This window comes from Mixophyes fleayi, chromosome 1 (assembly GCF_038048845.1).
Source record: "Mixophyes fleayi isolate aMixFle1 chromosome 1, aMixFle1.hap1, whole genome shotgun sequence".
Taxonomy (NCBI): domain Eukaryota; kingdom Metazoa; phylum Chordata; class Amphibia; order Anura; family Limnodynastidae; genus Mixophyes; species Mixophyes fleayi.
In genome coordinates this window covers 121306623-121594980 of record NC_134402.1, presented here as the reverse complement: position 1 = coordinate 121594980, position 288358 = coordinate 121306623, and the positions used below count along the sequence as shown (strand labels likewise).

Here is a 288358-nt window from a genome sequence, read left to right as displayed (position 1 = left end):
GCAGTCTCGAGGAAACACAGGAGAGCTGAGAAGAGACTGCAGTGCACAGGGGCAGCGGATAGGAATCAGCTAACTTGTCACGATGATGAACACAGGCGAGTTGTAGGCTGGAGGCTGTAGTGCACGGAAGCAGCGGATAGACATCAGCTAACAGTCACGATGATGAACACAGGCGAGTTGTAGGCTGGAGGCTGTAGTGCACGGAAGCAGCGGATAGTAATCAGCTCACGGACTTGATGAGGAACAGGTGAGTGGATGTAAAGTAACGGTTGGAGTGCACAGAGGCAGCGGGTAGGAACCAGCAAACAGTCACAGTGAAATATAATAGCGTGATGTGGATTAGAGGACTGTAGTGCACGGAGGCAGCGGATAGGAATCAGCAAACAGTCACAATGATAAGTAATAGCGTTGAAGTGGTTTGGAAGACTGTAGTGCACGGAGGCAGCGGATAGGAATCAGCTAACAGTCACGATGATACAGATGATGGTAGAAGTGGTATGGAAACCATAGAGGTAGAAGTGGTTTGGAAACCACAGGAATCAGCAGCGCTGAAAACACGAGGAATACAGGAACACCTTCAGAGACTCATAGGAAATGAGACTCCAAGATCAGGCAACGTGGTGTTGACCACAGGTGCTTAATATAGGGAGTGTTGCCTGATCTGCCAATTGAGTTAAAGGGACATAAACTGAAGTATAGGAAAGGGCTGCGCATGCGCAGACCCTCAGGATGGAGGACGGCCACGGTTCCTAAATGTCCGGGAAGAGGCACTCACGGTCCGGTGAGTGACACTTAGTATACTGTAGAACTTTCCCACTTTAAAACCCCCCTTTTTTCCACAGCTATCATCCTCTCCAAAATCCAGAATCCCCACCTTGCCCCATCTGATTAGCACCACCTTTCCCATTATTTTAATCCCCAAATTTGCCTGTCAAGGGTCCCTAGTATCCTTGTCCCGGTTAACAGTCATACATCGTAGCTCACTCACCTTTCACACACACACATATCCCTCACGACCCCCCCCCTTCTTTTTTATTACCCAAAACCTGCCCCCATTGTCTTTTCTACCCACAACCATGCCCCGACCTAAAAGGACCAGGTCTACCCTCGCAAAACACTCACAGCTGATCCCCCCGCCATTCGGCTGCACTCCCTTGGCACTGGAGGGCGCCAAGCCATCCGGGGCCTCCAGCCGGAGAGCGGCCGCATCCACCACCGGAATGGCGGCCGTGTCTTTTGATGGAGCGCTTGGATGTGCATCCCGCCGCAGTCGGGGATCACGTGATCTGGGCGCAGGGACGCTGGATGCAGCGCCTGCACCCGGACAGACGCAGAGAGCCCATGCTCCGGAGCGGGCAGCCAGGCCGCCCCACTCAGTGGCAGTCCTTACAGGGAGAGTCAACAGGTCTGTGCGGGATAGGGGATCTCTTTCCCCGCCCCCCCGCGCAAGCGACTCTTGCTGTTAGGCGGAATGACAGGGATGGACAAGTCGGCACACAAGCTAATATGGGCGGTAGCAGTGGACAGGGCGACAGGTATGCCCTTCCATCCACAAGACAGGGGATTAGGCCCTGTAATTTACAATGTAATTCCTCCATCTCTGGTCCCCGCCATGTTACAGACAGATTGGGGTGCAGCCAGGGATAGGTTCAGCACAAGAGAGGCTCAGGCACATCAGTCTGGACCGCCGCTTACTGACTGCAGCGGGGCTTCCTCATCCACCCGCCTTTTTGAACCCAGGGGCCTCGCTAGGTGGGCAGAGGGGCACGTTCAATTGCTAGAGTTTAGGGGCAACCCTCCATAGTCAACGTCCCTTATGCTGTTTTCAATTGAAGAAGCCTATGAGGCCCCTGCTCCGAGGGACACAGTGGCATCCAGCGCACCTAGGGTAGCCACATCAGCATCAGGAAATAACTTCGCTGGCAGCCAGCCCCTAGGGGCAAATGTCGTTCCAGCCCTCCCCCTGTCAACCACATCTCCGTGCAAAGACAAAGGAGATCTATGGCCTTTTCCCCCCGCGGCATTAAGGCAAGCGGGTGGGTCCTCCAACGCTAGTTGGTCCCTACCCTACCCCTCACCAGTATCTCCCATCCCTGCCATCATCAATAATATCTGGACAGCTCCGTACCCATCACCCTCGGGGCATTATGCCCAGTACTATCCTCGCCCGTCATTTTCCCCTTAGGGTTTCTACACCATCCCGGATGCACAGGGCCAGAATCCGCAACCATAGGCTACACAGCCACCCCCTCCCGGGTTTTTGCAGTTTATGGTTTCACCTAATCAACCAACCCATTCCGCACCTAGAGAAACTACAGCACTCACTACGGATAATAACAATAACTCTCATCCAGTTGTACAGGAGTAGCTTCAGGCCAAGGAGACATAGGCTCTCGTTCCGGAGTAATTGCAGACGGCAACTCAAGGTCAACCCGGCATTTCTCACCCTTCAACTGCTGAGGAAGTTCCGCTTGCGGAGACGGGCACTACAACTGATACCGCTGGTGAGAATGAGAACATGGCAGCTTACACTCATAGCCCACCCATGTCTACAACTAGCGATGACTCCTCATCATACCACACGCATTTCAAAGGGGGCAACTATAGCAAAGGGGTTCCAGGCCAGCAAGCAGTTAAACCACAAAAGGTGCCCTTATGGTTAGTTGTGAAAACACAGCGTTGTTAGCAGGGATTCGTCCCAGGATTAGGGATAAAATTAAGAAGGGTTTCTCTGTTGACTTATTCGAGCTAACAAATTCAGCGCAAAAGGATCTAGCAGCAGCGGGGGTGAAGGGAGGCATGGGTACGGACGCGTATAAATCTTTCCCAAATTGGCTGAGCGGTTATTGCGCATTCGCAGCATGCTATTTAGAGACTAGGCCATTGGCTTACGTGGAGGTGTGCAAATACTTGCATCTCATAATTTTTGTATACGAGCGGCCAGGAACATGGCGGGCGTACGACGAGCAATTCCGGGAAAAAGTCAGTGGGTGGTCACTTAATGGATGAAACTTAATTGAGCAAATATGCATCCTGAACAAGGGGGGCAAGCCACTCTGTTTTTGTCAGCGGGGAGACGTAGCGCTCCCAAATTATATAAGAACAGGTGCTTTGCATTCAATAATGCGGCTTGCGGGAGAGGCGAAGCTTGTAGATAAAGGCACACCTGTTCTTACTGTCGTGGCAACCACCCCGCCGAGAATTGGACAAAAAATAGTAAAGGAGCCGGCTGAGGTCGCGGGAATACAGGAGGTGACATGTAAAGCCCACTCCCCTATAAACCTCCAAGTTCTTAGCACGTGGCTTCGTCTTTACCCTAAAACTGAGGAGGCTTCGTTTCTGTTACATGGCTTCAGAGACGGTTTCAAACTGCCCATTAAGGGTAAGATATCCACCAGTTTAGTTAATAACCTGAAATCATCTCTCCTCTACAAACATATTTTAGCTGACAAAGTCCGTCAGGAGGTTAGCCTAGGGCACATGCTAGGCCCTTTCACTGACCCTCCCATAGCTGGCCTTATTATTTTTATTATTATTATTTCCCTTGTTGGAATAGTGTCAAAGAAAAGCGTCGGGAAGTTTAGGCTAATTTAACATCTATCCCACCCCCCAGGTAGCTCCGCAAACGATGCCATTGATCCATCTATTAGCACGGTAACATATCAATCTTTTGACAAAGCACTGTGACTCATCAGAGGTCTAGGGCTAGGCGCATTAATGGCCAAATTAGATATTGAATCCGCTTTTTAGATTGCTCCCGCTTCATCCGTCATCTTTTAAATACATGGGCTTCCGCATGCCAGATGGGTTCTACATAGATAGGTGCCTTCCCATGGGTTGTTCGGTCTTGTGTGCATTCTTTGAGGCATTTAGCTCCTTCCTGCATTGATGCATACAAGCAGGAACGGGCAACCTTGGGGTAGCACACTGCCTAGATGACTTTCTTATATTAGGTCCCCCTTCTTCTTCCATCTACGCTGACACCCTTTTCGCTTCCAAAGCTCTTTTTCGCATGATGGGGGTTCCAGTGGCCCACGAAAAGACAGAAGGGCTTGTTACCACACTATCATTTCTCGAAATTGAGATTGACACTGTTCAAGGTTGCTGTATGCATCCGTTAGATAAAATTAAGAAGCTAGACACCCTAATCTTAGAGGTACTTTCATCACCCTCCCCCACCCTTCGACGAATCCAATCCCTTTTAGGCTCCCTGAACTTCTCATGCAGGGTAATACCCATGGGCAGAATTTTTGTAGAAAACTGGAACTAGCAACGGCCGGGTACACCCACATCCACGCTCGGATTCGTTTAGGGGAAGAGATTGTGGCAGATTTAAGAATGTGGCTGCGGTTAATAGCTAATTTCAATGGCTCCAGAAGCAAGAGGCACCCACGGAGCAAATATGTGCAATAGCCTTGGATTTACACACGGACGCATCCAGGGCTATAGGTTTTTAGTGCCTTTTTTCAGGGGGAATGGTGCGTTGCCCCTTGGCCCCTCCTATAAAAGCTTAATGCGCAACCTATTAGCTCTAGAACTATTCCCCATCATGGTAGCTGTTGTACTTTGGGCCCCCGCCTCCACGGCCGGAACGTGGTTTTTGGTGCGATAATCTTGGCGTGGTACAGACAATCAATCGCCAGAGTGCCTCATCCCGACCAGCAGTGAACTTTCTTAGGGTGCTGGTTCTTCATTGCCTGGATGACGACATAACATTTTGAGGCCGCCACGTTCCCGGAGTGGACAATAAAATAGCTGATGCCCTCACGAGGTAAATGGCGGATCTTTAGAGCACTCGCCCGCCATGCACAGCGAGTAGGTATAACCTGTCCTAATTATGTTTGGCAGATGGTAGATCCGGCATAAGGACCCTCGCAGTGATATCCTTGGCCCCATCTACCAAGAAAACATAGCTTTCGGCGTGGAATCGTTGGGTATGTTTCCAAGCGACGGGCCATCCAGCTCCTTCCAATTTAGCAGACGCTATGTTAAAATTCATGTGGGATCGATATAGAGAGGGCACATCTAAAGCGTCGATGGTTTCTACTTTAGCAGGAATCTCCTTTATGGCCAAATTGCAAGGTGTCCCCGACCCCACAAAGGTTTTCCTCATAAGTAAAGCGTTAAAAGGGTGGGCGAAACTACATCCAGTTTTAGCAGATAGTCGTAGATCAATTCTTGGCCCCTTGTTAGTACGATTGGCGGGGGCTTTGTCTGTGATTGCGAACGACACTTATGAGGATTTACTGTTTAGCGCAGCATTTTCCATGGCATATCACGGGGCCTTCAGGGTTAGTGAGCTAGTGGTGCATTCCAACAGACACCTAGGCTCAGCTTTGCTATCAAGCAGGTTATGTGTTTACCCACTACCATTCAATGTAAGATATCAAGTTCCAAGACAGATCAAATGGGAAGAGGTCAGTGGGTAATTTTATCGGCCCAACAGGACACGAGTATTTGCCCAGTCACTCTCTGTCTTAGATTTGCCCATTCCCGCCCCCAAAACCCTGTATGGTTAGTGCATAATGATGGTTCTCCACTCACCAAGTTTCAGTTTAACGCCCTTTGTAGAGAGGTTTAGTTAATTAAGGTTTAAACCCTGCGGATTATGGAACATATTCATTTAGGATAGGGGCAGCTACTGCTGCTGCTATGGGTGGTGCTACAACCCCCGAAATTCAGTCGCTAGGACGGTGGAATCAGACTCTTACAAGAAATATATAAGGCCAGATAATTAATATCCTTCTTCCGTTTGTCTCCTCTATTGCGGCGACCCAAGGCTCCTCCGCCTGCCGTTTTTAACGGAGGCACGAAGGGCTTTTCTCCCATTTTTCTCCTTGGACCAAGGCCTGCTTAGGGGCCCTGAGGTTTTATGGGTTTTCACCTTCGTTTGGGTCAAAGCTCTTTCTATTTTACTTTCTGCTTTTGCTTACTATTTGTTACAAATGTTCTATTTTGGTTAGTAAACCAGTTATATTTGATGTGTTTTTGTCCTAGGCATGTCCTCTAAACGGATTTGAATTTGGGTAATGGGCACTCCTATGTGTTTTGGGTGGCCAAGCACTCTATGGCCTCCAACAGGTCATTTGTTAATACCCCCATAGACATCAGATGAATTGGTAAGAGGGGGATGAAATAGCAGGCACTTATACCATCATTAGGCCAGGAGATTGCTAGGCATGGTATACCTGACATCTTAGTCATCCATTTGGGGTGCAACGATTTGGGTTTGTGCACATCTTTGGCCTTCATTATCCAAATAAGGGAAAGTTTGGACGAAATCACCACGCGATGGCATGGAATTCATATATGTTGGTCAGACATAATACCGCGTCCATGCTGGAGGTCTGATACCCCCTCTTTAGTCATGGCCCACATTGTCAGGAAATGTAACAAAGGCATCGGACGAATTTTAAGGGTTTTAGGGGGATCTGTTATAGAACATCCTTTGCTTTCTTCTAAGGCAGCCCACCTTTTCAGAGTAGAAGGGGTTCACCTGTCAAACGATGGGGTTTGGATATTCCTGGATCAGATATTCTGGAACCTTAGGTCGGATGTTAGGAAGCTTGGTGGCGAGCCGTGAACCCCTATGGCTCACAGCATGTTTATTTGGTAGGAGAGCAGCTCAGCCAGCAACCAGAGAGCATATGGTACTTGTTACCTGTTTATTAAGCCATACTCCTTTCGAAGTCACCAGACTCTTGGACCTCTGCGAGGAGGATCTATTGGCCTGCTCAGCGGTCGCAGGCCATCGTTGAGTCATTAAAGCTAGTAGACCCCCTAGTACATCCTAGCACCGGCCAATAGATAAGGTATAACCTGGTTTGGTGATTAGGCGTGTAACCTTTTTCCACCTTTATTGGTTTTGCTAGTGTGGCTGACTGCCCTGCTCTCGCCGCCACCTTCAGTTTTTCGTATTTAGTCCTTCTTCAATAAACTCCTCTTTTTTCTAACCTTAATCAGTTGTCGTGTGGTTATTGGTTTATTATTATGGTTTAAGTTAAGTGTGTAAAGGGGTGGTTGTAGGAACTTCAGCTATATGCATTTTAAGAGAATGGCCTCAAAAGAGATGACATACAGGTACACATTTTTTTTAAGGAAAATCACAATCAAAGCAGGTAATAATATTAATAAATATAAAACTTCTACACATGTAGATGTGAATTAGGTATAAAACAAAATGAGTCAATTTAAGAATCCTCTTACTAAGATTGAAATAATGAATCACTAATGAAAATAAAAATGTCCCCTTTACTAAAACGTGAGGTTAGCCTGATAAAAACTGACATTGCACTTTATTGCAGACTTACCACTCTCCATTTCCAAACTCAAGCTCTCACCTCAGGTCTCTATCATGCAGTTGGATCTCAGGATTACACCTAGACACCCGCCATGATGCATTGGGATGGGTGTAATTAACAGTCGTACTACTTAATTATTGTTTAAAAATAAAAAAGATTCCTATTAAAATTTTAAGGCATAACTATGCAAAGAGGAGTATGACATTATAGTTGTAATTCATGGTACATTGGATTATAATGTTCAAACCCAGCTTCACAATGAGAATATATATTTGAAGGTAGAAAAAAAATGCAAAAAGCACACTTGGCCCCACAAATAGTGCAAGTCCTGCCTCGGGCCCTGCAGACAAGGGGACCTGAGGCAGGAGTACTGTAAAAGAAAAAAAAAACAACATTATCATTTGCGGTCACCTGACCGTTCAGGTCAGGTGGCGATCCAGCTCCCTCACTGGTCCCCTCTTCCGTGCTGCATGTCAGCCATGGGAGACCCAGGTCTCTCAAGGCTGCTAGTGCTTGGGAAAGACTTGCCTTTAAAAGCTGTGTGCAGATAATGAGAAAAATACCTTTATATACAAGAGGATGATTCAGATGACCAGTGACAGATAAGCCATACTTGTATTTTATGCTGGTACACGGAATACGAATAAGTGTTTCACAAACACGGTTCCTTGTGTGAAATATTCCACTGGTGTGGTGTTCTATAATAAGGTGGCCAGTAGACCTTATTTTTGGTCTGTTGATATATTCCTATACATCACTGGGTGAACAAGTGAGTCTAACAAAAATATTACACTATTACTGGTTTCCATTGCTTTTCATTTATGTGGTGAGATCCAGAGATACTGCTTTGGCCGGAGGCCCAAAATGTTGTTAAAATGGCCCTGGACTGACTTTATTAAGGGGTGGGGTCACCTTTAAAGGTCATAGCAATACAGCGGCTTCTGCTCCTAGCAGGTTTCTATTAAACTATAGTCAGTATCTAATGTGTTTTTTTGCCAATACAAATGTGATTCAGGTCTCAATAATTAATTGAAAAATATTTTTTTCCCAGGCAATGGCCTGGAATACAGTAAGAAATTCTCAGATGTCAGTATTGTAGTATATAGACTGTTCTCTCTGCTCTGAGTGGTTGAATAGTAGAAATTTTAATGAATAAGGTGAGTTTTTATTTTGACATCTTTTTTTATCTCATATTCCAGTGAAAATATGCTAATAATGTGCTAATAATATGTATGCCAGCGATAATGCCCAACAAATCAAATTTATCAGTAATGCCAGCAAGAGGTTATATACCATTCATTATACACCACAAGATCTAAAATACCAGCAGTGATGCCCACCAACATGTGCCCTATGATAATACTCTAACATCTAGTATGCCAGTGATAATGTCCAGCAAGCTCTTACTATGTCAGTGATAACAGTCATTAATCTGTTCATCAGTAGCAGTAATGCTTATAAAATACTCATAACTAGTAATGTCCAGTACGATGCCCACTAGTAGCAGTAATATCCAGTAATATGCTCAATAATAGTACATTGCAGTAATTTACCTATCAGTAGCAGAAATGTTTACTAAAATGCCCATGAATAGTGCTGATCTCTGTATGATGCTCATTAGAAGCAGTCCTGCCCAGTCAGGGCAATGACTAGTAATGCTCAGTAAGAGGTCCAATAGTTGTAATGTTCAGAAAAATTGTCCAATGATGGTAATGCCCAGTGGGATGACATTAGTAGTAATATCCAATAAAATGCACTGTGGTAATAATATCCAGCATGATGTCCATAAGTAGTAATATCAGGTTAAATGTTGTAGGTGCTCAGAAGTACTAATGCTGGAATTCACTTTGGCAGGTTGGACAAGGGAGTAGATAAAGTAAATATTTTTATTTTTTTAAATACTAATCAAATTAAATGCAAAAAAATATGCATACAACTCCAAACCATCCATCAGTTCCCTAGGCCGACTCTTTAATAAATATTTCAGATGTTAAGATCACTGATATAACAATTCCAGAAATCCACAGCAGTAGCTTATATCTTCAGCTACTGGAGTCTGTTCATGTCTTCCATGAACTGGGTAAAAAAAACTTCTGTGAGTAAACAAATTCAAAACCAGCCAAAATCTTCCCAAAAAGACATAGAATGTGAAAAAAAAAAAGACAACTTGATTTCAGACCATTTCATCCAGCAACTGTCCAGAACATCTTTCCAAGCATGGCTGAAAAACACAAAAGGGTCTATTGACTAAGCTATGATGAACCAAACATCTGAATAAAGATTTGCTTTTCACTGCAGGCTGTAAAAACAAAAGCAATCTTGAGAAAGTGTTAGCTTATCTTTTTAAGCTTTGTTCTTCATTGCCAGCCTTAGAAAACAAAAGACATCTACAGAAAGCGTTAGCTTACATTTTTAAGTCTCTCTTTGTCCAGCACAAGATCCCATCACAAAGTGCAATGAGCGACCATAGCCGTATATGCACAGTAGGCACTGGCGTCAGATCCTCCATTTTCCGGCAGCGTTAGGCTGCCAGTGGAGCAGGTTTTAGGTAGTTTAGATGGGAGGAGCCTTGGAATGGTAAATTCAAGCAGCAGGACATTATTGCACTGCTGCGATACAAAATGAATCTAGGTGCTGCCCACTGCCCGTCAATATTAAATAGACCCCCAAAGCTCCAAACATTCACGGCTTTTCTAAATCATCTATTACTCGGGAACTGGAGGTTTCTATACCAATTCCTCCAGAGAAGAAGGAGAAAAGAGAGAATTCTTGAAAAGAAAGCACTGAAGAAGAAAGAAACCTCTAAATATCCCAGCCAGAGAGGCGGGCCTGATCAACCAATAGGCTAATCAGGCTGCAGCCTGGGGTGCTGGGACCTGGGGGGCGCAGCAAAGGCAGCAATTAGGAATTTTTTTACAATGTTTTATTTATTTATTTTTGTTGATCCTGTGCCCCCGAAGCCACCCCTCCCCCCTTCTCCAGACTGCAGATCCCTTCCCCTCCCTCCTTCCCCTTTCCTCCCCTCTGCTTCTCCCCCCACCTCACTGACTGTCGGGAGTGATGTCATCATCATTTCCTGACAGTGCAAGTGAGGACTGAAGCTGCGATGACAGGAACTAACTGTCCAGGTAAGTAATGATTTATGTGGATAATGGGGTTAGATCAGCACTCCCTATACACGATGTTGATGTAGCAGCCACTAGGGATGGGGAAATGGGGACAGGATGGGGGGCTGGTGGGCAGGGATGAAATAGCTGGTAAAGGGTAGCTCAACCCTGTTAAACAATACCAATTGAAATCCCTGGGCGCTTGTGAGAAGGTGGGCTAATAGAACAAAACATGGGTAATAAACATTTATTAAATACACATAAAGATATTGAGTTGCAACTCAGGTAGAAATACAGTGAAAAATGTAGCAATGACATCAATACAAATCACAATGAAATTACCATAACAGTCAGTGCAAATAACATATATGGTGTGATGTCCACATTTGCAAAATCCTGTGGAACGGAAAACCACAATGTTAATGCTTGTATGGTATGCGCTTGCGACTGTAATACCGCCGCTCGTAGCGGTGGTTGAATGTGCTTGTTCTCAGCAGTAACTGCAGAGAGCTGCACAGCTGAGTGGTTGTGTGGCTTCAAACCAACGCGTTTCACCTTGGGGCTTCCTCAGGGATCCCTAACTTCCCTGAACTTATGGAAGTTACATTTGGACATTGTTTGTGACTAATACAAGATATTGTTTTGGACTTTAATTCAGTGTTTTTGGACTATAATATAGAGTTGTTGTTCCAACGGTCAGCTCATTTGGCTACCAGCTGTTTTACAACCATCATATATGTATTTGGTCCATTATTGGCCCTCTATAGTTGTTACCTATGGTTGATACCTACAAGGGGCTTACGGTGATATACCACTTAAAAGTTACTGTTATTTATGTGGTTATGTACAGCATTGTATGAATATATTATCAATGATTTATTAAATTGTTTTACAAAAGGTACATTGTCTATGCGCCTAGGGACCAACTACTATTATCAATACTGTGTACAAGGGTTGAGCTACCCTTTATCCTTTCCCTCCCCCATCCCTTTTTCCCCTCTGGTCCCCGTGTGGCTGCAGTATACACAGATCCTATATAAAGGGAGCGCTGAATCAACATCTTTTCTAGAAACAATGGACAAGATAGATAGGAGCAGTGATTAGAAGCACAGAGAGAAGTGGTTAGAAGCAGTGAGAAAGAGACATGTAATTAGAAGTGGTAGTGAAAATTAGAGATGAGCGTCTTCGGATTCTGAGAAATCTGACAGATCTGAGATTTGGGGTTCTGAGTGAAACCGAGTCATGACTCTGTTTTGCGCACCAATTTCGGATCTCAAAATGAGGCAAAACATAATTTCTGGGAAAATATTGATGCAAAACTCGCAAGACTTTTGGATCAATATCTTCTATATATAGGCCTCCCTCATTTTCTCATGTGCCATTTAAGAACAGGCGGCATGAAGGACAATAGGGTGCAGGGTGAAAGGAGGACAGAGAAAACAATAGAATAGTTGTGATTGTTGTAATACAGTTCTGTAGAGATCAGTCAGCTAGAACAGTGTGATGATCAATTGGTTTTAATTTCAATCTTTCAGAGAGTTTAGACGGAGTAATGGCTACTGGTTGCAATTAATGTGTAAGGTATATAATAGTGCTAGTATATAGACTGAGGTAGATATTATTCTGAACTAAGTAGTATATATAGTGGAGAAAAATAGAGTGCTTTTGCTGTTAGATTATTAGCAGCAGAATACAAAAAACAAAAAAATTACTTCTTATAAAATTATACGTTTTTCGAGTGAAAGTAATCTTGTGTGGGGCAGTGATATCTGAATACATTTTGCAAAAATGTGGGTGTTTGCGTGTGAGTGTCAATGCAGCTGTACATCCCAAGAAATGGCAATATATTTTACTCTTCCTTTTTTTTCAATACTTATCAATTTTTAAAGTGTCATTCAGTGACATCTATATTAAAAAAAGGGTGTTTGCATGTGAGGTTTTTTTCTAGGCATTTTCATCATTCAGCGACTGCATGTAGAACGTTGCAGCGGCTGCAAAAAAAAGTCACCTTCCATGTCACCAACTGAAGCAAGCCCATTAGATAAATTAAACAACAACAAAAATTAAATGTAAGGAGCAAGAGATAATAATGTTGAAATGCTACGCACACAATAAATTTGCAACAGCATGTATCATGGAGAGTGAAGAGGCAGTAACAATCAGATGTCATTAGATGGACCAAGGCATCGGTAGTTATTTAGACAAGTAGAAACTAATTATACACAGCTACGTAATTTGCTGTCACTATATAAATAAATGATTATCATAGACAAAGCTGGCCTGTACTTATACCAAAACCTCAAACAGTAGTACTACCCACTTCTCAATGGGCAGATTATTTATCTTTAGCCAACAGCAGAGCTACGAGTGAGGCAGGTCTGTGCCATAATGCTGCCCTTGTGAATCATATATATGCAGTGTATATATACATCCAGTTACTATGTCCAGTTTGAAATTGAAATGTCAGTCTTGATTTATGCTTTTGGCTAAGCTCAAGAGTAGTATCTGACCTAGTACGGTTGGTTCAGGACATCCTGCATTCTGATTGGACAGGTCCCCTTGGTCTGATGCAGGAAGGCTGGTGGAGTTTGGAGCCCAAGCTGCCTATGCCTCAGGGGGACAGGGCCGTAGGTTACCTAAAAATGCAGTGGTGGTGGGACTGGAACCCTCACCTGGCACAATCCTGGTGTAAAGGGGACTGCCCGAGGCTTGCAGTGATGGTGGTCCCCAAGACCCATGTATGTAACTATGGAATGTATATAAATAATTATATGTTCTATTAGTGAAGTGAAAGAAATATGTAAAACAAATAGGCCAATAGTTGCCCTCCCTAAATAGTAAAATAGGAGCAAAAACAACTCCAAATTACATTATTTATACTATTTTTCACAATTTTTAATTAAATCCAGATCCAAAACCAAAAATCATGATTTTAAATTGCCAAACATTTTGTAAACTAGGTGATATGAACTAAAATACTGTACATAATCTCATGTAACATTTATAGATCCAAAAGTCCCTCTAAGAGAAGGATGCATTCCTAGATTATAAATAAATTCATGCAGGTATGTTTCTTTTTGCAGTAAATGGACTTCTCCAGAGCTTTATTTCCAAAATACCTATTATCACTACCTTAGAGGTCAGCCATTTCATTTTATCCATTGTTTTATTCTAAGTCTGCCCATTCCCCAAACAATAGCAATGGGCCAGGCCGGTCCGTCCCTTATTCAATGCTTTGACCTCTATAGGCTGAGATGTCCACTGCTATCTGTTGCCTTAGAGAGGCAGCAATTTACACAGTGATGTGGTGGCCAGGATCAATATAAAATGGTTTCTGACTTCGAAACAAGTCCATTAGGCTATCATTAGCAGTGAGGGTTCATCACTGCTGTGTGGTTACTGTAATTAATTTACTTAATTAGTATAAGTCTAATAAGGGATTTAAAAATTATGATTCTCAATTACAGTTTAAAACAATTCTGAAACAAGATTTAGATGTTAAAAGTATTTTCGATCTGATTTTTTTCAAAGAGGGACTATTTGGTGATTGTTACCATGACTGTGAATAGCCAGAATCACCTTTAGTCAGTGGGCTCTTCCGCAAACACAAATGCTAAGGTTAGACTGTGACACAAACTAGCAGAATGTTCTCTTTTTCTTCTTTTCAAACCTTGCTCAAATAGATGCTTTACTAAAAATATGCAGCATAATGGAATGAATATCTTCAACTCATCAACTTAAATAAATATTAAATTAAATAATATAAACAATCTATCATTAAAACTGTTGATGTAAAATTGTATGTTTTTTTAACTTGGACAAACCATTCTTTAAGAAAAATCATAAACATAAATAAAAGGGGCTTGTTTTTCTTACATGTACTAATGAATATGGACAGCAAAATAATAATTTCATGGGGCTCTCAGCCCCAAAATATTTTTTAAAAGCAGGGTGTGGTCTACATTTATATATTCATAGAAAACAGAAGGGTGAGCACAAAACAGTGTAATATTATTAGATACTAGAAAATGTTTTTAACCTCTAGTGTAAGTACATTTATTGGGATGTACCAGGCTTCTCTGATTAGAGGTATAGATCTACGTTTTGGATAAAGTATTCAGTGAAATACCATACATAAAACCTACAGGAATTGGGAGACCATTATACGTTAGTATAAAAGCGCACATTTTAATAGCTGTTTCTTTTATCCTGGCTGTGGAAACAATATGACAGTTCACACATTTGATAATAAATACAAATATGCAGTAACAAAGGACATAGTAACATCCTTTTACACAACAGTTATACAAAAATAAATACAAAATAAATCATGCTGACACATTAGGTATTTTCACTTTAAAATCATTTCTGATAGGCCCATGATGGTGATGACATCACCAGTGTCCACAGTAACCATAGAGACGGCAGTAAATAAACAGCTACAGATTTGTTTATGTTTGATTTGACCTAATGGCAGTTGATGGTCAGGTCAGAGGACATCTCATCTGAGAGAGACTAGAGAGATATTACCCATTGCTACCTTACCATATTACCTTACATCAGTATAATGGCAGGTAAGATTTCTTGTCATCTAATGCATAATAACTCATGACAGTGTAATATTAATTATGTCAAGCTAAAACCAAATGCAATACATAAACATAACTTATGATGGTAAGTGACAACCAAGTATTCAGATTTGTTTATTATTATCTAAGCTACCTCCAATGGGACATATTGAATTCTTGAAATGTATCAATGGGAATTAAATATTTTTGAGCAATCTAATATTGTGACGTTAGTCAATATATAAAATATACTATATTATTTTGTCAGTCTTGTATGTCAAATTCATTGATGAGTTTAAGGCTGTAACACAACATCACCAGTTTTCTTTTTAACTATGAGATGTTTATCCATTAAACTGTGAAATAAATAAACAAAGTGAGATATGTTTACTTAAATGATAATTTCATCTAAAACTAAGGGGGGTATTCAATTGTTGCCGTTAACGCTCTCAAACGAGCGCTCTAAAAATATAAGCGTTAATACGGTAATTACTCGCTAAATTTCATCTCGCAGCTCCCTGAGCTGCGACATGAAATTCAGCGAGTAAACTACCATATTAACGGTATTTACGCGCATATTACAGTATAAACTGTAATATTTTTCGAGCGCTCCTTTTTTTTGTTTTAGCGCGTTAAAAGCAACAATTGAATACCCCCCTAAAAGTCATTTAAATTCGTTGATGAGTTTTAGGCTGTAAAATCACCAGTTTTCTTTTTAACTATGAGATGTTTATCCATTAAACTGTGAAATAAATAAAGTGAGATATGTTTACTTAAATGATAATTTCATCTAAAACTAAAAGTCATTTCTGGATGGATTTCAAAAAGATAGGGAAAAATGAAAGCTATATTTACTTTTAGACTGGCTTTACCCCCATCAGGCAGGTCCCCGAATGCACCAAGGGTTCCTCTCAGCAATCCTACTAAGGCAGTCCTGTTTCATACAGTCTGAGCATGGGTCATGGCCCCTCATGTATGACAACACTGCTGCGTGTTTCTGTCAGGTCATCACTAGTAAGAGAGACGATCACAATCTAGGCAGATACAAATATTAATAAGTATTACAACTTCTACATGTAAATGGGCATTAGGTATAAAAGAAAATGAGCCACTATAAGTATACTGTTACTAAGCTGTGATATAATGGATCGCTAAGGAAACGTAAATGTCCCCCTCACTGAAAAAGTGAGGTTAGTCTGATAAAAACCGACATTGCACTTTATTGCAGAGTCTTTCCACTCTTCATTTTCAAACTCAAGCTCTAAACTCAGGTCACCATCGTGCAGAGAGAAGTCAGGATTACACCTAGACACCCGCCATGATGCATTAGGATGGGGGTAATCAACTTACTTGTTTCAGTGTAAAAAACAATTACTCCTCTTAAAATATTAAGGCATAATTCTATCCAATGTGGATTATAACATTATACTGGTAATTCATTGTCCATTGACTTATAACATTATATAATTGCAAGTAAAAAAACAAATAAGCAGGACACACTTGGCCCAACAAACTGTGCAATACTATGATCCCTTTTAAGCAGATACCTTTACCCCCCAAATTTAGCTTTGCACAAAACAGTTTTGTCAACTTCCAACATTATTTATCTTTTAATTTCCAACACTCATGCTAATATTATTAAAAATGTTGGACCATTTAAAATGGGCCTCAATTGTGACTAATAAGCATTCAAAGTTCAGTGTAGTAGTAGTCTTATGTAACATACACTGCGTGCAATGTAATGATATGTATGGGATATAACCAGAAAAAGTGTTTGAAAAGAAAACGAATTCCTGAAACAGCAGTTATAGAAAGACACTGATGACTATATAGGGACTGAGCCATTAAAAAACGTATCTGTTTTTGTGAGTATCGTACGCAATTCCTTTCTGCACATGCCCAGAACAAGGACACTCGGCCATCGATGAAAGCAAGTCCGCTGCGTATGACAACGCAAATAACTGTTACAACGGCCTATGATTTCGGGGAGTGAACAGGGCGGGAAAGGGGCGTGTGCCCATACTCGATGCACAATGTGGGCGTGCCAAACTGAAGTGAATGCAGCCACGTTAAAATGAAGCTCTGTGTTTGGAAAAGTTTCTTGTTTTTCTGCCGTATCTCTTGCACCAGCTAAGGGTCTAGTCTCAGTCATGGGTCAGTATTGTATGCATGCTATAACATGTGTCTGCAATCAGGAGCAACTGTAACAATGTATTTTATGTACAGTAGACATTAAGGACAGCCTAATAAATGTTTTTCAATGGAAAAAAAATATATAATTTTTTTTATACAGTTTCCATTTCTAATCATAAATGACTATATTATTGACAGGTAACATTAATTGTTTATTATTTTCTCTGTGCGTTCTTTTGAGATTTCATATTCCACATACGTATTGTACACATCCTGCAGTGTCTGGTCTTGTAGAGCAGAGTGAACCTACACCCATTGTCAACACCACACGTATCTTGAGATCTGCTCCTTGCTGACTCCGGGAGTACGCAGAGACGATTTACGTGCCGTTGAGAACAACAGCACGATGCGCTCAGTATCCGTCCCTTAATGACTCTAAGGCCAATAGTCTTAAATATAAACTATCCCCTAAGCAGAACACTTACCTGACTCATCTCCGGCACAGAGCTCTGCACTATTCTGTGGGTCTGCATCTATTCTGTCACAGCTGACATACTTTTTTCTACAGGGCCATGGTCTCCATTAACATTTTTAGCAACACACCGGCTTCTGCCCCTAGCAATAAATGCGCTACAAGTTTCTATAGCACCGTAGGGGTATAAGTGTTAGTGTGATCCTTTAGTGGAGTAAAGTGACTCCAAGCCTGATGCAGTGTGAGACCAGCTTTAGTAAACTAACACCAACCCCACCAGACCATGTATAACTAATGTGTAATCAATCAAAGCCTTTATATTTAATCTTTATCAGATTCCTAATGAATCTGGGGTAAAGCTCTTCATTCGCTCTTCATCAGACATGATTCAACTGGTACATTGGGGGGAAAAAAACTAAACATTTTTTCTTATATTTGTTTTTGGGTCTCACATTGTCTAGAGAAATTAATTAAGAAAGAAAACTACCCACAGGGGATGGGCTGGAATACAATAAGACATTTTTAGGTTGAAATATCTTAGTATATAGACTGTTCTCTGTACTTTGAGAGGTTGAAAAATATAAAGATTCAGCTAGTAGTGGAAAAATCATTGTTTTGATCCCTCACAATATTTTGGACTTATTGAAGCTCTCAGATACATGAGAAGTGTTGGGAAACATCATTACATTTTTTCCACCACAAACTGTTGTGGGAAATTATGACCAATCATATCTCAAAGGAGATTCTATTTTTACAGATATGATGACTTTCTATCTTGTAATCTTAAACAGACAACACCAAAATCCCCTAACCCCCATCCAGCTTTCTGCTGGAAAAGTGTGGAAAATTTCACCCCTTCTTTGCTGATTTTTCGGTCCATTTTCACCTTGATGTATACCCTGTGGGATTGAAAAGGATTTTAAGGGAATATTATTGTTAAGAACAGTCCAAGTATTGAAAATTGCATTCATGAAACAGCATTTATAATAATAAACACCATTTTATGTATTATAATATTATATTATTAAATTATTATTTTCTTTGCAGACTCTTTAAGGAATACTTCAGATAATAATGCCACTGACATAACAGCTCCAAAAAGCCAGATCAGCAGGTTACGCCTTCAGCTACAGGAATCGGTTAATTACTTCCATGAACTGGGTAAAAGAACAAGTAATCAAATCCAAAGCCACACTAAATCTTATCAAAACAACATGGAATATAGCAAAAAAATAGTTAACAAAACTTCAGATCCCATCCTCCAGCAGAAGCCTACTCGTAATATGCAGGTGTCCAGAAAATTTTTCCAAGCAGGGCTGAAAAACACCAAAGCTCCTAACATCCACGGAATGCCAAAATCATCTATTTTTCGGGAACCGGAGGTTTCTATACCAATTCCTCCAGAGAAGAGAAAGGAAAGAGAGGCCTTGAAAAGGAAAGCTCAGAAGGAGCGAGAAGAGGCCGCTAAATACCCCAGGAAGAGAGGGCCACAAATCCTAAGTCAGAGGATTAAGGATCAACAAATTGCACTTCACTATGGATATTTATTTTGTTAATTTATCTCTTTGAGTATCTGGGTGGACAATTTATCCAATGACTAGTCCTTGCCTTAAATCAGTATGCCCCATTACTTTATTTCTGGTAGATAAACTTCTTTTTATGCAAATTAATATTTTCCAATTGACATAAATTGTTCTGTTTCTGGATAATTTGCTGGAGCTGTGCCTGAACCTGCACAGATTCACAATCAATAGCCAGCAGTGAGTCAATCGCAGCAAGCCATGTCAATGAGCCTCACCTCCAGAACTGGTCTGGGTAGACCATTGCAGGATCAGCAAGAAGAAGGAGAAAGGCATCCAAGAGTGAGGAGGAAGAAGAAGAAGGATCCTCTTCAACCAGAAGGAGGAGTCTTCTGCAGACTGAACTAACACAACTAACATCATCTTCCTTTTGGCTGAGTCCAAAGATCACTTAAAGGCTCATTCGTATTGCATTCGTCTAAACTTCTTATGTAGTGCCCTGTCACACAGGAACCCATCCAGGCCATCATCTTTCTAGCCTAGAGCAGGTACCCAGGGGGTTTCTTCCTCATCAGCTGCCGGAACCTCCCAATCATTGAGCACCTCTGCTGTTGCTCTTGACTCCTCTTCAGAGGCTGGCAACATCCACCACTCATCAGCTGCACTCTCCAGAGTACCTTTTTCTCTCTCAGATAATTCTTCAGCAGTTACCTCCTCCGGTGTATCTTTTCTGTCTATCTTCTTAGGCACCACCGGGTTGGCATCTTTACATGTCCACACATACAGTGAGTCACAGTGGCAGGTTTTCACAGGTCTACCTACTTCTTCAGAGACCACATCATCCTCAGACTTCGACGAATTGTCAACTGTATCCGACATCTTCCATCCCCATATCTCTGCTTCCTGCACATGCAGGTATCCTTGCCGAATATCTTGTTCAGATGGGACGATCACCCATGATCCAGTCCAGCAGGCTCTGTCAATCATTCTCTCCATATTCCAGGGCATCGGGAAACCACACTTCTAAGACTCCTTTCACCTTTAGACCGTCGTGTGTGAAGTGTCCTGGCAGCTGACACTTCCAACAAAACACTTGTTTCAGCTCCCACTGCTCGGCACATCTGTCCTCCTTCTCCTTTTCTTGCCACTGTAATGTTCTCTGCAGGCATGTGTACACCTCCTTCATCGTTATCACTAGGTTGGGTCCCTTGTACTTCAAGATGATCCCCAGGTTGATGAATGTGACTCTACCGACTATGCTAAATGTAAAAGGTCCTGGAAGACAACAGGCAAAGGTCTTACCTATTCACCATGCAGACACTGACGAATCCAGAGAAGCGCTTCACGTGGGGGTTTATCAATTATCCTTGCAGTCTTGTCCAATTGTCCTTGTAGGGATTCCTCACTGTCTTACCATATCCAGGTCCACCTTGTGCTCAATTAACTTCTCTATTGGCCTAGAGACCGAAAATGTGCCAACTGGCCTTGTGTCCAACAGTGCTGTTAGTGGGCAAAGTAAACACTATGTAAACCATACTTAACTGCTCCATGCAGGAACTGGATCTTCTCCCCACTGCTTCCACTTCTTCCAGCTGTCGGCACTTCTACTCATGTTCAATACTTTACTTGATTGAAGAGGCTCTGTCCTCTTCTGTGTGCCCCAGACTCTTCCGCTTTTTTGAAGAGGGTCCTTCTTCATTTTTGGCATTTTTCTGCTTCTTCTTTTGTCAGAAAATTCAAATGGCCAACTGTGAAACTCAATTGACTGGCAGTCCTGGCCATTGATTGGCTAACAGTGAATCTGTTCAAATTCTCTGTCACTAAAGTAAGAAGTTCAGAGAGTCCAGACTTACTTGTGCTGGATTGGTCATTTGGTAACTAGAATGCACTTTTTTCTTCGACTGCTGGTTGGCTCTAATGCTGTCCTCTTGGGCACAGCTTCAGGGTAACACTTGGGACAATCTTCTACATTTCTTTCTTCTTTTTTATGTTTTGGTCTTCACAATTAACTTCTTCTTTTCGATGGCAGAGTCCAATGTTTGATTACTGGCACGTCAGTACTGCATCTGCTGCAAGCTAATAGATTGTGCACTCTTATACAGGATCCAATAGAGATGGTCAGCTTTCTCACCAACAGCAGTTACCAAGGGGTTTCCTACACAGCTGCTGGAGCCTCCCAATCAATTGTCACCTCTGCTGTGGCTCTTGGCTCCTATACAGAGGTGACATCCACCACTTACCAGCTGCAATATCCATAGTACCTTCTTCTCTCTCAGGTACCTCATCTCCAGAATTCTCCTCTATGGTACCTAATGCGTCCATCCATCCATCCATCCAGCATATCCCAGAGGAGAGTATTCACAGGTCTACCCTCCTCCTTAGGGACCACCTTCTCCACGGACATAGACAAGACATCTGCTGTATCCAACATCTTCATCCCCCACTCTGCTTTCCTTCCCGGGAATCTTGTCCAGATAGGTTAATTACCTGTGATCCACTGTCCAGCAACCTCTGCATAGCATTTCCTCCAACATCCAGAGCAGTGGGAGAGCACTCTTCAAGGACGTCCTCCATCGGACAGTTGCATGTAAGTGTGCTAGCTGAACACTTCTAACACTGCACTTCTTCTTGCTTCTGTTGTCGGGTACTTATATATTTTTACTCTTTCCCTTGCTGCTGCAATATTCTGTGGAGACATGTGTTCATTTCCAACTGTGCCTGTCATTTAAGAACAAGAGAAATCTCTCAGCTGCACGCAATTAAAATGATTAGTTTGGGTTTCTGCAGCTTTCCCTCATGGAGTTAACTTTACTGAAAGTGTTGCAGCCAATAGTAGCACAGGGGAGGGGCCACTTCCCTGCTATAGCTCCTAACACTAGGAGTGGCTTTTGTGTTCCAATCGTGCTGCTGACGAGAGGATTTGCATCCAAATGAAGGCTTAGTATACTGTAGAACTTTCACACTTTAAAACCCCCCTTTTTTCCACAGCTATCATCCTCTCCAAAATCTAGAATCCCCACCTTGCCCCATCTGATTAGCACCACCTTTCCCGTTATTTCAATCCCCAAATTTGCCTGTCAAGGGTCCCTAGTATCCTTGTCCCAGTTAACAGTCATACATCGTAGCTCACTCACCTTTCACACACACACATATCCCTCACGACCCCCCCCTTTCTTTTTTATTACCCAAAACCTGCCCCCATTGTCTTTTCTACCCACAACCATGCCCTGACCTAAAAGGACCAGGTCTATCCCCGCAAAACACTCACAGCTGATCCCCCCGCCATTCAGCTGCACTCCCTTGGCACTGGAGGGCGCCAAGCCATCCGGGGCCTCCAGCCGGAGAGCGGCCGCATCCACCACCGGAATGGCGGCCGTCTCTTTTGATGGAGCGCTTGGATGCGCATCCCGCCGCAGTCGGGGATCACGTGACCTGGGCGCAGGGACGCTGGATGCAGCGCCTGCACCCGGACAGACGCAGAGAGCCCATGCTCCGGAGCGGGCAGCCAGGCCGCCCCACTCAGTGGCAGTCCTTACAGGGAGAGTGAACAGGTCTGTGCGGGATAGGGGATCTCTTTCCCCGCCCCCCCGCGCAAGCGAATCTTGCTGTTAGGCGGAATGACAGGGATGGGCAAGTCGGCACACAAGCTAATATGGGGGGTAGCAGTGGACAGGGCGACAGGTATGCCCTTCCATCCGCAAGACAGGGGATTAGGCCCTGTAATTTACAATGTAATTCCTCCATCTCTGGTCCCCGCCATGTTACAGACAGATTGGGGTGCAGCCAGGGATAGGTTCAGCACAAGAGAGGCTCAGGCACATCAGTCTGGACCGCCGCTTACTGACTGCAGCGGGGCTTCCTCATCCACCCGCCTTTTTGAACCCAGGGGTCTCGCTAGGTGGGCAGAGGGGCACATTCAATTGCTAGAGTTTAGGGGCAACCCTCCATAGTCAACGTCCCCTATGCTGTTTTCAATTGAAGAAGCCTATGAGGCCCCTGCTCCGAGGGACACAGTGGCATCCAGCGCACCTAGGGTAGCCACATCAGCATCAGGAAATAACTTCGCTGGCAGCCAGCCTCTAGGGGCAAATGTCGTTCCAGCCCTCCCCCTGTCAACCACATCTCCGTGCAAAGACCAAGGAGATCTATGGCCTTTTCCCCCCGCGGCATTAAGGCAAGCGGGTGGGTCCTCCAACGCTAGTTGGTCCCTACCCTACCCCTCACCAGTATCTCCCATCCCTGCCATCATCAATAATATCTGGACAGCTCCGTACCCATCACCCTCGGGGCATTATGCCCAGTACTATCCTCGCCCGTCATTTTCCCCTCAGGGTTTCTACACCATCCCGGATGCACAGGGCCAGAATGCGCAACCATGGGCTACACAGCCACCCCCTCCCGGGTTTTTGCAGTTTATGGTTTCACCTAATCAACCAACCCATTCCGCACCTAGAGAAACTACAGCACTCACTACGGATAATAACAATAACTCTCATCCAGTTGTACAGAAGTAGCTTCAGGCCAAGGAGACATAGGCTCTCGTTCCGGAGTAATTGTAGATGGCAACGCAAGGTCAACCCGGCATTTCTCACCCTTCAACTGCTGAGGAAGTTCCGCTTGCGGAGACGGGGACTACAACTGATACCACCCGTGAGAATGAGAACATGGCAGCTTACACTCATAGCCCACCCATGTCTACAACTAGCGATGACTCCTCATCATACCACACACATTTCAAAGGGGGCAACTATAGCAAAGGCGTTCCAGGTCAGCAAGCAGTTAAACCACAAAAGGTGCCCTTATGGTTAGTTGTGAAAACACAGCGTTGTTAGCAGGGATTCGTCCCAGGATTAGGGATAAAATTAAGAAGGGTTTCTCTGTTGACTTATTCGAGCTAACAAATTCAGTGCAAAAGGATCTAGCAGCAGTGGGGGTGAAGGGAGGCATGGATACGGACGCGTATAAATCTTTCCCAAATTGGCTAAGCGGTTATTGCGCATTCGCAGCATGTTATTTAGAGACTAGGCCATCGGCTTACGTGGAGGTGTGCAAATACTTGCATCTCATAATTTTTGTATACGAGCGGCCAGGAACATGGCGGGCTTACGACGAGCAATTCCGGGAAAAAGTCAGTGGGTGGTCACTTAATGGATGAAACTTAATTGAGCAAATATGCATCCTGAACAAGGGGGGCAAGCCACTCTGTTTCTGTCAGGGGGGAGACGTAGCGCTCCCCAATTATATAAGAACAGGTGCTTTGCATTCAATAATGCGGCTTGCTGGAGAGGCGAAGCTTGTAGATAAAGGCACACCTGTTCTTACTGTCGTGGCAACCACCCCGCCGAGAATTGGACAAAAAATAGTAAAGGAGCCGGCTGAGGTCGCGGGAATACAGGAGGTGACATGTAAAGCCCACTCCCCTATAAACCTCCAAGTTCTTAGCACGTGGCTTCGTCTTTACCCTAAAACTGAGGAGGCTTCGTTTCTGTTACATGGCTTCAGAGACGGTTTCAAACTGCCCATTAAGGGTAAGATATTCACCAGTTTAGTTAATAACCTGAAATCATCTCTCCTCTATAAACATATTTTAGCTGACAAAGTCCGTCAGGAGGTTAGCCTGGGGCGCATGCTAGGCCCTTTCACTGACCCTCCCATAGCTGGCCTTATTATTTTTATTATTATTATTTCCCTTGTTGGAATAGTGTCAAAGAAAAGCGCCGGGAAGTTTAGGCTAATTCAACATCTATCCCACCCCCCAGGTAGCTCCGCAAACAATGCCATTGATCCATCTATTAGCACGGTAACATATCAATCTTTTGACGAAGCACTGTGACTCATCAGAGGTCTAGGGCTAGGCACATTAATGGCCAAATTAGATATTGAATCCGCTTTTTAGATTGCTCCCGCTTCATCCGTCATCTTTTAAATACATGAGCTTCCGCATGCCAGATGGGTTCTACATAGATAGGTGCCTTCCCATGGGTTGTTCGGTCTCGTGTGCCTTCTTTGAGGCATTTAGCTCCTTCCTGCATTGATGCATACAAGCAGGAACGGGCAACCTTGGGATAGAACACTGCCCAGATGACTTTCTTATATTAGGTCACCCTTCTTCTTCCATCTACGCTGACACCCTTTTCGCTTCCAAAGCTCTTTTTCGCATGATGGGGGTTCCAGTGGCCCACGAAAAGACAGAAGGGCTTGTTACCACACTATCATTTCTCGAAATTGAGATTGACACTGTTCAAGGTTGCTGTATGCATCCGTTAGATAAAATTAAGAAGCTAGACACCCTAATCTTAGAGGTACTTTCATCACCCTCCCCCACCCTTCGACGAATCCAATCCCTTTTAGGCTCCCTGAACTTCTCATGCAGGGTAATACCCATGGGCAGAATTTTTTGTAGAAAACTGGAACTAGCAACGGCCGGGTACACCCACTTCCACGCTCGGATTCGTTTAGGGGAAGAGATTGTGGCAGATTTAAGAATGTGGCTGCGGTTAATAGCTAATTTCAATGGCTCCAGAATCTGACCCATGGAGCAAATATGTGCAATAGCCTTGGATTTACACACGGACGCATCCAGGGCTATAGGTTTTTAGTGCCTTTTTTCAGGGGGAATGGTGCGTTGCCCCTTGGCCCCTCCTATAAAAGCAAAATAGCTTAATGCGCAACCTATTAGCTCTAGAACTATTCCCCATCATGGTAGCTTTTGTACTTTGGGCCCCCGCCTCCACGGCCAGAACGTGGATTTTGGTGCGATAATCTTAGCGTGGTACAGACAATCAATCGCCAGAGTGCCTCATCCCGACCAGCAGTGAACTTTCTTAGGGTGCTGGTTCTTCGTTGCCTGGATGACGACATAACATTTTGAGGCCGCCACGTTCCCGGAGTGGACAATAAAATAGCTGATGCCCTCACGAGGTAAATGGCGGATCTTTAGAGCCCTCGCCCGCCATGCGCAGCGAGTAGGTATAACCTGTCCTAATTATGTTTAGCAGATGGTAGATCCAGCATAAGGACCCTCGCAGTGATATCCTTGGCCCCATCTACTAAGAAAACATAGCTTTCGGCGTGGAATCGTTGGGTATGTTTCCAAGCGACGGGCCATCCAGCTCCTTCCAATTTAGCAGACGCTATGTTCAAATTCATGTGGGATCGATATAGAGAGGACACATCTAAAGCGTCGACAGTTTCTACTTTAGCAGGAATCTCCTTCATGGCCAAATTGCAAGGTGTCCCCGACCCCACAAAGGTTTTCCTCATAAGTAAAGCGTTAAAAGGGTGGGCGAAACTACATCCAGTTTTAGCAGATAGTCGTAGATAAATTCTTGGCCCCTTGTTAGTACGATTGGTGGGGGCTTTGTCTGTGATTGTGAACGACACTTATGAGGAGTTACTGTTTAGCGCAGCATTTTCCATGGCATATTACGGGGCCTTCAGGGTTAGTGAGCTAGTGGTGCATTCCAACAGACACCTAGGCTCAGCTTTGCTATCAAGCAGGTTATGTGTTTACCCACTACCATTCAATGTAAGATATCAAGTTCCAAGACAGATCAAATGGGAAGAGGTCAGTGGGTAATTTTATCAGCCCAACAGGACACGAGTATTTGCCCAGTCACTCTCTGTATTAGATTTGCCCATTCCCGCCCCCAAAACCCTGTATGGTTAGTGCATAATGATAGAGAGGTTTAGTTAATTTAGGTTTAAACCCTGCGGATTATGAAACATATTCATTTAGGATAGGGGCAGCTACTGCTGCTGCTATGGGTGGTGCTACAACCCCCGAAATTCAGTCGCTAGGACGGTGGAATCAGACTCTTACAAGAAATATATAAGGCCAGATAATTAATATCCTTCTTCCGTTTGTCTCCTCTATTGCTGCGACCCAAGGCTCCTCCGCCTGCCGTTTTTAACGGAGGCACGAAGGGCTTTTCTCCCATTTTTCTCCTTGGACCAAGGCCTGTTTATGGGCCCTGAGGTTTTATGGGTTTTCACCTTCGTTTGGGTCAAAGCTCTTTCTATTTTACTTTCTGCTTTTGCTTACTACTTGTTACAAATGTTCTATTTTGGTTAGTAAACCAGTTATATTTGATGTGTTTTTGTCCTAGGCATGTCCTCTAAACGGATTTGAATTTGGGTAATAGGAACTCCTATGTGTTTTGGGTGGCCAAGCACTCTATGGCCTCCAACAGGTCATTTGTTAATACCCCCATAGACATCAGATGAATTGGTAAGAGGGGGGTGAAATGGCAGGCACTTATACCATCATTAGGCCAGGAGATTGCTAGGCATGGTATACCTGACATCTTAGTCATCCATTTGGGGTGCAACGATTTGGGTTTGTGCACATCTTTGGCCTTCATTATCCAAATAAGGGAAAGTTTGGAAGAAATCACCACGCGATGGCATGGAATTCATATATGTTGGTCAGACATAATACCGCGTCCGTGCTGGTGGTCTGATACCCCCTCTTTAGTCATGGCCCACATTGTCAGGAAATGTAACAAAGGCATCGGACGAATTTTAAGGGTTTTAGGGGGATCTGTTATAGAACATCCTTTGCTTTCTTCTAAGGCAGCCCACCTTTTCAGAGTAGAAGGGGTTCACCTGTCAAACGATGGGGTTTGGATATTCCTGGATCAGATATTCTGGAACCTTAGGTCGGATGTTAGGAAGCTTGGTGGCAGGCCGTGAACCCCTATGGTTCGCAGCATGTTTATTTGGTAGGAGAGCAGCTCAGCCAGCAACCAGAGAGCATATGGTGCTTGTTACCTGTTTATTCAGCCATACTCCTTTCCAAGTCACCAGACTCTTGGACCTCTGCGAGGAGGATCTATTGGCCTGCTGAGCGGGCACAGGCCATCGTCGAGTCATGAAAACTAGTAGACCCCCTAGTACATCTTAGCACCGGCCAATAGATAAGGTATAACCTGGTTTGGTGATTAGGCGTGTAACCTTTTTCCACCTTTATTGGTTTTGCTAGTGTGGCTGACTGCCCTGCTCTCGCCGCCACCTTCAGTTTTTCGTATTTAGTCCTTCTTCAATAAACTCCTCTTTTTTCTAACCTTAATCAGTTGTCGTGTGGTTATTGGTTTATTATTATGGTATAAGCTAAGTGTGTAAAGGGGTGGTTGTAGGAACTTCAGCTATATGCATTTTAAGAGAATGGCCTCAAAAGAGATGACATACAGGTACACATTTTTTTTAAGGAAAAGCACAATCAAAGCAGGTAATAATATTAATAAATATAAAACTTCTACACATGTAGATGTGAATTAGGTATAAAACAAAATGAGTCAATTTAAGAATCCTCTTAGTTAGATTGAAATAATCAATCACCAATGAAAATAAAAATGTCCCCTTTACTAAAACGTGAGGTTAGCCTGATAAAAACTGACATTGCACTTTATTGCAGACTTAACACTCTCCATTTCCAAACTCAAGCTCTCACCTCAGGTCTCTATCGTGCAGTTGGATCTCAGGATTACACCTAGACAACCGCCATGATGCATTGGAATGGGTGTAATTAACAGTCATACTACTTAATTATTGTTTAAAAATAAAAAAGATTCCTATTAAAATTTTAAGGCATAACTATGCAAAGAGGAGTATGACATTATAGTTGTAATTTATGGTAAATTGGATTATAATGTTCAAACCCAGCTTCACAATGAGAATATATATTTGAAGGTAGAAAAAAAATGCAAAAAGCACACTTGGCCCCACAAATAGTGCAAGTCCTGCCTCGGCCCCAGCAGATAAGGGGACCTGAGGCACGACTCCTTTAAAAGAAAAAAAAACACCTTATCATTTGCGGTCACCTGACCGTTCAGGTCAGGTGGCGATCCTCACTGGTCCCCTCTTCCGTGCTGCATGTCAGCCATGGGAGACCCAGGTCTCTCATGGCTGCTAGTGCTTGGGAAAGACTTGCCTTTAAAAGCTGTGTGCAGATAATGGGGAAAATACCTTTATATACAAGAGGATGATTCAGATGACCAGTGACAGATAAGCCATACTTGTATTTTATTCTGATAAGCGGAATACAAATAAGTGTTTCACAAACACGGTTCCTTGTGTGAAATATTCCACTTGTGTGGTGTTCTATAATAAGGTGGCCAGTAGACCTTATTTTTGGTCTGTTTATATATACCTATACATCACTGGGTGTACAAGTGAGTCTAACAAAAATATTACACTATTACTGGTTTCCATTGCTTTTCATTTATGTGGTGAGATCCAGAGATGCATTCTGAGAACCAGATGGACTGACAACATGTTATGAGAGCTGACAAGCTTCTATCTGGTGCGCATACCACTGCTCTAAGATATATTTCTGCATCTTTACAATACTACACCATGAGGCGCCTTGCTTTCTTATTTTTGTATAGAGATATATATATATATATATATATATATACAAGTTAACCCGTGCATGATACTCATGCATTTTAGTCAAATCAAGCTACTTAAGGTGTTAAAAAGGTTCTTGTCATACATTTGGGCCTAGCCCAGGCCTCCTCAGGGGAAGAGCGTTACTTCCCGACGCAAGCGCCCTTTTTTAACGTGGTGTTGTCCACATGTCACCACCTCATCATTTTTCTCCATCACCTCATCCTTCATCTTTATCGCCACATCTATCCAGATGTCTATCCAGACACAGGGATCTCTCTCAGCTTTCCTGAGTATCACACTCCTCTCGCTCTGTCACCCCCGGCAACCACCAACCACTCCCCACTGTCACCCCCGGCAACCACCAACCACTCCCAACTGTCACTCCCGGCATCCACCAACCACTCCCAACTGTCACCCCCGGCAACCACCAACCACTCCCAACTGTCACCCCCGGCAACCACCAACCACTCCCAACTGTCACTTCTCCTTCAAGAAATATACATATATTTTTTTAATATCTTTATAAACACTTTTAACAATTAACAAATTAAATTAACAAATTAAAAACATCTTAGTATACCAAATTTCAGCCCTATCTGAGTTTTTTTGTTCCACACACACTAAGAATTTAGTAGGTCAGTGTATAACTCCGCCCAGCAGGTGGCGCTGCAGCTTGGTTTTTGGTCTTTTTTCACACACACACAGACTAAAACACGCCACTAGGCTTTTATATTTTATATATATATATATATATATATATATATATATATATATATATATATATATGTATATATATATGTATGTATATATATATTTATATATGGGCCCCGGTGCACTGCTTTGCCCGGAGGCCCAAAATGTTGTTAAAATGTCCCTGGACTGACTTTTTTAAGGGGTGGGGTCACCTTTAAAGGTCATAGCAATACAGCGGCTTCTGCCCCTAGCAATGGATGTACTGCAGGTTTCTATAGAACTATAGTCAGTATCTAATGTGTTTTTTTGCCAATACAAATGTGATTCAGGTCTCAATAATTAATTGAAAAATAAATTTCTTCCCAGGCAATGGCCTGGAATACAGTAAAAAATTCTCAGATTTCAGTATCATAGTATATAGACTGTTCTCTGCACTCTGAGTGGTTGAAAAGTATCAATTTTAATGAATCATACATAGCTCAATAGGATATTCTACTTTTCCAGATACGGTGGGTTTTTATTTTGAAATCTTTTTTTTATCCTATATGCCAGTGAAAATATGCTAATAATGTGCTAATAATATGTATGCCAGCGATAATGCCCAACAAATCAAATATGCCAGTAATGTCAGCAAGAGGTTATATACCATTCATTATACACCACAAGATCTGAAATGCCATCAGTGATGCCCAGCAACATGTGCCCTATGATAGTACTCTAACATCTTGTATGCCAGTGATAATGTCCAGCAAGCTCTTACTATATCAGTGATAACACCCATTAATGTGTCCATCAGTAGCAGTAATGCTTATAAAATGCCCATTAGTAGTAATGTCCAGTACGATGCTCACTAGTAGCAGTAATATCCAGTGAGATGCCCAATAATAATACATTGCAGTAATATATCTATCAGTAGCAGTAATATCCAGTGAGATGCCCAATAATAATAAATTGCAGTAATATACCTATCAGTAGCAGAAATGTTTACTAAAATGCCCATGAATAGTGCTGATCTCTGTATGATGCTCATTAGAAGCAGTCCTGCCCAGTCAGGGCAATGACTAGTAATGCTCAGTAAGATGTCCAATAGTTGTAATGTTCAGAAAAATTGTCCAGTGATGGTAATGCCCAGTGGGATGACATTAGTAGTAATATCCAATAAAATGCATTGTGGTAATAATGTCCAGCATGATGTCCATAAGTAGTAATATCAAGTTAAATGTTGTAGGTGCTCAGAAGTGATCCAAACCAGTACTAATGCTGGAATTCACTTTGGCAGGTGGGACGAGGGAGTAGATAAAGTAAATAATTTTCTTTTTTTTAAAAAACTAATCAAATTAAATGCAAAAAAATATGCATACAACTCATACACCCATCAGTTCCCTAGGCCCCAATGTAACACTGTGGAAAATGTCACTCCTCCTTTGCTGATCATTTGGTCTAATTTAATTTTGATGTATACTCTGGGATTCAGAAATATTTCAAGGGAATACTACTATTAAATACAGTTCAAGTATTGCTAAACAATAATAAACACAATATTATGTATTATAAAATTATACTATTAAGTTACTATTTTTCTTTGCAGACTCTTTAATGAATATTTCAGATGTTAAGATCACTGATATAACAATTACAAAAATCCACAGCAGTAACTTATGTCTTCAGCTACTGGAGTGTGTTCATGTCTTCCATGTACTGGGTAAAAAAAACTTCTGTGAGTAAACAAATTCAAAACCAGCCAAAATCTTCCCAAAAAGACATAGAATGGGAAAAAAAAGACAACTTGATATCAGACCATTTCATCCAGCAACTGTCCAGAACATCTTTCCAAGCATGGCTGAAAAACACAAAAGGGTCTATTGACTAAGCTATGATGAACCAAACATCTGAATAAAGATTTGCTTTTCACTGCAGGCTGTAAAAACAAAAGCAATCTTGAGAAAGTGTTAGCTTATCTTTTTAAGCTTTGTTCTTCATTGCCAGCCTTAGAAAACAAAAGACATCTTCAGATAGCGTTAGCTTACATTTTTAAGTCTCTCTTTGTCGAGCACAAGATCCCATCACAATGTGCAATGCGCGACCTTAGCCGTGCATGCACAGTAGGCACTGGCGTCAGATCCTCCATTCGCCGGCAGCGTTGGGCTGCCAGTGGAGCAGGTTTTAGGTAGTTTAGATGGGGGGAGCCTTGGAATGGAAAATTCAAGCAGCAGGACATTTTTGCACCGCTGCGATACAAAATGAATCTAGGTGGTGCCCACTGCCCGTCAATGTTAAATAGACCCCCAAACTTCCAAACATTCACGGCTTTTCTAAATCATCTATTACTCGGGAACTGGAGGTTTCTATACCAATTCCTCCAGAGAAGAAGGAGAAAAGAGAGAATTCTTGAAAAGAAAGCACTGAAGAAGAAAGAAACCTCTAAATATCCCAGCCAGAGAGGCGGGGCCTGATCAACCAATAGGCTAATCAGGCTGCAGCCTGGGGCGCTGGAACCTGGGGGGACGCAGCAAAGGCAGCAATTAGGATTTTTTTTACAATGTTTTATTTATTTATTTTTGTTGATCCTGTGCGCCCGAAGCCACCCCTCCCCCCTCATCCAGACTGCAGATCCCTCCCCCTCCCTCCTTCTCCTCTCCTCCCCTCTGCTCCTCCCCCCACCTCACTGACTGTCGGTAGTGATGTCATCAGGGGCGGATTGGGAACTTAAAGTGGCCCTGGAAAAAATTATTGAAGTTGCCTTATGTGGGCGGGACCAAAATAACTGTAGGTGGGGCCAACACAAAAGTAGGCGGGATTTAGAACTACTGGAATCTGTTTGTAGTAACATTTAGGAAAACCTAGATGTGACGACTTTACACACAGTGGTCATTTCTAAAGAAATGCAGGGCAAATACTGCCAATCCGGTGTCATAAAATTACATGAATCCTTTTACATTATCTGCGACTGGTTTATGCCTCTGTGCTCCAACTTATTTAGTTGCCTACTAATACGTACTTCCAAAATTCCCTTCATAGAAACATACCTGACTTTGTTTAATAAGTTTGACTATTATGAAAGATGTTGGCACAATCGTATTAGATCAGTCTGCCAGAGCAGCATATGAGCACCTCACGCACTGTTGTTTCCCTGACATCATGAGATGCAAATTAAATCTCTCTCTATATATAATATATAAATATGTGTACCATGTGTTTCAAAAATGCATTAATAATAAGCCTTCTAATAAATGGCTGTCTAGGTGCGATCATCACAAAGGTGAAACAACATCTGCAAGAAAACACTTCATTTGCAACAAATGTGAATGAGCCCTAAATGTGCCCAGTGATTGGGGGTGGTTTGAATTAACAGGGTAGGGAGGGTTGACAGACAATGGCATAAGTAAAGGGGAAAGCTATTACAAGTGTTTGCTGGTGATATACAAAGTGCAAAGGAGGCATGATTAATTATATTGTCAGTGCAATGGGGGCTGGCCATATTGTCAACAAAGTGATCTGAGAATGGGACCAGTGCAAGGTAGAAGGAGGCAATGGAATCAATGCAAGAACCACTAAAGTATCATCAGAGCTGGAATAAGGCTTCGGGGAGGCCAGGTCACTTAAGGCAGGGGGGTTATTGTTTTAGATACATTTTAGACAAATACACTGGCAAAACTGTGTGCACTACTGTTAGGTGCATGCATCTCTGCCTTCACGAGCAGTACAGTGTGAAGCAGGACATACCTCCCAACTGTCCTTGCTGTCTGACCAAATCCTGAATAAGCGAGACAGTCACCCAAATTCGGGACTGCCCCATCAGATTCAGGACAGTTGGCAGTCTGTCCTGCTCTCTCCTACCTGTTCTTGTCACTTACACGACCTGTGGCTGCTGCATTCTTTAGCTCAGTTGCTGCTTGTCTGGATACTGGAATGCTGGAGGCCCTATTTGGAAAAAATAATGGGTACATGAAAATTAGAAAATGCCAACCAGCCCCAGCATTAAATCAATAGCATTCACAGTAAATAATTAGGCCTCCCTCTAGCCCAAACATTAAAATAATAGTACTCACATTTGATAAATAGATCTATTTCCATCCAACCAGCCCTGACAATAAATTAATAGTATACACAATTAATAAGTAGACCTACTTCCCTCCAATCAACTCCAGCAAAACATTAATAGCATTTACAATTAATATTACCATTTCCCACAACCATTCCGAGCATTAAATAATTCATATTCACATTTAGTAAATAACTCCTACCCAAACTCAGTCCCACATTGAATTAATAGCCCCATATCACATCAACTTTAAAGGTCCCGCCACCTTAATTTAATAGTTCCCACTATTTAATGAAATAGCCCACAAATAAATTAAATTGCCCCACTATCACCCCACAAATAAAATAGCACACATTAAATAATTAGCCCCCACCTAAATGCCACCATTAAATTAATAGCCTACCTTCCACCGATGTGCTATTAAGACAGCCCTCCTCCCTTCCCTCATATCACACATTATAGCAACATAACCCCCTTTCCTTCACAAATTATAGTAGCCCTTCCCTGTCCTTCACACTCCCTATTGTTTAGTATAGGCAGCCCTCCCTTAGTATAGTATAGGCAGCCCTCCCCTTAGTATAGGATAGGCAGCCCCCCCCATTAGTATAGGATAGGCAGCCCCCCTTAGTATAGTATAGGCAGCCCCCCATTAGTATAGTACAGGCACCCCCCCTTAGTATAGTACAGGCAGCCCCCCCTTAGTATATATAGCATAGGCAGCCCACCTTAGTATAGTATAGGCAGCCCCCCATTAGTATAATATAGGTAGCCCTACTCACTTACCTTCAGTTACTCAAGCCAGTGACTTTTCTCACATCAGGCAGACAGGAAGTGAAGTTAGACTTCCTGTCTGCCGAACAGCAGCCTGGGAGCCCATACAGCAGCAGGCAGCCTAGCAATTGGCTGCCTGCTGCTGCCCACTGAACACCAATGGTTATTGCTTCCCTGCACCAGCCCACGACCCGCGGTCTAGCATGATAAGCCCCCACCCCCCGCGGCCGAGCGCGACATCTCATGGGTGCCCTTTCCCCCGCTTGGCAAAAAATTATTATTATTTTTTTTTTTTTAAACAATGGCACAAAGTGAGGTGGCCTCCGGGCGGCCTCGTTAGGCCATCGGCCTTCCGGTAAACTTCCCGGTAAGGTCTATGGCCAATCCGCCCCTGGATGTCATCATCAAGTCCTTACAGTGCAAGTGAGGACTGAAGCTGCGATGAGAGGAACTAACTGTCCAGGTAAGTAATGATTTATGTTTATGTAGGAGGGTGTGTGTGTGTGTAATGGGGAGTGTGTAATGGGGAGAAGTGTGTGATGAAAGGGGGACAGTGAGTGATGAAAGGGGGACAGTGAGTGCTGTAGGGGCACAGTGTGTGATTAAAGTGGAACAGTGAGTGCTGTAGGAGGACAGTGAGTGCTGTAGGAGGACAGTGAGTGCTAGCGTGGGTTGAATATGTTTCATTAAATTATATTTGAATTCCAGGTCTCGTTTTGAAATCAAGGCTTGGAATAGAACCAATGCGGAAGTACCGTGATGTCTGTGAATGATTATGATAAATAAGGATGTTACTAGTGCATGTATAGTAAAGCCTTGAGAAAGACCTATTATATAGGGGTTGAAACACGTCGGAAGGTGTGAGTGATAGAAGGTGATTACCATGGTCTCGGGCACAAGGCATAACCTGTGCAGGAGGAGGTCGGCGTGGATTTGCATGTTACACGCTGTTTTCTATAGGGGACAACGGTAGGTGGCCTTGCCACTCCTATATATGCTGTTATTTTAATTTTGTTTTATGATTTTAGCTGTTTCTATACATTTTATAATAAAGGATAAAGTACTATGTTTTTCCATTCCCTCCCCTTTTTCCACGTATTAGTGCTTTTTTTGAAAGAGAAAAGGTGCCGGAACTCATCACGTAGTCAATCACTGTACACACACCTACACACGTCAGTTGTGTAACGAAACATAACGGTCACCGCCCTCAGTAAGCTCTCAGCATGCGACCCCACGACCAATCACAAGCTGAGAAGCGCCACAAGCCAAGCAGTGCCATCACAACCAGCGCGGAACGAAGTACGCATGCATTGGACTCGACACACAAGCAGCCCGCATTAACTGTTTTAATGATTTTGCCGCTGACCTGCTACGCTCGACAGGGCGATTTAAGTCCACGTGGACCAAACATCAAATGTTCAAAAGTTACTTTTAAAACTTGGGAAAGCCATTGAAAAAAGGTGGCGGAACTCAGTTCTGTGAGTTCTATGACAAAAAAAAGCACTGGGAATATATATGGAGTATTTCAACATGCTGATATTATTGAGGAGAGAAGCTTAAGGAATTTAGTGTGGATTTCAATATTGGAACAGCTTGGATGTCTATTTCATTTGCATTTGTGTAAGTGCATTTTCAAAAGGGCCTTTGAATCAAAGGTGAAAGATCTTCTTTTTTATTTTTATTTGTACTTCTGAGTCCCTTTATATTGTACTTTGTGGCATTCAGTGTCTTGGTGACTTGGATATTCTACACACTTTTGGTTTCTATATGGTGAAAGGATTTTTGACACAAGGTGAATATACATGTATTTGGATATACTGCACCATCATTATTTCCTTTATATTTGAGGATATTCACCCATGTCTTAATACCATTCAAGCTATCATCTAGCAACGTCAAGCATACCAGTTAACTATTTTGAAGATTTTAAGGAGTGTCATCTGTGGGACAATAATATGTATAGAGTGTCTTAATGTTGTGAACAATCATGATAGACATATCTTGAAGACATTCTACTATTGGTATAATCTCTCTGTGCAAGAGATCAGCGCCATGTTACCATATCTTTTTTATGTATTGTAAGTGGTGTAGCATGGTGCATTATTCTGCTGAAAGAGGTCTCTGTCACCGGAGAATACTGTTGCTATTAAGTGATGTACTTGGTCTGCAACAATGTTTAGGTAGCTGGTATGTTTCAAAGTAACATCCGCATGAATGGCAGGACCGAAGGTTTCCCAGCAGAACATTTCCCAGAGCATCATACCCCTCCACCGGCTTGCCTTCTTCCCATAGTGCCACCTATTCTCAGGTAAACGATGCATACGCGCCCGACTGGTCCCATGATGTAAAAGAAAATATGATTCACTTGACCAGGCCACCATTTTCTATTGCTCCATGGCACTCACATGCCCATTGTAGGCACTTTTGTCGGTGTACATGGGTCAGCATGGGCATTCTGACTGGTCTGTGGCTATGCAGCCCCATACGCAGCAAGCTACGAAGCACTGTGTGTTCTGACACCCTTCTATCATAGCCAGCATTAACTTTTTCAGCAATTTGTGCTACAGTAGCTCTTCTGTGGGATTGGTCCAGACAGGCTAGCCTTCATTCCCACACGCATCAATGAGCCTTGGGCACCCATGACCCTGTTGCCTGTTCACCAATTGTCCTTCCTCGGACCAATTTTGGTAGGTACTAGCCACTGTATACTGGGAACACCTCTCAAGACCTGCCATTTTGGAGATGCTTTGACCCAGTCATCTAACCAACATTTGTCCCTTGTCAGTCGCTCAGATCCTTCCACTTGCCCATTTTTTCCTGCTTCTAACACATCAACTTATAGAACTGGCTGTTCGCTTGCTGCCTAATATATCCCACCCCTTGACAGGTGCCATTGTAACGAGATAATGAATGTTATTTCCTTCACTTGTCAGTGGTTTAATGTTGTGGCTGATTGGTGTCTATCTATACACACATACACACAATTACCATCAGGTGGAGCTTGGGAGGGCCACAATTCTTAAGTCAGAGGATAAGTGATCAAGAGATTACCTGTTATTATGGATATTTATTTGATTAATGTATTATTTAATACATATTCTCATATTTTATTAGTCATTTTTATTTTCATTTTTATTTTGTTTTCAGAAATAATGATACAAGCAGTAACAGACACGGGTTATGTGCACGAAGGTGACGTTTAAGCACAGTTTAAGCAGCATAGCCATTATATCAAGAACAATGAGTTTGCAATGGGTACCTGAGTGTATGAAAGGTTTGCAAAAAATGCCTGTGTGAAGTAAAGGTGAGAAGTAAAGGTTAATAATAAAGGAGAGAGGTAGTGGAGGAAAAGGTATACTATAAAATGATTACAGCGCTGCAACTGGTCAAAATTTAATCATGCCAATCACGATTCTGAAAATGTGTTTTAGATAAAGTTCATTTATATATAGACAGTATCACATCTAAATAGATGAAAGAGTATCTTAAAAATAAACATATAACACATAAAAAATGATGAATGTGAGCTCAAGATGATTAAAAAACACAAACACAAGTGTAAGTTGTGAAAACAACGCTGTTCCAATAACTTTGAAAAATGATAAAACTCAAGAATTCATTTGGTTTTATTATCTCCAAAATCACTAATGAGAGTTCAACTTAGAATATGACATGTAGAGACTCAGAGAAAGTAGTGGTGTGCTGATGTAAATAGATAAAATAAAGTCTTTCAATATTATCCATAGGTGCAACTTTTGTGATGAGTGATCCAAAGTACTTAAATAGGATATAATAATCCAGTTCCAATCAGATATTGTACATTAATGAAGAACTTGAATTACCTGACATGCAGTTAATCCATCCGGCCGCTTGCTGCAACAAGTTATAGATACTGTTCCAATCGGCAAACGAGATGTTTTGTTTCCTTCAAATATGTGCACAATACAAAGGATATTTGGCCCACTTCACCCAATTGATCTCTGTAATTCCGTAATTAGAACTCCTTGCACGCTTTCTGCAAAGTGATTTTTTTTAAGGGTCCCGGTCAGTCATTAAAATGAATAAAAATAAAATTAACTTCCAATTTAGTGGAACAGCATGTGATCTTTAAACTGACGCATTTCATTACCTACACAGTAATCTCTTCAGAGGAAAAATACAGCAACAGTGTAAAGTCCAGCTCACAATGAAAAGATGAAAAGGAAAAATACAGCAACACTGTGTAAAGTCACCTCACAATGAAAAAGTGAAGGAAAAGGAAAGGAAGGCAAATCCCCAAGAACCTGGCAAGTCCGGGGAGGAGAGACGCAAAAATAGGAAGGACCATCAAATTTGGACAGATAGATATTGATTTGCACATGTGATAACTACCAATCAAGGTCTGAAAATTCACTGGTAGAGAGGTTTTGGTGGGTTCAGGTATTTTAGTGATACCATAAGTTCCAGATCTGGGTCAATTTGTGGGTTTTATTGTTCAGAGAAGCAGATGTTTTCATCACATTGAGGATCCTGGTGGCCAGTTTATCTGATGACTTGTCCCTGTCCTCAGTCAGTAGGACCCATTACTTTATTTTTTGTAGATAAACTTATTTTTATGCCAAATAATACTTTTCAGATTTTTTTCATTATACATAGAAATAATATAATACAGGATAACATATTACACTGCATGTTCTTTACATATGATTTCTCTTTTGCTGGGACTTCTGATTACATTGCAGCCAGTAGGACGATGAATTCCTTAAAGATGGCAACAGGAGTTTAATGAGCACCAGACACATGTTGTTAGAAGGAAATTACATATTTAGAAGGCTATATAGGGCGTCGTAAATAGCCAACAGTTTGCTGGTTCAAGGTGCTCAGGTTTGGCATATTGTGGATTGCAGTGATTGATTGTTAAGTGCGGTTAGGGAGGACTCAATGATAAACTTCATAACCAATAACATAATTATCGATAGACACTGGGATTAGACAGTAAATATAAAGTAATAACCTTCAAGGTAGTATTTTTTTAAATACTAATTGCTCCACATCCTACATCAGAAATCCAAGTTAGTTGGAGAACTGGGACAATTTCTCAGTTATAGTCTCTACAGTAAGACAAGATACACCTCAATGGAGGTTTTAAATTAGGACATAGGAGCAGTGCAGATAGAAACAATGGACAAGATAGATAGGAGCAGTGATTAGAAGCACAGAGAGAAGTGGTTAGAAGCAGTGAGAAAGAGACATGTAATTAGAAGTGGCAGTGAAAATTAGAGATGAGCGTCTTCGGATTCTGAGAAATCTGACAGACTCTGTTTTGTGCGCCAATTTGTGATCTCAAAATGAGGCAAAACGTAATTTCTGGGAAAATATTGATGCAAAACTCGCAAGACTTTTGGATCAATATCTTCTATATATAGCTCTCCCTCATTTTCTCATGTGCCATTTAAGAACAGGCGGCATGAAGGACAATAGGGTGCAGGGTGAAAGAGGGACAGAGAAAACAATAGAATAGTTGTGATTGTTGTAATACAGTTCTGTAGAGATCAGTCAGCTAGATCAGTGTGGTGATCAATTTTTTTTTAATTTCAATCTTTCAGAGAGTTTAGATGGAGTAATGGCTACTGGTTGCAATTAATGCGTACAGTATATAATTGTGCTAGTATATAAACTGAGGTAGATATTATTCTGAAATAAGTAGTATATTTAGTGGAGACAAAGAGATTGCTTTTGCTGTAAGAATATTAGCAGCAGAATACAAAAAACAAATAGATTTATTTCTTATAAAATGATACGTTTTTCGAGTGAAAGTAATCTTGTGTGGGGCAGTGATATCTGAATACATTTTGTAAAAATGTGGGTGTTTGCGTGTGAGTATCAATGCAGCTGTACATCCCAAGAAATGGCAATATATTCTAATCTTTTTTTTTTCAATACTTGTTAATTTTTAAAGTGTCATTCAGTGACATCTATATTAAAAAAGGGTGTTTGCATGTGAGGTTTTTTTCTAGGCATTTTCATCATTCAGCGACTGCATGTAGAACGTTGCAGCGGCTGCAAAAAAAAGTCATCTTCCATGTCACCAACTGAAGCAAGCCCATTAGATAAATTAAACAACAACAAAAATTTAATGTAAGGTGCAAGAGATAGGAATGTTGAAATGCTACGCACACAATAAATTTGCAACAGCATGTATCATGGAGAGTGACGAGGCAGTAACAATCAGATGTCATTAGATGGACCAAGGCATCAGTAGTTATTTAGACAATTAGAAACCAATTGTAAAGAGCTACATAATTTGCTGTCACTATATAAATAAATGATGATTGTTATGTGCGTATTGTCGCTAACCAATAACGATTGTCGAACCTCGATTTGTGTTTCCAACGCATAAAGATTTATTCGCAAATAGTAGAATAATATGTTCAAGCGAAGTGATAATAAATACAGCCGTTACTTATCGCAGGCGCTCTGGATCCAGTGTGCAGTCATTCAATCCTGATGTCTGGGGACAAGATGTCTGAACACTAGATGTGAAGCTGCTGCTTATATACACACAGAAATACAGTAATACAATGAAGATGGTATAGCTTGCATCTATTGGTCCAGGTCTCAGGAAGGTCCAAGGGGTTGTCAATCATTGGCTAGTTCATCCTAAGGAATCCAAAGGAGGGGGTCACCTCTCCACGGGGTATGCTCGGCTCTTCCCGCCAAGATTCCTTAGTCTTAAGTAGTTCATAATTCCCTATCATTCATAACTTGTGTATGCACTCTGCGATTCCTTCGCAGAGTGAACCAAACAGTAGGAAATGTAAAGAGGTTTATTATGATACCACTCATGATATGATTCCTTCAACCTGTTCCGTATATTTCACTAATATGCATGCAACTTCAATATAATGTTAGGAACCCCTCCAGCCGGCACGACACAACCCGGAGTCTACTCTGCCAATCAGGTGTTCACTGGAGCCCCTGATGGTGGGGACAGACTGGGCTGCAGACTGACAGAGGGTCGTGAAGTGCGTACGGGCTGGGGAGAACCCAGGTAAGCGGAGTGGATTCCAAGCAAAGGTCAAGGGCAGGCAGCAGATAGCAGATCCGATAAACAAGCCGGGGTCAGGGGTCACGAGCAGACAGGATGGTCGGTATACAAGCCAGAGGTCAGGGTCACGAGAAACACAGGCAGGGTCCAAATCCAGGCAAGGGTTCATACACGGGTAGTCAATAGAATTTCCAAGACACAGGAACAAGGCACAGAGCAGGTCAGCAGACTGGAACAGAAGCTATAACCGGCAGTGAGGCTGCAGACCTCACTGCCTTAAGTACATGGTTAGACCAATCAGAGCCTAGCTCTGTAACCACACACAGGTCCCTGTAATTAATTAAATCAGCACCTAAAGAGCCTCCAGGCTATTACATAACCTTGCGCATGCGCCCGGCTGTCCCCTGTTGCCGGGACGCAGCGCTATACTGTGAGGCGTCCGGCCGTTGTCTTGACAACGGTCGGCGTTGTAAGGGAAGTGACGTCACGGTCGTCATGGTGACGGCCGGGACGCTGGGGCAGACAGGAAGTGAGCCGCGGCGGCTGTGAGTACCGCCGTGGCTCGTGACATATAACACATAAATACTATTATATTTCGACATAACTGACTATATGTTGCAACTACCATTAATGTGTACTATTTTACAAGTATGCGTGTTTGTGCGAATGTATGGTAAAAGACCAAATACTGTTGCTGCCACGTTGTCACTCACCGGACCGTGAGTGCCTCTTCCCGGACATTTAGGAACCGTGGTCGTCCACCATCCTGAGGGTCTGCGCATGCGCAGCCCTTTTCTATACTTCAGTGTATACCCCTTTAACTCAATTGGCAGATCAGGCAACCTCCCTATATTAAGCACCTGTGGTCAACACCACGTTGCCTGATCTTGGAGTCTCATTCCTCATGAGTCTCTGAAGGTGTTCCTGTATTCCTCGTGTATTCAGCGCTGCTGATTCCTGTGGTTTCCAAGCCACTTCTATTCCTGTGGTTCCCATACCACTTCTACCATCAACTGTATCATCAGGACTGTTTGCTGATTCCTATCCGCTGCCTCCGTGCACTACAGTCTTCTATACCACTTCTACCATCAACTGTATCATCAGGACTGTTTGCTGATTCCTATCCGCTGCCTCCGTGCACTACAGTCTTCTATACCACTTCTACTACTGTGGTTCCCATACCACTTCTACCATCAACTGTATCATCATGACTGTTGCTGATTCCTATCCGCTGCCTCCGTGCACTACAGTCTTCTAAACCACTTCAACGTTATTTTATATCAATGTGACTGTTTGCTCATTGCTATCCGCTGCCTCCGTGCACTCCAGCTTTTACTTCACTCACCTGCTTCTCATCAAGTCTGTTTGCTGATTTCTATCCGCTGCCTCCGTGCACTACAGTCTCCTGCTGGCAACTCGCCTGTGTTCATCATCGTGACTGCCAGCTGACTACTATCCGCTGCCTCCGTGCACTACAGTCTCCTGCTTGCAACTCGCCTGTGTTCAACATCGTGACTGCCAGCTGATTACTATCCGCTGCCTCCGTGCACTACAGTCTCATCTCATCTTTGCTGTGACTTCCTCGAGACTGCCGCTTTCATTACCATCTGCTACACTTCGTGATCTACAGCTCCTGCCCTGCGCTGCACTCCTGTTTCCCATCGCTGTTGGTTCCTGTGGTTGCTACTGGTTACCTCCGTGTGCCGCTGAGTCCTGCCGCTGTGGTCAGCGCTATCGTCCATCTCCTGCTGATCCACTCTCCACGCCTTCACGTGTTCCACTGGTCTCTACCCTCCTGTCAGCATTGGATTTGTATCTCATCTACTACCCTCTGCTGGATCATCTCCATTCTCCTGGGTCCCCTATGAGTCCAGTCCCACGTGTTGCTGACTCCTGTGGATTCGTGTCCCTGTCGGTCTACTCACCTGTGCGCTGCACCTGCTAGACCGCTGCCTCACCTATCCAGGGACTTCCTATCCAGTCGGTCTCCAGCCGCTCAGGTACCGCTGCAATCCCATCTGACTGCTACTGCTGAACCACGGTATGCATACTTCTCATTGACTGTGCTGTGTATTGCATATCTTGCTGGACTGTGTTTGGTTCTCTCTGGAGTCTGCTATCCGCTGAGTCTATTGCCATCATTGACTGTGTTATCATTGTGCTGGACTACTTCAAGAGACTTTCTAGATTGCAGACCTGCTCAGTCATTTATATCCATATATATATCTATATTGTGCATATTACTGTGGATCGTGTATAAGGTGCCTGTGTATATCCTGTGTTGCAGTCTTCCCCTGTGCACCTCCTCACATATATATTCAGTGGTACAACTTGCTGATGTCAGACCACTGATCCCAGTTTCCGGTATCACCTGTTCCATCATCCTCTCACATAGCAGTGGTACAACTTGCTACCGCAGACCACTGACTACCTGGATACCTCCACTTGGATTCCATTCCTTCACTCAGACAGCGGTGCAACTTGCTACCCGCAGACCGCTGACTCTCATCACCTCCTTGTTTCTGTTGGACATTCCTCCTCACTATAGCAGTGGTACAACTTGCTATCGCAGACCACTGACTACCTTCACGTGTCCTTGTCCATACAGTTCCTTGTGTATTATTACCTCATTATTACCAGTGTTGCTAGTCATAGACTTTCCTGAGCATCTCATCGGCCATCATTTCATGTTCCGTGATCACCCAGCTACCAGAGTACTCTATTACCATCTACATTGCTCTGGTAAGCCTACCATCTGGTGATCCCTGGGTAAAGACTCCTAGTGCCCGTGACAGTAAGATCAGGCCATGACAGACCCAGATGCGGAACCTACCGCCAAAGAGATGCTGCAACATCTGGTTAGCCGTGTGGAACAACAGGATGCCCGCCAACAGCTGTTACTTCAGTGTTATCAGTCATTAACCTCCCAAGGAACATCTGGACAGACTGTGACAGCTACTACTGAAGCTCCTGTGCTTTCCTCCGTTTCCCCATTGCCATCCCAGGTGTCTACAGCTTCCACGCTTCACCTGCCTACTCCGTCAAAGTACGATGGAGACCCCAAAACTTGTAGGGGTTTCCTTAACCAATGTTCAGTCCATTTTGAGCTCCAACCTCAAAATTTTTCTACCCATCGTTCCAGAGTGGCCTATCTTATCTCTTTGTTTTCAGGACAAGCCCTGGCTTGGGCCTCCCCTCTGTGGGAGAGGAACGATCCAATATTACAAGATAGTGCCAAATTCATTTCTACATTTCGAAGTGTGTTTGATGAACCAGGTCGTGTGACCTCCGCTGCTTCCAGCATCCTCCGTCTGCGACAAGGATCTCATACTGTAGGCCAGTACGTCATTCAATTTAGGATCTTAGCCTCTGAACTTCAGTGGAACACTGAAGCCCTAGTTGCCGCCTTCTGGCAGGGGCTTTCCGATAAAATTAAAGATGCACTGACTACTCAAGAGCTTCCTTCGTCACTTGAGGATTTGATCTCTCTATGCCATCGTGTTGATATGAGATTTCGTGAAAGAGAGGCTGAGAGAACGACTTCTGCTAAAGCACCTCTTCGCTCTAACCCTCAATTTCGTCCAGTGTCACCTGCTGTGATTCCCATGGAGATAGGACGTTCCAAGTTATCTTCTGAGGAGAGGAAACGAAGAGTCAAGAATAGACTCTGTATCTATTGTGCTGATTCCACTCATGTCCTCAGCTCCTGCCCTAAGAGATCGGGAAATGCCAGGCCCTAACTAGTTCTGGAGAGGTGAAGTTAGGGTCCCTGGAGTCCTCTCCATCGTCTATGAAATCTAAAGTCTGCGCTTTTGATGTGACTATTTCCTTTGCTACCAAAACCTTTGAGTCACAGGCATTGATTGATTCCGGAGCAGCAGGAAATTTTATTTCCAAATCGTTAGTAAATCAATGGTCTCTACCAGTGATTACCTTAAAAACTCCCATTACTGTGACGGCTATCGATGGATCACGTCTCATCAACGGTCTCATCACCCAGAGTACGTCTCCAGTAACCCTTCAGATTGGTGCTCTGCATCATGAAGAGATATCGTTTTTAATTCTTCCTGTGACGACAAGTCCGATTGTCCTAGGCCTTCCATGGCTTCAGTGTCACTCTCCCCAGATTGACTGGCGCACCCCTCAAGTCACGTCTTGGGGGTCTGAATGTCACCATCATTGCCTTTCCCAAGTCATTCCTCTCAAGGTACAGCAAGCTTCCATCTCAGCTATTTCACCGGGACTCCCTCCTCAATATGCTTCATTTACCGATGTTTTTGATAAAGCTCAGTCTGAACGTCTTCCTCCTCATCGTTCTTGGGATTGTCCGATTGATCTTCTTCCTGGCAAGACTCCTCCCAGGGGCCGGGTCTATCCACTCTCGTTACCTGAAACTCAAGCTACATCTGAATATATACGGGAGAACCTCCAGCGTGGGTTCATTCGACCTTCCACCTCGCCCGCTGGAGCTGGGTTCTTCTTTGTCAAAAAGAAGGATGGATCATTACGCCCTTGTATAGATTTTCGTGGACTCAATGCCATTACTATCAAGAATCGGTATCCCATTCCGTTGATCACTGAGCTATTTGACCGCATCAAGGGAGCCCGTATTTTTACTAAGTTGGATCTTCGTGGTGCCTACAATTTAATCAGAATCCGTTCCGGTGACGAATGGAAGACAGCGTTTAACACCAGAGACGGGCATTACGAATATCTGGTAATGCCTTTCGGGCTATGTAATGCCCCCGCTGTTTTTCAGGGCTTCATCAATGAGATTTTTCGGGACTTATTATATGTATGTGTCGTCGTCTACCTGGACGACATATTGATTTTTTCACAGGACCTGCCTTCTCACCACCAACATGTGGCAGAAGTCCTCTCCAGGCTACGGAAAAATTCATTGTTCTGTAAATTAGAAAAATGTTCATTCGAATTACCCCAGATTCCATTCTTGGGGTATATTGTTTCCGGAGTTGGTCTGAAGATGGATCCTGACAAAGTAAATGCTGTACTACATTGGCCCCAGCCAACTACTCTTCGTGCGATCCAGCGTTTTTTAGGTTTTGCCAATTACTATAGACGCTTCATTCAAGACTTTTCTTCCATTGCATCTCCTATTGTGGCCCTGACTCGAAAAGGGGCTAATCCTAAGCAATGGTCAACTGAGGCTATTCAAGCCTTTCAAACATTAAAAGAGTCCTTTTCTTCGGCTCCAATCCTTCGTCAGCCTGATGTGACACTCCCCTTCTTCCTAGAAGTAGATGCCTCTAATGTGGGCTTAGGAGCTATTCTCTCCCAACGCTCGGAACAGCAAAAATTCCACCCTTGTGCCTTCTATTCTCGGGGTCTCCTACCCGCAGAGAAGAATTATACCATCGGAGACAAGGAATTACTGGCTATCAAAGCCGCATTAGAGGAATGGAGATACTTGTTGGAGGGAGCTCGCCATCCGGTGACGATCTTCACGGATCATAAGAACTTGTCATATCTCCAGTCTGCCCAATGCTTGAACCCTCGTCAAGCAAGATGGTCTCTTTTCTTTTCCCGTTTTGAATTAATAATTACCTTCAAACCAGCTGCCAAGAACAAAAAAGCTGATGCCTTATCTAGAGCCTTTGTTACGTCCTCTGATATAGAAGAGGTTTCCAACCATACCATTCTTGACCCCAAATGTATCTCACTGGCTGCTTCATCCACCAAAACGCTACCATTTGGGAAGACCCTCGTGCCTCCTACTCTAAGGAGGAAAATCCTTTCGTGGTTCCATGCCTCTCGTTTTTCTGGACACGCCGGTGAACACAAGACTTTTGAGATCCTCTCTCGAAGTTACTGGTGGCCTTCAATGAGGAGAGACGTCAAAGAGTTCATTGCTTCCTGTGAATTATGTTCGCAATTCAAATCCTCCCGCAGAACCCCAGCAGGGTTGCTGCGACCACTACCCATTCCGTCCAAACCATGGACCCATATTAGTATGGATTTCGTTACTGACTTACCACCTAGTAAGAACCATAACACTATTTGGGTGGTAGTGGACAGATTTTCGAAGATGGCTCATTTCATCCCTCTGTCTGGTTTGCCTTCCTCGTCTATCCTGGCTGAACATTTCATTAAAGAGATCTTCCGTATCCATGGATGTCCATCTGAGATTGTGTCTGATAGAGGAGTACAATTCGTGTCCAGATTCTGGCGAGCCCTTTGTAAAACCTTGGGCATACGATTAGCACTCTCATCTTCTTACCATCCGCAATCCAATGGACAAACCGAACGTGTCAATCAAGATCTTGAGACTTTTATAAGGATATTTTCATCAGCCAATCAAGACAACTGGGTAGAGTTACTCCCTTGGGCTGAGTTCGCCCATAACAACATGTACCATGAGTCATCATCCAAAACTCCATTTTTTGTGGTCTACGGTCACCATCCGTCTTTTCCGGAATTTCCTGCCCTCCCGCCCACCCAAGTTCCTGCGGTGGAAACTGTTTGTCAGACCTTTAAAAATATCTGGTCTCAGGTCAGAACCTGTTTAAAGAAGACATCTGTCAAATATAAATCTTTCGCTGATAAGAAGAGGCGGGCTATTCCACCACTAAAAATTGGAGATCGTGTCTGGTTATCCACAAAAAATATTCGTTTGAAGGTTCCATCCATGAAATTCGCCCCTCGTTTTATTGGTCCATATAGGATCATTCAAGTTATCAATCCAGTATGTGTGAAACTCCTTCTTCCTAAGAGTCTTCGGATTTCTAATGCCTTCCATGTATCTTTGCTCAAACCTCTTATTATCAACCGTTTTTCAACTCCTCCCTCAGCTCCGCAGCCAGTTCAAGTTCATCAGGAGGAGGATTTTGAGATTACCGAGGTACTAGATGCAAAAATTTCGCGAGGAGTCCTCCACTTCCTCGTTCATTGGAAGGGCTTTGGTCCTGAGGAGCGCTCTTGGATCAAAGCTGAAGATCTTAATGCTCCTGCCCTTTTGAAGAAGTTTTACTCCAAAAATCCGGACAAGCCCGGTTCCAGGCGTTCTGTGCCCACCTTTAAAAGGGGGGGTACTGTCACTCACCGGACCGTGAGTGCCTCTTCCCGGACATTTAGGAACCGTGGTCGTCCACCATCCTGAGGGTCTGCGCATGCGCAGCCCTTTTCTATACTTCAGTGTATACCCCTTTAACTCAATTGGCAGATCAGGCAACCTCCCTATATTAAGCACCTGTGGTCAACACCACGTTGCCTGATCTTGGAGTCTCATTCCTCATGAGTCTCTGAAGGTGTTCCTGTATTCCTCGTGTATTCAGCGCTGCTGATTCCTGTGGTTTCCAAGCCACTTCTATTCCTGTGGTTCCCATACCACTTCTACCATCAACTGTATCATCAGGACTGTTTGCTGATTCCTATCCGCTGCCTCCGTGCACTACAGTCTTCTATACCACTTCTACCATCAACTGTATCATCAGGACTGTTTGCTGATTCCTATCCGCTGCCTCCGTGCACTACAGTCTTCTATACCACTTCTACTACTGTGGTTCCCATACCACTTCTACCATCAACTGTATCATCATGACTGTTGCTGATTCCTATCCGCTGCCTCCGTGCACTACAGTCTTCTAAACCACTTCAACGTTATTTTATATCAATGTGACTGTTTGCTCATTGCTATCCGCTGCCTCCGTGCACTCCAGCTTTTACTTCACTCACCTGCTTCTCATCAAGTCTGTTTGCTGATTTCTATCCGCTGCCTCCGTGCACTACAGTCTCCTGCTGGCAACTCGCCTGTGTTCATCATCGTGACTGCCAGCTGACTACTATCCGCTGCCTCCGTGCACTACAGTCTCCTGCTTGCAACTCGCCTGTGTTCAACATCGTGACTGCCAGCTGATTACTATCCGCTGCCTCCGTGCACTACAGTCTCATCTCATCTTTGCTGTGACTTCCTCGAGACTGCCGCTTTCATTACCATCTGCTACACTTCGTGATCTACAGCTCCTGCCCTGCGCTGCACTCCTGTTTCCCATCGCTGTTGGTTCCTGTGGTTGCTACTGGTTACCTCCGTGTGCCGCTGAGTCCTGCCGCTGTGGTCAGCGCTATCGTCCATCTCCTGCTGATCCACTCTCCACGCCTTCACGTGTTCCACTGGTCTCTACCCTCCTGTCAGCATTGGATTTGTATCTCATCTACTACCCTCTGCTGGATCATCTCCATTCTCCTGGGTCCCCTATGAGTCCAGTCCCACGTGTTGCTGACTCCTGTGGATTCGTGTCCCTGTCGGTCTACTCACCTGTGCGCTGCACCTGCTAGACCGCTGCCTCACCTATCCAGGGACTTCCTATCCAGTCGGTCTCCAGCCGCTCAGGTACCGCTGCAATCCCATCTGACTGCTACTGCTGAACCACGGTATGCATACTTCTCATTGACTGTGCTGTGTATTGCATATCTTGCTGGACTGTGTTTGGTTCTCTCTGGAGTCTGCTATCCGCTGAGTCTATTGCCATCATTGACTGTGTTATCATTGTGCTGGACTACTTCAAGAGACTTTCTAGATTGCAGACCTGCTCAGTCATTTATATCCATATATATATCTATATTGTGCATATTACTGTGGATCGTGTATAAGGTGCCTGTGTATATCCTGTGTTGCAGTCTTCCCCTGTGCACCTCCTCACATATATATTCAGTGGTACAACTTGCTGATGTCAGACCACTGATCCCAGTTTCCGGTATCACCTGTTCCATCATCCTCTCACATAGCAGTGGTACAACTTGCTACCGCAGACCACTGACTACCTGGATACCTCCACTTGGATTCCATTCCTTCACTCAGACAGCGGTGCAACCTGCTACCCGCAGACCGCTGACTCTCATCACCTCCTTGTTTCTGTTGGACATTCCTCCTCACTATAGCAGTGGTACAACTTGCTATCGCAGACCACTGACTACCTTCACGTGTCCTTGTCCATACAGTTCCTTGTGTATTATTACCTCATTATTACCAGTGTTGCTAGTCATAGACTTTCCTGAGCATCTCATCGGCCATCATTTCATGTTCCGTGATCACCCAGCTACCAGAGTACTCTATTACCATCTACATTGCTCTGGTAAGCCTACCATCTGGTGATCCCTGGGTAAAGACTCCTAGTGCCCGTGACACACGTGTAGTAGCTGCGTACGCCCTTTCACGCCGTAGCGTGCCCTTGTACATTGTAGCGTACCGTATGCATCTTTTTCAGACAAAGACAACCAAGTTTGCTCGACTTTAATTGAAATGACTTTATCCAATTTGCTGACTTCGACAGCTCCACCCTTTGATAGTGTCACAAACTATCACCCAATCACCGTTTCAAGTTTAGGATTATACAATACTTCTTCACAGACCATGACCTCGGTATCTGGTACCACCCTTTCAGTCTCTTTCTCAGTGTTACTCCTATGAGACCTTTTTCCACACTTCAACACAGTAGGAACACATTTGACAACTAAACCAATTGCTAAGATGATACCCAGTATAAGGAGAAGGAGCTTACCTACACTAGCAACCATTTCCTGTACCCACTTCCCCAGACCAGAGAACCATTTCACAGGGTTCAACCACGAGAACCAACCCGCCACCTTTTCCCCGACCTCATATAACGAAGAATTATGGCTCTTTCGAAATTCCCATTTCAGCTGCAAAATTTCATCCATCTTCCGGTCTATAACCTCTTTAGGGTCATCCGTATTATTAGTGATGTACCTGCAACATTTGACACCGAACTGGGTGGCCAGTGTCACACAGTACCCACCAGTAATAGAGGTGAGATAATTTAGTACCAGTCTATGTTGCACCAACTCCTTCTTGTACGCTTGTAGCTCCCTTCCAGTATACCTGAAAGTGTCATCATACATCTCGGTGATATTATCTATTAATTTAGCTAGGTCTTGGATATATTTAAAGTTTAATGTTCCCCGAGTGGTCCTGGTGAGATCTAGAGCAACCATAACTTGAAAACCAGCAGTTTCACTAATCAATTTTGTAGCTATGGGTTCCTCACCAGGAATCATATTTCTCTTGCCACGGTGTTCATACTGTGTGTGTATGTATGGTGGTGATGTAATCTTGTGAATACCAACCATTTCTTCATGAGTAATAGTCATGATTTCAGGAACCAGTTTAGCTAAGAAACACAAGCCCTTGGAACTCGGAGTCACCCAGGAATAAGCTTTCCTTCCACAAACAAAATACACATCATCCGGGAGAACATAAGGAACAGTATGCCCATTAATTATATCACACAGAGTTTTGATAAAACTACCCATGCCTAGTGTCTCCATTTGCTCTAGACACGTGTCGGCATTAATGACATTTTTACATTTATCTGTAGAGACTTTTCCAATGGATACCTTCTTATGTTTGGTTATACGCCCTAATTTGTGACTTCCATCAACATTCCTGCCTATTAGTGACCTTGTGAGTCTCCCTCTAAAATGAGTGTGGCGGGCCATTGTCTGATCTGATGGGTCAGCTTCCCAATTCTCCAGGCGCTTTGCATGAGATATGTTTAGGCACAGCAAAGATCTGCCTATGGAGTATTGTCGAAGCGTCAGACTAGGGGACCTAGTGTTATTGTACCTCCCGTCTATGGGCCTCCCACCCCTCAATTCGAGTACTTCGGATATGTTTAGAGGGAATGGCACTAGTCCTATATTATGCTGCCCTTGCGGCACGTGAGAGCACACCCAACACTCAGTTTGGTTTAGCACCTTACCCACCAGGGAGTGATAATCCTCTAAAGGATGTCCGCCTATATTCAGAGTACTGGGGGACTGGCATCGTTGGATGCATCTCTCTTCAACTAGGGAGTCGCAGAACTTGCAGATACAATACTCATCAGACAATAGCCCCTCACACTGCCTCCGAGTTCCTGAGCTAGCAGACCTTTTCATAACCCCAGGACCAAGCTTGCTAATGGGCTGCTCTGAGTATCCTAATAACTTTTCCTCTGCCTCCATCTCATCCGTATCACTACCAGAACTTTCCTCCGTCCTCCATCCTCCTTCACAAAAATAGAATGTCCTAGAAAGAGTAAAAACAAGGAAAATCCTGGAACAAAAGAAAAACAAAAACCGCCACTCCATCGCTGGAAAGATAGTTCTGGGGCAACGTCTCTGGTTCAGGTGTCTCGACTGCAGGCTTTAGGTCTCCCGGAACAGACTCACAAGTGACAGATCTATGTCGTCGGTCTTAGTTTTATCTTGCACTTTCTCCGGATTATGGACTCTCCTGCAGTGGGTGGAATGGACCCAAGTGTCTCTCTCTGCAACCTTCAGTGATGTAGTACTGGTCAGCAGCACTTGGTACGGGCCTTCCCAACGGTCTGTTAAACAACCTGAACGTAAGAAATTGCGGATCATAACATAGTCTCCAGGTTCAACATCATGACAGTTCGTTTCTGGCATACTAGGTGACAGCATTTTTAGTTTTTGTTGTTGTTGCTTTAGCTGTCTACTCATTCTTATAAGATATTGTACAGTCACTTCATTATTACACTTCAAGTCGTCTTGTGGACTCACGATCAAATGAGGCTGTCGTCCGAACAGTATCTCAAAGGGGGACAGATTAAGAGGAGGTCTAGGAGTGGTCCGAATGCTATGGAGGACCAATGGCAAAGCCTCAGGCCATGCCAACCCAGTTTCAGCCATTACCTTACCAAGCTTGTTCTTTATAGTACCATTTACTCTCTCCACCTTACCACTGGCCTGTGGTCGGTAAGGGGTGTGAAGTCTGCTACTGATTCCCATGAGTTTACACATATTTTGGAAGATATCACCAGTAAAGTGGGTACCCCTATCACTTTCAATGATTCTAGGGATACCGAACCTACATACAAAGTCTTGTACAATTTTCTTTGCAGTGAACACAGCAGTATTAGTGATTGCCGGATATGCTTCTACCCAACCGGAAAAAACATCAATACACACTAACACATACTTTAGATTCCTGCACGCTGGTAATTGGATATAGTCAATTTGTATTACCTGAAAAGGTCCGTCTGTAGGAGGGATGTGGGATGGCTCAGTTGGAATAGTTTTCCCAACATTTTTCCTCAAACAAGTAAGACATGACATTGCTTTCTTACCAGCCTGAGAGGAAAATCTAGGAGCACACCAGTATGCTCTCACCAGTTTGCACATACCTTCTTTACCCAGGTGAGTCAGACCGTGTGCTGCTTCAGCCAGGCTTGGATAGTACGTTCGGGGAGCTACAGGCTTACCTTGTCCATCCCTCCAGAGTCCTGAGGACTCTTGACCTCATCCCTTCGCCTTCCAGACCGCCTTTTCCTGCAGGGAACACAAATCTTGCATTTCAATTAATTTCTGCATGTCTAATGTCTGAAAAACCATCATAGTCTCGGTCGATACAGTCATAGGTTGCCCTGCTGCCCATTTAGCAGCTTCGTCTGCCCTGTTGTTGCCCAATGACACTGGGTCTTCTTCAAAGGTATGGGCTTTGCACTTTATGACGGTTACCGTTCTGGGTAACTGTATCGCTGTCAGAAGTCCTTTTATGTGTTGTGAGTGTGCCACTGGCGTATCTGCTGCTGTCGTAAAGTTTCTAAGACGCCAAAGGGCCCCAAAATCGTGCACTACCCCGAAGGCGTACCTAGAGTCAGTATATATATTGGCTGATTTACCCTCTGCCAATTCACACGCTCTCCTTAGTGCTACTAGTTCCGCAGCCTGGGCTGAGTGAGGTGGACCAAGGGGTTCAGCTTCTACCACATCCTGATTGTCTACAACAGCGTAACCAGTACATAGCTCTCCCGTCTCTGTCTGTTTATGACAACTTCCGTCTGTATAAAACGTATAAATCTACATTTTCTAAGGGGGTGTCAGGTATGTCGGGCCTTGCAGTAAAGGTCTGATTCAGGTATTCCATACAGTCATGCGTGTCAGTATTCTTGCCTAACTCATAATCAACCAGGGTCTCCTCACCTCCCACCCTTTGTGTCTCTAGAGACACATACGGAAGGTATGTAGCTGGATTTAAGGTGCTACATCGTTTGATGGTGATGTTTGAGGGTGCCATCAGGGCTAGTTCCCACTTTGTGAATCTAGCTGAAGAAACATGTCTGGTTTGGGCTGAATTTAACAGAGCTGATAAAGCATGGGGTGTATAGATAGTTGAATTATGTCCTAATACTACGTCCTCGCTCTTACATACCAGAAGAGCCGTTGCTGCTACACTTCTGAGACATGTTGGGAGTGATCTTGCCACATTGTCTAAATGTGCACTGTAGTATGCTACCGGTCTGCTAGCGTCACCATGTTTCTGTGCGAGGACACCTGCTGCACAACCATCAGCTTCTGTACAAAATAACTCAAAAGGCTTTTCATAATCAGGTATTCCCAATGCAGGTGCTCTAGTCAGACTATCTTTAACATTAAAGAACGCTTGCTCTGACTCTTCTGTGTGTACAACACGTTCTGGTTTTGAGGAAGAGACTAGCTCCTGCAATGGTAATGCCAGAATAGAAAAACCTGGAATCCAGGATCTACAGTATCCACACATCCCCAAGAAAGTACGAATCTGCTTCTGGCTCTGCGGCAGAGTCATGTGTTGTATGGCCTTAATCCTGTCGGTTGTCAGGTGTCTTAGCCCCTTAGTGAGGCAGTGTCCTAAGTATTTGACCTTAGTCTGACATGGCTGTAATTTATCCTTTGCCACCTTGTGCCCTGTTTGTGAAAGATGAAGCAACAACAATTTAGTATCATGTAAACATGACATAAAAGAATGAGAGCACAGCAACAAATCGTCCACATATTGAATTAGAACAGACCCATTGTGGGGTTGAAAGGATTGCAAACAGTCATGTAAGGCTTGGGAGAAAATACTGGGACTGTCAATGAACCCTGGGGTAGTCTGGTCCATGTGTATTGCACTCCCCTGTAGGAGAATGCAAAAAGGTATTGGCAGTCAGGGTGAAGAGGGACTGAGAAGAAAGCAGAACATAGATCAATGACAGTAAAATGACTGGCAGACGGTGGAATCTGCATGAGGATGACAGCTGGATTCGGCACTACGGGGAATTGGCTCTCAACAACTTTATTAATTCCCCTTAAGTCCTGGACTAATCTATAGCCCCTCCCCCCACTCTTCTTCACAGGGAAAATAGGACTATTTGCTGTACTGGCTGTACGAATTAAAATCCCTTGTTGTAACAGCCTCTCAATAACAGGATATACCCCTAGTTCCACCTCAGGTTTTAATGGATACTGTGGGATTTTTGGAGCTATCCTACCACTTTTTAGATTGACCATGACAGGGGCTACGTTTGCCATCAGTCCAGTGTCCTGTCCATCTCTGGTCCATAGTGAACCTGGTATTTCCAGCAACATCCCCTTTACTTGAGATGGACTGTGTTCTATAACAGTAGAGTGTAACATTAACCTTTGAGGGGTGTCCAATATATCCTGTACCTCATGTGCGACCTTCTCCGGTATATCTAAGAACACACCATCAGAAGTACAGTATATGACACATCCCATTTTACATAACAAGTCTCTTCCTAGCAAGTTAGTAGGGGCCGCCGCAGCCAAGAGAAACGAATGCTTGGTGTGCAGGGGCCCGATAGTAACCTCAGCCGGTTTAGTTAGTGGATAATGCAACACTTTTCCCGTTACCCCCATAGCTGGAATGGTTTTACTGGTCACCTGTAGATTGAAAGGAGAGGTTATCAAAGATCGGGCCGCCCCTGTATCTACAAGAAAGGTTTGTTTCCTACCAGCTATGTCAACTATCATTGTTGGTTCTTCTCTCTGACTCTCAGTTAACCTCACTGGCTGTAGATTACAGGTATGACCTGACCCCTAGTGCTGACTGTCATTTTCCCGCGCAGCATTTGCGGCTATAATATGCGCGGGTAGCTGTGTGTTCTCTTGCCTATGTGTGTTTCTCCGTGGAGGATACCTATATGATTCCCCCCTTGATGTTTCTTTCCTTGCTTCTGGTCAGAATCTACTTATGTGTCCCTCTTTCTGACAGCGAAAACATAACATTACCTATTTACTTGAGTTGTATGTTTGTGGTTGTGTGTGTATTCCTTCCAAAGCCTGAATACTCACCGTCATCAACCTATCACCTTTCTCTTCTTTCTTTCTAAAGATATTTTTGTCATGTTCCACAGCAGACTCCCTAAGAGAGTCTACTGTGATACCTCTCCAATTAGGTAATGAGGTTTGTACTCTGGTTTTTAAATTTTCCCTAAGACCATCCATTAACACTCCTACAGCTACTTCCCTGTGATGTGAATCCTCTCTTATGTTAGTTACTCCGGTAAAGTGTGTCATTGATGCTAGTGCCCTAGAAAAATAGTCTGCTGCTGTTTCACTATCCTTTTGCTTAATGGTGAAAATCTTACTCCAATTTACCACTACTGGAAAATAGATGGCTAAGTGTTTGACAATTTGTTCTATATTTTTTTGGTTAATCTCATCAGTCAAGGTGTCATCTTCCTCCAACAAACAATCTTCAACACTACACGCCAACCCTTATTGGTTGGTTCGTGGGCATTTCCTAAGTCTTTAACCAATTTCTGACATTTAGTCAACTCCTTTCTAGGATCTGGGAATTCAGTCATAATGGAACGTAATTCTGATCTAGTCCAGGGACAATGCATTGTAACATCTCTTAAAGGAACTACACCATCCTTATCCGGTTTCCCATTGGGAACTGATATTGTGCGGACTGGGTACGCACTCACTGGTTCACTGTCTTCAGGGGACACTATAGGATTTGCTGTTTCAAGATTTAGAATGCTTTCACTCATAGTGATCACGCTACTCTCACCTATCTCAGCCATTTTCTCATACTTACGCTGAGCCTCTAGTACACTAACAGCATGGGCAATGGCCGAAATCACAGTGGGTTCATATTCATCTTCTGATACACTTGTTTTAAACTGGCTTAAAACAGGATACAACTTAGCAATTTTTCTTTTTTCAGTTTTAGTAACGGCTGTACTTACCCCTCCCACCACATAAGGTGGTGGGGGCGCGCTTGCGCTGAGTTCGCCACGCTTCTCAACGGCTAATTCCGCCTTGTGCGCGCTTTTCGCCATGCCTACATCCGCTGTGCATTCGCTGCTCTGCCACGTGTTACCTTCCATTTGCCACAATTTTAAACAATCATTATGTCTATTTCTCACTTTTGTTGATTTAATCAACCACACTTTATCTTTTACATTATTTAGTACCTCTGAATAAAAACTTCCTATTGTTGGGAAAGGCCTATCACAATCTTTGGTCATCTTGACCCACGTGTCGCAATACGCAGTTGCGTATGCACCATATTTCTTAAACATAAGGTACCTAGCTGACCCCAGCGGTCCTTCCTTAAGCAGCACAACATCAACCATCTCTAGCGTTTGCTTCGCACCCATTGTGAAAACAACCTATTTCTCAACGCTATGCAAAAAGACTTTTTACCCGTTCTCCTTTCAAACAGAACTTACTAGAGATTTTTTTTATCCGTGGACGGTTTCACAGGCTACGCCCACACACCTCCTAACACAGAAATATCACTATGGACAACAGAAATATCAACTCCTCGATATCCTGGCTCTCCACAAAATCTGTTGAGTATTACTGAACTGGTAGTACCGGAGTTTTTATACCCGTTTGTACCAGAGTAATTCCTCCAGCCGTTCAACCCAAGTCACAAGCACGGTTGCACAATAAACCATGCGGTCCGATCGCACCGCTTAGCAATACTAACTATCGCTAAACTTTGCGATTACTCTTGGGGAGAAAGTTTCCAAAAGCTTTTTAACTGTTCTCTTTTCAAACAGGGCTTTTGCTGCCAGTATACCTGCCTTGTATACTACCTCGGTTGCAAGCCCGCCTCGTCAAACGGCAACCGATATCCCTGTCTTTTTGACAGTAAATCAGCTTTCACTTCAAAATCATACAATCACCAAACACATACACCTTAGTTTTCTGCGCAGAAAATCAACAATGTTCCCAACAATAGTAATAATGCTTCAGAGACTTTCACAAGTGATTTATACAATGCATGTATAACTATCAAATCGATTGTTTTAACCACGTGGCAAATCTACCGGAAGTTCGCGTACGCACAGCAGGAAATACACATACGCTAAGCAATGCAATACAGTTAAAACGCACAATGACAGTAAAAAGAAACAGTTTTCTCTTTTGTCCCTAGGTTCTAGTTAGCGTGCCCTAGACAATGTAAAACGGACATTCGGTTTCACAACACAGAGTAAAATTCAGGTTTTGAACATATTGCGTTCTTACCCGTATATGACGCGTCTCCACCCTTTGTTGCGGAACCGAAATCCGTTGGTCTTGCGTATCATCGGCAACGAAACCTCCAAAGCTCACGAGCCCCCAAATTGTTATGTGCGTATTGTCGCTAACCAATAACGATTGTCGAACCTCGATTTGTGTTTCCAACGCACAAAGATTTATTCGCAAATAGTAGAATAATATGTTCAAGCGAAGTGATAATAAATACAGCCGTTACTTATCGCAGGCGCTCTGGATCCAGTGTGTAGTCATTCAATCCTGAAGTCTGGGGACAAGATGTCTGAACACTAGATGTGAAGCTGCTGCTTATATACACACAGAAATACAGTAATACAATGAAGATGGTATAGCTTGCATCTTTTGGTCCAGGTCTCAGGAAGGTCCAAGGGGTTGTCAATCATTGGCTAGTTCATCCTAAGGAATCCAAAGGAGGGGGTCACCTCTCCAGGGGGTATGCTTGGCTCTTCCCGCCGAGGATTCCTTAGTCTTAAGTAGTTCATAATTCCCTATCATTCATAACTTGTGTATGCACTCTGCGATACCTTCGCAGAGTGAACCAAACAGTAGGAAATGTAAAGAGGTTTATTATGATACCACTCATGATATGATTCCTTCAACCTGTTCCGTATATTTCACTAATATGCATGTAACTTTAATATAACACATAAATACTACTATATTTCGACATAACTGACTATGTGTTGCAACTACCATTAATGTGTACTATTTTACAAGTATGCGTGTTTGTGCGAATGTATGGTAAAAGACCAAATACTGTTGCTGCCACGTGTAGTAGCTGCGTACGCCCTTTCACGCCGTAGCGTGCCCTTGTACGTCGTAGCGTACCGTACGCATCTTTTTCAGACAAAGACAACCAAGTTTGCTCGACTTTAATTGAAATGACTTTATCCAATTTGCTGACTTCGACATGATCATAGACAAAGCTGGCCTGTACTTATAACAAAAACTCAAACACTAGTACTATGTACTTCTCAATGGGCAGGTTATTTATCGTTAGCCAAGAGCAGAGCTACGAGTGAGGCAGGTCTGTGCCATAATGCTGCCCTTGTGAATCATATATATGCAGTGTATATATACATCCAGTTACCATGTCCAGTTTGAAATTTAAATGTCAATCTTGATTTATCATTTTGGCTAAGTTTAAGAATAGTATCTGACCTAGTACGGTTGGTTCAGGACATCCTGCATCCTGATTGGGCAGGTCCCCTTGGTCTGATGCAGGAAGGCTGGTGGAGTTTGGAGCCCAAGCTGCCTATGTCTCAGGGGGACAGGGCCGTAGGTTACCTGAAAATGCAGTGGTGGTGGGACTGGAACCCTCACCTTGCACAATCCTGGTGTAAAGGGGAATGCCCTAGGCCTGCAGTGATGGTGGTCTCAAGACCTATGTATGTAATTATGGAATGTATATAAATAATATTTATATGTTCTATTAGTGAAGTGAAAGAAATATGTAAAACAAACAGTTCAGATAGGCCAATAGTTGCCCTCCCTAAATAGTAAAATATGAGCATATGATGATCATGATGATGATGAACTCCAAATTACATTATTTAACTATTTTTCACAATTTTTATTTAAATCCAGATCCAAAACCAAAAATCATAATTTTAAATTGCCAAACATTTTGTAAACTAGGTGATATGAACTAAAATACAGTACATAATCTCACATAACATTTATGGATCCAAAAGCCCCTCTAAGAGAAGGATGTATTCCTAAATTATAAATAAATTCATGCAGGTATGTTTCTTTTTGCAAGAAATGGACTTCTCCAGAGCTTTGTTTCCAAAATACCTATTATCACTACCTTAGAGGTCAGCCATTTCATTTTATCCATTGTTTTATTCTAAGTCTGCCCATTCCCCAAACAATAGCAATGGGCCAGGCCGGTCCGTCCCTTATTCAATGCTTTGACCTCTATAGGCTGAGATGTCCGTTGCTATCTGTTGCCTTAGAGAGGCAGCAATTTACACAGTGATGTGGTGGCCAGGATCAATATAAAATGGTTTCTAACTTCGAAACTAGTCCATTAGGCTATCATTAGCAGTGAGGGTTCATCACTGCTGTGTGGTTACTCTAATTAATTTACTTAATTAGTATTAATCTAATAAGGGATTTAAAAATTATGATTCTCAATTACAGTTTAAAACAATTCTGAAATAAGATTAAGATGTTAAAAGTATTTTAGATCTGATTTTTGGCAAAGAGGGACTATTTGAAGATTGTTACCATGACTGTGAATAGCCAGAGTCACCTTTAGTCGGTGGGCTCTTCCGCAAACACAAATGCTAAGGTTAGACTGTGACACAAACTAGCAGAATGTTTTCTTTTTCTTCTTTTCAAACTTTGCTTAAAAAGATACTTTACTAAAAATGTGCAGCATAATGGAATGAATATCTTCAACTCATCAACTTAAATAAATATTAAATTAAATAATATAAACAATCTATCATTAAAATTGTTGATGTAAAATTGTATGTTTTTTAACTTGGACAAACCATTCTTTAAGAAAAATCATAAACATAAAAAAAAGGGGCCTGTTTTTCCTACATGTACTAATGAATATGGACAGCAAAATAATAATTTCATGGGGTTCTCAGCCTTAAAATATTTTTTAAAACCTATATTTTTTAAGAGCTACATTTATATATACATAGAAAACAGAAGGATGAGCACAAAACAGTGTAATATTATTAGATACTAGAAAATGTTCTTAACCTCCAGTGTGAGTACATTTATTGGGATGTACCAGGCTTCTCTGATTAGAGGTATAGATCTACGTTTTGGATAAAGTATTCAGTGAAATACCATACATAAAACCTACAGGAATTGGGAGACCATTATACGTTAGTATAAAAGCGCACATTTTAATAGCTGTTTCTTTTATCCTGGCTGTGGAAACTATATGACAGTTCACACATATGATAATAAATACAAATATGCAGTAACAAAGGATATATTAACAGCCATTTACACAACAGTTATACAAAAATAAATACAAAATAAATCATGCTGACACATTAGGTATTTTCACTTTAAAATCATTTCTGATAGGCCCATGATGGTGATGACATCACCAGTGTCCACTGTAACCATGGAGACGGCAGTAAATAAACAGCTACAGATTTGTTTATGTTTGATTTGACCTAATGGCAGTTGATGGTCAGGTCAGAGGACATCTCATCTGAGAGAGACTAGAGAGATATTACCCATTGCTACCTTACCATATTACCTTACATCAGTATCATGGCAGGTAAGATTTCTTGTCATCTAATGCATAATAACTCATGACAGTGTAATATTAATTATGTCAAGACAAAACCAAATGCAATACATAAAGATAACTTATGATGGTAAGTGACAACCAAGTATTCAGATTTGTTTATTATCTAATCTACTTCCAAAATTTTCATTGGACATATTGAATTAAATATTTTTGAGCAATCTAATATTGTGACGTTAGTCAATATATAAAATATACCATATTATTTTGTCAGTCTTGTATGTCAAGTTCATTGATGAGTTTTAGGCTGTAACACAACATCACCAGTTTTCTTTTTAACTATGAGATGTTTATCCATTAAACTGTGACATAAACAAACCCAGTGAGATATTTTTCCTAAATGATAATTTCATCTAAAACTAAAAGTCATTTATGGAAGGATTTCAAAAAGATAGGGAAATATGAAAGCTATATTTACTTTTAGACTGGCTTTATCCCCATCAGGCAGGTCGCCCGAATGCACCAAAGTTTCCTCTCTGCAATCCTACTAAGTCAGTCCTGTTTCATACAGTCTGAGCATGTGTCATGGCCCCTCATGTATGACAACACTGCTGCGTGTTTCTGTCAGGCCATCACTAGTAAGAGAGACGATCACAATCTAGGCAGATACAAATATTAATAAATATTACAACTTCTACATGTAAATGGGCATTAGGTATAAAAGAAAATGAGCCACTATAAGTATACTGTTATTAAGCTGTGATATAATGGATCGCTAAGGAAACGTAAATGTCCCCCTCATTGAAAAAGTGAGGTTAGTCTGATAAAAACCGACATTGCACTTTATTGCAGAGTCTTTCCACTCTCCATTTTCAAACTCAAGCTCTAAACTCAGGTCACCATCGTGCAGAGGGAAGTCAGGATTACACCTAGACACCCGCCATGATGCATTAGGATGGGGGTAATCAACATACTTGTTTAAGTGTAAAAAACAATTACTCCTCTTAAAATATTAAGGCATAATTCTATCCAATGTGGATTATAACACTATACTGGTAATTCATTGTCCATTAACTTATAACATTATATAATTGCAAGTAAAAAAACAAATAAGCAGGACACACTTGGCCCAACAAACTGTGCAATACTATGATCCCTTTTAAGCAGATACCTTTACCCCCCAAATTTAGCTTTGCACAAAACAGTTTTGTCAACTTCCAACATTATTTATCTTTTAATTTCCAACACTCATGCTAATATTATTAAAAATGTTGGACCATTTAAAATGGGCCTCAATTGTGACTAATAAGCATTCAAAGTTCAGTGTAGTAGTAGTCTTATATAACATACACTGCGTGCAATGTAATGATATGTATGGGATATAACCAGAAAAAGTGTTTGAAAAGAAAACGAATTCCTGAAACAGCAGTTATAGAAAGACACTGATGACTATATAGGGACTGAGCCATTAAAAAAACGTATCTGTTTTTTGTGAGTATCGTACGCAATTCCTTTCTGCACATGCCCAGAAAAAGGACACTCGGCCGTCGATGAAAGCAAGTCCGCTGCGTATGACAACGCAAATAACTGTTACAATGGCCTATGATTTCGGGGAGTGAACAGGGCGGGGAAGGGGCGTGTGCCCATACTCGATGCACTATGTGGGCGTGTCAAACTGAAGTAAATGCAGCCACGTTAACATGAAGCTCTGTGTTTGTAAAAGTTTCTTGTTTTTCGGCTGTATCTCTTGCACCAGCTAAGGGTCTAGTCTAAGTCATGGGTAAGTATTGTATGCATGCTATAACATGTGTCTGCAATCAGGAGCAACTGTAACAATGTATTTTATGTACAGCAGACATTAAGGACAGCCTAATAAATGTTTTTCAATGGAAAAAAAATATATAATTTTTTTTTTATACAGTTTCCATTTCTAATCATAAATGACTATATTATTGACAGGTAACATTAATTGTTTTTTATTTTCTCTGTGCGTTCTTCTGAGATTTCATATTCCACATACGTATTGTACACATCCTGCAGTGTCTGGTCTTGTAGAGCAGAGTGAACCTACACCCATTGTCAACACCACACGTATCTTGAGATCTGCTCCTTGCTGACTCCGGGAGTACGCAGAGCCGACTTACGTGCCGTTGAGGACAACAGCACGATGCGCTCAGTATGCCTCCATTAATGACTCAGGCCAATAGTCTTAAATATAAACTATCCCCTAAGCAGAACACTTACCTGACTCATTTCTGGCACAGAGCTCTGCACTTTTCTGTGGGTCTGCATCTATTCTGTCACAGCTGACATACTTTTTTTTACAGGGCCATGGTCTCCATTAACATTCTTAGCAACACACTGGCTTCTGCCCCTAGCAATAGATTGAAATATCTTAGTATATTGACTGTTCTCTGTACTTGGAGTGGTTGAAAAATATAAAGATTCCGATAGTAGTGGAAAAACATTGTTTTGATCCCTCACAATATTGTTGACTTATTGAAGCTCTCAGATACATGAGAAGTGTTGGGAAACATCATTACATTTTGTATATGACAAACTGTTGTGGAAAATTATGACCAATCATATCTCAAAGGAGATTCTATTTTTACAGATATGATGACTTTCTATCTTGTAATTCTTTTTATCTTATATGCCAATAAAACTGTCCCAATGATTATTGTCAGCAATAATGCTCAGCAAAATAAAATATACTAGTAATAATGTCTGCAAGATCTTATATATCATTTGTTATACACCACAAGATATCTAAAATGCCAGTAGTGATGCCCAGCAACATGTAATATGCCCAATAGTATTGCTCTAAGATTTTGTATGCCAGTGATAATGCCCAGCAAGCTCTGAATATGTCAGTGATAACCCCCATTAATATCTCCATCAGTAGCAGTAATTCCTATAAAATGCCCATTAGTAGTATTGTCTAGTACAATGTTCACAATATCCAGTGAGATGCCCAATAATCGTACATTCCAGTAATATATCTATTACTAGCAGTAATGCCTATTAAAATGCTCATGAATAGTGGTGTTCCCCAGTATAATGCTCATTAGAAGCTGTTCTGTCCAGTAAAGGCAATTACTAGCATTGCTCAGTAAGATGGCCAATAGTTGTAATGCCATGAAAAATTGCCCAGTGGTGGTAATTCCCAGTGAGATGGCCATTAATAGTAATGTCTAATAAAATGCCCTTTGGTAATGATGTGCAGCAAGATGTCCATAAGCAGTAATATCAAGATAAATACCATAGAACATCAGTAGTTATCCAAACCAGTACTGATGCTGGAATTCACTGCGGCATGTGGGACCAGGGAGTAGAAAAATAAACTTTTGTTTAAAAAGAAGTAAATAAATAAAAGAAAACAATTAAACAGACAACACCAAAATCCCCTAACCCCCATCAGTTCCCTGCTTTCTGCTGTAAAAGTGTGAAAAATTCCACCCCTTCTTTGCTGATTAATCGGTCCACTTTCATCTTGATGTATACCCTATGGGATTGAAAAGGCTTTTAAGGGAATATTATTGTTAAGAACAGTCCAAGTATTGAAAATTGTATTACAATATTATATTATTAAATTATTATTTTCTTTGCAGACTCTTTAAGGAATACTTCAGATGATAATGCCACTGACATAACAGCTCCAAAAAGCCAGATCAGCAGGTTACGCCTTCAGCTACAGGAATCGGTTAATTACATCCATGAACTGGGTACAAGAACAAGTAATCAAATCCAAAGCCAGACTAAATCTTCTCAAAACAACATGGAATATAGCAAAAAAATAGCCAACTTAACTTCAGATCCCATCCTACAGCAGAAGCCTACTCCCAATATGCAGGTGTCCATAAAATTTTTCCAAGCAGGGCTGAAAAACACCAAAGCTCCTAACATCCACGGGATTTCAAAATCATCTATTTTTCCAGAACTGGAGGTTTCTATAAAGATTCCTCCAGAGAAGAGAAAGGAACGAGAGGCCTTGAAAAGGAAAGCTCAGAAGGAGCGAGAAGAGGCCGCTAAATATCCCAGGAAGAGAGGGCCACAAATTCTAAATCAGAGGATTAAGGATCAACAAAGTGCCCTTCACTATGGTTATTTATTTTGTTAATTTATCTCTTTGAGCATCTGGGTGGACAGTTTATCTGATGACTTGTCCTTGCCTTCAATCAGTATGCCCCATTACTTTATTTTTGGTATATAGACTTCTTTTTATGCAAATTAATATTTTTCCAATTTACATAAATTGTTCTGTTTATGCATAATTTGCAGGAGTTGTGCCTGAACCTGTACATATTCACAATCAATAGCCAGCTAATAGCGGCTCGTTGACGGCAATTTGAATTTGATGCAGCAGTGAGTCAATCGCAGCAAACCATGTCAATGAGCCTCACCTCCAGAACTGGTCTGGGTAGACCATTACAGGATCAGCAAGAAAAAGGAGAAAGGCGTCCAAGAGTGAGGAGGAAGAAGAAGAAGGATCCTCTTAAATCAGATGCAGTAGTCTGCTTCAGACTGAACTAACACAAATAACATTATCTTCCTGATGGCTGAGTCTAAGGATCACTTACAGGCTCATTCGTACTACATCCGCCAAAACTTCTTATGTAGTACCCTGTCGCACAGGAGCCCATCCAGGCCGTCATCTTCTAGCCCAGAGCAGGTACCCAGGGGGTTTCTTCCTCATCAGCTGCCGGAACCTCCCAATCAATCCTCTGCTGTGGCTCTTGACTCCTCTTCAGAGGCTGGCAACATCCACCACTCATCAGCTACACTCTCCAGAGTACCTTTTTCTCTCTCAGATAATTCTTTAGCAGCTACCTCCTCCGGTGTATCTATTCAATCCATCTTCTCAGGCACCACCTGGCTGGCATCTTTACATGTCCACAAATACAGTGTGTCACAGTGGAAGGTTTTTATAGGTCTACCTACTTCTTCAGGGACCACCTCATTCTCGGACTTTGACCAATTGTCAACTGTGTCCGACATCTTCCATCCCCATGTCTCTGCTTCCTGCACATGCAGGTATCCTTACCGAATATCTTGTCCAGATAGGACGATCACCTATGATCCAGTCCAGTAGGCTCTGTCAATCATTCTCTCCATATTCCAGGGCATTGGGAGACCACTCTTCTAAGACTCCTTTTACCTACAGACCGTTGTGTGTGAAGTGTCCTGGCAGCTGACACTTTCAACAACACACTTGTTTCAGCTCCCGCTGCCAAGCACATCTGTCCTCCTTCTCCTTTTCTTGCCACTGTAATGTTCTCTGCAGGCATGTGTACACCTCCTCCATTGTTATCACTAGGATGGATCCCTTGTACTCCGAGATGATCCCCAGGTTGATGAATGTGACTCTGCCGACAATGCTAAATGTAAAAGGCCCTGGAAGACAACAGGCAAAGGTCTTATCTATTCACCATGCAGCCACTGAGGAATCCAGAGAAATGCTTCACGTGGGGGTTTATCAATTATTCTTGCAGTCTTGTACAATTGTCCTTGTAGGGATTCCTCACTGTCTTACCATATCCGGGTCCACATAGTGCTCAATTAACTTCTCTATTGGCCTAGAGACCGAAAATGTGCCAACTGGCCTTGTGTCCTACAGTTCTATTAGTGGGCAAAGTAAACAGTATGTAAACCATACTTAACTGCTCCATGCAGGAACCGAATCTTCTCCCACCGCTTCCACTTCTTCCAGCTGTCGGCAACTCTTCTCATGTTCGATACTTTTCTTGATTGAAGATTCTCTGTCCTATTCAGTGTGCGCCGGAGTCTTTCGCTTTGAAGAGGATCCTTCTTAATTTTTGGCATTTTTCTGCTTCTTCTTGTGTCAGGAAATTCAGATGAGCAAGGGAGATCCTCAATTGACTGACAGTCCTGGCCATTGATTGGCTAAAAGTGAATCTGTTCAAATTCTCTGTCACCAAAGTGAGAAGTTCAGAGAGTCCAGACTTGTGCTGGATTGGTCATTTGGTAACTAGAATCCACTTTTTTTCTTCGAATGCTGGTTGGCTCTAATGCTGTCCTTGGGCACAGCTTCAGGGTCACACTGGGGACACTCTTCCACATTTCTTTCTTCTTTTTTTCTGTTTTGGCCCTCACAAATAACTTCTTGTTTTCAATGTTTGATTACCGGCACATCAGTACTGCGTCTGCCACAGTCTATTAGATAGTGTTCTCTTATAAAGGATCCAATTGAGGTGGTCATCTTCTCACCAACATCAGTGACCAAGGGGTCTCCTACACAGCTGCTGGAGCCTCCCAATCTATTGGCACCTCTGCTGTGGCTCTTGGCTCCTATACAGAGGGTGGTGACATCCACCACTCACCAGCTGCAATATCCATAGTACTTTCTTCTCTCTCCTCATCTCCAGAATTCTCCTCCATGATACCTAATGCGTCCGTCCATCCATCCATCCAACATATCCCAGCGGAGAGTCTTCACAGGTCTACCCTCTTCATTAGGGACCACCTTCTCCACAGACAAAGACAAGACATCCGCTGTATTCAACATCTTCATCCTTTACTCTGCCTTCCTTCCCTGGAATCTTGTCCAGATAGGTTAATTACCTGTGATCCACTGTCCAGCAAACTCTGAAAAGCATTTCCTCCAAAATCCAGAGCAGTGGGAAAGCACTCTTCAAGGAGGTCTTCCATCGGACAGTTGCATGAAAGTGTGCTAGCTGAAAACTTCTAACACCGCACTTCTTCTGGCTTCTGTTGTCGGGCATGTATATATTTTTTCTCCTTTCCTCGGGTACGTATGTATTTTTTCACGTTGCCTTGCTGCTGTAAAATTCTCTGGAGACATGTGTTCACCTCCTTCATCGCTTTCATCGCTCCTTCATCGCTGTCGACTATGCAACATGAAACCTGGAACACAAGTCTAATCTGATCACAATGCATCCACTTGGGAATCTACAACAGGGCTCCACATGTGGAGGTATGAATTCTTCTTGAAGTCTTGTACCAATTGTAAGGATTCCTCACTGTCTCGCTGTACTCGGGTTCGCCTTGTGTCTAACTAACTGCTTTATGGAAAATGTGCTCAAAGACCTTGTTTACGAAAGCAATGTCAGTTGACAAAGTAAAAAGTTTGTAAACCATACTCACCTGTTCTGCGCAGGAACAGGATCTTCTCCGCACTACTTCCAGACCTTCCAGCCGGTGACACCTCTTCAGCTGTTGGGCACTTCACTTGACTGACAGTTTCTGGAGGCGTGGGAATAAACAGAATGGTGCTCAAGCATGAAGAAGGACCCTTTTCAATCAAGAGGAGGAGTTTGAGCCAGAATGAAGGGGACAGAGCCTCTTTAATCAACTGAAGCGCTACATCGGCTGCAGTTGCTGGAGCTGCCGCTAAGAGTATTCAACCTTTGGGGACATGGAAATCTGATGCATATAAACGGTATGTTCACCCTTCTCTGCTGTTCTGATTTCATGTTCTTCTGCTTTTCTCGTTTTTCTCTTTCTGGCTTCTGGTGACACAGGACTTCAGTCGCTTGTTGCATTTAGATTCAGGGTGCGAAGGGATTTTACCTAATTTTCCTTAAAAATGGGAGCCTGATTGGCTAATGGCTCCTGAGGTTTTTATGGTTTTTACCTTCATCTGTGTTTCCTGTTACTCTCTCTCGTTTTTTTTTCTCTCTCTTGTTTTTTTCTTTCTCTCTCTCTCTCTCTCTCTCTCTCGTTTCTCTCTCGCTTTTCTCTCTTGCTGATTTTCAGCTCTCCTGTTTTTTATGCCCTCTTGCTCTCATCTCTGGCCGCTTGGGTGGATTGTTCACATTTGTGTTCCATGTCCCTACTTGCTGTTGATTTTACCAACTGCTCTAATTATCGGGTTGTGACGTTTCGATCAGGTGATCGGAGTCAATGGAAATATGGTTAATTGGCCATTCTCTTGTACATTGGGCTGCTTTTCATCATTTGGCGGAGGACACTTCTTCCTTTCCTGGGCTGGTGGTGGCTGTCTGGATGGGGTAGAAGAGTCTGCTTTGGTCTGGATTTCAGGCTCTCTTTCACAAGAAAGTGGCTAGAAAGAGGTGTCCCTCATTGTGTTGTCATTCATTTATGAGGTAATGATTTTGGTTAAGGCACTTCGATTGATTTTGAGAATTAAAGCGGATCTGGCAGTTTGGTATCCAGGTGGCCTCATATTGTTATATGCTGGACTTGTATTATTCCTCAACGTGTTTGTCCAAATTTTTATGCTGGTAGAATGGTGGAAAACATGCAAAGAATGGTAAATTCAGTTGTTTTCTGTTTGTGCAGTCTTTCAGTGGTATATAGATTGAGATTTCCACATCTTTTTAGGCCTGATGATGAGGTGGGTCTAGGCATTTTTATTGAGCACGTTTATAGGAGTTTGAGGAGGTTTTGTTAGATCAGTATGGTGACAGGCCTTGGTCCCTTACGACACCTTGTGTGGCGGGAAAGCATTAGCAGCCAGAGGCCAATCCCTGTAGTTATGTTATTTAGCTGAAGAGTCTACATCCCTTCGAAGTGTCAGGCTGTGGTTTAAGTTACAGGCACCCTCGGGAGCGGGTTTGTTTGTTGCTTTCTGTCAGCTCAGAAGTCCTCTAAGGCTTAGGGTTTATGGATACCCAGTTGTTGTTCGGGTGCGCCCTTGGGAGGAAAATGTACCTCATTTTGTTTATATCAAAACAGTAAGTGACACTAATTGTGATATGATAGGAATTGGTTCTAACCTGCTTATGCTTTCTCCTCCACCATATGTTTTCTTATGGTAATAAACTTGACCTCTAATTTGTAAAACTCTGGTGTCTGTGTCCTTTATTTAATTATTAGGTTGTAGTTATTGTTTTCGGGAGTCATTTCAAGTTTGAACATCAACTGTTAACCATGTTATAGTACGTGCAATAGCTATGCATATATTTCTCATTAACCATTACAACACTCCCATTTCCAACTGTGCCAGTCATTTAATGAGTATTGCCTCAAAAGAGAAGACATACAGGTACACATTTTTTTAAGGAAAAGCACAATCAAAGCAGGTAAAAATATTTATAAATATAAAACTTCTACACATGTAGATGTGAATTAGGTATAAAACAAAATCAGTCAATTTAAGAATCCTCTTACTATTCTGTGGTATAATGGATCGCTAATGAAAATAAAAATGTCCCCTTTACTAAAAAGTGAGGTTAGCCTGATAAAAACTGACATTGCACTTTATTGCAGACTTACCACTCTCCATTTCCAAACTCAAGCTCTCAACTCAGGTCCCTATCGTGCAGTGGGATCCCAGGATTACACCTAGACACCCGCTATGATGCATTGGGATGGGTGTAATCAATAGTCGTACTGCTTCATTTCTGTGTAAAAATAAAAAAGATTCCTATTGAAAGGCAGGATAGGGGAGGTAAGTGGCATGTATGTCGAGTATAGTAAATGCATGTTCATACAAATGCAGCTGATGCAGACCAGCAGGATAGGCATATACCCCTAAGAGCTATGTCTTTTGCCGGTGCTAGAAGGCAGGTGCAAATAAATGCTAATGATGATGGTGATGTTCGCCGGCATTAGCTAACCACTTCTGATTAGCTGATTGGGAATTCACCTATTGTGCATATATTATAGGACTTTGTTTGGGAATTTTAAGAATATTTTATTACTGCTTTCATTCGTTCACAAGCAAGAATATTATACCTGCTATACTATATCAAACCTAATAGCAAATGTGTTTTTCGCTATCAAAATGAATGTTAAAATATACTTTTCTTGTGCTTATGACCTTGCTGTATGCATATTTGGGTGTATACAGTGCTCAAAGTGGACATTTAGAAGAGATGATATAGAAAATGTAAGTGAATGGAATTTGATATCGTTATAATGAAGGTGGTAGGAGATAGGGCATACCATTGTATGCCAGCGTACTTCCACCACTGGATGTACACCCATGGTATGTGTGTCTGACATAAACATGGTGCATATGCAGAGCTGGACGTATGTTGTGATAAGTGTGATTAAGCATAAAGACTGAACTGAACTCATAGTCTTTCCTCCCCCTCACACCTCGCCCCCTTCTGACCTCTCCATCACTGTCGACAACACCTCTATCTCCCCTGTCCCCCAACTTCACTGCCTCGGTGTCATCCTTGACTCCTCTCTCTCCTTTGGCCCCACATTCTCTCTCTCGCTAAATCCTGCCGCTTCCAGCTGCGTAACATCGCTCGCATCCGGCCCTTCCTCTCCCAAGATGCCACCAAATGTCTTATTCACTCTCTGATCATCTCCCGCTTGGACTACTGTAGCCTCCTGCTCACTGGCCTCCCCCAATCTCATCTTGCTCCCCTTCGATCTGTTCTTAACGCAGCCGCTAGGCTCATCTTCCTCTCTCGCCGCTCCTCGTCTGTCTCGCCCCTCTACCAATCCCTTCACTGGCTCCCCTTCCCCTACAGAATCCTCTTCAAGCTCCTCACTCTTACTTACAAGGCCCTCGCCAACTCCACTGCACCCTACATCTCCTCCCTCCTCTCTATTCATGCTCCATCCCGCCATCTCCGTTCTACCAATGACCATCGCCTCTCTTCTCCCCTGATCACCTCCTCCCATGCGCGTATCCAAGACTTCGCTCCCAAATCAACATCAGGCCCTTTGTTTCCAAATCAAAGTGTGAGGCATCATTTTGTGGGGGTAAAACGGGTAAACACTTAGCACAACAGGACCTCAATTCCATTTGCTGTTATCCATTGAAGTAAAGCAAAATCTAAAAAATTGAATAATGAGTTAACAGAGTCATAGAGAAGCCCCATTATTTTATAGTGCAGCAGGTACTATGTAATAAGTAAATAAAAAGTAAGCATATAACATGGTTATCTTTTAAAGGATAACTCCAACCAAAAAGTGAAATGTAGGTGAGATCAATAAAGTAACATTTTACTTGCCTGCCATACCCTGTTGTTCCTATCTGGCAGATGTCAATAGTCCAACAAGAGATCCTCTCAACTACTTGGGGTGGGACTTTTTCAAATTGCTGCAGCATTATCAGGGTTCTTGGCACTGTAGCAGCTGTTTAAGAAACAGAGAGAATCTCCAGTTCTGGCAAATACAGGTGTTTTGCGGGATCCACTGGTTTGGATGATCACGCTTAGAGGTGCTTCTAAACAAAAGAGGCCTCAAAAATGTTTACGGTACAATCTTCGGTAGACTCCATTTTGAAATATGCACCTCACGTTTATTCCAATAGTAATAATTCCCTGGGCGCTTATGGGATAAAAGATGGCTAACCGCATAAAGCATGAGTAGTGAACATTTATTCAAAGATTTGTAAAAATTGAGTTGCAACTCAAATAACAGTTCAACAATATAAGCGTGGCTCACAAAGCATACAGATAATAAACAGAACACCAACTGGTATGTTGTACAAAGATTCTTGTAAATATCAGAATTGCTCAGATATTAATGTCCACGATTGTAGAATCCTGTGAGAAATAGCTCCCACATTGCCAATACTTTTATGGCTAAACAATGTCAGTCCAAATAAAATGCACGTTTATTGTTCACAGCTTTCGTTCAAAGTTTGTGGATCACGTCCACCTTTTGCATTTAAGGCTTACCATTCGCTTTTGTGGTTCTGGTTTACCATTCGTGTTAAAATTTGTGTTTTCAATTTTTTTCAAACACTGTCGAAGTAACATTTTAAATTAATAAAAAATTATCTTAATTTTTTTTTTTAAATCAAACTGCAAACACCTTTTCCCTATGAAATTTGCTGTTCAAGAATGACCAATCATGTGAGGATCGCAATAAAAGTAAAGAAAATTTTAACCAGTGTTAACAGCTCACCTTTGTATGAAACGCCTCAAATACGTTCAATTAGGCCTCAATATAGTTTAACCAGCTCGAACATGTATTATTAATATTCATTTATTTATATGGCAGCCTCAAAGTATAACAATTAGGTAATAGTATATATGTTTATTTACAAAAGTGGAATTATTTATAGCAGCTTAACAGTATAGCTTGTATGTTTAAATATAATATAGTGACATTTCGCAGAAAGACATAGCTCCCTGTTGGATATGTTATTTAGAAGGAAATTCACAATCAAAATATATTCTCTCATGCTACATCAACTTAAGAGACTTTAATAATAGTCTGTCTATACATTCCATGTTGTATCTGGCAGTTCTAGAACCTCTAGCAGATAAATCTTTTTAGCAGAAAGCTCAGGTCAGCTAAAAAAGACAATGAATGAATGCACGAGCTGGGGAACTATGTTGGTGGCCACTGAAATTGTAGCATCAGGCAAAGGAAATTCTGAATAGTTCAGGATTATTTCAAATCCCTCCATACCTTTCTCTTTTTAATAGAAGTTACATATTAAAAGAGTGCAATTTGATCTGATGCAACCTTGTATTCATTTTATAGTCAAATAGAATAAACACAGCTTCTGACGTTTGGTTTATACTGAAAGATATGCAGTGATATTCCTACTAGAAAAATATATCAAACCAATTTTTTTTTCCTTAGTTTGTAGGCTGGCCAGATGCGAGATGCATTGGGTACCAGATTTGGCTTTGGATCTGACCAAATGTTGGTCTACACATCAGTCCAATTGTTAGAACCCTAAATTTAAGCTGTTTAGCAACCTATCACTGGGCATGATTTATTAAGGAAAGTAAAGCAAAGAAATGAGTAACTTTGAACCTTGACAAAACCATGTTGCAATGCAAGGGGTGCAAATGAGTTTATTATTTTGCACATAAGGAAAATACTGGCTGTTTTTTCATGCAGGATGCAAATACTTCATAGCTTTATTTTCACACTGACAGTAAAAGTTGATCTAGGACAGGCCTTACCCCAATTATAAATCTGTCCTCACATTTTAAATTTACCTCCCGCTCCAATATAACATGGTTTTGCCAAGGTTCAGAGTTACTCTTTTTTTTTGCTTTACTTCCCCTAATGAGTCAGGCCCACTGATACCATGTACAAAATTAATATCACCTAATTTTTTATTTTTTTTGTGCAAATTCCAATGCATGGAGTTTTAGCAGAAAACAATTTAGCATCCATATTGGACATTAAATATACAAATATGCTACTATTTTTTGCGTTCATAGTAATAATATGCCCATAAGTGTCCCTGAACCGTCGAAAATACAAACTCTATTATAAAAAGCATATATTTTCCATGTGACCGGGTCGCACTGTGGCAAGGTGTCTGACAGTACTGGGATCATGAGTGTGATTCTGACCAGGGTTCTATCTGTGTGGAATTTATATGATTTTACTGTGTTTCTGTGGGTTTCCTCCCACAATTCAAAAACGTTTTGATCATTAATAAAACTGGGATAGGGAGATCTGTCTTCATATTATAGAAAACATGTACAAAAATTCACAATGGAAATATTAAATGTTCCAGCAAAAAAAAATATTTTATATGAAATTGCAAAATATGCGTTAAATTATTATTTTGTCATCAAAATTTTCACAAATATTATATAATTTAGCAATATATCAACTTCTGCTCATTTAAATAAAATTAAAAAATAAATAAAATGAAATGCCATTATGTTGTAACAGTGCTAAATAAAGCTGACATGTAGGGGTCATGTTGGCATAATTTAAACTTACAATGTAAGTGTAAATGATGTCCCATTCTTTACTTTGCATTCCGAGACAAACATATCATAAAATATGTGTGACTTGGAAAAGTACGCAATATGCACACAGTCATTGCAAGTGGAGATCAGGGATAAGCAGCTGCAACAGATATGCCTCATAGAGGGGTATGTGTGGCTATTTGCCCCTCAGCATAGTGAGTACGGCGTGTTTACATACCCTTACTGTACTACCCACTACCTCCCCCTTCTTCTTCTCAAGGGAGAGATACAAACTGAGCCATAGGTCTTTCTACTGCATATGCACATTGTAAAAAGTACTTTTTCCACTAGGGATCATCCGTATGTCTGACTATTAATGGTCCCCAATGTGTTGAATAGGTTCCCAATGTGTTGAATATTACTGTTTATAAAATTTACATTATTAAAAATAATATTTCACTGTATGGATGAAAACCCAACTTTCTCACAAAACACCAGTACCTATACAAGAAACAGCACAAAATTATAGGTGAATACCTTACAAAAACAGGATCTATCAAATTCAAAAGAACTGATTCTTCTTAACCACCAACAGATATGAGAGAAGAATGGCAGCAACCTTGTAGAGTCATATATATTTAGTTATGCTCTCACTTTGGCCTATTATGTATAGGAAGACTTGACAATGTTTGTTTCTTACGCCATATATAACCTTAGCTGGTGTGGGCCTTATTCCTTATTTATTAGAGCATAAAACTGTGAAAAAGCTGTAATTGAAAACACAAAGAGAGTAATTTAATAAGGCGTAGACTTGCAAAAGTGCACAATACAGTGCAATTAAAAGCCTAAAATGTAGAAATGTGACAGATCATTGTTGATGTCCTCTTACTGTCGTGACCTGTTTATTATATTAAATGAGGCCACAACAAGCAGTATTTTACAAGAAAAAAGTGAAAAGAAGTAATTAATTACAAGAGAGATAATACTCAGGACTTTGAAGTGATGCTTTTACTATTGCTAGCATACAGTCTTATGATGGTCCAAACTTCTGCCAATATTTAAGCAAAGTGACAACTCTTACCTTCAAAAACAGTAATAACAGTGTGCATTTGAAAGAAAATTAAGAAACTGCCTGTCTGCATGTTTTCGCAGTCTGTAAATGCCGATTAAACGGGTCCTCGCTCTAAAAATGTTTTAATTTGTATCATCTTGGTGGAATTTATTTCAATACAAGTTAAAAACATACTTTGCAATGTATTTTTTTGGATAACTATGCAGTAGCACCTGCATAATAACCCAAAAAAATCAGCCCACCTGCCTGATTTCTAGCATTGTGATTGCTGGAGTAGTAATCTGATGAACTGTGAACAAATGCTGGGATATTCAGCATAGCCATCCAAGCTTCTCTTCCTATGACAGGTTAACAGTAGCAGAAGATAGTTGAAAATCTGCTGAAGAGCAGCACAGAAAAGATAAGTTAATATACATATTTTGTTTGAAATGCCTTCATGGCAGGGCACTGTATATATACAGTGTGTAAGAGAGGGTCTTATTTCTTAGTTCCATTTAGTCTTATGTTTCAATGACTTTCATTGGATTCTATTATGTGCTTTGCTAGATTGTGCCCCAGCATTTAAACATTTAAGCTGCCACTGAAAACTCAAATGTTCAGAGAAGCTTAAATTGACTCCTCCGTTTACCATCCTCCTCACATATTCCCTTCACCTTAGATAATAACTGCTTGCCCACACCTTGGATTTCATTTGTTCCTTTTTCTCAATTAATGTTGTAAGGTCTAATTAGCATTGTTAAAAAAAAGGTTAATACAATTTAAAAACACCAGACTTTTATAAATATTAATAGTTTTACCTTTTAGCTATACACTTCACATATTTATGAATGCATTTTGACTGTTTTCATTAAGCTAATAGATAATATCCCAGCAAATTTAAATATATCATTTACAAGGCTCAATAAGGAAATATGCTTAATTGTTTATAGTTTACCAATTAGCTTTTGTACTAAATTTTAGCACTGCCAAAAAATTATTATTGCTCAAGAAGAACTTAAAGTGTTTCCAAACAACTATATATCTGCAATACCGATAAGTATTATCACCTTATTGTATCAGACACTGATACTAAGAAAGACCATCTCTTCCTCCTCTCTTCTCATCTGGTTGTGAGGACTAACTTATAAATTAAACATGTCCCCAGGAGCGGCCCTTGGATACCATTTGTAACCTTACATCTATCTTAATTAAAATGTCATCTCACATACATATATATGTAGAATGGACTAGACATTTGTGAGCGCTTATAGTGTACATCAAATGAGAAATGTCTGGTTACTATGGAAAGCATTGCTATAGCTAGTGGTGAATAAGAGAGGGAGTGCAGTATTAACATATATATATACTTTTTCTTTCTTCTATTTTAATAGCTGTCCAACCATTTTCTCTGCGGTCGATACCAAAACAAGTCTGGCACATATTTCATATGGAAGATATTTCTTTTAAAAGTCAAGATGAAAGCTACTAATTTAAAATCACCTGGATTTACTGAATTGAATTTGCTTACTTGCGCTCTTCAAATCTGACCTGATGTGACAGCTGACAATGCTGTCTATCCTATATTCTGCTACAGTAACAAAACAATGTAATAATAAGCTGACTTATCTTAAATTACTGCAAGATTCATGAAAGCTGGACATGTGCCTTGTGTTACATAATATGCCTTTTTACATACTTTACTGATAATCAACTGTTAGAAAAAAATTCTAATACGTAGATTTTTGTGTAAGTACTATAAAGACGGGTTTACATAATTAGGACACAATTAAATCTGGATGCATCCACAGATAAACCTAGTAAGACTCCAATATATCTCTTGCGGGTGTAGGAGGTCTGATGCAACAATGCCCAATGATGATGATGATGACTATCAGCAGTACTATCTAGCTGCTTCTGATTAACCTCTCCAGCTGATAATACTTATATCATTAGCATTGCGGCTATGTTATATAAAGTCACTGCCATCTATTTGCATTACTTAATGACATTTCCATCTGAACTACTGCAGGAAAGAAGATTTGAATTTGATTTTTAAAGGAGAGGAGTAAACAACAGGGGCCTGATTCATTAAGGAACTTAAGCAAAAAATGTCTTACTTAAGTCTCCTGGACAAAACCATGTTAAAATGCAAATTAGTTTTCTATTTTACACATAAGTTAAATACTGTTTGTCATTCAATCTTTAGTTTGCCCAGTTCCGCTTGTCCACATATCTGTGCTTAAGCATACAGTAAATAGAATTGCATTTCGTAGCCCAATAATTACATTTTTACGAACCTTCTGGTAGAGGTGAGGAATAGCTTTTCTAGTAAAATGGTGTTGTGATGGAATTTGGTAAGGAGGACATAAGACCTCAAGTTACTTTCTAAAACCAGCTGCATTAATAGTGGATATTGGACGCAGATCTAATGCTAGCATAGTCATCATGGCGTCTGTGATCCGCTTTGCTACTGGGTGACAGCTTTCATACTTCCTTCCTCTTGCAAAGGATTGTTTAACAGTCAATTGTTGTAAACAACCTGTAGTCTTCTTGTTGATCTGCTTCTGGGATGAAGTTTCACCCCCAGCAGCAGCAGCAGCAGTGGGACTAATGCTCAAGAATTCTTCTGAGGAATCAAGGATAGTAGAGGAGTCATCTAGCCCTACCAACTTGTATGCAGGACTATCTCTGATCGCTGCTAAGGATATTGATGAGGATGGTGTTGTGGGTGTAGATTGCAAGTGTCGGGATCTAGCTGAGAGACGGGACCTAGCTGATGCTGGACTGCTTGTTGTTGTTTTTTTATCAAAAATAATTCCACACATAAGAGGTGGATTTTTGGTCTTATGTCCAGGCATGACAATGGCCTTCTTATCACGTGCAAGAACTGCTTCCACTGGTGCAGGATTTACAGAAACAACATCATCCTCATTAACATCCTCATTAGTGCCCTCGTCATCTACACAAATATCCCCCTCATCCTGTTGCAATTCCAAAGTGGCATCTTCAATTTGTGTATCACTGGCTATACTTGGGCTGTTCATGCACACATCTACAGAAATGCAGAAAGGGGCCTTTTTTTATGGTACACTATCAGAATGGTCAGGCTTACACATAGCACTCGTAGATAAACTTTCCTCAGGGATTTGTGTCATTTTTGAATCTGAACATACATTTTTCTCTAATGCCTTACTGTTTACTTCCAGCTCGGATTTTACACGTATAAGTATTTGGACACCACTTTTGTAGTCAGAATGACAAGGTCTTGCTTGGTCATGACTGACCTAACAAGAAGATGCCTCAGTGACTGTTGCATAACTAGCACTCATAGAGAAAGGCCTCATTCTTTCCTTGCCACTGCGTGTGTGGAATGGCATGTTGGCAATTTTATTTTTTTCTGCAGATAACTTTGCCTGTATTACAGCTCTTTTTTTCTTGACCAAGGTAAAATGTGTTTTATACATTTTTGTTTTTCTGACTTAAAAACACTATGTACTTTAACATAGTGTTATCACTCACTGGGCTCTCTGTCAGAGTAACTAGATAGCTAGATAGATAGTTAGGGATAGGTAGGTAGTTAGGTAAGTTAGATAGCCACTGGGCGTTTAGATAGGTAGTTAGTTTAGTTCTTAGATAGATTAGTTTAAGTAGATCCGATAGACAGATAGATTAGATAGGTATTAGATAGGGTCAGTTAGGTCTGTTCTCTGTCAGAATCTGCCCTCAATTCATGCTGTCATTTCTATATTATTCCTGTTGTTTCCTGCCGGCTTAGTGTATTCCCATTTACCAGACCGTTTCCGTTCCTGACTACTCTTCATTGGATTTCCCTGTGTACCGACTCGGCTCTGCTTTGACTCTTCTCCTGTGTTGATATCCCGTGTACCAGACCTGATTTTGTTCCTGACGATTCTACTATTTTCTCACCAGTTCCAGTCATTAGTCTCCTGGACCCCGGTAAAGTCGTGCTCCCAGGCATGGCTCCGGTGTGATATGCAGCTCCTCTGCTCTTCCTACCTTATATGGAGACGCAGCCCCTGCAGCATCTCTGCACTCAGATTTCAACAATCTTCCTTTGGCTCCGGACTCTACCTTGCCACAGGTACTATTGACTGTTTACATATATCACCGGGAGCCTATAATTGTAGTTACCCCTGGCAACCACCTAAGAACTTTCATCCCTAAATCTCCGGACTCTCAACCGGTACTGTGGGTTGCAGTAACCCCTGGCAACTGCCTAAGAACTGTTTCTCTCAAATCTCCGGACTCTCACCGGTACTGTGGGTTGTAGTTACCCCTGGCAACTGCCTAAGAACTATTACCCATAAATATCCGGACTCTCACCGGTACTGTGGGTGGCAGTTACCCCTGGCAACTACCTAAGAACTGTTATCCCTAAATCTCTGGACTCTCACCGGTACTGTGGGTTGTAGCTACCCTTTGCTACTGCCTTCGTTCAGTTTCATCATCCTTACCTATCAATTCAAGTTCCGTTCCTTTCCGGACAAGCACTAGTACAGAAGTCACTGTGTATCAGGGGACTTCTCTATCAACTGTTCCTTATTTATTCCAGTGGTCACAAGTGATATATCAGTCTTGACAGCATCCACTGAGTGTCTCACCGGACTCCCTCCTGCTCTTGCTACTCTACGGCCTCGATAACTCTATGCCTGGGTTCTCCCCAGCCAGTGCACATCTCACGACCCTCTGTTTGTCTGCAGCCAAGTCTATCCCCACCACTAGGGGCAACAGTTAACACCAGACATTCGGAGCAGACTCCGGGTTTGGCTGTACTGGCTGGAGGGGTTCCTAACACATAGGCTTTAGCAGATGACGTAGAGGGATTATTGTCATCATGACTGGTGCCAGCAGCTGCTTGGTGCTCTGGTCTTCTGTGTACTGCTGTGAATCCATTTTGATAACACAGTAAAATGTGACTGCAGATTTAGAAGACCAAGACTGCCAGCCCTATTGTTTCTATTTCAGCAATGACAATTAGCAATGGAGCAATGGAGCTCTCCTGTCTGCGTGTTAGTTATATAGCACAGTACAATTTGACTGCAGATTTAGACCAAGACTGCCAGCGCTATTATTTGTATTTCAGTAATGGCAATTAGCAATTGAGCAATGGATCTCTCCTGAATGTCACTGGAGACTTTGAAGAACACTGCTACCCCTTCTATTTCTTTTCTACCTATGACGCTGCCCAACTGCACTAGAGACTGCCAAGAACCGTGCTACTCCTTCTGTGTCCCTCTATGAAATGGCGCTGGATCGCCGTGGAGGGCGGTACTTATAGAATCCAAAACTCGCGAGATCCGACAACATAACAATTTTTCCTTTTCAATTCTGAGGGTGTGTGAAAATACCGAGCCGGCTCAGCTCGTTAGTCGGATCTGCTAAGTTCGGGTGTGTTCGGATCTCGGGGAACCAAGCCTGAGCATCTCTACTTGTTATGACTGCTATACATCTGGCACAACTATTATTGTTTTTAAGGCTGGTAGCATTTTGAGATGCATTTGACTCAATATTTGCACTTAATTATAGGACCTTTTTGCATGCTTCTATTCTTATGCATATTCAAATGTTGTAGCCAATCACAACTTCACTCAGTATCTTAGAGCACACAGAACGGGCTTCCATGATTTGCATTCATCATAGTGACTGTAATAAGCCATCATCAGTAAGGGAGGCCACAGCCCTGATAATGTTCCTGTGACAAAATGCATCTTTTGGCTTCTTATTCTTGTTTGGGGCTCATGTTTGTTTGCAGAGCAGCATGGCATTAATTGGTTGGATACACTTGGCCCAAAATGCCTGTAATTCCATTTGAAAAAGACCTTTCAGATAAGCCCACATATTTTTTTCCAAACAATGCAGCACTTGAATTATATTTTGTGTTCACATTTACACTACACTATGAGCGCCCTCCCATTCTGTTTTTGTACATTCTGTACATACAAATGTGTCCAAATCTAAATCAGCACCTATATAATATCTAAATGTTAGGTTTGGATTAGAAACAATTTTCATTTAATAATGTCCTTAATATAACTGTGCAGTTTACATATTTTACTGTGATCAGTTCACTCCACATCTCCTACTTGCTGGTTATATGAATTTAATCATATAGAACATGTTACATATTGTCCATATATAATTCCTTTGAGGTACCTTTATGCTTATAGGGGAGATGATGGGTTTAGGAAATTATGTGAAGCAGAAAACTGATGGATCTTTAGATTACAAACAATCATTCCAGACGGACTAAATGAGCCTTTGGATTTTTATGAGAATTGAAGTGCTAATGAAATCATAATTAGATTTGATCCAGTCCATTACCGTAAGCTATTACTTTTGTAATTAGTCATTATTAGTGGTTGTTTTAGTTTTTTCAGTGTTATATGCTGATTAACATTTTTTTTTTTATTTATTACTATTCAAATGCATTATTACCATTAACATTGCTGTGGTTGTTTGAGAAGCTATTGTCTCTGGATCCATACTATCTACTCATAGTTTAATGCTGTAGAGATTGTATTTTTAATTTGGGTTTTACTCTTACACTTATATCTATTTTAATTTTATTTATAATTTTTTATTAATTTATGAATATTCATTTATGTCTCTATTTACTTTAAATGTTTGTTTATTGATGTGGTATAAGAGATTTGTTATAGTGTAGATTATGTGCCTCCATGGTGATACTAGATAATTACACAACTGTCCCCTCACTATGTGTATTGTGGCACAATACAATTGCATAACTGCTGCTAATGCAATACATGGCTGCCACATATATATGTGGCTTGGATTCAGAACATACATAGCTGCTGCTAATGCCATATAATAACGTAGCTGCCACTTATATATGTGGCTAGGATTAATAACATACATAGCTGCTCCTAATGCCTTACAATTACATGGCTGCGCTTATATATGTGGCTAGAGTTCATAACATTGATACTGTACTTTCTTTATATATGTTCTTTTCTCTTCTCATTTTATATTGGTTATTACCAGAGTGATGTTTTTATTATTTTTAGTACTTTTTTTTGGCTTGTATGCTTTTTATTTCATATCAGCTGTTCCTTGGCAATTGAGGTTGATTGACAAGAGCTGGATGGATTTGCTCTATATAATGGAGGTCATAAGAGAGTGAACTTTATTCTATCTTTGATAAAGTCTGGGTTCAACAGACGAAACATGTCAGTTATTCTACACGGGGATCACTGTTTCAGTTATCAGATATTGGACTCATTTTATATTTACACTGGTACCAGTTTTTTTCCCTCCAGGATTAATGTGCCCTAAATGATCTAATTGGGACTTACTATAAATGCTGAAGTCAATCTCTAATAAATATATTTTTTTTAAAACAAAAGGTTGTGGCCTCTACTCCAAACATAGTCTAAGCTCCAGCACTCATAGCTTGGACAGGTTGTCATAATTGTTGGAGTACAAAGAGCATGGAGACCCCTGTAAACAGCATAACCTGCACTATGCTATAACATGCTGAGTTGGATACAAAATGAGAAGGAAACCCGCAGAAGGTTCGTAAAAACTTAATTATTAGGCTACAAAATGCCACCCTATCCACTGTACAATTACCGACAGATAGGTGGACAAGCGGAACTGGACAAACTAAAGATTATATGACTGTGACAGCCCACTGGGTTGATGATTCGCCTTCACCAGCAGGAACAGCAGCATCATGTACCCAAGTACGTCACATTTGTCAGAGGCAGGCTACTCTGTGTATCACCGGCTTCACTACGAGGCATACAGCTGACAATCTGTTACAAAAACTAAGGGATGTCATTGCAACATGGCTTATCCTGCTTGGACTCTACTCAGGATATGTCATTTCTGATAATGCCACCAATATTGTGAGAGCATTACAGCGGGGTGAATTCCATCACATTCCCTGTCATGATGATGATAATGACTGGTGTCTCTCCCACATCATGGTACGCGTAAAGCATATCACACTCTCTAATCATTCCGGCGCATTTAACAATCATGCTATGCTGAGTTGCACATATATTAAGATACATGCGCCTCAAAATAAACACATAATTACATATTTTCTTTGCAAGCTTTTTACGTCTGTATTTTGGAGGCTAATATAATCAATTCACCATCAGGCCCTGAGACTTAACAGTTAACTACACTTAAGAGTTAATAGTAACAAAGTGGCACTAACACGTGACATAAACATGTTATACAACATGTGCTACATATCTCACATTTACAACTAAGCTATTTCAGAAGAGATATATGTTATTTTCAATCTAGACAGCACTCATATGCAAATAACACAATTTAGAAGATCCAACATTACAGCAGTGAATTGCAATTGATATAATAAAAAATAAAAGTATAATGTAATTAATCAATTATGTGGCATACTAAACACTGCTATGTACACAGTGTATAAGAACACTCCTTATCACATACTATAAAGACTGTCATTTTTAATAAAAGGGTCCACTCCCTCACTTTTTAAGCAAAATCTCTGAAAATATTTTAATATCAAAGTAAAAATGCAAAGGCTTCAAAGGTTCATGTGGAACAAAATGGTTTACAAAACAATTTGTAACTTCAAAGGGCTCGTTTTGGTAGAATGTTCTGCTGTGCCACCCTCCTAAGTTCAAGGCAGCATGTTCACTGTGGATTCTGCACATCTGGCACGTATTGCAATCTTTGGGAACTCAAGCATTCTATAGCATCTATTCTAAGGCTGGTACTGAACCTCTTTTGAACACTCCCCCACTGCATTCTTCAAAGCCAGTCTCTGTTCACAGGCCTGGCATCAAGCACTCTTTTTCTAATGTGTCCGTGACATTTAAATCCAACTGTTCATATAAAGCATTTGTTTTGTATATTTCTTGGGTATTTGATTTCCTGATGAATATAATCTTGTTTAAAACCAGATGGACAGCTGGAGATGCTAATTTTATGAAGTCAATGCAATGACTAAAATTACAAAATACAATTTTCTTAAAATGTGGATGTATTTTATCTATCAATCTATCTATCTACCTATATATCGTTATACTAGAATGATAGAGATATGTAAGTTGGAATATGATTTACTTTCTTAATACAGACAAAACAGAATGCTACACATTATATTATGACAGTAACCATATACAAGAGTGAAAGTCTAAAAAGAGAGTAGGTTGGAACTAAAAGGAACTTGAAAATTATACTTTATCAAGTAAACCCACATGGTTAAAACCATAGGTGTGCACAGCACTTTTCATTAGAGAAATCTAGACAGGGCAAATCAGCACCGTAGGGTGCCGACGGTGTGTTGTGTTTAGCACATTAAGGGTGTGGAATATATTGGACATTGTCAAAATATTCTCAATAATCCTCAAATCAGCACAGGTCTGCACAGGTCTTACCTCACTGTTTTTTGGGTTCAAAGGACTGCTAATAATCATGCTGCTACCGCATCTGCAATTGTGGGTTTGAAAAATTGAAGATGTTGCCTATAGCAACCAGATTCTAGTTATCATTTATTTAGTACATTCTACAAAATGACAGCTAGAATCTGATTGGTTGCTATAGGCAACATCTCCACTTTTTAAATCCCGCAGTTTAGTAAATATAGCCGTTAGTGCCTTGGAAGCTTCCAATTGCTTCTTATAAAGATATCCTTTGCTCTTGCTCAGAGCTATGCAGTCTAACTAAGATACAGTAAAGTGTTAATTAATGTAAGATTAACTTACCTGTTGTTGACCAGATAGGATGGCTCCTGGTCATTGATAGACAGGAGCCCATGTAGCACAGTGATGACACGCGCTTCCAGTCTATCAGCCTCTTTCTCTTCGTTATTCAGAGTCTGCTTATATTTCCTAGAGGCCATCTTGTTTCTCTCACAATTCTTACCACTTCTTTTGCAAACCACACTGGCTTGCTTTTCTTTGTGCTTTTCTTAACCCTTTTGACACAAAGGTCTGCTGCTTTTAGTATTGCACTTTATAATATTCCCCACCTCTCTTGTACTCCTTTCAAGTTCTCCCACTCTGCCAAAGAGTCACTTACACATTTTTCCATCTCTACAAAGTCAGCCTTCCTAAATTTAACACCTTTGTTTTTGTGTGGTATGAGTCAGTCTCTGTCTTTATACTAAACCATACTGCTTGATGGTCACTGAATCCTAGGTTTTCACCCACATTTACTTTGGATATTCTGTCACCATTTGTAAGTATTAAGTCTAATATTATATTTTTGCGAGTGGGCGCAGCCACAAAATGCTTTAGGGATGCTCCCTGCAGGGAGATCAGAATGTCCCTACTTTTAGTGGAACTTGCAAAAGACCCCTCCCAGTTCGCATCAGGTAGATTAGAGTCTCCCATGACTATTACCTCTCCTTTTAATGCCATTTTAGTGATGTCCTCCAATAGGTTTCTGTCTACTTCCTCTTCCTGATCTGGTGATATATAGATCACCTCAGTACGAAAAATAGCCTTGTCCCCTGTTTCTAAGGTCACCGAAAGGGCCTTAGTTTTTTCTTCAATACTTTGTATTAAAGTAGTATTTATGCTTATTTTCACATACATCGCTAACCCTCCTCCGTTTCTTCCCACTATGTCCTTCCTAAATAAAGTATATACTGGTATAACTGTCCCAGTCATGATTTTTCATTGCTATTAAGCCTATCATCAAGCTGCTTATACACCAGTCATCATCATCATCATCATCATCCTCATCTTGAGGATAATAATCTGTGTTTTTTATCTTAATGTAAGAAAAATAAAGGAGGGGGGACAAAAGAGCATGAGGTCCCCCTGGAAAAAAATGATACCAGTACTAGGCTATGACAGTCTAGGTAAGGAACACTATAACAGGGAAATCTGTAGCGTGGGGTCCACTTGCCTGTAACCACCTTACCCAAAACAATGCAGCCCCCACCCTAGTAGAAAATAGCCCTATGCTGAAGCACTAGGACTCTTCCTACACCGCTGGTGCTGTGGGTGTGGGGTAAAATAATAGAGAAATGTTCTATTTTACTGGTGAACTACAGGACCCAGCATGTACTGTCATACTTAAAGCTTTTGGGTACACTGGCTCTTGTAGAATTACCCATGTCAGCCTGAGCATGCTGGCACTTGTAGAACTAGCACCAGCATGCCATGGCTTCTATTATTAGTTAGAGCATGGTAAATCCACTCTGTATTGGTTAGTAATGATGAGAACCCAGACTTAATGTTGGCTGTTAGATAGCAGACTAAAAACTGCCAACAGGTGTGTTCTCCCTACTTGAGGATTCTGTTCCACACAGACTTGGCTCTCGTTCCTGGGGAAAGCAGATGTTGTTAGCCTGCAAGATTCTTCGGATACTTGTGGGTTAACGTTGCACTATGAACCATACTTGGTCCTCATCTGTTTGGGAGGCACTTAGCTATTTTGCTGGAATGTATGTTTTTATATGAATAAAGTTTCTATCTTCTAGCAGGTTAAAAAAAAAATATTTGTAGAAATGTAACATTAAAGTCTATAGGAGTATTACACACCTGTGTAAAGTGTCAATGACAAGAGGGCGGAGCAAGGCATTGTCAAATAAATAAACATGTAACATGACTAAAAGAGTCTACTTAATCAGGGAACTTTTCCCACAACCCACCTCCCCCCCCCCCAAAAAAAAATCACCACAGGCTCTGCCTAGCTCTCTGTGTGGTGAGTCCAGGAATGATTATTAATAATTCTTCCCTCCCTGACAGGCCCTGTAATTTACAGGAACAGTACAATAGTAGTCAATTCCGGTTTTGATGGGAGATATTTAATTTCACAAACATATTGGAACCCAACAATTAGCTTGGATCCCCAAATCAGGAATTGCTGACAATATGGAATGACAATGTCAATTCCCTTAGGAGCCAGGCATAGAGCAGGGTGTGAATGTGGACACTGGAGACTGTCTCATATGCCACACCTAGGATTCTCCTCATGTGGAAGTCAACAAAACACCTATAGTCATCCTAAACAAAACCCTCCCTAATCAATGCTAATTATTCATTTAACCCCTTAGAACTTGCCAGCTGTCTTTCTATTCATGGTTAATAGATGCATTTGTCCTCAGTCTTCATCAGATGTAATCCAATCATTATTGATTAAAGTCCTTCATCCTCTCTAAATCCAAAGCAATTTAAATTAATAAAAAAAAAAAAGCCCAGAGAGATTTTTAGTTTCCTATATTTTTTTCTATCTGGAGTGCTGGAACAGTGCAAACTTGAAAGTTTCTCAAGCAGAGTCTACTTAATAGACTGTCATCTGAGCTTTTAGCTCTGTGCTCTAATTGGCTTCAATCGATAAGAGAACAGAGGGCAAAACATTTTTTTTTTACTCCACTATATAATTGATTTAATATTTCTACTAATCACATTATTATGTATATAAGAGACTATCTGCTGAGAGGACTGTGAGAGAGTGTATGATAGTGCTGAAGGCCCAATAAGTTAAAAGAACAGAAGGCAGAACGTATGAAAACGTGTGGCCGACAAGAAGGAAAAATGCAAAGTAGAAATGATACTGTTTGGATCTGTGCCCTGTATGCAGATCCCTATGATGAGAGAGAGAAAAACAAACCCTTCCACTATAGTTACCTCTACGGAATAGTATGCACCATCCACACTAATTACAGCAGGCGCATTAGACCTATCAACAGTCTATTAGACTAATTCATGCACAACTAAAGATATTAATCAATAAGGTGTAGTGTAATACTCTAATTATAACACCCAATCAGGTGCACAAGAACCAAAGCCACAAGGAAAGGCAATTTAAAAACAATGAGCACAACACAAAGCAATTAACTGAGACAAGGCAAAGTAAATCAAAGGTACAGTGCAATACACAGAACAGACAATAGAGGGAAACCAAGAGTCTACTTTTAATAGGGTCTGATTGCAAGGAACCCTGGGGTGAAAAGCTACTGGGTGTCATGAGGAAAATGGCAGGAAAGATTTGGGTGGGAAAAGTGGGCTAATTGCACCACCGACCTAGAGTTTCCAGGCTTATATCAACAGGCCTACAGACTGACAGAGAAATGGGGTGGATGGCCCTGGTACCTGAAGAGACGGCAACTGATGGTCACGGGCCTGATGCCCAACTTGATTTGGATGGTGTCACAGGTCTAGTAACACAACAAAGGCAATCTTTGTCATTGCCGCAGGACTTACCTCTACGGGGCTAGCAATGTTCTCCTCGATCAACAATTTTCAATGCTAGAGCATTCTGCCTTTAGACAGCGAGAAGGACATGAATTTTCATGTAATTTCTTCATAAAAGTGACAAACACAAACAGATCGGCTTAGGGTCTGGCACCTTTGATTAAGGTAATATCAGTTTTACACGGGTGCCCTTTAGACATGGTTTAGTTGCCAACTCTTGGGACATCATTATTTACTATACTAAAAATATGCTTCAGATCTCCAACAATTTTCATTGGTTTAGTTCTCTTTAGCGAAAAAAGCTATCATGCTTGTTCTGTTTTCTCCACACCTGTCTCTAATAAAAGCACACCCTGCACATGCTGTCTAATAAAGCATCTATTAAAGGTAAACTAAATCTGGTTATTACGATTAATTTATCTTACATACAGCAGGTCCTTAGGCTGGCTACCTCTAATTTAAAACATAAAAGGGAGGATTCCTTTTCATACGTGCACAGCAAAGGCAAGGGTCTTTCTGACTCATATTACCATTACACAGGGATGTGACTGTGAGAGAAGTCAGCAATCCCCAGTTCTCTAGCCCAGACACTGATTATTTATGTTCAGTGTTAAATAATATTGATCTTTCATACTATTAAGTTGAAAAAAATGAAAATGCACAGTTAAAGAAAAGTCTCTCCAAAGCTAAAAACAAAAACAACAAAAGAAAAGAAAATGAGCTGGTAAGGTTTTGCATAATCTGTAAATGTTTTTTTATATCCAATTGTTTTGATACATATGTACACATAATTTACACATATATATATATATATATATATATATATATATATAATTATTTTTTTATGTTTTGCATCAAGAATGTTTTTCTTGTGGGTCCAATATTTAAATCTGTAACCTAGCAGCACAGCATATTGGCTGGGGAAACTAAATCTCACCTAAATACTGATGTATTTTATAGTATATTTTTTATCGACCTCTCTCACATGCACAAAATGTTAGTTTGTTTAAGTACAGACAGTAGAGATTTTCAGCGGCATATTCAATTAGGCGCAGGCATAGCGGTGACGTGCAGAGTGCGTATTACAGGGGGTAATACGGTACCACAATAACACAGAGTTTCCTTCACAACCCTATGGGGTGCAAAGGAAAATCAGCCTTATTGCAGTACCACGGATTACCTTCGCAGGCCATCCCGGCGCTTAGCCGCGATGCCCGCACCTAATTGAATATACCCCTCAGAGTGTTATTGGTGGATATTTCCTGTAATATGATTAGTGTATTTACACCACTTTTTTTGTGCTCATTGGCACTTGGGAGAGTTTCTCCTATTTACACTTGCCACTGTATCTGCCAAGCAAACTCTTCATGCGAATTTCTTGATGAAAAATATTAGTTGGGAGTACGGCTTTAGCACAAATTGTGAAAGTCTTCTGTCTTCTCTGCATGGAGGTGATCTGCTCATTCTTTGTAGTAGGCAAAGTTGAGTTGTATAGATTTTATTTACTGTCATTTACATTCCCTGGCTCGTTTTTCTAAATACAAATAAGGTTATTTACAAAAATGCTAATTTGTCAGCTTGCAGGGCAAATAAAGTTCCCTGGCACCATGTTCCTATTTTTGTGTGGATGTACCTATTTATACAGGATGCCCAAAGATATGATTGTCATTTAGGTGTCTACATTGTGATTAACATAATATACTTTACATGAGATACCTATTACATTTTTAGTTCACTTTATACAGGAAAACATATTTTTATTGCATTTTGACCAATGTAATAAAAGCAATAAACTGTTCTTACGCATGTTATAAGGAGGGACTCAGTGTCCTCTCACTCTCATATAAATATAAGATATAAATAAGTCTGTAACAAGCAGTATTTTATGCCAAACAAATTATGCTTGAAATTAATAAAGAGGTTGATCAGAAAGTGGTAGTGTAAGGACATTTTTATTCTTCCCACCATATACATTTTCATCTAGACCCACAATCCAGAAAAAAGTAGGGAATATGTGCTTTTCCAATGGCAGTGCAAAAGCTGTAATGTGTATGTAGAGCCAAATAGTCAGGCAAAAATGAGGCCCATATTGTGCTTATTTTTAAGAATATTAGATATCATGTGGAATCATGCTTTGAAGCTATCGACCATGCTAAAGCTGGTTTAAAGGCTTTTTAATATTCAAGTAGGTATTGAGTTTTACCTACTAATCTACATATTGCGTCTCTGTGAAATATTGTGGATCAGAGACGTTCTCCTGACACACATATGCCTTTTGGCCACTATAAGTGCATCTGGTTATGATTTTACTACTCAATCTTCTCTAATACCAGAAATGTTCCAAAGTAAGAAGTCTCCCAGAGGACCTTTTGACAAATGGTCGGAAGAGAACATGTAAAGAATGTTATACTTCTCACTCATTAAAGTCACCCGTTACATAATGTCACTCTATACATCATCTCCTGGAAGTAGTCTAAAATGACAAGACAAGGAATTCTCAGCCCTTCTCCATATTTCTTCCAATGTAATGTAATTATATTTCTAAATCCATCAAGAAATTGATTACAAATATACAATAATGTTGTAATCCCTATCTCCACAATTAATAATAAGATGTTTTGTACTGTTATTAATGTTTGTGTGGCTTTTATGATATTAAAACACCATCTACTTATCTGCTTCTCCAGTGTCTAGGGGGTTTGCTTATGTCTAGAGACCTGCAATACTATTTTCACAAAGTAAAAACTAACAATAGTATTGGCTGCTTGACACGTTCAATGGCAAAGAGTAGAGAAGACAGAGGGACATGTCCAGACTATCTGGTCACCTTAATTTGATACATGTTATCAGAATTTTCCAGCTCACAAGCGTATAGGTTAGAAACAACTTGCTTATTTTTCTACCAAAAGATAGTAGAAATGTTAATAACAATTGTTTGCATATTTGTTATTAACAAAGGGATATTAATTTAAATTCAATAGAGGTCATTTACAAAAGCATAAAATGGCAGAATAGCAGTATAAAACCCTTTCTGGAGGTTACATGATTTGCTGAAGTGCCCCCAGATTTCTCTCAATGTGCAGAGATTTAAAAAGCAAGATAAGAACACTTGCAGAGAAGCAGACATTTGCACCAGCTGATTGGAGGAGTTGGGCTGAGTGATGACGTTCCTTCCAAAGTACAGAGTAAATGCATCAAATTGCTTAGTGTTGTAAAGCAGTGCACGCAGGCTGTGGAATAAGCATGGTGAAATTAGATTAATGGATAGAGACACATCCTCAGGGGCATTTCTGGTAGTGCAGATTGGGGCACTGTCATTTACACTTTGCAGCTCTGAGCTTGAGGAGAATGGGACTCATCCTAAACAAAAGTGCATCTGTAATAAAGACAATCACTATTTACCCTACATGATTATTTTAAGAAAGAAGAACAATATTTTAAGAAAAGATGTAAAAATTTAAATTAATGAGTAGGATGGTCATATAGTAACAGTAGTTGGACTTAATTAAATTAAGATCAGCTAGTTGATCAGGCCTGATGTCTTAAATACATCTGATATGTATGCCTTCCCTATATTGTACCATAAATCCTTGCACTCTTTAGTGATCGTTAGTCAATGGATTACTATATACACAGATGGGGATGGGAATCAAATGTATAATTTTTTCCCTTATTTTCAAAGGCTTCTTCTTAAATTGCTGACCATAATGATGATGATGATGATAAAATTGCTGACCCAGTATTTAAATACACTTATGCTAGAACACAGGGCTCCTGCAATGCTCTTCTCTTCTATAACCTCTCATCTCATCAATGCCGCAAAGACTTGTCCTAGTCTGTATCTATTTTTTGGACCTACCTATCTCACTCCAAAATATTGTCTCCCAATTGTTGCATTCTTCCAGCATTATCCTTATGCTTACCTAATGTTTATGGTGGCCTATCCGTTAGTAATTCTCAAGCATACCTCTAGTTTTATATACCACAGATCGGAAGAAGTTTTCCCACCTCACATGTTTTGTCTAACTTTTTTACCTTTATATAGGATTGTTATTCTCTCATATGTAGTAGTATTGATTCACAGCCTATCAAACAATATTGACAGGTTTATTTGATACAAAATTATATAGCTTAGTTTAGTTCTTGAATTGTACAAAGTGATAAAATATTCTGTAAAACAAACATATACCTGGGTCTTTAAGCCATATTTTTTAAAAAAATGTATTTATGCATTTAAGAAGGAAGAGCAACATTTACAACAGGGTAAAATAACATGAATAAAATACAGCAGTAGAAACAACTCATAAGACATAGCGGGTGAATAAGGCACTTATCAGTATGAAGTGTCTGATAATTTTATGAGGAACAGGGAGACTTAGGAAGAAGGCCACTATTAAATGTAACTAGCTGCCATTGCAGTGTTACCAATAAATAGGATAGGGATCTGATGCATCACTAGGCGATAGTAAGGTGGACATACTTCATATTAAATACAACCCATTTTTATATGGTAATCAATTTCTTCCATTGAGAAATAGAGGTAGACTCATCCTTCCTAAGAGTATGCACATAAAATAATTACTCTTTAAAAAATAGATGCTGAGGGTAAGTCCATTGCTCTGCATCAAATATACTAAAAAAAAAACCGGGACTTAAATGATATCTGTAGAATAGGCCGTATGTTTACTATTACCAAATATTTACAAATATATGACATGACTATAACAAGTATCTAAAATCTGCCTGGAGGCATCTGTGGCAAGTGGAGGTCGTGGAGTCCTGGGTCCTGAGCAACCTGGTAGGTGTCAAATAGACCTGATGGATAATGAATAACTGAATGAGCTTATTGTTGGTAGCCGGGAACAGAAGTAAGGAGGACTTCAGGACCTAAGATCTAAAGAAGTAATATATCATGTCCAGGTTTGTCTGACAGTTCAAACCTGTTTCACTTGACAAGCTTGTCTAACTAGTAATAGAGTATGTGACTATGAAGTTCAAAGATGGAACCTTCTATCCCTTGTCTTTGTAGTGTAATGATAAATAATAATAATAGCAATAATAATAATGGTCAATGTCTAGACTAGACTGTGGGGTATGGTATTCAGTACACATTGAAATAGCAAAAAGATGGCTGGCTTAAACATTAACTCCTTTAGGCCTGGATTTTGCCCTATGTACAGCGCTGCTGATGTTGTGGCGTAAAACACGGGGAGGTCACAAGATTACAGCAATATTGAAGAAGTTGTCAAGCAGGGTCTTGAAGCAGAGAGTGATGTTTATTTCACTCAAGTGTCCTGACAACGACAGTTCCACTGATTAAAGGTATCAGTGGTCAGGTCAGATGGAACATCAGAATGATACATTTTAGTGAACAAGTGCTCTCTTTTTATACAGTTTTAGACACAGCCCCACAGGCTATTCTTAGAATGAGGATGCAATTTGTTTATCCAAACAAGGATTTACATGCAATTCAAAGCTGACAATATTTACACTTATCTGTAATATCCTAAAACCTTGCTGTGATTTCCTGCATCTTATTTTGGACACAGTGGACATCTGACAGCAAGTCTAATTATCCCTTCCTTTCCCTTAAGGGTTATTGGACACTCACATCAAAATGTCTAATTAACATGAGATTATCATGGGTGCTTTCTTCCAACAGTTGCAGAATACAAATTTCCACCAAAGAAATGAATTCCCCAAGAACAGTTGCAAACCCCAAACAAGGCATTTCCTTACTACAAGATGTACAAAAGACTTTCTAACTAAAGGCTTATTGTATCAGATATATATATATATATATATATATATATATATATATATATATATGTTTGTGCAGATAACAGATACCACATAAAAGGGGGCGCGTAACCCTATTCAGTATACAGTCACTAGGCGGGATAATTAACTAACTATCTTCGGATGCCACAAACGAGGACATGGTTTTACTATAGCAATTTTCCTCTAGTGTCTGGTGTTTCTCACCAGAGTTAACCATGTGACTGATGAATCAATCATGTGATTGAAGCAATGCGCGCGTCATAGACGCTACTGCGCATGTCCAAGATGGCGCTGGCATCATTTAAAAAGCGCTGGAGATTCTTGCTTCTTTATTATACTATTTTTTCCTCCTGATGAAGTCTGAACATCTAACCAGACGAAACGCGTTGAGGAGTGTCTAAGGACCTTTCCATCATCTGTTTGGATATCGTGGTACTAGTGTGGTGGGAGCGCTGCAGAGATTTATATATGAGCTGATTGACATCTATGCATACATCTCTGATTACATCCCAGATGAGTACCTAAAGATACCAATATATGTGTGTTACCTTGTGTTTTTATGTAAGTGTGATACTTACTATTTTATTAGTAAAATCTGAGTTTTTACAATATTACACTATATGAGTTTTTTTATATTGCTCCTATGATGCTGAAGTTACAGTCCTAACAGAATTGTACACTTGGATGAGTGACGTTACTGGTAACAGCTGCTCAGATTTGGAGTTTTCCATTGAACTGATCCATACATCTTCTGGTTCTAGTATCTGGTACGCAGTTTTATGTTTATTGGTGATTACATTGGTGGCATTGAACACAGTGTGCTGTCACTTTTGTATATATCTATTCACCCTTTTGGTTTCATTAGCCCTACCGGAGAGAAGTTATTATCCTTGAGTACACATCTGACTCCTCCACTTTACTCTCTCTTATTACATTAATATATTGTGGTAATACACCATGTGGCGCCGTGTTTCCTTTATTCCTTTTTATATATATATATATATATATATATATATATATATCAGAAATAATGCATTTCCTCTAGCAAGCTTAAAACAGATAAAAAATGAATTTCTTAAAAATAAGTGCTTTTGCAATTATATAAATAAGCGCCCTGTGCTATTTCCTTTAAATACATTTATACCATAGATTACTTATAAGAGATCCAGGCACAGTGCATATGCCTTTAAATACATGCATTGTGCCATTTATACATTCCTCATACATATTTAGTAATCCGATATTCAGACTAAATCTGTGTGATTGATGAATATATATAAAAGAACTCCTAAGGCTAGATTTACTAAGCTGCGGGTTTGAAAAAGTGGGGATGTTGCCTATAGCAACCAATCAGATTCTAGCTGTCATTTTGTAGAAGGTACTAAATAAATGAAAGCTAGAATCTGATTGGTTGCTATAGGCAACATCCCCACTTTTTCAAACCCGCAGTTTAGTAAATCTAGCCCCTAGTATGTTGACAAGGATTTTGCTCAAGTTTTACAGTCCTAATTGAGTAAGGAAAGTTGATGAAGATGACTGTTGCATCTAGTGTGCGGACGCATTTTTACACTGTATAATCCGCTGCACGTTTCAGCTGACCATTTAACATTTACATTTGGGCAGAATTGTGTTATAATTTAAGGCCTAAAATGAGCAACTTAACCAATGAAAATATCAATACGAGTTATTAGCTCACTAACCAGGAAATATTAGGGTCCAGTTTAAAAGTGGTTTTAGACATGGGGAGTAGGAACCTAATGTAGGCAGAGAAGAAAGAAAAAGGGGTAGAGGTAAAAATGTCAGATAGGTTAGTGCCATATATATGCCATATTGGATGATATGGGGGATGTGAGTTCAGGAGTAGCATTGTGGCAGTAGGATGCTTCAACTAGTAACCAGAGGAATGACTGCTTCATTAAAGGGCAGAGAAAGAGTGTGGTGAAGGCCAGATAAGTGCTGGTGGTAGGGCTTTCAATTATTAGGTGGACCGATAGTGTATTCTGTCACCAGGACCATTAATGGGCAACAGTTTGCAGCCTTCAGGGGTTGAGGGGAGTGTTGGTCCCAGTATATTGTAGATATAAATGTTCAGAGAACTATGCTTTAAAGACAACCAAGGAAGTATTTTCTAAAATACTCTATGTGATTTGTGCTACACCTGAAAGACAGTAGATGCTTAGGAACATAAGTAAATGGCTGAGAGTTGGTGTAGAAAGGTGAATTTGGGATTGTGGGGTAATGGATTAAAGTCTCTCTCAGTTACAGGGTCTAAAATAAGCATGGGCCACACTTCTATGGGGTGGTATAAAGTGGTGTTACTAGTGACTGTGGGGATGTCGATAGAAGCCGTTTGCAATACAGTATAGACAAGGAACTGGAATTAGTCAAGGGAAATGGGGTAGAGTTTAAAAGAGGCTAAAGAAAGTGTGAAATTAAACATTCCAGTAAAAATAGCAAAAGTACTTGGCTAAAATAATCTATTATTTAAGAACGGTAAAGTTTAATCAGCAAAAGTCACAATTTGGATACATTTTGAATATAATATGCTGTATAGTTTTGTGCACTTCAAAATCAAGAGTAATGTGCATTATCAGATGCATTATAAAAACAGTCACTACATTACATCTCAGTATAGTGAGTACTGCCAGTGAACCAAATACTATTCCCAAGTAATAAACACCCCCCCCTCATAATATCCTACCTACTATAAAAAAAGTTATAACAAATGGTTTGGAATCTTAAACTTAACTAATTAACTATTTTAACTCTGGCTTTATCTGTCTGGAGGCCAAATACACCTAAGTTAAAAAAAATAAAAATAATAATGGTGCAGCTCTGTATAAAGCAGAATAAAAGCATTGCGCTGGAGACTGTGGATTTTTCCCTCAGTCAGTACAAGTGCAATTCAAGATGATTGTAGAAGAGACTCAGATCAAAGCGAGTTAGGTGTTGTGAGGTCTCACTTCTTGGGGGTGAGTGAGCTTGCACCTGAAGTCGCTTTAAGCAAACTCTCAGCACACTCTTGGGGAGTTCTACCACTCTTTTTAAAATTGTCAGACTTCTACTGCCAAAGGTCTGCCCATGTCTGCCATAAGGGACGTACACCTGTCATCCTATGTAAGTGGACTGACTTCATCCTCTATGGTCTACTCACTCCCTGGCCAATATCTTGCTGCAGCAGTCTGATGTCCAGCTTGACCACTTCTATTTTGCTGGCTAAATGACCTGACAAGATGGGTCAGTTAGATACTTGGAGTTGGATTGTTGGATTACTGCAGGGGTGCCAAAGCTGATTGATGTAACCTGTAACCTCTGTAATAGCATGAGTTGATGAGGTGGTGATGTTATTTTATGGAGGCCAACATGTATTTTTTCTGGCAATATTTCACTATATCATTTTTGGTCAGAGAGGCTTTGGAAGGGTTTCTCAGCATTGACAAGAGGTATAAAAGGTTAGGTTGTTGTCCCAAGCAGGAGGAGACCCTATGAATATAATTACAGGTATGGAGTGTAGACAGCTTACATTCATGGTTAGGTAAACCACTGTCATTCTATATTTTTTAAAGTGCCTGAAGGAAAATATTTTTAGCCAGTGTTCAGTTAATAAATTGTCCAGAAGGCATTTGCATAGGCACCCTACGGCAATGGTGGCCTCAGCTAAGGTTTTATTAGCAGTCATACCCATATTTTAATACATTTTGCAGCTAATATAGTCTCCTATTTAATTAGTAGTCATATTTATGTTCTAAGACGTTTTACACAAAAGAGTAACACTTTCATAATGTGTAGTTTTCTATTAGAAACAACATGCTTAATATATTTGCATACCTACAGGTGTCCTATAGCACTTATTTTATCATTTTAAACACTTAAATGGTACAATTAAATGTTTTCAATCAGTAGCCACTGCATATACAAATATTCAGTAATGAGTGTGTTTAAGGATCCCATATGTGGCAACAGAATATTTTCACCATATGTTTTGGGTCTCATAGTTGTCCTGCTGTAAGAGCATGACTCACACTTAGAAATACATGTTTTCCCAATGTGTCACTGTTAATTCTCCATTAAGTGTATTAAACGTGCAACTTATTGGAACTAATTTAACAGAATGCCAAAACTAGCTAAGTATGTTATTAATTATACATTATTATTTCAAACCATACAAAAATGAATAAAAATGTATAATAATGCATAAGACAAAAACAACCAATTAAACACAAACTATTAGTTACATTTTTATTTTGCCTATGTTCAACTTTATGTGATGCAACTTCATGATGCAATTATATATTTTCCAACAGGTTTTATATCAGCATCATGGAAAGAAATTGTGAGTGTTTTACAAGGAACTAAGCTCCTATTTGACAAGACACTTTCCTCACTGAAAGCAATAATTCTTATGTAGTATGTTAAGTCCTCCGCAGGTGGAAATAGTGTGCTTGTGTGCAAATGTTTTCACTTAACAATATGTAAATCTTTAAACCCCAATGGTGAACTGACTTTGACATGTTTTAATACCCATGTATATTTCCGCCTTGGAATTCTGTGTTATGTAAATTAAACCAATATGTATAGCATCAATATTTTACATAATTTATGGTTAACATATTTTTACTTTTAATCAGTGGTCGCAGTGGAAATTTGGAAGTGGCGGTATGAAAAATGTATTGGGAATGTAAGTGTATGGAATATGATAGCTTTAGAATGAAGGCAGTAAGAGAAGTGGTGGTATGGCGTACCACTGTTTACACCCCCACTTCCAACACTGGTTTTAATGCAAAATGTAGAAATAGTATGATTATATCATGTGCTTTGACACATTACAGATTTAAAAGTGGTTAATTGGACATGGGCAGGAGAGTTCTAAGCACCATTTAGTATATGGATGGAGCCCTGAAGCTCTAGTGATCCCGGTCTATACTTCCTATTTTGTATCCATATCAGAAAATGGAGCTCTATTGTGTTCTTCCACTTATCTGACTGTGTTCAGGTACTCTGGTCTGGTTGCAAATATATGATACTGGATAATGTTACTGGATGTTGCAACACTGATATGTAGTGATTTGCTAAGTCTAATGAGTAGCAAAAAAATCTGAAATCACAAAGGCCTTTTAGCCACTTGTGTTAACTTTTATACATTTTTATAGCATGTTCAACGCTAGTACAATGCATGTTAATGGTATTGACAGTAACATCCATTTCTTCTAATGTCACCCACTCATGTGTTTACTAGGGTTTTTCCAACTACATCTTACTCTATCCATTTGCATTGACCATTGGTAAACACTTTATGGACAGCTACAGTGACCTTCCATGATCTTAACATGCTAGTTAAAATGTTATATACAACCAGGGCCATCTTAACAACACTATAGGCCCCCGGGCAAAGCAGTGCACCGGGGCCCATATATATATATATATATATATATATATATATATATATATATATATATTTTTTTTTTTTTTACATGTGCTCACTCAGCGTCCCTTCAGCTAGAGAATCAATCCCCCTTAACTTACCTTTCAATCTCCCTGTTCTCCAAGTTGGATCCTCTTCTCTTCTTCGTTGCTGTTCTGCGCTCCTCTGTGCTGCGCTTCTCCGTGCTGTGCTCGCAATGAATGTCCGGTGTGATGACGTCATCGCGCCCGACATTCACTGCGAGTGCAGTATGAAAGAGGGGACCAGCGAGGGAGCCGGATCGCCACCTGAACGGTCAGGTGACCGCAAAAGGTATTTTTTTTTAATATATTTTTTTTTTTATATATTTTTTTTTTTTACAGGAGTCCTGCCTCTGGCCCCCTTGCCCGCTGGGCCCTCGGGCACCTGCCCATTGTGCCCAGTTGGAAAGACGGCCCTGTATACAACTGCATGTGAAACACATTTGAAAGCAATTTTAACTTGCATTTTTACTAGTGTTCTAAAATACAAATGCAATGCAATTTGGTGTCTGGTCTTAAAGTAGAAAAATCTTTGAAAAAGGTTGACGAAATGCGTCAGTGGTTGTAACTCCGAAAGGGACTTTTATTCTTGCAGAAACCAAGTGGAACAGGAGGAATTCCAAGAAATAAAAAATATCCTTACCTATCGACAGAGGATGCAGCAGAGTGATGTCACTGCACCACTGCACAATGATGTCACTGAGGGGACAGAGCTACACCTCTGCACAACAGAAAAAAATCTGAAGAACAGGGGATGATGGAAGGCCACATAGTTTGAAAGTTACTCTTTGGTAATTATTATGATCACCATTCAGTACATCTACACTACAGAAATCATTAAGAAGCCCCAAGGATATGAAAGGATCGCCCCATTTCTGGCTTCAATAAACTCATGATGGTGTCTCATGAAAAAAAACAGGGCATAAGGAGATAATTTTCCCTATGATTCTCAACCGATGCCAAAAGGAAATCCTGCACTTTTGGAGTGCCCTCTGCATAAATTGCTGCACCTTAAGCCACATTTCTGGAGGTAGATTCTCCTCCTCAGGGTGTAGATACTATTAGTGTGGTGAGATATTATACTTGTCAGAGGTGCAGCTCTGGGCTTAGTGTGTGTACTTGGCACAAATGTTCAGTTGAGGCTGTTAAAATGTTGAAATACTTACATCTATAAAAATAATAAGCCATCCTTTATACCTAATTCATGTTAACATGTTTAAAATTCAACATTTTCTATTATTCAGGGAGTTGTAATCCAAAAATCAAGCACATTTAATGATTTAATGTCATACAAATCCTAAAATGATTTATTGTGTTTAAACCATAAATCAGATTGAAGAAAATAGGGACTATCAAAACACCTTTCTTGTTTCACAGGATATTATAAGTTAAACCAGTTTTGACAATTTAACACATGGTATTCTGTAGTGCACTGCCATTGGCATATGACCTAGCTTTTCGCTACTTCTAATTGAGCTCATATTAGTTAATTGCTAACTCATGATTATGACTGAGACATTTATGATGAAGCCGATAGATGTAATATGTGTGCAGACACTTGCAACCCATCATCAGTACTGATGCAGTAGAGTATATTGTGGTACAGAAGACAGATTAACACAGCCTTCATTAAAATGCATTACAAAGTTTAGGTTCTCAAGGGGCAATTATGATTTTCACAAACTTAAAAATACAATATGAAGCTAATTGCTTAGTCACCAAATTGTTTGCCAAATTGCAAAAGCCTGGTCAATTAAGGACTGAACTGGACTGGACTGAAAGATCACAATGGAAAGTTAACAACACACATTAGTTCATCTTCTGGATCGACCAGTAACTTCAGACAAGTAACGATGGGGGTCATAGTTTTTCAGTTTATAATCAAAACATAATTTTAGTTTCTTATAATGTTTGCTTGGGGATTACATATTGTGGCCTCCACATTTGGTAGAATATAACCAAATTAGCAGAACCTACATATGTTCTTTTCTGTTCTTACATTTACCATAGCACAGATAATGTAATTATATACCATGTCTAAGAACACTATTCATTAATACAATTTTAGGCAGCCAACTGTCCAGTCAACCAGTCGATCACATTGTGATGGGCTTAACATTTCATAAAGCTTTTAATAAAATTAACTTAAAATCTTCAGTATCTGCAAAAGGGGTGTTTGTTGGCCAAAAATCTCTGTATAAGCAGTTTTCAGATTTACTTTTGATTTTTTTGGCACTTATTTAACAAAATATTATCATTGGCCATTCTTTTAATGTTCTAAATTAAATAATTGCACAACTTCCTTCTTGCAGATCAAAGACATGATTGTGTAACTACTATATTTTATATGGTGATTTATCTTGCAGCCTATCATTTAAGTTGCCATCAATGTACTCATTTGCACTATATTAGAACAATCTGTTTGAACAACAACAAAGATAGCGGTTATATTGTGGTGAGTTCTGAAAAGACTATTTTCCTGTAACTATCTCATAGTATGTTAAAACTGTACAGAGATCGAATGCAGAACAATTTGAATTGTAAAAAGTGTACTAGTTGTTTTCAAATCTGTTTGCATAGATGTAGGCCATTTTGACCAGCATATGATATAACTTTATTAGTGAATTTCTGGGTGTTTCAACCACATGCTAGCTACACATATGCCGGTCCTGTCACTCAGTGCTGAGCAATATAATCTATTTTTCGTTACACACTTGTGACATTCAACAGATGACTGCACAAACAGGATCATATTTTGGTCACTTTCAGTCATCTTTTCGTGAATACCTGCTATTTAGGGTGCACACATAGCAATATTGGGCTGAAATGAATGTTTATATTTTACAAAGGTTCTTAGTCTTTATAGTTTCAAACTGATAAATGGTGATCATGTGATAACTTGTTTAAACAAAGTAAATAAGTGTATATATATATATATATATATATATATATATATATATATATATATATATATATATATATATATGTGTGTATATATATACAGATATGTATGTATAGATATATGTGTGTGTGCAGAAAATTACACCTCTCATTTGCAATTATATGTCCGTCAGAGTGTATTCATGTGCTGATTTTTAAGGTCAAGCCTACAAATCTGTGTCAAGGGTGAGAAACCAAATGACTTGTTCATTCTTTTGCGATATTAGGATACTGTAAGGACTCATTAACATCTTATGATATTGATAATAAATGACAACATACTTTAATGTCATTGGAACCACATAGGTTAAAATCATAGGGTCACATTTAGCATTTCCTGTTTCATGTTATTATTTCTTAAATATATGTTGCACACATGAACACTTGCTGTAATACACATACTAAAAAGATGCTAATAAGACAAACACACTAATGTCTCTATCGCATTTAGAAACTGAAAACCGGTTGTTGGTGATAACAATTGTCAGGGAAAGGCTAGATCTGGGAATATTGCCAGAAATATAACTATTTTTAGAAGAGACGTATAATTTGCATTTTGTGGATGCAATCCAGATAGACCACTAAATATTTTAGTAAACAGATAATTGATACATCTCCATATGGAAGGGTTCCAACTAAGAGGGCATTTGTACATTCTAATTACACACATTTTAAAATAGTATTATTGTATTAGTGACCTCAGTCATCTAGTAACGATTTAAAGCAATACATTATCCTACAGTCAGTTGCCAGGGCTAGTGAAACAAATACATATTGACAATAAAAGGACCAAAAAAAAGACATTTTGAGATCTGTTTTGTTCTGGATGAGTAGAACTGTTGTGTATTACAAACTCATAATTTATCATCAATATTCTATCACATCATACTTCAAAGGTTCACCCAGGGGATCTCATTGTGTTGTGTGTGGAAATGGGTCAGTGCTTAAAAGTTCAGCCAAAAACTGAGGTCTAACTTTTGGCTTCATCTGTTTTATCATGACTGGAGTTTTAAATGAACCCAAGACATTTCTCCATGCCATAAATATCCAACAGATATAAAATAAAAATAAAAAAACAGACTTTGCAGGTTTTTGAAGATAGTCCTGCAATCTGCCTTCCACAGATTATTTGTATGGCAGACATTAGCACTCTTGCAACATTCAGCACATTGCTATCCAGATTAATATTGAAAACATATTTAATGAAACGCTGAAAGGATTAGAGCATCCTGAAAAAGGGAAAGTCTGACTAATGTTGCAGCTGTGTAGCGTTTCAAAGAATGTGCAATATTGCCAGAATGTATTAACTAGTCAATTATTTGAAAATAAACACTATACACTACATACACATCAAATCCAAGTGGTTTATAGTTTGCTACAAATACACCTAACTGTAACTATGTTATTTAGAGCAACATTGTTTTGTACAACATTCAAGAATTCTGTTTCTGTAGCATTAGAGTCAATAAGTTAGCTGGGTTATATATGAAATAATCTAACCCCCGTTATAATTTATAAAGACATACTAAGTCATCAAAAACTCTTTGGCCATAAAGTGTATCATCCTGCAGTCTAAGCTCTTTTTTTATAGGGAGCACCTAAGGTGAGCTGTTATATACTCATAAAGAAGGCAATATGGTTTTACCAAGAATTTATAGGTACGCCTTAATGAGAGTTTCAAAATATCATAGCTATTTACAGTGATTTTAATTGATGACATCGCTGCTTACCGTTTATACCAATATTATTTACAGAAATATGTTATATCATTATAAACACTAACAACATAAATTGCTTGTCATTTATTAAAATGGGCCCACATGGTCATGGCAACCCATCAGATTTTGGCTGTCATTTTTCTAGAAGACTTTAGAGAGTAAAAACAAACATCTGTGTTTTTTTGGGGTAACAGCGCCCTCTTATGCAGCAGTTATTAAATGTGTATTTAAGTAATTACTCCCACAATGAAATTAATTTATTTTATTATGTCTCAAATTATAATAATAAGGCTTCACATAAATTAAAAAAAAACATTAATTCCATGGAGCATATTACTCTCTTGCTCTTTCCGATAAGTGTCACTTCAGGGCATGGATGATGACATCACAAAACCCAAAATTGTTACATGTTAAGGGTTTTTGCATAAATTCCTACCTTAAGAATAGTGTGCCAGATTATGGGAGCACTTTCCTAAATTCCACAACCTTTAACGTTGTGTGGTTATTACACATAATTTATGTAAATTTCCACTGTTAATAGACTGTATTTTGGATAGGTTAAAATACTGCACACATTAGCTTGATCGCATTTCTAATTAGAATATAAGAAGACAATTGGTTTCTCTCCCTCCCTACATTATCAGCATATAATAGCCAGCAACTTATCTTTGCAAAAAGTTAAACTAGTCAACAATGTGTAATTGTATTTAAGGTACAACTCTTTGGGACTCATTTCATTGGCTGCCTGCACCTTTTTAGTACAGGCTGCTGTGATCCATATGAAAGCATTTGTTTTTGCTACTGCTGTGGGGCAAATTATTTCATTTGGTGCCAGTCCTGGTCTTTGCCTGACTCCGTTGCTATTATGGGTTGCCACCTATCTTGACCTTTGCCTGACCAGTCTTTGGAATGCCACTTCTCCTGACATTTTGTCTGAATATTGACCTTTTCTGGTTTGACCTCAGCTAGATCTCTGCTTAGGCACTCGTCCTCATTCCAGCTTGTGTGTGTACCTGCACTTTCTTGTATTTTGCCTCTCCACGTTTTAATTAGTGTCTCCAATATTTTCCTGTGCCAGCACTTTTCTCTAAATAAGCCTGAGTACTGATGGGCACATTTAGCTCTAAGAAAAAGGGATCTGATAGAGGTGAAGATCATGACTAGCTGGTTCTAGATGCATAGTCTAGGAACTTGGTGTCTGACGTTACACATATGAACTATTGTAGTTCTATTGTTACTACTGCAGGAAATGCAAATTGTCCACATTTGTCTTCAATTATGTGAACACGTTTACTCAAATATATTTTAAGTTTACAAATAAGTACAACAGAGTTTAATGCCAATCCAGAAAACTAAGTATTGGAGGGTCAATGGATCTCATTAGCTTTAATTTACAGTGTGACAGGATTGACCATCTATGCCACCCTGTCTGTTGCTGCTGGGAACTGGCTGGGCTTACTCTGCCACTGTTCCCATTCTTTATCCCAAATGTGCCCTCTAACGCAGTAGGAGAGGGTTACGCTGCTGCCACCACTGGACTCCTTACCGGCATCCAGTTCCGGGTTTCTTCTGGGTAACTGTCGCTGCTAGTGTACCCCCTTGCACTTGGGCTGGTAACCCTGACCTCTTCCTATAGATCAGGATTGCTGTGGATGGATCCCCCTGGTCTATCAAACTGGCCAGAGCTGCTGGGTAGCGGGCAGAGTGTTGGTACTGGAAAGCTGGGTCCAGACCTCAGAACAGCTGGAAACAGATTAGATTTGGGTTAAAACTGTAGCTCACAGGAATTTACAGCAGGGAAGAAGTTGTCAAAGCAGGATCTTGAAGCAAGTGATGTCTATCCGCTCAAGTGTACTGATAAGGACAGTTCACACTGGTTAAAGCTATCAGCTATTACTATTTCTAGCAAGTGTACACCCTTGAGGGGTTAAGAAAAATTCTCCTATCACGTGGTGCTTACGTATTTTCATCAGTGCACGGGCATTAAAAGGGTTGTATTTATTTACCATTGTACTGGATCAACAGGCTGCACTATGTTTGTATTTTATATTCTCTTTCATATACATCTATGAGATGGAAGTGGATCGAATACATCAAAGAAAATAACAAATATAAGATTTGGAATCCAGGACTTTCTATTGATTTTATTGACTATACTCCTTATTCTGCCTTTAACAAACTATATAAAAGGCTGTAAGTGTATTAACCAATAAGGCCATTTTCCCTTATATATTTGTTGCTATATAAGTGATTAGAAGTACCAGTAGGAGATCGTGTACTATAGGGTGAAAGGCTGCATTTGGATCCATTGCGCAAGAAAACCCTATATATTTTGTGAAGCTATCAGTGATCAGAGAGTCAGATGGAACAATAATGACACATTTCAGTACAAACCAGTGCTGTTTTATACAGTTTTGGCCCCCTGAACTCTTTGCTGGCCCCAAGAAGCCTTAGCTAATTTTAGTATTAGGATGCAATATGCATCCCCAAACATGGATTTAAATGCAATTTATACTTAACAAAATTTACACTTATCTGTGATATTTTAAATCACTTGCTATTTACAATGTTCAGACAGGTTGTAACACTCTGGACAAAAGGCCACACAGTTACACCAGTAACGACCTCCTGTGGAGCATTAAGACTAAAAATGACATGTTGGTTACATGAATAGACTTAATTAGTCTTAATGAAGACTTCATCTTGAAGCTACACAACAAACTTTCTCAACAAATGCTTATTACATTAGTAATATACCTCAGAAATGCATTTCCTATACAAAGTGCCACACAATACAACAAAACCAGTACATCTGCAATTATATAAATAAGCGCCCTGCACTATTTCCTTTCATTTAATTTATACAATAAGTTATTTATAAGTGATCCAGCCACATACAATACCACCTTTTATGTAGAATAAAGGGAAATGTAAGTGTTAATTGTAAAAACATAGGGGGTCATTTAGGGGCAGATTCAATTAATAAAAAAATCTGCGTGAGACACTTCGCTTTTTTTTCTTCACTTTTTTTTACAGAAGTAATGCTGATTTTTGCTTGCACCTCATAGAGGTACGAGCAAAAATCTGAGTTACTTTCTTAGGAACATCACGGATAATTGAATCTGCCCTTTACAGTTGAACATAAGGGCTGCTCGAACCTCCTTGTGAGACAAATAGACCACGTACACTAGAGGCACGTTCATGTAATTTAAATCTATTTAGAGATCAAGAGAGCTGCAGATAAATGTCTGTGAAGCAAATTTTGTGCTGATGATGATAATTATTATCAACATGGACCTTGTTGTGTGTACAGAAATGAGCATGTAGAAAAGAAGTGTGGAGGACTTACCTGGCCGGGGCCGTCGTCATCCCTCGGGCGGCGGTTCCCTCCGTTCAGCCGGGACGGTGAGCCAATCAGGGCTCACCTCCCGGCCATTTCAAAAAGAAAAATGGCGACGGACCAATCCGGGCCCGCCATGTCATCACGTGGCGTCGCGTCGACGCTACGTGATGACGTTAGCGCGGCGCCGACTATTTAAGTCAGCGCGCGCGCCGCCATGGGCAGTTCGTCGGCGGAGAGATCCAGAAGAGGACGTGTCGCGGAGAGCTGCGGGATCAAGACTAGAAGAGAAGCCAGCGGAGACCAGCAGCGGCGGCAGAGAGCCCTTGTTAGGGCTAAGAGCGCCTCTGCTGCCTGAAGACCGGCGGGATCAAGAACAGAAGCCGGCGGCAGAGCAGAGAAGCAGCGGCAGGCGGGGAAGGAGTCCAGGAGAAGCTCCCCGAAGACAGCCCCAGGTAAGGCCTTGCCAGGCAACTCCTCTCCCGGGCCCACGCCCGCAGTACACGGAATAAAGTCGGGCACTAGGCCCGTGGGCACAGTCGGGCACAAGGCCCGTGGCACACTAAAGTAGGGGCACAAGGCCCAGGGACCTGGGCACTAGGCCCCAACGAGTTAGTGGGCCAGTAGGCCATATACATATGATAAAGGGGACAAGCCCCTGTTAGTTAGTGAGGGGGACTCTGAGCCCCAGGTATACAAGGGCACAAGGCCCTTAGGTAGTTAGTGGCCTAGAGGCCATAGGAAGGCCAGAGGGCCTGGTTAGAGGCTGGTAGCCTGTAGGCTATTAAGGGCACAAGGCCCTCAGTTAGTTAGGGAGGCCACAGGCCTCAGGCAGGGGCTAGGACCCCCTAGGTAGTAGGGCATAAGGCCCTAGTGAGTGGGCTCAGAGCCCTGAGGTAGAGAGGGGGCTGAGGCCCAGGAAACAGAGCAGAAGGCTCTGTGTGTAGCTGGGCAGAGACCCATGGTGTGTAGGGCATAAGGCCCTGGTGGTGCGTGGTAGAGGCGTGAGAGCCTTGTGAGTGTAGGCGCGGTCCTGTGTGAGGTGAGCACACGTGGTTAGGAGGTACAGTCGAGCGTAGGCTCCTGTGGTGCTGTAGCAACCTGCTGGTTGGCTAATAGCGGTGTGTTCGGGTAAGTAGCGGGCAAAGTACTGTATACTGTATTTATTCTGTCTGTGTGGCGAGTGTAGTTTACATTACAGTATTTTGGTGTGCTATATAACTGTGTCCAGGGGCAAGACGTCAGGCCCCCATTAAAGGTAGGCTCTTGTTCCTGTGGTTTTCCTGTGCTAACCCGTGCTGTGGGGACAAGTGTAGTTACCAGCATACACATAGTCAGGGGAGAACACACGTAGTTTTCCTGTCCCTTAGGTCCCCGGGGTCACACTGGTACCCAGAGGGGGGTGGCTGAGTGAGTTGGTGGCAGAGCAGCACACCTTGAGGCAGTTCCAGGGGCGGCCGTGGTTCTGATCAAGGGTCCTCAAGGCCGGTTCCGTGCAGGTGGACCTGTGGTTCCGGACGTAGGGACACGTGTGAGATACCCGAGTACAGGCAGTCGGGCGGTTCAGTACGATCGGCTGTTCCGTGCGGCAGTCGGCCCGCGGGTTAGTGTGCTGTTCTACTGAGCCTCAGCCGGGCTTAAAGAACCCGTACTTAGGGCCTGTGTGTGACTCCATAGCAAGAAGGCAGCTTCTTGGTACGACCTGGGTGAGGGGGTTAGGAACCGCCCTCCGGTTTAGGCTGTGAACACCGGCTGGTGTTCCCCGTAGCGTGTAAGTGAGCAGTTCCGTTAGTGCACCACACCTAGTTAGTCATAGTGTTTGACTTAGTTGCGTTGCCGACCATTAGAACGTTGTTAGGGTCGGGTCGCCGTTGTAGTCAGTCCAGTTTTGTGGGTGCCATCTTAGTCTCACGGAGAGCGTAGAGGGAGGCTGTGTGTTCTTGTCATCCGCAGGAGTCGGGAGGGTGCAGGAGAACCGGATCGGAAGTGGGAGTGTCCCGGTGAGTATCACGCTCGATTCCCCCTTTCGGTTAGGCCCTCACCGGCAGGTGTGTGAGGTACTTGAGGCGGGATTAGTCCTCGGATTAGTCTTGGCCTTCAGTGCCTGTAGTCCCCCGCGTCTTGGCAAGAACAAAGTGAGGAGGCGGCAAGGAGCTTGGACTGACCGTGTCCTTGTTCTTTGCCGTAGTCTCGGACAGCCCTTACTTGGTAGACTCGGTTTAACTGTGTTTTTCCCTCTTAGGTGTTACTTGCGGGCGTCCGGAGAAAACCCAATTCGGGACCGAGGTGGGATCCAGTCATCCACGCGGATCGTGGTAAATTCGGAGGTATTAGGAGTTAGTCGCCCTGTGAGGCACATCTCCGATAGGGACCTTACATTTTGGCGTAGTCGGCAGGATCCGCGTTCGTGATGACGGATTCACGACCAACCGCGCCTCCCCCCGAGCGCAACCTGCCTAATGTGATGGCTGTGGGTGCCGCGTTGTCCCACCTGCCGAAGTTCGATGGAAAGAATCTTGCTTTCGCCGACTGGCAGGAACGGCTGCATGGCACTGCCCGGTTGTATCATATCACCGGTGCCATGAAGGTGGAGCTGGCTCTGAACGCCCTGGAAGGGGATGCCAGGAAGACGGTTCTTCTTCGACCCAAACCAGATAGGGACACCTTGGACGCCATCTTCAAAATCTTGGGAGGATTGTACGGTGACACCTCCTCTGCGGCAGTTCTGAGGAAGAGGTTCTTCGGGCGTGTGCAGAGAGAGGACGAGAGTCTGACCCAGTTTGGCAACGCTCTCCTAGAATTGGCGGGAGAACTTTGGAAGAGAAACCCACGGGGGTCGGCCGCCATGGGAGACTCGGATGTGCTACTGCGAGACCAATTTGCCCTGGGGCTCTGGAACGTGCCACTCCGGCACATTCTACTGGACAAGGTGCGGGACCAACCTCACCTGGCGTTCCAGGAAATACAAGCGGAGGCTGTGTCCCGGGACAGAGATGATCACTACGGGCCTTATGCGGTAGCGCCCCAGCAGGTCCTGCTCACCAGTAGCCCGTCCGAGGCAGAGGCCCACCCGTTGGAGAGTTGTGTGAAAGATCTAAAGGAAGCTCTCTTAGCCATGAAGGAAGAAGTCGCCCAATTGCGGCAGGAAGTCCGTCGGCCGAGGGATCGCCGAAGTGAAGGGGGACCTATAGAGGAACGGCGAAGCGCCCCCAGGTCCCAGCAGGGCCCAAGACCGGGCGTTCGCTGCTGGAGATGCCAACGCGTGGGACATTATGCCCGTTACTGTCCCGAACCTCCAAACCAGGCACCGTTAAACTAGAGTCCCTCGCGGTGAAGGGGCCACCCGCGGGGGAGATGGGGGCAAACCCCAACTTCACCAACTCTGCTGATTTGGTGGGGGAGTGCCCTACCGTAGTAGCCACGTTAGGGGGTAAACCACAACAGTGCCTGCTGGACACGGGGTCTCAGGTGACCACTATGTCGGAGCGGTGTTTCCTGGAAAACTACGCTCACCTGCAGAAGAGCCGGGCCCAAACGTGGATTAAGCTGACCGCCGCCAACAATTTGCCCATCCCTGTCGTGGGAGTAGTCTGGTTGGAAATTGAAGTATGCGGACAGACCTTGGGAAAGAAGGGCATTCTGGTGGTTGGTGGAAAAGAGCTTCGTCATGGCCCGGTGATCCTGGGGATGAACGCCCTACAGAATTTGGATCAGGCCTTATTCCACGCCAAAGGGGCTCGATACTGGAGAGAGTTGGACGTACCCCGGCCCGTGCAGCAGGTTTTCCAGAGGATGGTACGACGGTGTGATGAAGAACCGACTGAGTCGGGACTGGAGCTCCTTGGCTACCTACGGACCAACTATCGACAGACGGTCGAAGTACCCCCTGGTCAGGAGGTGCTGCAATATATGGAGGTGAGGACAAACCGGAGATTAGAGGGAAGAGTGGTGTTGGTGGAACCGGTCAGTCCGGAACGAACGGCGGAAGGACCTCTTGTTGCCCGTGCGTTGGCCAGGGTACATCGAGGAAGGGTACCCGTGTGGTTATGTAATGTGCAGGACCATACTCAGACGATGGGGCCTGGTACGACTGTCGCTCGAGTTATCGCCGTAGAAGCAGAACAGATTGGAGATGACCGGCAGATACTTCTCAAACCCGCGTCAGGACAACAAGGGGGCTTGGCGGTCCAGGTGGAGGGTGACGATAGCCTGTCCCGCGAATGGAACGGTAACACCATTTTGGAACAAATGGATGTTTCCTTGGAAGGGATCGAGCCTCGAGATGTTACTCGTTTACAGCAGATATTGTGGGCCAGACAGAAAGTGTTCTCCCGAAGTGAAGAGGATTTTGGGTACACGGAGGAACTGGAACATAATATCCGTACTGGAGACAGTCTGCCCATTAGGGAGAGATATCGGCCAATCCCGCCCAAGTTGTACCAAGAGGTCAAGCTGATGATTAGGCAGATGTTGGATAGCCACGTGATTACCGAAAGTAAGAGCCCGTGGGCAGCTCCTATCGTCTTAGTACGGAAGAAAGATGGCGCTATCAGGTTCTGTGTGGACTATCGGCGGTTGAATAGTTGTACTGTCCGCGACGCGTATCCATTGCCCAGGATTGAGGAATCGCTAGCTGCGCTAGGGAAGGCGAGATATTTCTCCACTCTGGATCTTGCCAGCGGATACTGGCAAGTACCAGAGGCGGCAGAGGACCGGCAGAAGACGGCCTTCATCACACCAATGGGTCTGTTTGAGTTCTGTAGGATGCCTTTTGGGCTCACTAATGCTCCCGCCACCTTCCAACGGTTAATGGAGAGATGTCTGGGAAACCTGAACTTCGACGCTCTTCTGATCTATTTGGATGATATCATCATCTTCGCTCCCACGGTCAAGGAACATCTGGATCGACTCGACGTCGTCCTACAGCGCTTGGAGAAGTTCGGCCTGAAGTTGAAGCCGCGAAAGTGTCATCTTCTGAAATCTCGGTTGGAATACCTGGGACATATTGTGTCCCGGGATGGGGTGAGCCCCACTCCGGATAAGGTTTCTGCGGTGTTGGACTGGAAGATCCCTCGAACGGTGACGGAACTGAGAGCATTTCTGGGGTTAGTGGGCTACTATCGGAGATTCATCAAAGACTTCGCGAAGGTGGCTGGCCCGCTAAACGAATTATTGAGGGGCGTTGCCACTACGGCTAAGAATCAAGCCATAGCCTGGGGAGACGCTCAGGAAAAGGCGTTCACGACGCTCAAAGAAGACCTGACGACGGCTCCGGTGTTGGCGTACGCTGACTTCGAAAAGCCCTTCGTTCTGTATACTGATGGAAGTCTCAAGGGCCTGGGGGCCGTGCTAGCACAAGTCCAAGATGGCAAAGAACGGGTCATTGCCTACGGAAGCCGGAGCCTGCGGGATTCAGAAAGAAACCCCGATAATTACAGTTCCTTTAAGCTGGAGTTGCTAGCAGTGGTTTGGGCAGTAACCGAAAAGTTCACGGAATACTTGACCGGCGCTGAGTTCGACATAGTGACCGATCACAATCCCTTGGCCTACTTGGGCACGGCCAAGTTAGGGGCGCTGGAACAGCGCTGGATGGCTCGGTTGGCCAAGTTCGGATATAAGATCCGGTATCGACCCGGAAAGGCTAATGGAAATGCGGATGCGTTGTCCCGTTATCCCCTGCAAGGGCCGGAGGGGCCTAGTGATGACGACAGAGAAGGGGAGGAGATTCCGGATCTGACCCAGTTGACATCTCCTGTTTGTGCTCTGAGTGTGCCCAAGACGACCGTAGATTGGGCCGAACGGCAGGCTCAGGATGCTCCATTGCGGTGTGTCCGCCGATGGAAGCAACAGGGACATTGGCCCTCTAGTGAAGAACGGCGTCGACTGTCCATAGCCGGACGACGGCTATTGCACAGATGGGATCAACTGGCAGTGAGGGAAGGGGTGCTAGTTCGCCGAGCCTACCTGGAGCAAGAGCTCCGTCCTGTATGGCAGGTGGTGGTGCCTGAGTCCATGGCGCGGGACTTGGTACTGGAAGCCCATGAAAAAGGCGCTCATCTCGGGGCGGCCAAGACCCATCAATGGCTACGCAGGCAGTACTGCGTACCTGGCGCCAAGGCGTTGGCGGAAGAGGTCTGCCGAGCCTGTCCACGATGTGGGGTAAGTAAGGCTGGGGAGCAGCATGCGCCCGTGCAAACCATCCAGACGGGGCGACCCTTGGAGCTGCTTATGATTGATTACGTCCTGGTTGGGGAGTCAAGTAGTGGTCATAGCTACGCGTTGGTCATGACCGACCACTTTACAAAGTTCACCGTCGTTGTGCCCACACGAAATCAGACGGCGGAAGCAGCTACGCGCGCCATTGTGGAGCACTTCATTCGGAGATATGGGTGCCCGGAGCGGATTCACTCGGATCAGGGAGCCTGTTTTCAGGGACGCCTCATGGAGGGTCTGTGTGACACTTATGGGGTACAGAAGTCCCGGACCACTCCTTATCACCCTCAAGGTAATGGCGCCTGTGAAAGGTTCAATCGGACCTTGCTGCAAATGCTCAGGGCTCTGGAGGCTGGGCAAAAGAACCGCTGGCCGGAGTTCGTGCAGGACTTGGTGTGGGTATACAATAACCGGGTACATAGTACCACCGGTTATACCCCATACTTCCTTTTGTTTGGGCGGCCTGGAAGGGAGTGGCGTGATTTGGAGTTGTCCGTCCCCGAAGAAGCGGACAGATGGACTCCCAGCGGCTGGGTGACCGAGCAGAAGAGGAAGCTGAAGATTGCCGGGGACGTGGTTAGGGGGCAGCTACGGTCCAAAGTCCATCACGGGCCAACCAACAGCACGGCTTCCCCCTTCGTAGTGGGTCAGCGGGTACTGGTAAGAGTTAAGAGGTTGGGAAATAAACTCAGCGATCGGTGGGAAGTGTTGCCACATGTAGTGCAACGGCGCATGGCTCCTGACCTTCCTTTGTATGAGGTGGTTCCTGCTGAAGGGACTGGAAGACCGCGGGTGCTACATCGGAATATGTTACGTCCCAGTGGTTTTCTGGATTTGCCTTCCGACGTCCAGGAGAGAAATGAGCCAGATCCTATACCCGCCCCGACGGGGGTGGATTGGTGGGCACCAATGACCGCCGACGACGTTGTTACTCCGGATGCTACTCCAGTGGACCTGGACCTTCCGACACCGCCGCTTCAACCTAGAAGATCGCAGCGACCGAACTTGGGCCAGCCTGGAGGACGTTATACTGACCCGGATTTCGTGTGGACCAGGGTTTTGTCGGCAGGGACTGCCGACATTAAAAACGGGGGAAATGTGGAGGACTTACCTGGCCGGGGCCGTCGTCATCCCTCGGGCGGCGGTTCCCTCCGTTCAGCCGGGACGGTGAGCCAATCAGGGCTCACCTCCCGGCCATTTCAAAAAGAAAAATGGCGACGGACCAATCCGGGCCCGCCATGTCATCACGTGGCGTCGCGTCGACGCTACGCGATGACGTTAGCGCGGCGCCGACTATTTAAGTCAGTGCGCGCGCCGCCATGGGCAGTTCGTCGGCGGAGAGATCCAGAAGAGGACGTGTCGCGGAGAGCTGCGGGATCAAGACTAGAAGAGAAGCCAGCGGAGACCAGCAGCGGCGGCAGAGAGCCCTTGTTAGGGCTAAGAGCGCCTCTGCTGCCTGAAGACCGGCGGGATCAAGAACAGAAGCCGGCGGCAGAGCAGAGAAGCAGCGGCAGGCGGGGAAGGAGTCCAGGAGAAGCTCCCCGAAGACAGCCCCAGGTAAGGCCTTGCCAGGCAACTCCTCTCCCGGGCCCACGCCCGCAGTACACGGAATAAAGTCGGGCACTAGGCCCGTGGGCACAGTCGGGCACAAGGCCCGTGGCACACTAAAGTAGGGGCACAAGGCCCAGGGACCTGGGCACTAGGCCCCAACGAGTTAGTGGGCCAGTAGGCCATATACATATGATAAAGGGGACAAGCCCCTGTTAGTTAGTGAGGGGGACTCTGAGCCCCAGGTATACAAGGGCACAAGGCCCTTAGGTAGTTAGTGGCCTAGAGGCCATAGGAAGGCCAGAGGGCCTGGTTAGAGGCTGGTAGCCTGTAGGCTATTAAGGGCACAAGGCCCTCAGTTAGTTAGGGAGGCCACAGGCCTCAGGCAGGGGCTAGGACCCCCTAGGTAGTAGGGCATAAGGCCCTAGTGAGTGGGCTCAGAGCCCTGAGGTACAGAGGGGGCTGAGGCCCAGGAAACAGAGCAGAAGGCTCTGTGTGTAGCTGGGCAGAGACCCATGGTGTGTAGGGCATAAGGCCCTGGTGGTGTGTGGTAGAGGCGTGAGAGCCTTGTGAGTGTAGGCGCGGTCCTGTGTGAGGTGAGCACACGTGGTTAGGAGGTACAGTCGAGCGTAGGCTCCTGTGGTGCTGTAGCAACCTGCTGGTTGGCTAATAGCGGTGTGTTCGGGTAAGTAGCGGGCAAAGTACTGTATACTGTATTTATTCTGTCTGTGTGGCGAGTGTAGTTTACATTACAGTATTTTGGTGTGCTATATAACTGTGTCCAGGGGCAAGACGTCAGGCCCCCATTAAAGGTAGGCTCTTGTTCCTGTGGTTTTCCTGTGCTAACCCGTGCTGTGGGGACAAGTGTAGTTACCAGCATACACATAGTCAGGGGAGAACACACGTAGTTTTCCTGTCCCTTAGGTCCCCGGGGTCACACTGGTACCCAGAGGGGGGTGGCTGAGTGAGTTGGTGGCAGTGCAGCACACCTTGAGGCAGTTCCAGGGGCGGCCGTGGTTCTGATCAAGGGTCCTCAAGGCCGGTTCCGTGCAGGTGGACCTGTGGTTCCGGACGTAGGGACACGTGTGAGATACCCGAGTACAGGCAGTCGGGCGGTTCAGTTCGATCGGCTGTTCCGTGCGGCAGTCGGCCCGCGGGTTAGTGTGCTGTTCTACTGAACCTCAGCCGGGCTTAAAGAACCCGTACTTAGGGCCTGTGTGTGACTCCATAGCAAGAAGGCAGCTTCTTGGTACGACCTGGGTGAGGGGGTTAGGAACCGCCCTCCGGTTTAGGCTGTGAACACCGGCTGGTGTTCCCCGTAGCGTGTAAGTGAGCAGTTCCGTTAGTGCACCACACCTAGTTAGTCATAGTGTTTGACTTAGTTGCGTTGCCGACCATTAGAACGTTGTTAGGGTCGGGTCGCCGTTGTAGTCAGTCCAGTTTTGTGGGTGCCATCTTAGTCTCACGGAGAGCGTAGAGGGAGGCTGTGTGTTCTTGTCATCCGCAGGAGTCGGGAGGGTGCAGGAGAACCGGATCGGAAGTGGGAGTGTCCCGGTGAGTATCACGCTCGATTCCCCCTTTCGGTTAGGCCCTCACCGGCAGGTGTGTGAGGTACTTGAGGCGGGATTAGTCCTCGGATTAGTCTTGGCCTTCAGTGCCTGTAGTCCCCCGCGTCTTGGCAAGAACAAAGTGAGGAGGCGGCAAGGAGCTTGGACTGACCGTGTCCTTGTTCTTTGCCGTAGTCTCGGACAGCCCTTACTTGGTAGACTCGGTTTAACTGTGTTTTTCCCTCTTAGGTGTTACTTGCGGGCGTCCGGAGAAAACCCAATTCGGGACCGAGGTGGGATCCAGTCATCCACGCGGATCGTGGTAAATTCGGAGGTATTAGGAGTTAGTCGCCCTGTGAGGCACATCTCCGATAGGGACCTTACAGAAGGTCAAGAAATTGTCTTAGTAAGTCAGACTGAATACTGTAGCTAAGCAAGAACATTATCAAGGCTACAAATCTCTACTGACCTTGATGTTGATGTTTCCACTGTATGTCATGTTATCAGAAAGTTTAAGGCCTATTGCACTGTAGCCACCTTCTCTGGAAAGAGAAAACTTGCGTGAAGATTGTAGAGCAGGATTGTTCGATTGCTGAAGAAAGCAGCTTGATCAAGTGCTAAAAAGATTTAAACTGACCTTCAGACACAAAGAACATCAGTTTCAGCTTGCATCATCTATTGCAACACAATGAGAGGGGATTAAAAGGCAGGAAGCCCAGGAAGGCCCCATTGCTGAGAGAGAGAGGGAGAGAGAGAGACATAAAAAGCCTGATTGTAGTATACCAAAACACACCGGAACAAGCCAAATTTCTTCTGGGAGAATTTACAGATGAAACCAAATTAGAGCTTTTTTGGTAAAGCACCTAAATCCTATGTTTACAGAAAGCAAAATGAAAGGAACCTCCTTGCAGTCAAGCATGGAGGAGGTTCAGTGATGTTTTGGGGTTGCTGTGCTGCATTTGGCACTGGGTGTCTTAAATGTGTGCATGGATCAGTAAATCTGGAGACATATAGTGTGTGGCCACAAGCAGTCTGTTAGGGGATACGATTCCCCCATTTGCCCCCTATAAATCGCCCACTGCTTCCAGAAGGACACTGCTTTCTGAAGGACCCCAAACACACTTTAAAAGTAGCCAGGAATGGTTCAAGATGCGGACTGTTCTGAAGTGGACAGCACTTCGAGATCTAAATCCCATAGAACACATATTATTATATGGGATTTATATATCTGAAAACAACAGTTTGGAGAAGGCACTTATCAAATCTGGGAGAACTGGAGCATTCTGCACAAGAAGAGTGGACCAAACTGTCAATAGAGAGGTGCAGGAAGCTCATCCCTGGCTATATGAAGCAATTGATTATAGTTATTTTAACCAAAGGCTGTGCTACCAATATTGAGTCAGGGTGTCAATAATTTTGTCAGTTCCATTTATTTTCATTTTCTGTTTTTTTTACACAGTATTAAATTCAGAATAAAAAACAAATCTTCTAGAAATGAACAGAGAAAAAATTGTGAACATCAAATACTGTTAAGTTCAACCTATGTTTGGAGGAAATTGTCAGTTATTTGAAAAAAGGGCATCAATATTTTTTGACCATGACTGTATATATATATATTTTAAAAGTGGCAACACACTCCACAGCACTGTATAACAAAAGAAATACAACAAATACAGAAAGGGTTTATGAGTTTCAAAATCTTCTCCAGCTAGTGAATTTCAAGGTGCATGCCTACTTCATAGCCTTTGGAAATACCCCCATAAACTAAGAATGATTGAAACAGTAAAAATGTCACATCAAACTCCAACCTGTGCAGGCCCAAACAAAGTATTCAGTTACAGATATGGATGTACATGATTTTCCTTCAATCAAAAGTGTTTTTAAAAAGTTTGGACATTTAGCCAGTGGAAGGTAATTAGTTTAAGCTCGGACATTATATCAGAAAAAATCACATAATATATACAGATCACAGCCATACATTCACTCTGATCATTCTCGTGCTTTCCTACATAGAGTAGACTGTCTAATTAAAGTGTTGTAAAAACAAGTGAACAAATAGGTGTAAATTAGGAAAGCCACATGCTAGCCAGAGAACCGTAAAGATGAATTCAAAAGATAAAGGCACATATGCATGCATATATGAAATATTAACTTCAAAGAACATGCCTTCGTATTTCCTATTTTGGGAAATCAGTGTGCCACTCTGTTTTTTGGGGCAAAAACCACACAAGAGTTGTAGAACTGTTCAGGAATACCACAGCAGTGAATAATATTTGATATTGTAATTCCATTATATTTGGTATGTAAATGTGTTGGGGGTTATAACTGGTTTATTTGAGGGGGAGATATGTCACTGGGATATGTCCAAGAAAGGTTATGGAAGGTCAAACTATGACACCCAGGGGACATTTCCTCCCCACATTAGCAAATATACTGAATATCCTCCCAGTGAAACCTGCTTAAATACTCTGTGTGTGAGTGGGCAGATTGTGAGCTCTTGAGACTCACTCTAATTGAAGGACTGTCCATATAATTCTGCCTTGTCCGAGGCATACAGACAATGATACGTAAGTTTTATTCTGTGTAATTTTATCCTATTTGTTTTTACAACTGTATTGCATTTATTTATTAAATGTAATTTATTATATGTTCTTTTTTATTATATCCAGATGCCCTGTTCCTTTGTATATTAAATCTAAAATGTAATATGTTTTGTCCTGATAATCCATTAGCCTTTTATGAAAAATATTGCTTGACCATGTTAACCCTTTGAATCCAGGTGTGTGAATTGTTAATCCATTTGGCTAACAAAACTAGTGTGTGCCAGCATGTACATTTAACATATTAACACAGATTTAATGTGTTAACCCTTTGATTGATGTTGTGAGCATTGTTAACCTGTGTGTTACAAGGAACATAGTGTATCCCAGTGTATGACAGTATATTGGGGTCCTGTTGTCCTTATTCAGTAAATGGTGGCAGATCATAGATGTATATGGGCTTGAGGGACTGTTTGGGGGCGATTCAGCAAATCAATAACCTGTGTGATAGGTAAATGAAAGATTGAGTGCTGTAATCATGTGTAAACCCATACAGAAAATAACCCAAATCAGGAATGCTGGGAGCCGTTCCTGATACAATCTATTAACAGTTTAGATTCATCTTCTTTATTCATTGAAAATCTAAAAATGTCCACCTAAAATGCTGTTATTATGATTGGCTTAATTACATGTGTCACTTTTGTGTGTTCTTAAATGTCAAGTGGGCACATAAGTATAATTATGTTATCCTTAGTATATTATAATGCAGTAATTGTTTTGAAGTATTGGCAGTTTTGCAAGAGAGAATCTACACAGATAAATCCCATGTTAATTAGTCTATGTCTTAAGAAGCATCTTTATTATCACATTCCTAAGTTGGGGGGTGCTGTGAGTGAACCAACAGAGAGAGGAAAGGGAAGAGGTAGTTAAGTAAGAATAAAAGAGACTTTGTTTTTTATTAAATAGACTCTTATGCAGGATGAGGTCTGTCTTATTCCTGGTGGTAGGTAGGCGCAAGTTTGGCTGTAAGTGTGTTCTGAACCCTGTTTTGGATTTACTCGCTTTATGAACCTGCCCATAGAGGGATGATATCGGCCCTTGAGTTTCATGGGTAGTGAAGTGAAGAGCATGGCCCAGCGTATCCTCACTCACACTACTTCAAACCAAGGACGACTGATAAAGTGGAGTGGAGACCTCCTACAGGTAATAAATAAAATATGGTGACTGAGTACATTATTAAATACTGAAGAAGCAGATAAAGAATAATAATTACTATATGAAAATCATGCATTTGTATCAGTCTCATTGTTCTTCTTTTCTAATTTATTTCTACACCACTTCCGTATGCCTTATCTGAGCCCTCTATGGTCAGCATGATGGAAGACTTACCCCAAACCAAAGTTAATTCTATGGCTTCATCTGCCATATATTGGGGCTCTGGTTTATTATGTAAAATACTTTAATTCTGTTAAATTCTTCAAGAAGAGCTTCCAGAAGTTGGTTTCCAGAGCTAATACATTACCTGGCATTTGAAATGATTGTCCATCCATTAATTTGAGTTTAATCTACTTCATTTCTTCATTTTATTATTTTTCTTACTATTTCTTACAACCTTTATATGACTGCCGGAGAAGAGACAATCATAGCAAGCCTCAAACTTTATATTCAGTGCTTTGCAATAGTTATGCATGAAATATTAGTTATAACTCTTTTTATTTTTACCAAGGGTCAGGTTTGACAGCTCTGAGTATCTCTCCGCATCTTAGCCATTACCCCTAAATGTACTTATATACTTGGACTCTAACCAGATACTGACTTATATTTCATCACTCTGACAGAGTGACATGATTACTCAGATTATTTTCCCCTACCAGAGTTTGCATTTGTTAAGAGATACAATGTAGGAATGTTGTAGTCATGTTGGACTATTTAACAGAAAACGTCTGTCTGCCAACAATGCTTTACTCCATTTCATGGTTTCTCCATTCCCCTTGGTGACTTGGTTCTTCATAACTCTGGTGAGGCTTTCTTTAACATAATTTATGTTTTGACCTTTTCTTGTTTTAGGTCTACCAATTACATTTTTTTTATATTCTCTCTGTCAAATATGCAGTAATGTTACAAAAAAGTACATCCACTTTGAATTACCGTATGTGTTTTTACATATGAGGACACAATTAGCAATCATCTATCCTTCACCAAGCCCTAACATTTGATAAATCTAATCTCATAAAATATTTTGTGTTGTCATTATGTATTGAACAAAAAATAAGCCGACATGAAGAAGCCAATATATGAAAAAGCAGTGACTTGTGGAACCACCTTTAACAGCAATAACTGAATGTGATCACTTTCTATATAGGTTTACCAGTCTCATACATCATATTTGAAACACAGCATCTCAATCGGCTTTAGGTCTGGACTTTGCAAGTGTGTTTAGGATCATCGTCCTGTTGCATGATCCAATTTCGGTCAAGCTCCACTGTATTGACAGATGATATAACATATTCTTCTAGAATACTCCAGATTGTGGATTTCATCAGACATGGTATTTTGTATTAAGACAAAGAATGTCCACTTTGGTGGTTACAAATTTATATAGAGTAGAAATCAGTGAAACCAAGGCGCACTCCTTTAAATTAATGAAAATTGTACAAGTGCATAAAATCATTTGAGAAAGTTCTGCCTGGACAATTAAGACAACTGTGTACGTGAAAAATTCCACGCTCTGAAAATATAAATCATTATGTGTAAGCATATACATAAGTAAGATAATTTTGTGCAATATATAGTTATATTGAGATAAGCTGACCTGCCAGCGTCAAGGCATCTCTTTAAGGTGATTCCTGAGCCTGTGTAACAGAAAGTTTAGTCAGGGTGTCACAATTTAAACCTTCCTGAGTCTCCATTTTCAAAGTGTGCAGCACCTATGAGTTTGTCTAATAGCATTGATCCAAATCCGAGCTGTGTGACACAGAAGATAAGGTTGGACCAATCAGAAGCCTCAATCTATGGAAAATGTGACTTTTGATTGGTCCTCTAGCTCACACACCCCTCTGCACAAGGCCATCTTTTTCATTGGGCACGATGGGCAACTGCCCGGGGGCCCCACGGGCAAGGGGGCCCCATAGGCACGGCTCTTAATGAGAATAAATAATCCTGCAAAAGAAAAAAACCTGCAAAAAAACCCTTCAAGGGTCACTGAGCAAGTACATCTATCTATCTCTATCTCTATATATCTATATCTGTATCTGTATACATCTATATATCTATGTCTATATCTATATCTAGGGGCCCCGGTGCACTGCTTTGCCCGGGGGCCCATAATGTTGTTAAGATGGCCCTGCCTCTGCAGCCATTAAACCGTGGTATATAAGCAGCTTTAAGTGTTCATTTACACATAGAACTAAATAGTGATCTCAGTCACTGCCCACCAAATGTATGTGTATGGTGCTTAATAAACTTCCGGCCTGGACCATGAAATACAATAGGCATGGAACCTGTATTTAAGTTAAGTATGAGGTCAGTACATTTTATTCTCTTATTAACACATATGCCAGTCTTTTGATACACATTACTATACATTTATATACTGTATGCTTAAATACACATTCCCATACCAATTACAAAAAAAAAAAAAAATTCTCATTTTTAAAGTGACATTTAGCTTAGCATTAGTGCCAGAGCACCCTGGGGCAAGTGCCATTAACCTGCAGGACTTATCAAGTAGCATTCATCCTATATATAGTAAGTAAATTATTATTATTATTATTATTATTAGTAGTAGTAGTAGTAGTACTAGTAATAGTAGTAGTAGTAGTAGTAATAGTAATTACCAATAATAACAATAATAATAATAAATTTTACAGCACCATTAGCGCTGTACTCTGATGTGTTCATGATACAAATAAATAACATACAAACATTTGTATTTATGCGAAAATTATTTTTTTTCGCAAATAACCAAGTACCTAAAATGAATTATACTAAATGGTATGTGTGGCCTGTTTTAATTAGATACTTTCAGATTTAATATAATCTTCCTTATTATTATTAATTATTAAATTAGTTTATATTGTGTCAATCATATTACCTCTGTACAGATAATCATTCAATCCTGCCCCATTGGGGCTTTCAGCCTAAATTCTCCACCACACACATCAGTAGCGCACGCAGGGGGAGTTTCTGGTTCCCCAGAAACCCCTCCCCTCCGGGAACCAACGGTACTCCACAGCAGCCACGGCGCTGTCAAAGAAGCGTCCACGGCAGTGCTGTATTGTAGTGTAATACAGCACTGCCGCGGATGCTTCTTGACAGCGCCGCGGCTGCTGTAGAATTCAGACTCGCTGAAATGGAGCTGCTGCTCGCTCTATTTTTTTTTTCCCCGGGGGGACGGAAACCACCCCTTCTAAATCCTGCGTTCACCTCTGAGTTATACCATAAGGTTTGGCCTAAATAACCTGCAGTTTAGCCTAAACAATAGGTGAATGAGGGGTTTTCAAACCGCCACACATCACCCACTCGAGTTTTCACCCTCCAAACCACATCCTGTGCATTGAAGCTGAAAACTACTGGCAATATATGGGGATTTGCAAAGCGCCCCAAAAAATGTAGATTAGTACATTTACCCCTGGGTGTTTCAGGATGTCAGATTTATTGTAATCTAAAGCACTGATATGGTTCCTTGAGGAAGACTGTGTCTTGGATGAGGGATATTTTGGAATGCACTTAAAAAAGGTCAGTGCTCCCTGTTCTAGACAAGAATGGTGTGAAAGAATAGTTCTCAAATCTAACAGAAAGATACTCAAGATCCTGTGATTTGCTCTCAATCTGCATCCACTTCTGATATGCATATAAGGTATGGGCTGTAACCTAATGGCAAGCAAAATAATTTGGTGTTAGCATAGTGCATTAAAGTATGATTATTGGATTCTATTTAGCCTTCTTTATATTACCACCTTCTCTGTACTACCAATTTTGTCCTGTGTTCTAGTCTATTGGCATAAAGTGGGGCATTGTACTTGGGATAATATTCATTACATATACATTTAAATAGGGTCATTTAAAATTTTGACCTTTGGATAATAAGTGGTGGGGTTAACAATATTGGTGGAACTTGAACCAGCCAGGAGGTGGGCTTTGAAGCTTGTAGCCAAAATAGGCTACACCAGGAAAAGGCTTCAACTCACAGCAAGGCTAACGCTGGGTGAGGTGGGAATTTTTAGAGAAGTGAGTTTTGTTTGTTGAATGTGTGAGGGGCTTATTTACTTGTTTTTTTACCAAAATTTTTATTAATTTTTAGCAAGTGTAGCAACAAGGGAAAAAGAGGACGAATAAAAAAGAAGAATAATGAGGCCATGGGGAAGGGAAGGAGGGCATATACTAAAATATTAGCAATATGCCTTAATATGGTAAATTCTGACAAATACAGTGTTTCAAGGGAGCTTATGTTTCTAAAAGGGTCCTGTGGGGGTGGGGTTATAATTAAACCAGGGATCCCATATCTGACAGAACCTAATCAAATTCTGGTAAAACAGATTTTGTTGCTTAGTTTATGAATTGATGGTAAAGTAGTCTGTTTCCACTAGGAGGTGATGTTTTTTTTTAATTGGTAAAAAGGCAACACAATAGACAGAAAGCAGACACATTATTTCATACTGTCTGAAAGTGCTACTGTTTTGTTCTAGCAATGGGAGAAACTATGTTTTCATCCATCAATTAATTGGATCAATAGTTGTAATTTTAGCAACTCATTGATTTGAACTCAACCATGTATTAGGTTTCAGTCTTGAAATTCAAATTTTATACTTCACTTCCTTTTTCACGCTATCTATACAGTAGCTCTCAAGGCACCTTACACACACACACACACACACACACACACACACACACACACACACACACACACACCTCATGGTTGAGCAAAGAGCTGCAAGATTCAGGGCTAGCAGGCTTGTCTTCTGAATTTGCAGGCAAATTCAAAAGTGTTATATTGAATAAACAGACACATAGGGGGAGGAGAAGAGGGAGACAGAAAATGAATCATCTTTCTCTTCCTCAGGACTGTCAATGATGTTATAGTCACTTAGTAGGCTGTGGATCAGCCTTCGACAGTCCTGGATGGTCATCTTCTCCCTTTTCAAGATGAGGCGATTCCTGGCAAGCCAAATAGCATCCTTAAAGCAGTTCATTAGGCTCCAGGCCTCCTGGATTGCCCCAATGATATGGGTCCCAGGAAATAATACATAAAATGCCAAATGGTATGAAAGGCAAGTTCTGGGCACACTGTCCTTATATTCATGTTCCAAGGCATGCAACAGTGTGTGTGCAGTGGGCAGTCCCAAAAAATACACTGTGCTGTTTCTCTTCTGGTAATGCAGAAGGGGCAGTGGACATATCGGCACAGGTTCCTAGAGTGCATGAACGTCCTGAGAGGCAGACCCCCCTGGATAGCCATCCAGGGGGGGCCTCTTAGAGGCCACATTCTCCCACATGTGTTTTGTTGTTGCAGCAGGGAGCCCTGGAACAGACTACATAATATCTTTAGCTCTGATGAGCTTGTGGACAGTTTTTGGCTTCCACAAGTCTGGTTTAAGTCCCTCCAGATGGTGCTCCCTCACCAAGGTGTAGTCCAGTTGTAAGGGAAGGAGCTATCCCACTTGTCCCAACCAAGGGTCCTTCAAAGAGGCAGGAGGAAAAAGCGAGACATGGACTTCTCAGCAGAGCAAATGTTCTTTTCAATAAGAGTTCTGCAGATGCAGTTGCATACAAAGAAGGCGCGCAGCATGGTGGGGATATCTGGGATCCCTTTCCCACCTTTGAGTGTTTCCTTGTACATGACCACCCGCTTCACTCTGTCCATGTATTAGCTGTAGAATTACCCCAGTTATCCAAGGAACGGGTGGAGCAATCAAATGAACCATAACTGATTTCATGATCCAAGGACAATTCCATCTTGCACCACTTTTCTTTTCTGCCACTGCTGTGTGCCAATGTGTCCAAGATGTGCTAGGAACTGCCATGTGTTTGAGTCATTGCTCTGTCGCTTACCATCCAGCCAGGTCGCTGCAGTATTGGTCCAAAAGTGTATGAAAATAATAATGTGACCTGTGAGGTGGTCAAACTGACTGCAAATTACTTGAAATTAGTGTTAGTGAGGTTAATAATAATGTAGGATTTAAAAAAAGAGCAAAATGATGTGATTTTAGCATATTTTAGCATTTTTTCTATTAAAAAAAAAATCCAGATCCAAAACCAAAACCAAAACACACAAGGGTGGGTTTTTCCAAAACCAAAACCAAAACATGAAGCTAATCCAGATCCAAAACCAAAACACGGGGGTCAGTGAGCATCTCTATCCAAAACCAAAACAAAAACACACAATGGTGGTTTTGCCAAAACCAAAACACGAAGCTAATCCAGATCCAAAACCAAAACCAAAACACAGGGGTCAGTGAGCATCTCTAATGAAAACAAAGGGTATGGAGCACCCTGCTCATTAGAAAGCTTACATAGTGTTATTAGGAATAAGGTAAGCTCTAAAAAAAAAGGTTTTCGGAGAGCATCTAAAGAAGGGTATCGGAAAGCCTGATTGGGTCCAATGCAAGCCTATGCTCCTCCACACACATTGTTTTCTTGCTTCACAAAACCATGCATTTTGGGGTGAATCTAGGCACACGAGTGCAAATAAAGGTGCGTGATATCACCAAAGAGGACTTTACTTTGTTTCTCAGTCATTTTGTACTTTGCAGAATATGTCTATTTTTGCAAAGAAAGTCTGCAAGCCTTTTATTCACACTTTGCTGGCTTAGATTTAGAAGCACCACCCTCCTAACATGACAGTCTCTGTAGTAAGATGAAAGAGAGCACAATAGACAAACCTAGTAAAGTATAAACACTTCACTTATTTCAGGTATATTATTCAGCTCACTAGTCTTATATACATTAATGCCAAATTGTGGATTTAATTGGTCTGTAACAGTTTAACTGAAGGACTGTTTTTATTGTTAAATTGCTCATTAAATTTAGTCCGTCAGTTGTCTTTGGGTTACTAAATTATTATTTGCTTTAACTAAGCACACTACAATTTAGCTTGAGTACATAAATAATGTTTTACTTACATAAAATTTAGTGTGGTAAATAAATAAGATTAAAACATTATCTCACAGCTCGGCATCAACTAATACATTAGTTGATGAAAAATAGTAATTTCTGACTTGCTTTAAAATAATATAAGGACCAGTCATTTTAATTCCAAAAAGAATGTGATAATAACATGATCAAATTTCTGTAAATAATGAAGGTTTCACTGCATGAAATATATAGTCCAGTTCTAATACTCTATTATAACGTTGCTCAAAAAACTTTATCACTTTTCATATTAATTCAAGTTTCTTGGAAGCATTTTAGGAACATTGTTTTTGATAATTAATGAATGTAGTATAAACAACACATCACATTTATTATTCAGAAATATAGTTTGCAGTTATATATAACAGATGACGTGCCATCATAGTCTCCACAAGTAGGACTTGTGTTTTGAATGTGCATTACCCATAATGTTTTTAATTCACTACTCTGGTAATGTGGATGTCTGTTGATCCCTATGGCTACCACTTAAAAATCACATAGTCCTCTCATTCAATCACATAGTCCTGGAACCTGCTACAAGGAACTCATAGCTGGAGTGGACCAAAGGATACTCAGAACTGGCACCTGGTGGAGCAACCAATGGGAGACTGAACCCACAGTGAAGTGTGTGAGATGGATGCAGGAGGAGGATAGGAGGATGCCATGGACAAGATCAGAGGCTCTTTGTACTGCTGACTGGAGATACTGCAGTCAGGAACAGAGCACTTGGTAATGCTGGTAGGAGATACTGCAGTCAGGAACAAAGCATTTGATAATGCTGGTAGGATATACAGCAGTCAGAAACAGAGCATTTGATAATGCTGGTAGGAGATACTGCAGTCAGGAACAGAGCACTTGGTAATGCTGGTAGGAGATACTGCAGTCAGGAACAAAGCATTTGATAATGCTGGTAGGATATACAGCAGTCAGGAACAGAGCATTTGATAATGCTGGTAGGAGATACTGCAGTCAGGAACAGAGCACTTGGTAATGCTGGTAGGAGATACTGCAGTCAGGAACAAAGCATTTGATAATGCTGGTAGGATATACAGCAGTCAGGAACAGAGCATTTGATAATGCTGGTAGGAGATACTGCAGTCAGGAACAGAGCACTTGATAATGCTGGTAGGATATACAGCAGTCAGGAACATAGCACTTGGTAATGCTGGTAGGATATACTGCAGTCAGGAACAGAGCACTTGGTAATGCTGGTAGGATATACTGCAGCCAGGAACAGAGCACTTGGTAATGCTGGTAGGAGATACTGCAGTCAGAAACAGAGCACTTGGTAATGCTGGTAGGAGATACTGCAGTCAGGAACAGAGCACTTGGTAATGCTGGTAGGATATACTGCAGTCAGGAACAGAGCACTTGGTAATGCTGGTAGGAGATACTGCAGTCAGGAACAGGATCAGAGCCAAGAGACCTTCACCTATGGGATGAGAATTGTTCTGGCAATGTTCGTATGAATGGAAAGTTCACATGGCAGGGTCTTCTTGCTGTATAAAGGAGACCAGTTCTGGACTGTTGGAACATCAAGTTGTGGGTGAACATTGCCTTTAAATCTAGTTTTACAGAAATGTATAAAAGGGACATCACATTACAATAATACGAGATTACCACACAATACTGACAACATTGTCTATACTTTATGTAAGTTATTTATCTCATTCTCCTGTCCTGACAATAAGGAAAATTGCACATTATACTTTTCAGTCAGACAGTGTACGGACCAGTCGCAGCATTAGTAGCTGCGTGCCAGAGTATACAAAGTGCCCAAAGAGCATAATGGAAGGTGACCAGAGGCTCCCTGTTAGTATTAGAGGAGTCTGTGCTCACAACACAGTAATACTACACGGACGTGTAGTATATTAAAGAACCTGCCTGCATCTATACTGTATGAGATAGTCTATACCCCCATATGTATAAGTGTATGTGCATACAAGACTGCATAAACTGTTATTGCCTGAATTGCCTGCTGTACTACAAGCAACTGTGAGTAACTGCATTCAACTGTTGCTGTCATCTTTAATAAACAGAAACCTGTTCAAGAAACAAAAGCGTTGTAGCTTAACATCATACTTGCCAACTCCCGGAGAGGGGGCGTGACTGGAGGGCAGGAGGGGGCGGGACGAGACCAATCGTGTCATTTTGGCCCCGCCCCCGCAAAACCGTAATTCGCATCGCGGGGGCGGGGCAAAAATGACGCGATTGGCCTCGTCCCGCCCCCTCCCGCCCTCCAAAATGGCGTCAAATTTGACGCGATTCTCGGTGAGATTGGGATGCAGGAGAAATGCCAGCTTGCCCGGGAGCAGACTGACCCGAATTTCGGGAGTCTCCCGGACTTTCCGGAAGAGTTGGCATGTATGCTTAATATCCAGAGTAACACCGTTGAATACCTTTATAAACATCAAAAGGTATGACCAACAATAATGTATTGTTTAAGATTTTAGAAGATGGCATGTTCTATTGTGTAGTAATAGAGCATTATTCATATACTTTTTATGTGTAAAGCTATATTAGAAATGCTTAAAAAAATATTGACTAATGCTTTAAAAGCTAATGATAAGCAATTCGATAGTGCCAAAAGGACAGGTCTGTTTTTATGCAACGACTTAGCATTTATCAACAGTTCATCCCCTGTCTGATCTGAATTGTAAAGGTGAGTGATGTCATAATGGTGCAAATCATCACAATAGCTGCCTATAAAATCCGCTCCCAGCACTTAGCTCCTCAGTCTTAGATGTTATTTCGGATAATACTGAACATCAGTCTTAGATGTTATTTCGGATGATACTGAACAAGACGCTGAAGCACCTCTACTAAATTCAGCAAAGTAAAGGTAACTATAACAATCTTTTGTCTGATAACGCTGATATATTGAATCTTTACCTCTAAGCTTTCTGGCTATGATGATGGGAGGAAGGGTCTGGTCATAGACAGTTTATACAATGGAGAAGGTGGGGAAGTGGTGTATAAACCATAAATGGTAAATAATATTAGAAGTACAGTCCACAATAAGTGGGTATACCACTGGGATGACGGGTTACTACGTGACCGGCTGACATGCCTGTTATAATTAATTTCCCATGACAAACCAATGTCAAAATATTGTACAAAATAAATATAGCTCATATTCCATCCCCGCTACATATCTTCTTTTATTTAAAAGTGAAATTCTTAGATCCCATCATACATGATATGATATGCAAATTATTGTTATTTACATTTCTACTGCCCTCTGGTGAAAAGATACACTTCTATTTAAATTTTGAAATCTTTAAATATTTTTTATTTTATTATTTCTCCTTAGAAATGACCTCTATGAGCCAGCCAGGGTCTCTCTGCCACCCGCCCAGCTGTGTTTTCTGTGGCACCACCCAGCAGGGCTCACTGCGCCATCCCACCAGCCGGGAACTCTGTGGCCCACCCAAAGCCATACACCACCAGCTGGGCCCTCTGAGACGTACCCCAAGTCGGGCTGTTTGTGCTACACCAACACCTGAGCGCTCTGTGCCAGACCTTCAGCTGGGATCTTTGGGCCACCCTTCAACTGGGCTCTCAGTACATCGCCCACAGCTCGGCCCGCTGTGCTATACCACCATACGAGCTCTCTCTGCTGCACGACAGGCCAAGATATCTGCGCCACAGCTCCAGTCAGGCCCTTGGAGCCGCACCGCATGCCGGGCTATCTGTGACACACCGCCAGCTGAGGTCTCTGGTTTAGACACCAAGCCAGGTTCAGGGTCTGTTTACCACCAACAAAGCAGAGCTCTCTATAACACAGCCAAAACTGAGCTCTGTTTGCCACCCCTGAAGTCTCATCCTCTAAAGCAGGTGCCGAGCAACACTTCTCCGTTTAGGCCGTGTGCACCAAGCAGAGCTCTTTATAACACAGCCAAAGCTGAGCTCTGTTTGCCACCCCTGAAGCCTCATTCCCCAAGGCAGGTGCCGAGCAACACTTTTCCTTTTAGGCCGTGTGCACCAAGCAGAGCTCTCTATAACACAGCCAAAACTCTGTCCACCAGCCCCCAAATATGGTTATGTGCACCACCCACCAAGCCTGCTTCTGTATTCAAACCACCAAGACAGGAACGGTTTACAACCTGCCAAGCTGGGCTTCGTGTACCTACCTCCACACACCAAAGTTGGCTTAATTTTTGACTCTTTCTTTTCTAGTTTTCGTTTAACATTTTTGTGAAAAATAAACAAAAATATTATAGATCACTCTTTTGTGTAACAAACCTCATCATTTTATATTCTAACACATGATAAATAACTTTACCAATATCAGTTTAAAGTTATGTTGGTGCAAGAGAAGGGGAGCTAATAGAAATATAGTTCTTGTAAGAGATAATGTGCAAAATAGGTAGCAAAGGAACAACGTAAACTAAGTTTTGGGGATATTTCTGGTTTCTATAAATGCTTGTTTACAGAAAAAAATTAACTATTTGTTAAGGTGTAGTTGGAAAATGGCAATATACTACAGATCTCTAGAGAAGTTTATAATCTAACAATCCATAAATTAACATTCCAAAAAGCAAAATAGATAAACTATGCACAAAAGATTCGTATCAAGATTCCCAATACCCACATAGAGAATGTAAATGAAACAAAAGTGGTTTATTTTAAACACAGGTCACACAGGTAAAAATGAGATGCAGTAAATAATAAGGCAACTAACACAAGTCTATAAAAACAGTAAAACAGGATCCCAGGATACCAAGGTAGCTGAAGGACTGAAGTACTGGATACCTTGCACAACTGCAGGTACAGGTTAGTTGCAGATTTGGTTGGGAAGCTGAAGACCAGTCAAAATGGGATGACTGTGGGAGACCCAGGTTTTCCAAGTATGGCAAATGACAGCAGCTGCCAGGGTGTCTGGTTTGGAAGGGTAAGCTGGGAAGCTGGTGACACTGGTTTTCCAAGTTAGACAGATGACTGCAGGTATATGATATCTGGGTTGTCAGATAATGGTGAGAAGTTGGAAATTTTGGTTTTCTAAGTTAGACAATGGACTGCAAATACTGGATATCTGGAAGCACTGGATGATCCACGGGAGAGTTAGGCAAAAGGAGTTTCAGGCAAGCCAGGGGTCAGAAGTTGGAAGATTCACAATAATACCAGGGAGTAAGCAGGAGCATGTTCAAACAAAGCCGGGATCTGGGTCACACAAGGAGGTGCAAAATGTAGGAACAAGCAGTTAGTCCAATACCAGGGAAGAAGTCAGAATCAGCTCACAGGTGTTTTCAAAGGGAGACCAGCAGCAGTGACAATTGATGAACTCGCTCAGATTGCTGGGAAAGGCAGTCTCTTAAAGGACAGACACAGGTGATTAGGCTCAAGAGTAATTATGAAGACTTAACCCCTTGCAGGCAGGAACAGACGAAGACAGTGCAATCTCTAGGGAGGAGAGGCTGAACTACAGCCAGTAGCAAACCGTGACAATTCACCATCTAAATGACCAGGTATCAAATGTTCTCAATATAACTTATTAAAAATAAAAGATATTACCAGCAACACCGAGAAATGTTGCAACATGAGCAACAGCTTATAGGGGAACTCCATCCAGGTACATATTTCCCTTTATCCCAGCTAACTTATCTCTTCAGACTGGTGTATATATATATATATATGTGTATATATATATATATATATATATATATATATATATATGTGTATATATATATATATATATACATATTATATATATATATATACATATTATATATATAGTACCTGCAGGTTGTCCGAGTTTGAGACATAGACCTGATGGGCGAGATAGGCAAGATTGCTCAAATTGTATGATGTCAGAATAGGGAAAAATAAATAATTGTCAAAAAAGTTTCTCTACCTTTCATTGTGTGAGAGGCTAGGCTATTTAGTGCTGGCCTTAGCCTCTATGGGGAGTCACAAACAAATGATCGGGCCTCTGTACCTATAGGGTCCCGGCCCAATGCTAAGTACCCATTTCAGTTGGTGACCAAGGTCAAAATGTTAATATATAGTACATACTCTTGTTGCTGATAAAATGTTGAGATACATTTATTGGCAAGCTGTTTGACCTATCTCGCCTCTCAAAACCACCTCTTTTTTTCCAGAGTCATTTCCAGCGGGGTTTCCTGTGGTTTGGTAAACAGCAGTGTCATAAATTTCACGCTCTGTATTCTTAATAGTTTAAAAAATATCTGGACAATGTGCACTATATTTTATCAGAATGGTCGCAGTGCTTATTAGCATTGAGCCCAGGCTTTCTAGGTCAGGTCCGATGCTGAGTAGCACTAGGCTGGAAGCAACTGTATTTGGTAAAACTACATGTTTTCAATGCAGTTTCAGTGGCGCACGCAGGGGGGGTTTCTGGTCCCCCAGAAACCCCTTCCCTCCGGGAACCAACGGTACTCCACAGCAGCCACGGCGCTGTCAAAGAAGCGTCCACGGCAGTGCTGTATTGTAGTGTAATACAGCACTGCCGCGGATGCTTCTTGACAGCGCCGCGGCTGCTGTAGAATTCAGACTCGCTGAAATGGAGCTGCTGCTCGCTCTATTTTTTTTTTCCCCGGGGGGACGGAAACCCCCCCTTCTAAATCCTGCGTTCGCCTCTGCACATACACTAGAATTCATTTTTGTCAGAAACCATGAAACCAACTAGTATGCTTTTGTTTAGTTTTTGTTTAGTTATTATTATGATGCAATGTAGAATGGTTTTCTACATAAGGGCAAAGCAAGCGAAATTCAAACACTGTATGGGTGGAACATCGCACATCTGCAAAACAACTTTTTCTGCTGCGAAACTGGATTTGTGCAAAATGTTGCCCCAATATTGCAAACTGTGGTTTGTGTTTTTTGGCACCTTAATTTGCGCCCAATTATCCCTCCTATTGCCCCCCTCCCTCTTTCCTTCACACCCACCTCCCCCGTGTCTGTCTGTCACTCTCTCCCCCAGTGTTTAATATGTTTCTTCTGTACAAGAAAAAAAATTGTATGTTGCTGAATTGCTTTGCTAGTTCTGACGACTGTTAATTATTATGCAACTCACAAATAAAAAATGCGTAAAAAAAATAATATTGCCACTACCTTGCTTATCTCTAATAATTACTATGATATGCACAGTAACTTTCAATTGAACAACAAATATTTTGCATAGAAAATGCTGTAACAATGAAATGTCTATAAAGTAGAAACTATATGGTCAGACTCTCTTGAACTGGAAATTCAGTAACTAGAGCAGCCTCTAGAATAGTATTGCATTGCATTGTACTTACAACCAATTGAAAAAAATTGGTGATATTACTTACACACACAGAAGCTCAATAACAGGTCAGGTTCTCTCATGAGATTGAGGTAGGAAAGAAAGAAAGTAAGCACATTATTAAATTTATTTGCAAGCATTGCTCTCCTCAGGAATAGTTATTTTACTGTTTGTGATTGCCACATGCAATGGAAAGATTCCAAGTTAAACGTTCTCCCTAGTGCATTCTCCAAGACAGATGAATTGCCTGTACAATCAGTCAATGAGATGCAGTTGTATGCTTTATATTCAAGTTCAAAGATTTCACTGTGGCCTGTCTGTTACTGGGAGAACATACAAACGTCTGAACGTGTATCTCTGATTCATATATCAGAGTTTAGTTTTACAAACGCCAGTCAAGATGGCTGAGAGAGTACAAATAGCAGGGTGATTCTTGGATAAAGTCCCCTCCCTTTAGTGCTTTGAAATTTTGACGACAGTCTGCCAACTTAAGACCTTGTTTTAATCACATCAACCACATAAAAGCACAGGATTTGTTTATCACAAGTCATTTCAAATACCAATGATAAGCATGCTTAGGAAAATTCTCTCTTATCCAAGAGTTCACATATTCTTTGGTTTTTTTTTAGTTCAACACTTAAATGTTCCATTGGAATGCATTTTTTTTAGTTTTAGGCAATAATGACTTTAAGTGAATTACTTTTTTGTTTTTAACAAGGAGTATGTGTTTAGAATCCTTTAATTAATAAAACATTGTGCAAATATTTTTGTATATGGAGAAATGTATATTTATGGGTTCAAAACCAAAACAGAAGGACAAAGGGGCTTTTCCGTACTACACATGCACATGTATATATAAGGAAATTTATAAATAGTGGTTTGAGAAATGTAAGTGAGTAGAGTTTGATAGTTTTACAATGATGACAGTAGATGAAGTGGCAGTATGATGCGTGTACTCCCATATTGCAGCCCACTTCAACCACTGACGCAGACTACAATGTATCTCCCCATTGTGAACAAGGGAGGGAATGGGTAGCCCATGTACTGTAAGTGAGATACTTAGGTAGTACGTTGAGCAGCTGCAAATATGCCTCTTGGTGGAGTATCTGTTGCGGCTGCTTCCCTCCAGTTCAAGATCTGTGCTGATGAGGGTGATGATGGTCAGCACGGAACTTACATTTGAAGTAAATAAATAAATATGTAAAAAAAAAAAAAATATATTGAGTCCCCTTCCCAAAGATAGCCAAACCAGCTTTGGTGTTGCCAGCCTAGGCTGGTAATTACAAAATCGGGGGGGACAAATAGCATGAAATTTTCATTACCCCCAGGCTGGGGGCGGCATTACAGCAGGAAAACCACAGCAGGATTCCCAACTAGGAACCACCACCCTATACTGATAGTACTAGGGCTCCTTCCACAGCCCTGATGCAGTGGGTGTGGTGTAATAAGTGCAAAAAAAAAGTTAAACCTACATTTTTAGGTTGGAAAAAAGCAAAAAATTCTCTTACGTGGGGGCACTCCTCTTATTCTTATTAGTTGAACAAATATTTTTAATAAAAGATAAATACTTATTAATACAGGTTAAAATAATAATACACAAGTATTATAATTGGTGAAATATTATTAAAACGAAATAGAAGTAATGTGAACAAACAGGAACGATAGAAAGGTGATCAATTAAAATGTTGCATGGGAAAAACAAAAGTAGAAATTTCTTGACTATTATATTGATTAGTACTTGTGATTAAATTTAGTGCCTTTTCTACTGGTATAATTCAACTATTAATTAAATAGGTATAAGTGTACCAGATACAAGATTCATAATTTTTTTATAATTCTGGGATATTTTGTAATGTACTGCATTCTGAGGACTGTAGTTCTGGCTGCTAAGGAAGCAGTTAAGTAGGAGAATGATTGACTAGTACTAGAAGTAACAGAATAGTTACTAAAAAATATATATAATGTTGCACTTCCTCAAAGTTGTCACTAAATCAGCAATACCTGTTACATTTGTAATAATTCTTATTACCGGGCATTAGTGTAAAAACATATATATGTCAGTACTGTTTTTAGGGGCGTATTCAATTGTTCCTCCGGCCGCCGGAAAAACGAGCGCGTTAAAACTATTACCGTTTATACGGTAATATTGCGCGTAAAAACCGTTAATACAGTAGTTTACTCGCTGAGTTTCATCTCGCAGCTCCCTCAGCGAGTAAACTACCGTATTAACGGTAATGGTTTTAGAGCGCTCATTTTTCCGGCGGCCGGAGGAACAATTGAATACGCCCCTTAAAGTCTCTCCATCCAAAGCATGAGTTAACAGTAAAAAAAGAGAATTTAATGGAGATGCTATTCAGCTCACAGATAAGCCTTTCTGGTATATGCAGCTAATGTCATTGACGTATCAAATATGTAACGTGCAGTGGTGAGAACACTGAAATATGCAGAAATAAGATGCTATATATCAGAAACTTAATGGATGATGTTTTGATACATTTATTCCATTTGTATGTATTTCATTTTTGACAGATATCACTATTAAAGTGTTACATGATGTTATTTCATAAGTCTAGGTCACCACTGTGTATGCACACAGAATGCAAAATGCTGGCACTTAAGGAACCACAAGAACGAGCGTGTCCTGGCATCCATGGCGCACTGGAACCTGTAGTGCACCACATAAAATATAAATATAAATAAACACACACACACACTTACAGAATTTTAAATACATTTAATAGAAATAAAAACACCCCCCAAAGCGCTACTTATTTTCTCACCTAACTTAGACAGTTGGCACCAATTGCATCTTCTCTTTTATTTCTTTATATATCTTTTTATTTTTAATCATAATATTCAATACAACTGAGAAAAAATTATTTTGGTAAATCAAAATGACATTATATGGGGGGAATACAATTCCCCCCGAAGTACCGCCACGTTATAGATATAACGTTATTACAGTAATATTAAAATCCGGCGTTAGAACTACCATAAAAAACGGTAATAACGCACACTATTATCGTAATTACGGTAATAGTTTTAGTGCAGAGGTACTTCGTTACAATCAGTGCTTCACAGACAGCAAACAATACATAACAATAATCCAGACTGTAGTTAATCATGGACAAAAAAAGGTATAGATGTATAGAATCACAAAGGTGCACGGAGACATGTGGGGGTTCTAGCCCAAAAAGCGAATTCACTCACTCATTCAACATTAATCCAATTGGTGAAGTTCATACCAAGTTGTATGGTAGAAGTTTTTGCAAATTTGTGTTTTAATGGTTTCGGCAAGGATATCTATAAAACCTTGTGTTAAAGAACTGTTTGACTCTGGATTATTTTTGCAGTGAAGTTTCGATCCAGTCCATACGAAGCATATGGGGAAGCTTTTCTCTAAACGTAAGAAGGGAGGAGGAGTGTTCGGGGCCCAGACCTGGAGTATACTTTTTCTAGCAGCAACCAAGATTGCAAGTACCGTATATACTCGAGTATAAGTCGACCCGAATATAAGCCGAGGCACCTCATTTTACCACAAAAAACTGGGAAAACTTATTGACTCGAGTATAAGCCTAAGGTGGGAAATGCAGCAGCTACTGGTAAATTTCAAAAATAAAAATAGATACCAATAAAATTACATTAATTGATGCATCAGTAGGTTGATTAATGAATGAGTATAGATGTATTGGATTCGTACAGTATAAAGCAAATATAAACAGTAGACAGTATAAATATGGCACAGTGTTAAACAGAGGTAAATGTTACAGTGTTCAGCATGCAGAGCAGTATTTCTAATGGATGCTGTAGGTATTGCACTGATAAGAGTGTCCGTGCCGCTGGTAGATGGATGTAAATAGTGCTTCTGCCTGTATTAACTTTGGCAGCCTGGAATGCACAGTAGGGGCTGTAATGGTGAATGTGTATCCCGTTCAGATGTGACAAAAGTATGCAATTACCTTCTGATGGTAGTCAAACTACCATTATGGTGGATGCCAGGGGTCTTGTGCGCGGTCCCGGGTAGGTTGGGTAGACGCTGACCGGTCTGAGCAGGAGCGATGTCGATATGGCTGTGAGGTCAGGCGGGCACGGGTGTCCTGCCCGGGCGGTGTGTGAGCTGGCACTGAGTGCTGGGTAGTTTCCCCGCTGGTGGCTCCGATCTGTGTTTTTGCCGGGCAGCATCTGTTCCTGACGTGGCTCTGCGCAGTGTGATGTGATGTCAGAAGTCACGCTCTGCAGCATCCTGCATTGCTCTCAGTACGGCACCTTCTCTCCCCACTAGGAATGCCGCTCACGTAGATCACCCCGAGCATCACTCGAGTATAAGCCGAGGGGAGGCTTTTTTTTAGCACAAAAAATGTGCTGAAAAACTCGGCTTATACTCGAGTATATTTCGGTAATAATTTTTTGCAGCCTTGCCGCTCCCTACACTTTTTAGGTAGAATACAAAATATTGCCCACTCTGAGGATAATGGAACAGTGTTCACCAATTGTTCATTAGAGACCCTTTAGACCTGGGTTCAGATTTTTTTTTATTGGTGGTTAATTCCATAGACAGTGTGCTAAGTCTGCCCTGTGGGAAACCACAATAATTTCAATGCATGGAACCTTCTCTCAGAAAAATAGCCATTAAACAGGAGACAGATCCAACTTCAGCGATTTTACTCATCAGGGGCCAGAAAGAGACTTTCTAATTGGAAATATAGATCAAGATATTGTCAACTAAAGCCGACAATTTTATTTCCTGTTCCCTATTTTGATGCCTTGGAGCAATCTCCACCACTGCAAAACTCTGAGTATAGGGTCTAAAACTAAATTAAAGTGTACTGGAGAAATGGGACAGCCTTGGCGTGTGCCTCTAGACATCTCAATCGTTGCACTCATCATACCATAGATCAAAAAAGAAGTGGTAGGTGATGTGTAAAAATACTAAATTATTAAAGTGATTACTAAATCATCTATGGAGTAGAACAAGGTGCAGGTACGGCCATGTGACAGGGTCAAGCACTTTCTGAGCATCTAGACTAAGAAGAATGTTAAACGTTATTGCCACTACTGCTGAAATTGCAGTGTGAACACCATTGACCGAGTGAAAGCCGGAAACAAACCCCAGTTGGTGGTCTGTGATTAAAGAGGAAGAATCTTTTGCAATCTGCTGGCCATAATCTTCACCAGTAAATTAAAGTCTAAATTAAGAAGTGTTATGAGGCGATATGAGCTTTCTAATTTGGGATGTTAATCTAGTTAATCTGTGTGCGCACCATGAAAGGAGGGATAATTCGGGCGTTCCCTGTGTATTTTGCAAAATCACTCTAACAATGTGGGCACTAAAGCTGACTGTAAAGATGTAAAGTATTCTGATATGAAACGGTCCCAGGACTTTATACAATTTCAGGTTTGTAATTAGTTAGAGAGCTTATGAGTGACTGGTGTGCTTCCCTATATGTGGTAAGGTTAGCCTCCGACGGATTAGAAGCATTTCTTTCATAAGTATCAGCTGATGTTTTATCAAGGTCTTCATAATTATGTCTCGTGATTTTATTGTGATTAGCCACATAAGCAAATATGCGGTATCTCATGACCGCTGTTGAAGCTTCCCAGAACAATATGGTGTTATCCTAGTTGTCAATATTGTTATCAAGTTATTCTGACCATTTATGTTTCATATACTGTCGAAAGTGCTCAGAGTTATACGGATGCGAAGGAAACTTCCAGTGTCGAGTTTTCCATCCTGAGTGAGGTAGTTGAATTGAAATCGTTATCATAGTGTGGTCTAATAGTACAATGTCATCTATGGCTGTGTCGTGTATCAATGGTATTAAAGTATCTGCAATGAGGATATAGTCTATCCTTGAGAAGGACCTATGCACATTAGAATAAATTAATATGATTTTTCGGTAGGGTGTAATAAACACCATGGGTCAGCCATACTACAAAGTGCACTCAGCTTAAAATTATGCCTGAGTTTGATAGGATGGGGTCTGGGATCTGAACGGCTTGGGAAAGCCCCAGAATTAAAATTGTTCTCAACTAACAGATTGGGTGTATTGTTTTGTATTATGACCTATGAAAGACACTGAAATTAGTCTTTTTGTACGGAGTTAGGGGCCTATATATTAAAAAGGGTAGATTTGGTGTCATCAATTTATATATGAACCAGTAAATATCTGTCATCCGGATACACAAACTTACTTAAAACTGTGTATGGAAGCCGTTTGGCAACTACTATCATGACCCCCCTGGATTTAGTATGGAAAAAAAGTCAAGGTAGAATTCCCTATTCAGCCAGCACGTCAGGTGAAGTCGTCCATGTCTCTCAAGTAAGTTTGCTGCAAAAATGCGATATCTATTTTGGAGCGTTTAAGGTGTGTAATCATTTTCTTAATCGAGGCCACCAACATTCCAAGAAGCAAGTGTGAAACACTGTGTGTGAGTGGAGGTGGGGGAAATAGATTGAGGATTGCATGGATAACCTCCCCCTAGACGAGTAAGAAAATCTCAGAGCGATGTGGCGGTAAAGGCAAGATTTGTCAATTTTGCTATCAAACGACAATTCAAAGAACTCCAAATAAGACCCACATGTCTCTCTGTCCGTGGCACAAAAACATGAATAAGAAGATAACAAATGAAAAATGTACTGAACAAACTCAGTATATTTTAATATTTCAGCTTCAATACATTTGCTAAAATGTTCCTATCCAAATCCAATAACTGGTGATCCCTGGGACAAATACCAGAGACCACGAAACACAATTACATAAACATAACTTCTATAACCTAAGAAGCTGAGAGAAAGTTTGCATTGTACAATTAAATTATCACATTATAATCAAAGCATTTTAATAGGAGATCTGTATAAACAAGTACCATCCTACAAAATACTTTTTCCTTATTTAGAAAGGAAAGGTGGTGAACTAGAGTTGGCAGCAGGGGAACCTGGTTGGCAGCGTGGGAACCTAGAGTTGGCACCAGGGGAACCTATCTGGAGGTGACGTTTGGCTTGAGCCGGGTCATCAAAAATATATGTTCTACCATTCTCGATTAACCTTAATTTTGCTGGATACAGTAACATAAAGCGCCTATTGTTGTTCCCCAAAAACTTACACAGTGGCGTAAACTATTTACGTTTCTGTGTGAGCATGGTAAAGTAGTCCTGAAAAATTAAGATTTTGTAATCATCTATGACCAAGTGCTTAAGGCTTTTATAAGCAATAAGGACTTTTTCCTTGAATCTTAAGTCTAGAAAATGAGCTTTTACCCTCTCTTTCTTTACCCAAACGATGGGCTCTATTTGAGGGGCTTCAATTTTATTCTGCAAGTTCAGAGCTATAATTAAAGTCTTATTTAGGTATGAGAACAATTCCTCTCCTTCAATACGTTCAAGGATCCCTATGAACCATAAATTATTCCTCGGCTTATGATTCTCCAAGTCATCTAATTTTTCTTGGAGTTGCTGGAGTTGTTTGTTTTGGCAAGCAGAGGCAAAACATTGTCTTCAACGTCACTAGTACGCTGTTCAAGAGTGTTTATTCTGGCCGAGTTATTAGATAGTTTAGCTATAGCAAAATCAAGGGAATTCTGTAATGCCTCAAATGATTTGTCAATAATTAGTAACAGGACATTTAGTATATCTTGAGCTGTTTCTGTATCTGGAACAGAAACACCTTGTGATAGAGATGCCACATACCATTGCCATCCTCTATAGTGTAAGATGGCAGGGGAGAAGGGGGTGGGCAGGTGGATTTGCTTGCACCAGGTTTATTTTTAACCATTTTGGTCTGTTCTCTCCTGCTAACAGTACTTTTTGTTGCTGTCTTACTACAGAATTTATCCATGCTCCTTTCAGAGGGAACAATGGAAATAGGTGCAGTTACAATCACCAAAAATATTTAGATTAAGAAAGAGTCAATGCATATTTGAAATAACTATCCGGATAAACTCTCTCTCAATGAGAAAAAGCCATTACATTGTAACTAAGGAAGAAGCTGGCTATAATTGGAAGTAAAAAGGTATGAGATAAGCTTATACCCTACTGGTATGGAAACCAGTCAAGTGAAAAATTGTGCAAAGTGATATATCAGAGAATTCAACCCTGACTTGAATTATAACTACAGATTGAACACTAACGGGTATATACAGGTACAAACCTAAGGTACAACTTGTCACAATATGTCTAATGGAAAGACAATAGTACAATGTGTATTAATCATAAAATAACAGTACAGAATCACTAAATGACCATCTTGGGAATAATAAATAAATATGTGACAATATATTGTTTAAATGAATATAGAAAGGAGAACACAAAATATACACAGAGATATACAAATAAACATCAGGGGGTAAATGTATCATAGTGCGGGTTGTAGAAGTCGCCGGAAATCGGCGAGATGACAGCTTAAATTTAAAGCGGCGCTGCCTTGTAAAGAGAAGTTTCCCTTTACAAGGCAGCGCCGCTTTAAATTTAAGCTGTCATCTCGCAGATTTCCGGCGACTTCTACAACCCGCACTATGATACATTTACCCCAAGGTGTCTCTTGCAGCAACTATGTAGAGCGGCAATATGTACAACTCTCCCATGGTGTGGAGAAGGAGAGTGGACATCTGATTCAGCAATGAGGCTTATGGCAAGGTCCGCCTTGGCTGGGTCCTCTGAGACTGAAACAGTTGGGATAGCTGTTTTAAGATAGACCATCTCCCATTCTGGTTCTGCAGGTTCGGCATTAGGGATGAGGTAAATGCTGATTCCTTTCTTAGTGTTTGGGGTCCAGGTGGAGCTCTCAGGCTTCTAAAGTGCCACAATAATAAGCAGCTCTGCCACTCACTATCCCCCATAGTGAAATTGGAGACAGATGGTATAGCCACGTGATAAGCCACAGATGTTATAGATGTCATGCACGCTACAGCAGTGACCACCGGAAGTCAGCATCTTCTTCTTTACACTGTCTGGTTTGGGCAAAATAAAAAACCCTCACAGATGCATTAATATTAGCTCCACCGCAAAAGAGACTTTAGTGGCTCTTCCAATGCTCTGATGTCAGGGTGTGGGAGATTCTCCTGTTACAAAAATTCTACTGCAGAGCCGCTAAAAGCTCATTTGAGGTGGAGCTCCTAATGGAGCTAGTACTGCAATGTCTTATGAGTGATTTTAGTTTGACAAAATTACTTAAAGAGGGATATTCTAATGGTGCCAACCATCTGATTTAGGAGAGGAAATAAGGAGAGTCAATGATGTGTTTTTATTCCAGTTAAATGTATTTTAAATTTGGTGCTTATTTAGTTACATTTTTGTCTGGTGATTTCCCACATTGTTTGTCCCCCCGCAATTTTCACATTCAGCCCAAGCTATGAACATTAGTGCTTGGAAAACATTGTGTGTGTACATTTTTAAAATTTATTTGAAAGGTTAATTTTTGCAATAAAAATACCATTCAACATCATGAGGATGATGATCTCCTCTTGGATGCCTGAGTGCTTTCTCAAGCTGAACATTTCCAAAGCAAAACTTTGGACATGTTAAGCTTCGTTTCCTCTCGCCAGGGTGCCCACACCTCTCCCTCTCCATTGACAACGCTACACTACCCTCTTTTCCACAAGTCCTCAGCTTGGGTTTCATCTTCAATGTATTCCTCTCCTTTACTCTCAACATTTAGTCCCTCTTCCAATCTTGTTGCATCCACCCTCACCACATCTCCAAGATCAGACCCTTCCTCACATTAGACTCAACCAAAACTCTAATCCAGTCTTTCGCCAATATAGATTATCGCTGGTAGGAACAGAAGTATAGAGTCTAACAAACCCGTGGTTTTCACCAGGGACTCCAGCAAGGGGCTTTGGACTTTACTGCTGGTATGTTCGCAGGTCATGACACTCTGGCTAGACCCCAGGTGTGGTAAATTTGTGTCATATGGAAGAAAAAGGCAGGTCAACATAGCCAGAACCAGTACATGGAACTCCACAGTAGCAGTACCAAAGCGACACGTAGGTGAAGTGTCAGAAATGGCCTAAGACAGAATCATGAAGCGCAATTACAGAAAATAATTGTTTGAATTGGATGGGCTTGTGATGTCAGCGGTCACATGACCACAACTTTAAGTTTCAGACAGCCGTGGGCTCACTGCTGTAGTGAGCAAGCAGCGATGCGCACTGCAATTGCTGGGAGCAGAGAGAGAAGCCCAGAAAATGCACTGGACATCTGCTCTGGTACGTGACAGCCTGCGCTCGCCCATTCCTTTCCCTTCTACATCTCCAACCGCAGCTTCAACCACATCTCCATTTTCAGCCCCTCCCACACTCTCCGCTCTGCCAACAACCGTTGCCTTACCTCCCCATTGATTATTTCATTTCACTCCGGCCTCTTAGACTTTTCCCAAGCTGTTCCCCACCTTTGAAACTCACTCCCTTGCAAAATCAGATTTTCTACTAGTCTCCAACATTGCAAACACATGCTAAAAAGTCATATTTTCATTAGCATGTTCCAGTCCTCCTCCTTGCTTATCCCCTCCCCTCCCCCCCACACATCTACTCATCCACTCTGTGTCACCCTCTTTTGTGTCTGCCCCTTCCATCTAGAATGTAAGCTCTCAGGGGCAGGACCCTCTTTCCTCTTGTTTTTCCTGCTGACCCCTATCCTGGCCTTCCCTGCACCTGACAGGCACCTTCTGCCTGGTCTCTAGGATTCCTACAGTATCTCATGCCCTGTTTGTTGCACTCATGTTCCTGGTAATAGGCTTGCTTCATGCTGGTATGTTCCCAGCTTGCCCCCAACACCTCTCTGTACTATGCTGCTCATTGCTGATTGTTCATATCATAATTTGTTGTTGTTTTGTTCTACTTCATTTTACAGCACTGTAGACCTCTGTACTGCCTTATAAATAAATGATAATAATAATAATAAGTAATAATAATATATTTTAAGTGTCCTATAAAGCCAGCCAGCAGTTGATACAACTATACGTCAATAAACACTAAAAAGTAATAAAGCAACACACAAAGACTTTAAATATCACCGGAATATTTCCAAAAACATTTGTGTGAGAAAATGATCTCTTAAACCACTTCTGTGTTCATGGAAATGTTTGACACCTGATGTCATATAATCTGTGTTTTTAAATTGCTTGTTCCTTTCAACTCAGAAAGCTGAACATGGAAAAGCTTTGGTAACATCACACCACATGATCCAAACCTATAAAGAAATGCATAATCATGAGGTAAGTTATAGACACATCTGCTGATGGAAACACTTCACTCATGAGAAGCATACATATATTTTTGTGCCTACAGTTACAATTAACTGTTAACATCCACTCAAATGACTTATGTTATTGAGTCTCTGTCTACCAAATCTTAACAAATCATTATTGTCTGCCCTGACAACAACTTTTTGCCATCTTGATTTACAGTGACCTTTTGGTGCAATATAGTAGTCATATAAGTTTCTAAATGACATAGTAAAGTTAAGAATGAATGAAGTCTAGTTCAATTAATGTCTGCTATGGCAGTGATGCAAACTAAAAAAAAATACCTGAAAAGAGTTTCATGCAGGAACAGTTCCCTAAAGACCTACCAATAGCAACCACGGCTCGCTTCCTCATTCAGCGTCCTGGCTGTCATGGCAACAGCGGGGACATCATTTCTGGATCCCCTCGTCCCGACCATCTCCATGGCAAAGGTGGGGGCGCTTTCTAATACAGCGCCGCGTCCCGGGAACGCTGACAGCCGGGCGCGCGCACAGAATAAAGAATAGCCTGTGGGCTAATTATTTTGTATTAATTATTAGGTGGCACCTGGGCTAGTTATAGGGCAGGCCTCTGATTGCCTGTCATCTGTATTTAAGGCTGGGAGGGCTTAGCCTCCCTGCTGGTTATAGCGTTTCAGTCCTGTGCTGTGGTGACCTGCCCTTGGATATCTATTTGCCTGATCTGTTGTTGTGACCCATGCCTTTACCTTGGACCTTGTCTGTTTGCCTGTGACCCTGACCTTTTGGCATGTATTCTGGACTTCGCTGTTTGCCTGTGACCCTGACCTTTTGGCATGTATTCTGGACTTCGCTGTTTGCCTGTGACCCTGACCTTTTGGCTTGTATTCTGGACTTCGCTGTTTTGCTATGGATCTTTGACCTCGGCCTGCCTCTGACCACCCGCTCCAGTCTGGGCTAGCGCCCCCGATTCCATCTGTGCTGCGACCATCTTGGATGAGCTTTTACTACTCTGAACCTAAGTCTTGGGGGCATCTGAGTACTTGTGAGCACATAAAGCTCTACAGGAAAGGCAGCTGCTAAAGGTGAAGATCTCTACACTACTGTTCTAAAAGCTCATCCTGGTGATTGTGGGCCCTAACAGTAACAGTATATCCTTATTTCATAGTTGCAAGGAAATGTTTTACTAAGATTGTTTTGTCCACAACCTGGATAGGGATATGATGCAATGATGCATATCACAACATCATGCAACTCCCACCTCAGTGAACACTGAGAGGGCAGAGATAGGGGATGATGGAAAATTTGTCTTGATCCACATTTATCGCACCCACTTAAAGACATGAATGTAGTCATTACGTCACTTCTACCTGTTTTTTAAAATCCTTCTTTTTATTCCTATCCTCCACATCTATATATGTGTGTGTGTTTTGTGCGTGTGTATGTATGTGTGTGTGTACACACACACACACACACACACACAAGCACGTGTTTTATGTAAAGTGTTAATGTGTATAAAACTAGTCTGGGAAAATAGACTGACCTTTTATGGGGCCAAAATATTTTAAGGTAACAAACACAGTAAAGCATATAATATTTAAAATGCTCCAACATTTAAAATTTGCATCCAACTATTGCCTTGAAACCTAGGATGCAACACAACTCAGGAATAGTACATGGGATGATAATATTAGAAAGTAGACTGTCGCTGCACATTGTAAATGGTTAAGCAGACACTAAGAATTTCTGGGAGAAGTAGTAGTAGGGAATGTTTGTTATAATATGTGAGCACAATAAATAAGTCACAAGATGCCAGTGATGCATAGAGGAGGGAAAAGAGAGCAGGAGCTGGAAGAGGCCAGCCTAGTAAAGCACACAGGGAGGTCTAATGAAACAGTTCCCAAGCACTGTGCAGAGGCAAAAGGTGTGAGCCTAGTACACAGGGAACCTGGTAGTAAACAGTGATAAACACAAACCTTCCATCTAAATTGTTGTGGTTTAGCATAATAGCCAAATAAAGGTGTGGGAGATAACCATTGGAAGGCTATTACACTACAAGGGCACAATGTGAATGAGCATAAAATGGAGACACAATAAAGACCATCACCTTTAATGTAGCAAAATAAAATCAGAGAGGTGCCACACTAAAGCTACAAAAGTCCCTTCCCATCACATGGGTAAAATTAGGAAATAGAGAAATACCGGCATAATATAGCTCCAGCAATGCAAGTTATGTGCACAGTAGGTAGTAAAACCAGCCTGCAACCAAACCAGGGTACTGAAGAAATCAGGCCATCCAGGCAATTGCATGCCCACCAAATCACAAATCAGCCACTACTCAGTGAGTCCATAAAATAAATCATGTAAGCAGCAGGTGTTCATTTAGCCCTCAAGAAATATCTTGCAACTGTTTTGTCAGTAAAGTCCTCCTAACAAACCTGGCAGATGGATGTCATATGGTTTTGCATGCATTCACATACGATTAAATTTAAAATGTTATCCATGTAATATGTCCATATGGGCACCATAACATGTATATCCTTATTTCATAGTTGCAAGGAAATGTTTTACAAAGATTATTTTGTCCAGTATGGTGGTAAAGAAAAATGAAGTGTGTAAGAGGGTGCTTTTAGCCTGCTGAAAGAGGCCATTGCCATCAGAGAATACCATTGCTATCTAGGGGTGTACTTGGTCTGCAAATATGTTTAGGTGCGTGGTATGTGTCAAAGTAACATCCACATGAATGCTAGGACTCAAGGTTTCCAGCAGATCATTGCCCAGAGCATTACACTGCCTTCGCCGGCTTGCCTTCTACCCATAGTGCATCCTGGTGCCATCTCTTCCCCAGTTAAATGACACACATGCACCCGGCCTTACACAGGATGTAAAAGAAAACGTGAGTCATCAGACCAAGCCACCTTCTTCCATTGCACTGTGGTCCAGTTCTTGCACTCACGTGCCCATTGTAAGTGCTTTCGGCAGTAGACAGGAGTCAGCATGACCACTCTGACTGGCTACTCAGCCGCATATGCAGTGAGCTGTGATGCACTGTGTGTTCTGACACTTTTCTATCATATCCAGCATTAACTTTTTCATCAATTTGTGCCACAATAGCTCTTCTGTGAGATTGGATCAGACAAATTAGCCTGTGCTCCCCACGGGCATCAATGAGCATTGGGTTCACTGGTTGTCCTTCCTTGGACCACTTTTGGTAAGAACTAACTACTGCATACCAGGAACACCCCACGAGACCTGCATTGGAGATGCTTTGAAACAGTCATATAGCCATCACAGTTTGGCCCATGTCAAAGTTGCTCAGATCCTTACACTTGCACATTTTTTCTGCTTCCTACACATCAACTTCAAGAACTGACTGTTCACTGCCTAATATATCCCAGCCCTTGACAGGTGCCATTGTAACAAGATAATCAATGCTATTCACTTCACTTGTCAGTGGTTTTAATGTTGTGGCTAATCAGTGTATATACTGTATACCGAACATATATATAAATATATATCTATCCATCTATATATCTATCTATATATATATATATATATGTATATATATATATATATATATATATATATATATATAATTTATATATGTGTGTGTGTGTATATATATATATATATATATATATATATTAAGGTTGAACATTATGTACCTGATTCATTAAGACATGCAAAATTAATGTAATGTGCATTTGCACTAGCACTAGGGCACTCACATCTGCCCTAGCGCTAGTGCCAGTAACATGGTTGAAAATCACATACCTGAGAGATGCCCAGAGCTTAGATTGGACAAATGTCCATTGACTATGTGCATATGTCCCCTTCCCTGTTCTGGACATGAAAACAAAGCCTGTTAGAAGTGTCTTCTGTGTTCGACGATGAATTGGATGTACTTGTGTCCATTGGTGCATAGTCCTTTTCTGGGCATGCGCAGGGCAACATTATGCAAAATACGGCATGTATCAGCATTTACTTTCCTTAATGAATCAGGCCCTATATCACACTTCTCCATTTGATTTTTTTTTAATACTGTATTTGAAATTGTCAACGTATTTCAGAGGACATGTTGAAGAAGTTAATTGTCTAAAGCAGTGGTTTTTAACATGTTTGTGGTTGGCACCCCTGGTTAAGAAACACTGTTCTAAAGGCTGCAGGTGGTAACACAAAATCACCATTTACTCTTTGAGAAGCAAATAGCTCTACTTCTGTTTTCATATGACTTATCATCTCAGGAAAAAAAGGTCACTTTAATAAAAAATCTGCTTATTCTGAAAGATTATATCAAAATTTATTTATGTTGTAAGGAACAAAAAACATGGAAGGTTTTAAGGTACTGAGATAAACTAGCTGTTTTCATAACATGAATAAAGAGCAGAGCAGTGAATCTAGCTCAAGCAAGACTTGAGTCTTTGTGTGCCTGTAATCCCAGTATTACACAACTCCCATGTACCTTTTCAGCTCCTAGAATTTAGGAGAAAGCTTGGATTTACCAGGGAGAATTTGGCTTTTTTGTTTTCAGTCTGGAGAACTCTTAATTTCTGTCTCTTGGCTACCCTTTTGTAATAAATGAAGGCTTGGTGCATAATGGAAACCAGCTGAGCTTCTCTCTAGGTAAAGATGCCTTCTTTTTTTTATGATTCCAGTCCAGATTGTTCCTGCTCTTTCTAATCTCTCACAGCTGCCAAATATTCATCTTATCTTTGCATGAGGTAAAGTTTCCATTAACAGCTATTATGGTAGCAGGGGTCAGATGCCCAATGTCAAATGCTAAAAGGAAACACTGAGAACAACGGACTAGTAAGGAAAATACTCTCACAATGTACATTTGGCTAATAATCAGAATCATTATACAAAAAGGACCTAGCTTTATTGTTATGAGAACATATTTTTGGATCATACCGTGGATAAATGATTGAGGGGAAATATGTAGCCAATAGCATATAGATGGTTAGGAGGTCTACAAATACTGTTCCAACTGTAAAGTGTATCCATCTGACTGACATTTTTCTTATCTGATAAGCTAACCTGTGCATATTACAATGTATGTAATAACCTTTCTGGCAGTGCTAAAGGTGATATATTGGCAGTATTGTTATAGCTCACTGAATTTGGATTGGAAGCAACAGGCAGCAATTACTGTTATTATAAAGCACACTACAAACATATATACATTTGGTTATTACTTTTTGACAGGACATCTAAATAACAATCTATATATTTTCTAGAAATGTAAGACAATATGAAATCATGAGAATGGTTTTGTGTGAAAGATCTAAACAGGCTTGCTGATTATGCAAACGATGTCATTGTATATTACTTGTCAACTTAATTATGCTTGTCACTGAAAATAGACCCTTCTCTCTCCAGTTTGCTTTATTGACAGGGTCACAGCTGAAAATGGACCTCTCTGCTCTTAAAATTTAAAGTACAACAAAGTCTATGAATAATGTTCATGTTGATCTAATAAAAGGTTTTCCAACTCTCAAAAAACATTTATTGTCACTGACAGTAAAAAGTTTGACTAGCTGCTACTTTGCTTTGTGACCACAACATTCTCCTTTTTCAAAAAAAGCATATATTAAACAAAGAATGTGACTTACTTATGTGAAAGTCAAATATATAGAATATTAAACATTAAAACTGTACCGATTATAATACCAAAGAAAATTGTGGAATTATAGTAGGCAATGTATTAGTGAAAATATATATTTGTCCTACTAGAGTTATAGAATTCATGTGATTAAATAAAGCTAGCATGTTTATGTTATGTTGTTTTTGTTGTTATATATAACCACTTATTTTCTGTTTGGAAATAACGTCCTGTTTGATCATTGTTCCCCAAACACATGTTATCATATCATGGTTATAGTGAACTAGTTTAGTAAGTACCTAGAATATTGCTGTTATATTTGCTGTGCTCAGTCACTTATTACATTTTCACTATATTTATGTTTCTCCTTGTACTTTCTATTCATATTTGCATATTATATCATTTCTATTACACCTTAGCACTTATTATCAGCCACATTTTATACAAGTTCTTTGTAATTGCCTAACATCATTCAACATTCTACAGTAGAATACATAAGAACAAGTTGGATTAATGAAGTTCAGTTTTTTTAAAACCTTACTCCTTCCGCTAAATAACTCTCAGGGAAATGTACTAAGGGACGCTTTATTGTACAATTTGCAAACTGCCGCACTTCAGATGGAGTCTGCTATTTAAAGGGTGAAAACTCAAACTATAATCCGAAATGTGGCTGTTTGCAAACCCTTGGTTTAGGCCAAGCTGCATGGTAAAAGCAGATATTAAACCTCCAGTTTTACTTTGTGGCTTGCCTAGGTGGAGTGCCTGAAGAGGTGTAATGTGTCCTGCTTGACAGGCCGGCAGGGTGCCACACCACTAAACTCACTTGTATTATAAAATTTAAATAAAGTAAAAAAAAATATGCCCTCACATACATTAACTAGCAGCCTAGCATGCTCAGCATCGGCCTCAGCCCTGTGGGGGGAATAAATGAATGGAACCCTCAGCCGGAGAGTACCAACATAATGCTGACTAGCACTTGTCCCCTTCTGGTACACCTGATCATTGGTTACCAGGGTAAAATTTTAAATATATAGTGCAACCTATTGTAGCACTAAAACTGCCAGAATGTATTGACAGATGATAAGTGTTATTGCATGCTGTCACTTGTAGAATTAAAAGCACATCAGAGCAAGTGCATACTTGCTCAGCTAATAACCTATCGCCTATCTCTGATTTTTTTGCCTTTCACTGCTCAGCCAACCACAGATCAGCTATCTGTTATATGCAGAACACTGTATAAGACTGCTCCTGATTGGCTGCCTGGCTTTTAACTAGCTAGGATTAATTGAGTTTGCTTCGTTTTCCTTTGCATGTGCCCTGAGAGCAGTTCTGTGGGGTATTTTATTTCCATCATGGATTGCAAGCATTCCATTATGGTGTACCAAGAAAGACCAAAGATTTTGGGTAAGAATTTATTGGAGCAAGATTTTGTTATGTGGAAAGCATTATCAATTAGTTATGGTGGCAATAATTATTAATTAATTATAGAGCAATATTTATTAGTTAATTATGTGGGTACAAAATATTATTTAATTATGGGGTAAGATTTATTATCTCAGCATGTGGGACATTTATAGTGTACACTTGTGGCAAGTATACAGTTGCCCCAATGTTCACGCTGGTGCTTGTAGTTCTACAACACTCATGATCTGTCAGTGCATGCTGGCACTTATATTTTTACATTTTTACCCTGGAACCCAATGGCCAGCACCAGTAAGGAACCAGTGCTAGGGCAGTGAAGGGGCCTAATCACTATTATGGGTCCACAAGAGGGCCAAGCCTGGTGCTGAGCAGATTAGGATGGCAGTTAATGAAAGAGAGGGGGCTTTTTTTTAAACTTTATTTATTTATTTATTTATTAAGAAGAGATCGCTCAAACAGTACAAAGAGTATGCGGTTTGAGCCATGTCTTCTTTTTTTTTTTTACTATTTGGCAAACTGTGGCTTGATAAATGGGAACGTTTATATCTCAGCTATGTCACCAAAACACAAATGCAGTTTGAGACATTACTGTTTTGTTTCATGAAAATCACCTGGTGAAAACACACTTTATTAATTCTCTCCTTCAGTGTGTGCTTCCTCCTTGCCTCCATTCTCCTCCTGACATCCATTCCACTCCTCCCATCATGCTCTTGTCACAGAAACACCTGTCCTCACTAACAAGATCTTGCTGCTGTGAGAATTCTGATTGGCTACAGTAGTGATGGGACACAGACACCCTGAGGCTGCCAAGCATTCACCTGCGGCCCCCATCTCCTTCCTGCTTTATACCACATTAGTTCTTTTCTTTGCTTTATGCCTCTTTGCCCAGCTCCTATTCTCTGCTTTATGATCCATCAAGCCTCACTCAGAGCCCTAACTCTTATTTAATAAAAGCTGGGGTGTCGGGTGAAGCTTGGCAGCGCACAAGCAAAGGATAAGTACTTGATTGCGATTTCTGTTTGCTCATTAAAGCAAGATAAGTTATTCTTATGCAAACCTTATTATGCGCCAGTGTACTGCAAACTTGTTGGCTATTTTTTGTTTCACTTACACACATACTTGCCGACTCTTTGATGTTCCCGGAGGGAAGTTGGGGTGTGTGGATGGAGGGGGGCAGGGGCTGGTGAATCACATTATTTTTTGCCCCGCCGCCATGATGGAATGATGCAAACGCATCATTTTACCTCGGGGACTAATATAATGACAACTCTAATCCTGCCCACTTCACTAAGAAGTGGGCAGATGAGAATGGATGACCTATTCTCCTGGGAGTTTGGGAGACCTTCCCAGAATTCAGAAGTCTCCCAGACATTCTGAGAGAGCTGGCAAGTATGCTTAGACATGTAAACAAACAAAGCTGACAAGTGGAAACCCACCTGCAGGTCTATGTTGTGTCTGTTTAAACCTGTTCACCCAGAAATCCCGTTGAATTGTCAGACTTGTTTGTTACAGCTTGTAACACTTTTCTTACATTAAAATATTGCTTTTATTACAGATTGGTATATTTAATTAAATGTAGTTTTAACTTCTTGCTGAAATTAAGGGTAATGTGCGGCTTTTTTGAAGATTAGAGAGCTGCACATGCTGTCCTTGATTTGTATCAGCAAAGCCATCAGGGCTATAAATTGTTCAAAACTGAACCACTTCAAAACTGAAAATATCCCTGACAAGCAGGAGAGGAAGAATGAACATAATAAAGCACTCAGACCCTAGTAAAACACACCTTTAAAAATGCATCAGGAAGTCAAGGAAGTAAGAAGGATGTACTGGATCTAACACTTCATAAGACTGCAGCAATTACAGAAAAATAAATGAATAAACAGATAAGTATTTTCAGCATATATTCTGGATCATGATGTCACATTAAAGACAGATTAATGGTCAGTGTTATTGAATGCCAGTTGTACACATCCGTAAACTACAGTACATCCATTTATTCCTGTGTGGAAGTTAATTGCAATCATTAATAAGAGAGTGATGAGCTTGCAGTTTACAATTTGAAGTTGACTATGTGAAAAACTGGGATAAAATCCAGAGCAAACATCTAGCATATTTGTAGTGATAATCCTAAAAGGATAAACTAACTCTGATAATATTTATTACACTAACTTGAGTTTCCTGAGCCGCTGAGTTTGTTTTTCAAACATATACACAATATAAACAAATATTCAGCAAGGCATATAAATGCCTTGAATGATACAACAGTTTAACGCGGCACGATACTGCTGCGTCAGCAGAAGAGCTATCCAGATCAGAGATGTGCAAAGCAATAACCACATAAATGAACTTTAATGCTTAACCCCTTTAAAGTTGAGGATTTTCTCATCCCTCTGCTGAGCCTATATGGCACTTTTTGGGTTGGCCACGTACCAACATCAAAATCAGTAATCTGTTTATGCAGTGCCCACACAAATTATAGCTTGTTTTTTTTTTTTCTTAGAACACTATAAATTCTCAGAAAAAAACATTAGTCGGCTCACGCCTCCTGACATGACAAAGAAAATCTACTCCAAATTGTCCAAGAGGTGAGCTAAAAACAATATATATATATATATATATATATATATATATATATATATATATATATATATATATATATTATTTTTTTTTGTTCTAAACATCAGCAGGAAATATTTTGATATTTTGTGGCTGTTGCTTTAGCATCAATCCACTTTTCCAAAAAAACAAAAGCAGAATTATACACATACGTTTTCATAATAAAATACACACTTTATAATTATACTGCATTGTTTGCTACCTTGTACTGTCTTGAATGACATGCATAAAATGTGTAGAAGTAACACGACCTTACACAGTTTTACTGTCCTATAATAAGTGACAGTGTGACCTTCATTTTTTTCAATCTACTTTATGATGGAATAGGTTGGCCCCTGACAATGTACTCATCTGTGGCTGAGCACTAAAATTTTGAATAGTTTACTTTTGTCTTTATCTGCATATGTGACTAGATGTTTCTCTATATTTGTAAAGAAAAGCATATACGCTGTCCTCCTACAACAAGTGAATGCTAGTATCTAAATTCAATGGTTTATATATTTAATGCTCTTTTCCAGTGTTAAAAAAAATCCCTTGTACCCAGTGCTCGAAATGGTGCGGTATGTGCTGTTATGACATGCCGCCACTTCTTCTACCCACTTCTTCACAGCCAGTGGTTAAGTGGAGAAGGCAATGCTTTACCCTCTTATCCAGCGGTGCCAAAAAGTAACTCTACAAATATAGCTATTGCTGTCGCTCGCTAATGCAATATAAGGATAAAAGGTCTGAGGATATTTTGCAAAGTTCCTAAACTTGTCGTTGCTGTATTGAGCTGGGTGATAAAAGTAAAGATGAACATCTTTGCACTTGAATGGATATAAAGTAGTTATTTTAAAACTTTTCTAAAGCATATTTCATATTGTTTCTAGTAAGGGATATTTTCAAATGTTCACTATACTGATATACCTACAATTGTGGGCTGTATTTTGTTTCAAAGCATTGGCTGGAACTCCTCCATCATACCTTTCAGTGGGCGGTACTGCACACACCATGCTATCCATGCATGTGCCGCTAGCCGCAAGCACTGGCTCACCTATTGCACAGTCTAAATGAATGACCAATTTTCAATCGAATCCCCCACAAGAAGGTGATGGATTTCATAGTGGGACACTCACAGGCCACAGCTCCCAAGTTCACCCCTCTACCAGCACTGTCCATAAGAATTATATCCCCCATGACAGTTATTGATCCAGAGCCTATCTCTCCTTAAAAGGTGAGTTTGAAAAACAATATATCTCAATATCGAATTACTAAATAATTGTATTATGTTTTAGGGTGGATAAAGCTAATCAACGGTTATAACAAAGCCCCCTTTATCAAACTTTTCCTAATAACATTAGTTCTTGTACTGATAGCCCCAGGCTCCCTGAGATGACAGGCCCCACGACATGTAGCCTCCCTGTCCCCTTCTTTGGTTGTCTCTGCTGTTGGTTCAAGAAAAGCCAAAAACAAAGGCATAAAACATAAACATAGTTCAAGCATATTTGCCTAATCTCTTGGAATGTCCAGAAGACTCCTGAATTTCCAACTGACAGAGTAAAGTCTTTTTAGACTTTTGACACAACAATTTATATGGATGAGCACATCATAAAACTTTGACTCAATTCTAACGCATCATAAAACTTAGACTCAATTCTAACAAATTCATGTAGGGGGGGACCAATTTAAAAAGATTCTGGTAGCAATACCACCATTTAATAGTTAAGCAAATAAAGTATTTACATTAGTTAAGGCAACAGTGTGTCAAGTTTTACTTGCCTGGAAAAAATGCATACTTACCAACTTTTTAGTCTTTTCTTCTGGGAATTTCTGGAGAGGAGGTGAAGTGTGAGGACAGAGGGGGTGGGCTGTGGCGAACTGCGTCATTTACTATGAACCGCGTCATGGAGGCTTCCAACTAGGAACTGGGCAGAATGCAGGAGAATGGCTGCTCTGCTGGGAGTCCGGGAGACCTACCCAAAAATTCATAAGTCTCCTGGACATATCGAGAGAGTGGACATTATGTAAAATTGGTGTTCCCCTGGTCAATGCATGGCATGGATGTATGTCTTCAATATACAGTAGTCTATTCTGATGTGTTAATATCTGTATTCAGTCATTTCCATGTACTGAGATACACATCCAGTTCAGTCCAGTCCAGTTTGTATTCCACTCCAGTGCATTCCAGTCAACATCTAGTACATTCCAATATGTACATGCACATACAGTCTAGTCTGATTTGCACATGTCTTCTCCATACTTGCATCTTCATTTTCCACACTGAACAAACACCATACTTTATAAACAGCTAAATTGTTATATTTTGTTTATAACAGAATGTCCATTTCTCTCACTTACTGAAAGCATACATTGTTAGATAAATATGATTGGATACTAGATTTCTTTAAATGGAAATGCACACTATCTATATTGCAGTCAGCATTGTATTTTTGCACCTTTACTTAAGTAGAGTAAAACCATTACAAGCAGAAATGCTTGCACAAAAAATATTTTGGAAAAATGTAGTGTTAAGTCCTCTCAGTTAGTGACTCATTGAATTGCATAAACAGAAAACCTCTACATTTGTAGTGCATTTTGATTTTGTAGCTTTACTGTTGCTTTTTCTTATGAAAGCACATTTGCAGTATGTACCTTATATGTACTTTTTCACCTCACGAACAATGCATTTTTATATTTTCCAACTATTAAAACTAACACAAACGACATTTAGCACATTTAATTTATTTCAAGTGTTTGCAGTCCAAATGCGTACTGTTATCTTTTAGCTGGGTTCCAATTTTTGCTTTAGAAAAACATCAAAAGACGAAATCTTGGTATAAATGCATGCACAATCGTTTCAATAGCTGTCAGTGTTTGGATCCTTCCAGTACTTTCATACATTTTGTATTGCTGCTCCCAGATCTGTATGTGCCAGGTCCTTGTAAGACATCAGCTCCAAAACAGTTTTCCGATGTGACAGTAAAGCATTTTAATCCCTGCTGGCTTCAGCCATGTGCTACATCAACATGTGCTACATCTGTTAAACATACACTTTGGGATTTATCAAGCAGCATTCCCAAGCACTGCTTACACATCATGCAATGCTGGCAGAATATTTGAATCACTGATATTATAAGCCCCCCCTGTGATGCAGTCCATTTATGCCTGATTTATCATCTCACCATTATTTACTTTCCATGGCCATATGAATTTAGGGTGTCTGTCTCACCATTGGTGGTGGTCAACTTGCATTCTTAAGTCATTTACTTATGCTTTGTTCAAATAAATTCTTTCAGAAAGACCTAATATTTTGTGCATGTGATAGTGTTGTTGATTCCCAGCTTGCGGTAGGAAAAAAGGAAAACGTGGCACTTGAAAATAAATGAAGATTGTTATTTATCATGAATGTACAAGCAATGAGGAGACTCATTTTATAATGAAAAAAATATTCTGATTTTTGAATGTATTATTTATTAAAAATAAAACATTTATCTGTGAAAGAAAATGTGTGCATTTGACTACCTAGTTTATCGTTAACCTGATTATTTGTCATAGATGGTGACAAAAAACTTGTGCAGCATTCTTACACTAAGCACCTGAATTCACAGTTTCTTTTAAAGAGATTGTCACCCATATGACAGCCCTCCTTTGTTAGTAATTTCCCTGCATAAAAGTTAGGAAGCAAGCCATGTTCAAACCTGAAAAAAATGTACGGGATGCAACCCATGGGGCTAAATTCAAAGCTGTATTAGGGAACATATTTAATGAGTATGACTTTTTATCGGCTTGCAGCACCATCTCTCCAGTAGCAAGATCCATTCATTGCATATTTCCTGCACAACTTTGGTTTGTTTTTGCAGCTTATGTCATCCTGCTGTCTCCCAAAACTTCTAAAATGTTGTCAGCGACAGCAATTGCAAGTCACTAGTGGTGGTCCCATGGAGGTACCACTACCTTACTATAAGACAAAAGTGACACTATTTAATCTTAAATCTTAATCTTGTCTTAAAGTGATTTAATAACAAATGTTTACTATCATCTTTTAAGCTAATTTTGAGAAGTACACCAAGTTTTCTTGAAACATCAAATTTATATTTCAAATATAGTACGTAACTTCTGCAAATATTTGTTTTTCTAGACTTTCTAAAAGATATTTTTAAAAGAAACACACTATCCTTGTAAAATGTAAATACGTATACTGACATATTTATATACTATTATTAAGTGCTATTTGCTTTATTTTAATTTTCAGCCTTTTGTACCTCTATATGGTTTTTTTTTGAGGGTGGGGGTTTATTTTTGTTTTGTTTGTATATGTGCTTGTCTTTGTTATGTTCTGTAATAAGAAAAAGATTCAATGCAATAAGAATTGAAACACACAAAAAATACAAGTATGAATGGACGGTAAAACATAAATTCAGGAAACCTATATGACACTAACGCCTCAGTGATTTCTGTGTCAGTGTTTAAAATAACTGATTACATGGTGCACCATGACACAGACTTTCTACTATATATATATTTTATATATATATATATATATATATATATATATACCATGGTTCCCTGATAATAAAACCTACTCCGATAATAAGACCTACCCTTACTTTCCCCAAACGGTCCAAAATAAGCCGTACCCCAGAAATAAGCCCTATGCAGTTTTTTTGGCCCCCCAAAAAATAAGACAGTGTCTTATTATCAGGGAAACACGGTATAAAACTAAGACACAAAGGGGGTCCCATCATATTGTAAAAGATTGTTACTTTTACACACCATAAATTATTCTTTCTTTCTTTTAATAGTAGCCTAGAAAGAATAGAGAAAAACTGTCAAGCACCGGCTTACCTTGACCATTCATACTTGTTTTTAATACTATGCTAGAACAATGGTCCTTATCAAATGCCAGAAATGTTTGCTAGGTCAGAGACACCACCAAGTAATTGCATGTTATTTTTGCTTTTGTTTTCCTTAAAAAGGAAAATAACATGAACTAAAATAATTGTATGTTTTCAGCCTTAGATTTTACTGCCTGTGTGTTGCAAGAGAGGGAATTCTAATGCTCCTTTAGATTAATGTCAGGCCAGCCAGGCAGTATTTAAATATACGAGACAAGCATTTTTACTGACAGGCTCAGACTCATTAACTAATATATCCATGCCTACTAGACACCATATATGGCCACAGAACACCCTGGCAACATAGCTAACATCTGGAATAGATTTCCATTGGTTGCACAATTAGGAACATGCACAATAACTGATATAGATTCATTGCCTTAGTCTTATTAAAATGATACAGCTGTGATCTGCTATATAGACTGGGATCGGGCATTTGAAAACCTTGACAAGTGCCATATTGTAGGGCCTCCCTGCATGCAAAAGGATACCTATATAACCAATCAAAAACAACAGAGGGCATCAATGCATAGAAGCAGTAATTCAAAAGACACTTGAGAACTGTGCAAAGAAGTAGACCAGTGCATTAATATGACACAAAGATATATAGTTACTTTCTGAAACTAGTAGGAGTAAGTTACAACTAATCATTTGCTACATATTTCACATTACATAACAAATAATTCACCCAATTTAAGGGTTTTTCTGCAGCTCTGAAAGACATGAGAATGACAACAGGGACACTTACAATGTATCAAATAGCACGAAACAAAATGATATACCAGTGTCATAAAAAGCCTGTAACTATTTCAGCCAAAGTAGTAATCACTAACAATTGCTTCGAAGTGGACATGGTGATGTGGTGGTATTATCTGTAATATACAATGATTGATGTTTAGTAGTGGCTTGGGTATTGATAAGCAGAGCCGTAACGGTGCCGCCGCCCCGGGCGCAGTCCCAAGGGGGCGCACCGGCCTCTGTGTGAGGAGTGGAAAAAAAAAAATTAAACAGACCTCAGATTCAGACTGCCGGCCGCCCGGCGCATCCAAAATGGCGGCCGGCACCCGGCTCCACCCGCTTCTGAACTCTGCCCTCTGCCTCAGCGTCTGATGTCATGACGTTGCTAGGCAGCAGAGGAGCAGAGAAGCAGAGAGGAGCCAGGCAGCGACGGCTGGTCAGGAATAAAGAAGGTAAGCTTCAAAGCAGGGGAAGGGGGTGCGTGTGTTGTTATTATGGAGGGAGGGAGGATGTAAGCTGCTATTATGGAAGGAGGGAGGGGATGTAAGCTGCCATTATGGAAGGAGGGAGGGGGGGGTGTAAGCTGCCATTATGGAAGGAGGGAGGGGGGGATGTAAGCTGCCATTATGGAAGGAGGGAGGGGGGGATGTAAGCTGCCATTATGGAAGGAGGGAGGGGGGGGATGTAAGCTGCCATTATGGAAGGAGGGAGGGGGGGATGTAAGCTGCCATTATGGAAGGAGGGAGGGGGGGGATGTAAGCTGCCATTATGGAAGAAGGAGGGGGGATGTAAGCTGCCATTATGGAAGGAGGGAGGGGGGATGTAAGCTGCCATTATGGGAGGGAGGGAGAGGGGGGGGATGTAAGCTGCCATTATGGAAGGAGGGAGGGGGAAGATGTAAGCTGCCATTATGGAAGGAGGGAGGGGGTGATGTAAGCTGCCATTATGGAGGGAGGGAGGGAGGGGGGGATGTAAGCTGCCATTATGGAGGGAGGGGGGGATGTAAGCTGCCATTATGGAGGGAGGGGGGATGTAAGCTGCCATTACGGAAGGAGGGGGGGGATGTAAGCTGCCATTACGGAAGGAGGGAGGGGTGGGGATGTAAGCTGCCATTATGAAAGGAGGGAGGGGGGGATGTAAGCTGCTATTTTGGAGGGGGGGATGCTGCTATGCTTTATGAGGGAAGGGGGGGGTATGCTGCCATAATGTGTGAGGGAAGGGGGGATGTATTAATATAATGTGTGATATGAGGGTAGCGAGGTTGGGTGTCTTAGTACATGGGTGGGAGGTAGGCTATTAATTTAATGCTGATGTTTAGGTGGGGGCTAATTATTTAATGGGTACTATTTTATTTGTGGGGTGCTGGTGGGTCAATTTAATTTATTGATGGGGCTTTTTAATTTAATGGTTGGGTCTATTAATTTCAGGTGAGGTATTTATCTGTATCGCAGTCACAAGAGTGCTCTCTGTATTGTGTGGCGGTTATAGGCATGCTCTCTGTATAGTATGGAGGTCACAGGCATGCTCTCTGTATAGTATGGAGGTCACAGGCATGCTCTCTGTATAGTATGGAGGTCACAGGCATGCTCTCTGTATAGTATGGAGGTCACAGGCATGCTCTCTGTATAGTATGGAGGTCACAGGAATGCTCTCTGTATAGTATGGAGGTCACAGGAATGCTCTCTGTATAGTATGGAGGTCACAGGAATGCTCTCTGTATAGTATGAAGGTCACAGGCATGCTCTCTGTATAGTATGGAGGTCACAGGAATGCTCTCTGTATAGTATGGAGGTCACAGGAATGCTCTCTGTATAGTATGGAGGTCACAGGAATGCTCTCTGTATAGTATGGAGGTCACAGGAATGCTCTCTGTATAGTATGGAGGTCACAGGAATGCTCTCTGTATAGTATGGAGGTCACAGGAATGCTCTCTGTATAGTATGGAGGTCACAGGAATGCTCTCTGTATAGTATGGAGGTCACAGGAATGCTCTCTGTATAGTATGGAGGTCACAGGAATGCTCTCTGTATAGTATGGAGGTCACAGGAATGCTCTCTGTATAGTATGGAGGTCACAGGAATGCTCTCTGTATAGTATGGAGGTCACAGGAATGTTCTCTGTATAGTATGGAGGTCACAGGAATGCTCTCTGTATAGTATGGCGGTCACAGGAATGCTCTCTGTATAGTATGGCGGTCACAGGAATGCTCTCTGTATTGTATAGCGGACACTAGGAGGCTCTTTATATTGTGTGTGTGTGTGTATATATATATATATAATATAATAAATATTAATTTCGTGTGATGGTGATAAGGGGGCACAGTGTGATAAAGATGGCTCCATGGCACGGTGTGATAAAGGAGAAACTGTGATGGAGGGCACAGTGGGATGAAGGGGCAGTGTGATACAGATGGTACCGTTACATTTATGTTTTAATTTGTTTCAGTGAGTTTTATTTCAATAACCAATTCATTTTTTTTATACAGCTAGCATGTGATAGCTGCATTTAAAGTACTTTGATTCTATTGAGGCTTATTACATAAAGATCCTTACAAAGCCAGACCGAAAAGAATGGGGAGGGAGGGGGTTTCAGTGCGGTCTAGAACTTGTAAAGCGCTAGCCACACCCCCACAGTAGGTTGACCACACCCACTCGACGATTGACACTCCCACTTAGATGGGGGGCGCCAGTTCCCTGTCTCGCCCAGGGCACTAAAATGGCTAGTTACGGCACTGTTGATAAGGCACGGACCCACTTATAGACATTTAAACCCAAACATATTAAATCTGTGTGAACAAACGTCTCATAATTGAAAAGAGTAAAACAAAAAACAAAAGACTTATTTTTTATTAAATAACGGCACTTCTCTACTCAGTTCCATTTATATTCAGGCCTTTTCTTATAGTGGGAGATTCCTTAAAATTATTTATTTTTATTGAGGGAGTTAGTGTTATATCTGGTCTGTCCCATTGAAAGAACTGCTTTGGTGTTCACATTGAACATTGATTGTGTTGATAACGCTGCAATAGTTTGAAGCATTGGTATGTGTGAATTGCTATGGAAAACTCACATGACAGCTATGGGTCTATTCAATTAGCTGTGAGGTTCCGTAGTAACCTTGCGGTTTTGTTACCTTGTGATGTTATAGGTAGTAATCTTCATTCATTTTAGCTCGCACCACCAATGGGTATAAGCAAAAATGAGTGATATTTTCATTACCATAATGAGGCTTTGCATGCAGAAACAAAGTTACTATGGTGGCTAATTAATACCCTTCATCATCATCATCTTCATCCTCAACATTTATTTATATAGCGCCAGCAGATTCCGTAGCGCTTTATAATTGGGAACAAACAGTAATAAAACAATACTGGGTAATACATACATACGTAGAGTAAAGAATGTCCTGCTCGCAAGCTTACAATCTATGGGACAAAGGTTTGATACACAAGGGTAAGTGCTACATCATATTGAATATTTGTCGAGCTAGAATGCAAAGGTTACAAAGTATTTAGTGGGCTGTATGCTCAGTCACACAACTATGTTGGTCAGAGGGTTGTTATCTTGTGTTAGCTGTGTAGAGGGTGGTAATAGGGTAATCTAGGGAGATTGAAAGGGTGGTAGAGGAATACTATAAGATCGTCTGAAGAGGTGGGTTTTCAGAGAACGTTTAAAGGTTCTCATTCACATTGCTGACCTGGCAATATCCCAGGTATATGAACCCGCAATATTGCCGGGTGATAGAGCATCCCATGCTGGCAAATTCTCGGGTCGACTGGGTTCACACTGAACCAGGTCGACCCGGGTCTGCAAAAAAAATGAATAAAAAAAAGTTCACTTACCATTTAATAGATAGGTAGTATTTCCTCACTCATGTCCAGCAGCTACAGGGTCAAACTACATCACTTCTGTTGGCCAGGGTGAATATTACGCTTTTAAAGTGGCATTAGGCAGACCCGCTGCCTGGATTATATTATACAGGCCGCAGGTCCGCCTATTGCCACTTTAAAAACATAATTTTCACCCTGGCCAACAGAAGTGATATAATTTGATCCTGTAGCTGCCGGACATGAGTGAGAAAATACTACCTATCTTTTGTATGGACTTTTTTTTATTCATTTTTTTTTTTATTTTTTTTATCTTTTTTACATTTGTCGTGAGACCTGGATTGAAAAACCAAGGTCTCACCTTTCAGACTAGCATCTACCCGGGTCAGACCCGGGTCTATTTCCCGGGTCATCTGACCCAGGTAGATGCAGGAGGACCTGTATTGACTGAGCCTTGACCTGGGCTACCGGGGTTCACCTCGGCAATAACCCGGGTTTTAGAGGCAGTGTGAATGGGGTATTAATTGGCCCTGTTGAGTAAGTTTGAGAAGAATAAAGTAAAACCCAGCAGCTCACAGGACCCATAGAGAGTGATAGAGAAAGTGAAAAAGAGTAGGAGAGCCATTTAGTACCACTAAGAAACCTAATTTATGACCACGCAAACATCCAAGGAGGATGGTTCGGTGTAAACACTTTGGAAACTGACATTAGTACCAGCAGATACATTACCAGAGACTCTCAAACCTACCACCAGGTCCTGCGCAAGTGAAAATACTCAGATAGTCTCATACAGACTATTGACATAACAAGGGGACATTCAGTACAAAAACACAAATCTGGGTTACTTAGTGCTCTAGTTACCAACACTAACTTCATGATACAGTTTGGGCTACTAATGAGTCTAAGACCTCCTCGTCCTACTGCAACAAACCTGTTAAAGAGGAAATTTATTTATAGTTAATGACAAAAATTGACTTCAAATAATTTATTTTGGTTTTATACTGGAAATGACAATTTTTTGGACAATGGAAATAAAAGTAATTATTACTCATTTTCAAAAATAACCAAAAAAAGCAACAATTAATTTTGAGACAAAACTGCATTATATAACTTAGTACTGTATCTGAGAGAAAACAATAATCACATGCAATTGGCCCAAACTGTAGTTTCTCTTAGCTAAAATAGCTTTTCAAAACAAAATTAAACAAAAAAAAAAAAATCTATTTTGTTCTTTAGACATTTTATCTCTCAACAACCAATGTGGTCCATCTTGAATTAATTGTTTGTAACATCTTTAAAATCTCTACATCTGCTTGTCGTACTAAGTGAAATAAAACAGTGCTTACTGTATCGGAATCATTTAGCTGCATCTTAGAAGTTTATTTATAAAATGACAGTTCAGACCTGTATGGAACATTTGCAGATGATCATTCCAAAACTATGAGGTGACACATTACAAAATGACTATCACATCTATTTACGGTAAAAAATAAAGCACCTTACATGCCAGTAATCTCAACATTACCTAAAAATGAATGAAAACATATCTGTTGAATGCACACAAAAAAAAATGCAAAAAATACACTATTTGATATTTTTAAATCATATATTATCCCTACTTTTGTGTTTATTTTTCAGTGTACCCTTTTGCATTAAACTTTCCTAAACTTTAAGTGTGATGTGTTTTTACTATCATTTAATTCACTCACAATGACAAATTAATTCAACAGTCATCTTATTTCAAATGTTAAATTATTAAGGGTTGACAAACTAGTTTAATTTACTTTTTGAAATATATTGGTTCAAAGGCAATTATGTAGTGACTTATTTGAGTCTAGATGGGGCAACAGACTGAACTTATTGCTAAAGTGTTATTATTGAAAAAGTATTTATTTTTACCACCTCTGATGTGGTGTACATTTGAGACCACTATCCATGACAATCCATGTGCTGTCCTGTACAAACAGATGTTTGGACAACAAATACAGTTTTGTAATATCATAACTGCATTTGGGGTCCTCTCATTCTGAGCCATGGGTTTCTCAATGACCCCACTGAGTGAATAGCCTTCTTAGCAGGAGAAATTCTTATCTTCCTTGTGCACATTAAACTACTTTTGCATTAGCTAAAGCACATACAACACAGTACTGCATAATGGCAGCTCCCACAGAGCAAATACTGAGCTTGTACAGCAGATGCAAGACCGTTTAAATGCCTATTTATCACATTCACATGTATAAATAGCTGATTCTTAGATGGAATTCTAAAATCAAATGTGCTAAATGCTTTTGTTTGATTCCATTTTAGTCACATGAGGATAAGAATTTATAAACAGGTCATGATGTTGTAAAATATTCGGTGTCTGCATGTTTTTTTTCCAGTCTCGGGAAGACACTTGTTTAAGCAATCTTGGACAATACATGAGTGATAGTCTCTCCTGTTACTGAAGGGGTTAATGGCGCAATTTCACCTTCCAAAATCCCAGACTTGCTGTACGTTTGTACAGTTAGAGGAAATTAACTTTTTCTGTGTTATCTTCCAGCCAGAAAATCTGTGTTGTGTAAAATAAGACCACCTCAGAGTTTCAGAGTTTGTAATTATAAAATGGGCTTTAAATCTTTTTTTTTTCCCACTATTTACGAAAGAAACACTAAAATGTTCCTAAATGGCTTTTTGCTACATTCGAGTGAGAAACTTACTAGCACTTTTCTACATACAACTTCAAGCAAAATTACATAAACAGAGAATAGTATAGGAACATACTATTGAATGCTGAATATTGTATGCTACATATTCATATGCAAAACAGAGACATTGCAAACTATAATATATGTGTATCCAGTGGTTGAAGTGGAAATTTAGAAATTTAGAAGTGGCAGTATGAGAAAGGTGACTGAATGGAATTTGATAGTTTTACAATGAAGGCAGTAGGAGAAGTGGCGGTATGGCGTACCACCGTATACACCCCGACTTTCACCACTGTGTGTATTTCATTGTGCAAATAGATTTTAAACAGGTATAAAATTAAAAGTACAGATGAACTCAATAAAAGTGGGCAATAAAAGAAGCATTTTGTGACAATTAAGACGTGCCTAATTGCACCACAGTAATTTTGTTCCATTATATTACAATAGTAATTGAGAGCAGTTAGAAGTAAATGGCTGTTCAAGTAAAAGAAACAGACTCCATCTATATGGAGTAAATAGTAACTGGAATTGAGATATTGACTTCATATATAAACTAAATGGATAAATTGCTTGTCTAAGTTGCCTTATGCCTATTCTAAGTTTCCATAGACTACTGTGTCCAGTGAAAGAGATGTGGGTCATAGTCACAACAGTGCTTTCTGGGCATAGCCCTTTTGGGCGAGCAACTAACAAAATAGTGGCAGGAGAAAAAGGTCATTTCTTTAGAGATAGTAGCAAATCCAGCTAAAAGGTGCAAATATACACCAAGGCAAACCATGTCGCGATACAAAGGGTGCAAATATATTCTTTTGCATGTAGGACAAAAATACTGGGCAGTTTTATTTTTGCATTGAGATTGAGAATCGAACTAGGAAACACTGCCCTTCAAAATATCTATCTGCACTTAACAGAAAATGGTTTTGCCCATGTGCAAAATTGCACAATCTAGCTAGATTTATTGCCCAATCTAAATGAGACCTGAAGTCTTTTATGAACAGATGAGTATAATGATGTATAACTTACTACGTCACTGCTAATACAGAATATACTGTACAGTACATGCCATTATTGTCCTGCACACAATTACGGTAGGAGTCTCCGCTCATTGCTCCTCGCACATCTATGGCGTATGATGAAATATGAGTGGAGATTATAGCCATAACATTGGCGTGAGGTGTCTCTGCCGACGTTCCTGAGACACCTCGTGTTTAATTGAATCTTCCCCATAGAGTTGGATGGCAGAAAATAACCTATATGTTGATCAATTACCTTTTTCTGTGTTTTTGAAAGTATATATTTTAGACATGAGTCTTAACCGTGTTTGTTCCATGCATTGTTGAATTATTTTACCATGTGAGTCCCCACCACAATTGCTGGTAGATAATTTCATGGAAGCACTGCTTGCTTACTTTCATATAACTCAAAGGTACCTTAGCGCTATTGTTTTTGACTTTGCATTACCATTAATTTTCATATTTTTGTGTCCCACATGCATTATATTACATTTTTAAGTATTACATTTAAGGTTCTACACAATAGTCCATTTGTTTTTTTTCCATAAATCATTACACATTTTAATTTCTCATGGGTTATCAAACCTGTTGCAAATGTTTATATCATCTGTAATAACACATACCTTTCCTTCTAGACAACATGTAAGATCACTAATATATACATTAAACAAAAAAGCCCCAGGATTGATCCTGAGATACTCTCACTTGTGTCCAGCCCTTTATCTGGACTTATACCATTTACTATAATACTCTATCTGGTGTTCTTTAGCAAAACCATTTTCCATTCTATTATATTTTGGGTGTTTTTTGCAACCCTCTCCTCCCCTTACAGAGGAACCAGCTCTGCAATGACAATCCTGGGACTGTTTTTTTTTAACTATGACTCAGGACCCTACTCTCATGATCTCCCTGTTTTAGTGGAAACTAGACCAGGCTGTCTGCTACTGGGACTGGTTGTGGATTGTACCAAATTGCTTATTAGTGTAGTTTTCCCTTCAATTTCCATGGGGTTTACAGTGCGTATGTTACATGTAGAAATCCATTTGACATGTATGAGCCTTTGAAATGAATGGGGAAACATCATTATATAAAGGTGTTTAGTTTTTTTTTCCAGCTTATCTCACTGGTTTAAAGGCCACATCTTTGGTAGACTACCCCTATTCTATATAGAGATGCTCTCTGACCCCCGTGAAGTGGTTTTGGTTTTGGATCTGGATTAGCTTCGTGTTTTGGTTTTGGCAAAACCACCCTCGTGTGTCTTGGTTTTGGTTTTGGATTTTTTAGAAAAAATCTTAAAATATGCTAAAATCGCAAAATTTTGCTCTTTTGTTGTTCCTACATTATTATTAACCTCAATAACACTAATTTCAAGTCATTTGCAGTCAATTTTGACCCCCTCACAGGTCACAATATTATTTTCATACACTTTCGGACAAATACTGCGGCGACCTGGCTGTATGTTAAGCGACAGAGCAATTACACAAACACACGGCAGTTCCTAGCACATCTAGGACACATTGACACACAGCAGTGGCAGAAAAGAAAAATGGGGATCTTAAAAAGGAATTCAAAATTAGCCAGATCCGAGATCAGACGACGTCATGATAACGTTTTGCCTCGTTTTCAATTCCGAGGGCTCGCTAAGTTCGGTTGTGTTCGGTTGTGTTCGATTCTCAAGGAACCGTGCCTGAGCATCTCTAATTCTTTACATCAAATCATGATTTCAGTGATACAGCATTGTCTGCATGTTTTTGTTAATTGAAAACTGCAATGGATATCACTAAAAAGATATGTAGATCATTTACAGAAAATATTATTTCACTTGCAATTACTAAGTTATGTTAGTGAAAACGTGCAGTGAAAGTGTACCCATTTTTACCAATACTGTAAGTGCTAGGTATTTGCAGGGCATGGTAGAGTCAAAGCTTTGCAGCTGTTATTGGGAGCAGTTTGGCAGATCTCAGCTGACTGTGAATTAAGCTACAAATTATGCCTAGTTTTTAAATCAAAAGACCAAGATTTCATTTTGTTTTATGGATTATCTAAATGAACCGACAGGGTTGGAGAAGGCGCCTTTAGGGAGGTATTTCTTGTTTTGCAGATAGATGTTGAGCCTTTTCCTCCCTGAAGAAAGATTTGAATTCTCCGACTGGTCAGCTGTGCCATAAACCAAACTTTGTGCCAGTACTCTCAATAGGACTTTTAGCACCATCTAGGTGCACTTCTGCAGGAAAGCACATTTACAGGCACACTTTGTGTAATGTAAGAAAAATCTTTAAAACACAAATGTGGCACATGTAGTGATGTCCATTCACTCTTATGATTCATTTTGGGCAGCACGGTGGTTAGCACCTCTGCCTCACAGCACTGAGGTTATGAGTTCAATTTCCAACCATGGCCTTATCTGTTGCTCTTTTGCTCTGGTTTCCTTTCACACTGCAAAAACTAGTAGTTTAATTGGCTGCTATTAAATTGACCTTAGTCCCTCTCAGTGTGAGTGTGATAGGGAATTTAAACTGTGAGCTACAATGGGACAGGGATTTATGTGAGTGAGTTCGCTTTACAGCGCTGCGGAATTAGCGGCCCTATATAAATAGCTGATGAATTTAGTACATAAGTGAATCTAAAAAAAGCTGCAATTTTAAATGAATGAACATGTGAGTCCTAAAGTGGGAGTAAGTTGGAATTTGTGGTGATGTTTTCACTGTTTCCACCATGTGTATTTTATGGAGTATCTGCAAACTGCAAGTGTAGGAGCAGATTCATATTTTGGAAGTGTTTCCAAAGACTGGGAAGTGAGTGTGCACCATGAAATGCACATGGCAGACAGTAAGGAGTATTTGCACCACTCCCCCCATGCCCAGACCTGCAGGTGCAGTAAGGTAGGCGACATGTAACCCTCTTTCCACCAGCTGGACACAACGGATTTAATTTCTTTAAATGAAACATGATAAAACCTTTAAATATTGCAGATTCATTCTTTCTTTTCCAAACTTTAGCTATGTTATTGCGGACATCAGATCGGGATTGCCATTTGAGGGATATTCTTAAAACAACATATAGGTATGTGTAATGCAGATGCAGCAAATTAATAACACCTGATGAAGCAAAGAAATCCATATGGCAAATATATCTGACAAGGTATGTTACTGGATTGAAATGGATTGAAATGTAACCTTTAAGCATTAAGTTCCCTACATTGTACTTTATTCATATTATATGAATAAATAGTTTCATATACTCAAGATTCAACTATAATAATAAATATCTGCACCTGCAAACTTCAATAAAAAAAAACAACGAACAGAAAAACAAAAAAAATGAAAAGAAACTCAAACATCAAGCACATCAAAACGCTTGTGAAAATAATTGATTGCCAAACAAAGCAAATTGCGTTATTTTCTGGAAACCAGCACATCATTGCTGGATTGGGAAAACATTTAAATCATTCTAGCCAAATGCTTACAGTGAAATGGAGGGACTTAAAATGTAGCAACCCAAATTTGAATTTGTAATTATTTTCTATACATTCCAAAATTACTCATGTAAATTCGTAAATCATATAGCAGTTTGGAGTGTTGTAATGTACTGTACTTTGAAATGTTCTTAATGAACAGTAATGCCAAGAAACACAAAATTAGCATCAATGTATTCAGGAATAATGGGGTTAACATGTGTATATTTTAGCCAGCAGCAAAGCAACTTTGCACACTCATGATATTAATTTTTACAGGCCCTTTAGTCATACAATCCAATCCTGTGGATTTTGACTACCTTCACCGGCTTCATGAATGAATATATTTAATCACGACTAGCGTTTCCCAAATTCCTATCTATACTGTCATGCTGTGTGCTGCTAATATGTGTTCATGGGAACTATACAAGTTCTACTTTTTCAAGTCTTGACTTGAACTTCTCACTTGATTGGTATTATAAGCTACATGTGTCTTTGTATACTAGTGCATGTAACTCTAACTCTCTAACTTTCACAACTAGGTGCATCGATCTGTGTGTCCGTGGTGGGGGCAAAATTTAGCATCTTCTGATGAAAAAAACTGGATGGATTGGGGACGTTCCTTGCTAAGTATGATCAGTGTTAGACTGGGACATGAAGGGCTCACTGGGGGAATGCAATGGTAAGCTCCCATACAAAAACGTGGGTTGCAGATGCTTTGCGACGTTGCACCTCGTAGGGAGCATAGAAACTTACCAGAAATTAACCACTAGAGGGGGGATAAAGTTTTCTTTTTCCTTTGGAACGTTGTAGCTCCTCAGCGCTGAGCTTCTTCTTCCACTTGAACCCTTTACAAATCTTTTGCTGTGGCCTCAGTCAGTCAATAAGTCATCACATCAGCCAGGGAGGGGAAGGTTTGAAAACAGCAGCTCAAGTGTAAGTAGCGGCACAGCTTGTCTGTCGCCGTCCCTGTGCTCTCCTGTCCGCACAGGGACGGACGCTTTCTCTCCTGCTGGAATTCTGGTAGCCAGGCAACCAGACGATTCAGATCCTCTCAAAGGTTCTTTCAAATCTCAGAGGAAGGGAGTGGGTACTGTCAGGCGCTGTCCCTGTGCTCTCCCATCCACCTAGGGACGGACACCTTCTCTCCTGCCGGAAGTCGCGGCTGCAGCTGCTGATGTCAACCCCGCTGGTAATCAATTTTCTGTCCGTTCCCACATTAAAGAAGGCTCTGGCACCACTAGGGTGCCAGAGTATTAGATCCCCTTGCTTCAGATGTTTATGTGGTTCCACAATATTTGGTCTGACTCCACGGTTGCTGACTCAGCTTTCCCTTACACGTCTTCTGGATTCTCCCTTGGGCTCTGTAAGATTCTCCTGGCATTTAACTTCGGCTTGGCAAACTATTCCGTTGGATTCTCCCTGTGTACTACGCTGTTCACTCGGTTTGACTGCTGCTTTCCAGACTGACAACTCAAATCTATCTTACTAAGTGCCCTTCTGAAGAACTGCAACCTGCGCATCTCTCGCAGCTAAATCCAAACTCACTTGCGGGAGTTCCTGGTGAAGACCAAAGGCGTGTCAGACTCCGCTCCTCCAGACAGACTTGCACCAAATTCAGCAGATGACTCCTGTATCCTGACACAGCTTTGGCAAGCTAAAGTAGTGTCCATATATATTATCAACTACCAAAAAATAAAATAGATTTTATTCAATTAACCCTTCACCATTTGAACAGTAATGCTCAAATCCCGCTAAACTATCTCATTCAATGTCTTAATTATGCAACCTTACTCTTGAAGAATCATATAATTATCTACCATATTTCACCACAGTATGGGAAAGAAATATGGGACATAAGATTAAAGAGATTAAGGGCTAGATTTACTAAACTGCGGGTTTGGAAAAGTGGAGATGTTGCCTATAGCAACCAATCGATTTCTAGCTTTCATTTATTTAGTGCATTCTACAAAATGATAACTAAAATCTGATTGGTTGCTATAGGCAACATCTTCACATTTTTAAACCCACAGTTTTAGTAAATATACCCCTAAGAGTCTTAGGATATTTCAAATGTTACATGCTAGCTCACCAATTACTGGTATAATTGAAACTCAATATAAATTACTTTCTAGATAGTACGTATGTCCTGATACCCCAAACAAAATGAAAATTGCAATATCAAAATTATGTTGGAGATGCCTCTAGGAAATTGGCAACCCATTTCACATACAGTGGGATTGTACATTATTAAAACCCTTCTGGGAAAATGTTCTAAATCTATTTAAAGTAATCCTAGGAGAAGACATTCCCAAAGATCCACTATTCTGGCTTCTATACTGGACAACAATATATATATATATATATATATATATATATATATATATATATATATATATATATATATAAATCCCTTTTAAAACACCTTTGTTATGCTGCTAAAAATTGCGATACCTATACAATGGCGATCCTCCTCTCCACCAAATATCTCAGAGTGGTTTAATATAATTGATCTCTTTATAGATATAGATGATATTAATTCTATAACAGATGAAAATTATGAATCTTTTCAAAACACTTCGTTTCCATTGCTAAAATTCAAAGAATCTGCGTTTTATGGAGATAGTCTCTCATCTCCCAATAGTTAATGTTTGAAAAACCTAGACATAGAATTGTTAATGCCATATTATGCCCATACTTTTTGATCTCTTCTCAATTTCACTTTATAGAAATTTGATTTAGTTCATATATCATATAGAAATTTTATATTAGGTACAAAGATGTTTCTATCACTATATGTACCCTCAATACATAGTTACAATAAGATTACCTCCTCCTCTCCCCAATCTTCCCTGATGACCTTCCCTCTTGTTTGTCCTTATCATTCATTATATTTAATCTAAGTTATTTTAAATGTTAAGATTTATACATTTTTTCCCTGTTTTAACTTTGTAATATTAGTAACAATTGTTAAATACAAATTACATTTTATATAGCATACATACTAATATACTGACTTTACTAACTTTATATCACGATGAAAAATAATAAACATAAATTACATTAAAAAATAAAAAAACACTTTATGTATGTTGTATATTGTCTAGATTTAAAATATTTTGCACCTGAGAGGCTATTTTTAATTGTAAAAAATAAAAACAATAATTTATTTAGAAATATATATATATATATATATATATATATATATATATATATAAATATATAATGTACTTTACATGCCCTTAACTAGATGTGAATATAATCTCTTCTTCCTTTTTTACTCTCTTTCTCTCTTCTGTCTTCTCTCTTCTATCATCCCTTTTCTCCAATACTGCTATGGAGATGTTATTCAAAAGTGAGGAAAAATGTTTTGGAGGGCACAGTGTCAGCGCTGGGTGACTGACAGTGGTGAAAAGAGCAGCAGCCCGCAGATAGTTAAAGTATGGCAGATGGGGTGTCAGATGAGGTGTCTGGCAGCAGGAAGGGGGGGGGTGTAACAGATGGGGTACCTGAACACCGGTAAAAGGGAGTGTGTAACTCCTTCCATATATAAAGTTATATCATTGTTTCTATATGAGTAAAAGGAAAACCTATTCCAATATACTTGGATATACACTTGTCAGCTGTGTAACTTCTTAATCGTCTCCTTCTCTCAAGTTATGTAATAAAACTAGCTGATCCTTACTTAAAGGACAACTAAACCTTAAACTAACACTGCCTTATTAAAATAATCTACCAAAATCATCATCTTTATTTCTTTAATTTGTAAAGTGCTTTAAAACTCTTCAGCACCGACCAGCAGATATACAACAATTCAAAAAAATACAGAACAGACAAGCAGTATTGGACTTTGGCATGCAGGGGGTAAACACAGGATTTATAGAGGGGTTTGCAAGCTACGTGGTCAGAGTGGGCATGACCATCATGCAATTGGCATGTCTATCATTTTAAGTGGTGCATGCCCCACATGCTACACATAGGTGTGCGCAGTACATTTCATTAGGGTGTGCACCCAGGGAAACCTAGAGAAGGAGACTCTACGCCGAAGCTCACCACTAGAGGGGTGTGTCTAGCACCAGCTAGGTATCATATTATACCACACAGTAATGTCCCCAATTCATACTATGCCAAACAGAATTGCTGCCAGTTCATATTATGCCCGAGAGTAGTATCCCCATTTTATATTATGTACCAGGGTAGTGCCCTCAATGTATACTATGCCACACAGTAGTTCCCCCAATTCATATTATTCCCCACAGTATTGCCCCAAGTTCATATTGTTACACAAAAGTGTCCAGCCCTGGGAATCAACCCTCTGCTTATATACAATCACTCTTTATAAAATACACACTTTGAGTGTAATACACATATTTATTGGAACTTGAATTCCTGCAATAAATCACACACCTCCCAAATGGGGAGCTAGTATGTAAACGCAAACAACAATAATGATGTTTATATTGGGCTAAGTGTGCCAGTATAATCCAACCTTTATATATCGTGAATGGTTAAAATGGTTAAAAAGGCAGACCAGTATGAACAACTAATATAAACATTCTATGTCTCCTGATTCATCTGATGAAACTTGTATCTATCATACGTTTTAAAAATACGAATGCATGCATGATTCAAAAATATATAGAAATCTCACTTCCCAAAAAATTGTTTGTCTAAAAATAAAAATAAAAATAAAATTGAAGAGATGCGCTATGTTGAGATAGCTACTTCATATATATCCACAATGAACAAGTAATCTCCAGTGGAATTAAACAAATCCGAAAATACAGTATTAGACTTATTCCATATCTATACGGTGAAAGCAGTTCATAACATCTTCCTTTCTACATGTATATGGAATCCCACAACATCGGAAACAGTAAGTCTGTGATGTAATAGTTCTTACCGCGTCCTATAGTCCTCATAGAGAGGTGCAGGGAAGCGTGAATCCACCTGTGCAAAATTCTTGGACAGCCCGGATATCCGATGATGTTTCCACTAAAAGAAGTGTAATATCCAATTCAAGCATACAGGAACCGATATGCTGTATTTTCGTTCCGCTTGATTGCAATACCAATGGAAACGTCGAAACATATATCTATCCAAATATTATCTGTGTATAATGGAAAAACCTGAAGGGAAATCTTTTGCTTACTGACGCGTTTCGTCCCGTTCCAAGCGGGACTTTTTCAAAGTAATGCTCCGATATCCTCAGCTCCTATTTATAATACAGCATATCGGTTCCTGTATGCTTGAATTGGATATTACACTCCTTTTAGTGGAAACATCATCGGATATCCGGGCTGTCCAAGAATTTTGCACAGGTGGATTCACGCTTCCCTGCACCTCTCTATGAGGACTATAGGACGCGGTAAGAACTATTACATCACAGACTTACCGTTTGCGATGTTGTGGGATTCCATATACGTGTAGAAAGGAAGATGTTATGAACTGCTTTCACCGTATAGATATGGAATAAGTCTAATACTGTATTTTCGGATTTGTTTAATTCCACTGGAGATTACTTGTTCATTGTGGATATATATGAAGTAGCTATCTCAACATAGCGCATCTCTTCAATTTTATGTTTATTTTTATTTTTAGACAAACAATTTTTTGGGAAGTGAGATTTCTATATATTTTTGAATCATGCATGCATTCGTATTTTTAAAACGTATGATAGATACAAGTTTCATCAGATGAATCAGGAGACATAGAATGTTTATATTAGTTATTCATACTGGTCTGCCTTTTTAACCATTTTAACCATTCACGATATATAAAGGTTGAATTATACTGGCACACTTAGCCCAATATAAACATCATTATTGTTGTTTGCGTTTACATACTAGCTCCCCATTTGGGAGGTGTGTGATTTATTGCAGGAATTCAAGTTCCAATAAATATGTGTATTACACTCAAAGTGTGTATTTTATAAAGAGTGATTGTATATAAGCAGAGGGTTGATTCCCAGCGCTGGACACTTTTGTGTATCTTTCTGTTTATTACACGGCTCGATGAACCGTGGTCTAAGCTGCAGGGTTACCCAAAGAATATTCCCATAACGAGGGTTATCTGCTGACTTCAAGCGCCGAGGTTGTTCCCTAGGGAACTGTGTCCAAGTTCATATTGTGCCCCACAGTTGTGCCCCAAGTTCATAATATGCCCCAGTAGTGCCCCAAGTTCATATTATGCCACATTAGTATTCCCAGTTCCCATTATATCACACAGTAGTGTCCCTAATTTACATTGCACACACACACACACACAAACACACACACACAAATTATTATTAAACACATAAATAGCGATGTTTCTTATGTGTGAGTTGACTCACCTCAGGAGTCAGCGCACAGACCCTCAGACAGCGCTGTGAGAGCAGTCTTCCATTGCATTTGATGGGAGGAGGTCCTGCTGCAGCTCCATTTCTTTAAGCACTTGTGGCGCGCATGTGTTACATACTGTCACAAGGAGAGAAGAGCGGGCACAGAACGGATCTGAATGATCCGTGACCACCGCTGTATGCAGGCTGTTACATTTCCGGTCGAAAGGATGGGTGTTTCTGGGCAAATGTAAACCCCCCTGGGTGTGCGCCTGGCATGATGGGACCACTAGGGGAATGCACTTGTAGGGGCCAATGCAATATTGTGTGTGCACAGCCTTCAAAGCAGAGGCCCACGGCTGAAGCACAGCACTTGCAAACTAGAGACGTCCGTAAAATTAGATGTATCAAAAGAAAAATATAAACTTTATTCAATTAATAGTATTTTAAAAAAAAAAAAACATTTTATATAAGTTGTATATTAGCTATACTTTAAATATTTTGCAACCAAAATGCTATTTTTAATTCTAAAAACTAAAACTCTAATATATTTCTAACAATAGTAATATATAAAAATACTGTGCATGCACTTACCTACAAAAAAGTTACTGTGTTCTCTCTCTTACTCTCTTAATTGTGAGGGGCAGTGTTGCAGTTGGGGGTGTCTAGCAGCAGGGGGGAACGAGTGGCAGATACCTTTTCTGGCAGCATGAGGTGGAGTGTGACAGGTTGGGGTATCTGGCAGCAGGGGAAAGAGTCTGATAGATGTGCAGCAGGGAGGGGGAGTGTGAAAGAATAGGTTGTCTGGCAGCAGGGAATGGGATTAATGTGACAGAGGGGGTGTTTGACAGCAAGGAGAGGGAGAGTGGAAGATGAGGTGTCTGGCAGCAGGGAAGGGTAGTGTGATAGATCCCAATCTGGGGTGTCTGGCAGCAGAGGGAGGAGTGTGACAGGTGTGTAGCATGGAGTGGGAGTGTCACAGATTGGGTGTCCGGCAGCAGGAAAGGGGATAATGTGGCAGAGGGGTTTTCTGACAGCAGAGAGGGGGAGTGTGGCAGATTGGGGTATCTAGCAACAGGGGGAGGAGTGTGATAGGTGTGTAGGAGGGAGAGGGAGTGTCACTGATTGAGTGTCTGGCAGCAGGAAAGGGGTTAAAGTGGCAGAGGGGTTGTCTTGCTGCAGGGAGTGAGAATGCGACAGATTGGGGTGTATAGCAGCAGGGGAGAAGTATGATAGGTGTGCAGCAGGGAGGCAGAGTGTGAAGATTGGGGTGTGTGGAAACAGATGGGAGGAGTCTGATAGACGTGCAGCAGGGAGGGGGGAGTGTGACAGATTGTTGTGTATGGCAGCAGGGGAGAAGTATGATAGGTGTGCAGCATGGAGGCAGAGTGTGGCAGATTGGGGTGTATGGCAGCAGGGGAGGAGTGTGATAGATGTGCAGCAGGGAGGGAGAGCGTGACAGGTTGGGGTGTATGGCAGCAGGGGAGGAGTGTGATAGGTGTGCAGCAGGGAGGGGGGAGTGTGACAGATTGTGGTGTATGGCAGCAGGGGAGGAGTGTGATAGGTGTGCAGCAGGGAGGGGGGAGTGTGACAGGTTGGGGTGTATGGCAGCAGGGGAGGAGTGTGATAGGTGTGCAGCAGGGAGGGGGGAGTGTGACAGATTGTGGTGTATGGCAGCAGGGGAGGAGTGTGATAGGTGTGCAGCAGGGAGTGGAAGTGTGACAGATTGTGGTATCTGGCAGCAGGAAGGGGGATGTGTCAGACTTACAAATTTGATTGAGGAGATTTAACATGAGACCGAGGGTAGAGAGGGCCCTGCTCACAAAGTTTACAGAGAAAACATATAACACTGTACTGTATTTGTTTTATATCCTTGTCAGGCTAATGAGAGGCTTACTGCATTGAGCATCAGTGGGATTACTGGCAGTTTTTGTGTGTAGGAAAATAGTTACCTTCATGATTGCAACTTTATATTTAATATATCTATAATGCTATAATGTTGTGATATACTCCTATGGCATATTGTTTGCATTCTTACATCACTAGTAGCTCTATTATATGTGTTATAGAGGACTTTATAATTTTAGGCCTCATTTATTCTCATTTCTTCCTTTTCCTTCTTTTTCAGCCATTTATCAATCATTACTCCAAATATATTATAGCATGAAACTGAGATGAGAGTGACTAGGATGACTGTTTTGGGAGCAGAGAGTGTAATATAATTGATAAGGGGTAATTTAATAGAATTAAGAAGTGTGAATTATATATATATATATATATATATATATATATATATATATATATATATATATATATATATATATATATATAAAAGATAAGAGTCTAGCAGTAATGTAATCATTCTAACTTTCACATCAACATTTTTCTATTATTTAAATTTTTTTAAAATTAAATCTTCATAATAATTTTGTTCGCTTACTATGGAACTCAAATATCAGTGAATATTCTTACTTTTCTTTTTCTTATGTCATAGACTCAAGGGATATATCCTACATTTCAATTGTTGAACGCAAGCATGAAAATTCACCATTCATAGTCTAGGAATGTGGCTGTTTAGTGTTATTTAGATCTACAGGGAAACAAACTATTAAAAGCACAATAAGAGCAGCTTACTGCCAACTACCAATGTTACCCACCTCTTCTGTACTGGTGCCATACTTCTGTCAATAAGAACAAACCTTAACATACAACCCTATTGAAACATATTTAATATAGGTATATATATATATATATATATATATATATATATATATATATATATATATATATATATGGAATTTCTTGTATATAAAGGCAGGGTTCACGCATACATTTGGGTGTTATATCTATAATCCACTGAATTTAATAGTGGTTCAATAATGGTTTAATAATGTTCATTAAATAGGCACATACGTTATATAAAAACAGTAAAGACTAAAAACTAAAAGTAAGTTGTTTTTAAAGAGCTTATCCTCTACTTGCTGCTCATTCAAACATCTAGTAGATGGATATTCCCTGAAGGTCCTAATTTTCTGATTGCCAAATTGGCTGGTAGTTAATGAGTGATACTATTGGAGCAAAGAACTTCCTCTAGCAGCCAGGGAAATGACTGTTCCAGCAAATGAGGGAACAGGAGTGCACTGAAGGCCAGACAGATGCTGGAGGTCGGAAATTGAATTATTAGGAAGTCAAATAGGGTATTCTATTTTCTAGACCATTGTTGCTGCACAGTTTACTGTCCACCTGGTGCACAAGTTTTGCATATGCAGATTGATTGGATAGATTGATGACAAATGATTGTCAGTTCTCAACATTCTTGCTACACATTTTTTACCAACATCAAAGAGAGTGATCGAAGGTTCTCAAAGTTGTTTAGGGCACTAGGCTGTAAGCTAAAGGGCCTTCAAGGTGATATTTTCTGAAAAACTGATGGTACCAAATAAGAAATGTAATAAGTGGCTGTGAATTTAGTTTAGAAATAAGGGTTTTGGCTTTATGTATAACTCAGCTGATTTCTCTACCTTCTTCAGACTCTACAATAAAAGTGGGCCGTATCTCAAAGAAAAGGATGCAGATATGCTAGGGGAAAAGATGATTAAGTGGCTGGAGGATATTTTAAACAAGGAACTGGGAGGAGTTAGGGTGAAAAAATATAGGGGCAAGATGGTATAAAAAGGGACGTGTCACAGACTGCTTGCAGAAACTAGCTAGAACTACACATATATCCTAGTGGGTCTTCTGCTTTATGCAACAGCCTGAAACACTTGAGTTAGGCTTCCAGGATCCAAGCAACCTTCTGCAGCAACCCTGCTGGTGAGTAGTGACACTAGAGTAGTCTGAGTCTTTGATCCAAAGTGTCAGCAGTGTAGTGCCCCAGCGCAAAATGTAAATAAAACACACATTTAAATTACTTTCATTTGCAATAAAAACACTCAAACACATCTTTCATTCATCCTCTTTTATGCTCACCTAGATACAGGCTCTTCATCTGTTTATTACAGGGATCCTTGGCTTGGCAAAATAAAGAACCTCATATGCGCCACACAACTACCTTCTAAGAGCTTCTGTCGCAAATGAGTTAGTGAGGATTTCCCACAGCCTGAGCTCAATTTTGGCTCAATAGCACTAATACTTTTTAGGATGTAGCCCCTCAAACACCATGCCCCCCTCTCAACACATGGTGGAATATGGTTTATTAAAGTCAACTTTAACTATTTACCTGAGTGTCCGTGCCAAGAGTTATCTTACCTAATAAATAAAGACACTTGACACTTGTTTGGCAAATGATAGGTTACAAATTTTATTGAAAACAAAGCTTTTCCGCCACCAAGACCCTTCAGCAAAAAAAATGCAGAGTAAATGACAAAGCAATCAACCACATGAAATCAGGGGCTTGATGGGATTTTTCCAGTGGCAAGAGAGTGAAACTAAACTAATCCTATCCTTATAAACTCTCCCCAGCTCTGGCCAATCCATCAAACACCCTTACTAAGTGGCTGGTTCACCATAACAAATAACCCTGTAATATTAACTCTTGCTGTTTTTCTTTTTTCTTTTACAACCTGGGTGCTTATATTCCCTCTGGGCAATTCCTGCACTCTGTTATCCTAAGTCACCTAGAAGTTTAGTTAGACTTTAGCTTTTACCTGAGTGCCCTTACCAAGGGTTATCTTACCTAATAAATAAAGACATTTGACACTTGTTTGGTGAAGGCCACAAATTTTATTGAAAATAAATTAAAGTAGTGGCAACTAAAATGAACGTCCAATCAGCTAACAGACACTCCAAAAGTCATGGCGACCTAAATTTATCAAGACAGTTCTAGACAGTGGAGCCTGACTCTATCCTGTTTTGGCTCAATAGCTGGGAAAGGCGGTGTCCCATAACTCCCCAAGGGGTATGAACCTCCTTATTAAGAGAGAGTGTCCAACCACCCGAATGTGTCATTATGGCTGTTTATTGGAATGCTTTCCTGCCCAAGCTAGGTTCCTAATGAAGGAAACAAAACCCGCCACTCACAGTGACCTCTCAAAGCTGAACAAGAACCCGAAAAAGCTGCTCCACAAAACAAACTAAACTCTCATCTGAAAGGTGCACTCCATCCAACCTGTACAGATAAGAAAACTTGAACTTAATGTTTGGATGGGCCACCATCAAACCCCCCTATTCCCATCAAAAACTTCCCAACAGCCAGCCAAGTTCACCCTATCAATATCAACTTCTGGGTTATCAACTTCTCTCCATGTCCTCCTGGGGATTATATTTGACCAAACTAAATGGACCCCAGGTCAGTGAGACAGAATCACTTCAAAATCAGACCTAATGTGCTTGATGAGCTTTAAACCCTTCAATCTCCTCAGGTCATTGTCCCCCAAATGAATCACTAGTATCTCAGAGGAGGTCATGTCCAAATCCAGTCTACACAAACATTGCTGAAAAGCTAGCATTAACTGATATTTAGTCAAACAGGACGCAGCAAAATACTTCAACCAATTACAGCCAGGGGCCAGCACCCTGTCCAAATAACCATCAGCCAAACTAACCAGGCAAACCAGAGCACCGTCCCTGCGCAACAATTTGATCCAACGCCCTTTACCGAGCTAATCAGTTTTTGACCTGTGGATCTTGCAAACTAAATTTTCACCATGAACAACATTCTTGGAAAGCAAACCCATACAACACGGAAAAATGGAGGATGCCGCCAACTCACTAGCCATCAAAACTCAGAAAAAAGCCATAGAGAAAGCCAGGTGAAATAAGCACTCTTCAAACACATCAACCGCAATCTCAGCAACAGTCTCCATCAGTCTTACCAAAGATCCCCATCAATAGGCCACCTCCTATCCTCTACCACTGGGGAGAGCCTGACTCAGCCTTTTAAAGCTTTGACCAGAAAAGTCTTTTGACATCCTCTGCACCCCGCAACTATAAAAATAAAAATACATACCTGCGAGGGCTGATACCTAGAGGCCTTAGACTTACAGCAGAAAAATCCCAAATAAAAGCCAACAAAAACTTTTTCCCTGACTTACATCTGAGGCAACTCACATTACTGAAACAATCCCAAGCTGACCACGTCTCCCTATATTTCTTGAAGGTTGACAGGGCCAACGCATTCCCAACCAGATTTAATATGCCGGCTTGATAATCTGCTAAACATAAGCAGGGCATGATACACCCACATCATAAGCGACAGTGCATAAGCAATAATGGTAAGCAACCCAGGGATATGTCTAGCTTTAAAAACAATATTGAAACCGAAGCATTTGAGGGCCAGATATCTAAGCAATCTAAGTGCAGGAGCGGATAAGGCTCTCTGATTATTTATTGCCTGGACCATCCACAAATTCTCACACAAACAATCCCCCCCAATTCAACATCAACAATGAAGGGAAATAACTCTAAAAGAAGCAGATTTCGTGTGAGCCCCTCCTCGTGCCCTTCAAGAGGTCATGGTGCAGTGCACCACTAACCATTCAGGTAAGCCCCAAAACCGGTGGACCCAGCCGCGTCAGTAAAAAGCTGAATGTCAGGAAGAGGAACTCACAAGCGAACCATGGGGAACATTGCATGAAAATTCTTCACTTAGCCAGGTCATCCTGGATCTCGCCAGAAAGCCAAATAAAATGATGACTCTTAACAACACCAGCGGTTGCCCCATCAGAATCACAGGACATGCAAAATATAACAGCCCCAGTAGAGACTGAACCTGGTTTAGCATGACCTTGCTGAATCCAGCAAATAAATCCAGTATGCCTCTAAACGTAGCCACCTTGGCCGCCAGCAACCTGCAACAAACTGCCAGCATATCAATCTCAAAGCCCAAATACGATTACTTGACATTTGATCCCTCAGTTTTGTCAAACGCAACCGATTACCCTAGCACTAAAAACAAGGCCTGTGCCAAAAACAAAACCTTGTGACAACCAGCAGACTCACCTAGATCTACAAATAAAAAATCATCCAAATAATATGCCACACCATGGTGGCCCGTCCCAGCAACCATGCAACAGTGAAGGGATGAACTAAAACACTCAAAAATGTCACATACTGCAAAGAATTGGGGGAGAAGACGAAAAGCTGTTTCCACATCCAGCTTTGCCAGCAACAGACCTCACCCATGCTCTTGAATTAAAGCCAAGGCCTCCTCAAATGAGAGATATACCACCTTGCAAACATCTATCGCATCAATCACCAACAGCCCAGTAGGGTGGGACAAATGTTGTCCCACCCTCCTGGGCTGTTGTAAACAGTTGTAAACAGAACTTATCCAGTTCCTTTTTAGGCACCACACCCACCATGACAAATTCAAACCAGGGGGTAAATGTATTATGGTCCGATTTTTTCAACTCGCCGGAAATCGGCGACTTTGCAAGCCATCGCCGCTTTAAATTTTAGCTGCAAAGTCGCCTATTTACGGAAAGTTGAAGAAATCGGACCATAATACATTTACCCCCAGGAATAGGAAGGGACTGGACAAGACCAAACATTCTCAGCAAAATCACTTCCCTGGCCACCTTCTCCTGCACTATGTGGGGCACCTCCCAAACCGACTTTAAATTACAGAACTACCCCAAACAGCCTTATGAATAGGAAGCCGGAACACGTGAAAAGTCCCTCATATAAACAAAAAACATCATGATTATGGGAGTACCAGCCAAACCATTTAGACAACAAAACCACTGGGGAAAAGCCTTAGTAAGGGGGGCCCCCTGACCTAGAATGCTCAGTGGGCGGTTGACCCAGGGGTCTTGTGCAATCCCTATTGGTGTGACAGCCCTGTCTCTGCCTGGAAGCTACTGCCTCAGGCAAACCAACACGAGGCTGCGTAACATCCAGTCACACCATAACATCCTTGCAGCCAAAAGTCATCACATGCAAGCTTTCCTGTTTCTTACAAAAGGCCTCATCATACCATCTCCATATAATGCCTTTAGACCACATGTACATCCCCTGGACCAAATAAATGTATTTAAGTATATTCATATGCTCTTCAGATCTGGTTTCCAAATAGCATACATCAAAAACTAAAATCTCCTGCAACCAGTTCACAAAACTCCTTCAATTGTGCGTCTTTGCCTTACCAGTTATGGAAAACATGTCCACATAATGCCCAGCATGAATGTCCCTCAGGACCGCTGTATTAGCACAGCGTACAACATATTCACTCACACCAACCTGCGGGACTAACTTCTTACTCCCAGCACAACAGTGGGGACCACCGAGCTTTTGCTGTAGGAGACGTATCAGCCGATCATTCACTTTTGTTCTAGGAGATGTATCCCCAGGGGCGGATTGGGAACTTAAAGTGACCCTGGAAAAAGTTATTGAAGTGGCCTCATGTGGGCGGAACCAAAATAACTGTAAGTGGGGCCAACACAAAAGTAGGCAGGATTCAGAACTAATGGAAGCTGGTTGTAGTAACATTTAGGAAAACCTGGATGTGATGACTTCACACACACAGTGGGTCATCTCTAAAGCAATGTAGGGCAAAAGCTGCCAGTCCTATGCTATAAAATTACAGGAATCCTTTTACATTATCTGCGACTGGTTTATGCCTCTGTGCTCCAACTTGTTTAGTTGCCTACTAACAAATCCTTCCAAAATTCCCGTCATAGAAAAAATCCTGACTTTGTTTAATAAGTTTAAATATTACAAAACATGTTGACACAATTGTATTTGAGCAGTCTGCCAGAGCAGCATGTGAGCACCTCACTGCACTGTTGTTTCCCTGATAATCATGAGATGCAAACTACCAATTAAACGTCTCTCTATATATAATATATAAATATGTGTACTCTGTTTCAAAAATGTATTAATAATAATCTTTATAAAAAAATGGGTGTCCAGGTGCAATCATCACAAAGGTGAAATAGCACCTGCACGAAAATACTTCTTTTGTAACAATTGTGTATGAGCCCTAAATGTGCCCTGTGATTGGGGGTGGTTTGAATTAACAGTGTAGGGAGGGTTGACAGACAATGGCATTAGTAAAGGGTAAAGCTATTCCAAGTGTTTGCTGGTGATAAGTGCAAAGGAGGCAGGATTAATGATATTGTAAGTGCGATGGGGGCTGGCCATATGGTCAACATTGTGGTCTGAGAATGGAACCAGGGCAAGGTAGGAGGAGGCAATGGAATCAATGTATGAACCACTAAAGTATTACCAGAGCTGGAATAAGGCTCTGTGGCGGGGGGCTTGACACTTAAGTCAGGGGGGATATCATTTTAAACAAATACACAGCGCAGCTCTGCCTTCACGAGCAGTACACTGTGAAGTCGGACATACCTCCCAACTGTCCTTGCTGTCTGACCAGAACATGACTTAGCGAGACAGTCACCCAAATTCGGGACTGCCCCATCAGATTTAGGACAGTTGGCAGTCTGTCCTGCTCTCTCCTACCTGTTCTTGTCACTTTTACCATCTGTGGCTGCTGGGTTCTTTAGATCAGTTGCTGCTTGTCTGGATCCTGGAATGCTGGAGGCCCTAATTGGAAAAAATAATGGCTACATAGAAAACGCCAACCAGCCTCAGCATTAAATCAATAGCACCCACATTTAATAATTAGGCCTCCCTTCAGCCCCAACTTTAAAATAATAGTACTCACATTTGATAAATAGATCTACTTCCCTCCAACCAGCCCTGACAATAAATTATTAATATACACATTTAATAAGTAGTCCTACTTGCCTCCAATCAACCCCAGCAAAAAATGAATAGCATTTACATTTACTATTACTATTTTCCACAACCAACCCCGGCATTAAATAATTCATATTCACATTTAGTAAATAACTCTCCTCCCCAAACTCAGCCCACATTCAATTAATAGCCTCACACCAGCTTTAAACTAAAGGTCCCGCCACTCTATTTTAATTGAATAGGCCCCACTATTTAATGAAATAACCTACAAATAAATAAAATTGCTCCACCATCACCCTTCAAATAGAATAGCACACTTTAAATAATTAGTCCCCAACTAAACGCCACCATTAAATTGATAACATACCTCCCACTGATGTGTTATTAAGACAGCCCCCCTCCCTTCTCTCACACATTATAACAACATCCCCCCCTTTCCTTCAGAAATTATAATAGCCCCCCTGTCCTTCACACTCCCTATAGTTTAGTATAGGTAGCCCCCCATCTTCCTATAGTTAAGTATAGGTAGCCCCCCCATCTTCCTATAGTATTGTATATAGGCAGACCCCCCCTTAGTATAGTATAGTATAGGCAGCCCCCCTTCCTACAGTATATAGGCAGTCCCCCCATAGTTTCGTATATGTAGCCCCCCTTTAGTATAGTATGGAATAGGCAGCCCCCCCTTAGTGTAGAATAGTATAGGAAGTCTCCCCCATAGTATAGTGTTGGCAGCCCCCCCTTAGTATAGTAAAGGCAGACCCCCCTTAGTGTAGCATAGGCAGCCCCCCTTAGTATAATATAGTATAGGCAGCCCCCCTCTTATAGTATAGGCAGCCCCCCTTTAGTATAGTATAGGCATCCCTTCCTTAGTATAGTATAGTATAGGCAGCCCCCCTTTAGTATAGTATAGTATAGGCATCCCTCCCTTAGTATAGTATAGTATAGGCAGCTCCCCTTAGTCTAGTATAGGCAGACCCCCCTTAGTATAGTATAGTATAGATTAGTATAGGCAGCCCCCCACTCACTTACCTTCAGTTGCTCTGGCCGGCATCGCTCCTCACATCAGGCAGACGGGAAGTTAAGTCTGACTTCCTGTCTGCCGCACAACCCTGTGGGAGCCCTTGGCTGCATGTTGCTGCCCACTGACCACCAATGTTTTAGATGAATTCCCTGTACATCCATCCCCGGAAACAGTGAAAGTGAGTGGGAGTACTGGCAGAGAAGGGGCAACCAGCCTCACGGGACAAGGGAAAAGGGGGAAGGGGAAAACCAGAGCAGAACAGGCCGGGATAGGAAGGCCGCAGCAGGCGACAGGATTTGTGCCAGGCAGAGGCCATAGGCAGACCAGCAGAAGCATATTCCACAGCAGAAAGTAGTGGGGCTGGCAATAAAGGGCATGAAGGTACAATGAGGAAGGGCATTGGAACTGGAACCAGTGTGGGTGGGGTAAAAAAGGGGGGGTTGACCGAAATGAGAATACTCAAAGGGGAAGTGGAGGCATATAAAAAGGAGGTAGGAATCAAGCTGTAAGGAAACCACCAGACACAAAACCTGTCCACTGCTGGGAGGTGCATAGGAAACTGGGTAAAGAATAATCAAGTGGAGGGAGGCAGCACCAGAAACCGGGGACAGGCTGGAAAAGTCAGACAGGCTGAGATTTGTAGGGGGGGAATATTCCGGCAGAGAGGGTGCCAGGAACCGTTGTGGCGGATGGCACAGCCAATGAGAGGCCGTCATGGGATGGGGTAGGCTCGCAGAGGACACCAGGCAGAAAGGGCCGGGAACGGGGCTGGGAGCACATGAGCCTGGGAAGGAACAGCATGGACAGGGGAGAGGCGGGGACAGACACCTCTGGGATCTGGAATGCATGGGCATGCAGCGGTGAGTGCAGGAAGGAGAGAACTGTGGAAAGGGAACAGGGCCGGAGGAGAGAATGGAAGGTTGAAACGGCATCCAAAGAGGGCACAGGCTGTGAAAACAACTCTGGGGGGACTCAACAAGAGGCAGGAAAAATGGCAGCCGTAGCAGCAGTCCACTACCTGGAGGAACAGGATGGGCCACGCTGCTGTGCACACCATAAGCTGTGGTAGAGAAGAGACCTGACACCAGGTAGTCACAAAGAACATGAGGGGTGCATTGGGGGCAGTGGGTGCAACAGTGGATGCTGCCCATGCACCAGCTTCCGCAAACAGCAGCAGAGGAGGGGGGTGCAGGGCCCAAGGCCGCACCAGCAGGCTGAGTGGAGCAGAAGTGCTATGCGCTTCCTGCTCGCATCCCTGGTGTGGGCCTAACAACAAGGGGGCCCAGGGAAGTCTTGATGAGGTGGTGAGGGGGTACCCTGGGCCTTTTGGAGCAAAGCATGCTTGCTAGGCGTGGGAGTGGTGGTTGAACAAAGGACAAATAAAGTGCCAGATAAAGAGAAAAAATAGGGGCGGTTAAGAGGTGGGAGATGAGGAAAAAAGAAAGGGGACAAAGTAAAGGTAAGAAAAATGGGCAGAAATAGAAGTGGAAAGAGAAAAGAGCAAAACGGAAAAAAGAAAGCAAAGAAACAAAGATGGAAAGAAGAAACAGCAAGAGGACAGAAAGCAAATAACTACCAGGATATTCAGCTTGCACCTTCTAGGATTTTCTAGTGACAAGATAGTGAAGCTAAACAATCCTGTCCTTATAAACCCTCCCCAGCTAAGGACATTCCCAAACATTGACTTATTGATTGGCTGGTTAACCATAACAAAAACCCTGTAATATTAACTCTTGTCGAACTGAATTTTTCTTTATCTTTTATGACCTGGTCACTTACTTTATATTCCCTCTGGCCAATTCCTGTCCTCTACCTAGTTCCTCACTGTACAGGATAGCTGTTTGTAGATCCTTATAAATAAATTAAATATGCAGTATGTACAGATATTATAATAATGACAACATACGTTTATAATTAGATACCAAAAACACTATGTGAATATTGTTAGTTGCAGTACACAGGGCCGGTGCTAGGGTCCATGGCGCCCTAGGCATTTTTTACAAAATCGCCGCCCCCCCCCCCGGAAAAATCGGCTCCCTCCTCCCTCCTCCCCCCTCACCCCGTCTTTCCTTACCTTGTCTCACCACCGCCGCCTCTCTGCTCCGTCTCCTCCCCTCCACTCACTGACACTAGTTAGTGGAGGGGAGGAGATGGAGCAGAGAGGCGGCGGTGGTGAGCAATAGCCTCTTCTGCCCCTCCCCGTGCATCTGAATGCTGTGCGGCGGCCGTGACAGGTATGGTCAGCGGTCGCCGCACAGTTTTAAAGTCATTTACCATTCTGTGGCGCCCTCCAGAGCCCGGCGCCCTAGGCAAGTGCCTAACCTTGCCTAATGGGAGCGCCGGGCCTGGCAGTACAATTGCTACATGCAGATTGCAATAGACTTTTCATTACTTATAGTGAACAATCCATATCTCTGACAGTCATTATTTATGGACAGTATTTTCACAGGTCCTGTGTTATGTCTTGCCAAGTGCAAGATTTTATATACCATAGGTGCGGAGCTAATATTACTATTGAATTGCAGAAGAACTTCACAGTGCAATATACAAATAGCACACATCAGGCCTGATGCACAGTTGAACATACAACAATTTGCGTAATGTAATTTTGTGATTTCGCTGTGCATGTCCACAAAAACCCCTACAAGTACCTATGCACTTGCACCTGTTTGCACCTGAAGAGCTCTTAACGGAGAGGAAAGGGGCGTTCTAACATAGGCCGAGTACAGTAAGGGCTTGGTAACGAAAATGCATCTGGGGGCTGGTGTAAATAGATGTTGATCAGCCCTGATACCTGCTTATGTTGGCTGACTGCTATTTCACCTGTGATGCTGGTGGGTGCTTTCTTTTTTGTTAATGCATATATTATAGGATTTTACGAGAAAGAAGGAATCTAGAGAATACATCTGCTGTTTTATATGAAGGGGAATGCATCGTTTGCTATGAATACAAATATTAACAAAATGTAATCGTGCTCGCGACCAGGTTCTGTGTATGTGGATATAAGTACACCAGCCATAAACCTGGAATATACTATATAGATGTAGAGCTAGATGCAACTTAAGATGCATGCAACTCGGCATATGGGGTGAAATATCCTACTTTTGGGCACACATTTTTTGGCTGTAAATTTCACCCAAGTTGTATTCAAAGGTGCATCAGCCCCATAGTCCACAGTGGTGAATAGCATTAAATTCATACATAATAGAAGGACTTGTCTGGGACTCCTTTAATCTATGCAGGAACTTTCCCTTTGACTTTATCTGTGCCAACACTAGAGGGTCCACCTAGAAGTGACAGTTTCTGTTTAGTTACACTGGAATACTGATCAAAATTAACAAATAAAAAAGTAGGACTAATTAAGCAATGCCACCAATCCGCACAGAGATTTCCTCTTTACACAATGATCCCATTACTTTCCTAATAAGCATCTCAAGTTTTTGTTACCTGAAATAGGGACTGTCCCATAAAAATCAGGACTGCTTGAGAGGTACGAGCAACTACAGTTTTCTATATAGAACTGTGCTACAGCTGTGATAGAAGCACATGGGTCTATATATCATGTTTATATGTATCTTTCTTGGAAAATGTATAATTCCCTTGGGGATCTCTGCTGCATATAAGGCACTTCCTTTTTTGTCATAATAAAACTTTCTGTATCCAATGCATTATTTAATGCTTCGGGGTTTTTTTTTAAAAAACATATTTACTGTTTGGTTATTTAGTATCCAAACAATTTTATATAGTTTATCCCAAAATACATGGTTAAGCTCACAATAGATTTATATGTTTTGGATCTATGTGTCAGTGAGTACATCAGGTCAGGATTACACATATTTGCACATCTTATAAAACATGTCTGACTTGTTTCATTATAAAAGTAGTTACAGCGTTTGCCAAGTGTTTATTGATCCAAAACTTTCCACTATAGTGGATGAAGTCCAGATTTATGTAGTCCAAAAATACAAATGGAAGATTGGTTTAAATAAAAGACTATGGTGGCCTTGCATTTGTTCCAGGTACTGTATTTAATGAGTGTGCAGTTTATAAGGTCGGTACATAAGAGGACTTTTCAGCAAAAAAATGTAATAATATACAGACAATTTACTGGTTTATGCTTAGTGTTTTCACTGATTACTTAAGTTTAATTCCCAGTATAATTATAAAGAAAATTGCCCACTGTAGCTCTGTCCAAGGTTATATCTGGCAACTGTTGGTCTGAATTAAGTCATATATTTTTTGGTTTGTGCATTTTTTTAATTCATACATTTTGTATGCATCACAGAGACTGTAAATGTGGTATTGGTACTTTTCCAGATGTGATTATTTTCACATAAAACTACAGACATGCATAGCGATGACATGCTTGATGCTTTATCATTTCAGTACAAAGATGCATATATTATTATTAGTAAAAGTTATTTTAAATAAGGTCAAGTTTCATGTGCATATAAAGAATGGAGCTTAGTTGTGAAAGTTTTTATGACATTTTAGTCAACTATGTACATTCTTATTGGCTTAAAATCACTAAAAGAAAAGTACAGACACAACTCCAAATCCTGACAGAACTCCTTTAGAAGATGCCAGAACATAAACAAGCCATTGACTATTTCCAATATATATGTAATTGGTAAAAAATGTCTGCCAGATTATTGTTTATTTAGTTATGATAAATGAATATAAAAAATTACACACAAATATTATACATTTTAGGGGTGTGAAATAAAAGTATTCTTTACGTTAAAAAATAGAGGTTTTTTTAATGACCATTAAAAACTCTGACCAAGAATCTCTGTTCAAGAATCTCTGTTCAAGACCATAGCCCCTCAGTCGACCACTTTTTTGAGGAATCTGACTCTCACCTAAAGAAGGTGAGAGTGGATAATAACTTGATTTCTCTATGCATCCACTTATGCAAATAGAATTGGTTTTGATAAAAGGTGGTATTACATGTTACTTACCCAAGGGGTGTGTTCAACTCCACTGAGCTATGTTGGTAAAGAGATATATTTATGATTATCAGTATCAAGTGAAGTATGTCTGAAAACTAAAATAAATTATCTTTTGCCATTGTGTGGATGTTATTATTTGGTAATCTAATCTATGTCTATTTTTTAGTCAAAACTGATTTTCCAAATTTGCCTGTTCTTAGCATAGACTCCCTATAAATATCTTCAAACTCAGGGTGACTTTTGTGTGCTTCTCTAATTCAAGTAATATGGAATGTATTATGTTGGTGTAAAGTACACATGCTCCTTCTCAATTGAAAATTAATATTTGCATCATTGACTCCATATAGGATTCCCAATAACCAGTAAATAAAGTAGCATTTTAAAATTATTCAAGCTATGCTTTCTCTAAATAGATATTTTGAAATGTTATATCTTGTATTGTTATATTTAAAATGATCATATAACCAATGAAAAGGTTATATTAATATCTGAGTGGGAGTAAGGTTATAAATAATAACTTCAATAGTGTTCTCAGTGGATATATTAGTAGAGTAAGGGCCTAAGTCCTTAAGGAAAGCAAAGCAAAACAAAGGAGCAAGTTTGTTCCTGAACCAACCATCTTACAATGCAAGGGGTGCAAATTAGTTTATTATTTTGTACATAAGAAAAATACTTGCTGCTTTTTCATGTAGCACACACATACTTGATAGATTTATTTTTACACTGAATTTTAAAGTTGATCTAGAACTTGCCCTATCCCAAATATTGACCTGTCCCCACATTTTAAATTTACTTCCCCCTCCAATGCAACATGGTTTTGCCTGGGTGCAAATTTACTCCTTTTTTATGATTTACTCTCCTTAATGACTCAGGCCCTAAATGTCTAACCATGCATTTTCTTTAAAGCAATATGTCTGACAGATGCTTCATATTCAGTCATAGAAATTGACAAGGCTGCCATCAGAAATTGTGGGGCCCAGTACAAATGAAAGAGGCCGGGCCCCCCCTATCCCACTCGCTCCCCCCCAGGGGACACAGAAGTGTAGTGTGGAGCCATGGCACCTAGTGCAGGCTCAGTGTGGCGCTCTCCTACTTGTAATTGGAGGTTTCACAACCTGATTTTATTTTGGTTTATTTTCTGGATCTTGTAATTTTGAGGCATGTTCGAAAAATTTATAGGTACATGGAATATGGAAAGCAGAGCATTAAGTGAACACAATAAATAACACAGATTACGCAGTATATAATATATGAATCCAATCTTAAAAAGGGCCTCACATTACCCTTAATTTTGAGAATAGAAAACATCCACATTGCTCATCCTAAAATGCTCCCCCATGCTCCTCATTTGTTCCAGTCTTCCAACATATGCCACTCCCACGACACAGATGGTCAAAATAGCCCCACATGCCCTCAGACCCTCACTTTACACAAAATGCACCCACATGTACTCATACTCCCACAAGCTCTCAGAACCCTAATGTACTCCAAATCTCTACCACATGACCGTCAGACCTCCAGAACTGCCATCTGACCTCCTTATATGCCCTTTACATGCCCATCAGCCTCACCACATGCCCTTTACACACCCTTTAGACCTCCCCACTTGCCCATAAGACAGATTGTTAACAGTCACAGACCCTGGGGATCACAAGATCAGTGATGGTCCATCCTCCTCCCTTAGCGTGTGTGCAGTAGTGGGAATATGTAATTGTGATGTCACCAGACATCATATGAGCTCCTGTCAGTAGGGCTGAAGCAGGCTCTCCCTTTATATTACAGCCCAGATGAAATCCAGTGATGGCAGATGGCAGTGGTTGTGGGTGGGCTGAAGGAGCAATCACAAGCTGCAGATCCTATATGTTCTCACCAGCCCTCAGCTGTCATTTAAAATTGGTTAGCAAATTTGATTTAGCAGCCCATGGGGATCCTGTTTCCCCCCAAAAATCTTACCTAGATGGTTGAAAAGCTTTAAATAAACAAAAAAGATATTGGCCATTATTTATTTAAAAAAAAGGTCACAATATAATTATTGCACACACTGAAAACATTATGCACCTCTTATAAATCTGCTTATATATGGCACAAATTTGCACATTTGTTGAGGTGGCAGATGGCAATTTTTCTCCACATAAGGTATAGTCTACCACAGAAAAAAAGTGCAAAATCAAGTTCATTCCAGGCAAACCAAACCAAAATATACCCACAAGAGGGTTAATAAATCAGTCACAAAAAATATGTGTTGCAAATGATTATAAAAGTCCACTGAAATGACCATTGAGCTTATCTCAAATGTAAATCTCAACACGACAACCTGTGTAATATTACATGGGGAATCAAAGAACAACTGCTGGAGACATGACATAGAAGATAAAATCTAGTGCTGACCTTACACACCTTCCCTCGGATATACACCAAACATCCAGGTAACTTCATTCCCATCCTGCAGCTCTAGTTGCACTTTGCAGCTTTCTAAATTTAAGGGCCGGAAACTTCCAAGGGCTGCAACATTCCCATATCATATGTGGAGCCGGGGAAAGATTAAGGCAGAACAGGTTTTTTTTAAAAATTAAATTAAATTTTGTTTGGCAGTTACCCTCAATCAGTAGGCCCGTCGCTAGTGACCCTCCACCCTTAATCCGGAGCTGCTCACATGTCTTTCCCCAAAGGTTTTTCCTCATCCATCTCTGCCCACCCGGTGGTCAATGTTCATAGATGCCAACTGCATGTCATCCCAGTCAGCCCAGGCTCCTTACATCAGTAGCCCCTGTACCCCCCCGATGGCAGTCCTGCTATGAGATATGCAGATAACAAAGGAATCCCTCATAGAGGCAAAGCCAATAAAATGATAATCGGCTAATGTGACCTGAGTACTTACAATTGATAAACAGAAGCAAAATGAAATGTCAGAAAAATCAACATCAGGTTATTATAATAATGTATAAAAAAATGACATTTTGAAAAAATAATGTAAGCAATGAATAACAATATTCTTAATATTTCCTGTAAGTAGGTGTCCTAATCTGCCTCCAGCTGCACTGCAGCATCTTCCATGGGGATGCTGCATGTCTCCTGCAGCTCCTGTATGTTTGGACTGCAGTACCTCTGCCCTACCAGAGGTGCTGCTGTCTTACCATTGAACTTTCCTCATCATTAGCAGGAGTTAACCTCTTTTCCCAATCAGCACCCAAACCTGTTTTACTGCCTTTATAAGACTGCCTCTACCAGTAATCTGTGGCAGTTAATTGTTGTCCTTGCCTGCTACTGGTTCTTCAGATTAATCCTGTGCCCTGCTCCTGTTTGACTTGCTGGTATTGACCCCTGGTGGTTCCTCAATTATCTGCTTATCTTCTTACCCAGATTCTGGCTCCATTTTTTATTACATCTCAGCTCATTCTCTGGTACCTTTGTGGCTCTCATGGCTTTTGACCCTTTAGCTTGTTTGACCCTCCTCTATTCTGACACCCATGGATCAATCCAGTACCTCGTGCCTCCTTGCAAAACCTTGAGTCCTGACTCCTCTGGTTCATCCAGTGCCTTGTGCCTCCTGACTAAACCAGGTATATTGCCATCCGTGGTTCATCCAGTGCCTCCTGAGTAAACCAGGTATCCTGCCCTCTGTGGGTTCATCCAGTGCCTCGTGCCTCCTGAGTAAACCCTGCTTCCTGACACCATGGTACAACCTGTGTCTTCAGCCTTCTCTGCTTCTCCAGCCTCTGAGCCAGGTCTGGTAATCCGACTACTTTGTACTGCTTCTACGAACTGTGTTACAATTTGTGACTTCCTGAGTTATTAATGCTATAATTTCCAGTCCTTGTGTTTGAATCTGCTGTCTTGAACTGAGCTGCCTTTTATCATTTGACTGCACCATTCATTCCCTGTGTATTTCTGCCTTAATAAAACCACTTTGTTCATTCTACAATACTCTCCGTGGTATTAATCCTGACTGTAGGAAACTTTTAATTCCAGAAAGTGTATGTGCCGTCCCTAAAAAAAATATTTGAATTGCTTGAAGTCACAAAATGTGGAAATTCAGCAACATGAGGAACTAGGAAAAAAAGCAAAATCAGAAGTGCATCTTGGTGTAGTATGTTTTTTTTATTAGTTTTGTGAATCCGAGCAGACTGTTAGAAAACTACAATGTTTTTCACTAGAAACATAAATCTGAACAGACTGTTGGGGGGGTGTTCAATTGTAAGCAAGTTTTTTTTTTCCACCGCCATGTACAAAAAAATCTCCCGCAGGTTTTTGACGGCAATAGCGACCATTTTGAGTTAGCGCAGCGTGAAAACTCGTGTAATTCAATTGGAAAAGAGGGAACGGAACGCTCCCCTCGCGTGTTAAAAATTGTGTTTGCGAGATTTTAGGGGAGTGAAGGGGAGTTTTAAAGCGGTCATGTATAAGACAAAAAAAAGGTTTTGCATACATTTCCATACATTAGATTGCATTACACAGTGATATAATATCTACATTACAGTACTTTCTTTAGCATATTTTTTAATTGAACTATTTTTTACCATACAATCATCTATACCATGTTAAAACACATTACTACATTCATATTTGTACCAAAAACATACATAAATATAATTAATTAGTGAATTTTTTTTATTTTATTTTTTTTAATGTTTTTTTTTATTTCATTATTTTTTCATCAGAAAATCAACTTACTCAAGTTAGGCATTAGTGATAAACATAAGTTTAACCTTTTTTCCACATTTTTACATGATTTCAAATACTTTTCAGAGGTTTTTTAATTTTTAACACACCCCAAGGAGGTGCAAGATAAAACAGCATATTCTCATGTTTTACCCGCCGCGTTAAAAAGCAATTGAATAGCTTTTAATGCGGCTGCCTCTCACACACCCTATACTTTCAATAGACCTTCTACTGTAGCGCGAGAGGACAGTTTGATGAAAAAAAATGTAGCGTTAAAATGACTTAATGCGGTCAAAAAAAAAAACTTGCTAACAATTGAATACCCCCTTGGAATGAGTATATATTTTTTTTCTCAAGACCGGTATTACAATATGATGAACATAGTTTGACTGAACCAAAATAGCAATTGACTAGACCACCACTCGATAACAGGGAGGTGTTGTTGCAGCAATGGTAGACCTAACCGCACCAGACAGATTTTAGAATGAAGAACTGTATCTTCTATGTGGTACCCCAATTTGAAAGTTAAGTGGAACAAAATACTTCTACCAGGACTGACACTCTGATCAGTGGCTGTAATGTAAAGTAGTAAAGTAGGTTCTCATAAGGAACAAATAGAAAATTATACTTTAATTACATTACTGAATCAATTTAGAAGTAACTGAACTGAGCCTAAAATGGCCTCACTGGCGCCACTTAGGAGTTTCTAGATTTTATGGGTCATTCGCTGACAAAGTGCAACTTGGTGCCACTGTACATGCAAAGACCAAGATATTGCCAGATAAACTGTTCTTTACAGAGGTAAAATGATTCAATTTCTATAGGATCTTCTGTAGGAACAAGTGGAGGTCTTTGAAAGTTTGGTGCCAACCAGGGGAACTTCTGATATTAGGTGCAATACTTCATTATTCCAGCTGAGCTCAGAAGGCAAACTATGACCAAAAGTCATTTTGGCCTGTGTAAAAGTCATAGGAGGCAGAGGATTCTCAACCAGGCACATCACAGACTTTCTGAAAGGCTGCAGAAGTGCATAAAGGGGCATCATTCTTTTTCCATAAGGGTGAGGCTTACACAAGAGCTTTGCCAGAAAGAAGTGAGTATGATATGTCCCCTTGGCACATTGGGAAACAAACTTCCCATGCTGAAGTTCAAATTGGATTGCACATTGATTGAAAAAGCCTCTACAGGTCTGAGGATCCTAATCATAATAAGGTCATGGCTACCAAGAGGAATTCAGGGCCCCAGTACAACAACTTCATTGGGCCCCCCTTCTAGTTGAGCATGTAAAAAAACTAGCAGGTCACTCTCCTACAGAAAAAGCCTGCTTTGTTGTGTACACCTTTGGCAAAAGGGTGCAGTGCCCGCTCGCCGGAGTGAGACATATGTCCCAGCACTCCTGACTTTCAGGACATCTATCACCTTAGTGTAGTATATAAACAATGCAGTGTGTACATAAAGTGTTCACAGTCTTAGCATGCCCCTTACATTGGGCAGAACACTCACCAAAAATTGAGATTGTCCCACTAGAATCACAACATTTGACAGACTGTTCTGCTCTCTCCTACCTGTTCTTGTCACTTTCACCACCTGTGGCTGCTGGTTTCTTTAGTTGCGGCTTGTCTGGATCCTGCAATGTTGGGGGCCCTATTTGGAAAAAAAATGGGTACATTTAGAAAATTCAAACCAGCCCCAGCACCCACGAGTAATAATTAGGTCTTCCTCCAGCCCAAACATTAAAATAATAGTATTCCCATTTAATAAATAAACCTATTTCCCTCCCTCCAAACAGCCCCAGCAATAAATTAATAGTATTTACATTTCATAAATATTCCTATTTCCCGCAACCATCACTGCCATTAAACAATTCATAGTCACATTTAATAAAGAGACCTCATTCTCCCCAAACTCAACCCCACATTCAATAGCTCCCAAACCACCCCATCTTAAATTAATAGTTCCCACTATTAAATTGCCCAACCATCAGCCCACAAACAAAATTGCACCCATTCATTATCCACCACCTACCGCACACTACATTGCCACAAGCCCCCTGTGCCATCACATACACAAATTGCCACAAGCCCCCTGTGCCATCACACACATTATCAAAAGCCCCCTGTGCTATCACACACACATTACCACAAGCCCCCTGTGCCATCACATATACATTACTGTGCCCCTTCATCATCACCACGCTGTGCCCCCTTATGATCACACTGCCCCCTCCTTGTTGCTTTTCCCCCTTCACATGGCCCCCCTTTCATCACACTGTGCCATTCTGCCTCCCTCCTTCATCCCTGTGCCATGCTGCCCCCCCTTCATCACTGTGCCATCCTGCCCCCCTCTCCTTCATGACTGTGCCATGCTGCTCCCCCCTTCATTGCACTGTGCCATCCTGCCCCTCCCTCTCCTTCATGACTGTGCCATGCTGCCCCCCTTCATCACTGTGCCATTCTGCCCCCCTTTCGTCACTGTGCCCTCCTACCTGCCTTTATCACTGTGCCATGCTGCGCCTCCACCTTCATCACTGTGCCATCCTGTCCCCCCTTCAACACTGTGCCATCCTGCCCCCCTCTCCTTCATGACTGTGTGATGCTGCTCCCCCCTTCATTACACTGTGCCATCCTGCCTCCTCCTCTCCTTCATCACTGTGCCATGCTGCCCCTCCTTCATCGCTGTGCCATCCTGACCCCCTTCATCTCTGTGCCATACTGCCCCCCTTCATCACTGTGCCACCATATGGCCCTCTTCTCCTTTATCACTGTGCCATCCTGCCCTATCTCTTCTTCATCACTGTGCCATACTGTCCCCCCCACCTCCATCTCCTTCATCACTCGATGCCTTTGTTTTCCTCGTTTGCTTTACTTAACTTTGTATTGGCTTTTTTCATCACTTCTGTCTTCTGGTTCCTCTTTGCGCCACTCCTCACTGAATGTTGGGCGTGTCGTGATGACGTCACGCCCAACATTCAGTGCAAACGGAGCAGAGAGGAAGGAGGAGGGATGCCGCAATCATGTGAGTATTTTTTTTATTATTTTTTTTTAGTATCCTGCTCCCTCCACATGGGAAAAAAAGAAAAAAGGAAAGAGAAAAAATAGATAAAAAAAATCAGTCAGCAGTGAGGGCCCGGGCCGTGCCCCTGGCATGCCCGGGCCCAGGTTATTAGTACCCCCCTCCCCCCTCTCTGTGGTCCTGAATAAGGTAGAGAAGAAATGTGGAGAAAAATACTGTTGTAACAGATGCTGTCATTGAATGTGAAGGAACAAGCATAACACTTGCTAACTGACATCAGAAGAGGCATAGATCTTGAAAGTATTGCTCCAGGATTAGAAAGATGAATAAATGAATTACAATGTATTGTTTATACCAAAATATACTGTTTTGATTATTTCTAAAATAGACAGTCACATGGTTCTGACAAACTTGAAAAGCAAATATACAAAAACAGTATTGAACCTAAGAATTGTTGAAATGCTCACTTTCCACTACAATTACTTTTAATTAACAGGATTTTTTATTATGTTTTAATTTTTTATTTGGAACACAAAAAGAAAGAAGGGGTTTCAATTATATTACTCTGTGTCACAAATTGCAGCACAAAATCTGGTCAGAATCAACTATGTTAGGTTTACCATTAAATCTAGCTATTAGAAATGTCTTGCCATTAGGTATCTGTAACACATGGACTTTGCTTGGAGGCTGGGATGGGGGAAGAGGGGCTGGGAGAACTGTTTCCAGATGCCGGTGCTTGGCGGCATGCATTGCTGGTCTATTACTTACAGACAGCACCAGTGTGCACAGAAAACCCTCTTATGTACTATTGCGTCAACGGCACCGATTTCGCCTCAGCTAATATATGAACCAATGGCACTGATTATTGTGAACCTGTGACCTATGTCTAATCTATTCCTGTTCCTGATTTCTATTAGTGTACCAAGCTCTTGGATTGCCTTTGACCACAAGTTTCGGTGTTCCCCAGTGCTAGAGTCCATGTCCTTAGTTCTTTGTCTCCAGTAACCACTGCAACCTGTTCTTGTGTAATAACCAAAGTTCCTGACACAGGAAACATCTATTGTTATCCTCATGGTCAAAGCAAAGGATGTATCAGACCCATGGCTGTTCCAGTGGCAATACTAGTGGCAATACCTACTATCCGCAGATCATCATACCCACTGTTCCAGTGGCAAATCCTGCTGTCTGCAGATCATTATACCTGCTACCCACTGTTCCAGTGGCAATACCTGCTATCCGCAGATCATCATACCGCTGTTCCAGTGGCAATACCTGCTATCCGCAGATCATCATACCCGCTTTTCCAGTGGAAATGCCTGCTATCCGCAGATCATCATACCTGCTGTTCCAGTGGCAATACCTGATATCCACAAATCATCATACCCACTGTTCCGGTGGCAATATACGCTGTCCGCAGATCAACAATCCACCAACTCAGTGGTAACACCAACTGCCCCCTGACCTTTGCTCTGCATTCCTGTGACCCTGCCTCCAGGTAGCGCTGAATTCCGCTGATCTCGCCTTACTCTCCTGAGAGCCGCAACATGCATAGCGAAAGCCATAAAAAAACCACACCTTCTTGCGAGGGTTACTGGAGAAGACCAGCCGCTACGTTAGACTCCGCGCCTCCGGTAAGTGCACCGGTCATTAGGCAGATCAGGGTCCTAGTGTCCTAGATTTCTGTGACAGGATGTTTCCTATGTATTAACCCTTGGAACTAAATCTTGGTTGTTACAATATAACTTATTAAGGAAAGTGATCCTAATTGTTGGTGAAGATTTTCCAATACTATGTTTCAATGTGGAATACAACAATACCATACAAACGCCAGTTGGCTCCTTCCTGGAAATATTTGTGAGCTGGTGCACTTTACTAACGAATGACTTTAACCCTCATGCAGTCACCAGCCACTGAGGTCTCTGGCCTAGAGCACTACCTACATAATTTGCTTCAATTAAATATTAGATCTAGTGTTTCAGTTTATGTTTCATTTTGTATAAGCCACAGTGGCGGAATGTTCCTAGGCATAAACCTGTCAATGAACTTCTCTAATTATTCATTGAAATAAACAGCAAGCTCCTCAGGCCAAGTTAATTTTGTCAATATTGCCAAGGTCAGATATGCACTATTGAGTTTATTGTAAAGTCTGCGACCATCTACATAAATGAGACCCAGGCTACTTACCAAAATGCCTATGCTATAATTCAATGATTTCAACTTCTTTACAGATGTTGTAACCATATTAGTTCCTATCAGTACAACTATTTTATGCAATATGAATTTTTGAATGAAAAACTCATAGTTTGGATTCTTAGAACTGTTCATGAGTTATCGCTATAGTGACAAACCGTAAATATGTTCAGGTTAGAGAGTGAAGTTTTCTTTTTCTCTTTTTTATATTATGGCAGGTATTGAACTTCTAACTAAAGCAGAACTTTTCATGTTCTGGTACAACTCCCAGAAACTTATTCCAAATAGATGCTACCTATGTTTTATTTAATTGGGATATGTCAATATGCATAAATAGCAAAGCATTGTCGACTTGGAGAGAAATAATCATGACAGCTTCTAATGATGATGAAATTTGTAGAATTATGTAAGTTTGTATATTTAAATAAATTATTCAGTTACCTCTTTCAAATATATTACAATTTCCTTATGTTTCATTTTTTTTTTTATAAAGGTAGGAGTCATGGGGACCTGAAATAATTCCATAGAGTTTTAGGATAAGGATGTTAACTTTAATTTGACTTATTTCTGGAAATTCATCAAATATTCCAAAAACTAATATTTTATAACTTCATCAAAATTATTCTGCTGGTCAATGTATGTAGATTAATTTAGGTTAACAATTTGTTCAATTTACCATGACTTTCCAGTTATAATAAAAAATACCACATAAAAATATAAAAGTAATCAAAGATACATAACTTATACATCCATTTCCATCAATCCTGTGAGAAATAAAACACATTGGGAAACATATTGCTTTACAAGTCTGTACATATTTTTTATATTATTGCCAACATAGTTCAAAAATACTCTTTGCTATACTCTCAATAAAAATATATTTTAATAAATCACCATGTATTTCAAACAAGCTAATTCAATTTAATATATTAGACTCAAACATATATATTTTCCAATACAACATGGTAGTATATAAGATCTAACAATACCTGGCCTCCTGTGAACTAATATTGTTGACTTTGGTTGCTCTGAGCAACAAACACTGGTATACAGCCTTGGTCTACTCTTTTCTACTTCAAACTACATTTTGTGTTACCTTCTCTGCAGGTGTTATGGCTGTTCATGATTCAACCAGTAGCTGATGCAACTAGGTTACAAGCAGTTTGGTTATGATATCACAGGGAAGACAGTGTTTAGCGCTGCTGTTGAATGTATGTTTCTGAGGGACCAAATTAAGTTGAATGTTGTAGAGCCAGAATCATTTCACATAAAACTGTCATACAGGAGCAATAAAAAGTATTTACCTCTTTTGACATTTTTCACATTTATTTTCTTTCAGTATGGAAAAAATTGATTTATTTGAGAATTTTTACCATTGATCAATACAAAGAACTGTTGGACTTTTTTTTTAATAAAGATAAAGCTTTCTCTTAACTAATTACAACTAAAAATGCAGGCAATAATTGATTACATAAATATTCACCTCAATGCTAAATTCAATCAGCTGTCTCCTGAAGTAACATCATTAATTGACTGAAATCCACATGTGTAATATTCTGTGAGATGCTCCAACTTTGGTTCATGCAGTTCCAACTAAGAATTTCATCATAAATAAAAAAAACTAACTAACTAATGAGGAGAAGGATACTAGAAGAATTAAAAAATGTTTTATTTCCCCCAGAACAATGTCAAGTTCATCTCAGAGATGGAGAGAAAATAATACAACTGTAATTTTGTCTAGAACAGGCTGTTCTCCAAAACTGAGCAGCCATGTGACAAGGGCACGGGCCTTCCTTGCTACTACATTCTGGTTCTTCACTACCCAGCCTTATGAGGGTTTCTCAGAGAAAGAATAATGAGAATACTAATAATAACGTCCACTTACCATAATATCATTGTAATTCTGCCAAGGCTGAATGACCAACTATTAAAGATGCCAATCTCTTGGGGAAAACAATGTGTTTTTCTTCAGTATGCTGCCTGGAACCCAGGAACTGGAAGTGTGGGTTGCTTTTCACCTACGTTCCAAGTGAGATTGCTCAGGATCCAAATGTGTTTGATCATTATATAATTTAAAATTAAATAAATAACAGGAAAAACATATACAAATTATACACTGATGTACTATATGTATGAGTATATTGTTGGGTATAAATCACTGTCATAAATCATTCCAGTATTAATAGAATTATTCAAATTGATTATTCAATAAAAAGCTAATCTATCAAATAGCAGCATCAAAATGTCATTGTATGTAACACAATTAATGAAAATATATGATTAAACAATATTACAACAATCAAGAATAAATAAAAAATAGTATAAGACTGAAAAGGACCAATACAAAATACATTTAAAAAAGTCAATAAACAGGACAATTGAAAAGGCAGAAAAAATAACAATAAAAGAGGGGACAATAAAAGGGCCAATAGGATTGATTAGTAGATAAAAATATCCAAATTGGATACATTAAAATTGATGGATATATTTATTTGAGAAAAGATATAAGGTTGAAAGCTGCATTAAACCCACATGGGAATTTACTACATAAAATATATATCTAACACTCTTCCCTCTTTATATGGTTTATATGTTTTCTGTTACCACTGCAGATGTTCAGTCTAATTAATTTAACACCTAAACATTTCAACTGTGACAGATCACTGTTATGATTTCATAATGAGGTAGGTAGGAGATCTACTGTACAATTTGGTCTTACAAATATTTTTATACTAATTACATGCTCGAATAAATAATTTTCATCACTATTTTTCCCACATACTGCAAACTGGTCAGAATACAGATGACATATTCACGTTAGCAATAAATAAATAAATAAATAAACAATAACTAGAATAAATAAATCATATTTGCCAATAATATATTCAGGTATAGCTAAATACCCAACATTTTTTAAAATTGTTATAAGAGAACCTTGTTTTATCTAAAATGAGCCTTGTTATATCTACTTGTAACAGAATTTTATTTATTAGTAATATTGAGCAAGAAAGAATCTGGTTAGATGTCCTTTTATTGACAACCCTAGGCTGGAATGGGAAAGAGATTGTAAAATTGGATCATGTAATGGAATGATGCAATATTTGCTGGACCTTCTTCAATAGCACGATAGCTCCATTACTTTTTACTCATTCCGGCTTTGAATTTAGGATATGTCTACCAAATTGTTATGAACATACAAATAAAACCCTCTGCAGCCAAAGGTTACATATGGAGAGTTTTACTAGACTTGATAACAACAACAAACATTTACTACATTATTTGATATGGCTTAAACTAATTGAAGCAATTTGTGTCTGCCTTTGGCCAATGGAGCCATTGATCATTATAGAGTATGAGACCCCTTAGAGATCTTTTTTAAAAAAAAATGATTTCCAGTTGTATGGACAGACTGAGTAAGATAGAGCTAAGGTGATAATCAAAGCTTTTGGCATTAATAAATAAAACCCAACTCTTGGGAAAATATGTATTTAGTGTAAAATGATGTATAGTGAGTAAGCAAAAATAAATAATCAAAACTAAAATTATGTCAATCCAACCATGGGATACAGTAACAGCGTTAGAAATACATCTGAAAAGAAATGTCCACACACTTAAACAAATTGCTTCCATTAAATACAATAAACCCAAACATAGACATTTGTCACTACAACATAGTCCCAAAGAGCAATATTTTGGAAGGCACTGCATATCAATGTCTGACCTTCTGTGATGATAAACTGCTTTGTTTGATTGATCTAGGGAACAGGCACTATTATGCAGCCTCGAGACTGTCTGGCCAATTTTTTCCTCCTTTAAACTCCATTTTGTGTATTTCATAAGTTCATATGGAAGATGGAAGATGATGAAATTCTATCATTGTTACTACAGAAAATCTTTCAACCTTTTTTACTACATTTTTTCCTTTACATCATTTTTACAGACTATGTAAAACGAGGTTTTTACCCTTCATCATCAACATCAACATTTATTTATATAGCGCCAGCAGATTCCGTAGCGCTTTATAATTGGGAACAAGCATTAATAAGACAATACTGGGTAATACATACAGACAGAGAGGTAAGAGAACCCTGCTCGAAAGCTTACAATCTATAGGACAATGGGAGTTTGAAACATAAGGGCATCATATTGCACAATGAACCAGCTAGAATGCAAAGGTAAAAGTATTTAGTGGGCTGTGTGTGTGGCAATGTTGGTCAGAGGGTTGTTGTCTTGCGTTAGCTGTGTAGAGGGTGGTAATAGGGTAATCTAGGGAATTAAGATGATGGTTGAGGAATATCATAACTTTGTCTGAAGAGGTGGGTTTTCAGAGAATGCTTGAAAGTTTGAAGACTAGAGGAAAGTATTACTGTGCGTGGGAGGGAATTCCACAAAGTGGGTGCAGCCCGGAAAAAATCCTGTAACCGAGAATGGGAGGATGTGATGAGAGTGGAGGAGAGACGTAGATCTTGTGTAGAATGGAGGCGTCGAGTAGGGAGATATTTCGAGACAAGTGAGGAAATGTATGTCGGTGTAATTTTGTTGATGGCCTTATATGTTAGTAGAAGAATTTTATATTGGATTCGTTGAAATACAGGCAGCCAATGTAGAGACTGACAGAGTGGCTCAGCAGAGGAATAACAGTTTGCAAGGAAAATCAATCTAGCCACTGCATGCAAAATAGATTGTAGGGGTTCAAGTCTGACTTTGGGAAGACCAGTAAGGAGGGAATTGAAATAGTCGATGCGGGAGATGATGAGTGCATGAATTAAAGTTTTTGCGGTGTCTTGCGTCAGATATGTGCGTATTCTGGAAATGTTCTTTAGGTGTATGTAACATGATTTTGATATAGAGTTGATGTGGGGAATAAACGACAGTTGTGAGTCAAGGATTACACCTAGGCAGCGAGCTTGCGGGGTGGGATTTATGGTCATGTTATCAACAGAAATAGAAATGTCAGGCAGGAAACTTCTGTTTTTTGGTGGGAATATTATTAAATTATTACCCATAAACTCAACTCTATATAAATTAATTTAAGGAGGAAGATTCAACAAGGGTTTGCGAGTTTTGGCAAGATTAATAAAAACATAAATAAAGGACATAAGTTGTCATCAATTCTTAATAGACAGCAAACCAATATATTGTTTAAAGAAGCAATTTGGTTCTATTGTGTGGAACAGAGGAAATCCTTTCCCTTCACACAATGATCCACCCATGATTAGGAAATTTACTGTTTCATTATAAAAACATACACATTTTTCAATATTATTAAATGTTGAAGATTAATGTTGAAGATTAATTTTACAAATTCCAACAATTGTTTATGGTGGTATTGGTGTTAGGAATTAAAATCATCTTTCATGCTGCTATTTGCATTGTAAATGCCAAATCAGATAAAAATATATTTTTTCAATTTCCAAAAATATATCTGTCAGCTGCATTTCCAAATCATGTCTATGAGAATGGAAACTCAAAGAGGTGGTGAAAGGAAATGGATGTTAACACATTCTTTGTACTAAGTACAAACTTGATATATTCTCCACAGGGGACCTAAAAATGAACATTTAAATACACTTTTAAGCATGGTTTATAAAGAAGTATAATATTTCTTTGTGCCTTTCACTGTTTTTTCTCTTTTACAAAATGCATATCTGTTCCTTCGTACATATTACTTTTCCTTCTGTACATGTCGTACACACAGTGCAGAGAAATTGTACTGAACACTTTCACATGACTCTACAGATAGGCTAAAGAGAAACTAAATGTCATAGAAAAGAAATATTCAAATTAGTAAGGGCAAAGTAAATGTTTAGGGGCTGATGTAGAGTAGGATGCAATTTCTCAAAACATGCTTTGGGAAATTCCAACTGTGATAAATATAACTGATAAGCTTCTGTCTCAGTAGCAGTGTGGCTCCTATCGGATTTTTGGCATGCAAATGGCAGTTAGAGTACTTGCAAAAGTGCTTCCGCACTGCAGAGGGCCACTGGAGGAAATCTATCCCCGATTTCCTCCGCTATATATTCCTCTTTTCAACTTACAGCACTGCCCTTTCAAATGCCAAACAAATATTCTTCAAATCTCTAATATGGGGTTTCACTGGTTGTCAGATGCAAGACATCGCTAACTGCTCCTACTCAACCGGCTTGGCAAAACCAGTCAAACCTGTGACCAGCTGTGTGTTTCAACTGTGCATCAAGGTGCTCCCAGATGTAGGAGGGTAATCACTGCCACAATCAGGAGCTTTCATTGGCACCTGGAACCACTTACAGTTTTTGGGTAGTCATTAGCTGCTCCTTGCTGGTTTCTCATGCTGATGCCTTCCTAATGACTTACTTTGAAACTACTGAGTAGCTGGCAGAGCACCGATGCGCACACTTGGCTCAACAGAGGACAGTCTGATGAAGTGCACTTTAACTTCTCGGTAACAGGAACACAGCAGACACAGGCAGTTCACAGGAACAAGCAGGAGCTAATTTATTTATTTACATTTATTTAGATTGTGCCAGCATACTCTGCAGCACTTTATCATTGAGAACAAACACAGTAATGATACAAAACTGGGTATTTACAGACAGACAGACAAAAAAGTAACTGGGCCTTGCTTGCAAGCTTACAATCCTTAATTAGTATTGATATCTACTGTCCAGTCCCTTAATCAATACGGGATGACCATCTCATCTGTTACTTTTCTTTTACTTTAAAGTTACTTTAAAGTTACTATAGTGGTGGACGAATTGGGTAAAGGTTTTTTTTATCTATCCTTGGTTTCTAAGTAGGGTAGTTTATATTGGTGAATTGTTGTTTCTAAATAAATGTAAATTGAATTGTATAATGATCCCAATAAAATGCAGCATTCCTTTGCTATAGCAAAATAATAATGCAATCAAAATAACATATAATTATTGGATAACATTCAATAAACTACAGTCATTACATTTTCAATTTATCTCAACTTAACAGCATGTTCTAGAGTTGTGTAATTGATTTTGTATGCTCAGTTCGATAAAAATGGACTATATGGACAAAAGTATTTTGTCATACCTGTTAATTATTGAATTGAGGTGTTTTAATCAGACCCATTGCCAGAGGTGTATACAATCAGGCACCTAGCTATGCAGTCTGAATTTGATAATATTTGTAATACAAAGCTGAAGAGCTTAGTGACAAGGGTGGTACTATGATAGAATGCCACATTTGCAATAAAATGATTCGTGAAATTTCTTCCCTGCTGGATATTCCACAGTCAACTGTAAGTGATATTCTTATAAAGTAGCATTTAGGAACATCAGCAACCCAGCCACGAAGCAGAAGACCACATAAAATCACAGAGTGGGGTCAACGACTTCTGAGGTGCATGGTGCGCAAAAATCCCCAGTGCTCTGCTGATTCCATAGCTGAAGAGTTCTGAACTTCCACTGGCATTAATGTAAGCACAAAAACTGTGCGGAGGTGGCTTAATGGAATGAGTTTCCATGGCAGAGCAGCTGCATGCAAGCCTCACATCACCAAGACCAATGTCAAGTGTCGGAGGGAGTGGTGTAAAGCACACAGACACTGGAATGTGGAGCAGTGGAAACGTGTTCTGTGGAGTGACGAATCACGCTTCTCTGTTTGGCAGTCAGATGGACGAGATTGATTTTGCCGGATGCCGGAAGAACATTACCTGTCTGACTGCATTATGCCAACTGTAAAGTATGGTGGAGGAGGGCTATGTTTTAGGGTTTGGGCTAGGCCCCTTATGTCCAGTGAAGGGCAATCTTAATGCTTCAGCATACCAAGTCATTTTGGACATAGCTATGCTTCCATCTTTGTGGCAACAGTTTGGGGAAGGCCAATTTCTATTTCAACATGACTGTGCCACAGTACACAAAGCAAGGACTACAAAGACATGGTTTGATGAGTTTGATATGGAAGAACTTGACTGTCCCGCACAGAGCCCTGAGCTCAACCCCATCGAACACCTTTGGGATGAACTGGAATAGACCAACTCCATATTAAAGTGTATGTATTTGAATACAATATCATTACAGTCTCTGTTGGTGTAATGGTCAAGCGCTTGAATACTTTTGTCAATATAGTGTATGTGTCAATGAACATATAGCTATTTCAAATGGCACTATGAAGCAAAAAGTTATTAGTCTTTGCAATAGTGTAGATATTTATTGAACACATTTATTTGCCAGGTTTGGCTTACACAATTTTTCTTTAAAATATAATTTATTTTAATTTTCTAATGAAACATGAAAAAATAGGGCAATTTTTTTTCATGGAATTATCTTTAAAAAATACTTTAAAATATGTTTGCATAGTGGCCAAATGCAGTAGATCGTAGCATTCATGCTTTACTGCAGATCTACAGACCTAAAATAGTATAATAATTTTCGAATGCTATATGTAAAACAGAAATATGTTTGCATAAACTGTCAAACTACTAGCTGCAACCAATGTTATTCTCTGCTTTACAATAAAGCACAGACAAAGGTAGAACGGGGGCTGCTGACTTCTGCACCACATTACCTTCTCTACACAATACAGGAGGTTGCATGGCATACAGGAGGGGGAGAAGGAGGTAGAGGATGAAGAGGAAGTGCAAATACACATAAAACAAACTTATAATCAATATATCCAGCTAACACATGTAAAAATATTCCATACCATAGTGTTGTTATTATCAACTTAAAAAAGCAATTGTCCTATTAATAAAAAAGATGCACATCACATCCAGTGTTCAGCGACAGTTCAATAACACTGTATTGTAGGATATGTTTATGTGCTTTTGTTGGAAAAATTGATTAACGTTTTTATGTGAATTTGCTTTGAGAAATATATAAAGATGTATGCTTTTATTGAAGATGCTCGGGCTCGGTTTTCTGAAAACTGAACCCACCCGAACTTAGGGGATCCGAGTAGGCTCATGAGCCGACTCAGTACGTCATTGTTGCGTTGTCGGATCTTGCGGGTTTTGGATTCCATAAGTACCTCCCTCCCCAGGAGATCCAGCACCATTGCTCACACAGATACAGGGGTAGCAGTGTTCTTGTCACTCTCCATTCTCCAGTGACATTGCTCAGTGATATTGCTCACAAAGAAACAGGGGTAGCAGTGTTCTTGTCACTTGACAAAAATTGACTGGAAATGACTGGAAATTAATGTTATTAGGCCTGATTTATTAAAGAACTTAGGCAAGAAATTTCTTACCTAAGTCTCCTGGACAAAACCATGCTAAAATGCAAGGGGTGAAAACTGTTTTTCTATATTGCACATACGTTAAAAACTGTCTGTTTTTTCATGTAGAACATAAATACTTGATAGCTTATTTATACACTGAAATTTAAAATTGATATTTTTGTACTACACGAAAAAACAGACAGTATTTAACTTATCTGCAAAATAGAAAACTAATTTGCACCCCTTGCATTTTAAAATGGTTTTGTCCGGGAGACATAAGTAAGAAATGTCTTGCCTAAGTTACTTAATAAATCAGGCACATTGAGGTTAATAATAATGTAGGAACAAAAAAAAGCCTAATTATGTGATTATTATCTCCTCTCCTTCTCTCTCTCTTCTTCTCCTGCTCCCCTCCCCCTGCCCAAACCTACTCTGTCCATACGCAACCTCTACGCTCTTGACCCTGCCTCTCTGTCCTCCTCTCTCGATGCCCTCCTTTCTCCCCTTTCCTCCCAGGCCTGCCCCAACCAGGCGGTCTCCCTCTACAATCACACCCTCACCTCCCTCTGGATGCGGTCGCCCCTGCCCACTCCGTCCACCCCCGCTGCTCTAAACCCCAACCCTGGCACTCCAAATTTACCCGCTTCCTCCAAAAATGCTCCCGTACCTCCGAATGTCACTGGAGAAAATCCCGCTCCCTGGCTGACTTCCTCCACTTTAAATTCATCCTTTCATCCTACAGCTCTGCCCTCTCACTCGCTAAACAATCTTTCTTTAAATCCCTCATCTCTTCCCAGTCCTCTAACCCCCGCCGCCTCTTCGCCACCTTCAGCACTCTCCTGGCCCCCTCCCTGACTGCCTCCGATTTCGCCTCCTTCTTCTCCTCTAAAATCGAGGCCATCTGACTTGAAATCTCCTCCTCCACTCTCTCTTCCTTCCCTCCCACTCTTCCGTCCTCCCCCCAACCACCTTCCCCTCCACTCCTTCCGTCCCACCACCGGCGAGGAAGTCCACTCTCTCATTTCATCCCCCCCCCACTACCTGTCCCCTGGATCCCATCCCCTCCCACCTTCTTCGCTTCCTTTCCCCCACCACCTGCTCCCACATCGCTCACCTCTTTAATCTCTCCCTCTCCACTGGCATCTTCCCCTCCTCCTTCAAACATGCTCTCGTATCCCCCATTCTTAAGAAACCTAATCTCGACCCAACTTATCTCTCAAACTATCGCCCCATATCTCTTCTCCCTTTTGCCTCCAAAATTCTCGAGAGGCTCGTCTGCAGCCGTCTCACCTCCTACCTTTCTGAACACTCCCTCCTTGATCCTCTCCAGTCTGGTTTCCGCCCCCTCCACTCCACTGAAACTGCCCTGGCTAAAGTCACCAATGACCTCCTATCTGCTAAAGCCAGGAGCCACTTCTCCCTTCTCATCCTCCATGACCTCTCTACAGCCTTTGACACCGTTGACCACCCCCTCCTCCTTCACACCCTCCAGTCTTTTGGCCTCTCCGGCCCAGTCCTGTCCTGGTTCACATCTTACCTTACTCACCGATCCTTCTCTGTCACCACCTCTGGGTCTCTCTCCCCCCCGTCCACCCTTCCAGTCAGGGTCCCTCAGGGCTCTGTTCTGGGACCCTTACTCTTCTCTCTATACACCTCCTCCCTGGATGAACTCATCAGCTTCTTCGGCTTCAGCTACCACCTTTACGCTGACGACACTCAACTATACCTCTCCTCTCCTGATCTCTCTCCCTCCCTCCTCTCTAGGGTGTCCGCCTGCCTCTCTGCCATCTCCTCCTGGATGTCCTCTCGATTCCTCATACTTAACCTTGCCAAAACTGAGCTCATAGTTTTTCCTCCCTCTCATACCTCATCCCCTTCTGACCTTTCCATCACTGTCGACAACACCTCTATCTCCCCTGTCCCCCAACTTCGCTGCCTTGGTGTCATCCTCGACTCCTCTCTCTCCTTTGGCCCCCACATCCTCTCCCTTGCTAAATCCTTCTGATTCCAGCTGCGTAACATCGCTCGTATCCGGCCCTTCCTCTCCCAAGATGCCACCAAATGCCTTATCCACTCTCTGATCATCTCCCGCCTGGACTACTGCAACCTCCTCCTCACTGGCCTCCCCCACTCTCATCTCGATCCCCTTCGATCAGTTCTTAACGCTGCCGCTAGGCTTATTTTCCTTTCTCGCCGCTCCTCTTCTGTCTCCCCCCTCTTCCTAGCACTTCACTGGATCCCATTCCCCTTCAGAATCCTCTTTAAGCTCCTCACACTCATCTACAGGGCCCACGCCAACTCCACTGCTCCTTACATCTCCACCCTCCTCTCTATTCATGCTCCATCCCGCCCTCTCCGTTCTGCCTCTGACCGTCGCCTCTCTTCCCCCCTTATAACCTCCTCCCACGCGCGTATCCAAGACTTCGCCCGCGCTGCCCCCCTCCACTGGAACAAGCTCCCTCCCTCCATCAGAACTTCCCCTAATCTGTCCAGTTTCAAACGGGCCCTAAATACCCACCTTTTTCTTAAAGCCGTTCTGTCTCCCACTTAACTTCCTACCTTATCTTCTGCCTCCGTCCCCCTACTCTCCCTCTCTCCCCTGCGTCTCTCTGTCTGTCCACCCCTCCCCTTAGATTGTACGCTCCTCTGAGCAGGGCCATCTCTCCTCCTGTTTCCACCACTTCTAACTCTGCTCTCCAGCTACTTAGCCCTCCTCCTCGAGGGTCCTCCACCCCACATCCACTCTCGCTCCCTCCTCCTCCCTGGGGGTCTCCCTGTCTTCCGCGCCCTCCTTCTTGGGCCCCGTCATTTGCGGATCCTCCCTCCCCCTTCCCCGCCCTCTCTATCTGTGCATTGAGCTTACTGAGTTGCTGTGCTTACTGTTTACTGTACTGTGCTGTCTCCCATTGTATTGTAATTTGTTTGTCTCTGTACGGCGCTGCGGACGCCTTGTGGCGCCTTATAAATAAAAATTAATAATAATAATAATAATAATAATTTTAGCAAAAAAAAAATAGGGATTTTAGAAAACAAATAGGGATCCAAAACTAAAACCAAAACACACAAGGGCAGTTTTGCCAAAACCAAGACCAAAACCAAAACACAAAGTTAATCCAGATCCAAAACCAAAACCAAAACAAGGGGGTCAGTGAACATCTCTAGTTTTTATGAGAATGAAACTGTTGAGTAAACAAGCGTATAACCCCACTGGCTTGGCAAAACATAACATATAATATATGACAAGATTATGTTTTGCGCCAGGGGATTATTGTACATATTAGGGAAGGTGCCGACCACCATCCGCCACAAAGAAGGCAGTTGGGCTTCCAAAAAACATTGAGGAGCAGCACAAGTAGTCCTCATGCTACATTAAATTTGAAAGTATTTAACACAATATACATAGATATGGGCGATGCATGTACATGTACAGGATAGAGTCATAAATAACAATTGCAGAAGCAACTTGTTTAAATGTATGCAATTAATGGACTATAATCTTAATGACTTTATCAGCAATGTAAAGGCTAATTTATGAAAATTACCCGTACCAGTTTCCTCCTTCTTTTACTCTCTGTACTAACTAGTAATACTATTTGTTATGCGTTAATACATGCTAAAAGAAAAATAGGCTTTCCGCTGCTGATAAAATGGGCACATCCTATTGATTCATCATCATCATCATCATCACCATTTATTTATATAGCGACACTCATTCCGCAGCACTGTACAGAGAACTCACTCACATCAGTCCCTGCCCCATTGGGGCTTACAGTCTAAATTCCCTAACACATACAGACAGACTAGGGTCAATTTATTAGCAGCCAATTAACCTACCAGTATGTTTTTGAAGTGTGGGAGGAAACCGGAGCACCCGGATGAAACCCACGCAAACACGGGAAAACATACAAACTCCTCACAGATAAGGCCATGGTCGGGAATTGAACTCATGACCCCAGTGCTGTAAGGCAGAAGTGCTAACCACTTAGCCACAGTGCTGCCCATACTGATTGGAACAGCCTACATTGCTGTGCTTTCGAAGGTCATTGGCATGGTATGCATATATGTGTTACATGATTTTTTATGAATCATTTGTAATAGTGATGTAATAAGCCTATCTCTGTTAGCATGTACAATATATTTACATCTTGTATGGCAAAGGAGCCCAAACTCAAAGCTACCGCCATGTCATGTTTTCAGGATTTTTTTAATCATGCACAGGTGAGTTAATCTATTTGGCTGGGACAGTAATTATCCCACCTGTTTTCACAGACAGAAATCATGAAAACATGACCTGTTGGTAGCTCGAGAACTGGGTTTGAGAAACTCTGTAATATGTCCTTATATTAAACACTTTAAATAAAAAAAGTCAACCATTAATCAGTCCACTGACTATGGTATTTATTTAACAATCTTTCTCCTCCACTGTTGTGTCCTGATGAATCTGCTATCAGCAAAGGGAGATAGGGCATGAACTGGACCACACACATGAGATTCATCTATGCTCAATAACCCGTCCAGTTTTCACAGTGTCATGAGCATTCAGTGTATGCAATTGGAAGATTTTCAGTTGGAATTATCAGCATTACAGACATCTGTTGCACCTTTCATTGTTGATGGAAGACCTCTTCACCCATACATGATTGTTTTCCTTTTCCTAGAACCTAATCGGGAACTCCAGCAAATCATTTTTCTTTTTTTTTCTTCATGTTTAATTTTCATTTTTTTTTATTTGGGAAACAAAGAGATATACAGAATATTTAGCATTATATTATACAAATATATGTGATTACAATAATAATCCAAGGCATGTATGGTGTAAAGCTGTTCTCATTCATTATTACAAAGTAAGAATGCCAGGAATACCTATATTGCAATATATGTTACTCTGTGGCTGTTTATAATGAGTCTGATTCATCAAGGAAAGTAAGGCAAAAAATTGAGTAAGTTTTCTCCTGGACAAAACCATGTTACAATGCAAGGAGTGCATAGATTAAAATACTAGGGGGGGTATTCAATTGTTTCTTTTAACGCGCTAAAACAAAAAAAAACGAGCGCTCGAAAAAAACTTCTTATTATACGGTAATTTTGCGCGCGTAAACAGTTAATACGGTAATTACTCGCTGCCAGCGGGCTGAATTTCAGCTCGCTGCTCAGGGAGCTGCGAGATGAAATTTAGCGAGTAATTACCGTATTAACGGTAATATTTTTAGAGCGCTCGTTTTTTTTTGTTTTAGCGCGTTAAAAGAAACAATTGAATACCCCCCTAGCTGTTTTTTAATTTAGCACAGAAATATTTGTTAGCTTTATTTGTACACAGAAATTTAAAGTTGATCTAGGACATGCCCTATCCAACTATAAATTGTAAAGCCCCTAAATGTTATACAAATGTGTGTTTTTTGTTTAATGATAGAGAGATATAACATATTGTAAGTATATGGGTACTTTGATACCTCAACTGACACTAGGATTATGGTACAACACAATTTTATAATGAGGTCAACAAAACAGAACTATACAACATGACACCCCAGATTTTAACTGACCAAAATAACAGACAAACATAACTTAACTATAACTCCAATAGTTTGGAACACTGGCCTCAAAGAACATTAACCAACTGATCACCAGACTAGCATGTGCCCCTAAGCCTTATAAAAACTATACTTTTATCTAAGCTAACTAACCCATACCTGACCTAATTAAACTCTAATGTCCTATGCTAACTACTTACTAATTTAACCAATGCTATAGCAATACTAATATGTTTCTACTAACAAACTATCTAATCTATCTATACTATACATTCTTAAATAAAATAAACTATCATATATTACTTCACACATTATCATAGCATTGTTTTTTTTTTTTAATAATAAATGATAGCATATTTTATAGACCAGTATACACATTATATTAATTATGTCTCTAATTTAAAAAAACTATGTGAAAATTAGCTGTTCTGATTTTGTAGTACAAAAAATATTTTATTATTATTATCATCATTAGTAGTAGTAGTAATAGCAATAGTATTAACCTTCATTTAAAGTTCTCCACATGAGGTTTGCATCGCCGTAGGGAGGGTACGTAATAGTATGTATTATGCACAACTGATGCTAATATGTGTATAAACCATACTTGCTCACTCTAACGGAATGTAGAGGAGACTCATGAATTCCGGGCAGGTCTCCTGGGCGAGTAGGCAGGTCTTCCTCCTCCTGTAAATCGGTAGCCAAAATGACGCGATTCACTGTGAATCACGGCATTTTGTCCCTGCCACCAAACATCAAAATGATAAATTCATCACAGGAGCGAGGCCAAAAGGATACGATTTGCCACCTCTGCCCCCTTCCATCCTCTCAGCTCATCCCCTCTTCTGGAGGCCACCTAAAGAAAGTTGGGAATTATGGTATAAACTCCTGTAATAATATCTCTATAGACAGTGAGTTCTGATGTCATAGTTTATAATCCACGAGCTCTAATGTTATTTCTTCAATGTTCATTAGGAAAGCTTAAGCATTATAAGGGCTAATGCACCACATGCTATAAATTGTTATGGATATTAGTAGTCAGCTAGGAGATCCATGACACTGGTTCCACTGTCCAAGAGCCTTGTCCCTTTTCCATGGGGGCATGACTACAAGTGTGCACTAATGACAAGCATCTGATCATACCAATACCAATGGTGCAGTGCACTGTATCAAGGAGTTTTCTGCTTAGTTTTTTCCACTCCCTTGGCTTCCCTCTCCTCATTGGCCCTCTTATCTTTATAAGGCAGCGAGGACTTAGCCTCCCTGCCGGTTATAGTGTTCATTTCCTGGCTGCTGACCTTCTCCTGTCCTGTTGTGCTTATTCCTGGATTGTTTTCTGTGTTTAACCTTGTGTTCTGGACTTCGGATATTTGCTCATGGCCCTGACCTTTGCTTGTGACTCAGATACTTACGTTTGCTGCCGGCCCTGATCTTTGCCTGAACCTGACCTTGCTCTTGTCCTTTGACCCTGGCCTGTTCCTGACCATTATTACCTTCTGTCATCACCTCCTATTTCCGTGGTGCGGCGTTAATCATAAGCTTGCACTACGTTGAGCTTAAGACCTGGGGGCATATGAGTACCTGTGAGCATATCAAGCTCCATGGGAAAGGTGGCTGCTATAGGTGAAGACCTCTGCTAATAGTTCTGCAAGCTTATGGTAATTGCTGGTAGCTGTAACATTCAGGCCTCCATAGTTATGTTCAATCAGCTTCAATGATAAGTTTCTGTCAAGTTATGCAGTTATGCCATGTTTTTATGTTTGCATTGCATCATATCTGTTCATATTGTGATTGCATCCTACCATTTGTTTATTACAATTTTACTACTTCAATTCACATGTTATTTAGAACTAAAATAATCACCATTCTTCAGATTTTCACATGTAGATTGGATTATTAAAGTAGGAGTGGTTATGCTGTCTGTCTGATTATATTCAGACCAAAGGGAAGTTTATAGTGAGGACAGAACAGACAGTGTGAATCAGTGTGTATGAGAAATGTCTAAGTGTTAGCATGTATGAGAGAGACAGTGTTAATCATAGTTATAATATTAAAAAAAAAATCTTTTAGTTTATATTAATTATTTGTATGCCAGTGTAGAACACTGCTACTTCTACTTGAGCCGCTGTTTTTATTTCTGGGGGGGATGAAAAATGCAGTTCAAATTTAATTAAAAAAAAAAGCAGTACTAAGGTAGTAAGTGCCAAAGTTCCAACAGTACATTCCAACAGTACATTCCATTCGTTCTCCAGTTCTACACTGACCCTTTATATGTTGCAGAACTCCTTGGTGACTTAAAATATCCTTGTGAATTACAGTAGGGTGCTCATTATTATTACAGCTATTTTTAATCTTTATTTATAGGGACCAATATGAGGTCCACAGCACCGTGCAGAGGGCAAACAATAAGACAATACATGGTATAACAGTACAATACAGTAAACAAATAACACTACAACTATCAATACTGGAATCTGTAACCATTAGCGTGGTTGCTACTAACAGGTTTAGAGCCACTGAAAGATGTGCAAAGACAAGAAGGTTGCAGTAGTCAAGACGAGAAATGATCAGTGAATAGAAGAGGAAGTATCTGATATGTGTGATGTTGCAGAGCTAGAAGCGATAGGATTGGACAAGAAATTGAATGTGGGGGGGGAGGTATGATTCAAGAATGACACCCAGGCAGCAGAGAAGGGGAACAGAGGCGATAGTAGTGTTGCCAATAGTGATAGAGAGATCGGGATGGGAGGACACACTTGGTGGATGGAAAACAATGAGTTCAGTTTTGGTCATGTTAAGTTTGAGAAAGTGTAAGGATATCCAGGAGGAGATAGTGGAGAGGCAACTGGACACCTGAGAAAGGAGTGAAGGGGAGAGATCAGGAGAGATCAGGAGATAAGTGGTAGAGTTGAGTGTCGTTGGCATAGAGGAGGTACTGGAGACTGAAGGAACTAATGAGTTCACCCAGGGAGGAGGTGTACAAAGAAAAAAGCAGAAGGCCAAGGACATGACCCTGTGGGACTCCTGTCTTCAGTGGGCTAATTAAACAACCGTGGCCCACTCTGTTATTAATTGCCAACCGGTGGCCAGATCTGTTATTGCTGTGGCATCCAGATTGAGAGGGGGCGGCGGCTCACAGGAAGTGTGAAACAGTTGTTGACCTTGTGACATAAAAAAGAGTGCAAAGGGTTAAAAACAGGAGGGTCAGGACTCTATCTAAAATCAGTAATTGGACTCTGTTTGCTAGTTATTGTTTCATCAACTCTTTAACTCAGACTGAATGGCACAGTCACAGCAGGTAGAAGACCATGGATGTCATGCTCTACCTCCACCCCTGTTACCACCCAAAGTCTTCACACCACCAATCACAAAGGGACAATGAGTAGGGGGTTGACGCAAGGAGGGGGCCAGGATTGAGTGTCTTTTGAGAAGGGACAAAAAGAGATGCCCAATGTGAGGAAACGGGGTACTACTGGACTGAGAACTATGTAATCATCACCCGTTTCTCACGGTTTATTGTACTTTTTAATCCTTGGCCCAGTCTAAGTATATACACCAGAGCATTGGTGTATTATGTGTATTATTATTTCATGTTATTAGACACATTTTGCCCATACTATTACCTGTGATATTGTATGTAGTATAAATAGAAACAATATTGCCATACTGTGTGAAAATATCAGAACAACAGCAGTCATTTTGCTTGTGGTAGCTAATGTAATTACCATTTGTCTCAAATGTGTATTGTATGGGGTGCAGCTGAGATGAGGTTTGTTATCAGAACAATGTCTGAGTTAACTAGCTGGCAGCCCATGTTAATTAGCTAGGTCAACAGATAACCTGAGAGGTAATGAGGTTAGAACTTCTACTCATATGCAATGTGCCTCCACAGTAATATATTGGTTGAAATAGCATGGGGAAATGTATCAATATGTGTCAATATAAATGTAATTGTATCAAAAGGTATCACAGACTTATATTGTGTAACCCTGCTGATATCATGTGTCAAAAGTCTTATTGTTCCATGTAAGCGTGCAGTGTCATTCCTTGATGTACTATTGTAACCCCATGTGTAGTGTATCCAGCCAAAACAGCTAATTGAGTGAAGCCATTCTATTGTCTAATCAAGGTAACAGGGACAGTATGTCTAGCAGCTAAATTGTTGACTGGGAGGCCCCTTCTGTAAAGGGGAGGTTGGAGACATTTGACCCTATTTCCTGGGGACAGAGAAAATAATATAGGGCGAGGAGAATGCCAGGGGGGATGCTAGTTTGGAGGATCCTGGTGTAGAAGACATCAGTGAAAAGGACTCTGGGCCAGGAACTGTGGTGCCGCTGGAGGGAACCCTACCAGGACAGGGTTGGTGTGAGCTAGTAACCCAGGCTAGGAGACACCATAACTGTTTTGCTAAACGGTAGTGGTAATATTGCGGGAGGATAAGACCCTGAAAGGGACAGAGATTATGACTTTGGAGTGCTGACTGCAGGAGGCTGCTGGAGGATACGTGCTACCATTTACCCTGTAACTTGTGAACGTCTTGTGGTGTTGTGCTGTCGTAATAAAGTCTTATTTTGGATATATCTTGGTCTACCCGAGTGAGTTGAATCCCACAGAGGGTAACTTCCATCCCAGCTAAGGGTGGTATCCTCACATTTGGTGGCAAGCAGTGGGATCACTCGGCCCGGTGTTGCAAGAACCGGGAAGGCTGCAAGGGACGCAAGCGGTTGCAGTCCAAGGGCCTTGTAGGTACAGCACAGCACGGGCTACACAGCACCCAAAGGAAGCCTATCAGAGGAGTTGCAAGAAACGTGAGACATGATCAAGTATAACTCCCTAAAACTGGATGAACTCCGGGGATTATGCCAGACAAGGGAAATTGCTACTACCCAGGATGACTTCAGGCCACAACTAGTGGAAAAACTATGCAAATGGGACCTGTGCCTACTCGATAATGCGGGCAGGATGAAAATAGCAGAGGTCCCAGCAGTGGAAGGCACCCAAGTTGGGACTTATGTTGCAGAAATCCTGAAAGCCAAGGAGTTGTATGAGGACCAGGAGCAGCCAGTAAGGATTCAGGAGATTGCAGCTACAATACAAACATCCCCCACCCCAGGCCAGTCAGCAGTGCACAGTGGAAGCTATGACTATGGTCAGCTTCGTCAAGAGCTGCAGCACGTCCTCAGTCAGTGGATCCGGAGAAAAGGACTTGAGCTGGTAAAAGCAGGGCTGACTGAGATATTTCCCAGCCTTCAGGATTGGGTGGCAAAGTGTAACCCACAGTCCTGGGATAAAGCAGAAAAGGGGCAGAGTGAAGGCCAAAGGCGACCCAGCAGTCAAGGACAAGCAATACCACACTTGGGACAAGTCGGGAAGTGGTGCCTTCGATGTGAATACTGGGGACATCTTCAACAGCAGTGTCCCAGGAAAGGAGGTCAATTAGACCAATTCCCTCCCACGGGGGTTGTTGGCCGGAGCCACCCCCGGAAAAACAAACACTACCACCCTGATGCGCCAGAGGCGAGGGGGGTAAAGGCCACTTGCAATGCTGTGGCTGACATGAGGCAAACAACAGGAGGACGCCTTTACAGGCACTTGAAACCTGTATGGGTGGATGGCAGAAAAGCCCAAGGATTTAGAGACTGTGGGGCAGCCATCACCCTGGTACGCCCCGAGTTGGTGGATTCCAGAAGAATTATCCCCAACAAGTACTTTAAAATTAGGATGGAGGATGGACGATGGGCAGAGATTCCAACAGCCCAAGTCCAGTTGCATTGGGGCCATTGTAACAACCTGGTAGAAGTTGGAGTTATGGCAGGAATGTCCAATGAGGTGATTTTGGGCAATGATTTGGGGCAAGACCTCAGGAATTATTTTGTTGAAAAAGCCCATAGAAAGGTGAGCCCCAGGCAGAGGAAGAACAACCACTTCTACACGCCAGTAACTAACGGGTATCAGCAACCTTTCTTTACCATCTCCGGGCCTCTGAGGGTGAGTAGCCAAGACCATCCTGAGGGGGGGTTAGTCCTGGGGGAGGAGGATAAATCTAGACTGCAAGAAGCCCAGCTACTAGATCCAGATCTAGAAGGGATGCGGGCACTAGCAGATATGTCGTATAAGACTGGGGTGGTAGAGGATTGTGCTTGGTTGGATGGGTTACTGTATACGGTGTCCAGCCCAAATCATAAGTACAGGTTGGTAGTCCCACCCGAATATCGGGATCGGTTTATAGCTCAGGCCCATGGGGAAGGGGGTACCGATCACAGAGGAAAAAGGAGAACACGAGCCAGGCTCAGACAGCAGTTCATGTGGTTAGGTTTAGCGAGGGATGTAGACCGCTACATAGCCAACTGTGCAGACTGCAAGAATATGTTAGGGCATGGCTGCAACAGTGACATTCGGACACAGGAGGGGAAAAGGCAGCATAAAAAGCAGGACATTGATGACTGCGTGATGTTACTCTCAGTAGTCCCTGCAGGAGATAGTGTGCAGCAGGATTCCTGCAAGAACCCTGTGCATAAGCGGGTGCAGACTGGGGAAATGAGTAATCCCAGTGCAGAAGGGAACTGGGAAAGGGGGAGGCGTAGCCAGACAGGACCCCAGACAACCAGGGAAAGGCAGTCGGTAAGGCTCTTAGACAGCAGGGCTCAGAGTAGCTACTGGAGCAGGAGACCGAGACTTCCCGCAGAGGTTCTGGGAATTGATAGGTGCTGGCGGCTACAAGAATATAACAAGGTGCAGCAAGTGAACGCTGGTGGCTGCGCACAGCCCAGCAGGAAATTGGTTCATCTCGTGGGAAACCACATAAAACCTGCAGTAGTGTCTGCAGAAGAGACTGGGGCTCAAGTTTAAAAAGTAGGGGAGGAATGTGAGGAAACGGGGTACTACTGGACTGAGAACTATGTAATCATCACCCGTTTCTCACGGTTTATTGTACTTTTTAATCCTTGGCCCAGTCTAAGTATATACACCAGAGCATTGGTGTATTATGTGTATTATTATTTCATGTTATTAGACACATTTTGCCCATACTATTACCTGTGATATTGTATGTAGTATAAATAGAAACAATATTGCCATACTGTGTGAAAATATCAGAACAACAGCAGTCATTTTGCTTGTGGTAGCTAATGTAATTACCATTTGTCTCAAATGTGTATTGTATGGGGTGCAGCTGAGATGAGGTTTGTTATCAGAACAATGTCTGAGTTAACTAGCTGGCAGCCCATGTTAATTAGCTAGGTCAACAGATAACCTGAGAGGTAATGAGGTTAGAACTTCTACTCATATGCAATGTGCCTCCACAGTAATATATTGGTTGAAATAGCATGGGGAAATGTATCAATATGTGTCAATATAAATGTAATTGTATCAAAAGGTATCACAGACTTATATTGTGTAACCCTGCTGATATCATGTGTCAAAAGTCTTATTGTTCCATGTAAGCGTGCAGTGTCATTCCTTGATGTACTATTGTAACCCCATGTGTAGTGTATCCAGCCAAAACAGCTAATTGAGTGAAGCCATTCTATTGTCTAATCAAGGTAACAGGGACAGTATGTCTAGCAGCTAAATTGTTGACTGGGAGGCCCCTTCTGTAAAGGGGAGGTTGGAGACATTTGACCCTATTTCCTGGGGACAGAGAAAATAATATAGGGCGAGGAGAATGCCAGGGGGGATGCTAGTTTGGAGGATCCTGGTGTAGAAGACATCAGTGAAAAGGACTCTGGGCCAGGAACTGTGGTGCCGCTGGAGGGAACCCTACCAGGACAGGGTTGGTGTGAGCTAGTAACCCAGGCTAGGAGACACCATAACTGTTTTGCTAAACGGTAGTGGTAATATTGCGGGAGGATAAGACCCTGAAAGGGACAGAGATTATGACTTTGGAGTGCTGACTGCAGGAGGCTGCTGGAGGATACGTGCTACCATTTACCCTGTAACTTGTGAACGTCTTGTGGTGTTGTGCTGTCGTAATAAAGTCTTATTTTGGATATATCTTGGTCTACCCGAGTGAGTTGAATCCCACAGAGGGTAACTTCCATCCCAGCTAAGGGTGGTATCCTCACACCCATGGAGGGAGAGGGATTGTTGGTGAATCTTGAGAGCAACTACTTGGACTGATTGAGAGCAACCATATTCTCTCAGGGCCAGAAAGTCCACCTGATTCTGTCACCACTCCATTGGGAGATTCAGGGGAACTAGTAAGCATGCATTGACAGGAAGACTAATTCCCAGGGTCCCACCAAGCTGTTGGAGAGTTGGCTGAGTGGCCGGGATCCTCAAGGTACACGAACCTACCTACAGACCAGAACGTCTGGCCCACTTGGATTATCTTCAGTGGACTGTTATTGCCAGGACTTTGTGCCTACTACGACTCTGTACTGGGGGGTAACCTGTTGTAGACTTTGTTGGTAATTTTACTTGTACTGATGATTGTCTAACACAATTTTGGTAGGGGAACACTGTTGTATTTTATGAAGTGTGCGCACTTTGTTTTATAAAATGGATTATTATCGCTTTCTTGTATCCTTACCTGTGTGACCTATGAACCTAGAGGACCTGGTATCTAGTGAGCTTCTGTTCCAACCCTGGTGTTCTCACAACTCCTATGGGAATAATGAATGGGGGAGAAGGAACCAGAGGTAGAAACAGAGAAGGAGCGGTTGGTGAGGCAAGAGGTGAACCACGAAAGGACGGTGTCAGAAAGGCCAATGGTGTGAAGGGTGATCAATGGTGTCAAAGGCTGCAGAGAGTTCCAAGAGTATTAGGAGGGAGGTGGCCCTTGGATTTGGCTGAGAGAAGATCTTTGATGACTTTGGTCAAGACAGTTTCTGTTGAGTGGAGGGGGCGGAAGCTAGATTAGAGAAGATCAAGGAGGGAGTTGTCAGAGAGGTAGCTGCTGTGCATAGGCAAACCGAGGGGGGTTTCCTAGTGCCTAGGAACCCCCCTCCAAGCCTGGGGTACTGTATAATTGAGGTGGCTGGACCCTACCCCCGCTTCACACGGCTCTGCTTGAAAAGAGAAAGGTACGTGCACCTAACAGTAGTGCATGCAGCATTGCCGATGTACATTATGGGCATAGGGAGAGTTGGTCACGCCCATTGGCAGCGTGGTGTGGAAACCCGCCTCTGCAAATCCTGCGTTGTAGTCAAGCCGCACAAGTATTTTGGAGGCAAAATGGAGAAGAGAAATGGGGCAGAGTGAGGTGGGGTCAAGATTGAGTTTTTTTAAGAATAGGTGATACAAGAGCATGTTTGAAGAATGTGGGGGATATTCCAGTGGAGAGCGACATATTGAAGAGGTGAGCAAGGTGATAGCAGGCAGTGGAGGAGAGGGAGCGAAGGATGTGAGAGGGGATATGATCCATGGGACAGGTTGAGGGTAGAGAGGATAATATAAGAGACTGGACTTGGTCCCCCATAGTGGAACAGGAAGGAGCAAAATAGGTGGTGGCTAGAGGGAGAGCAGGGTGAAGTGGTAGGGGTGGCAGAAGAATGATGGGAGGAGGAGTTTTCGTGTCTGATTCCTCAATTTTGGAAGTGAAAAAGGAGGCAAAATCAGTGTGGGAGGATGAGAGGAGAGGAGGGGGCAAAGGTGTGGGTTGAAAGTGGCAAAGAGGCAGCACAGATTGGAGTTCTGTGAAAAGATGAGAGACTTGAAGAGGACAGAACTGTAGGATGAGTGGATAAACTTGAAATGAAGGAAGACTGCCAAGGAATTAAATTTACTCCAGCAGTGTTCAGCATTACGTGTGCATTTTTGAAGGAACTGGGTATATTTGAAGTGACGAGGTTTGGGTTTAGAGCGGTGAAGGTGGACAGGAGAGGCAGGGGCAGAAAAGTCAAGCTTTTCTGTGGTGACTGTGTTATTGTAGAGTGAAGCCGTCTAGTTGGGGCAGGCCAGGGTAGATAGAGGGCAGAGAAGAGTTTCAAGGAAAGAGGTGAAAATAGCAGGATCGAAAACATCAAGATTGCATCTAGAAAGGGTAGTTTTGGGTGTGGGTAGGGGTGTCAGAGATAAGGAAATAGTGAAGGAGAGGAAATGGTGGTCAGAGAGTGGGAATAGAGCATTGGAGAAGTAGCAGAAAGAGCACATTGATGGGAGAAGACAAAGACAAGAGAGTGATCAAGACAGTGGGTGGTGGAAGAGGTCCATTGTTAGAGGCCAAAGGCGCAAGAAAGGACAAGAAGTTTGATGGATGTTGGGTCTGTAGGGTTGTCGACCTAGGATGATGGAGGGGAGGTCTGAAGAGAGGCAGCGGGGAAGCCAGGCTGCAAAATTATCAATATATTAGGAAGTGGGACCAGGGAGGCAGTAAATGACTGAGACATGGAGATGGTTGGGGTAGAAGAGATAGATAGAGTAAGAGAATGAGAGGTAGGTCTAATGGGAGATGACACGAAAGGTACAGTTGGGGATAGGAGGATGGCCATCTGCCGCCTGGGAGGTCATCAGGTCTGACGGAGTGGGTGAGAGGTCCCCAATTGAATAGAGCACCGGAGAAAGCAGTATCAGTGAAACAATGAGTGGGCGAAGGGTGCAGGAGTACTAGGAAGGGGATCAGGGGGAGAGAAGTAAGAGCAATGTGCGTGTAACAGACTAACTGACTGATGTGTCTGCAACTGGCTGACTAATGTTTGTAACTGTCTAACTGACGTGTGTGCAACTGGCTGACTGATGTGTTTGTAACTGACTGACATCATACTTACCAACTCTCCCGGAATGACCGGGAGACTCCTACATTTTGTGAGAGTCTCACGGACTCCCGGGAGAGTGTGGCAATCTCCCGCATGTGGAGAATTCTGCCCACTTCGTAGTGAAGTGAGCAGAATTAGGTCACAAACGCTGCGATTCTCAGTCAATCGTGGTGTTTGACTCCGCCCACCGCTGTCAAATGACGCGTTTGCGTCAGTACATCATGGGGGCGGGTCCAAAATGAAGCACATTTTGGAGCCCCACCCCGTCACGCCCACCTCCTCCGCAGTCTCCCAGAATTGAACATCATAAAGTTGGTATGACTGACGTAACCTCAGATATTGTTGTTGTTATTGTTATTATTATCATTATTATCATTATTATTACTACAGTTGCATACAGATTTTTGTTTTCAAGTATGAATTTCAGTGACTAAGATTCAAGGTTGTAAGCTTGCTTGTCAAAATGCTTGAAACCAAGCAAATCTCAGAGTCTATATTTTACAGCCAGTGCTATTGTGCACTGGACTTATATAAAAAGAATATTGTGTTAAATTTATATACATGAAATCCATGTTGTTTTGCAACTTGGTTAGTCCAACATAATTGCATTTGATATCAGGGTCAGTAGGAATGAACAGGCCATTTTGCCGAGGTAGAAAGTATCAGCAATAAAATCTTCGAGCATTGCTTTTGTCAGTCTGTAAAATGACACAATGCATTTATAATAAAGGATAATATTATTTCCAAGCAGATAAAAATGATAGGGGTAATTCCATGCACAACTCAATGTCAATTCCACACATTCAAAATTCCATGTTAGAATGCAGATATTTCACCATACAGTTATAAATTTCACTGATCTCTAGTAGTAGGTAAAGTATACCTCTGCCATTAGATCTACATTTCAGCTCATCATGCTCTGGTCTGTGCTTTTATTTTTAGTATGATTCACTTCTTCCCATGATTATTCACTCTTTAAACCTCTAGCATTTCTTTATGGAGAGTTATACCTCTCTGTCTTATGACCTTTTTAGGAATGTAAACAGCTCCTAACATACATATGATATTGTGGTATTCTTTATGAGGTCAGATCTAGTTCACTTGGACGTCTGAAATACATTCTATTACTTTTTATTGCAATTGTACTTTCCTTTGTCTTTAGAGCAGAATCCATAATACAATAAGCCTTCTCACACAGATGTCCACTAATGTACCAAATGCAGCACTTATATAAATCCATTTTAACTACACGTCTGTCAGATTCTTAATCAGCCAGAAGCATCTACATGTTGGATTTATTACAACTGCAATGCAATTGCCATTATTGAGGGTTGTTTCCATGTTCCAGTCGATGTCTGGCAAGTAAAAATTCCCCATGATGATCACAATACTTTCATAGTAAAAATTTCCTTTTTAACTGTGTCTGAATCTTGGCTTTGTCATGTAGGTACATAGATTATTTATATTTTAAATGTAATTTCCTCTTCCCAAGGGCACCACTGTAAGATTTCTTTCCCCATTTACATAAAATTACTGGACCATTATAACATGTTCCACAGAAGCATAAAGTGTTTATAACAAAGCATTTCACAACAATATTTCTAATGTACAACTATAGAGCTGTTATCTATCAGGAGTATAACAAAATTATATTCCGAATATAATAAATGGTGACTACATGCCAACAAGTTTAGTAAGAGCAGCCTTCAAAACAGATGGACATCTTTCCCCACCCATTTAGATATTGAATAAATGCACTAACTACTCTGTGAACACAATTAGGTTAAATTGAGGTGGCAGGGCACCATTGAAAGAGAGGGGGTTGTCCAAAATGTCATAAAAATGGATAAGATCTTTAAATTGAGTGCAGGCAATGAAAACAAGGCATGACTTTTTGGTGAATGCCAGTGGTAGAAACTAACTATGCAAAATACTGTTTCTATGTTTGTTCTCTACATCAAAATGTCAAATGGTGCCAGGTGCCAGTCATCCATAAATAGCTTTGACAAAACATATTTTCCTGTATTTTGTTCTAACTGCTCCAAAATATTTTTTCCTCGCAATGATGTCAGGTTATATAATATAAGACAATGGGGTAGATTGATCAATCCTTCTAAAAAGGGAAAAATGATGGTGTTGTCCATAGCAACCAATCAAATATTAGTTATAATTTTCTAGAATGTTCTAGATAAATGATCTCTAGAATCTGATTGGTTGCTATGGGCAAAACCTCCACTTTTCCTTTTTAGAAGACCTGATAATTGTACCCCAATTTCTTTGGAAGGCAGTTGAAAGAACACATAACTTAGTTGTGCAATTAATATTTCAGAATGGTTACTAGACATTGCTAGCTTTGTGCATGCTTTTATCCACTTTTCACCTCGTCTCATACTATGTTTATTATAGTGGTCATTGTTACCCTCAGTTTACATATGCATCCTGCAAAATGCACTGCCTGTAGTAAGCAAAACCTAATATGTCTAAGTAGCGTTTATTGTGCTGAATTCTACTATATCACATCTGTTGCATTATTCCTGTTATCGAATATGCTAGTTTTACTCCATGTATGGTGAGGTTAACCTTTATATTCTATTATTTTGTGACTTTTTGAATAGTTGCTACAATAATAAGTAAACATGCAGAAAATATTCATACGCCAAAAACTAATCAAAAACACAGATTAGTGTATCTATTTTTTCCAGTTATTTTCTCAGCTAAAAGAGTGAAAGCCAAAAATTTCTAAAGGGCCTAAATTGGCAAATCTTCTGCTGTAAAAATGTTAGATGGTTAATATTGAATTAACATATTTGGCAAATATTTTTTTTTGGATAATCTTAAAAAGGCAATGTATTTTTATTATTCTTAACCATTTCTACATTCTCAACCACAGACTATAGTTGCTGCAAAGTCTTGCTGTAATCACAGTCTCACAATGAAATGAAAATAAAAAACAGCAAAATATCCTTTATCCAGATGTCAGTTTTAAGTAATATAAATAAAAATCTTTTTTATTTTTCTATTGCTTTCATTACACAATTCTTCAGCAGCTTTATCTTGCATTACTGTTTTTTTTAACATAATGACTTTTACAGAGATGCTGTAATGATACTTTATTTAAATTTAAAAGCAAGAATGAAATATAGGGATATTTTACACAGTATTTGTATGCTCTCTGTGGTTGTTCAACAAACTGAGAAACAATTTGATAACCTATAAATGTTGTTCAAAATGGGGCCACACATAGGCACTTTGGCATTGATTGTTTATTTTTGTACTGGAAGTAAAACCTTTCTAAAGTAAAACTTTTAGTTAGAATGTGTACTGTAGGACCTACACCAGTAATGGACAACCTGATATACTTTATCATGCGGGCCTCCAATCTTCAAAAGGGCTGCATATTAAATCACAGTAAATCCCCTCCTACTGGCTTAATCTCTACATTTTACAGTGACAAAGACCGTTATGAACAGTGGGAGGAAGACCTTGGTGAGTGTGGTGCTAGAGCTGGAGGAAAGGTGCAAGATCAGGACACACGTCGCCAAGAGCTCTATCTGTGTGAAGACCAAGAAGAATGCGTATAAGCTACTCTATAGATGGTATTTGTTCCCCATCCATCTAAAAGCCATTTATCCTGACTTCTCTAGTCTATGCTGAAGATCCTGTGGACATGAGGGCTTGATCCATCATATTTGGTGGTCATGCCCCAAGATGGTGATACTTTGGCAAAAGGTTTGGGATCTAATTCATAGAGTCACCTCACTGTAAATTACCCCCTGTCCTTCCTAATCACTCCTGCACAGACCTGTACCTGACATTGACAAATATACAACAGCACTTGTGAGTCATATACTTAATGCCGCCAAGTGTGCGGTAGCAAACTGGAAACAATCTGAACCCTCTGAGTTGCCAAAAGTGATTAATAGAATCTGGCAGACTTACCGCTGTGAGCATTTCACAAGCATAGTTAATGACTGATCCGTCAAATTTCAAAACACCTGGCAACCTTGGCTTCCCACTTACGGAGTAGATCAACCAAGAACCTACTAAAGCGGAGATTGACACTATGGTACTTGTTTCAAGTCATATGTTGAATATCTAGCAGCCAACAAGATGCCAGGCTGAGTCTCCTTCATATCCCCCTCTGCCCCCCTGCTAATCCCACCTTTCCCTTCCTTACCCCTTTGACTCGTCTTTCTCTCTTCTTCTCTTATTAAGGCCTCCGACCAACCACCTCCCTTTTCTGTTTTTCCTTTTTTTCCCATCCTCAATTCTGTTGTTCAGCTTTATAACAAAGTTCTTAATAGTTTTTTATATCTACAAACTGTTTGATTTGTAACCTAACCTATATGCTTTTAAAACTGAAAAATTCTTTCAATAAAGTATGTTTATTTAAAAAAAGGGCTGCACATTACCCTTAATTTCAAGAATACAAAAAGCTCCAAAATGCCCGTATAAGCCCCTCACTTTCTCCAATATTCCACCACATGCCCTCAGACCTCACAATCCCTCAGATCCCAAAACTCCTCTACAGTCCACTCAAATTCCCCACTTGCACTTTACACCTCCACTATATGACTCTCACACCTCCTCTACTAACTGGTCTATTTACTGAAAATACTCCTAATGGTCTGCCTCTTATCACCTCTTGTATTCATTCTCTCTGCTTCTTCCCTCTCATTCCCTGACTTAATGGCTCTGTGAATTCTGCCTGATACTAAGGGGCTTGAGATGCTCTTGTGAGTGGCAGGAGGATTGCCCACCACATGATTTGAAGCACTTTCTGTGGACACTACTGTGTCGGGTCCATTGTTCTGACCGCATTTCGCTGTGTGTCCCCACAGCGTTGTGACATCAGTGGAAGTAACCAAGAGAAGTGAAAGCAGATATAAGAAGCAGGAAGCAGAGAAGCAAGAAAAGAAGAAGAGAAGGTGTGTAAAGGCTACAGGAAATGGAGTGAAGGAGGATACTGAAAATGATAGGGGGTGGGAAGCTGCAATAAATAAGGGGGAAAGAGAGAGAAAGCTGCAAAAAACGAGGGGGAAAGAGAGAGAAAGCTGCAAAAAACGAGAGGGGGAGAGAAAGGTATAGAAATATTGGAGAGATGTGGCGGGATAAAATAGGACGACTACGCTCAGAAATCTCCATGCGTTACAGCCTATGGGGACCTGTTTATTATCCATTAACCATACAAAAATAGCTTTTACCACATGGTTTAGGCATTTTTAAGTAACTTAGCTACCTAAGAAAAGCCTAAAGCAGGAGGTATCATAGAAATCTCTAGCATTAGACTAAATTTCTATTTAAACCAAAATCCCTATAATTTTCAATGGGGTCTGTGGTCTGGGGCAATTTAACAAGAAGCCTTGCTTTTCGCAGCTTGACCCTGTTGGTGCTAGTCGTTCTACCATATGGGGAGAGTATTGTGGTAAAGAGATCGTCGGTGGACAGGGGGCATGTGAGTGGAGCTGGTCTTATGTGGGTAGTAACAAAAGCTTATGGACAAGGGGTGGCATATGTGAGAATAGCTAGTGGGCAGATGGTCATGTGAGAAAAGTTGGTGGGCAGCAGGGGACATGTCAGTAAGTAATCGGTGAGTGATGTCAAGTTTTTTCTTTTGGTTTTGTTCCGATATCAAACATTTGAAACTTCCCATCTAGGTATCCTGCATTTGCTCCTGGGCAGCAGTGAAGTCTGGACAGCATTCTGCCACAGACATCAGTACATCTGGACATCAGTGCATCTGAATTGCAGCCTTACCAGCCAGCCAGGAGGAGGTAAGAGTTATTATTTTTATTTTACAAATGTCAAGTGTGTGAGGGGCTAAGAAGTGGGAATTGGGGGGAAGAGGGGTGGTAGGTTGAAGTTTTCTCTAGGGTGCCGAGAAACCTTGCACCGGCCCTCCACCAGCTCCACAAGAGGTGCAGAGTTCATCATTGGCAGCACAAAAGAAAATAGAAAAAAACGATTTTTTTTACATAGTCAACGGTGCCGCTTTGCTAAGTTCCATGTCAGCGCCATTTTCCCTGCACACTTGATCCGGAGGAGGGGGGCGGGGGGTCAGGTGCCAACGAGCATCACTTGATTTGCTGGGAACACCGTCCTGATCCCAACCTGTAATCCTCTTCCTCTGCTGGACTGTGGCAGTGAGCACCTTTCCTCCTTGCCCCTGCAGATGGAACTGGCAGCCTGGGACTGTAGGTCAGTATGTTTTTATAAACACCTGTTTTCTTTATGTCTTTCCTATGGAGTATTATGCTTTTCTGTATGTTCAGCCTTTCTTACCTTCTCTTCTGTCTTTGCCAATAATTCTGCCCTTCCCCATATGTGCCAGGTTCTGTGCCCTTCCCTGATCTGTACAAGCCTCTCTGCCTTCCTTGATCTGTGCCAGCCCCTCTTCCCTACCTGTCTGTGCCAGCCCCTCATCCCTTCCCATCTGTGCCAGCATCTCTGCCCCTCTTCTGTCTATGACAGCCCCTCTGCCCTCACCCTCTCTGTGCCAGCCTCTCATCCCTTCCAATCTGTGCCAGCTTCTCTGACCTTCCCCATCTGTGCCAGTCCCTCTGCCCCTCCTCTGTGTGCACCAGTCTCTCTCCTACTGATTGTGCCCTATTTGTCTCCCTTACTCTAGTCTGTGCCAGTCTCCATCCATCTGCCTCCTTATCTGTGCCCGTTTCCATCTTTGTGTGTCTGTCTCTAATTTTGTATGGGCATCTCTGTCTCCTCATCTATCCCCCCCCCCTGTGTTTGCATGTCTCTGTCTCCATATTGTAGGTTTATGTCCTTGATTTCTCCCTCTCTGAATGTGACCATCTTCCTCTTCTTCTGCTGAAATTTACGATGGTGGTTGCTGATCAGAAGCAACGTGGACGAAAGGAGGCACAACTGTGTCCCACACCACTTAATTGAACATGAAGATAATATGTAAGCACAATTTTTTTGGCTTTAATCATTTTTTTATTTACTACACTATGGTGCTAGCCATGTCCCCCATGGAGCGACCACACCCTCTCCCTAATGGCTGGTCACATTCCGTCTCTGGTGGGCCCCTACAGTTGCATTTCCCTGGTGGGCCCTGCATGCTCCAGTCCGACACTGGATGTAGGAGCACCTGAGACATTAGGGAGAGGTGGAGGGAAACATTAAGGATTATAAGGAAAGGTGAAGTGCACAGAGGACACGAGGAAGAGGTGGAGGAATGGAGGGGAGAGGTAATTGGACACAGTAGAGGTGTGGGACATAGAGCAGATAGCCATGCATAATTTAATATATTTTATATTATAATATATAGTGTTAAAAAGCATCTAAAATTAATATCACACTATCAAAATCTCTAAGGCTCCAGGGGGCCTAGGTGCCCCTCAGGCATTCACTTCAAATTTCCATACCAGCACTTCAAAATCCCCACTTCGACCACTGATTTGAAGCGAAAAGAAGAAGGAAGAGGAGCACACAGTGTTTCCTCCTGATCTTGCTCAGGTGTACTGCGTGACCTCCTTGAGTTGTGCTGGAGGGGGATAATGTGACAATGAATTCCGCTGCTCCAGTTCAGTCTTATAACAAAGCAGAGACGAAGTCAAATTGGGAGCAGCAGTTTGGGGACACATGTAAATGCTCACAAGTCACTATTGCCCACAGCTGGGAGCAGATCTAGCTTGGGACTTATGTTACTGTAAAGGAATGATCCTATTTCATTCAAGTCTGCAACCTTAAATGCTGCTTTTCTGCTAGCACCACAAAATTATGCAGCAGTGTATGCTGTAGGTGAAGTTCAGGATTTTGAATTGGATTCTGCAGGTAATGGGTAGCAGTGTAGAGGTTGGTTGAGCAGGGTGGAGGAGATGGAGTGACGGGACAAGAAAATCACTTCAGCGTTGAAGATGGATTGAAGTGGGGAGAGACCAGACAAAAGAAGAGACCAGACAAAAGAAGGTTGCAGTAGTTAAGGTGGGAGATAATTAAAGAGTTGATTAGAGTTTTGGTAGCATCAAGGGTGAGAAATGGTCTTGTCCTGGGAATGTATTAAAGGTGAGTGAAGGAGAAGGCGGAGTGAGAAAGATGTGAAAAGGTACAGAGACTGTAAGCTCAATTTATACATTTTGAGCTTTATGTGGCATTGTAACATTAATGAGATGATAGCAGAGACACAGCTGGACACATGAGAAAGGAAAGAAGGAGAGAGGTCACGGGTGTAGAGGTAGATTTGGGTGTCACCAGCAGAGAGGCTGTACTCTTGTTGATTAGTTCACCAATGGAGGAGTTTACAATGAGTAGAGCAGAAGGCTGAGGACTAAGCCTTGAGAGACCAATTGGTGGAGGAATGGGAGGTGATGATAAACTTGAGGTAGAAACAGAGAAAGAGAGGTATGAAATGTAGCAGGAGAAAATAGATGTACTAAGTCACTAAAAATGGAATGAAGGGTGTGTAGGAGGTGAGAGTGGTCAACGGTGTTAAAATCAGCAGAGAGGTTCAGGAGGATGAGCATGGAAAAGTGATACTTAGGCTTGGCAGAGAGAAATCATTGGTAACTTTTGTGAGGACAGACTCAGTGATAATGAAAGAGAGAAAGCGTGTGATGTGGTTACAGACAAGCTGTGTGAAGGCAAATGGAAGCTTAAAAATTAGACATTACTTTGAGATATAAGAAGGGATAAGAGACAGTTTTTGAGAAGAGAGTAAGACAAGAGTGTGTTTACATAAATGTGAGTACCTGAGGAGTAGACTGGAGTGGATGGAATTCAGGGAAGTAAAGAAGGGTGAGGAAGCTGGTGGAGTGAGGGTGAAGACCAAGGTGAGGAGGTAAGTGGAATGAGGAGTGAAAGTGTAGAGGAAGCTGGGAGAGGTAAAAGGTCAGAATGTACAAAGAGGAAAATAGATGAATAAAGGCAGATGGCACAGGCAGCTGAAAAAAAAGGGTAAATAAAGTAGAGAACGTCAAAGGACAGGGGAGGAAAATGTGTAGCAATGAACAATGATAAGAAGCAGAAGAAAGAGGCAGGATAGAGTTTAGAGTTGCAGTATAGCATGCAGAGATATAGAACATCAAGGCTAAGAGGCAGAGCAGAGCTACATATGGTACATTGAATACATGGAGTAACATAATAGTGTAGAGAGTGATGAAAAGGTGAATGGTGCAGGTAGAGCTACATGTGGAGGAGTAAGAATTGATTGGGCAGCACGGTGGTGTAGTGGTTAGCACAGTGCTGTAAGTGCACTTCTTAGCACTTACTGCACTGGGGTCATGAGTTCAATTCCCAACCATGCTCTTATCTGTGAGGAGTTTGTATGTTCTCCCCATGTTTGCGTGCGTTTCCTCCGGGTGGTCCGGTTTTCTCCCACACTCCAAAAACATACTGGTAGGTTAATGGGCTGCTAACAAAATTGACCCTAGTCTGTCTGTATGTGTGTTTATGTTAGGGAATGTAGACTGTAAGTTTTTCTAGTTAGTACAGGGCAGTGGAGTAGGTTCAGTTGCTTGAGACCTAGTTCTGCCCTTGGAAGTTGCAAATATGTGTGAAAGGCCTGTCGAAATACAACTCAAACATACACTTATATCTCTTCCATACTTGAAATGTTATACTTCAGATAGATGACTATACAGTGGATGACAGGGTGCACCTTAGGCTAGATGAACTATTATATTACCCCTGGTAATATTTTCTAGTGAATACTAATAGCATGAGGAAAAAGCAGTAGTGTAAAAATTCTTTACTAAAAATTCTTCAGACCATATAATGCAGTCTCAACAATGTTGACTGATGCACAAAAGAAATGTAAAGTCTTGTACCTTTGGTGCTGTAATGTCCACAATGGTTGAACAGTATAAGTAAATCGGAAGAAATACCAAGGGCAAATTAATGAAGTTAGCAGGATCATTTTCTGGAGCTATAGGGATAAAGAGCCATCAGAAATGTCTTACAAGCTGAGGTCATACACAGAAAGCAGTCCAGAGAAAAATATACTAGTTCAATTAATTGGCAATTGTTTGTGTCCTAAAAGCAGTTTATGTAGGACTGATCCTGAGATAATAGGCTGCAGCTGTTCGCCAACTATTACCACCAGTGTATTATTAAGTCCTCCCAAGATGCAGCCTGTTTGTTAATTATGCCTCTCGATCACTGCACACAGTTCAGCAGTTTTAAACCACAAGCATCAGTTGGAATCTTGAGAAGGGTGCTGCAGAAATCAGGGAAATGCTATACAACTAAAACATCTAAAACATCTAGAGAAAGATTAAAGGGGACCATATAGCCAGTGCAATAAAATTTTGTGCAAATGAAGCCAGGCAGGATGAAATCAGAAAATGTAATGAGATTAGATTACATGTGAAAGAAGAAGAAGAGAATGTAGATGAGAACTAGTTATAACGCTTCCATTCTTGAGATGTCATAGTTCAGATGGATGGCTGCATGATGAATAGCAGATTATGCATGTTAATCCTTAGAGAAGCCACTGTATAATAACTGCAAGTATTAATACTTACCACTCTATATCTCCTTAGACCTCCAAAAGAGCTGTCAGTTATTAATGGAAAGCTGGACATTTATGTTGTGCAGATAAGGGATATTACTTGAGAACTTCATTAAAGACATGTGGGACTAATCTGTTCCTATTTATTTGGCCTCATTATGTTCCCCTTTGATTTATCTCTCCTGAATGGTGATTTTCAGATGTAATGCCATTTTGGTCATGTCTCACATGTACAAATAGGTGGTCCATTGCATTTACTATTGTGGATCCATAGCAGGTAATGTATTGTATTTTTATTTAATTTTTACATCTATAAGGAAATATATTTTTACAGATTCACTAGTATGTAGCAATTTATTGTTCACTAGATGCTTACCGAATCAACTGAAAAATGTGATGTCAATCTAGACCCTTGGCTATGTGCAGCCTGCTGCAGAAGAATGTATGTGCTTCAGCTTTCAAGATGAATGATTTCCCCAATGATGATCTATAAGGATAAACCATTGGTACACATATCAGTAGTAATAATCCATACATATAATAGAGTATTCATATATATTATACATTTTTAAATTAAACATAAACATATAAGTTATAAAGGAATGGAAATTAACATGATATTCCCAAAAAATAGGATACAAGCCAACATAAACTAAAAATGATATTAAAAAAAATAATAGTAGGTAGAAGGCTCAAGTGTGAGGCTATATTGTGGACTTCAAGAGGCAGGAGGTCTGAAGACCAGATGAATATAGAATATAGAAGGATTCCGGCACTGAATAGAGAGAGAGAAAGAGAGTACAATGACTGGCTGATCCTCAAAAATACAAAGGACTGTAGGATGCATGTGTTCATCCACTAAAGAGAAAAGTGGTTAATGGTGTAGCGGCCCACTGGATAGAGAAGTGCCAGGAAATGAGGAAGTGCCCTGCATAGGGGCTCGATGTTTGTCATTTTCTTTTAGACTGTGTTATTTTGTTGCAATGCTACTGATAATTAAAGCTCATTTATGTTCCAATAGCCTGAGTTTAGCATTCTCTCTAACTGTCATTTCTTGTGAACACACCTACTGCTTTAATATCAGTAGCTGATAATGATTCTGCCTTACAGTAGCCACACATACTTTACCCACCACCTGCTGCTACAATTGTTATTCCACTACCTCATTTATTAATTGTTTCCCACACTTCTTAGATTCTAATTTTATTTAAGTAGAGCTATCTATATCCTTCTGATTTATGTCATTGTTTGTTATTTATTTGTATTATGATCTCTCAATGTACAATGATGTGTAATGTGTTGGTGCTTTATAAATAAAGGATAATAAGAGTAATAATTCTTGATACATGTGCACATGCTTTCCTGTGACTATTCCACCGTAGCACTGAATACATGCTTAGATAATAAATTAGAAAATGCTTCCAACATTTTCTGTTCATAACATGCTGAATGGAATATCTGCATTTCCAAAAGACTTCTCCATTATGCCTATCAATAAACATTTTTCTGACATTGGGTATTGGTAGATTCTCTCTTTCCTTGGAGCAGGGGCTTGCTAGAGAGCAGAGGGCCATCTGCCCTCCTGGGTCGGTCCCATAGTGGGCTACCTTGTGCTGGGTCACTGGGCTACCTGCATTTTTGTCCCTTTAAAATGTTCCTAATAGGCTGCTGAGTCGAGTCTCAGTCCCCTCGCCCAGACTAAAATTTGCTAGGCAGCCCCTACCTGGGAGGTAATTTGGGTGGCAATTTGCTGAATTTCATTAGTACGTTCATTACTATGAGATTGTTGTAAGCACACTAATGCATTTATTCTCGGACATATTTCCCTTTCTTGCTCTTTGAATGACAGAAAAATTTGTGTTAACATTTCTGGGCATTCCAAAAGACATCCTTTCTGATAAAATAATTCTCCCATGTTACATTGCAGTATAGATCCAGCTGGGTTACATCACTGCCCCCTATAACAACATCTTCTATCTATGTTTTATTAGATCTACACTCCCATTTCTACGATATGTAATATCAAAAATAACACCATCAACATCATCCTCATCATTTACCAATTCACCACAGCTTTGGTTTGATGAGGGTGTAGCAGGCACAGTCACATATAAGCTTGTGCCTTTTATTATCAAAGTGTAGATAACAACTAGCAGCAACACCAGATGTACAGCAATCAGAACATAGCAAACCTGCAAAATGAGGAATGGCACAGCATCAAATGCATTAGGTGATATTCAGGAGTCTTTCAGGGTTAGCCACATGAAACCTGGCAGAGGTTCTGTAGAGTTTCAGCGCAGGAACACTCCTACCTCCTGGGAGACCAGTTCGTAAGCACACTCATGTATGATAGAAAGGAGAATTCTTAAAGACCTTCTTTACATGCAGCATATCTTCACCCTGGCACAGAGAGCAACAGCTTGTTGCAGTGATCACTCTCATGCTGCACAGAACTTAATGCTTGCTCTAGCAGAAAAATAATGGGTAGAATGTTGCTAATGCTGCAATATTCCCTGCTAACTAACCTAGCTACTGTATCAAAGGTGCACAATTACAAATTCATCAGTTTCTATTGTCTTAGGTGAAAAAAGACCTTTCCCACAAATGTTTGATGTAGCATAATAATTTATGGCTTTTCTTTGTTCATGCAGTTTCTCAAGCACAGTCCTGGTATAATTCCATCTATTTGCACAAAACAGCACATAAGAGCTCTGCAAATGTGTTCCACCTTAGTAATATGGTAATATGGTAATATGGTAATATGGTAACATGGTAATATGGTAATATGGTAATATGGTAACATGGTAATATGGTAACATGGTAATATGGTAACATGGTAATATGGTAATATGGTAATATGGTAACATGGTAATATGGTATGCATTATGACCTGTTAAAATGGGCACAGATCTTCCTTGATATCACTAATATGCATTTAGTGTCAGTCTACAATGATATTAAACACATGGGATGTGTGGTATTTTCTCCAAACACAAGGCGGCGATGATATTCAAGTCATTGTCAGATGTAACACTTGCAATTTTTAGTTGTCTAGGGACAACCAGTACTCAATATTGCTGTTTATACAAGCAAACATTTCATTATCTGTATGTTAGGTTTTGCACAAAATGAATAAATATAACATTTTTTATGTAAGCAATAAAGCTAATGTTGATGAAGATTATGAGAATGGTGATAATAACGATGGTGTGTGTGATCATAAACAACCTGCAGCTTGACATTGCTTTGGACACACTGGAATCACCCACTTAGCAGTGAATTACATGTATTGACTCCGGTCACTCTCACTCTATCAAGACCTTGACTACAAAACACATTTTGACAGTAACCTCTCTATCTTGACAGCAATATAGGCATGAGCAAACCATAATTTCCCAAAATGAAGTAGATTCAAAAACATAATTTAGTAAACCTTAGTTAACAGCATGTTTATTGAAAGTGCCCGAGGATGTGTCCTTCTGTACTTTTTCCTATGTATTATACTACCAGCAGTGATGGTCGTAGCTGTGACCAGTTTGGATTTCAATTTCCATATAGTCAAAATGTACATCATCATCATCACCCTCAGCAAGATCAACAACTCTAGATGTATAATTAACATGTTGAATTGTATTTTTGGAACTGCAATATGGCTTGTCCAATCTTTCTTTAACCCAAAGGAGACTATAGTGACCTTGTTTTATGTTGGTTCAGGGCTGCTGGTCTGAGCTTTGTTCCCTGGCTACCTCGACTGAACCTATGTGCACATGCTAAGCATTATCCATATTAATCTGAAAAGTGATGATGTTTTACTTGCATTGGCAACTGGCCCTTTCATAATGTATGATTTTTATTTCTTGAATTTGGAACTTTATTGGCACTTGTTGGAAGGTTGTAATTGATGGGAACTAGCAGCCATGGCACTGGCTGGTATCGTGTTTCTACTTAGTCTATGGTACAATACACTTTCCTTCAGCATATGTTTTATACTGGAGGTGGGATAGGGGGAGCTGTGACAATGTTTTACATTGGTATTTGTACACTTAAATAGCAAATGACACTAAGAACACTCAGGAAAAATATTATCTTTGGGCCACTTAGTACATTTTAAAAAAGGCAGCAGTTGGGATAGCAAGCAATGTGTTGCCTGGGTATTTGAACACCTATTTCGGTAAGGTGTGAGTGTACAACTGAAAAACAAAAGTACTCAAATCCATTTGACTCTAATAGATTATGATTCACTTCAGGGCTAACAGAGTACACTCTAAAATAAAAAATGATATGGCATAAGTCACATTCACACAAAGTAGCATTGACAGACAATTTCCCTTAAAAAATCTAGGATAGATGATTGCTAGAAGGGCTGTAATCTGCTTTTTTAAGCCAATGTGACGTGTGTGTTGAGATGTTTGCTAACTGGCTTGTTTAGCTCCATGCATTGTGATTGGCCTGATTCTCCTTGGGGTACAAATTAGTTGGTGAATTTTGGCTGAATCTGGATCGATTCACAAATTGAGAAATGATTTGTCCATCTTGGCTTGAGAATACTTTGTATGTTATTTGTGTTGATGTTAATAGTGTTCTGTTTAACCAGCAAACTTTCATCAAAGATGATGTCTAACATATTCAATATGTTGGCTAGTTGATGAGCCACGACTAATGTGAAAAAGAGATAGTATTAGCTGACTGAATCATTTATCAACAAACCTCCATGAAGTTCAAAGAAATTTGCCAGATGGAACCTAAGGGGATTCTGAGAGCTTTACACATGCAACATGTGGGCAACATTTACTTGTGGAAGATAACTTTTCACCTCATGTCACAAAAATCAGGTGGAAGGTATAAATATTTCATAGTGTACAAACATGAAATAATTTTCTGTACAAATAAAAATAATATTTATTATGGGGCACTTAAAATTTATAGCATTCGTGTTACTGTTTGAGGCAAGTATATGTGCTATTGAATTTGATAATTTTACTAGGTCAGCATACATTTAATTTTAGTACTTGCAGTTTTCAAAAATGTCAGTGTTTTTCAGTTCAGTTTAGTTGGTGCGATAATTTGACAATTCCAACAGGACATGCAACAATGCAAAATCATTGTGATAGATAAAAAATAAAATAACACCTCATATTTTTACATACAACCATATAGCTTAACATGTCTATGTATATATTGAAAAGAGTTTCCTGCACTACTGAGTGTATTCACATATATACATCTCCCAATATAAGATGATAAAAAACCAATGCAATACAACAATTTGCAGTGTAAACCATAAATGGGAAAGAGAGAATACTTAAATTCAACTGGTGAGACGATCCACGTGTCACATGGACATGTGAAACGAAATGCAAAATGCAACATAGTGCAACACCATTGAGATAATACTAATAGTTCAGCATTGTAAGGAATCCAATTGATTCTTTTTAAACAGTCAAATGTGAACTCATATAGTAGATACCACTATGCTCCCTCTCCTTTGTGTTTCTACTTACTAGACAGTAAATATATATAAAACAAATATAGTGTGATAGTGTTTGACACTAGAAAATATTTTTATATGACATAGTAGCTGACATGGCAGCTTATATCAAACATACAAAAATGGACACAAACAAGTGTAGATATGAAAATATGGTTTAAAAATATGGATTAAAGTAAAAAAAAAAAGGAACAATTGGGTAATAGATGGATCCCTACCAGATAGAAGTCTGAATGAGCGTGTGATGGTAAACTCCCGGGATATCTGCTCGTTCAATCATCTCATTCTAAGAATGTGGGTCACATTAGTTGCATGTAAGGTTTATTGTAACTATGTATTTTCTATGTCTGTGACTATTTCCATCTTTCTATACCAATATGTATCTTATTTAATTGTGTTTGTTTAACTATTATAGGGGTATTATACATATAAGCCCTATCTAAATTATGCAACTATGTATATGTCCTTGTTAGTTTCTAGTCTGCGATGACTATGCACTTTATCCAATGTGATCCTGTATGTTTAATACAGATATGTATCTTGGGGAAGACACATTGATTGTGAGATGTGTTATATATGTAATAAAGAAAGCTTATTATGTACCAATATTACAAAACCAGTCAATATTACAAAACCAGTCAAAGGCGGGTATACAATTGACCGCAATATTTATTTTTTTTGCGTCTCGTTAAAAAAAAAAAAAAATCACCAGCGGGTTTTTAACTGGTATACCGACCGATATTAGTTAACGCAGCGTGAAAACTCATGCAATTCAATTGAAAAAGAGGGAATGCTGCCCCCACGTGTTAATCAATGTGTTTGCGAGTTTTTAGGGGAGTGAAGGAAAGTTTTAACGCAGTCATGTATAACACCAAAAAAAGGATTGGAATACATTTTCATACATATTATTACATTACACAACCAATCTAGTTGATAATATCTACATTACAGTACTTTCTTTAGCATATTTTTTTATTAAACTATTTTTTACTATAGAATAATCTATACCATGTCAAAACACATTAGTACAAACATATATGTATCAAAAACATACATAAATATATTTAATTAATTTATTTTTTATGTTTTTTTTTATTTAATTATTTTTTCACCATTAAATCGACATATACTTGTTAGGCATTAGTGATAAACCTATTTTATCTTTTTTTTTTTCTCATTATTACATGTTTTTAAATAGTTTGCAGAGATTTCAAATAGTTTGCAGAGGTTTTTTATTTTTATTACATCCTAAAGAGGTGCAAGATAAAACAGCATATTGGCCTGTTTAACGCGTGGCGTTAAAAAAAAAATAGCTTTTTACGCGGCTGCCTCTCGCACACCCTATACTTTCAATAGACCTTCTATTGGAAGGCGAAAGGACCGTTTGATGAAAAAAAACGGAGCGTTAAAAATGGAATTGAATCGCGGGTAAACTTAACCTGCTCGAAAATGATAAAAAAAAACAGCGTTAAAATGACTTAACGCGGTCAAAAAAATATTCTCGCGGCCAATTGAATACCCCCCGAAATGTCATTTCCGTGATTTTTTTTTTGCAAAACTCTTGTGACTTTTGGAACTCCATCTTTTGTGTATATATAGTACTCCCTCATTCTATCGAGTGCCATTTTAGAACAGACAACTGTAGGGAGGAGGTTAGATGCGGTGCTATGCTCATGAAATAGCATTAAGGGTAAACTAGAGACATAGAAATGCATAAGAATCATGTCATTATTGTAATGCAGTTCTGTAGAGAATAGTCAGCTGCAGGGCCACCATCAGAAATAGTGAGGCCCAGTACAATGAAGCAGGCAGGGCCCCCCGATGACACCCCCCCTTCCCCGATGAACCAGGACCGTCTTTCCCACAGGGCATGATGAGCAGGTGCCCGGGGGCCCAGGGGAAAAGGGGGCTTAAGGCAATGAAAAAAAAATCCTATAGAAAAAAAACCCTTACCTTTTGTGGTCACGATCCGGCTCCCTCCGTGGTCCCCTCTTCCGTGAAGGGGGTCGGACTTAGGCAATTGAAAGGTAAGTCAAGGGGGGCCCTAATATATATACTCAGATAATATAGTCCTTTATAAAAGATATATCGATGACATCATACTCGTGTGGAACGGTAATATGGATAGCCTGAATCAATTCCTCTCCTATCTGAATACCAACGAATATAATCTCACTTTCACAGCTAAACTTGATACCTCACAAATTGAGCACCTAGACTTAATCTTGATGAAGACTTCATCAAAACGGTAGACGCAAATAGCTACTTACATTTTAAGAGTGGTCACTTAAAGAAATAGAAAACTAACATCCCCTTCTCGCAATTTCAAAGAATAAAAAGAAATTGTAGCAATGAGGAAAACTGTTTCGAACAATTGGAAACTAATAGACTGGACCTACTGAAATATCATGAAAAAGAGAATAAAAAAGATGTGATTTCATTTATTACTCAATACAACAGTGGCGAGACAAAAATTAGATCCACCATCAATAAACATTGGAATATTCTTAAAAAAGATCCAATACTAAACAATATACTTCCGCACAAACCAGTTGTCATTTTCAAGAAAAACAAAAATTTAAAAGACATTTTAGCCCAGAGTATGCTTACTAATGAAAAACCAGTCACTAATGCACTCCCAGACATAAAAGGATTCTATAAATGCAGTCATTGTAATATCTGTAGATTTGCTAACCCACGAAAAAGAACCTTCAGTAACCACAACAACAGCAAAAGAATACCAGACTAAATATTTCATTAATTTCCTTACCACCTCAGTGATCTATCTGCTTGAGTGCACTTGTGGCCTCAAATACGTGGGAAAAACCAAACGTTCATTAAAATTAAGACTACAAGAACATGTGAGAAATATCAAAAATAAAATAGAGTCACTCAGTGTCACGTCATTTCCTACATAAACATAACTCCAACCCAAGTGACCTCAAATTCAGAGCAATCGAACATGTTACACTAGCCCCAAGAGGTGGACCTCTAGATAAAAAAAACTTTCAAGAAGAGAGATGTTCTGGATTTTTGAACTAGGGACCCTGACACCACAAGGCTTAAATGAAATAGCCCCTTTTCTTTAGATTCTGGAGAGTAGATACTATTTTAACTAGATTTTATTTATTATATTTTATTTTACACATCTTAGTTATACCATGTTCATTTTTTATATGTTCATTTTTGATATGTGTACCTTATTATCCTTAGTTTTTATTATATATTTATTTGTTATGGTATAACTGGATCTTCTACTTCATGTGTATCTAATTGATATGTACATGTATACACAATCTGTGTTTTCATTATGCACTCATATGTATTAAGAGATTAGTGTATCTATTATTTTATCTGTTTAATATGCAGGAAGTCCATTCATTATGTTGTGTGTAAAAAACAAACATATTTTATCTATATTTGGAGTTAATTAATTTAGTAACACTTTGGTCTTATCACTAAATGAAATGCCCCAATATACTTCCGTAAGTATCATCTAGTCGCCACATATATGCACTTTATATTTATTTACCCTGGCACAAACCTTATGAATTTTACCGCTATATAGTACCATACATTTGTTGTGCTTAATAACTTCCACAAATACTTTGAAATTGAAATTTTCCCTTAACCAAAATGTCCACCGCATATCTCCCTTTATGGAGATCCATGCCATTACTTATAAATGTACTTTCTCTTAGCCTAAAAACACCCATTGTTCCTCTAGGGCATCCTCTAAAAAGCCTTTTCACCACTGCACAATCACGAATGTACTAATTACACCATAAGGTGTCATTTTTAAATAAAATATTTTTTATTTTTTTTAAAATGGCGCCCAGCGGCGCTCTGCGCATGCGCTGTGACGTCATTTGCCCGTGATTTTAGCGCAAAATGGCGCTACACACCCCTATATAAAGGGTATAGTTTTTAATATCACCTAATTCCTCCTTATGGAGTTCAAACTGAACGAAACGCGTTGAGGCCCACAACTGTACTATCTGAGACCCTGTTTCACTGATATACCCTGGGAGTAACAAATTAAGTTATCACCCTTTCCTGAGCTTTTCTATGGAGCCTATACATCTTTAACTACCTCCAGGGATATGACTACCAGTGATCTCGCCTGTATATTATACAAATAAGCTTATATTTATTATCTTCATTGTGAGTTTGCATTTTATATTGTTAATCTGCTGAACAAATTGTTTGCAAAAATACTACACCATATGGCTTTCTTATATCTTTCCTACTATTGAGCGGTGATGCAGCAGTTATTTATAGAACATACTATATTTGCATCTTGTCTCTGCAAGCAAAGGAAATCACCACCTGGGATGACTGAGGAGCCTATATACAGATAAGCTGTTATTTTACTTATTTCTGGTATGCACACGACTATACTATTAATCTGCACAGTGTCTCATCTGATTTGCTGATATATGCTGCTATATGCTGATATCCACCTGCAGGGCCTGATTAAGGGTTTTGGCCGCCCTAGGCTAATACGGCCGCAGCGCCCCCCCCCCCCCCCCTCCTCCGAATATATAGGTGTATAGGAACACTCCTGAATATGAATGTTCAGGTGTATTCTCCAGCATTCAAATTTAGAGAGATTGTGCCATTGTCTCTTACCTGTTCTTGCTCTTCTCTCTTGCAACTTTGTTATCCTCTCGCTGGCTTCTGGAAAGTTGGCGTCCTGTTTTGAAAATGCAAAAATGTATTATAATGCAAACCCTGAATGATTAGGCCCTTTAGTTAAAACAAAACACTCCATTATGGCCAGCTAAAAGTACCCCATTGGACAGGCATATATAAGCAATATCTGAATATTTGTTGTCAATCAAATACAAACCTCTACCAGCCCCATCTCACTAATATTTAGTATTCTAGTGATTGCTGAGACCACCCATGTGACCACCACACAATCATGAGATTCTGCCCCCCAAAGCTGCTCTATTTTTTAAATACCCCTTGCAGCCATTTTCCTTAACCACAACCCCCCCCACAGCCATTTTCCTTAACCCCTGCTGCAGCCATTTTCTTTACCTCCCACCCTGCATCCATCCCCCTTGCAGCTATTTTCCTTACCTCCACTCTGCTAGCTAGCTACCCCCCCGTCACATCAAAACTCCCCCAGTCCCATATATCAGCCCCCTCCTCTGCCCTCCTTCATACATATCAACCTCTCTCCCTCCCTATCGATTTTCATGGCAGCCCCCCCCTCCCACCCTATAGATTTGTATGACAGTCCCCCTCTCCCTCCCTATACATATGCATGACAGTCCCCCCTCTCCCTCCCTATAGATATGCAGGGTAGTCCTCCCCCTCCCTATAGATATGCAGGGTAGTTCCCCCCCCTCTCTATAGATATGCAGTGTAGTTCCCCCCCTTCCTATAGATATGCAGGGTAGTTCCCCCCCTTCCTATAGATATGCAGGGCAGTTCCCCCTCCCTATAGATATGCAGGGCAGTTCTCCCCCTCCCTATAGATATGCAGGGCAGTTCCCCCCCTCCTTATAGATATGCAGGGCAGTTCCCCCCTCCCTATAGATATGCAGGGCAGTTCCCCCCCTCCCTATAGATATGCAGGGCAGTTCCCCTCCCTCCCTATAGATATGCGTGGCAGTTCCCCCCTCCCTATAGATATGCAGGGCAGTTCCCCCCCTCCCTATAGATATGCAGGGCAGTTCCCCCCCCCTCCCTATAGATATGCAGGGCAGTTCCCCCCCCCCTCCCTATAGATATGCAGGGCAGTTCCTCCCCTCCCTATAGATATGCAGGGCAGTTCCCCCCCCTCCCTATAGATATGCAGGGCAGTTCCCCCCCCCCTCCCTATAGATATGCAGGGCAGTTCCCTCCCCTCCCTATAGATATGCAGGGCAGTTCCCCCCCTCCCTATAGATATGCAGGGCAGTTCCCCCCCCTCCCTATAGATATGCAGGGCAGTTCCCCCCTTCACTTACCTGTAGTTGTGCCAGCGTCGCTCCTCTCTTCAGATCAGCAGATAGGAAGTGAAGACGTCCTGCTTCCTGTCTGCTGCACAGCAACAGGCAGCCTGGCGATTGGCTGTGTGTTGCTAACCACTGACCACCAATGCTTTTGATCGTCGAGCCCTCCACCCCCCGCAGCGACCCCCCCCCCTCACCCCGAAAAAAAAATGAATGAAGAAAAAAAAAATGAAAAAAAAAAATTTTAAACAAAAAAAAAAATACCCACAGCGCTGCACCCCCTGGGACCCAGCGCCCCAGGCTGCAGCCTGGTCAGCCTAGTGGTTGATCAGGCCCTGTCCACCTGCATTACTACGTTTCTCTGGACTTTATGTTCTCTGGACTCTCTGAGCTTACTGATTATATATACACAATTATCTGTTTTTATACCTGAAGGCGCCGTCCTTCCATAACTTATTATTTTGATACCTTTTTCGGTCTAACCATCCGATATTGGAGACTTGGCTGCCACACATATTTGTGGAGGTGTTTTGTTTATGTTTTAGGTTTATTTATATCTTTGTTTATTATGACTTCTTGATTATCATTGCATTCATTATCCCCACATTGGTAAAGCGCCAATCTGATATCGTGTTCTATTATATATATATATATATATATATATATATATATATATATATATATAGTAAAAAAAAGTGATTATATGTGTATACATATATAATCACCTTTTACACACACACACACACACACACACACACACACACATATTTATATATATATATGTTTGTGTGTGTACAAAAGTGATTTTATATATATATATATATATATATATATATATATTATATAATATTAGGGAAGAGGGAGGGAGAGAAGGAGAGAGAGACTTCAGGCCTTAACTTCCGCAGTGGAACGCACGTGCCTCACAGCACTGGGGTCATGAGTTCAATTCCCCGACCATGGCCTTATCTGTGTGGAGTTTGTATGTTCTCCTCGTGTTTGCGTGGGTTTCCTCCGGGTGCTCCGGTTTCTTCCACACTCCAAAAACCATACTGGTAGGTTAATTGCTGCGATCAAAATTGACCCTAGTCTCTGTGTGTGTATGTATGTTAGGGAATTTAGACTGTAAGCTCCAATGGGGCAGGGACTGATGTGAATGAGTTCTCTGTACAGCGCTGCGGAATCAGTGGCGCTATATAAATAAATGGTGATGATGATGATGAAGGGATGAAGGTACAGTTACGATTCTGCCCGCTGTCCTCCAGTCCCGCTTCGCTGCTGTCTTCAGCTTGGCTGTCACAGTGACAGCCAGGCTGAAGATAGCGGGCCCCCTGGTATGTGTGTGCCACCGGGACCCCTGGTGATCAGGGGCCCGGTACAAGGGTACCCCCTGTGCCCCTGATGGCGGCCCCTGGTCAGCTACAATAGTTTTACTGATCAATTGCTTTTAATTTCAATCTTAAATAATAGTCTTTACACAGACTAGTGGTTACTTGTTGTGGTTAATGCATTGCATTACATATATTTAAAAGTACTAAATAGTATATACAGACTGAGTTAGATAAATAGATATCTTACTGAACTATAACGGAAGAACTTCAACAACTAGATGGAGCCATCACTTAAAACACTAAATTAAAAAACACACTTATAAGTAGAAACACACGTATAAAAAAACACAACCGCGGCTGCAGAAAAAAGGTTGGTGTACACTGAAAAAAAGCATCCAGATATACGTGTGTTTTTTACTTATATGTGTGTTTTTTAATTTAGTGTTTTAAATTAGGTTTACTCTAATACAGGGTTTACCTGGATTTCCAGGATCTTTATCTTCAGTCCAATTGACTGTGGATCATTGACGCATATATATTAAACGTAATGTGATACTTATCTGGCATATTGTCGAATGTCTTATTCTGCACGATAGGAGATCTCCCACTAATTGAGTTTTTATTAAGCTAATACCAATTTGACTTATAGCAGCGCGACCCTCATTTATTGTTTTTTAGGACTGAGTCCACCAGAAAAACACTGAAACATACAACCACTCCAATCTAACACACAAAGAGAAAATTAGATCTTACAGAAGAGGTTGTAGGGGAGGTCAAAAGGATAAAAACCAACACATCAGTTCAACTCACCCCAGTGCACGAGGAGCAGGAATCTTCAATCTTAGCAAATACCCACTAGAGAAGAAAGGTTTATTTATTACAGAAAGTGTTGAAGTTTGCACCCAACAACCATTTGAATAAATTTGAAATGTATTTGGATCTGAATAATTTACTAGGAAGCTTGCCCTCAAAAAATATCTTATAAAACATCAGAGTCTACAAAAGAACACCCCATAGATATCAGCATTTTAACACACCAATCTCAACCTTCAAAATTTAATCCATGCCATCTCAAAGGTACATTAATACAAATCTTTGAGAAGATGGTAATGTCCCGACATTGATAAGATTAGTACTCAGAAAAATTATAGTCATTGAAATCTCACCACAGCAGAAACAGAGCATTTACAAATAATAGAGTCTTAGTCATCAAAGCAGCCGATAAGGAAGGGGAGGGGGAGGCATTGTGATTCCAAACAAAGAAGACTACATCATCCTATAGGATTAACAGGATGCTACCACCATTTGACAATTACCATCAGATCCAACTGCAAGATTCCATAAAACTCTTACCAACCACCTTAAACAGGGCCTAAAGGCAGGCATTATTAACAAGGCAGAATTCAAATACATACATGTACCATACCCAAAATACTGGTATTCTATTACTTACCAAAAGTACATAAAAACCCAATAAACCTACCAGGCAGACCAATCATATCAGGTATAGGCTCTATGACCTTGAATCTGTCACATTACATTGATACCTTTTACAGGCCTTCGTGGGAAAACAAACTACCTACATTAGGGACACAACCCAAATCCTTAATATTCTGGGTGACATCAATTGGAATGACACCAATTGGTTGGTCACAAGTGATGTGACATCACTCTATACGGTCATAGACCACACACAGGATTGGACAGCATCCTCATTTTCTTTCACAAGACCCGGATATGAAACCGGAACAAATACGATTAATTTGGATAGTATTAAGTTCATACTCAACCACAATTATTTTAGGTTTCAAGATACGTTTCAACTTCAGATTAGAGGCACAGCCATGGGGACCAGATTCACCCCTAGCTATGCCAATCTCTTTATGAGTAAATGGGGAGATCGACTACATCTTGTCCCACCCTGAAGCAGGGTCGAATCTGGTCCTCTGGCAACGCTCGCTGACGACATCATCTTCGCATGGAGAGGTGACATATCTTTATTACAAAAGTTCATCACAGAACTCAATCATAATTCACACAACCTCATATTCAGCACAAAATATAGTCAAACATCTATCGAATTTCTTGATTTATGTATTTATGCTGAAACCACCAAATTAAGACCAAGACCTACAATAAACCAGTAGATATGAACAGCTTTATTTTAGCCTATAGTAACCATCACCCTCACTGGTTATCGAACATCCCATTTGGCCAATTTAGACGAATTAGAAGAAATTGCTCAGACTTAAACATCTAGACCCAGGGTCAACATTCAGAAATCAATTTTGGAAAAAAGATACAATTCTGAATTAGTTGATAAAGCTTTATCAGTTGCCACAAAGTTAAATAGGAACGATTTATTGACCTACAAAGATCCCAAACAACCACGAATCCGGTAATAACAATATCTACTTTATAACTGGTTACAATGACTCTGCACTCAAAGTCAGAAATATAGTCAAGAAGCATTGGAACATTCTACTTCAAGATCCAGATCTACAAACCACACTATCCACCGACCAAAAATGGTCTTCAGAAAGGCACCCAATCTCAAAAACTTGATTAGTTAGCAGCCTTCATTGCCCCAGACAAATCCAATCTCAATTACTAATACACAGCAACTAAAAGGCTTTTATCCTTGTGGGAGGGTGCTTTACATGTAGAAATCAGGGACATAGAAACACTAAACCTATTCAGCAATGCAAGACAGGAAGATATATACCATCAAAGATTTCATGACATGTGACTCCAAGGACGTGAATTACCTCCTTGAATGTCCCTGTCACTTACAATATATAGGAAGGACGATAAGGACATTGTCTGTTCGCCTTACTGAACACACCAGAAATATTAATAAGGGCCTGGAGACACATAGTGTCTCACAACACTACAAAGAAATACACAGTAAAGATCCTGTCTTCTTATCCTTCATGGCCATAAAAACAGTGAAGCGAGTTTATCGGGGGGAGGTGACCACACAGGAGAATTAATAAGGAATAGATTAAACAGATTTTTTAATTACAAACACTGGTCCCCAACGGATTAAATATTGATTTTGAGATAATGGGATACATTTAGAGGCAAAAGGATAGACAAAGACCAACCCTGGCACATACGGTCAAATCATTCTATCAGCCAAATCCTTTTGATCTTAGAAGCGAAATGAGGTGAGCCAGCTTAAGTACCCTGCCTTTAAAGACGGGAGAATACCTGGTACTGTAGGTGACGGAGGGAACTAGAGTCTGTAAACCATCTTTACTTCTCGAGCCTACTTAGTGCTCCCATAGAAACATGTAGTTCACGAAACCTCGACTGTCTTCAATATTCCATAATTACTGTAATGATTATAATAAAGACGACATGTCACTTAGCCAATCTAGCCATGTGCAAACTATTTTGCCATCTATAACTCCACTACATCTCACCGATATTTCTCTGAGTGTATGTGTGTGTATATATATATATATATATATATATATATATATATATATATATATATATATATATATGTGCACATATATATCTACATATACCTTTGAGGAGAGGAATTGTTCTGCTGTGGTTTTAGACATTCATTACTTGTCTTAAACATTGTGCCTAATTATCTCTACGGCACAAAATCTAGTATTCATTCTCAATATGAATAAACATATTTACCCCTCAATGGAGCTTTTTATTTTATTTTTTATATCTATATTTATTTTTATTCATATTTATTTTTATTTTTAATTCATATTTATATTCCCTTCCTAGTGATGTTACAACTGTAAAATGTTACCCTTAATGTATTTATCCTCCATTTCATTCTATTAGCCTTTATATTTTATGTCTAATATGATATCATATATTCCCTGCATCAACCACTAACGTTTTCTGCTATCATGTCTCAACTGCATATCTTCTCGACTAAAGGACAATTAAATTGCATTTAACACTGGTCACAGATAATGAATTAGACGACTAATCAACGTGAATTATGGCTATAAAAGACAGGATACCCATTACATTGCTCAGACATCCCTTGAAAAAAGTCAAAAGTGTGACGAAACCGGTCGTGACCTCATCTTACTTTGAACAGGAAACAGGAAGTAGCATGTGTTCCAAGGTGGAACGCATGCCACCGCTACTCATCGGAAAAGACTCTTCCCAAATCGCTCTACCATTTAGTAATGGACTAAGAGGACTTCCGCCCCACAACTAACTGCAAGTATAGTGGTGGACAGTGCGTCCAGCTATTTCCGTATTGGTCATTCAATATAGATATCTACTCAAGACCTTTTTCCTCTTTTTACTCTATACCTGGCATGCGCAGGCATTTTTCTATTTTGTACACTTATAATTAACGCTCAAGAATTTTGTTTGAGGCATTTCTGGACTATACAACTGTAATTGCTTTTGTGTTCATTTATTATGTTTATTTATGTGTTTTGAATTTTATTTTCTTTGTGTTGGTATACATATCAATGGACTTCCAATTGTGGATTTGTTTCATGAATCTATAAATTGTCACAGTTGCTGTTTGTGGCATATTGCACAGATGTGCTTCCATCTTTGCATTATAAAAAAATAAACATTGTTTTTACATTACTTGAGATTACCACCATCAATCTATTATTTCATATATCTGTGTTTAACGCTGGTTTTCTATCTATTTTTCTATATATCTAAGGCAAGTTGGATCACCTTGTCCTATATTGAACTTAGCTGCTCCACAGATTTTAGATTTTGGTTAGTGCGGTGTTCTCTATTTTGTTTTCAATCATACTGAACTAACTAGTATATTTATTTATTGAGAAAAACAGTGTACTTTCACTATCAGCCTGTTAGCAGCAGAATCCAAAAAACAAATAGATTTCCTTTTTTCAAAATTGAAAATTTTTCTAGTGAAAGTAATCTTTTGTGGGGCAGTGACAACTGAAATAATTTTGAAAAAACAGTGTTTGCGTGTGAGATTACAGCAGCAATTGCACACTCCCAAAAAATAATATATATTATTATATTTTAATCTTTTCTGTTCTTTAATACTTGTCTATTTTTTGGAAGGGTCATTCAGTGAAATCTATATTTAAAAAAGGGACTTTGTGTTTAAGGGTCAGCACGCAGCTTCCCACCCCCCAAAAAATGTAGTTTAATCTTTTCTATTTTTTCAATACTTGTCTATTTTGGAAGGGTCACTCAGTGGAATCTATTTTCATAAAAGGTGATTGTAAGGGCCAGCATGCAGCTGCACATGTTTTATATTGTAATCTTTTCTATTTTTCAATACTTGTCCATTTTCGTAGGGTCATTCAGTGAAATATATATTTAAAAGGGTGAATTTGTGTGTGAAGATGTTCTTTGGGCATTTCTACATTCAGTGGACTACATGTAGAACATTGCAGCGGCTGTATGCCGTGGCCATGCCACCAACTAAAGCAAGCCCATTGGATAAATTAAATAACCCAAAAAAATTAGTGTAAGGTCCAAGAGATAAAAATTTTGAAATGATGCACACACACTAAATGTGAAACTTTATACAGGCATTATGGAGAGTAAAGGGGCAGTAACGATTGTCATCAGATGGACTGAGGCATCAGTAGATATTTGCACAAGTAGATACCCAATTGTAAAGAGCTACCTAATTTGCTGCTGCTGTATAAATAAATGAGGATGCTGAGAGATAAATGTGGCCTGCCCCCCAACTACAACAATTCAAAGATTAGCCACACAACACATTGCCAGAGTATTTATTGGTTACCAAGAGCATGGCTTTCATTTTTTTGCTGCTATATAAATAAATGAGGATGCTGAGAGATGAAGGTAGCCTGCACCCATATTACAAAAATTCAAATATTAGGAACACAATACATTGCCAGAGTATTCATTGGTTGCCAAGAGTATGGCTTTCAATACCCTTGTTTACTTATATGCTCTGTGCTATAATAATGCCTCTCTGAATCAAACCAGGGCACTTTATATATTTATGGAGAGGGCAGGTGAAAAATCATTCCCCCGGAGGAAACTTCATTCAACCAGGAGGCAAAGAGGACTGCCCAAGACTTGCAGCGGAGGCGGTCCCGATGACCCATGTATATAAATATGGAATGTATATAAATAATATTTATATGTTAGTGACTAAGAATTTTGCATGAAATAGCAGCTTTGTTACCGGTTAACAGCCATGTGCTGGGGAATTTTTCTATGTATTTGCTTCTTTCATAATAACCCCATCCTTTTAAGCACCTTTTTTTAAGCACCTTCTGTTAGTCTATAAAATGATTGAGCAACTTTCCTTTCTGTTATGTTAGTGACATGTAAGAAATACACTTGAGTTCGTCCAACTCTACGGGAAAGTCAGCTGCTATAGGTGAAGACCTCTCCTGCTGGTTCTAAAAGCTTATGACAGTTACTAGGAAACAGTAACATCATAAAGGTTTATTTCCTGGGACCAGTAGTGTAATAGCAATCTGACCTTCCACTGTTTGGTTTTGCTATTAGTTATTGGCTGACTCGCATTGCTCTCTCTGCCACCAATTTTGTTTAAATAAAAACTGTGACCTTTTTCCAAATTGACATTGGTGTCCATGTGAATATTTATTTATTCAATTACAGTAGTAGTAAGTTTGAACATGTAAAGGAACTTTGGGTGCAATGAAAGGGAGATATCAATACTATGCAGTTTATTATTATTTTTTTATTGAATGAAAGAAAGCAAATTCAATGGTGGCAACGTTACAAAATCCTTCATTCAGACAGCTCGCTGCAAACTTTGGCCAAAATTGGTCAAAATTGGGACCGTTGCGAAGGAATCATTAGAAGAAAGACTGGAAACGACTGAAAATGAATATTAATGCTATAAATAGTAATATAGGAACACAACAGCTCACAATGACATTATTTGACCTGTTTTCCACAATTTTGAATTAAATCCAAATACAAAACCTTTTGCATTTGTTTGACAAGACAGGTAGCAAAACCAAAATATGAAGTCGGTTTAGAACCGACAATGACACCCGAGGGTCTGCACACATCTCTAATATTTATCACATAGTTCCTATTTTACAAAGTTTCCTTGAAACTACAACTTCTCCAATTTCATTGTTAAAAGGGAATTCCACACAATTTTTTACAATTCATATTATAACATTATCTGCTGCTTCCTTTTGGAGAAAATAAATATATTAAATTTGCCTCCAGTTTTTCAGTTGAAGATTACAGCCAACATTTATCTTGTTTGCTTTGAAAATTAGTTGATTTGACTGACATATTGACCTCTCTTCTCTCACTACACTATAATAGAACCTAGCAGACAGCTATGGCTTTTTTATTTTACTATGTTATTAACTTTATTGCAGCAATGTCACAGTTCTCTGCTAAACAATTAGTCCTTAGTGTTTCTAATTAGAAATTTAAACAGTAAAAATAATGATAAAAAAAGGTGATTTAGTATATAAATTAGAGATGCTCACTGACCCCCGTGAAGTGGTTTTGGATCTGGATTAGCTTCGTGTTTTGGGTTTGGTTTTGGCAAAACCACCCTCGTGTGTTTTGGTTTTGGATTTTTTTGAAAAAATCTTAAAATATGCTAAAGTCACCTAATTTTTCTTTTTTCTCCCCTACATTATTATTAACCTCAATAACACTAATTTCAAGTCATTTGCAGTCAATCTTGACCACCTCACAGATCACAATATTATTTTCATACACTTTGAAACAAAGACCGGCTGGATGCTAAGTGGCAGTTCCTAGCACATCTAGGACACATTGGCACACAGCAGTGGCAGAAAAGAAAAATGGGGGTCCGCCCTCCCACCCACCCCTCACTATGTTGGATCTTAAAAAGGAATTCAAAACTCACGAGATCCGAGTTGTAAACTTACTCCTATAATTGCACATAGCCAAGTTTTATGTATCTTGTGATCATCTAATGCTTATTCTCAATGTGCCTGGTATGTTGGTAGTATTATCTCTAGTGCACAGTATAAGATGTTCCCCTCATGTTGGTTTGAGTTTGACTAGTCTGGTACTGTTTTACCTTTATTGCCTTTCTTTGGAACACAGAGACACTTTTGAAACTAATTCATTAAGGCACGCAACATTAATTTATTGTGTGTTTTTCTTAAAAAACGCATGTAATTCGGTCATATACATGTCTGTATTCAACAAAAAGTGGATCTGAAGAAACATATGTTGTTGAATACGGGTCTAGGTATGCCCTTAATATATGGCACTTGTCTTATTGAGACAGACAAAACACAATGCAGGATATGTACGATATATATGCACAAGTCCCAGTATAACGCACAAAAAAAAGTATGCAATTATTGTCACCTGTTAATAATATAGTCAATATAGTAATACATTCAATAAAAAAAAATATTTTTTAATAAAATGATTGTTTAATATCGTTTTCCCTTATGAAATACATTTATCAGAGTGTTATTAATGACTACTGTACATAAAATGCATGTTTACAGCTAGAACATGATTGAAACACATGTTCTAGCTTGCATGGGTGAACGTCGCCACTATCAGTCAGCACATGCACCTGCCCTGTAGCTGGTGCAAGTGATCGTAGCAGAGGAACTCCCTATCCTGACATAAATCCTAAACTAAAGTGTCACCATGCTTTTTCTCATCTAATTCAATATGTAAAATATTATTTTAAATAACTAGTCATGTAAATAAATACATGCAAAAAACATATAATAGTGTTGATATACACACATCACTCCTTTTAAGGGACCAAACCATGGTAAGTACCCAAATTTGAAACGGACAAATAACATGATTTTAGAAGCTTGTAAATCCCCACTGGACTATTATTAATTTTGCCGATTTAATACCTATGGAGAGTAACCATAATTATTTAAAAATGTGGTTCCTCCAGCTATAGGTGATATACCAGTGTTACAGATAAATGATAGTGACAGCCTCATGCAAATCTGTTTATACATTCAGATTACAATGTATAGTTTAGTCTTGTTGATTTCAGGATGGCAAGGCATGCTGGGACTTGTAGTCCCATAGTAGACTGTCAGTGCATGCAGAGTACAGTTACAATTATTGCTCCATAACAGCTGGAGAACCACAGTCTAACTCAGTTCTGGCATCTTATAGTCTTTTGGCTTATAAGTTATGTGGTTATATGTGTACTGCAGCTAGACATAGAATGTACCACTGAAAATGGAACACATAAAAGAAAATGGAGCTCTTACACAGCAGTGTTTGTGCACAAAAATGTGTTTACCCGGTCATGTTACTGGCTTCCACTTCCCTGAGTGCAGCTTGCCATGTGCAGGAGGTGAGCTGTTGGAGCTAGCAACCAGTGTTGCTAAAGAACTCTTTACTACTCAGAAACTCATCATTAATGAAAAAGCGTCTCTTGTTTACATGCAGTAGTAGCACCTTTTTTGGAAGCTCAATTCAATTATACACTATGCTCTTGACACAACTAAATTCTCTCCTCTATTGAAGACAAGCTGGAAGGAATTATTGGTAGCACATGTGCTAAAGTTTGTGGAGCCAAAATGAAAACATGCATTAAATCTTTAGGTGGTGGAAGAATGGTCTAGCCCAGTGATGGCTAACCTTTTCAGCTTGGTGTGTCAAAAATCGGAAAAAAGTGTAGCCTTCCTCGGGTCGCGTGTCATTTAAAAAAAAAAAAAAAAAAAAAAGTGTATGTATATGTGTAAATTTTATATATATATATATATATATATATATATATATATATATATATATATATATATGTATATGTATGTGTATATAGTGTCATTGGGCTACAGGGTGAAACCAGATACTGGCCACAATCAATCTTATGTAGTGTTTTTATTATTAGACAAAAGACTCCATTTCTGGTGAGCCTGCAGGGTATGCAGAGCTGTGTGTGCGATTATATATAAATATTGTATTATAGGATTAAAAAAGTAGAGGAATCCTCTACTTTTTTAATCCTATAATACAATATTTATATATAATCGCACACACAGCTCTGCATACCCTGCAGGCTCACCAGAAATGGAGTCTTTTGTCTAATAATAAAAACACTACAGAAGATTGATCGTGGCAGGATCTAAAGCTAATATATCAAATATTAAATTGTAAAATAAGTGCAAGTCCTACTGTGCTCCAGGTAATCCAGCCAGTGATGCCGGGAGATATGAAAAGGAGGAGCTGCTGCGACCGCGCATGCGCAGCAGCTCCATTTCGCCGATGGGGAGATGTACAGCAGCTGCGGCGCTGTCAAAGAAGCGCCCGCGGCTGCTGTACAGAAAAAAATATTTAGTATGTTTAAAATCAAGCAGTTTGACTGAATCGCCTGGCGTGTCAGTCAAACTGCCTCCGCGTGTCACGAGTGACACGCGTGTCATAGGTTAGCCATCACGGGTCTAGCCTGTTTGACAGGAAGTGGGTGGAGTTTTACACAAATGTGCCCATTAGTGGGTGAAGGTTTACACAAATATGTCCATTGGTGGGTGGAGTTGGGCAGAAATGGGTGTGGCTTATTTTGTCTCGCTGTCAGGAATCTAAATATAGGGAGGTATGTGAGAGGGAAAAGTGAGTAACTCCCTGCATCTAAGTCATGCATGCAGAATGTGTGTACATTGTTATGTAGTTGTGCATAAAATAATAATGTGTAATTTTATTTATGTTATTTTTGCCATATTTTCTGCATTGATTAAACATTAATAGCATTAGAATGATCTTATGGCAAGACAATTAAGTGACCAAATTTCATATTTTTAAATAACCAGGTAACAAAATTAACAAACTGTTGCAACAGTATTCTCACTATGTTGATGCAAAGAAAATGAATTGAGACATATCCCCATGGTTCAGCTTTACCCTCCCAGAGCAAAAATCAGTTTTTCCTGTAATTAATAATGCGGAAAAATCTAATTACAAACTCTATGATGCAGCAATACATCCAGTTCTAGAAATAATTTACTTCCTTATCAAAATGCAAAAAGCCATTTTACTTTAAAAAACAGAAGTTTTTGCGAGCAAAAGTCTTGTTTTTGCTTCGCCCTATATACTAATAGGGTTATTATTTGTATTAGGGTTAACCTAAAACAAATAATATGAGGTGTGCAACTGATAGGAGGAAAAGAGCACTAGGTTTCAATCTGACACCCTGGACCCGAGCTGGATTAAGGCTCTTGGGGGCCCAGGGGATTATAAACAGAGAGGCCCCTATGATGTAACATGGTTATCATTTTTGACAACTACACAGGCAATACTGTGTGCACTACTGTTAGATGCAAGCAGTTCTGCCTTCACGAGCAGTACACGGTGAAGCAGGACATATCCTCCAACTGTCCTTCAAGTCAGACCAAATCCTGACTAAGCGAGACAGTCACCCAAATTCGGGTCTGCCCCACCAGATTCAGGACAGTTGACAGAATGTCCTGCTCTCACCTACCTGTTCTTGTCACTTTCACCACCTGTGGCTGCTGGTGTATTTAGCTCAGTTGCTACTTGTCTGGATCCTTGAATGTTGGAGGCCCTATTTGGAAAAAAAAAAGGGTACATGAAATTTAGGAAACTTCAACAATCCCTGGCATTAAATCAATAAATCACTAACGTTTTATAATTAGGCCCCCCTTCTGCCCACATGCTTTGGTCAAACATGCCCCCCCTCTGCCCAGCACCTTTAGCCACACATGCTTCCCCTCTGCCCAGCACCTTTAGCCACACATGCTTCCCCTCTGCCCAGCACCTTTAGCCACATATGCACCCTCTGCCCAGCACCTTTAGCCACACATGCCCCGCCTCTGCCCCTAGCACCTTTAGCCACACCTAGGACCTAGGAGCAGTGCAGACAGAAACAATGGACAAGATAGATAGGAGCAGTGATTAGAAGCACAGAGAGAAGTGGTTAGAAGCAGTGAGAAAGAGTCATGTAATTAGAAGTGGCAGTGAAGTTTAGAGATGAGTGGCTTCGGATTCTGAGAAATCTGACAGATCTGAGATTTGGGGTTCTGAGTGAAACCGAGTCATGACTCTGTTTTGCGCACCAATTTCGGATCTCAAACTGAGACAAAACATAACTTCTGGGAAAATATTGATGCAAATCTTGCAAGACTTTTGGATCAATATCTTCTATATATAGGCCTCCCTCATTTTCTCATGTGCCATTTAAGAACAGGCGGCATGAAGGACAATAGGGTGCAGGGTGAAAGAGGGACAGAGAAAACAATAGAATAGTTGTGATTGTTGTAATGCAGTTCTGTAGAGATCAGTCAGATAGAACAGTGTGGTGATCAATTGGTTTTAATTTCAATCTTTCAGAGAGTTTAGATGGAGTAATGGCTACTGGTTGCAATTAATGCGTACAGTATATAATAGTGCTAGTATATAGACTGAGGTAGATATTAAAAATAGAGTGCTTTTGCTGTAAGATTATTAGCAGCAGAATCCAAAAAACAAATAGATTTATTTCTTATAAAATGTTAAGTTTTTCTAGTGAAAGTAATCTTGTGTGGGGCAGTGATATCTGAATTCATTTTGTAAAAATGTGGGTGTTTGCGTGTGAGTGTCAATGCAGCTGTACATCCCAAGAAAAGGCAATATATCCTAATCTTTTCTATTTTTCAATACTTGTTGTCAGGGATAAGCCCCTCTAGCTACTTCCTGATTAGATATCTTATCATATATATTCCAACCGCCATACAATATATCACCTCTATCCTGTCAGGAAACCACTCCTGAACCCCTTTATCAGTCACAAACTGCCCTCTGCGCACTTGTGACTTGGAAGCTTACTGTAAGGGAACACAGGATTCCAGCCCCAAATCTCACACTCACCTCTTTCTCTAATGCTACAGATTTCGCTGGACCCGTCCCAACACAAACGCAGGCTTCACACCTCTCAGCAACTGCCCCCTGCTACGAATAAGGCCCGTAGCAAACCTATGACTTAATCACCCAATTGCGCACACTCTGTGCTGTGGTAGCTAAATAGTTAACTTTTCTCACTCTGGTATCTAAACAGTTCATCCCGCCAAGCAATCTGTCTATTCTAAACAGGCTAATGGATTCGTTTAGAGCAATAAGGACAGAACTATTAAAATTTAGATTTAAAAAACAAAAAGTACAATGCTTACAGATAATAAAAACAGATAAAGATTTGACATACAAATAAATAATTGCAAACAGTTATAAAAACAAAAGGGATCACAGTACAGAGCATTACTTACATATAATAATCTGTATGCCTGGGACAGGCAGAAAAGATGGACAGTCCTTCAATTAGATTGATCCCCAAGAAGCTGACAGTTTGTTCCTCCAGAACACAGGTTTTTAAGCAAAACGAAATGGGATGGTCTTCACAGGGGCAGTGTTTAATGCTAATATGGGGCAGGAATGTCCCCAGGTTGTCACTATACTTTGCTCACAAATATTCCCAAAGTCTTGACCTGTGGGTAATTCTTCACAGATATTTCCCAGAGAAATAACTCCCCCTTCAATAAACCGGTCATAATCTCCCACATATTTAAATACCAAACATGATGGAATTATGACAATGTGACATACCTATTTCAAAGATATGTGATTTTAGCTGTTCACGGATACCCCCCATACTTGTCATTTACAACCTTGGTGTGTTTTCTGCTCCTCAGTATGTAGTGGCACTCAGATTTCCCAAAATATGAAAAATGAATTAATTTCCTTTCCAGTTCACATTTCTGCATAAAGACCATAGAGGTTTTATACAAGAGTCTCCAAGATTCTCACCTAGGCATATAGCTCTCCAATTTACACCTAGCGGTTAGTTTGTGTTTACAACCCTATTGAAAGGAAGTCAATTAGCTAGGGAAATACATGATCAAATACAATGGATGTCTGTGATCTGCATATCTTAAGCTGGTCTCTTCACAAATGGTTTGCTTAACTTAATCACCTTCTACTGGGCTCATTGTTTCATTAAAAAAAAAAAACATTTGGTCACACATTTATCTAAGTTGAAGATCAGGTTAATTTATGTATCCATGCAAAGTTTTATTTGGGCCGTGACATTGAATATTCTATTTCATCATATCAGATTTATGCTCTCATCCTGACACTTGTCAATTTTTAAAGTGTTAATCAGTGACATCTATATTACAAAAAGAGTGTGTGTCAGGTTTTTTTCTGGGCATTTTTGACATTCAGCAACTGCACGTAGAACATTGCAGCGGCTGCAAAAAAATGTCATCTTCCATGTCACCAACTGAAGCAAGCCCATTAGATAAATTAAACAACAACAACAAAAATTTAATGTAAGGTGCAAGAGATAAGAATGTTGAAATGCTACACACACAATAAATTTGCAACAGCATGTATCATGGAGAGTGACGAGGCAGTAACAATCAGATGTCATTAAATGGACCAAGGCATCAGTAGTTATTTAGACAAGTAGAAACCAATTGTACACAGCTACGTAATTTGCTGTCACTATATAAATAAATGATGATCATAGACAAAGGTGGCCTGTACTTATACCAAAAACTAGTACTATGAACTTTTCAATCGGCAGATCATTTATCGTAAGCCAAGAGCAGAGCTACGAGTGAGGTAGATCTGTACCATAATGCTGCCCTTGTGAATCATATATATGCAGTGTATATCTACATCCAGTTACCATGTCCAGTTTGAAATTAAAATGTCAATCTTGATTTATCCTTTTGGCTAAGCTGAAGAGTAGTATCTGACCTAGTACGGTTGGTTCAGGACATCCTGCATCCTGATTGGACAGGTCCCCTTGGTCTGATGCAGGAAGGCTGGTGGAGTTTGGAGCCCAAGCTGCCTATGCCTCAGGGGGACAGGGCCGTAGGTTACCTGAAAATGCAGTGGTGGTGGGACTGGAACCCTCACCTTGCACAATCCTGGTGTAAAGGGGACTGCCTGAGACTAGCAGCGGCGGTGGTCCCAAGACCCATGTATGTAACTATGGAATGTATATAAATAATATTTATATGTTCTATTAGTGAAGTGAAAGAAATATGTAAAACAGACAGTTCAGATAGGCCAATAGCTGCCCTCCATAAATAGTAAAATATGAGTAAAAACCACTCAAAATTACAGTATTTACCTATTTTTCACAATTTTTAAATAAATCGAGATCCAAAACCAAAATCTATCGTGATATTTAAATTGTCAAACATTTTGTAAACTAGGTGATATGAACTAAAATACTGTACATAATTTCACATAAAGTTTATATATCCAAAATTTCTTCTAAGAGAAGGGTGCATTCCTAAATTATAAATAAATTCATACAGGTATGTTTCTTTTGCAAGAAATGAACTTCTCCAGAGCTTTATTTCCAAAATACCTATTATTAAATATGCAGTAACAAATAACATATTAACATCCTTTTACAGAACAGTTATACAAATATAAATACAAAATAAATCATGCTGACACATTAGGTATTTTCACTTTAAAATCATTTCTGATAGGCCCATGATGGTGATGACATCACCAGTGTCCACTGTAACCATGGAGACGGCAGTAAATAAACAGCTACAGATTTGTTTATGTTTGATTTGACCTAATGGCAGTTGATGGTCAGGTCAGAGGACATCTCATCTGAGAGAGACTAGAGAGATATTACCCATTGCTACCTTACCATATTACCTTACATCAGTATCATGGCAGGTAAGATTTCTTGTCATCTAATGCATAATAACTCATGGCAGTGTAAAATTAATTATGTCAAGACAAAACCAAATGCAATACATAAACATAACTTATGATGGTAAGTGACAACCAAGTATTCAGATTTGTTTATTATTATCTAATCTACTTATAAAATTTTCATGGGACATATTGAATCCTTGAAATGTATCAATGAGAATTAAATATTTTTAAGCAATCTACTATTGTGAGGTTAGTCAATATATAAAATATACTATATTATTTTGTCAGTCTTTCAAATTCATTGATGAATTTAGGCTGTAACCCAACATCACCAGTTTTCTTTTTAACTATGAGATGTTTATCCATTAAACTGTGAAATAAATAAACAAAGTGAGATATTTTTACTTAAATGATAATTTCATCTAAAACTAAAAGTCACTTATGGATGGATTTCAAAAAGATAGGGAAAAATGAAAGCTATATTTACTTTTAGACTGGCTTTACCCCCATCAGGCAGGTCCCCGAATGCACCAACGGTTCCTCTCTGCAATCCTACATACAGTCTGAGCATGTGTCATGGCCCCTCATGTATGACAACACTGCTGCGTGTTTCTGTCAGGCCATCTCTAGTAAGAGAGACGATCACAATCTAGGCAGAATCAAATATTATTAAATATTACAACTTCTACATGTAAATGGGCATTAGGTATAAAAGAAAACAAGCCACTATAAGTGTACTGTTACTAAGCTGTGATATAATGGATCGCTAAGGAAACGTAAATGTCCCCCTCACTGAAAAAGTGAGGTTAGTCTGATAAAAACCGACATTGCACTTTATTGCAGAGTCTTTCCACTCTTCATTTTTCAAACTCAAGCTCTAAACTCAGGTCACCATCGTGCAGAGGGAAGTCAGGATTACACCTAGACACCCGCCATGATGCATTAGGATGGGGGTAAACATACTAGTTTCAGTGCAAAAAACAATTAATCCTCTTAAAATATTAAGGCATAATTCTATCCACAGTGGATTATAACATTATACTGGTAATTCATGGTAAATTGACTTATAACAGTATATAATTGCAAGTAAAAAAAAACAAATAAGCAGGACACACTTGGCCCAACAAACTGTGCAATACTATGATCCCTTTTAAGCAGATACCGTTACCCCCCAAATTTAGCTTTGCACAAAACAGTTTTGTCAACTTCCGACATTATTTATCTTTTAATTTCCAACACTCATGCTAATATTATTAAAATTTTTGGACCATTTAAATTGGGCCTCAATTCTGACAAATAAGCATTCAAAGTTCTGTGTAGTAGTAGTCTTATATAACATACACTGCGTGCAATGTAATGATATGTATGGGATATAACCAGAAAAAGTGTTTGAAAAGAAAACGAATTCCTGAAACAGCAGTTATAGAAAGACACTGATGACTATATAGGGCCTATGTCATTAAGGAACGTATCTCTGTGCTTTGTGCGTATCGTATGCAATTCCCTTCTGCACATGCCCAGAACAAGGACACTCGGCCGTCGATGAAAGCAAGTCCGCTGCGTATGACAACGCAAATGACAGTTACGATGGCCTACGATTTCGGGGAGTGAACAGGGCGGGGAAGGGGCGTGTGCCCATACTCGATGCACAATGTGGGCGTGCCAAACTGAAGCGAATGCAGCCACGTTAACATGAAGCTCTGTGTTTGTAAAAGTTTCTTGTTTTTCTGCCATATCTCTTGCACCAGCTAAGGGTCTAGTCTAAGTCATGGGTAAGTATTGTATGCATGCTATAATATGTGTCTGCAATCATTAGCAACTGTAACAATGTATTTTATGTACAGTAGACATTAAGGACAGCCTAATAAATGTTTTTCAACGGAAAAAAAAAAAAATATCATTCTTTTTTTATTTTTATACAGTTTCCATTTCTAATCATAAATGACTATATTATTGACAGGTAACATTAATTGATTTTTTTTTTCCTGTGCGTTCTTTTAATATTTCATATTCCACATACGTATTGCACACATCCTGCAGTGTCTGGTCTTGTAGAGCAGAGTGAACCTACACCCATTGTCAACACCACACGTATCTTGAGATCTGCTCCTTGCTGACTCCGGGAGTACGCAGAGCCGACTTACGTGCCGTTGAGGACAACAGCACGATGCGCTCAGTATCCGTCCCTTAATGACTCAGGCCAATAGTCTTAAATATAAACTATCCCCTAAGCAGAACACTTACCTGACCCATCTCCGGCACAGAGCTCTGCACTATTCTGTGGGTCTGCATCTATTCTGTCACAGCTGACATACTTTTTTCTACAGGGCCATGGTCTCCATTAACATTCTTAGCAACACACCGGCTTCTGCCCCTAGCAATAAATGCGCTACAAGTTTCTATAGCACCGTAGGGGTATAAGTGTTAGTGTGATCCTTTAGTGGAGTAAAGTGACTCCAAGCCTGATGCAGTGTGAGACCAGCTTTAGTAAAATAACACCAACCCCACCAGGCCATGTATAACTAAATGTGTAATCAATCAAAGCCTTTATATTTAATCTTTATCAGCTTCATAGTGTATCTGGGGTAAAGATCTTCATTCTCTCTTCATCAGACATAATGCAACTGGTACATTGGGGGGGGGAATAAACATTTTTTCTTATATTTCTTTCTGGGTCTCACATTGTCTGTTGAAATTAATTAAAAAAGAAAACTACCCACAGGGGATGGGCTGGAATACAATGTGACATTTTTAGGTTGAAATATCTTAGTATATAGACTGTTCTCTGTACTTTAAGAGGTTGAAAAATATAAAGATTCAGATAGTAGTGGAAAAACATTGTTTTGATCCCTCACAATATTTTGGACTTATTGAAGCTCTCAGATACATGAGAAGTGTTGGGAAACATCATTACATTTTTTCAACCACAAACTCTTGTGGAAAATTATGACCAATCATATCTCAAAGGAGATTCTATTTTTACAGATATGATGACTTTCTATCTTGTAATCTTTTTTTATCTCATATGCCAATAAAAATGTCCCAATGATACTAGTAATAATGTCTGCAAAATCTTATATATCATTTGTTATACACCACAAGATATCTAAAATGCCAGTAGTGATGCCCAGCAACATGTAATATGCCCGATGGTATTGCTCTAAGATTTTGTATGCAAGTGATAATGTCCAGCAAGCTCTAAATATGTCAGTGATAACCCCCATTAATATGTCCATCAGTAGCAGTAATTCCTATAAAATGCCCATTAGTAGTAATGTCTAATACAATGTTCACAATATCCAATGAGATGCCCATTAATCGTACATTCCAGTAATATACCTACTAGGTGCAATAATGCCTAGTAAAATGCCCATGAATAGTGGTGATCCCCAGTATAATGCTCATTAGAAGCTGTTCTGTCCAGTAAAGGCAATTACTAGCAATGCTCAGTAATGTGTCCAATAGTTGTAATGCCATGAAAATTTGCCCAGTGGTGGTAATGTCCAGTGAGATGGCCATCAATAGTAATATCCAATAAAATCCCCCTTGGTAATGATGTGCAGCAAGATGTCCATAAGTAGTAATATCAAGATAAATACCATAGAACCTCAGTAGTTATCCAAACCAGTACTGATGCTGGAATTCACTTCGGCATGTGGGACCAGGGAGTAGAAAAATAAACTTTTGTTTAAATAAAAGTAACCAAATTAAAGGAAACAATTAAACAGACAACACCAAAATCCCCTAATCCCCATCAGTTCCCTGCTCCCTGGTGTAAAGGTGTGGAAAATTCCACCCCTTCTTTGCTGATTATTTGGTCCACTTTCACCTTGATGTATACCCTCTGGAATTGAAAATGATTTTAAGGGAATATTGTTGTTAAGAACAGTCCACGTATTGAAAATTGCATTCATGAAACAGCATTTATAATAATAAACACCATTTTATGTATTATAATATTATATTATTAAATTATTAATTTTTTTGCAGACTCTTTAAGGAATACGTCAGGTGATAATGCCACTGATATAACAGCTCCAAAAAGCCGGATCAGTAGGTTACGCCTTCAGCTACAGGAATCGGTTAATTACATCCATGAACTGGGTAAAAGAACATCTACAAGTAATCAAAGCCATGCTAAATCTTCCCAAAAACACATGGAATATAGCAAAAAAATAACCAACTTGACTTCAGATCCCATCCTCCAGCAGAAGCCTACTCGTAATATGCAGGTGTCCAGAACATCGTTCCATGCAGGGCTGAAAAACACCAAAGCACCTAACATCCACGGCATTTCAAAATCATCTTTTTTTCGGGAACTGAAGGTTTCTATATGGATTCCCCCAGAGAAGAGAAAGGAACTAGAGGTCTTGAAAAGGAAAGCACAGAAGGAGCGCGAAGAGGCCGCTAAATATCCCAGCAGGAGAGGGCCACAAATACTAAATCAGAGGATTAAGGATCAACAAATTGCCCTTCACTATGGATATTTATTTTGTTATTTTATCTCTTTGAGTATCTGGGTGGACAATTTATCTGATGACTTGTCCTTGCCTTCAATCAGTATGCCCCATTACTTTATTTTGGTAGCTAAACTTCTTTTTATGCGAATTAATATTTTTCCGATTCACATAAATTTGTCTGTTTCTGGATAATTTGCTGGAGCTGTGCCCAAACCTGTACAGATTCACAATCAATAGCCAGTTAATCGCGGCTCGCTGACGACCATTTGACTTTGAGGCAGCAGTGAGTCAATCGCAGCAAGCCATGTCAATGAGCCACACCTCCTGCACTGGTCTGGGTAGACCATTGCAGGATCAGCAGGAAGAAAGGGAAAATCGTCCAAGTGTGAGGAGGAAGAAGAAGAAGGATCCTCTTCAATCAGATGGAGGAGTCTGCTGCAGACTGAACTAACACAACTACCATCATCTTCCTGATGGCTGAGTCCAAGGATCACTTGCAGGCTCATTCGTACTGCATCCGCCTAAACTTCTTATGTAGCGCCCTGTCGCACAGGAACCCATCCAGACCGTCATCTTTCTAGCCTAGAGCAGGTAACCAGGGGGTTACTTCCTCATCAGATGCCGAAACCTCCCAATCTATAGGCACCTCTTCTGTGGCTCTTGACTCCTCTTCAGAGGCTGGCAGCATCCACCACTCATCAGCTGCAGTCTCCAGAGTACCTTTTTCTCTCTCAGATAATTCTTCAGCAGCTACCTCCTCTGGTGTATCTATTCTTTCCATCTTCTCAGGCACCATCGGGCTGGCATCTTTACAAGTCCACACATACAGTGTGTCACAGTAGAAGGTTTTCACAGGTCTACCTACTTCTTCAGGGACCACCTCATCCTCGGACTTTGACCTATTGTCAACTGTTTCCGACATCTTTCATCCCCATGTCTCTGCTTCCTGCACATGCAGGTATCCTTGCCGAATATCTTGTCCAGATTTGACGATCACGTATAATCAAGTCCAGCAGGCTCTGTTAATCATTCTCTCCATATTCTAGGGCATTGGAAGACCACTCTTCTAAGACTCCTTTTACATTCAGACCGTCGTATGTGAAGTGTCCTGGCAGCTGGTACTTCCAACAACACACTTGTTTCAGCTCCCGCTGCTAGGCACATCTGTCCTTCTTATCCTTTTCTTGCCACTATAATGTAATGTTCTCTGCAGGCATGTGTACACCTCCTCCATCGTTATCAATAGGTTGGGTCCCTTGTACTCCGAGATGATCCCCAGGTTGATGAATGTGACCCTGCCGACTATGCTAAATGTAAAAGGTCCTGGAAGGACAACAGGCAAAGGTCTTATCTATTCAACAAGCAGTCACTGAGGAATTTCACGTGGGGGTTTATCAATTATCCTTGCAGTCTTGTCCAATTGTCCTTGAAGGGATTCCTCACTGTTTTACCATATCCAGGTCCACCTTGTGCTCAATTGACTTCTCTATTGGCCTAGAGACCGAAAATGTGCCAACTGGCCTTGTGTCTAACAGTTCTGTTACTGGGCAAAGTAACCAGTATGTAAACCATACTTAACAGCTCCATGCAGGAACCAGATCTTCTCCCTACCACTTCCACTTCTTCCAGCTGTTGGCACTTCTCATGTTTGATACTTTATTTGATTGAAGAGGCTCTGTTCTCTTCAGTGTGTGCCGGACTCTTGTTTGAAGAGGGTCCTTCTTCATTTTTCCCACTTTTCTGCTTCTTCTTGTGTCAGGAAATTTAACCTCAATTGACTGGCAGTCCTGGCCATTGATTGGCTAGCAGTGAATCTGTTCAAATTCTCTGTCACCAAAGTTAGAATTTCATAGAGCCCAGACTTACTTTTGCTGGATTGGTGATTTGGTAACTAGAATCCACTTTTTTTCGTCGACAGCTGGTTGGTTCTAGTGATGTCCTCTTAGGCACAGCTTCAGGGTCACACTGGAGACACTCTTCCACATTTCTTTCTTCTTTTTTTGTTTTGGTCCTCACAATTAACTTCTTCTTTTCAACGGCAAAGTCCAATGTTTGATTACCGGCACGTCAGTACTGCTTCTGCTGCAAGCTATAAGATAGTGCACTCTTATAAAGAAACCAATCGAGGTGGTCATCTTTCTCACCAACAGCAGTTACCAAGGTGTCTCCTACACAGCTGCTGGAGCCGCACAATCAATTGGCACCTCTGCTGTGGCTCTTGGCTCCTATACAGAGGATGGTGACATGCACCACTCACTAGCTGCAATATCCATAGTACCTTCTTCTCTCTCATCTTCAGAATTCTCCTCCACGGTACCTAATGTGTCCATCCATCCATCCAACATATCCCAGAGGAGAGTCTTCACAGATCTACCCTTTTCTTTAGGGACCACCTTCTCCACGGACATAGACAAGACATCCGCTGTATCCAACATCTTCATCCCCTAATCTGCCCTCCTTCACGTTAATCTTGTCCAGATAGGTTAATTACCTGTGATCCACTGTCAAGTAAGTAACCTCTGCAAAGCATTTTCTCTAAAATCAAGAGCAGTGGGAGAACACTCTTTAAGGACATCTTCCATCGGACAGTTGCATGAAAGTGTGCTAGCTGAACACTTCCAACACCGCACTTCTTCTGGCTTCTGTTGTCGGGCATGTATATATTTTTTCTCCTTCGGCACGTATATAATTTTACTCCTTCCCTTGCTGCTGCAATATTATCTGGAGACATGTGTTCACCTCCTTCATTGCTTTCATAAGGCTGGGCCCTTATACTACAGGAGGATGACCAGGTTGCCCATAGTGATGCTGTCGACTATGCCACATGAAACCTGGAAGACAACACGCACAAGTCTAATCTGATCACAAGGCATCCACTTGGGAATCTACAACAGGGCTCCACATGTGGATGTATGAATTCTCCTTGAAGTCTTGTACCAATTGTAGGGATTCCTCATTGTCTCGCTGCACTTGGGTGCGCCTTGTGTCTATCTAACTGCTTCATGGGCATAGTGCCCGAAAATGTGCCCAAAGTCCTTGTTTACGAAAGCAATGTCTGGCGACAAAGTAAAAAGCATGTAAACCATACTGACCTGTTCTGCGCAGGAACGGGATCTTCTCCACTCTGCTTCCTCATCTTCCAGTCCTTTCAGCCAGCGACAATTATTCTACTATTGGGCACGTCACTTGATTGACAGTTTCTGGAGGCGCGGAAATAAGCAGAATGATGCTGAAGCATGAAGAAGGACCCTTTTCAATCAAGAGGAGGAGTTTAAGCAGGGGATAGAGCCTCTTTAATTAACTGAAGCGCTACATCGGCTGCAGTTGCTGGAGCTGCCGTTAAGAGTATTCAACCTTTGGGAACATAGAAATCTAATGCATATAAACGTTTTGTTCACCCTTCTCTACTGTCCTGATTTCATGGTCTTCAGCTTTTCTCATTTTTCTCTTTCTGGCTTCTGGTGACACAGGACTTAAGTCGCTTGTTGCGTTTGGATGCAGGGCGCGAAGGGATTTTACCTAATTTTCCTCAAATATGGGAGCCTGATTGGCTATTGGCTTCTGAGGTTTTTATTGTTTTTACCTTCGTCTGTGTTACCAGCTCTTCTCTTTCTCTCTCTTTCTCTCTCTCTCCCTCTCTCTCTCCCTCTCTCTCCTTCTCTCTCCCTCTCTCTCTCTCTCTCTCTCTCTCACACTGGTTGTTTTTCTCTCTTGCTGATTTTCAGCTCTCCTTTTTTTTATGCCCTCTTGTTCTCATCTCTGGCCGCTTGAGTAGATTGTCCACATTTGTGTTCCACGTTCCTTTTTGCTGTTGATTTTACCGCCTGCTCTAATTATCGGGTTGTGACGTCTCGGCTCAGGTCATCGGAGCCAATGGAAATCTGGTTAATTGACCATTCTCTTGTCGATTGGGCTGCTTTTCATCATTTGGTGGAGGACACTTCTTCTTTTCCTGGGCCGGTAGTGGCTGTCTGGCTGGGGTAGCGGAGTCTGCTTTGGTCTGGTTTTCCTGCTCTCTTTCACAAGGAAGTGGCTAGAAACAGGCGTCCCTCATTGTGTTGTCATTCATTTATGAGGTAATGATTTTGGTTATGGCACTTCTATTGGTCTGATTTTGAGAATTAAAGCGGATCTGGCAGTTTGGTATCCAGGTGGCCTCATACTGTTATATGCTGGACTTGTATTATTCCTCGGCGTGTGTCCGAATCTTGCTGCTGGTAGAGTGGAGGAAAAGATGCAGAGAATGGTAAACTCAGTTGTTTTCTGTTTGTACAGTCTTTCAGTGGTATACGGATTGAGCTTTCCACATCTTTTTAGGCCTGATGATGTGCACTTAACAGAGGAAGGTCTAGGCATTTTTATTGACCGCGTGTATAAGAGTTTGAGGAGGTTTTGTTAGATTTGTATGGTGACAGGCCTTGGTCCCTTACAACACCTGGTGTGGCGGGAAAGCATTAGCAGCCAGAGGCCAATCCCTGTAGTTATGTTATTTAGCTGAAGAGTCTACATCCCTTCGAAGTGTCAGGCACCCTCGGGAATGGGTTTGTTTGATGCTTTCTGTCAGCTCAGAGGTCCTCTAAGGCTTAGGGTTTATGGATACCCAGTTGTTGTAAGGGTGCGCCCTTGGGAGTAAAATGTACCCCATTTTGTTTATATCGAAAGCGTAAGTTACACTCATTGTGATATGATAGGAATTGGTTCTAACCTGCTTATGCTTTCTCCTCCACAATATGTTTTCTTATGTTAATAAACTTGACCTCTAATTTGTCAAACTCTGGTGTCTGTGTCCTTTATTTAATTATAAGGTTGTAGTAATTGTTTCGGGAGTCATTTCATGGTTGAACATCAACTGTTAACCATTTTATAGTACTTGCAATACCTATGCATATATTTCTCATAAACCATTACAACACTCCCATTTCCAACTGTGCCTGTCATTTAAAGAGAATGGCCTCAAAAGAGATGACATACAATTTTTTAAGGAAACACAATAAAAGCAGGTAAAAATATTAATAAATATAAAACTTCTACACATGTAAATGTGAATTAGGTATAAAACAAAATGAGTAAATTTAAGAATCCTCTTACTAAGATGTGATATAATTGGATCGCTATTGAAAATAAAAATGTCCGCTTTACTAAAAAGTGAGGTTAGCCTGATAAAACTGACATTGCACTTTATTGCAGACTTACACCTCTCCATTTCCAAACTCAAGCTCTCAACTCAGGTCTCTATCAAGCAGTGGGATCCCAGGATTACACCTAGATACCCGCCATGATGCATTGGGATGGGTGTAATCAATAGTCATACTGCTTAATTTCTGTGTAAAAATAAAAACGATTCCTATTAAAATTTTAAGGCATAACTCTATGCAAAGAGTAGTATGGCATTATACTTGTAATTCATGGTAAATCGGCTTATGATGTTCAAACCCAGCTTCACAATGACAATATATATTTGAAGTTAGAAAAAAATGTAAAGAGCACACTTGGCCCCACAAATAGTACAATACCATGATACCATAATCCCTTTTTAGGAGGCACATTTACCTCTAAAATTTAGCTTTGCACAAAAGTGTTTTCTCAATTAAACAATATTAATCACCATTTCATTTCCAGCACTCATGCTAACTCTATAAAATTATCTGGACCAACTAAAATGGGGATCAATGATGACTAATAAGCATTCAAAGTCCAGGGTAGTAGAAGTCTTATATAACATACACTGCGTGCAATGTAATGATATGTATGGAATGTAACCAGAGAGACTATTTGAAAAGAAAAATGTATTCCTGAAACAGCAGTTACAGAAAAACAATGAAGAGTATATATAGCCCAAAATATAAACAATCCCCTATGCAGAACACTTACCTGTCTCTTCTCTGCACTGTCGCACTGAATCTGTGAGTGTCATCAGCGGCTCTGTGCTATTTTGTGGGTTTGCATCTATTATGTCACAGCCAACTGACTTTTTTAAGGAGTGGGGTCACCTTTAAAGTTCATAGCAATACTGCAGCTTCTGCCCCTAGCAATAGATGTACATCAGGTGTCTATAGAACCATAGTCAGTGTGTAATGTGTTTTTTTGTCAATACAAATGTGATCCAGGTCTCAATAATTAATTGAAAAAGAAATGTCTTCCCAGGCAATGGACTGGAATACAGTAAGAAATTTTCAGATTTCAGTATCGTAGTATATAGACTGTTCTCTCTGCTCTGAGTGGTTGAATAGTAGAAATTTTAATGAACATGGTGAGTTTTTATTTTGACATCTTTTTTTTATCTCATATGGCAGTGAAAATATGCTAATAATGTGCTAATAGTATGTATGCCAGCGATAATGCCCAACAAATCAAATTTACCAGTAATGTCAGCAAGAGGTTATATACCATTCATTATACACCACAAGATCTAAAATGCCATCAGCGATGCCCAGCAACATGTGCCCTATGATAGTACTCTAAGATCTTGTATGCCAGTGATAATGTCCAGCAAACTCTTACTATGTCAGTGATAACACCCATTAATGTGTCCATCAGTAGCAGTAATGCTTATAAAATGCCCATAAGTAGTAATGTCCAGTACGATGCTCACTAGTAGCAGTAATATCCAGTGAGATGCCCAATAATAATACATTGCAGTAATTTACCTATCAGTAGCAGAAATATTTACTAAAATGCCCATGAATAGTGCTGATCTCTGTATGATGCTCATTAGAAGCAGTCCTGCCCAGTAAGGGCAATGACTAGTAATGCTCAGTAAGATGTCCAAAAATTGTCCAGTGATGGTAATGCCCAGTGGGATGACATTAGTAGTAATATCAAGTTAAATGTTGTAGGTGCTCAGAAGTGATCCAAACCAGTACTAATGCTGGAATTCACTTTGGCAGGTGGGACGAGGGAGTAGATAAAGTAAATAATTTTCTTTTTTTAAAAACTAATCAAATTAAATGCAAAAGATATGCATACAACTCATACACCCATCAGTTCCCTAGGCCCCAATGTAACACTGTGGAAAATGTCACTCCTCCTGCTGATTATTTGGTCTAATTTCATCTTGATGTATACTCTCTGGGATTCAGAAATATTTCAAGGAAATTAAATACAGTTCAAGTATTGCTAAACAATAATAAACACAATATTATGTATAATAAAATTATACTATTAAGTAACTATTTTTCTTTGCAGACTATTTAATGAATATTTCAGATATTAAAATCCCTGATATAACAATTCCAAAAATCCACAGCAGTAGCTTATGTCTTCAGCTACTGGAGTCTGTTCATATCTTCCATGTACTGGGTAAAAATAACATCTGTGAGTAAACAAATTCAAAACCAGCCAAAATCTTCCCAAAAAGACATAGAATGTAAAAAAAATAGACAACTTGATTTCAGACCCTTTCATCCAGCAACTGTCCAGAACATCTTTCCAAGTATGGCTGAAAAACACAAAAGGGTCTATTGACTAAGTTATGATGAACCAAACATCTAAATAAAGATTTGCTTTTCACTGCAGGCCGTAAAAACAAAAGCCATCTTGAGAAAGTGTTAGCTTATCTTTTTAAGCTTTGTTCTTCATTGCCAGCCTTAGAAAACAAAAGCCATCTTCAAATAGCGTTAGCTTACATTTTTAAGTCTTTCTTTGTCCACAAGATCCCATCGCAATGTGCAATGAGCGACCTTAGCCGTAGTAGGCACTGGCGCAGGATCCTCCATTCGCCAGCAGCGCTATGCTGCCAGTGGAGGAGGTTTTAGGTAGTTTAGATGGGGGGAGCCCTGGAATGGTAAATTCATGCGACAGGACATTTTTGCACCGTTGCGGTATTCAGCGATACAAAATTAATCTAGGTGCTGCCCACTGCCCATCAATGTTAAATAGACCTTAAATAGACCTTTAAAGCTCCAAACATTCATGGCTTTTCTAAATCATCTATTACTCGGGAACTGGAGGTTTCTACACCAATTCCTCCAATTCCTCCAGAGAAGGAGGAATGAGAGGCTTTTTGAAAGGAAAGCACTGAAGAAGAAAGAAACCTCTAAATATCCCAGCCAGAGAGGCAGGGCCTGATCAACCAATAGGCTGAACCTGTCCCTGCACCCTGGGGCGCTGGGACCTGGGGGGCACAGCAAAGGCAGGATTTTTTTTACAATTTAATTTTTTTGATCCTGTGCGCCCGAAGCCGCCCCTCCCCCCTCCTCCAGGCTGAAGATCCCTCCCCCTCCCTCCTTCCCCTCTCCTCCCCTCTTCTCCTTCCCCTTCTTTACTGATTGACGGGAGTGATGTCATCATCAAGTCCTGACAGTGCAAGTGTGGACTGGATCTGCGATGAAAGAAACTAACTGCCCAAAAGAAAGAATCCAAGTAAGTAATGATTTATGTTTAAGTAGCAGGGTGTGTGTGTAATGGGGAGTGTGTAATGGGGAGAAGTGTGTGATGAAAGGGGGACAGTGAGTGCTAAAGGGGGACAGTGAGTGATGAAAGGGGGGCAGTGAGTGCTATAAGGGGAGACAGTGAGTGATTGTAGGGGGACAGTGAGTGCTATAGGGGTACAGTGAGTGCTATAGTGGGACAGTGTATGATCAAGGGGGACAGTGAGTGCTGTAGGGGGGCAGTGTGTGATGAAAGGGGGACAGTGAGTGCTGTATGGGGACAGTGTATGATGAAAGGGGGACAGTGAGTGCTGTAGGGGGACAGTGAGTACTGTAGGGGGACAGTAATTGCTGTAGGGGGACAGTGAGTACTATAGGGGTAAAGTGAGTACTGTAGGGGAAAGTGAGTGAAGTAGGGGGAAAGTGAGTACTGTAGGGGAAAGTGAGTGAAGTAGGGGGAAAGTGAGTGCTGTAGGGGGACAGTGAGTGTTTTATGGGGGGCAGTGTATGATGAAAGGTGGACAGTGAGTGCTATAGGGGGACATTGTGTGATGAATGGGAGACAGTGTGTTATGAAAGGTGGACAGTGAGTACTATAGGGGGACAGTGAGTACTGTAGGGGGAAAGTGAGTACTGTAGAGGGAGACAGTGTGTGCTGTAGGGGGACAGTGTGTGCTGTAGAGGGACAGTGTGTGCTTGTAGGGGGACAGTGTGTGATGATAGGGGGGCAGGGGGGTAGGTGATGAAAAAACTTGGGAAGAAGGTGATGAAATTGCCAGGGTAGTCATGAAGGCCGCTGGTGGTTAAGGAAATGGCTGGTGGGAGGGAGGGCATGATCTCTGTATTGTGTGGCGTTCATGAGGATGCTCTCTACAGAGCCTAATTATTGAGGGTTTGTAACACTTGCCCATTTACAAAACAGGACCCCAACTTTTCAGAAGACGGCTAAATGACAACAAAGCTGCAAGAATGAACAGCAAGAACAGGTAAGATAATCTATCTAAATTTGTTTGCTGGAGAAACTGAATTTTCCTTTTATAATTTGAGGGGGGGGGGGGGGGGGGGAGGACACTACGGGTCAATTAGCTTAGGATGGCAAGAACCCTTAATCAGGCCCTGTATATGCGACTTCTTTCTGACTGACTTTGTTCACTTCCTATAATCTATGTCTCATGTTCCCCTTTTCTGTGACTTCATTTTGATTGATGCTCTGCTTTTTCTTTAATCTTTCTGTCACTGTAACACACCCCTGTCACTTTATCATTTTATCTTTCTCTCCCTCCGACCCCTCTTAGCACCTTTCTTCATCTTTTGTCTCTCTTGGATCTCTTTTTCAGTGTCCCTGAACCTAACATAGGAAAGCAGATCCATATGCTGTTTTGCTCTGATTGGCTTGTGAAGATGTTGTGCTGTTAGGGTTCGCTCCAGTCACGTGAGCATGTGCTAGAAGATGCTCATGCTGGTTCATTTCTCCGTTTCATACACTTTGTTCCACCAATATTTACAAATAAAGTATTTAGCACACACATATGTTTCTCATTAAAAGTCCCCTATTTTGACTATTGAATAAAGCAACTGTAAATTAATTTTCTGGATGCCATCCAAAAGGGAGGCATTATATTATCTACAGTTAGCATTTTTGTAGGGCACTACAACTTACTAAAATACTAAATATGCAATATTTATATTATTGATTGTTTAGTCTCTTCTGTCAGACTAAAGTTGGGTACACACTGCAGGAAAAGGTAACGATTAGCGATTCACTAGCGATATAAAAAAAACCCGATCAGCATGCCGATATGTGTATACACAATATAGTGATTACCTTCAATAGTCTGCTGTTCATCTGTCATGACCGTCGGTCTGTCACTTTCACTGCACTCTGGCATCGCTCAGCCTGCACGGAGCTCTGCTGCTGCCTGGAAGTCTGGCCGTGCACACACAGCTCAAGGGTCACCATCAGCACAAAGGTCACCCTTTCCCTCCTCTACGTGCAGCCTCTGCATTCTGAAAGTGAAAGCTAGAAGCACCCGCAGGGTCTGCAGGATGATACAGAAGAAAGATGACAGCGGAGCCCCGGACACTTCCAGTTACAGGTAAGTGCTGTTTCAAGCAATGTCTGTCCAATTCTGCATACACACTGCAGAATTGGACCGACATTGTTCATAACTGAACGAGATTTTTTAAGCAGTACGACCAATCCGTTCAAACGATGGTCTGTGCTTTGGAACGATGATCAGTCGTTTATAGTCTGACTGGCCCGATTATTGGCTGAAAACAGTGTAGTGTGTATCCAGCTTTAGTCATTGCTTCACAACACAGTGCGTATTACATACAACTACAAAAAATGTGAGAATAATAACGGCGCTAATATCTCAAACTATCTCCCATTGTAACAAAATTAAACTTCAATAAACAGGACAGACTTCTTCTTATGGTATATTGAGGTTCCTACTAGATTGATGATAGAAAACAGCGAATATATCTCCTCTTGACAAAGTGTGCAGTTGCTATAAGCCCGGGATGTAAGCCCACATCCCAGATGTTTAATTGAAGGGAGAAATCCAGCTTGAAGAAGTCTGTCTACTAACACTAGAATCTCCAACATGTTTCCGTATCAAAATATCTTTATCAATCTCACTTTAAAACTTCAGAAGAACTTGAGTTTTTATTTTACACTTATGTACACTTATATATACTTACGCTCTATTGTTGATTGCCATAGTTTTAGCACCTGCTATATATTACATCATACATGCCAACTCTCCCGGAAAGTCCGGGAGACTCCCGAAATTCGGGTCAGTCTCCCGGGCTCCCGGGCAAGCTGGCATTTCTCCCGCATCCCAATCTCACAGAGAATCGCGTCATTTGACGTGATTCTCGGTGAATCACACCATTTTGGAGGGCGGGAGGGGGCGGGACGAGGCCAATCGCGGCATTTTGGCCCCAGCCCCCGCGACGCAAATTCCGTTTTCGCGGGGGGCGGGGCCAGAATGAGGCGATTGGCCTCGTCCTGCCCCCTCTATTACTTTGCCATAGTAAGTAGTGCTAATTTTGTATTTATTGTAAGTGCAAACAGACATTTTGCATGCATTATATTGTATTTTTTTTATCAGACATACAAGGATTGGAAATTGTAGTTAACCGATTTAAACTGGATATTCTATGTCCACATAAGATAGCCCAGTGATTTTGAAACATTTGATAAAGATCTGATATTTTCTCTCCCCTCCACAAAGCAAAGCGGCTGAGGGTCATCTTCCTTGTTATTAGATAGGCTTTCTAATTAATCTATCCCCTTGGAATACTGGTGCTACTGGTAATAGGCAGTAAATAGCAATGTAACTCTGTTATCTACAAAATGTTAGTCACCTCAGTCGCACTTTCCTAATACAGTGAATGGAACTATGGCCATATACATATATATATATATATATATATATATTATATATCATACCATATATATACATAGCGCCCTACCTGATCTGATGTATTTATTAGCAAATCAATGTAAGAACTAGAGATGGGCGGGTCCGGTTCTCCGAGAACCGAACCCACCCGAACTTTCCATGGGAAAATAGAGGAAAAGCTGCAGCTTCTTCTGTCAGCGATGATTGTATGTAACAGACAGGAGAGGCTTCATAGAAATTATTCTACCCTTCTACACTGACTGCAATTAGACAAGACACCGTCCTGTAAGTATTTCTGATACTTTACTAACAAACCGCCTAAATTCACATAAATAAAAACATAGCTTTTGCCACTTGCCGACCGACCACCATATAAATACAGTGTTGCAGTTGCCTCAGAACACTGCACTACTATTTATAAATGGCATGCCAAAATAGTGTCCTTAATCCCAAAGAACTTAGTAGCATGGGAAGTAAAAGGATACATGCATAACTTCCATGCTTGTATGCAGGGTCTTCTTCGGAAACCATAATATACATTTCTCATCATTTTATTAATATAAGTTAATCAAGATGAATTTTAAAGTTTGTCTGTGCAACTTATTTTAAGAATTGAAGCGTTTTAAATATGGTAAAATAAACTCTGTGTAGATAGAGGCAGAGTTTCAAAAGAATGAAAAAGTTAACTTTAGTTTAAGTAATGATAGAAATATTTTCCATACTGGCTAAGAAAATAGTCATAAAAGGAAGCCCATAAATACCCTTATATCAAAATTTATTCTAAATCTTAAATTGGACCCTTGTAACTTTTACAAAATGTTTTCCTCTCTTAATAGTCAATTATAAGGATATTCTACTTTGTAGTTATTCAGCGCTCCACCTAATCCTACAAATGCCATGCAATTAATTTGAGAAGATTAATATTCAAGAAAATGTACAGCAACTGAAATATTACTGCTTTTGTGTGTGTGTGTGTGTGTGTTTAAGAGTACATATATATGTAATTAAGGGTCCCATGTGTTGGCATTAAAATGCCATCATAGCATAATATAATTGCATGTTCATAATCAACCACAATGGACAAAAATGCTAATTATTCTTTTTTTGTTATATGATGTTTGTTACTTTATTACTATAATAGTACGGCATAAAACATGCACATTTTTTCAAGGGATCTGTTTAAATGTGCTTTGGAGATAGAAAATGTGAGCATGTATATATTTTAGCACCTTTACAGACACTTGAGAATTACATAAACTCAAGATAAAAGCCCTACAAATTAAACACAATATGAAACCATTGTGAAGTACTTTGATGTAATCTGCAAGCTTTTAAAAAACAATATATTTCAAAATAGAGCAATTTTTTAAGTAATCACAGCAATAAAGTAGACACAAAAATAAGCATCCTATAAATCATAGGGCAGAAAGTTTTATGGCGACAAAGCATATTCTCTGTTTAGTTTATTATTTAGTTTTTATGGAATAAGTTACACAACTACAAAGCAATGTTACTTTTAAGTTTTGGCAATCGTTCATTATGTTTCAGACTGGTTAAAACAGAAATTTACAACAATGACCTTTTTATCTAAACATTTTTACCTATGGTCTTGTAAAACCTATTCCTTTGTCTTAATCTTGGCAAATGTATATTAAGTTTAGTCAACTCTTGCAAAAATTACTAGTAAGAAAAAAGTAGCGTAGCGTAATTTAAAAATGTACTAAAACACTTGTAAAATAAAACAGTCAACACTGACAATGTAATTTCACATTGCGGCAGGTTAAGCATTTACTGTCTCTCCTTTGGGTATCAGTGCCAAGAGAATATTAA

General features: G+C 40.7%; 1 long non-coding RNA gene across 1 annotated transcript; it reads right to left on the bottom strand.

The window, feature by feature from the left end:
• Positions 1-63072: 63072 nt before the first annotated feature.
• LOC142105703 (uncharacterized) lies at positions 63073-270845 on the bottom strand. Its single transcript, XR_012679716.1, has 3 exons — positions 270777-270845; positions 71788-71915; positions 63073-63226 (listed from the first exon to the last, which is right to left on the bottom strand). It is a non-coding gene; the product is annotated as an uncharacterized LOC142105703 (long non-coding RNA).
• Positions 270846-288358: the final 17513 nt, after the last annotated feature.